The 280,181-nt window shown below is 54.8% G+C and overlaps 7 protein-coding genes and 1 pseudogene across 9 annotated transcripts in view; 3 read left to right on the top strand and 5 right to left on the bottom strand.

Moving 5' to 3' along the window:
* Positions 1 to 1,320: 1,320 nt before the first annotated feature.
* Positions 1,321 to 148,520, top strand: CELSR1 (cadherin EGF LAG seven-pass G-type receptor 1). Its single transcript, XM_065887276.1, has 36 exons — positions 1,321 to 4,918; positions 54,294 to 54,932; positions 74,303 to 74,525; positions 80,350 to 80,465; positions 81,214 to 81,302; positions 102,277 to 102,434; positions 103,504 to 103,667; positions 104,125 to 104,250; positions 106,662 to 106,828; positions 111,231 to 111,416; positions 112,783 to 112,896; positions 113,766 to 113,940; positions 114,525 to 114,666; positions 116,896 to 117,016; positions 118,702 to 118,885; positions 119,469 to 119,570; positions 120,230 to 120,324; positions 120,765 to 120,974; positions 122,203 to 122,386; positions 123,909 to 124,052; positions 128,567 to 128,771; positions 129,593 to 129,760; positions 131,405 to 131,531; positions 133,247 to 133,447; positions 138,248 to 138,422; positions 141,478 to 141,590; positions 141,979 to 142,058; positions 143,461 to 143,587; positions 144,300 to 144,425; positions 144,810 to 144,904; positions 145,175 to 145,278; positions 145,541 to 145,690; positions 146,063 to 146,293; positions 146,556 to 146,817; positions 148,254 to 148,318; positions 148,372 to 148,520. The coding sequence occupies exons 1-36, from the start codon at positions 1,321 to 1,323 to the stop codon at positions 148,518 to 148,520; spliced, it is 9,315 nt and encodes a 3,104-aa protein (XP_065743348.1).
* A 6,472-nt stretch (positions 148,521 to 154,992) lies between these two features.
* TRMU (tRNA mitochondrial 2-thiouridylase) lies at positions 154,993 to 178,889 on the bottom strand. Its single transcript, XM_065887277.1, has 11 exons — positions 178,808 to 178,889; positions 175,024 to 175,189; positions 174,213 to 174,319; positions 164,096 to 164,218; positions 160,771 to 160,943; positions 159,175 to 159,228; positions 159,024 to 159,090; positions 157,621 to 157,721; positions 156,112 to 156,256; positions 155,611 to 155,693; positions 154,993 to 155,157 (listed from the first exon to the last, which is right to left on the bottom strand). The coding sequence occupies exons 1-11, from the start codon at positions 178,887 to 178,889 to the stop codon at positions 154,993 to 154,995; spliced, it is 1,266 nt and encodes a 421-aa protein (XP_065743349.1).
* On the bottom strand, positions 173,433 to 174,159 carry LOC136130362 (ornithine decarboxylase pseudogene; annotated as a pseudogene).
* A 5,077-nt stretch (positions 178,890 to 183,966) lies between the features above and the next one.
* Positions 183,967 to 208,121, bottom strand: GTSE1 (G2 and S-phase expressed 1). Its single transcript, XM_065887876.1, has 9 exons — positions 208,100 to 208,121; positions 201,674 to 201,731; positions 201,089 to 201,572; positions 195,101 to 195,215; positions 189,317 to 189,389; positions 186,818 to 187,048; positions 185,193 to 185,397; positions 184,519 to 184,731; positions 183,967 to 184,050 (listed from the first exon to the last, which is right to left on the bottom strand). Exons 1-9 carry the CDS (start codon positions 208,119 to 208,121, stop codon positions 183,967 to 183,969), a joined length of 1,485 nt encoding a protein of 494 aa, XP_065743948.1.
* Positions 208,122 to 211,752: 3,631 nt separating this feature from the next.
* On the bottom strand, positions 211,753 to 233,812 carry TTC38 (tetratricopeptide repeat domain 38). The gene is made up of 14 exons (XM_065887425.1): positions 233,757 to 233,812; positions 232,664 to 232,741; positions 230,397 to 230,478; positions 228,894 to 229,065; positions 227,868 to 228,041; positions 226,281 to 226,356; positions 222,728 to 222,847; positions 219,910 to 219,969; positions 219,046 to 219,084; positions 217,556 to 217,637; positions 215,635 to 215,800; positions 214,330 to 214,489; positions 214,035 to 214,108; positions 211,753 to 211,846 (listed from the first exon to the last, which is right to left on the bottom strand). Exons 1-14 carry the CDS (start codon positions 233,787 to 233,789, stop codon positions 211,753 to 211,755), a joined length of 1,410 nt encoding a protein of 469 aa, XP_065743497.1. The 5' UTR covers positions 233,790 to 233,812.
* A 3,889-nt stretch (positions 233,813 to 237,701) lies between these two features.
* On the top strand, positions 237,702 to 244,649 carry PKDREJ (polycystin family receptor for egg jelly). Its single transcript, XM_065887278.1, has one exon. It carries the CDS (start codon positions 237,702 to 237,704, stop codon positions 244,647 to 244,649), a length of 6,948 nt encoding a protein of 2,315 aa, XP_065743350.1.
* Positions 244,650 to 254,368: 9,719 nt separating this feature from the next.
* Positions 254,369 to 256,131, top strand: CDPF1 (cysteine rich DPF motif domain containing 1). Its single transcript, XM_065888274.1, has 3 exons — positions 254,369 to 254,481; positions 255,530 to 255,641; positions 255,985 to 256,131. The coding sequence occupies exons 1-3, from the start codon at positions 254,369 to 254,371 to the stop codon at positions 256,129 to 256,131; spliced, it is 372 nt and encodes a 123-aa protein (XP_065744346.1).
* Positions 256,132 to 263,930: 7,799 nt separating this feature from the next.
* PPARA (peroxisome proliferator activated receptor alpha) overlaps positions 263,931 to 280,181 on the bottom strand; it is an 18,396-nt gene continuing 2,145 nt past the window's right edge. Inside the window, exons 2-6 of one of the 3 annotated variants that reach the window (XM_065887319.1) lie at positions 275,441 to 275,601; positions 273,695 to 273,833; positions 272,572 to 272,774; positions 267,137 to 267,584; positions 263,931 to 264,255 (exon numbers count right to left, since the gene is read on the bottom strand). In XM_065887319.1, the coding sequence (XP_065743391.1) occupies positions 264,008 to 264,255; positions 267,137 to 267,584; positions 272,572 to 272,774; positions 273,695 to 273,833; positions 275,441 to 275,601 (1,199 nt within the window). In that variant the 3' untranslated portion in view covers positions 263,931 to 264,007. The remainder of the gene's footprint in view (positions 264,256 to 267,136; positions 267,585 to 272,571; positions 272,775 to 273,694; positions 273,834 to 275,440; positions 275,602 to 280,181) is intronic. The other 2 variants (XM_065887320.1, XM_065887321.1) reach the window with 2 other exon arrangements.

Here is a 280,181-nt window from a genome sequence, read left to right on the forward strand (position 1 = left end):
CTCCCTTCCCGGGCTGTTCCCCACAGGAGACGGCGTGCTGTCTCGGAGTTCTAAGTTCCCCCTCCCCTCGGTTCTCCGCCCCACGCCGCCTCCCGGGCCCGCGCTCGCGGCCGCCGCGCTGCGGCAGTAGCCGAGGGGCCCCGGGGCTGGGCCGCGCGACCCCGAACGGAGCGCTCAGGCTGGTCGCACGCGCGGGAGACGAGCTCGCCTCCGCCGTCCCCAACCCCGCCATCCCCAGCTCCAATCCCAAGTGTCAACCCGGACTGTTTTTCTTTTCGATTAAAAGTTTCGTTTTAAACCCAGTGGGGCCCGAATCCGGTTAGCTGCCTATAGAATTTCAAAGTCCAGGGAAGTTTTGTCGGGTAAAGCACTTTAGCCTCCGGCATTTTGCTGTAACTCTGTAAGCGCCCCCCAGCAGCCGCCGCGGGGAGACCCGACCTTCTCCACGGAACCTCCGCACCCTTCCCTCTCCCCTCCCGGGTCCAACCCGCGCGTAGGCCGGGGCGGCGGACTCCGCGGATCAGTGTTGCCGGGTTGGGGTGGGGGGCTTTGGCCGCGCCCAGCACCCGACGAGTGGAGCCACCGCCCCACTGGCAGTAGCCGCACCGGGCCCCCCAGCCCGCCTTTCCCGGCCCTGCTCCCTCGGCCCCGCCCACCAGGGAGGCAGGGAGGGGGAGGCCGCCCGGGAGTGAACCCGGCCCCCCGCCCCCGTCACCGCTGCGCCCCCGCGTCTCCATAGCGATTCTCCCGGCGCGCACCTCCGGGCCGGCCCCCCGGCCCCCCGGGTTGAACAATACGCGGCGGGGCCGGGGGCGGGGCCGGGCCTGGCCAGGGGCGGGGAGAGCGCGGGCGCTGGGGGCGCGGGCCGAGCGCACCGCCCAGGCAGCAGCCGGCCGCCGGGGTCTGAGCAGCGCGGTGCGGCCCAGCCCGCTCCGGGAGCGCAGCCCTCGCCCCGCTCCGGGCCCGCCCTGCTTCCCACGCCGCCCTGCCGAGCCAGCGCGGGAGCCACCTGGAGCCACCTAGAGCCGCCGCCACCGCAGGTTGATGCGCGGCGCCCTCCCGGGACGCGCGGAGGAGCCATCTTGAAACCAACTTCGCAAACTTTCGCAAAGTGCTCTCGAAGTGGAAGCTGCGGGGGAGACCGGGAGCCCGGCCCCCAGTGTCCCCGCCAGGGCCCCCGGGGAGGCGGGGCGCGAGCCGCCCCGAGGGCCCGGCACAGGCCGCGCGGGAGCCGCCCCCCGGCCGCGCCGGGTGGATGCGGAGCCGCGCCGGGTGCATGGATTGTGCTCGGGCGCCCGGCTCGGGCTCGGGCTCCGGGCCATGGCGCCGCCGCCGCCGCCGCCGCCGCCCGTGCTGCCCGCGCTGCTGCTCCTGGCTGCGGTCGCCGCCCTACCGGTGCTGGGGCTTCGAGCGGCCGCCTGGGAGCTGCGAGTGCCCGGCGGGGCCCGCGCCTTCGCCCTCGGGCCCGGCTGGACCTACGTGCTGGACGCGGCGCTCACGCCCCGAGCGCTGCGGGAGCTGCTGGACGTGAGCCGCGACGGGCGGCTGGCGGGGCGGCGGCGCGGGCCGGGCGCGGGGCTCCGGGGCTGCGCGCGCCTGGGGGGACGCCCGCTGCCGCTGCATGTCCGCCTGGCTGCCCGTAGCGCCCAGACGGCGCTGAGCCTCCGCTTGCGGGCACGCGCGCACGGTCCCGGTTGCAGCGCCCGGCCCCGGCGCGGACGAGCTCCCGGCGCGGAGCTGCGCGCGCGGGCTGTGCTCACGGTGCCTGGCCCCGGCGCGGTGTTCTGCTTCCCGGGACCCGGCGGCGGCGGGGCCACGCTGCACTCGGCGCTCGAGGCCCTGACCACTTTCCCCGCCTGCGGCTGCCCGCCGCGCGCCGGGTCCCGTTGCCCACGCCGCCCTGTCTGCCTGCCGCCTGGTGGCTCGGCCCGCCTGCGCCTGCTCTGTGCCCTGCGGCGCGCGGCCGGCACCATCCGGGTGGAGCTGGCGCTGGAGGCGGCCTCGGGGACACCCTCCCCATCGCTGTCGCCGCCAAGCCTGCCTCAGGTCGGGGCGGGGGCGGCGCGGCGGGCCCGGCGGGGCGCTGGCGGCAGCACTACCCCGCAGTTCCAGCTGCCCAGCTACCAGGTGTCGGTGCCTGAGAACGAGCCGGCGGGCACCGCGGTCATCGAGCTGCGCGCGCACGACCCGGACGAGGGCGAGGCGGGGCGCCTGAGCTACCAGATGGAGGCGCTGTTCGATGAGCGCTCCAATGGCTACTTCCTCATCGACTCCGACACGGGCTTGGTGAGCACCGCCCGCGCGCTGGACCGCGAGACCAAGGACACGCACGTACTCAAAGTGAGCGCTGTGGACCACGGCTCGCCTCGGCGCTCGGCCGCCACCTACCTCACCGTCACAGTCAGCGACACCAACGACCACAGTCCGGTCTTCGAGCAGTCTGAGTACCGCGAGCGAGTGCGCGAGAACCTGGAGGTGGGCTACGAGGTTCTGACCATCCGCGCTACCGACGGCGACGCGCCCTCCAACGCCAATATGCGCTACCGGCTGCTGGAGGGCGCGGGTGGTGTCTTCGAGATCGACGAGCGCTCGGGCGTAGTGCGCACCCGGGCGGTGGTGGACCGGGAGGAAGAGGCCTCCTACCAGCTGCTGGTGGAGGCCAACGACCAGGGCCGCAACCCGGGCCCGCTCAGTGCCACTGCCACCGTGCACATCGTGGTGGAGGACGAGAACGACAACTACCCCCAGTTCAGCGAGAAGCGCTACGTGGTCCAGGTGCCCGAGGACGTGGCGGTCAACACGCCCGTGCTGCGAGTGCAGGCCACAGATCGGGACCAGGGCCAGAACGCGGCCATACACTACAGCATCATCAGCGGGAACCTGAAGGGGCAGTTCTACCTGCATTCGCTGAGCGGCAGCCTGGATGTGATCAACCCCCTGGACTTCGAGGCCATCCGGGAGTACACGCTGCGCATCAAGGCCCAGGACGGGGGCCGGCCTCCACTCATCAACTCCTCGGGGCTGGTCTCGGTGCAGGTGCTGGACGTGAACGACAACGCCCCCATATTTGTGAGCAGCCCCTTTCAGGCAGCCGTGCTGGAGAACGTGCCTCTGGGCCACTCAGTTCTGCACATTCAGGCGGTGGACGCAGACGCGGGTGAGAACGCGCGTTTGCGCTACCGCCTGGTGGACACCGCCTCGGCCTCCGTGGGCAGTGGCGGTGCTGGGCCCCAAGACCCCGCTTCGGCCGCGGACTTCCCTTTCCACATCCACAACAGCTCGGGCTGGATCACCGTGTGTGCGGAGCTGGACCGTGAGGAATTGGAGCATTACAGCTTCGCGGTGGAGGCGGTGGACCACGGCTCGCCGCCCATGAGCTCCTCCGCCAGCGTGGCCATCACGGTGCTAGACGTAAATGACAACGACCCCATGTTCACGCAGCCCGTGTACGAGCTGCGCTTGAACGAGGACGCAGCCGTGGGGAGCAGCGTGCTGACCCTGCGGGCCCTCGACCGGGATGCTAACAGTGTGATCACCTACCAGCTCACCGGCGGCAACACGCGGAACCGCTTCGCGCTCAGCAGCCAGAGTGGCGGTGGCCTCATCACGCTGGCGCTGCCACTGGACTACAAGCAGGAACGGCAGTACGTGCTGGCGGTAACCGCATCAGACGGCATGCGCGCTCACACTGCGCAGGTCTTCATCAACGTCACCGACGCCAACACCCACCGGCCGGTCTTCCAGAGCTCGCACTACACCGTGAGCGTCAGCGAGGACCGGCCCGTGGGCACCTCCATCGCCACCATCAGCGCCACCGACGAGGACACCGGCGAGAACGCCCGCATCACCTACGTGCTGGAGGATCCCGTGCCGCAGTTCCGAATCGACCCCAACACCGGCACCATCTACACCGAGACGGAGCTGGACTACGAGAGCCAGGCCGCCTACACGCTGGGCATCACAGCTCGGGACAACGGTGTCCCTCAGAAGTCCGACACCACCTCCCTGGAGATCCTCGTCCTGGACGCCAATGACAATGCACCGCGGTTCCTGCGGGATTTTTACCAGGGCTCCGTCTTCGAGGATGCTCCCCCATCAACCAGCGTCCTCCAGGTCTCGGCCACGGATCGGGACTCAGGCCCCAATGGCCGCCTGCTGTACACCTTCCAGGGCGGCGACGATGGCGATGGGGACTTCTACATTGAGCCCACATCTGGCGTGATCCGCACCCAGCGCCGGCTGGACCGGGAGAACGTGGCCGTGTATAATCTTCGTGCCCTGGCCGTGGACCGGGGTAACCCGGTGCCCCTTAGCGCCTCCGTGGAAATCCAGGTGACCGTCTTGGACATTAATGACAACCCTCCGGTGTTTGAGAGGGACGAGCTGGAGCTGTTTGTGGAGGAGAACAGCCCGGTGGGGTCCGTGGTGGCGAGGATTCGAGCTGGTGACCCCGACGAAGGCCCCAACGCCCAGATCATGTACCAGATCGTGGAAGGCAATGTGCCTGAGGTCTTCCAGCTTGACCTGCTGAGTGGGGACCTACGTGCCCTGGTCGAGCTGGACTTTGAGGCCCGGCGGGAGTATGTGCTCGTGGTGCAGGCTACGTCGGCCCCCCTGGTGAGCCGGGCCACGGTGCGCATCCGTCTCGTGGACCAGAACGACAACCCCCCGGTCCTGCCGGACTTCCAGATCCTCTTCAACAACTATGTCACCAATAAGTCCAATAGCTTCCCCACTGGTGTGATTGGCCGCATCCCGGCCCATGACCCTGACCTCTTGGACAGCCTCAACTACACCTTCCTGCACGGCAACGAGCTCCAGCTGCTGCTGCTGGACCCCGCCTCGGGCGAGCTGCAGCTCAGCCCCGACCTGAACAACAACCGGCCTCTGGAGGCGCTCATGGAGGTGTCTGTTTCCGGTGAGTGGCCCTGGGGGCTCCGCGGGGCCACCTGGAGAGCTGCGGGGACCTGCCCCGAGCCCGCCCGGCTTGCCGGGGCGCAGTCAGGCAGGGCCCGGGTAGCTCTGGGGATTTGTGGCCTCCGGTTGGATGGTTGGATAACGCTAGCCCGGGACGCGCTCCTCAACCAGGCCAGGAGAGTGAGAGGGGCACCGCACTGCTGCCCTCAGCGTTTTTGCTGGGAGCAGTCCTGGGCTTCTTCAAGTTCAAGACCAGGGCTTCCTGGGCTTTTCTCAGAGGGTCTGGCTCCCGAGTTGTGCTGTAAAAACCTGGTCTCGGGTTATCTGAGTGTCCGGTTGGCTTGGTGATGCTTTGTAGTCAGCCTCATGCCTGTCTGGAGAGGTCAAAGGTCACTGTGCGCCCGTGTGCCAATTAGTTCTTGGGTGGGACTGTTGGAAATTGCTGGATGGGTCCTTGAGTCACCCTGCAAGACAGCGGAGTTAGTTCCTTTCGTGCCTCTTTTCTGTCTCCTCCAGGTTATAACAGTCGGGCTTATGTGTGCTCGCCTGTGTGGGAGCTCTTTGAAAGCAGCCTCGTTTGATCTTGGCTTCAGCTCCTGGACGTGGACTTGTAATTTGGTTGTTACTTAGAGGCCTGCCTGGGTTGGTGGTGGAGCCAGTGTGGGAACCCTGCTTGCCCGCTCTGGGCTGGAGGGAGGATGTCTCAGCTCAGCCAGCCAGACCCAGGCAGTCAGGGGTGGGTCCTCCATGCTGCTGACCTCCCCGTGTCAGGTGGAGCTGCGGGGCCAGAGAGTGGGACAAACAGGAGGACACGGAAGAGAGAGAGAAGGATTTGGCCGGGCCAGGGGGTGGATTGGGGAACAGTAAAGAGACCCTCAGTGACTCCTGCAGGCAGGTGACCTTAATTAGGAGACCAAACTATCACCAAGAAAGGTTAGGATCTGTGGGTGGAGTCAGTGTTTCAGACGAATTGTTTAAACAATAAATTATTACAATACAGCATACCCGTGGGAGCCCTGGAAGAATTAAAAAGTTAATTTTCTGATTTATTTTGTTTCCGCATTTGGCTGTAATTCTTTATTTACTAAGGATTGGGTAGCAAACAGTTTCCAGTTGTTTGCTTATAAAATCTGGAACGTATAGGTCCGGTTTTGAGGCCATGCGATACTGCAGCATTGATGTTGTCAGCCTAGTCTGCCTGTAGGTGAACATTGTGGCTTTTGTGAAGTTGTGAACGTGTGTAGAGAATGCGGAATAGGCCTTTAAGGAGAATTGTCAACCAGGGTTATGGATTTTCCGAGCAGCAACAATTTTAAAAGAAAGTCTCTTTCACAAATTTCCATTTGCATTTTCTCTTTCTTTGTCCCCCTGTACTGCTTTACCTGCTAGATAAAGCAGAGTGGATGGAAAATTTAGCCTATATAAAAATGACTTGGGGGGGACTTCCCTGGTGATGCAGTGGTTAAGAATCCACCTGCCAGTGCAGGGGACACGGGTCTGATCCCTGGTCCGGGAAGATCCCACATGCCACGGAGCAACTAAGCCTGTGTACCTCAACTACTGAGCCTGCGCTCTAGAGCCCGAGAGCCACAACTACTGAGCCCGAGCGCCTAGAGCCCATGCTTTGCAACAAGAGAAGCCCCTGCTTGCCTCAACTAGAGAAAGCCTGCGTGCAGCAACGAAGACCTAACACCGCCAAAAAAAAAAAAAAAAAAGACTTGGCAACATCATAGGGTTTTGAATTTACAGGGGATATGGTGCTTTAGTGGGAATGGGTGCATGCCGGGAGCAGGGATGTTTTGTGTGTCTGAAACATCAGGAATGTGGCCTCCCCTATGATGGCTGGATAAAGGGTTTAAGATGGATTTTGTTCAAAAGAGGTTAGTTACTGAGGGCCGTCTTGCGTACTGGGTGGAACCGCAGCCAGGACCACAGTTGAAGGTGGGTTGGGTGCTCCATGCTGTGATGTAATTGTCCCAGTGATCCAGTTTGGGCTTCCAGTCGTTGTGACGTACCCTCGTGTCAGTCAGGCACTGGGGCCTCATGTCCACCCTCCCAGATGGTGATGATCACCTTGTACTGGGTTCTGCCTGGATATCAAGCAGTCTTGTAAACTCTTTTACCTGCACCATCACTTATTTCTCTGGTACCTGGGAAGTGAGTGGCATTGGGTGGCTGCCCATTATACAGATGAAGAGACTGAGGCTCAGAGGTGTTACATCACTTCCTCAGGGTCACATAGCCAGCAAGCAGAAGCACTAGGCATCCACCCAGATCTAAGCAAAACAAGCTGGCTCTTCACACTCCCATCTTACCTGAGAGAAGAGTCTTGTTTTTTTAATTGTATTTCATTTTAGTTACTTCTTTAAAATATAAACTTATTTATTTTTGGCTGCATTGGGTCTTCGTTACTGCACGCGGGCTTTCTCTAGCTGTGGTGAGCGGTGGCTTCTCTTGTTGTGGAGCGCGGGCTCTAGGTGCGCGGGCTTCACTAGTTCTGGCATGCGGGCTCATTAGTTGTGGTGCACGGGCTTAGTTGCTCTGCAGCATGTGGGATCTTCCCGGGCCAGGGATTGAACCCGTGTCCCCTGCATTGGCAGGCGGATTCTTAACGACTGCACCACCAGAAGAGAAAAGTTTTGAGGAATTAGTTGTTAAGCTGAATTGTTTCAGGGCCGAATCCTTGCCCTGGTTTAAGTAGGCACCTTGGGATCCTATACAACCCTCTGACCATTTGACGACTATTTAATGCTTCAAAGAAAAAAATATTATAAACTATAAAATATGTAATTCCCAACAGCAAAGCTGTGTGTAGAAACAGAACAAAACAAAAAGGTCAGCCTTTGAATTAACCAGACTTGGATCCTTAGGTTTTTCTTAAAGAAACAATGGGGAAAGCTGGGGTTTCGAACTCACAAGCTATTTTCAATGAAGTGTGATTGGCTTCCCTGAGTTTACAGCCATGCCTGTGGCCTCTAGCGCATTATTACCGCCCTCGAGGTGCTGTAAAGCAGAGCCCATGGGTCTTCCCTGGTGGCGCAGTGGTTGAGAGTCCGCCTGCCGATGCAGGGGACGCGGGTTCGTGCCCTGGTCCGCGAAGATCCCACATGCTGCGGAGCGGCTGGGCCCGTGAGCCATGGCCGCTGAGCCTGCGCGTCCGGAGCCTGTGCTCCGCAACGGGAGAGGCCACAGCAGTGAGAGGCCCGCGTACCGCCAAAAAAAAAAAAGAATCCTCCTGCCAATGTAGGGGGCATGGATTCGAGCCCTAGTCCAGGAAGATCCCACATGCCGCAGAGCAACTAAGCCCGTGCACCACAACTACTAAGCCCGCGCTCTACAGCCCGCGAGCCACAACTACAGAGCCGGTGTGCCACAACTACTGAAGCCCGCATGCCTAGAGCCCGTGCTCTGCATCAAGAGAAGCCCACGCGCCGCAACTAGAGAAAGCCCGTGCTCGGCAAGAAAGACACGAAGACCTGATGCAACCAAAAATAAATAAATAAAATACAATTAAAAAAAGAAAAAGAGCCCCGCTGTCCACGAGGTTTTGTGGAAGCCATGCCAGGAAGGGCTGGGTGCCTCCAGAAGTGGAGCCGCCGGGAAGGTGCACAGGATTGCGGGGACTGGGGCGGGGGTGGTGGGGTCGGGGAGGGGGATGGGGTATGTGGTACCTAAGATGGACACGCTTGGGAGGAGGGCGGCTCCTTTTGCCTGGATGGGGGCGTTAGTACAATCATTGGACTGGGAGCAGATAGTGTTGATGGTTTTATGTAGCCCACCAAGGACAAAACACTGAAAATTTTCTGGATTCTGAGCATAGTCACATTCAAATTGCTCCCGTTTTTAGATAACATCCAGTGATACATGGTGTTTGTTTTATATGGGACAGTTTTTTTTTTTTTTAATTTTAAAATTTATTTTTGGTTGTATTGGGTCTTTGTTGCTGCGCACGGGCTTTCTCTAGTTGTGTCGAGCGGGGACTCCTCTTCGTTGTGGTGTGTGGGCTTCTCCTTGCGGTGGCTTCTCTTGTTGCCAAGCACAGACTCTAGGTGCACGGGCTTCAGTAGTTGTGGCACGTAGGCTCGGTAGTTGTGGCTCACGGGCTCTAGAGCGCAGGCTTACTAGTTGTGGCTCACGGGTTTAGTTGCTCCGGGGCATGTGGGATCTTCCCGGACTAGGGCTCGAACCTGTGTCCCCTGCATCGGCGGGCGGATTCCTAACCACTGCACCACCAGGGAAGTCCCTACATGTGACAGTTTTTGAATGAGATTTAAAATTCTACGATAGGGGCTTTTGTACTCTGAATGTTTATAAGAGCCGTGTTTGCATTTTAGAAAGCAACCCAACGGGACTGTCACGTGTGGAGTCCCTTAGGTAGTTTTTCTAGATGTTGGTCATTTAGTAACACGGGCCTTTTAAATTCAGCTTGAACGTGGGTGTCCCTGTGGGTGTCCAGCCACAAGCTGCACATCATGGAACACCGCATTTGGTGGAAAATGACCTCGTGCTTGTGGGCGTGTGGGCCAGTGGGAGTGGGAAAAGTAGCATTTTGCGGGGTAAAAATGATTGGGCCATGAGTCACTCAGACGCGTCAGAAAATACTGAAAGTCGTGAAATAACAAGATTGAATAACCTTTATCCGTTTACTCTGGTGGGACTCAATGGGATAAAGCCGTCCAGGCTTGATAAAGTTTTAAAAAGTGTTTGCCGAGTTAAATACAGGATATCGTAGTGACCGTGATGGCCAACAAGGAAGTAGGGACGTGGGCATTGTACCAGGCAGCGTCTGGAGGCAAGCATTATGCTTCTTTGCTGAATCTTACCCTGTGGAAAAGGGTCAGACCAGCTTAAACCACGTCAGTCGTCGAGCTGGATTCTCCAGTAACATAACTTACCCCGGAAGAGTTAGGTACTTTGGGAAGCTAGTGAACTGTCTCGGCGCTTTAGTATCTGGAGGTCGTCACTTGGCAATATACTTTCAGAAACACTGGCTCAGAAACAAGGGAGTGTTTATTTGTTTATCGAGCGCCTGCTATGTGCCAGGCCTACTGTGTGCCAGGCCCTGGAGAGGGAGGTTGGGTGGGGACAGTCGATAAACAGGGAAGTGAGTTCAAGGGGAGCGTGGGCTGGGGACTCCCCTGTGCCCAGGTGAGTGTGATATGTCTTCCCGCCAGCTGAATCCCCTCCCCCGCAGCTGAGCTGCTGATGGGGGTGGGTGGATGGAGGGGATTTGGGAGGTTAGATGGTGAGATGTGGAGGTGAGGGTGGGGTTGATCGGCCCACGTGCTCCTCGTGCTAGGACCCTCCCCCACTACCCCGCACCCCGACCCTGTGCTACCTGTCTGCTCCTGCCGCAGCTTCGTCGGTGGAAGGTATCGTCTCATCGAGGAGCAGACCAGGGCCCCCAGAGGCTCGACCCCGCATCCAGGGCGCCCGGCTTGTGGTGGCAGCTTTGGGATTTGAACCCGGGACGGCGGCTCCCAAGCTGTGTTCTCTCAGGTTGTGCTTTTGGGAACATGCAGGTGAACATGGGGTGAGGAGGTACGTGCACCGGGGGAGGACCCTGAGGCCACTTTGGACCCCGTGCAGCTGGGCACCTTTGACCTTGTCGTGAAGATGGTTGGATGTACAGGTCTGGGCAGGCGAGACCAGCTGGGGCCATAGCCAGAGGTGGTGAGCGTGGCCTCCGGGGTGACAGAGAGGACCACCGTGGCCGCAGGGGCGGAGGGTACTCGGGCAGAGGACCCCTATGATGGGGACATGGGACAGGTGCAGCCTGGGGGGGCCCAGGCAGGCTGGACCTGCATGAGAGCTGGAGCTGGAATAAACACCCGCAGGAGGACAAAACCAAGGGTCCGAGGCCCTGGAGGCTGAGGGAGTGTGAGGGCCTGAAGGGGGTCACCAGTGGCTGATGGCTTTTGGTGTTCAGGGGGCCTCAGGACAGAGGTGTGACTTGGGTTAGCCAAGGGGAGGTCCTTGATGGTCTCCATGAGAGCCGGGGTGTTGTGGGGCTTGAGGAGCAGAGGACTGAGTGGCCGGGTGTGGGGGAAGCTCAGAGGGAAGGTGGGATGGCCATGGGGACGCAGGCAGAGTTGACAGTCGAGAGGGGTTGACCAGTTAACGTGCAGAGCCGTCCTAGCCCGTCCTGCAATGCGCTGCTTGCACAGGTGTTCATCTGTCACAGGCGCTGGCACCCTTGGGGGGCACTGGACTGGGGGGTGGGCCTCAGTGGCAGTCAAGGGCCTGCTGTGGCCGAGCTGAGTGTCGATGGGGCTGCAGGAGTCGGGGCGGGGACGGCAGCGTCCGCTTCTCTTTGAGTCACGGGACCCCTGATGCGGGAACAGGAGTGCAGGGGGGGATGGGCAGGGGCTGAAGGCCACAGGTGACCTGACTCACGAGGACCCAGCTTTCCCCATCTCAGCCCTGCCTACCTGGTGACATGAGGTCTCCGTCTGTCCCCACGTACCGATGAGGGTGACAGAGAGACTGTTTTCTTTAAATCCGGGAAACGTTGCAGCCACGTGAGCCCTTCGGAAGGAGGGGTGGCGCTGATATCATACCTGGAAAGGTGGTGTTGGTGACGCCACAAGTCTGTCCAGAACCTGGTGTCACCGTTGAAAGTCCACTTTGGTGTGGGCTGCGGCATGCACCTGAGAGCAGAAACCCCTTAAGGAACCAGGTGGGTGGGAGGGTGGGTGCCGGGGCCCTGGTAGCAGAGTCTGTGCCCCCCCGGGGCGTGTAGTGTGGCTGGGCCGCTGGCACTTGGACGCAGACAGAAGTAGATTTTATCAAGTGGGGCAGAGAGTGCGGAAAATATTCTGAAGATTGGCTTGGTTCTTTTCAACTCACAGCCTAGGGGGAAAATAGTTTTCGGTTTTTTCTTCTTCTCTAACCTGAACACGTAGGTTCTTATAAAAGCCCTTCTTGGATATTGGGTGGAGGAGGGATAGTAAATAACCCTCTTCCTTTCTGCATGTTTGTTTTGGAAGGGTAACCGGGGTAACTCGGGTTAGGGACCCAGGTTGTGGTGGACAGAGGGACGGGCCCCCCCTGCTTTGCCCTGTAGGCCTGAGGCTCGGCGCACAGTAGGTGCTCAGCACATCTGTGGATTATTTATGGAATGATCCAGAGGGGTCCGGGGGGAGGGGCCACGTGCCAAGGCCAAGGGCCTCCTCTTCTGCCTTCACTTAGAGGACAGATGCGGGGGGGAGGGGGCCTGTGCAGAGGACAGGCCACTCTCAGTTCCTTCCATGCTTGGCTGGGGGCTTGGCCCCGGGTGGAAGGAATGGGCTGTTCTCAGGAAACCTCCAATGGCTGAATTCTGCTTTTGCTTCAGGTAAGAACTTGCGGCTACCTGGCTAATCACCTTTTTGGGCGTGAACATTCTGAAGCTGGGAAAAGCCCAACAGGAGGCTTTATCATTTTCATCACTCGGTTGAGTGTCTCTTGATGTCCTGGATAAAGGCCATGGTTTTTTCTTAAACACACAGACACGCACATGTACACATATACACAGGCACACATGTACGCATGTCTACACACGAACAGACCCACACGTGATTTAAACAACTACTTTAAAGGCAAACTACGTTAGAATAACCTTTCCTTCCACCCACTGCACTACTGGGTTTTTGTTGTTGTTGTTGTTGGGTTTTTTTGCGGTACGTGGGCCTCTCACTGCTGTGGCCTCTCCCGTTGCGGAGCACAGGCTCCGGACGCGCAGGCTCAGCGGCCATGGCTCACGGGCCCAGCCGCTCCGCGGCATGTGGGATCTTCCCGGATCGGGGCACGAACCCGTGTCCCCTGCATCGGCAGGCGGACTCTCAACCACTGCGCCACCAGGGAAGCCCCTGCGCTACTGGGTTTTAACCTTTGCCGTCGTGGTGGAGGGCACGTGGGCCAACACAGGGGTCCCTCGGAGCTGGGGGCCTTGTGCAGGGGTTTGGGAACGCACAGAGGATGGGGGACCCCGTGGAAGGGGCATTGTGCTAGCCCTTGGCCGGCGGACACCGCCATGTCAGATCCTCAGCGCCTGGCAGGTCGGCGGCTGAGGCTGCAGGGATTGGCCTTGTGGGCACCTTTCCACGTGCTTTTCCGTTGGAGCTGCCGGTGCAGGTGAACTTCAGGTGAGCAGGTGAGCTGGTGTCCTTTCTCCATGGATCTTGTGGGCGAGGTGACAGTCCCTCCATTTTATAGGCAGGAACCTGAGATGGGCTGCCCCGCCCCTCACCTGTCGTCACGTTTCCTGAAAGGGTGGACACTTCCGGGTCCCCGAATGCCTTGTGCTGGCTCTGGGGAGCTGGGGGGTTATGGCCCCCCTCCCTAACCGCTCCCCTCCCTGGCCGGGCCCCCCTCCTCGTCTTTGCTGTGGCTCATGGTCCGGGGTCAGGGCCTGGCCTTCGAGGGCCAAGCGGCCCACGGTGCAGGAGGCTGGCCTCAGAGCCGGACGGGACGGGGCATCTGGGCTGGTCACGTGAGAGCACGGCCACCACGCTGTTCCGGCTTGTGTGCTTGGGCTCTGCCTGCGTCATCTCACTGGGGTCTCAGAACCCTCATTTCGCAGCGGAGACTGAGGCCGGCGAGCTGGTGGTGGGGAGGGCTGGGCCCAGACCCTGGTGTCTGAGTACTCTAACTACTGTGGTGACCACCCCCTTCAGTCCCCACCTTCGGCCAGTGGCTGAGCCCTGGAAGGGGGAGCCTAGGTTTGGGGATTCTGAGGATGGAAGCTCGGTGCGAGTGACCACATTGCCCAGAACAGGAGGGCTGAGGGCCGTGTGTGCGTCAGGCCTGATTCCACGGGAGCAATCGGCCCTTCCCCCCTCCCTCGGATGAGCAGGGTGGGGAAGCAGGGGGTCCTGGGGAGCTGTGCCCGAGTCTCTATGGGGTCTTCTGTGGTGGAGCTGTGTCACAGGAAAGTGTGGAGTGCAGGACCGGTGTGCACCAGCTGCAGGGAGGAGTCTCTATGGGGTCTTCTGTGGTGGAGCTGTGTCACAGGAAAGTGGAGTGCAGGATCGGTGTGCACCAGCTGCAGGGAGGAGCCAGAGCCAGTGCAGGGGTCAGAGCCACAGGCAGGGGAGGTGGGCACGGATGAGCCCACACAGAGCAGCTGTGTGATGTGCCCTCGGGGCGACTTCCGGCTCCAAGAGCATAGATTCTGCTGGCCAGGGAGCCCCCTGCCAGCCTTCCCTCTTTCCCTCCCGCTCTCCCTCCATCAGTCAATCAAGAGTTTTCTCTCATTTCTTATAATCGGTTTTTACTGCTGGGTCTGTAGCTTTCTTGTCTTTTTAGGATTTTTTTTTTTCTTTTTTTTTTTTGCGGTACGCGGGCCTCTCACTGTTGTGGCCTCTCCCGTTGCAGAGCACAGGCTCCGGACGCGCAGGCTCAGCGGCCACGGCTCACGGGCCCAGCCGCTCCGCGGCATGTGGGATCTTCCCGGACCGGGGCACGAACCCGCGTCCCCTGCATCGGCAGGCGGACTCTCAACCACTGCGCCACCAGGGAAGCCCTTTTTAGGATTTTTTAAATACCCACTCTAAATTATTACTTCATTAAGGTAAACTAACAGCAAGTAGTGTAAATAAAGTCATATGCTCCGTAAGCATTTGGAGATAAGAGCTTTTTTGCCAAGCAGTATACTTTTATCAGTGAGTTGGTTTTTTTTTTTTTTTGGCCTCCCTTGCCCCTTGTGGTGGAAGCGCAGAGTCCTAACCGCTCGACCACCAGGGAGGTCCCTGTGAGTTGATTGTTGCAGGACCGTTTCCATAGCGTGAAGTAGTTCAGCTTCTGTGCAGCCCTGCGTTGGAAAAGGCCAAGTGCGGCCACCCTCCCAGCAGCTGTCCTTCTGTGTTGTGACCCATCTCCAGTATTGGGGGGAGCATGAGGGAGGTTCCACTGGCGAGGAAGCCCGGGTGGCATGCCCTCGTGCTGATTGCTGACACTGGTCCGGGTGGCCCTCTCTGGGCCTTGGTGCCCCCATTGAAATGGGGGTGGGGGTGGGGTCATTGCCCAGGACCCTCCTCTCGACTCCTACCCTGTGTCATTCTGTAAGTGAAGGGTCCAGCCTGGGCTGTGAGTTGGGAAACCTTTTTCTTGCCATGTACCGTGCAGGTGCTGAGAAATGATCGCGTTTAAAAGCTGTTACGAAATACTTTCATATCCAGTATCTGATAAGGGAATATTATCCAGAACTTGTAAAGAACTCCTGCAGCTCAACAGCAGAGAAACAACCAACCAGATTACACAGCGGGCAAAGGACACGATAGACATTTCTCCCAAGAAGAGAGCCGGATGGTCCACAGGCAAAAGATGCTCAACACCACTGATCACTAGGAAAACGCAAATCAGAGCCACAGTGGGACACCACCTCAGACCTTTAGGATGGCCATTATGAAAACAAAGCAAAGCAGAAAGTAGCAAGTGTTGGCAAGGGTGTGGAGCAATGGGAACCCTTGTGCCCTGTTGGGAATGTGAAATGATGCAGCTGCTGTGGAAAAGTGTGGTGGTTCCTCAAAAAGTTAAACACAGAATTGCCATAGGATCCAGGAATTCCGCTTCTGGACATACAGCCAAAAGAAGTAAAAGTAGGGACTTAAACAGATATTTGCACACCCATGTTCATAGCGGCACGATTCACGGTAGCCAAAGGTGGAAGCAACCCAAGTGTCCATTGAGGGATGAACGGATGAGCAAAAGTGGTCTCTACATACCACGGAATATTACTCAGCCTTAAGAAGGAAGGAATTTCTGACACAGGCTACCACGTGGATGGACCTTGAGAACATTGTGCTCATTGAAATAAGCCAGACACAGAAGGACGAATATCGTAGGATTATTTGAGGTTGCTAGGGTAGTCAAATTCGTGGAGATAGAAAGTAGAATGGACGTTACCAGGGCTGGGGAAGAGGGAATGGGGGGGGTGTTTGTTTGTTTGCTGGGTATAAAGTTTCAGTTTTGCTGGATGAAAAGAGCCCTGGAGATGGATGGTGGTGCTGGTCGCACGGTAACGTGTTTAGTGCCACTGAGCTGTACACTTAAAAATGACTACAGTGTTAAACTTTACGTACATTTTACCGCAGTTAAGAAAATGCCAACAAAGCAAAACTGTTCCGGCCACTCAGGTGCTGGACAAGTGGAAGCAGGTACCTTTGCCTTGTGGTTCCCCCCACCCCCACCCCCAGACCTGCGCCCTGATCCCTTTTCTCTTGTTCTGGGTTGTGATGGCCCCTACTGCAGAGCCCGGGTGTCTCATTCTTTGTGTTTCTGAGTTCAGCCTGTGGCTTGACATCGTTCACAGCAAAAGGGGCAGATACGTTAATATAAATTTGGGGTCTGGTACGTGAGTAAAATCTGTTTGGTGTTTAACTGTATGTTAGAAACCGCAAAGATGAGTATGTACCTTATCTTTAAGGCCCAGGATGAGAAGAAGGGTCCCTGGGTGCCCGGGTGTCCCCAGGGCCTTGCAGCCCATCCTGGGGAAGGAGGTTGGCTCGGGGTTGGGGATCCAGACCAGAGGCCAGTGCCTCCACCTGGTCCCACGGCTGCATGGGAGGAGGCCAGCAGCGGGGCGGGGACACTGCTGCCCCTCCTGCGTGCGGGGCAGGTTCTGCCGTTCCCAGCCTCACCCTGTCATTTGGCACCTCCCCCCATCAGGACCGAGTCCCGGGTTCAGTACAACTTGGCATGTGTGCCGGTCCAGGCGTACTTTTGTTGGCATTTTGACACACGTAAGCAATTAGGTATCATCTTCCCTTTGTATTTTTATTGTGGTGACATTCACATAACGTAAGCCGTTTCAAAGTGGACAATTCAGTGGCATTTGGTACGTTCACAGTGGTGTTTAGCCACCACCTGTCTCTTTCTAAACGGTTTTTGTCACCTCCAGAGGACACCTCATACCCATTAGGGTCGCTCCCCCTCCCCTCCCCTCCCAGCCCCTGGGAAGCCCAGTCGTGTGGTCAAGGGTCAGCCGAAGCCCTTGCCCCTCCAAGGTCTGGGCCGGGGCAGAGATTCTGGCGGCGTCTTGGGGTTGCTTTGGGCCATTCTGTGTGATTCTCCACTGGGGATCCTCCCGGACTGGTGCACGAACCCGCGTCCCCTGCATCGGCAGGCGGACTGTCAACCACTGCGCCACCAGGGAAGCCCTCGGCCAACTCTGTTAGGACCAGTCCTTCAAGGTTACAGACCTGCTGCGTCAGCTTCGGGGGGCTGCTGTAACTGGTGCCTTCAAACAACGGACATTTATTCTCTCACGGTCCGGAGGCCACAGATCCGAGAAATCAAGGTATCAGCAGGCGCTCCCTCTGAAGCTGGAGGGCTTCCTGCCTCTTCCGGGGGTTGCCAGGATCCTCGGGCTGCAGCTGTATCACCCTGGTCTGCTTGCCTCGGTTATCACCTGGCCCCCTCCCTGTGTGTCTCGACATCTCCTCCTGGGTCATAAGAACTCCAGTCTTACTGAGTTTTTTGTTTTGGCCATGCTGTATGGCATGCAGGATCTTAGTTCCCCGACCAGGGCTCAAACCCGAGCCCCCCCCATAGTGGAAGCGCAGAGTCCTAACCACTGGACTGCCAGGGAAGTCCCTCCAGTCCTATTGAGTTGAGGGCCCATTCCACTCCTCTACGACTTCATCTTAATTTATATCTTTATCACATCCACAGAGACCCTACTTCCAAATCAGGTCACGTTCACAGGTACCGGGGTTTGGGACTTGGATGTATCTTTTTGGAGGGCACGATTCAACCCGCTATAGCACCTGCCTGCGTGCTCGGGCACGTAACTGATTTCTTTCTGTTAAATCGAGTGATGGAGTTCTGCTTTCCCAGTGGAACCCACGGTTTGCCCACCTGAACACCTGGAACACAGCAGGGTCTCCCTTATTGCGTTGACCCATCAGGATCCTCCCCTTTTCCTTCTTCCCCTCAGGCTCCTCTAATTAGACTGAATATCACACCAGATGAGGTTTCCTGTCGGTTGTGATCACACAGGCTCCTAACTCTCTACTCAGGAAATCATAGCGGCCTTTGGGCTTAGTGGACGTGGGCATGCCTCCAGATGTGTAGTGAACAAAAGGTCGGTGTGAGGGCAGGTAAGCATGTTTTTAAGATGAGAGCTCACCCTGCTTTGCCTTTTGTGATTTGTTGCCCCAGGACCCGACTGTAGGAGTCGCCTTTTCGATTCATCCTCTCTTCTAAGCGTGGAAAATTCTCTAACGTGTAATTGAAAGTTCCCCCGAATCTTCAAAGAAGAGAGAATGGAAAATATTAAGGTTTATTCTGAGAGATTTCCTGTGCATCCAGCACGTGGCCATCGGAGGTCAGGGGTGTGTGCATGCACGCCTCTGTGTGTGTGTGTGTGTGTGTGTGTGTGTGTAGGCGGGTGTGGAGAGTTAACGGCGCGTGTGCAAGGGCATCTCACTGTGGAACAGATATGCCCAAGGAAGCGGGATTACGGGGGGGGGCAGCGGTTCTGGACCCAGACAGAGCCACTTGCTGCTAAGTAGAAAATGACAAGTGCTACATGATGTCAGTTTTTGGGCAAAACCAGGCGGAGGTGACCCCGAAGGCAGGAAGCTGAGGGCTTCAGGGTCGGGACAGCTGTCCAAGTTCCTGGTCTGGCCTGGGAAAGCCATTGTGTTTGCTGCAGGACCCTGCTTTCCCTCCCTTTGTTTCTGTCACTCATCAGTCTGGCATTTTTTGAACCAAAAGTGAATTTGGGACAGTGTGGGAGCTGACCAAGCTCCTTCAGGGGCCAAACTGGTGTGTGGCAACTCTTTCTCTGTAGCTGGGGAACCCGGCAGGGGGGTTCTTCTTCCCTCTCTGTAGTGACCCCTCCGTCAGGACGCCCTCCATCCTGCTTCCCCGGAACCAGTGAGTCTCTGCGTCTGTGTTCTCTGGAGCTGATGACCCCAGCCTCGGGGTCTTTCCCTTCTACCTCCCGCTTAAAAACCAAAAAGGGCGTCTCCTGGCTCACCCAGCCAGGACACGGGTTTGAGTAGGATTCGGTGGGTCGGCGGCAGGTGCTTTGGGGCAGTAGGGAGGCACTGTGACGTGTAGCTAGGGCCACAGCTTCCTGTCGCAGCCCTGGGGTGTGGCCCCTGTCCTGAGAGTTGTTTTTTTTTTTTGCGGTACGCGGGCCTCTCACTGCTGTGGCCTCTCCCGTTGCGGAGCACAGGCTCCGGACGCGCAGGCTCAGCGGCCATGGCTCACGGGCCCAGCCGCTCCGCGGCGTGTGGGATCCTCCCGGACCGGGGCACGAACCCGCGTCCCCTGCATCGGCAGGCGGACTCTCAACCACTGCGCCACCAGGGAAGCCCCTGAGAGTTGTTTTTAAACACTGTGCAAACTGGCGAGGGGTGGAGAGAACAGAGCTGAAGAGCACGGGGAGTGACGTGGCCATGGAAAGTGCCGGGAGGAACCGCGGCGGCGAGAGGAGCTTCTCGGTGTGTCCTTTCCCGTTGTTTTGTTTTACAAGGTCACACGTGCATGATCCCTGTCGGTGGGTACCGCCTGATAATATTCTTGGGGTTGGCGTAACAGATCCTTTTCGGGAGGAAGCCTTTAGTGCTGCCAGCTAATAACACGAGTTAAACCCGAGCTTGTGATTTCTGAGCACGGTCTTGTTTACCGTGTATGCGTGCCCACAGGACAACGTACTGAACATAAAATCCAGCAACCTAGCCGTCACGAAGTGGACAGTCCAGTGGCATTTGGGACATTCTCAGTGCCGTGCAGCCATCACTCCTGTCTGGCTTGGGACTATTTTCAACTTGTATACTTTTTGGTTTACTTTATTGATGTTTGAAAAGATGCTGTTAAATCACTAGCCTGTCAGTGCCCATGATCGGGGTTGGTTGCTTTTAGCTGGGTGGTGGTTGACCGTCTGGTGGGAAGGGAGGTAGGTGGGGGCCTGTCTGCAGGGGCTGAGCCTGGAGCTTCTGCCCTGAGAGCCAGAGACACAGCTTTGGGTCTCAGCCGTGATCTTTTGCCCCCATGGCCCTGCCGACACTGGAGTCACTGTGGGACCCGGGGAGGTTCACCATATAGGACTTCAGGGCTAAAACTGAGCAGGTCCTGGGCAGAGCAGGCCAGACTGTCACGTTGCTGTCCCCTAGCCTGACAGTCCCTCTTGCGTGACGCCCTGGACTCCATCTGAGTCCTCGGGCCGCATCAGACACATTCAGGCCTGTGGTCCATCCAGGGTGGCCCCAGCTGGTGCCGACCAGGCCCCATCCCGAACCCCAGACCTAGTCCACTGTGCCCACAGCCTGCCCTCTGTCAGATGTGTCTTCTAGAGTTTGCTAGTCTCCGCCCCTCCCACGTGTTGGCCTGAGGCCTTCCCACCCGATAACCTACCTGCCTCGGTCTTAGCCAACGCATGGCTCCGCCCCCTTCCCCACCTCCTGCCCCTTCACCTGGACTGAGCAGGTGTGTCTGGGCCTGAGGCTTTCTCACCCCTCATACCTTGTCCCTAAGTGGAATTCTGCCTCCCATACCCCACCCCAAGTGTCCCACCTGCCAGGGCCTCAGCCTCCGCTCCTGGACACCTGGCCTGGCCCCGTGACGGCTACCCAAGCGAGTCCTCAGACCCGGGGTCCCCCGGGACCCCTCCCTTGGGGCACTTGCTCATGGGACGATGCCAGGTGGCAGAACTGAGCTCATTGTGTGGCCCCGGCTGCCCCCACGGTCTCCCGACCATCTCGTGTGTGCCCTGCTCCTCCCGCCATCCCAGTCACCCCTTGGGGTCAAGGCCTTGTCCTTCCCAGCAGCCTGGCTCTCGGGGAGGTGTCCTTCCTGTGAGCCTGTGCCCCCGCCCCGCCGCCATCGGCTCGGCAGGTGCGCCCGCCGGCCTGCTCATAGAAGCCGTGCGCTCTGGGTGCTGGTGAGGCTAGGCTGGGTAACGTGCTTCTGCAGACATGACGGTTAGTACTTTACACAGAAGATCTGACTCTCCCAGGTATTCTCTACACTTTCCTGCTTTTTAAACAGCTAATTTTATTCACTGCATGAGCGGGTCAGCGTCCATTCGGGGAAACAGAAGCCACCCTAGGTATTTCAAGCGGAAAGGAATTTGACGCAGGGAATTGGGGCTGGAGGCAAAACCGGGTTGTCTGTTCCCCCACCCCTCCGTCTCTGCCTTTGCTCCGTGGAGGCCGGTGGTCACCTCCTCTGGGCTGTCCATGCCACCCAGGGGTTGGACCAGGTCAGTGACTTATGACATTCCTTCAGCAGCAAAGCTCTTCACAGGAAATCATGGGCTACAGATGAGCCCATTCCAACTGGGTGCCCCCCCGGGCATCACGGGAGCGAGTTGGCCACTGAGGAGTTGCCCGGGTGAAACTACAGTGTGGAGGGTCCCCACCTATTGGGTGGGTGTGTGACAGTGTCCCTGAGTTCTTCTTTTTATTTTTTAATTTAATTAATTAATTTATTTTTGGCTGTGTTGGGTCTTCGTTGCTGCGCGTGGGCTTTCTCTGGTTGTGGAGAGCGGGGGCTACTCTTCGTTGCGGTGAGCGGGCTTCTCATTGCGGTGGCTTCTCTTGTTGCACAGCACAGGCTCTAGGCGGTGGGCTTCAGTAGTTGTGGCACACGGGCTCAGTAGTTGTGGCTCGTGGGCTCTAGAGCACAGGCTCAGTAGTTGTGGCGCACGGGCTTAGTTGCTCCGCGGCATGTGGTATCTTCCTGGACCAGGGCTCGAACCCGTGTCCCCTGCAGGCGGATTCTTAACCACTGCGCCACCAGGGAAGCCCTGGCCCTGAGTTCTGAAGGCAACACAGGCTTGGGGTGCGGAGTTTGGAGTGGACATTGGTGGCCCAGAGCGGCTTGGGGCACTCACCCGCCGGGCTGAAGGGCTGGAGGGCCGGCCGGTGCAGGCAGGCATCCCCGGGTATGCAGTGGGGCTCCAGGGCTTTTCCCGCAGTGACTTGCTCTCGTGGAGCAGGTGAGGATGACACAGAGAGCGGGTGCCCGGGCCCAAGGCTCATGTTTCTGCACTGCTGAGATGTGAGCTGAAACTCCTCACTACAGCTCTGGCTTCCTTGGCGGACGGACTTTCCCTTTTGGGTTTGCGGCTCTTGACACCAAGAGGGGGACCATGAAGTGAGAGGTTGCGGCAGGGAGAGTGACCGTGGTCCCTGCCTCCCAGCTGGAGTGGGGTCCTCGGGGCATGTCCCCCCAGGTCTGGTCTGACTCACTGGCAGCCGGGGCCTCTGCGGATCAGAACATGCACAGTCCTTGGTGGATGGGATATCTGGGGTCTGTTTAGATGTCGGGGCTTCTGCATCACACAGGTCAACCATGCAGGAGTGACTCAGATGGTACAGTTTGGGAACCCTGACCCCATCGTCAGCGGCCTCACCTTGGCTTTGACGGTGGGGAAGACTCACAGTCAAGGTTAGAGGCAGTTCCATTCTCAAGGGCCTGGGGAGCTGGGAGGTGAGGGGAAGGTGGATGTGCCCAATACAGAGCTGGCACAGACTGTGGACAGGACATGGCCACGGGGTTTGTTGCTCTGAGGATGCGTGAACATTGCCCCTGCCTTTTAGCTTCTGGGCTCACATCCCAACGAGCATGTGCGGTCGAGAGCTGGGCCTGGGGATGGACCCCGCAGGCAGCACCTCCTGTGGGGACTGTAAATCCCCCAGCTTGATGTCTGCTCCTCAGCTTTCACGGTAGAGGACGTGGCTGGAGTGTGTTGGATCACCTCCGTTTTTGTGTGGATGTCTTGTGTAATGCATCGGACTTCCTGGCGTGGACAGGGGCGCAGGCTGACCCCGGCATCCTGAAAACCTTACTCAGGACCCTCCATGGGGACTGTTTTTTTCATTTATTAATTTTTAAAGTTTTTTTGGCTGTGCCATGCGGCATGTGGGATCTTAGTTCCCCAACCAGGGATCGAACCTGTACCCGCTTCAGTGGAAGCGTGGAGCCCTAACCACTGGACCGCCAGGGAAGTCCCCGTGGGGACTGTTTTTGAATGTGGATTTTTATCTTCTTGCAGACTTATAGATTGTTTCACCCAAAGTCACCATGGGCGCTGCCTTCCCTGTGTTGTCTGATGTACAGAGAATAAAGTCAGTAGTGAGACACGGCCGGCCGTTCGTTCGCCGAGGGCCTCTCTCCTGGCAGCCTGGGGGCCGTCGGGCTCCGGGCTGGGATGGGGCCAGGCTTGTGCCTCAGGACGGAAATGACTGTGCTTCCCTGGAGGCAGCGGGAGCCCAAGTGTGTCCTGGTGGAATTGAAATCGCTGACGCCGGGGAAAACAGAGGAGCCCGTCACTCCACAGTTATGTGGCCGGGTGAGGGGACGCCCTACTCCACGCGTGGGCTGAGCAGTGAGAAGAGAGGAGGGGGATTGTGTCTTATTATCAGGAGGTGCTCGCAGGCTGGCAGTGCCTGGGGGCTGCAGGATGTCACCGAGGGTGCCTGCAGCTCAGCAGGAAGGGCAGCTCGTCCTGGTGCCGCCCCATGCCTGGGAGGTGCCCTCGCCGGCCCTCGACCCTTGGTGTGCCCCGCTGCTCCCTCTGCGGCCTCAGCTTCTGCCCTCAGTGTCACCCTGGGGTGCCCCATTATGCCTTGGGGGCCCCCAGGGGAACGTGACACTGCGGAGTGTCAACCTCACTGCCCCGAGATCTCATGGCTCTCTGTGCCCTGGGTGCCCAGCTCAAGGTGAAGGCATGGCCAATGTTTGTTGAGTGAATAAGTGGTCGCGTGCCAAAGAAACTTAGCATGGTTACTACTGTGTTGTGAAATAGTACAAAAGGGAAGCTTTACTCCATGTCATGCTGTGCCTGGGAGAGCTGTGACATTGTGGCAAACGGTGCCCCAGTTGGGATTTAAGAGCCTTGACCAGGGGCATTGTCAGGATCCTGGGTGGGAGCTGGTTGGTGCTGACCGGCCGTGTGGCACTGCCAAGCTGGCCCCATGGTCTGCAGGGAGCACAGGCTGTGCTTGTTGCCTGTGCTTTTTCCCATGTTAATCATGCTTTAAATCCCATCTTCGGGCCTGGGTAAAAACAAAACCAGAAAAACTGCTGGGCAGACAGACCGCGGGGAAGGCAACACTGCGTTCTCAATTTTTAATTTTTTAAACCTTTATTGTGGGCTATTAATAGAAATTGCTTTTCAGAATCAAAAATGGTTTTGGTCTGTTCGAAAAGCACTCAGAAAATCCTCCCAATATCGAAAAGCAATAAAGGAGGAAGCAGGAAATCGCCCCAGACCCCAACCCAGACACAGACCCTGTTGCCCTTGTGGGTTAAGTCAGTTTTTCTTTCGCTTCTCTTTCCGACTTTTCTCTGGGCTGTGTGTCTGCGGCGGGGAAGGCGGCTTCCCCGTGTGGCTCATCCTGGTGTCAGCAGCCCCTCTTCCCCCCCGCCCCCCCCCCCCCCCCCCCCCGCCCTGGTGGGGCAGGGTTGTCATGGCGATGGAGCCCGGGAGCCTTCGGGAGGCACCTCTGGGGCCCTTGCACTGAAGAGCTGTCCCTTTGTCCAGGGACAATGGGACCCTGAAGGGCTGTTTGTGTGTCCGGCTCACTTTAATTACCCTCAAGGGGAGCCCCTGGGAAGAGGGAGTCCCCATCTACTTGGAACGAGCTGCTCCTTTCCTGAAATGCATACGCTTGGACCCCTCGCTTAAAAAAATAATGTAGGTATTTCACACCAGAGGCCTTAGCTTTTATGACTTCACCGTAATGGGCCAGAGATGGGCTCCAAGGGTAGCCACCTGGAGGCCTGTCCTTGTCTGCTGCGTGCAGAACTAGTGTGCCACATTTAGAGCCAGTGTTCTGTCCATCTGTCACCAACTGCCCTGGGAAGCGCACAGTCCCTCTCGGCCTGCAGCCCATGTGCTGGACATGAGGGGTGGCCTCACCAGAGGAGCTGTAAAGCTCCAGCATTGCCACCTGTGCCCCATGAGGCACGTCAGGCTGAACAGAGGAGGGGAGGGCCCGCCGGGTGTTCATTGGACGGGTATCGTACTCAGCAAACAGCCTGCTGGCTGCCGGGTCACAGGGGCATGTCCCTGCCTCCAGGGGGTCACTGGGCCCCCTTGCTGGGCCTCCGCCAGCTGGCCCCTTGTTAGTTCCTCCCCAGGTGTTCCTTCCTCAGAGGGCTTTCGCCGAGGCCAGTCCCTCCTGAGGACCCCCAAAGGCTCTCACCTTTGTCGCGCTCCTACACTTGCCATCTGTCGGCCCCCAGAGCAGGTTTCTCCCCCTCGGCACTGTTGACATTTGAGGCCTGGTCATTCTCTGTGCACTGTGGGATGTTGGACAGCATCCCTGGCCCCCACCTGCTATGTGCCAGGAGTTCCCTCTCCCCCTCAAGTCGTGACAAGCAAAGATGTCTCCGGACATCAGCATGTGTGCCCTGGGCCCCCCATCGACGTGACCGCCCTAGCACTGGGCATCCTCTCCGGGGGGACCAGCCTCTGATCTGTCGGGTTTGCCTTTGACTCCCCAGTGCCCGGCACAGCCCCGGCACCCAGGAAGCCCTTGGGGAAGCTCCAGGGTCACGGCACGTTGGTCTGGTAGGGTCGGCTCGGGGCTGGTTACATGAAGACAGCGCGGAGTGATGTATTCAACCAGAGAGGTGTGCAGCTGGGTCCCGGGTGGAGACGAGGCTGGCCCAGGCCAACCCCGCCCAGCCGTGTGATTTGGGGTGCCCTTCATCCTCTCTGAGCCCCAGTCTCACGTAAGGGCGATGAGGCAGATGTCATGGAGATTGGAACCCCCAGTGTGGGTCCCCCCAGACCCCTGGCCCTCCGATCCTGTCCCAGGACTCTGCCCGAGGGCCGTGCTGCCCAGCAAGCTGCCTGCATCCTCTGACCTCCAGCCCCTCACCCACAGCAGGCCCTGGGGACGCTGGTGGCTGACCTGGCCTGGGGGGGCCGCCAGGCACAGGGACAGGACACATAGAGCCACTTGGCTTTACACCAGTGCCATTAAGATGGAGCAGAGAACACAGCTAGTCACCGTGTGGTCCTTCCTGGTCGTGAGCCCTGGTGGCAGGAGTGACGGGAGAGGACCCCGGGCAGCTGCAGTGTGTTCCGGAGCGTCCCCAACACGCAGGTGGCGCGTCTCGTCCTAGCGGCCGGCGCAGGGGCTGAGGCCCGGCCGGGTCCCTGTGGCCATCTCTGTGTCTCAGGCTCCCCGACACAGACGCCCCCCAGCCTTCCCGGCACTTTTCGCAAACTGCAGTGTGTTCCCATGGGAATGTGCTATTTATAACTGTTTAAAATATTCATTCCTAGAGATCTGGCATTTCTAAATTTCAGCCAAACCTGGAATCGCACGATCCTTGGAGGGGAGACGAGCTCTCAGAACTGGGCGGGGTGGGGAGGCTGCGGGTGGCAGCTGGTGGGGTCCCAGCATCACTGCCTGGAGTGGGGGGAGGGGCACCGCCAGGGGCATCAGGGACCCTCGGAATTTGGCAAGGAAGCGAGGTCCTTCAGGGAGGGGAGGGGCTGAGAGTGCGCGAAATGCCACACAACAAAGGGCTCTTGTGGGAGGACGTGGAGGGGCCGCGGGGCCCAGCGGGGGTGGTGACCGAGCAGATGTCCAGATGGTAGAGAGCAAGCAGAGCCACTGGCTGGTCTGACCCCTGCATTCCCGTCAGGTGCCTCCCTCCTGGTGCAGGTACCGTGAGCACCTGCTCGGTGCCCAGGACGTCGGGGCAGCGCAGGCGGGAGCTGACCCGTGTGGCCTATCCCGGGAGAGGTGGAGAGTGGCACGCAAGCAGGGCTTCCCGATGGAGGGGCGGCCACGGGCGGGACCTCGAGGTGCTGCAGCTCGGCCCAGGCTCCCCGGCCCTCGTGCTGGTGCACCCTCCCGCCCCCGGGCAGGGTCCTGGTTATATGTACCGCGCGTCCCCAGCGCCCTGCTGGCATCTCGCAGGGCCGTCGAGGTGGCTAGGACAGTGCTGGCTGTCGGCACTGGCCAGTGGGCAGGCAGGATCAGGCATGATTTGGGCGACGTGCAGAAGGCTCCAGGGCCCCACGGGCGGCATCCACCCTCAACGGGCTGGGTCTCAGAGGGTCCCCAGGCCGGTGGGCGCTTGTGGAGGGCCAGGCTGGCCAGGCACTGGCTGGGCACTGAGCCGCCCCCAGTATGGTCATCCCATCAAGGAGCCCAGTACCCGGGACAGCAGACAGATGGACAGGGAACTGGACAGTGGTCGGGGGCGGGGGAGGGTGCCCCATCGAGTCAGCCAGCGCGTCCCCGTCGGGCTTCTGCTGAATGCTGGGCTGTGATCGGTTCTGGGTACATGGTAGAGAAGGAAGCAGGGGGCACACGCCCTCACAGCGCTCACCCGGTAGCGGGGACCCCCGCCCAGCTGGACCGGGGCTTCCTGCACTCCAGATCAGGGTGGGGTGCCAGGCGGCACAGCCAGCCAGTCTGGGGGCAGGGAGGGCCCCCGAGAGCAGCCTCGGAGGCCGGGGTGGAGGGAGAGGGTCAGGGACAGGTCAGCTGGGCTGAGAGGCTGAGCGTGCGGCCTGGCGAGGGGGGCCGGGCGTGGAGCGACCGGGTGGGGTCTGCGTGCCCACTGCAGCTGTTGGCGGGGTAGTGCGGGAGGCTGGTGAACGAGGGGTGCCAGTGCCCGCCAGAGCCAGTGTTGGGTGGGGATCTCAGCATAGGGACCCCCCGGCCACCCCAGAGAATTGTGCATTTGCCCACTGAAGGGGAGCCAGTGACTGTGGCCTGTGAACGTGGTGGGCCAGTGGTTTCCCAGACTCCCCTCAGACTGTGGCAGGCGTTGGGGGGCTGGACGGAGACCCCCAATTGTGGGCGCCTGGCTGCTGCCGTGACGGACTCCGTCGGTGTCTGTGTTAGCATCTTTGGGATGCCCTCAGGCCTCTGTCCCCCGTTACCGCGCGTCTCTCCAGGGAGATCTTGGCATCTGTTCGCACGTGGATGGTGGGCTAGACGTCTGAAAATCAGAACGTGACTCCTGACTTGAGCTCACTTGTCTGTACACTGTCAGCTTGTCTCAGCTGCTTTGTTTCACTGGGGACCAGAACTTAGATGTTGGATGTTCTGGAAGCATCCCCTGAAGGAAGTGGTCTTGGAGATGGGTGAGAATTCCGAGAGGTGAGACGCCTTTCTGGACTTCTGGGACTTAGGTGGGAGCCAGGGGGCCCCTGGTTAGCTGGACCCTTTGTGGTTTCTGATCTGCAAAAGGCGCCTGGTCTGAGGACAGAGTGAAGACAGTCTGAGGAGGAAGGAGGGGCCTCCTCCCCCCGCCCCCACCCCCACCCCCACCCCCACCCCGCCAGCCAGCAGTGCGGCTTACCACTGTCAGGCAGGTGTGCCTCACTCAGAGCGCTGCCCTGGGTGCTGTCCACCGTGCTCTACAAACCCTTCCAGAGCCAGCCTTTTCAAGGAAAGGGGAAGGATAGGTGGAATAGATTTATTTTATTTTTTAAAAAATTCTGAAGTATCTTGTTAATCAAAAGAGTAAAACAACCTTGTAGAAATTCCGAAGAGCACGGAGTAGAAAATCGGCCCTTTCTGCGAGTCCGTCCACGCATTTTTCTGTGGCTATAAACACGCACGGGATTTCTTTCTTCATTTCCCCACATGCCCCCAAGTGCTCCTTCAGGTGGATCACCGTGGACCTTCCATTCCAGCACATGAAGGTCGACCTTGCCCTTCTAACCCTTGTTCTTTCGCCACTGTCTGGGTGTAATGTGACGTATTCAGCCAGTTCCCTCTTATTGTATGTTCGTTTCCAGATGTTTTTTCATACTGTTGGCCACGAACATTAATGCGGGGTGTGTGTGTGTTTAACTTTCAAGTTATTCTGAGTAGAAAGTTATTCTGAGTAATAAATTCCTAGAAGTGAAATTATTGGTGCCAAAGTTCTGCCCACTTTATATTCTGATAAGCTTGGTCAGATTGCCTTTGGAAGATTTGGACTAATTTATCCTAGAGTGAGCAGTGTACGAAAATCCTCCGTATTTACATCATCATTGGAAAGATCAGTTTTTTTCATCCTTTCTGATCCTATAGATAAAAATAAATGTCTTCCTTTTCTGACATGCACATCTATCTTTAGGGAAGGGGAACAGTTTTCATCTGTTTTATCAACCGTTCCTATTTCTTCTGTGAATTGCCAGTCTAGTTTTTCCGTTAGATCGCTCATCTTTTATTGATTTACGTTAGCTCTTTGTATATTTATGATACCCTTATAGATAACAATCTTTTTATGTCTTGCAAACTTTTTTTGTCATTTTGAATTTTCTCGTAACTCGACGGTATCTTTGTAACTCGATGGTGTAAGTCATAAATGTTTCTGAAATGGAAGCGCGGCTGTTTTCATTCCTGGCTTCTCTGTGCCCTGGGACAACGTGCTCAGTCTCTGAGTTCCAGTTTCTGCCCTTTATTTGATTTGATTTTTATTTTTTTCAGTTTCTACTCTTAAAAATGGGGACAGTACTGCCAACCTCATAGGGTTGTTTGACAGTTAAATGAAGGAGTGAGAGGTAGCAGTCAGCACACCGCCCAGCCTCTGGCCCCATGGCTACCCCTTGCTAGGAACTGACCATGCAGGTTGAGGTCAGTGTCGCTCATTTCTCTCCGGCAATGCCCACCGGCAGCGCCACCACCGTGGGGTGATGGAGGGAAAGGGAGCCCCAGGCCGGGCCCCGGCCCAGGCCGACAGCCCACAGGAAGCAGACACCGGCACATCCACAGCCCGTGGCCTGTAGGCGCAGTGTCCGCTCAGGGCCCCTGGGCACAGATGCTAGATCTTCTAGCACAGGCTCCAGCTGACCTCCTGCCTAGAATTAGGCAGCAGAAGGCATCTGGTGGTTGATTGAACAGCACCGGATCACCAGCAGGTTGGATTCCTGGGTGTAGGACACCATTCCCAGGGGTGCAGGCTCTGAGCCTGCTGGGTTCTTAGGTCCTGTCCCTAAGAGCGCCAGGGACCCTGTGGTAGAGCTAGCTGAACCTTGTACATCCCAAAACACTTACATCACCAGGAAAGAGCCTCACCAGGAAGAGCCTCTCCGGCAGCAAAGCCTCTGGAGGGGATGAGGACAGAGAAGGGGGGCTGGGAGTTGCCTTTGGAGTGGGCGTGTCCAGCTAGATCCTGCAGATGCTAACCAAAGGGGGAGGTCCAGCTGCTCCCAGGGGTACACCTTTGCAGCTCACTCTCCACGGGAAGTATTTCAGTCGGTCATCCCTGTACTGCCTCACGTGGACTCTTGGGCATCCTTTAAAATCATCTTGTTCCTTTCTCTTCAGGTCAGGGAGTCCATGACTATGCCAGAGCGGATTACACAATATCCAGAAATTCTTTTCTCAGGGAGTTACTCCAAGTTAATGGAAAGATGCATTCAGTCCTCTCTGATGGGAGATGTTCCAATGTCAAAGGGTGATACTTGATTTACAAAAAATAGCGTTCTGCCTTTGTGGGCGGGTCTTACAACCATGATGTCAAGGGTGTGTCATTTGAACGGACTGGTTTTCAGCTCTGACAGGCCACCGCCAGCCCCGGCGTGCGCACGGCCGGCTCTGCCACGTAACAGGAGGTCGTGAGCCGTCCATGCCTCTCGGTGACTCTCCCGTCGCGTTCCAACACCAGGCAGGGGTCACGACGGTGAGTTCCATTCTGAGACTGCAGTTGAAGCCCGCTAGTTGCTGAGAACTTAGGCTGGATAGTGGTGATAAAGTCCCCTTCAGAAATAATGACCTCTGACCAAGGACCCGCAGAGTCATTGCTGTGAATTCCCCCAAAGATCAAAAAGCGCAGGTGTGGCCCGGCCTCTGTTCTTTTGTGGCAGTTATGGGGCCATTCACGCCCCCTGTGGAAGCCTGTCTCGCGTCATTTTGCTAGTGGCCTTTGTGCTGGGCTCCCATTCAGCCCGCCCCGTCATCTGAATAAGCACAGAGCCGCCGCTGTCATTGTCCCGAGGTTACACATCAACCGCCCGCCCGCCTGCCTGTGCGGGGCTGCCCGTTTCCATGGTTACCGCCGCCGCCGTGAATGTGATCCCAGAGCCCTGGGGGAGGGGCTGGAGCAGCTCCATAGAAAGAGCGTCTCCAGCAGGCAGCTGAAACCCTGCACCAGGCCTTGCTGCCATGTTACTGCGAGCTTTCCTTCTGTCCCTCGGGGGTTGTGAGCTCAGCTCTCCTGTTAGACCAGTGCTGTAGGCGAGGGGCTGGGATGGAGTTACAGCAGGAGAGACCGGACCAACAGAAGCCATCCTTGGGGTGACCGTCACTCCTGGGGGCCTGGTGTGTTCAGAGGAGCGGAGGGGGCAGGGTTTTGGCTTTTGGGAAGAAATGTGCAGACAGTGGAGGGGTTTCAAGCCTACAGGTTGGAAAGATCCAGAAGGGAGCTGGAGGAGCCGTGGGCATCTGGCGGCTTGGGGTTCTGAGAGGCGAAAGCAGAGGATGCTGGGAGATGAGGGTCAAGAATGGAGGGGCCAGGGTCACAGGGAAAGACGACGGGGCACAGCCTCAAAAGTCCCTGCAGAATCCCCCGTGGTCGTGGTCGGAAGATTGATGGAGGTTGGGTCATGTCCCGTTTCTTGCTGTTACAACAAAACAGTGACTGTCCTTGGGACAAAAGTCTTTGGGTGTGTATTCCAAGGCTCCTTGAAAATAGATGTATAGAAGTGGATTTGCTTCTTCATAGATATAGGGTGTTTACTTTTTTTTTTTTGCCGTACGCGGGCCTCTCACTGCCGTGCCCTCTCCCGTCGCGGAGCACAGGCTCCAGACGCGCAGGCTCAGCGGCCATGGCGCACGGGCCCAGCCGCTCCGCGGCATGTGGGATCTTCCCGGACCGGGGCACGAACCCGCGTCCCCTGCATCGGCAGGCGGACCCTCAACCACTGCGCCACCAGTGGAAGCCCCTAGGGTGTTTACATTTTGATCGAATTACCACATTGTCTTCTAAAAACGCATCACTAGTTGACATGCTTGCTCCTGGCTCAGAAGCTTGTTAATCTGTGTCTCTCCCAAGCTGGATGTTATCATTGTCTAAAACGTTTGCCAATCTGATGGGTAAAAAATAGCCCTCTGTTGAATTTTCGCCTTTCTCTGGTTCCTTTGAGGTGGAGGCTTCCTCTCAAATGTTTTATCAGCCATTTGCATCTCTTCTGGGGCCTGCCAGTCCCCTGGCTGTCTTTCCGCAGTGGTTTCTGGTTTGGGGTTTATATTAGCATTCCCGGCCCCAGGATTATGAAAATATCCCATGTTTTATTTTAATTTTTTAAAAAGTCTCCCTATCATGTCTGGCTCTTTAATTTGTTGAGTTAATTTTGGGGTAACGGGATGAAGTCAAGGTTTAGTTTTACCAGTTGTCTCAGTGCCTTTTATATGCAGAGTCCATCCCCTGCTCCTTGAAATGCCACTTTTATCACAGACTGAGTGCCCACAGCCAAGTAAGGGGGACTGTTCCTCACTTTCCCCTGTGCCTGTTTGTCCTCACCCTGCCCACTACACTGTTTGTTTGTTTGTTTTGCGGTATGCGGGCCTCTCACTGTTGTGGCCTCTCCCGTTGCGGAACACAGGCTCCGGACGCGCAGGCCCAGCGGCCATGGCTCACGGGCCCAGCCACTCGGCGGCGTGTGAGATCCTCCCGGACCGGGGCACAAACCCACGTCCCCTGCATCGGCAGGCGGACCCCAACCACTGCACCACCTGGGAAGCCCATTTTTTCATTTCTTAATGTCATCGTTTAAGTGTTGTAGTAAAATCAGCTATGTTCATATAGGTCATTTCTAGGAATTTTATGGGTTTTGTTGCTGTCGTGATAAGGACTCTTGTTTTCTATTACATTTTCTAACTGGCTCCTGCTTGGTGTGGTAAAGTAATGAATTTTTGTTTGGTGATTTTGCACCCAGCCACCTTCTCAAGCTCCCTTATTAATTAAAATAATTCCTCAACCGATTCTCTAGGAGAGCTGTCATATTGACTCAGAACAACAAAGATTTTGTTCCTTTCTTTCAGTTATTTCCTCTGTCCCTTTCTTACTGTCTTATTTTGTGGTCAGGTGGTTTCTACCCTCTCAGACCCTGTGCGGTCTCTGCTCATTTGCTAACAAACTGGATTAGGATCTCCTGGCATGGAGTTCAGGGGCCACATCTTGACTTGAGACTTGTGGTGACACTAGTTATTGCTAATGAGTTAGCGCATGTCACCCAATCAATATTCATTTGGTTTCTACTATAGGCCAGACCTTTGTTTTAGATGCTGGGCATGCAACATTGTACTGGAAGTCAACCAGTACAATAAGATAAGAAAAAAAAAACCCTGTAAACATAACACTGTTACTATCGTGAATAATAAAATCTATAAATAATAACATTGCTGTTATTCACAGATGATGTGATTACATACAAAGAAAATCCAAAAGAATCTGCAAGTAAATGATTAATAGTAAGGGACTTCAGCAGGATTGCTGGATACTTGGGTAATATGCGAAATAAAATGTGTTCCTGTGTACCGGCAGTAAATGGTAAATGAAATGAGATGTTTTATTTTCCATAGCGTGAAAGATCAGATAACCAGAAATAAATCTAATAAAAGATGGGCAAAAAACTATAAAACGTTATTGTGAGAAATTCAGGGAGGATTTACCATGTTCATGGATTAGAAGACTCAACATTGTAAAGATGTCATTTCTCCCCCGACTGTTGTATAGATTCAGAGCAGTACTAACCGAAACCCACAGGATTTTTAGGGGAAATTGAAAAAACGGACAAGTTGACATATAAAACCTACATGTAAATACACACAAATTTACATGTATACATTACACATTAATTTACATATAAACTTATATGTAAATTTCATATGTAAATAAAATTGGCCAAGAAGAGCCAAGGCAATCTTGAAGGACAAGGAGGGAGGACTTGGTGTGTTACCTGTCAGGCTTATTAAAAAGCCATTGGTTCGGGCTTCCCTGGTGGCGCAGTGGTTGAGAGTCTGCCTGCCGATGCAGGGGAAGCGGGTTCGTGATCTGGGAAGATCCCACATGCCGCGGAGCGGCTGGGCCCGTGAGCCATGGCCGCTTAGCCTTCGCGTCCGGAGCCTGTGCTCCGCAACGGGAGAGGCCACAACAGTGAGAGGCCCGCGTACCTCAAACAAAACAAAACAAAACAAACAAAAAAGCCATTGGCTCATTAATTATAACAAATGTACCACACTAATGTGATATGTTAGTAACAGGGGAAATGGGTACGAGGTATATGAGAACTGTCTGTACCATCCTCTCAATTTTTCTGTAAATTTTAAAATGTTCTAAAAAATAAAGTTGACAAAAAAAAAAAAGCCATTGTAATTAAGAGGGTCCGCCAGTAGCCAGGTAGACTAGTGGAATTGACTAGAGAGGCCAGAAAGCAGACTCTGCACGTTTAAAAGTATAATTGATCAAGTAACAAAGAATAAGTCGAGAAATCAGAAGAGCCGAGTTATTCTCCATGAGGATGGATTCTGTGCCTTTTTGTTGTTGTTGTTTTTTCCTGAATGTGCTTCATTCTGAGTGTCCTCTTTTGATCTGTCTTAAGATTTACTAACTTTCTTATCAGCTGGGTCTAATCTATTCCATCTAAATTGGCAGGTCCCTTGCTCACAGGCAGGGGTCCTGCACAGTGGTCATGCATGGTTCCCCCAGACCCCTGGGCACTCAGATGTCACATCACCTCCTCACCCAGTTTATTGCTTTGTCCCTGGAGGCACTGGGGCCCAATAAACTTTCTAGATAGAGGAGCCACTCCTTCGGCGAGTGAAAGTACACAGACCAGGGTCATCATGGTGGTTGCTGGGATCTGGTGGGCAGAGGCCAGGGATGCTGCTCAGCGTGCCCCAGTGCAGGGGACAGTCCCACGTGGCAAAGGAGGAGCCAACCCAAAGGTCCACGGTACTGGGGTGGAGAAGCTGGTCTTTAGATGTACAGGCTGTGGACTTCAGCAGAGCCGCTTCCTGTGCTGGGGGGTGGGGTGTCCTGACTCTCTCCTATGTTCAAGAGGCAGTGGGGCGTGGGGGGCAGCCTGGAGCCCCCGGCCAGACGTGGGCTTGAATTTTGGCACGTCATTAACCAGCCGGGTGACCCTGGGCAAGTCACTTAACCTCCTGCCCCTCTGAGGCCTGGTCTGTAAAACAAGGAAAACGAAAGCTGCCTGGCAGGATTGTGGGGAGAATTTGGATGAAGTTCCCAGAGCCAGGCCAGGCTGGGCACTGGGCAATGGGTCGATTGATGATGAGACCCCGTTTGTGCCCAAGGACTGGCAAATGCATCGGCTGCAGGGGTTGGATTATTTTTCTCTTGTTCTAAAAGTGAGCCCCGGCCCCCCACATCTGCAGGCTGCAGCACATGCCGTGTGAAGTGGTGGCGGAGGGCTGCCTGGGGTTACCTGTGCTCCGTGCATTTCACCCCAGGTCGTATTTCAAAGGTATTTTTTGAGTAAAATGACTGTGGCCCTAGAGTGCACAGGTGAGTGTCTTTTTTATTTGTCTCTTATTGTGACATAAAATGTTTGGACCGAGAACAGGAACATTTAAATGGAGGCCATAGGCCTCTGCGTGTTTCAGGAGCCCAGCTCGGCTGGAACCTCTCCAGATGACCCTGCATAGGATCCCTTCTCCCCCTTAAAGGCCTCATCAGATGCACATCAGGGGGCAGGACCCCCTGCATCTTGGGGTCTCTTCTGGCTGGAGGAGACCAGGACCCTACTCCGGGTGCTCCAAGTGGACGTGCCCAGGTGACTCTGGAACTCTTTGCACTTCTGAAAGCCGGTCCTCGGAAGGTGTCCCATTTGGCCATGTCACCACTGCAGGGGTGAGGAAGCTGAGACCGGCCAGGGGAAGGGCCGGCTCTCATGCCCACCAGGTGGGGAGCCAGCCGAGATCTGGGTCTGCACTCCGGACCTGAGAACTCGTCCTGGGAACCCCCAGGCCACAGAGTGTAGGAAACACGGGCATTTTCCTGGACAGGCTGAACGCTGCTCTTGGGGACCTGGGCCTGGGCCCATCTCTGAGTCAGGGGAGGCTGGGCTGCCAGGGTCCCTCGGAATCTAAGCAGCGGCTGTCCCTCTGATTAAGGAGGGGGATGGCCACCCGGCACCTGCAGAGGCCTGGGCACCCAAGCTCGGTCCTCCTTCTTCCCATGGTCATTAAAGCCTTCACAGTGGTCATAAATTACAGTCTTGCTGCCCCTGGAGCCAGAGCAGTGGGAAAGCCTGGCCTCGGGTTAATAGATAAAAGTGCCCTCGACAGAAAGGCATCCAGCCGGCCCCTGCTGCTGGCCCAGGCACTGCTGCCTCAGAGTCATCACTGGCTGGCCCTTTGGGTTGTGACAACCGGAGGAACTGGAGACAGTGGCGATTTGTTGGTTAACAGTTTCAAAGGAAGAAAAACCGCGGAGGCATCCCTGACTGGCTACAAACTGAAAGTAATGGTTCACTTCGGGAGAACTAAATTTCTGGCCGTTGTTCTTTAGGCCAGTGTATAACCGGCAGGAAAGAGGCCGGCCCTGGCTGCGGGGTGTGGGCCCTTCTGGGCGTCTGAGCTGATTTATCCCTTCCTGCCACTGAGACCCCAAATGCCACATGCTAAAAAGAGTACCATCGGTGCAAAGGAGCAGTTCCCATTGTCACCAGGTGCGGTGACATAACATGGACGGATACCAGCTGTGAGCACCTGCTGACCACAGACCTTCACCCAGCTGCACCTGCCAGCAGTGCCCTTCCTCCTGCGGAGTCCTCCCCCACACCCCCGTCCTCACCCTGGGTGCCCCTCCCCCACACCCCCGTTCTCACCCCGGGTGCCCCTCCCCCACACCCCCTCGCATCCTGGGTGCCCCTCCCCCACACCCCCGTTCTCACCCTGGGTGCCCTCTCCCACCCCACACACCCCCATCTGCACCCTGGACGCCCCCACGGCACTTTCCAGGCTGCAGTTGTCTGTGGCCCCGTCTGTCACCCCCACCAGGCTGAGGATGCCTTGAGGGCAACCCTGTGGGTTTTCCTCTTGGCAGCCTGAGATCTGGGCCTGGAACATGGAGGGCTGCGAATATTGGTTGAATGAATGAGAGATGACAATTTTAATTAGTTTCTTTGAGTTTAGGTTGTAGATTAGGGTCGTTAAAAAGGTTTATTATACCAAATAATTTTAAATGATAAATGAATTGTAACTGGAGTCAGTTGTAGTGATTCCTAAGCGAACTTTATATGTCCTCTCCAGGACCCTTGGGGCACATAAGAGGGAAATCCAATCTATTACTTTCAAGCCATCTCAATCAATTACAGGATATCTGGTAGTAGATTAATCACTTCCATCTGTTTAGACCCATGGGGAAGGAGCCACTGGAAGAACTTGGGACTGGCATTCTCCTTCGGAACCTTGGAATTGTGTGTGTGTGTGTGGGGGGCCTTATGTGGAGGAGGGGCAGGGGCAGGAGGCCCTGGCCAGGCGCACAGTAGGTGCTCCCTCGAGAACTGCTCCTGGGAGGGAGGTGGCCTGCAGGACCGGGGAACAGCGGTGAGACCCCTGCCTTCAGGGAACAGGGGCTGACAGGTGGGTGGGGGGGGACGTGGGTTCAGGACACCTCTTGGGGAACATTCCTGATGTATGACTTTAGAAAGTACCTGCAACATGAGAGCATCCTACGAGCAAAACACAGCATCATCACTACGGTCAAACCCACCAGGGTTCCCAAGAGCAGAACACCTTCCACATCCCCCATCTGTCCGTGAGTGGCCCCCAAACCCTCGGGCTCCAGCCCATTCCCCGGACTGTGGGCCAGAGTGTCCCTGACCAGATTCCACACAGACAGCACACACCTGGGTGGAAGAGGCCAGGAGCTCCAGCTTCCCTCCCCGGCAGCTGGGAGACGCTCAGGACACTGGGTGTGTGGTGAACGGGGAGGTGTCAGCCGCCAGATGTCACTTTCAGCCTCACTGGACACATCCCTCCTCCCAGGCTCCCTGATAAGCGCCCAGACAGAAGCTGCATCCCTGTGTCTGTGCGGAGCCCGCACACGGGCCGTCCCATCCAAGTGGAGTTTTGAATCTGGAATCTTCTTGCCTCTGATTTCAGAATAGGCCCTCAGCTCATTAATTTCCGGGAAAGGCAGTAAGGCGGCCGCAAACAAAGGCTGCAGAAGGAGAACCACGCAGCAAGTATGAGGAAGCAGGCAGAGAGATTTGGTTCAACCCTTTGAATACTGGAAACTGATGTCACCCTCTGGATGGAGAGGAAAGAGGCCTGAAAGTAAAGTAAGTTACAAGACTCAGCACCAGAAAGACATTTAAGATGTAATAAAGACAAGAGAAGAAAAGATGCTGAAGTATACATTTTCTCTGTTTGCTAAAAGATATGTTTTCACTGGGAGGACTGAGTTTTCTCTCCTGCTTCTTCCACAAGAGTTTCTGGTTAATAATCTAAAACGACTGTGTCTTACCCTTCTAATGTCATGCTAAATCAGTCTCCTGAAATTTAGGATTGGAATTTTCTTAGCAAATATTTAACCAGGAAAAAAAAAATCCCTGCTTTTGTGTTTTCAGCAGTTGCTTGCCACGTAAGTTGTAAATTAATGGATGTTTGGGCCAATATTTGATCTCTTCCCCAAAAGAAGATGATTCGTGGGGTCCTCAGTCAGTTGGAGGGAAGGGCCCCAGGGAGTAGCAAAGATGATCTGTCGCTGTCGGTGGATGGTTGTCCCCACTGATGGGGGGCCAGGCCGGGTGTTTGCCGCCCCCGGTAGCACGTGGGTGAGGTCACAGTGAGTGTCACTCCAGTATCTCCGTCGGCCACAGAGTGTGAGGGCAGCTGCCTCCTGCCCTGGGGAGTCCGGGCTGCCCCGGGGCCCTCTGGCGTGAGAAGCTAAGCCACCAAGGGGCCAGAGCCTTAATATAACCTCCCGGTGGTGTTTGTGTTTCAAAAGCGGTTTCACTGAAATTGTTCTGCGAGGGACTTCAGGCTCCCTGAGTGGGGTGACAGTAGGGGCCAGGAGGGTGACCCCTCTAGTCCCCAGCCATGCTCTGCCCTCCGTGCCTTGAGGAAGGCTAAGCCGGCGGCAGCTGCTACCGTGGGCTGGGCTGGAGGGACGGCCCCGCCCCCTGCAGGGGCCCAGCAGCGGGGGGCCGTGTGGATGCCCCGCACCCCGCCCAGGTCCCCATCACTGCCGCTCCCTCTCTCTTGCTTTATTCCCCTGGGTTCCTGGGCTGAGGGCCCTCTCTACAGGGGTGTCAGAGCCGGGCTGCGTCTGGGGGCCACAGGTATGTCCGCTCGGCCAGGCAGGGTCTGGGGCCCACAGGTGTGTCGGGAAGCCAGACCGGGTCTGGGGGCCACAGGTGTGGGAGAACTCCTGCTTTTTGTCTGTTCACGCACCCTGCGCTCAGCGGCGCTTCCTTACCTAGCGGCAGAGGACACAGTCCGAGGCTGTTGCTTGCAGCCGCCTTTGTTGTAGCACATTTGCTCTTAAATAGGTACAAATGATTGGTATCAGAGACCCTCGCACTCCCTCTCCTCGTTAAGCCTCTGCAGTTAATGATTATTTGCTCTCTGGAAAGCACTCGTGCAGAACAGCAGAGACGACCCGGAGGCTCCCTGGCTTCTTCCCCGAAGGCTGGGTGTCCTGGGCCTCCCCGGCTCCCACGTCCCTTGTCACTGGCGTAGCAGAATCTGAGCCATGGGAGAAGCAAAGGACATCATCGGTCACGAGAACGAAGGCTCGTGTGGCTCCACGGTCCTCGTGGGCCTCTTGGGGCAGGAGAGCCCGCCATCTTGGCTTTACTGGTGAGGAAACCAAGGAGCTTTCGCAGGGTCACAGCGGCGGTGGGTGGCAGAGGGGGATTGTCTCGGCAGCGTGGAACGTGGGGCTTTTTGTGACCCAGGGGTCACTCAGTGGCATTCCTCACTCTTCTATTGGTTGAAGCCGTCCCAGGCCCCCCCCAGATTCCAGAGGAAAGGGACACTGGTCTCACCTGTGGGTGGGAGGGTGTCAGCGCATTTGTCGCCATTTTTTTCCTAATTATTTATTTATTTATTTTTGGCTGGGTTGGGTCTTCGTTGCTGCTCGCGGGCTTTCTCTAGTTGTGATGAGTGGGGGCTACTCTTCCTTGCAGTGTGTGGGCTTCAGTAGTTGTGGCTCACGGGCTCTAGAGCACAGGCTCAGTAGTTGTGGTGCGTGGGCTCAGTAGTTGCGGCGCACGGGCTTAGTTGCTCCACGGCGTGTGGGATCTTCCCGGACCAGGGCTCGAATCCGCGTCCCCGGCATTGACAGGCGGATTCCTAACCACTGCGCCACCAGGGAAACCCTCGCCATTTTTTAAACCACACGTTCTTCAATCCCATCACACCCCAGACAGAGAGAAAACCTCACCTTCCTCCCGAGTTTCCTGTCTGGGAACATGATCCCCATTCAAGCCAGAAACCTCGGGCCTGCCTCTTTCCCCCTTTCAATCACCCCCTCTCCCACTCCCATTTCACTTACAGAATTTTTATTACTTTTTTGAAACAGTTCAAACGTGTGAAATTATAAAGGACACTAACAAACACACGTGTGTGGTAGACCCTTCCGTGTCCCCGAAGCCTTCTGTGTGTCACCTCGCTTTTCGTTTTGACTCCATGGCATGTGGTCCTAGATGTCAGTACGTCGGTCTGTAGCCCTCAGCTGCTTTTCCAAAATCCCAAAGCTCTGAAAACCAAAGTCAACTTTGTGAAAATTCACTTGGCAGCAAAACGTAACCCACACCAGCATGAGATTGTTGACATTTTCTGTTTTTGGCTGCACTACACAGCCTGTGGGGTCGTAGTTCCCCGACCAGGGGTCAGACCCGCGCCCCTTGCAGTGGAAGCGCAGAGTTTTAACCACTGGACCACCAGGGAAGTCCCAGATTGTTTTTGTTTTCTGCAGTACGCGGGCCTCTCACTGTTGTGGCCTCTCCCGTTGCGGAGCACAGGCTCCGGACGCGCAGGCTCAGCGGCCATGGCTCGCGGACCCCTCACTGCTGTGGCCTCTCCCGTTGCAGAGCACAGGCTCCGGACGCGCAGGCTCAGCGGCCATGGCTCACGGGCCCAGCCGCTCCGCGGCATGTGGGATCTTCCCGGACCGGGGCACGAACCCGCGTCCCCTGCATCTGCAGGCGGACTCTCAACCACTGCGCCACCAGGGAAGCCCGTCCCGGATTATTGACAGTTTTTATCCTGGTTCGTGTGAATATTCACACGCGGTACTGCAGGAGCGTTATGTATTTGATGGTGGAGTCTGCTGTTACATAAGATGGAATAGGCACTGTTTGTAACTTTCCACATTCAAAAAATTCTGAATTCCAGAACCGCCTGGTCCTAAGGGTTTTGGATAAAGGATCTGGACCTGTCTCGTTAGGCTGTGTCTGTGTCTGTATATAGGCACCAGGCTGTGTGTCTTCCTTGACGGCGTGCCCCTTCCACTCAGCGCCCACATTGGCGTGCTACGCTGTAGTTGGTTCATTCTCACATCGCGTGGCATTTCATCCAGTGAACGTTCCGCTCTTGATCTGTTCTGCTACCTGGACATCCTGTGTGCACCTCCTGGCCCACAAGGGCATGGCTTCCCCTGGGGTGATTCCCCTGGGAGTTGCTGCCCGTCAGGCACGGGAGGGTTAGGGGACTCCAGGGTTCTGCCGAGCGACTGGACCAATTCACCTTTTCCGCCAGCAACGAACAACCATTCCTCCCTCGTGCTTGCCGTCACTTGCTGGTGTCTGGTTTCTTAACTTTGGCCCATCTGGTGGGTGTAAATCGGTATCTCGCTGTGGTTTCGATTTGCGTTTCTCAGGTTGCTAATGATGTTGAACACCTTTTTATTTGTTTCAGGACCAAATATGTTCCAGGTTGTGTCCTGTGCTTAGTGTGTAAAATCGGGTTCTTTGTAAAGTTCTTCTAGTTAATGTCAAAATTATACCTTTTTTCCCTTTAAGATCATGCCTTATGTCTTAAGGAATCCTTACCTGCCTCATATCCTAAACAGTAGTTCTGTACAGTCTCTTCTAAAATAGGTTTTGCCTTTCACATTTAAGTCCTTAATTCCCTGGAATTGCTTTCTGTGTTCAGTGTGAGGTAGGGATCCAATGCCATTTTGTCCTCCGTACAGATGGTCTCGGGCCCATTTATGGAATATTCCTCTCTCCCAGCAGCCAGCTCTGTGACATGTCACATTTTCATGTACACGTGGGTCTGTTTCTGGGCTCTCTCCTGCCCATGGGTCTGTAGGTTGCTCTGTGTCAATCCCCTCTTGTTTCTGTAGACTCGGACGAGCAGTTGCATCTCCTACAAGCCGTCCCGCTCCCCTGTTTCTCGGGCGTGCCTGCCTTTTCCTGGCCTGGCCTGTCTTCCATGCGGATTAGAGACTCTCTTGCCAGTTCTATGAAGGACCCTGTAGGGATCTTGATAAGAATGGCAGTGAATCTTGAAGTCAGTTTGAGGAGAACTGCTACCCTTTCCATACTGGCTCTTCCTATCAATGAATATGGATGGATTGTCTTCATTTCTGCCAATAACAGTTTTTTAAATTTAATCTTTTTATTTATAAAGGGCTTCTCTGTCTTTGTGCTTAAGGGCAGCATATTTTTGCTCTCCCGTGAATGAGATTTTTAAAATTACATTTTATGAGACTGGTATAGGAAGTGTGTTTGATTTTTCTGTCTTGTTTTTTAGCCACCTCGTTAAACACTGTGGTGCATTCTGACAAGCTGCCTGTAGAGCCTGTGGAGTTTTCTATGTTGCTGGTCATATCATCTATGAATGATGATATGATATCTTTTCCCATTCATTCGTGCCCATTGCACTGATTCGGCCTTCAGTACAACTTGGAAAAGGACATAGCGGGCACCACTGTTCAGTGTGATGTTTGCTGTTGGACTTTGAGAGATGCCTTCACCATTTTAAGGAAGGACCTGTCTCTACATTGTTTGCCAAGCATCTTTATTATGAGTGATTGAGGAATTGTATTGAATCTCTTCCTCTACTTACTGAGGTTCAAATATGCGTTCTTTTTTTTAAGGGTGGTGTTATGTTGATACATTTTCAAATATTAAATTTGTGAAATAAATCCAATTTGGTCTTGATACATTGTCTTTTTTTATACATTATTAGATGTATTTTTCGTTTTCCTTTTTTAAGAATTGTTGCCTTTATGTTCACGAGTGATGTGGCCTGTACTTTTTCTTCCTTGTGCTCTCCTGGTGTGATTTTCTTATCAAGGTTATGGTAACCTCACAGAATGAGGTCTTCCGTTGCCGCTGTAACAGATTACCACAAGCACACTGGCTTGAGACAACCCAGATTTACTCTCTCACCATTCACTAGGTTGGAAGCTCAACACGGTCTCACCGGGATGCAAGCACGCTGTGGCAGGGCTGTGCTCCTTTCTGGAGGCTCGAGGGGACCCTGCTTCCGGGCTTCTCCGGCAGCTAGAGGCACCTCCACCCCCTGCTCGGGGCTCCTTCCGCCGCCTTCACAGCTGGCAGCGTGGCACCTCTGTGACCTGGTGTCCGTCATCACTCCTCTTTCTCTCACTCTCTTCTCTGCCATCAGAGGAAGCGTTTCCCCAAAGGCGGGTCCTCCTCTGGTTGAGGAGCCTCGATGGCGTCTGCCCCGCCGGGTGATGGACGACACTTCCAGGCCCAGACTGCGGGTTTTCTCCAGCAGCCACTGTTCTAGAGGAGCTGTGCAGGGGGCGGGGGGGGGGGGGGGCATCTGTCACCAGTGGTTCCTGGAGATAGTCAGGATGTCAGAGGCGCTGTCGGCGAGCACGACGTCAAGGCCAAACAAGAGTCCATGTGCAGTGTTGGAGAATTGGAAACTTCCAGAACTAAATGAAGCCCAGGGAGCGTTCTTGAACCAGTGCCTGTAGGTGCGCACCTCCAGCCGAGGAGCGAAGGAGGAGAAATGGCACATGGTGTACTTACCACCTTACCCAGGGTCACGTGCCAGGGCTGCCCGGGTCACCTGCCGCTCCGACCATCCAAGCAGCTGCAGGAGCTTGGTGGCCTCTGCCCAGCTGGGTGGCAGATGGCACTTTTGGAGCCGGAGCCTGGAATGTTCCAGACTGGTGCTTGGCCCTCCTGTGTCCCTGGGCTGGCTGTGGGCTGCTTGCAGTGACTGAAGAGGCCTGGAGGACCCAGCAGGGCCCCTGGGCTCAGCGGCCCGCAGGCTGGGTTGAGTTGGTGCATTTGTGAAAAATCTCTCTTTGGGCTTCCCTGGTGGCGCAGTGGTTGAGAGTCCGCCCGCCGATGCAGGGGACACGGGTTCGTGCCCTGGTCCGGGAGGATCCCACATGCCGCGGAGCGGCTGGGCCCGTGAGCCATGGCCGCTGAGCCTGTGCGTCCGGAGCCTGTGCTCCGCAACAGGAGAGGCCACAGCAGTGAGAGGCCCGCGTACCGCAAAAAAAAAAAAAAAACCGCTCTTTACCGCCCACAGCTCTCTTGAGCTGACAGCTGCTCCTGGACCTGCCCGGGGCCAGAGGACATGTGAGTGTCCCTCGGCAGGTGCCTGGGGCCATGTGATCGTGCAGGGCAGGCCAATCATCGCTAATTCTTTTAAATCCACTTTGGGCTTAAGTCTTTGCCTCAGGGAACTTTGCCCCTTTTCCTAGGACAGAGCAGAAGGGTGGCCTTTCTGGCTCTGGCAGGGAAAGGTGAGGCTGGACGGGCTCCCTGTTGGTCCCGACGGTGGAGGGAAGCCCCAGCCGCACTGCAGGAGGTGTGGAGCCCCTGGGCCGTCTGGCAGCCATGGGGTGCGGAACCCCGAGCCCAGCTGCTGCCTGGGCTCCTGGTTCTTCCCAAGATTCTCAAGCCGGAGGATGAGTCCAGAAACCTTTGTGTGGTTTCCTAGAGCAGGGCTGTCACCCGGATGCGATTGTGTCCCCAGCGGACGTCTGACAGTGTCTGGAGACGTTTGTGGTTGTGACAGCTGGAGATGGGGAGGGGTGACTAACTGGCATTGGGGCGCTGCTTGGCATCCTCTAGCGCCTGGGCTGGCCCCAGGCCTCAAGTTAGCCCCCGCCAGCCCCTGAGCGTCCACACTGCCGCCCGCAGCGGAGGGGGCCCGCCCTGACACCAGAGCCCCTGCATCACTGCTTTTGTCCTCCGAGTCCTAACACAGCCCCTGGGTCAGGCCTGGTGATCACCACGAGTCCCCAGCAAGGAGTGTGGTGAGATCAGACTTCTGGGTTCCTGTTCGGCCAACGATACCTACGTATTGTTCAGCCAGTACTTGAAATAAAACAAAAACCAGGAACGACAAAGGTCCCTGACGAAACTCTTGGTGTGATCCCATCGGAGCCGGCGGTGGCCGGTGTGTTTTCACTGCGGGCATGTGCTGGTTTCTCTCGCAGTGTTTAGTTGACCGTGTAGACAGCTGGTGGTGGCTCTAGCTCCCCCTAAGCAGTAACTCAGCATCTTCACCATCATTGCGGGTCAGAAGGTGGCGCCCGGCTCTGAAGGCAAAGGCCGTTCTGCTCCCAGCACTCGGCTGGGAGTGGGGCCTGGTACCACTTCAGTCTTCCAGAAGGTTCCATCCAGCATGGACACGACGAGCCGCTTCTCATGGAACAACTTAATGGTGTGGAATGCTGCGTTAGATACTAGTTTCGGCCTTGGATAGGAGCTTTATTTCATACGTGACATTAGGAGAGTGCATTGCTTGAATCAATGTTATACTCTATCAGGCAGTTTTAGAGTAAATAATAAAAGTGGGAGTGACAAGAGAAGAAAGCTTGTTTTCTCATTTCTTCATTCTCCCTTCATGTTTATTTATGTACTCACGTTTTTATTTATTTATCATTGTAGTAAAATTTACATAACGTCAGAGTTGCCATTTAACCGTTTTTAGGTGCACAGGCCCGTGGCGTCAGGTCCGTTCACACCGTTGTGTGACCATCACCACCGTCCGTCTGCTGGACCTGTTGGGCATCTTGCAGAACTGAGACTGTCCCCATTAAACACTAACCTCCGCCATCCCTCCCCCAGCCCCTGGCACCCACTGTCTGCCCTCTGTCTCTGTGAAGCTGGCCACTCTGGACACCCCACCTCCGTGGGATCACACGGTGTCTGTCTTTCTGTGACTGGCTTCTCGTGCTCGGCACACTACCCTGAGGTTCATCCGCGTCGTAGCCGGTGCCAGGATCCCCCTCCTTTGTAAGGTCTCCCCAGGCCTCATGCCTCCTGAGGTCAGGCATTTCCTAATGTGTCTCGCTTGATCCTGGTGGTCTGGAGATGCAGCTTCTTCTCCTCTCTCCGTATCTTGGGAGAGAATAATTTCTTGTCATTGCTAGGATTTTATAATTTTGGAGGGGAGGAAGGATGCTGGGTCCATAAGCGTGCTCGGAAACAGAATAGCGTGGCAAGATCGAATCACATGTTTAATTTCAATGACTGTGGATTTGAAGCTGGAGATATTTTAAAGCCGAACATCAAACTGCGCATCCTTTACCCATGCGTGGGCTTCCTGGTGCCCGTATGTGCATTGCCATTTTTTTTTTTTTTTGCGGTACGCGGGCCTCTCACTGTTGCGGCCTCTCCCGTTGCGGAGCGCAGGCTCAGCGGCCATGGCTCACGGGCCCAGCCGCTCCGTGGCATGTGGGATCCTCCCAGACCGGGGCACGAACCCGCGTCCCCTGCATCGGCAGGCGGACTCTCAACCACTGCGCCACCGGGGAAGCCCGCATTGCCATTTGATTGGAGCAGTGATGTCCCAGCTTTGGGATGACTTGAGGGGACCCTGCAGCCTGGCCTGGGCCCGCGTTCAGATGGGGTTTGTTCTTTCCCTCCTGGCTCCTTACGGCCATGGCAAGTTTCTTGCACCTGGTTATATTTTATTTGGGGTGGTAACTAAGAAGGGTAGCCACGTGGAGAGTTGATTGAGTGCTTTCCGAGTGCTTGAGGGTGCTTGCCGGCTGTTCCTGCCCGGTGTCTCGGGGGTTTTCCTGGCATCCTCGTCGGGGGTGCCGTTGCCGCTGCCCCCCTTACAGACGGGCCAAGCAGGGCTTGCTCCTAGGAGTCCCTGACCAAGTTAAGGGGGAGACCGGGCACGAGGTCAGGACTGGGGAGGGGTCGTGACATGGCCCCGTCACAAAAATATACCTAACGCGTCATTTTCTTCCTTCCCGAAGATGTTTCTGGCACCGGGATCCCCTGACGTGGTATGTCGGATCGTCTGTCGAGTACAGCTTGGAGGCTGGGTGTTCTGCACACAGCTTACCTGAAGCTGCTGTGCGTGGGTGCGTCTGTGGCTGTGGGGATGTGGGCCCAGCCTCCCGTTTCATCCTCTTGATGTCACAGTGGAAGTAGGAGGACCCGCGCGCGTGGATGCTGGGGACGCAGGGAGGAAGGGCACTGTTGCCGCCGCTGGGATTCTCAGGAGGGGCAGCGGAGGTGAGGGTCCTGGACGGGACACCCCTGGTGAGGGGCATCGCCCTTCCAGCAGGGAGCCAGCGTTTGGTGTTTAAAAGAGCCATGTGTGTGCCTCAGGGCTCCTGGGATAGTCTGGGGCATCCGTTTTCACATGTAAACTAGACGCGTGGTGTGCAGTGAGTGACCGGTGGCGAGGCCCGGGACCCCGGACAGGTGGGTTGTACGTGCTGCCTGATACTGAGCCCCCTGAGCTGTCTTTCTCTCTCTTTTTTTTTTTTTTTGGCCACGCTGCATGGCATGTGGGATCTTAGTTCCCTGACCAGGGATCCAACCCGCACCCCCTGCTTTGGAAACGCGGAGTCTTAACCACGGGACTGCCAGGGAAGTGCCCCCCGCGAGCTGTCATGGTTGACCAGCGGGTGCCAGGTTGAGGGGACTGGCCCGGGTGCCCCCCCGCAAGGCAGGTTGGGGTCCCCACTGACGCCTGGACCCCAGGCCTGGCTCCTCCTCTGAGTGGGGTGTGGATGCAAAGATAGGTCACAGCTGGAGGAGGGAGCCGGGGGAGGAGTCAGGGTGGGGGGCTCGAGGTCACTTCAGGTGAAGGAAGAGTGGCCAAGGGACTCAGATACTAAGGTGGAGGGCATGGTGCAGTGGGCCGAGGCTCGGGGCCCTGTAGGAGGCAACGTCCCCTGAAACAGGAGTTAGGGGATGAGCTCTGTGTCAGGGAGCATTCCCCAGGCCCAGGCTCCTGGGTGGGGGTGGGCTTTGGGGGGCTGCCTGGGGCCTGCAGGGGAGGGGCAGTGAGGACCCCGCCTCCAGCAACTTGAGGGGAGACGATGGTAGAAATGACAGGGCGAGGACATGGGTTCCAAAGGAGGAGAAACCCAAGGCGCGGGCTGCCACTGTCGGCGAGGTCCCGGCTTGCGCAGGGACAGGGAAGGAGGGACCGTAGATGCGTCGAGAGCAAGTGCATCGTCTGATTTGCCTGAGATGCTGGTGCTTGAATGGGGCCCTCCCCTTCAGACCTGAGGCCCCTCCTCCCTGGAGGGGGCAGGATAAGCAGCGTCTTCTGAGGCCAGCGTGCCCGCCAGGCCTGACACCAGCACTTGCCCTACTGAGGCCCGAACCCCCATCACCCTGTTCCCGGGAAGGAAACCACTTCAAAGTACCCCCCCTGGCCGGCAGGCACTCCCTGCCCCTGGTGAGGCCCGGGAGGGGGCAGGAGGGCAGCCTTTGTGTCAAACCGGCTGGACGGCAAACAGTGCCCAGTGGATGTGGCCGCAGCCGGCCTACTGCACCGTCACGGGCTGTGCCAGCCAGGCCTGGCAGGGCGTTGGCGGTAGGAGGCGGAGAAGCCCCCCAAGTTAGACCACGGTGCGTGTGGAGTGGGGTGACCAAGACGCCGGCGAGGGGTGTTGGTCCCTCCTGGCACCGCTTCTTCTCCAACTGCTGGTGGCCCTGCCTCACCGCGTTGTCCCCAAGGCTGCAGGTGTATAACGGGTCAGAAGCCGGCCTCTTTCCATGTGGACCCTCCGAGCCAGGACCGTAGTCCTCTGGACCCTCTGCCCAACATTGGAGGGGCTCAGACTCAGTCGGTCTGGGCCTGCCACTTGCTGCCCGAGTGACCTCGGCCGGGCCTGCTGGTCAGCTCCCTTGTGCCTTGGTGTCCTCATCTGTGCAGGACCAGCCGAGGTGTCCCTCGCGGGCTGTGACAAGGACTGGAGGGGCGGCACCGTGGAAGGTGTCGGTGCAGAGCCGCTGCGGGCAGTGGTGGGGCACCGTCCGGGTCAGCGAGGTCTGCACCATGGACATTTCCCCTGCGTCCACCCCCCCACTGCCCTACGCCAAGGGTCCAAGAGGCGGCAACGTCACAGGACCTTCCCCTGCCCCTGTGGCCTTGTCTCCACCAACCCACATTCCCATCTGTGCGGGGTGGAGTAGCGTCCGCCCAAGTTCACGGCCCCCTGGAACCTCAGCATAGGTGTTATTTGGAGGTTGGATCTGAGCAGATGCGAGATCGAGCTAAGCTTTGACACCTCCTGGATTTGGGCGGATCCTGATCCGACGACTGGTGACCTTTTCAGAAGGGAATCTGGGCCCAGACTCACGTGGGGAGAGGCCACGTGACGATGAGGCAGGGACGGGAGTGAGGCGTCTTCCAGCTGGGGATACCAAGGACCGCCAGCAGCCACTGGACGCTGGGACAGAGCCACGGGACGGATTCTCCCTCCGAACCCCACGTGGAGCCTACCCTGCTGACACTTGATCTTGGACTTCTGGCCTCCAGGCTGTGAGAGGATCAGTTATGTGAGCCTCGGGCTGTGGTGCAGCCCCAGGACTGACACAGCCTCCCGCCACTGACTGGCCAGGCCTTGCTGCTTTTTCGCATTTTGTGCTGGGAAGATGGTTGCGCTCCACTGTGTGACAATGTCCATTCCTCCGTGGACCCTGCCCTCCTTGCTGCCTCCTGGGGTCCTCCTGTCTTGCCTCTTGCAAACTCGGCTGTGTCCCCTGCCCCCTTGTGGGCCACCGGCTCCTTGGGCACCGAGACCCCTAGGGCTGAGCGGGCCACAAGGATGAGATTGTAGACGACGGCTGTCCTCTGACCAGAGCTGGATGCGTGGACTGGCCCCACCCTCCGTGAAGACCTGCGAAGCCCCCCTCACCTGCACCGTCGGGGGTTTTGCGGGAAGCACCTGCCGGTGGGCACCCCACAGCCCTGCTCTGCCATCTGTTCTGTCTCTTTCCCGCTGTGACTTAGGGACAATGAAGTGACTCACCGTTCCTAGGGAGAGCCGTGGAAACTGTGCTGGCCCGGTTTGGAGACGTTGGTTCCCGCGCTGTTGTTTCCAGATACGGACGAAGTGCCTACAGCACAGGTTGGGGGGAGCTCTGGGTGAGCTCTGTGTTTTCCAAAATGAAAACAGCCTTCTAAGTGATAAACCTAATGTATGCTCGGGCAGGAGAATCAAACGATACAAGGAAGTTTAGGGGAAGAAGCGAAAATGACCTAAATGTCAGCAACATTCCTGACCAGTACTTCTCCAAGCCGTCAGGGTCCATCAGAAACAAGGAAAGTCTGAGAAAGTCCGTCACAGCCGGAGGAGCAAGGAGACAGGACGACTTGTGTCATGTGGGGTCCTGGGACAGAGAAAGGACAGTAGGTAAAACCAAGGAAGTATGAGTGGCGTATGGACTTCAGTTAATAATGTGTCCGTATCGCTTCATTCATTCTAACAAATACCCCACGCTGACGTCATAATAGTATTAATGGCAGGGGAACCTGGATGCTGGGTAGACGGGACCGCTCTGCACTGTCTTGGCAATTTTTCTGTTAATCTAGAACTGCTCCAAAATAAAAAGTTTATTGAAAAGCAAAGTCAGCGACCCAGATAGAATCGCTGTCAGCACTGAAGTTTTTGCTGTCCCTGCCGACGGCTCTCTGGATTTGTGTGCAAACGTATTTTTTTTGTCTCGTGTGAAAAGTGACTTACTTTTCCCTTTTAACATCACGTTGTCTGGATCTGCCCTGACACCAGTGGAGGCGAGTGTCACCTAGCGGGTTTCTCTGAGCCGAGCTACAGGGTGAGAACAGCCGTCCTTTATTTCAGCGGCTCCCTGTTGATGGGCAGTCGCATTTGTGCTCGTGGCGACTCAGAAATCCAACCCAGATGAGTTAAGCACAGAGCGTATTCATTGTCTCCAGGACCTGGTAGTCCAGGACGGCCCATGGTCTTGAAAGAAATTAACAGTAAAATTAACAGTAAGGTGCGTGTTTTATTTTGCAGCATGGTGGATGTGAGTTAATATTTAATGCTATTTTCTGGTCATTACGTGGCTCCTTGTTCCTGGGCATTCCTCCATGCCGTGCCTTCCTGGGCTCCCTGCCCATCCCCGGGGAGGGAGTGGGCAGAAGAGCCTGGAGCATGCCCAGACGGCCTGAACCTGGAGCTTAAAATCAGCATGACCCTCGAATCTTGGACCAGAACAAATTTGTGTGTGGTTTAAGATTAAAAGGTTGTTTCTTATCAACTGCCACCAGGAAACAAACAATATCCTATATTATTGTAATGGGCCTTCGCAAAAAAAAAAGAGAAAAGAAACACCCACAGAAAAATAGCTTAGATGGAAAAATGGAGGCTCTGATGCTGTGTGTGTCAGTGTCAGTCTTGGGGTTAAAGAGATGCCACTGGAAGAGGGACTCTCCCCTCCCTCCCTCCCTTCCCTGAATGTTTATCCAGGAGCTTCTGAGTGCCAGGGACTGTTCTAGAAGTGACGGGCACAGCAGGAAAAAGACCTACAAGTTCTTGGTCCTCATGGGTTCACTGCGGGGAGAGACAGATATGAACAAATAAAAAGCAGCTTGCGGCCGCTCCTGTGAGGGAGTTAAAGTGAGGATGTGGCAGAGCATGGGGTCTGCGGAGGGCCCCTCTGATGAGGGACATGCCGCTGAGACCCGGGTGGCCCCGGGAGCAGCCACCGGCGACAAGGAGGGCGGTGTTCCAGGAGTAAGATGAAGTGTGCAAAGGCCCTGAGGCAGCGAGGCGTCTCTAAGACAAGGGAGGGTGATGGGGACAGACCACATAGGACCATAAGATAGGGTAGGCAGTATGGGTTTTATCCTGGATGCCTTTGGGGGCCCCAAGGGAGTGGTGTGATGTTTTAGGATGAGTGCTGTGGCCACAGTGTTTTAGGATGTTTTAGGACATTCCAATGTTTTAGGACAACTGCTGTGGCCACAGTGTGAATAAATGTGCCCTGTTGCCTGGGTGTAGGTGGCGTGTGGGGGAGGGAAGGAGGGTGGTGCCATCTCTGAGGCTTCGTGCCGTATGGGCTGTGCCATCTTTTGCCGTAATTTCTCTTCCTCATTACTTATTGCAGCCACTGGCCCTTTGTTTTGTTTTGTTTTGAATTTTATTTATTTATTTATACAGCAGGTTCTTATTAGTTATTATATACATACCAGTGTATGTATGTCAATCCCAATCTCCCAGTTCATCCCACCCCCCCCCCCCAACCCCGCTTTCCCCGCTTGGTGTCCATACGTTTGTTTTCTGTGTCTGTGTCTCTATTTCTGCCCTGCAAACCGGTTCATCTGTACCATTTTTCTAGATTCCACATATATGCGTTAATATACGATATTTGTTTTTCTCTTTCTGACTTACTTCACTCTGTATGACAGTCTCTAGGTCCATCCACGTCTCTCCAATTCCCAGTTTCATTCCCTTTTACGGCTGAGTAACGGTCCTTTGTATACGAGCAGCAGATACGGTCTCAGCATCCACCTTCTGCTCTGCGGAAGCTGCACAGAGAGCTGAGCCCTTACCTCGCCGGCCTTTGGGTTTTACACCAGCCTTTGGGGTGCCCTCCCCACAACAAGGTCATACAAATATTATTTCCTCTTTCAGATTTGGTCCTTCCAGGGAATTCCCTGGTGGTCCAGGGGTTAGGACTCCGTACTTTCACTGCCGGGGGCCTGGGTTCAATCCCTGGTCGGGGAACTGAGATCCTGCATGCCATGCAGCCAAAAAAAGAAAAAAAAAAAAATACGGCTTTGCCAGGTTATCGTGAGGACCAGATGGAACAGTAATGCTCGGTGCCTGACCTACTAGGCGATGGTCGTAATTACTGGGGGGAAGCCAGGGCCCCCCTCCACCAAGCATGTGTTCGTGAAACTTGACTTCCCAGGGTCTCAGTTTTTGTCACCTCTCAAATGGGGTGATGATGGTTCTCTCAGAATCCCTCGGAATCTCAGGTTTGCCCCTGAATGTGTTGTGACTTGTGGAGCAGTTATGCTTCTCCGTTGTCTGGACAAGTTTTGTGGCGTGCGGTGCCCCCCGCCAAAAGTGGCTTGTGGCTCCTGCATCTGAGGCAAACAGTCCCAGGCGCAGAAGCTTCTGTGCTCTGCTCCCCGTTGTTCTAAGGGCTCCCTGCAAGCTTGTGCCTTGGTGGGGACTGTGCTGGGTCCAGAGTGACAAGATGGCCTCCAAGTTGTGTCACCTGAATGCATCCTCTCAGTGGTCCTAAGACTTTCCTCCAGCTTCCCGGAAGTAAGCTGGAAATAAGCCTGCCTTTTGGGCTACAGCTTCGAGAGGGGTGGGACCCGCCGGGGGCTCACGGGCTTGCCCAGACGCCTCATGGAAACTGGGGTGGGTGTGCTCATGGGGGGATCCATCAGGGCTGCAGGGACATGGATCTGAGCTGAGCCAGAAGGATGTGAACTTTGCCAGGTTTTTCTCGGGTCCCAGAGCACATGTGGGGGGCCGGGCACTGGGAGGCAGGTGAAGGCCCTTTGGGCAGCATGGCTGCATCTATCAGGGCTGCCCTGGAGGTGATGACGCTGCCCTGTGGCCATGGTGAGCAGAGCTCCTGTGGCGGCCCCTGGACAGCTCCTCTGGTTCTGGGCTCGGAACCTATGCTGTGCTCAACCTGGTAACCCAAATACTCCACCCTTTCCAGTCCCCAAGTCCTAAGTGGCTCGTTTCGTGAGCGGTTCACCTGTGTTGGCTGAGATGCAGCCTCCTCTTGTGTGTCTTTCTGAAGCAGCACGTGCTGTCCTGTCCTGTGTGCTGGGCGCCTGGAGATAAGTCGGTCACAGCTAAGAGCGGAGAAGCTGCCAGCCTTGCACAAGACAAGGCCGTACCTGGGCTGGACCGTGCTGGACACTGTGGGGTCTGAACTGGGCTGGGGGATGGGCAGGGTCACCTAGTGGCTGGAACAGGTGCAGAGGAGGTAAAGCAGGGGCTCTGCGTCCCCACGTGTCTGGAGCAAAGCGTGTGAGGCTGGGGGGCTGGATCGTGGTGGTTGTTGAGACGCCCTGATGAGCAGTTGGGGGGTTTCCATTGGGGGCTTCTGAGCTTGACGGGCATGATGGGAGCCGAGTGTGGAAGGAGGGGAAGGGGGTCTGGGACGTGGGGTGAAGGTGGTGGTCATGGGTGGGTCGGGGCAGGGCACGGGGCTCGGGGGTGTCGTTCCCGGTCGGGCCGGGGTGGGGACTGGGCAGGCAGGCCCCCGAGTGACGCCCCCTTGTGTCTCACAGACGGCATCCACAGTGTGGCGGCGCTCTGCACCCTGCGGGTCACCGTCATCACGGACGACATGCTGACCAACAGCATCACCGTGCGCCTGGAGAACATGTCGCAGGAGAAGTTCCTGTCCCCACTGCTGGCCCGCTTCGTGGAAGGGGTGGCCACGGTGCTGTCCACCACCAAGGACGCCGTCTTCGTCTTCAACATTCAGAACGACACGGACGTCAGCTCCAACATCCTGAACGTGACCTTCTCGGCCTTGCTCCCCGGAGGCGTCCGGGACAAGTTTTTCCCATCGGAGGACCTGCAGGAGCAGATCTACCTGAACCGGACGCTGCTGACGGCCGTGTCCACCCAGCGCGTCCTGCCCTTCGACGACAACATCTGTCTGCGAGAGCCGTGCGAGAACTACATGAAGTGCGTGTCGGTGCTCAAGTTCGACAGCTCGGCCCCCTTCATCAGCTCCCCGACTGTGCTCTTCCGGCCCATCCATCCCGTCAACGGGCTGCGCTGCCGCTGCCCGCCCGGCTTCACCGGCGACTATTGCGAGACCGAGATTGACCTGTGCTACTCCAGCCCCTGCGGTGCCCACGGCCGGTGTCGCAGCCGGGAGGGCGGCTACACCTGCGAGTGTCAGGAGGACTTCACAGGTACGCGTCAGCCTTCGTGGGTCCCGGGGTGGCACAGGCGGTGGGGCGGCCCCGGGTCACCTCTGCTTCACACGAGGCCCCCAGTCCACAGGTCGGAGGGTGTCAGGTGGTTTCCTCTGTCCACTTCCCTCCTCGGGGGCAGGGTCAAAGGATGGACCATGGGCCTGGGCGTTGGCTCCACTTGTGGAGCACAGCCCCGAGGTGTCTATTGATCCCGTGCCACTTAAGCCACCCTCTTTATAAGGACAGCAAGAGGAGGGTGATAGTGCCAGAGCCACCTAAAAAGTCTGCATGTATGTAATGACATGTGCTTTTTATAAGTGGCTTCAAATTTAAAGCAGTTCATTACGGACTTCGAGTTTAATTGGTTACTGGAAAACAGTGTGGTAACTGGGATAGAAATTGTGAGCCTCTGATCACTTGGGTCTGGAAAAACTGTTGGTTTTCTCATGCCTCATTGTCACTGTAGAAATTACTCACCTTCTCTGCCTTGAAGGTACACTTACCTCGAGACGTCCTGATTTGTCACAAAGATGAATTGCTCTAAAGGCAGCCAACGGTTGTTTTTAAAAATAAAAAACCCGCCGAGAGCAGTACAGAAACATATGCTCTTGCTTTGGTCTTCGATGGTCTGTTACATAGAAGGACGGCCCACTTGACAAACAAGTGTACTGTTGCAGATGGTGACCATCTGTCTTTTTGGAAAGTTCTCTGAGGTTGGGTGGGACCTGATTCGTCCCGGAGGTGGTTTTGAGAGTCTTCCGCGGACTGTGTCCTCGGTTGACGTGTTTGGTGTAAACACTGGAGAAATGGTTTCCGTGCGTGTGGGCCGCAGCGCAACTGATGGAGCCTAGGACGGGGCTTACAGTATTAACAGGTATTCATCGGGCAGGAAGGGAGTAAGCCTGGGGTGGGAGCACAGAGAGAGGAAGGCGGCCGTGTGGTGCTTTGCATCTGAAGGGAGGAGCCCCAGCCAGAAGAGGGGGCGTTGGGCAGCCTGGGGAGATAGGTGTGCGCCCCGGCTTGCCGCGTCTGAGCACCAGCCTGGTTGTAATCCTCTGGCACCGCTGCGGCGAGAAAGGCTCGATCGCCTGCCTGTGTCTCTCCTCCCCTCGCCCGTCTGTGTCTGTCTGCCTGTCCATCCGTCCTGTCCAGCTCTGGAGATCTCTTCCCCGCGGTCTCTCAAGTGTTATCCCTAAATTCCTGGTTACGCTGGAGCTTGGTGGTGAGCCGGGAAGGCAGGCAAAGGCGACTCCAGCCCCCAAGCCCACGCCTGAGTCATCAGGGGGCTCTGGTTGTGCCGAGGAGCCGTGCCACGCAGGTGGGGGTCCTCTCCCTCCTCCCCTTCCCTCTCCACGGCGTTGAGGTGGCATCTCGGCCTCTTCTGAAGTGCCTGACCAGGTGTGCCAGCCGCAGCACAGTCGGCCTCCCTCACGGTGGAGCAGCGTCCCCCCCGGGGCTGGTGTCCCTGTCCCCCTCCCTGCCACGTGGCCTGGATGGGGGAGAGCTTCTGCGGATGACTCCTGCTTCAAGTGGGGAAGCCGTAGCCCCGGGCCCCGGGACAGAGCCTGGTGCCCTCCAGGGAGTCAGCCAGTGATCAGTTGTCCACTCGCTCCAGGAGTATTAGTTGAGTGCCTGCTATATGCCCGGCCAGTGCACGCAGCGGACCTACCCCTGCCCAATCAGGTGGGCCCCCCAAGGTGACCGGCCCTCTCCCTGGTGGGGACCTGGTGGGGGACACCCCTAAGCACCCCCAGAATCTGGTGATTTCATCTTGAAGATGGGTCTGAAGGGTGGGGTCTACCTCGGTCGAGGACACCAGCTTGTCTCGTGGCTGCAGCAGCAGTCCTGGCTTCCAGGAGTCGCGGATGTGAGCTTGGGGCCGTGTCTGGGCAGGATAAGTAGAGGCCGCTAGGGACCCGTGGACCCTGGATCCCCTCCAAAGAGGCCTCAACCCATTGGGTGGAAAGGACTTCCAGAGTTCTCAAATTTTGTTTTCATCGCCAGAGTCATTTCTAGAGAAATTATGCCTGGGAATGACCCACTGTGTCATCACCACTGAAATGTCTTGATTGGCAGGGGGCTAATTTGAATGTCTTTGGTACTAAATTATCATATGTATTTCCCTCCGAGATAAGACTGATTCAGACTGATTATTTTTACTCGGTCCCCCTTCCTCTCTTTCTTCCTTTCTTCCTTTGAAGCCCTGCTCTCTTGGTTCAGGTAATTGAACCCATTTATTCGCGGTGAAAGCCGTGCTGTCGTCGCCAGGGTTTTATTACTTGCTCCCTGGTAAGCCGAGCTCGGGCCTGGCGGGCGGGAAGCTGGAAGGGGCCCAAGGCCTCCGGAGGACCCTGGCTTCCTGTGTTGCCAGACGGGAGACAAGCTGGGTGAAGGAAGATATCAGTTAATTTCAGGAAAAGCTCATGAATTTGATGCTGGAAAAATACCCCGACAGCTCCCCTGTGTTTCTTCAGTCCACTTTGGCCTCGGGGAAGCTCCGAGGCCCCAGGGAACATGACCCCCCCCCCCCCCCCCCCCCCCCCGTCCTTGCAGGGAGAAGGCATCTCCCCTTCTCACGGCTCTGCATGGGGGCCTGGCGGGGGTCTGCAGGGGACCCCACTCTGAAGGGAACGGGGACAGAAGGACTGGAGGCATCGAGGCGCGGCTCAGCGACTGTCATGTGTGACAAGCATGTGTGCCGGGTTCCTTGGTCCCGGCTCCTCTGTCTTCCGGCCTGTGAACAGCATAGCTTTGGTTTTGGCTTTGCTTTTGGTTAAGCTCCCCAAGGACGTAGCCCGTTCCTCCCATCTCCCCACCCCCGCACCTGCCGTCCCTCTGTCCTTACCTACCTCAGGACGCAGCTCAGCGCTGTCCCTGCTGTCGGAAGGTTCTGGAAGTTTCCCCAACTTCCTTGGACAGTGACCGTCGATCTTGGAAACCTCCTTGGCGCCTTGTTCGCGCGTTGGTTGCTCTGCTCTCATTTTGGGTGCGATCCACTTATTTCCAGGACCCTCAGGACAGCAGCGTCCTGCAAATAGTACTTATTGGGAACTTAACGTGCTGTACTGTTCCAGATGATGCTACACTGTTACCCCAATCCTCCTGGCAGCTGTACGTCCCCATTTTATAAATGGAGAGACTGTGGTACGGGACCTTAAAGTTTCTAGCCCAGAGGTTCTCAGCGGGGGTGATTCTGCCCCCCCGGGGGACACATGACAGTATCCAAAGGTGTTTTTGGTTGTCTCAGCTGGGGGTGGGGTGCTCGTGGCTGGAGGCCAGGGGTGCTGCCTTGCATCCCCCAAGGGTACAGGCCGCCCCTCACAGAGAATGGTCCTCGTGTCTGTGGTGGAGGGAGGAGCCCTGCTCTAGACCCGGGCGGGGGTGAGTCGGGATTCGAACCCGGTGCTCTGGCCTCTGAGCTCAGGCTTGTTCGCCCTGTGGATTCCTCGAGGGCGGAATGGCCTGGCTTGCCTGTTTACTGGGTCCTTTCTCTTGCTTCCTTGACTCCACAGCATCTATTAAAAAGCACCTTCTGCATGCAGGGTTCTGAATGAAGTGTGATGGGTGAGAAGGAGAACCGTCGCTGAGCAGTGGCCCCAGGGAGAGGGTTTCACTCGCCGTCACCCTGTTACCCGAGGGGGTGGCAGGAAGCTCTTCCCGCCCAGGAGGACACTGGACTAAACCCGTCCAGGGCAAGCCTCTGGATGTGACTCTGCGTCCGGGTCCTGTGGCCTCTTGATGCGTCGTCTCCCTAATTAAAGAGTCTAATCACTCCTCGCTGACGTGGCGGAGAGCACGTGTCCACCCAGGCTCTGCTCCAGGCCCTTTCCCCGTGCCTGTCACAGCCCCATGAGGTAGGGACAGTTGTCACCCATTTCAGGGACACCAAGATGCAGAGCCGGGTGGGGGGCCCCGGGGATTTCCTTCCAGAGCCTCAGGGGCCGGCCCCACCCCACCCCACTGCCCCTTGCTCGCCTTCCATGCCCGGCTCCTCTCCCCGGGGCCCTGCCCCTCGAGTGCGCTTTCCCTCGTCCCCCCGAACGTCACCTCCGTGTCCCCGTTCCTCCGCCCGCCCCTCGCCCACGGCAGAGGTCGGCAGCTCGAGTCCACATCTGCTTGGTGCTGTCTGCTCCCTCCCCGCTGTGTCCAGCATCTTTGTCTGTCAGCCCCGTGCCGGGCATACAGTAGGCACGTGATAAACACCCACGCGGGACGACGGGGTCAGGGGTTAACTGGGCCATTCCTCCTCGCAGGCCTCAGAAGACGTCCTGGAGTTCTGGGACTCTGTGCTGTGCTCAGAGCGGAGCCTCTGCTGCTTCCGTGGCTGAGCTGGAGGGGATGGGGCTCCCCCTTCCGTCCGCTGTGTCCCTTCCTGTCCTGCTGGTGGGTGTGCCCACCAAGCTCCACTCGGGTCACTGCCCAGCCGTGTGCCCACGCGGCCCCGGCCCACGGCTGCCTTGGAATCCCTTCCCCTTCCTCACACACATCCTCCCAGGATGAGAGCAGCGGGCAGTGGTTTATGTCACAGCCACGTGGGCCCAGGGGTGCATTCCTGAGAAGGCGGCAGCTTTGATGTCACCGGGGAAGGAGGGCTTTCAGGGACCTCTCGGTCATCTGCGTGTCGGGGGGGACAGAGGGGAGGGTCCCGTTCATTCCTGAGCCTCTGTGTTTAGACCCCAGGCCGCTTGTCTGGGTTCAGAGGGTGTTTCGGCAAATACCAGCCAACAGTCCTGCCTCTGTGCGTGAAGCACACGGCTGTCCCTGGGCTTCGGACATCCAGGCTGCTGGACCCTGTGTCGTCAGGGGTGTGCCCCAGCTGGATTTAGCCTGGTTTGGGGATCAGAGGGTCAGGGGCCGCTTAGGAGAGTCTCAGTGACGCTGGGTTTGAGCTTGGTGCTAACAGCCCCAGGATGGGGTGTCCCAGGTATCCTGTGAGGGGGGCTTCTGGGACCCTGACTGTCCCCCGGGGTGACCTCAGCAGGGCTGGGGGCCCCGACTGTCCCCAGGGCCAGGATATTTTGTGTAGGTTCAAGGCCAAGAGAAACTTCTGATGTAAAAATCGAATCATCTTTTCTGCTCATGGGGAAAAATGTAAATCAATTCTGGCACTTCTCTGCTTCTTACTCCAGCTCTGAGTTTTATCTTGAATTCTCTCATCAGAGTAATAGTATCTCCATCGTCCCGGGGTACACTGACCCTGCACCCCCACATTAGACTACAAATGCTTCGTGCGTCTGAGCCGCGCTGTCCTCCTGCGGGGTGACATTCACATAACACGAGAGAAATGAGTTTGCTCCACTTGACTGCAATTTACTGGATTAAAGCTCCGCGTGGAAGAGTTCGTCGTCAAGTTGAATTTAGTCCTTAAACCGGAGAGTTAAATTATCATTCGAAATGAAAATCGTTACCTGGCCTATAATTAAAATCTCAAATAAAGCAGAGACAGAATCCTTTCTTAGGAAAATGTACTTTTCAGATACTCAGGATTACTCCAGGTTTCTCTCTCTTTAGCACCTCTGCCGTCTTTGACGTCGGACTCTTTCTACTGGTTCCAGGTTGGGGGTATCCAGCATTTCTCTAGTACATTATTGTAAAGCTAGGGCATTATTGCACTTCAGGAAGACTTCGTTTTCCATTAAAATCATATACAGAGAGATTGCGGTGGGGGTAAATTTAGCCAGGGATCTCCTTTCCTCCTCCGTGGAATTCTTTCCCCCAGGGCTGGGGTTTTGACAAACAGAATAATCCCCCTCCTTGCATCTGGCCTGGGTGTCCGTGCACAGCCAAACGGCCACTGGGGACAGGGGCGGGGCTAATGGCTTCTGTTAGCTTCCTGGGGCTACTGTCACAAAGGACCACACACTGGGTGGATTAAACTAACAGAAATTGGACTCCCCTGGTGGCGCAGTGGTTAAGAATCCACCTGCCAATGCAGGGGACACGGGTTCGAGCCCTGGTCCGGGAAGATCCCACATGCCACAGAGCAACTAAGCCCGTGTGCCACAACTACTGAGCCTGCACTCTAGAGCCCACAAGCCACAACTACTGAGCCTGTGTGCCACAACTATTGAAGCCCGCGCACCTAGAGCCCGTGCTCCGCAACAAGAGAAGCCACCGCAATGAGAAGCCCGTGCGCTGCAATGAAGAATAGACCCCGCTCACCGCAACTAGAGAAAGCCCACGCACAGCAACGAAGACCCAACGCGGCCAAAAATAAAATAAATTTATTAAGATAAAAAATAACATAAATTTATTCTCTCACAGCTCTGGAGGCCTGAAGTCCAAAATCAAGGTGTCGGTGGGGACTTGCTCCCTGCAGAGGCCCTAGGGGAGAGTCCTTCCTGCCTCTTCTTAGCTTCTGGTTGTCCTGGGTGGTCCTTGGCTTGTAGCTGCATCTCTTCAGTCTCTGCCTCTGTCCTCATATGGCACCCCCCGCCCCCGGTGTGTTCTGTCTCTGTGTCCAAATTTCCCTCATTTTAAAAGGACACCAGTCATTGGACTAGGTCCCCCGCTAGTCCAGTACAATCTCATTTTAACCTGATCACATCTGCGAGAGCCTATTTCCAAGTGAGATTACTTCACAAGCACCGGGGGTTAGGGATTGACACAGTTCCACTGGCCTCAGGGCTTCTGGGGGTTGGTGGTGATGGCCACTTCTTGTCGACCCGCTTGTCGAGCATCTGCTGGGACAGAGGACACTCTGACAGGCTTCTGTGGTTCGTTTTCTTTTCAGAGATCTGAAAACAAGCGTTCCTCGCATCCACCCAGCCAGCTTCTAGGTGGGTCAGATGAGCTGGGCGCAGGGCCTGGGTCGGTGAGGAACACAGGTATACGCTGAAATGTCTGACCACGGTGAGCAGAGTGGCCCGAGGACATGCCACGTGCGGTTAGAACCTTCCTGGGTCGTCGTACCCGCTGTCCGAGGGGAGACGAGGCTCCTCGGCCAGTTCCTGCCAGGAGTCTCCCCCGTGCAGGCTGTGAGTATCCGGTGTGTGCGCGTGTGGAGAGCAGCTGCTTCTGCAGAAAGAGCCGGAAGGCAGCTCCATGAGAGCAAGGACTGGCCTTGCCTCCTCCCCCCTCAGCTCGTGTCCTGCAGCTGCTGTGACAGAGTCCCACAGGCGAGATTTATTCTCGCGGAGCTCCTTCTGGAGGCGCCGGGGGAGAATCTCTCCTTTTCCAGCTTCTAGAGGCTGCCTGCATCCCTTGGCTGGCGGCCCTTCCTCACCTCACGCCAGCCTCTGCCTCTGTCATCACAGCTTCACTGCTGACCCTCGTCCCCCACGAGGACCCTGGCCGTTACCCCGGGCCCCCAGGAGTCCAGGGTAACTTCGGTGTCTCAAGTCTCAAGATCCCTACCTGACCCACGCCTGCCAAGTCCCTTCTGTGGTGTGAGGTGACATGGCCTCAGGCTCCAGGGAGTAGGATGTGGGTGTCTTCGGGGCTCCGTGTTCTCCCACCGGCGCCCAGCACCCCCTTGACGCTCAGTCAGTATTTGTGGAGGGAGGAGTAAGCAAGGCCTTTGCCATCGACCCTGGGGTCCGTCCCCGCTGTTTCTCTGGAGGCACCACGTGGACCAAGGGCCACCGGGAGTTACTGGGAGTCCAGTTTGAGCCCTTGACCCGTGAGTGGCCACCCCCGACTTCCCCAGGGAGAGTGGTCTCCGCTCACGCTGTTGCCCATTGCTCCCTCCTGAGCCCTTTCCCTGATGTGGACAGACAGATGTCTCTTGTCGTGCTCCCAGTGCCTGCAGGGCTGGGGTAACGGGGTGAGACTTCTCTGCTGGGGTCGCCGGGCGCAGCTGGAGGAGGGAGTGTGTGTCCGCCAGGGCAACGCGGCTGTCGTGAGTCCAAGCGGCAAATAAAGAATGCGTGTTCTTCTCTGGGTGTTCATCTGTCCCGGGAACGTCCCTCCTCCCAGCACCACGCAGGAAGGGGAATTTGAACCATCGGGGGCTGAGCCGCTGTTGTGCATGGATGATTAAGGTTTTAGTTAGCATTCCGGCTGAGTTTGGACACGTCGCCATTTCAGAGTTGGCACGGTTTCCCTACTAGCTGATAAAGTGCCGGGGACGCCCCTTTCCAGCCTCGCTGCCCACAGCTGTGAGTTTACTTTCCACCGACAGGTTCTTCCCATGGTCAGCAGGGACCCTCAGCCCGGCCTCCAGGCTTCCATCTTCTCTGGGGTGCAGGGCGTCTCCCACCCCACCCACGCAAGCCCACCGTCTCCAGGAGACCTCCCCAGGCCCTCCCGTGCCCCGACCCTCAGAGGGCCGCATGTCATTAGAACTAAATCATAGTCCTGTGTCTGAGATGCTGTCCTGGAGCTGGTTCTTGGGACGTTGCAGGACAGATGCCCTGGCCCCGGGGTTTCCGGGTGACCTCTCCCAAAGCCGGGGCCTCCCTGGATGAGGCAGTTTCCAGGCCCTGCACCGCCCCCCATCCCATGGTCTCTGGAGAGACGCCTGCAGAGGCCCACAAGGGCACAAGGAGGGCCCTGGACAGCCTCCCCGTCGGGCCCCAGGACAGAATGAGCCTCCCTCCCACCAGGTCCCTGGGGGATGTTGGCTGGGGCCCAGGCTGACCCGGGGTGGGACCCTCCACCATTCTGGGACCCCAGATGTCTCCTGAGCTGCCACCAGCTGTATCCTTTTGAGCCCACATCCTTGGCTGGGAGGGACCCTGCCTTTGCTTTCAGGGGGTTCAGGAGCCAAGATGGGGTTCTGGGCGCTCAGGCCCTGGGGGCCAGCTCGGTGAACTCTCCCCTGGTCACCAGGTGCACCTTTGCCCCAGGCACCCCACGTGCCAGTGTCCGGCCCCCTGGGGGGCCTCCCCCGCCGGCTTTGGCAGCCAAGATTTTGGGGTCCACCTGTGTGTGTTCATTTGGTGCCTCCTGGGTTCTTAGCTGCTGCCCACTGGGCACCACAAAGACCTGGGGGACAGAAGGGGCTTTCTCTTCCACGGCTCCAGCTCTGCTGAAGCTTACGGAGTCGCTGAAAGGTGTTAGGGGTGCTGCTTTCTTAGGGGACTGTGCCCAGGAAGAGATTTCTGCTGAGTCTGTCCGGTTTCTGTGGTGTGTTTAGGATTTGTAGTGGTTTCCTGTGGCTGCCGGAATAGAAGACTGTAGGCTGGGTGGCTTAACACAGCAGAAATTCATCCTCTCACGGTTCCAGAGGTCAGAATTCTGAAATCAAGGTGTGGGCGGGGCCACGCTCCCTCCGAAGGCTCTGGGGACACCAGGGGCGGGTCCCTTTGTCTCTTCCAGCCGTGGTGCCCTCGGGCTCCCTGGGCTTGTGCCTCCTTCCTCACGTGGTCTGTAAACTGCAGCTGCTCCTCTTCCGTAAGGATTCGCGTGATTGCAGAGGGCCCACCCGGGTTATAAGGAGGGTCTCAGTTCAAGATCCTTAATTTAATCACGTCTTTTGCCACGTGACGTGATTGTCACTCTTTTGCCACATGGGGTGATAGTCACAGGTTCCGGGAATTAGGATGTGGACGTATCTCTTTTTTTTTTTTTTTTTGCGGTACGCGGGCCTCTCACTGTTGTGGCCTCTCCCGTTGCGGCGCACAGGCTCCGGACGCGCAGGCTCAGTGGCCATGGCTCACGGGCCCAGCCGCTCCGTGGCATGTGGGATCTTCCCAGACCGGGGCACGAACCCGTGTCCCCTGCATCGGCAGGCGGACTCTCAACCACTGCGCCACCACGGAAGCCCTGGACGTATCTTTTAGGAGCCACCGTTTAGCTGACTTCAGGGTTGGTTATTTTCTGTTCCCCCCACCCCGCAATGGACATGAGGAGAGAGGGGTAGGGAGAGCACCCCCTTTCTGAAAGGAGGGGGTCCCCAAGTGTGGCTGCGGGCTGGGCTGGGCTGAGTCGGGCCGGGCCGGGCCGTGTACCTGCACCAGGAGTTTGGAAAGCACTGCGATTTTTCAGGTTCGCCGGGTTTCAACCTCTCAGGTGTGTAGGTAACTCTTGATTTACAGCCAGGAGCCGTGGAGAAGCTGGAATCATTTTCTTTGGCGCTGGAATGCATTTTTAATTTATATTTTAAAAAGATGGGTGTGTCGGGGTTCTGGGAATTTGCTTCAAAGACAGTAGTGAAGTCACCCCGAAGCCCCAGCCTGGGGCAGGCCTGCCATGGTCTGGGCTTCCGGCCTCCCCTCCCCGTGCTGTGGGCAGGTGTCTGGCCTCTGAGGGGCCCTTCCTGGCAGCCTTGCCTGGTAGGGGAGGGGGCTCCAGGGCCGGGACAGGAGGTGAGGCAGTCCGACAACCTTGAAACCTTGAAGGGAGCTGGGGGCGGGGAGAGGGCCAGTGCGGGGCTTGGGGTGGACAGATGGGGCCTCCAGGCTCAAGAAGCCAGTTCAGAGCAGGGGGTCATGTGACAGCCCCACGTGCCAGGTGTTCAGCTCAAGATCCTCACAGAATTAGCTGATCTCACCTTGACCCCGGCCTCCTAGGGGCTAGGCTAGCCCCGGGGCCAGAAACAGAAATCCTGCCTTCAGGGAGGGTTTCCAGCCTGGGAAACGGAGTCAGTGGTCGGAAGCCTGCTCTGGACACCTCTGCGGGGGGGCGGGGGGGGGGCGGTTAGGTGGGAGGGTGTGCCTAGGCCGTGGGTGGGTGGATGGAAGGGTGGATGGACCGATTTTTTTCAGTGTTTAAACTTTTCAGAGGCCCTGTCCTTGTCTCCGTGCTCCTGAAGCTTCCAACACAAGCTATGCGGGTGCATCACTGCCTCCGGAGAGTCTAGTTTTTCTAGTTCAAAGCCCTGAGCTATCGCTTAGGACCAGAAGGCAATTGTCTCTTTATTTATCGAAAAGCTGAAGCCATAAAAACCTCTACGCTCCCTTCCCTTCCTGGGGCCCAGCCCTGGCCCCCCTCCAGGGCCGAGGGCTTCGGCCTGGCTGCGCTCCCCTCCGCTGGCCCCCACCCCGGCATCTTCTGAAGCGCCTCTTGGCAGGAACCACGTTCACACCGTCATCTCCTGCTTCCCGCCCTGCCCCTCCTCCCCCAGACCTGCCGTGACTGTCCCACACACGTGCGCACACACCCCACGCCACATATACACGCCACACACAGACACATCACACACCACATCACATGTACATGCCATACATACATAACACACATGCACACATATCACATACACGCCACACATCACATACATTCACACACATCACACATACGCCACACAGACATACATCACATAACACACACACACACACACGCACACACTCCTGTACCTTTTACCTTCCCCCTGCCAGGCCCTGCTCCCCACAGGTCTCTCTACAGCGAGGGGTGTTTGGCTGTCCCCCCTTCCTTCGCAGACCTGACCAGGTGCGCACCCGTCACCCAGCATCCGGCCCAGCCCCCGATATCCCCGTGCTTCTGCTGGGGCCCTTTCTGGGGCCGAGCCGTCTCCACCGCCATGGACGCTCCTGCATAGCCCAGCTCAGAGGCTCCCCCACTCAGGCACTATGTTTTTCCTCCGTTTCCCTTACATTTAAGGAATATCTTTTTTGGTTGCAAACAACAAATGGTATTCTTACACCCCGTGCCGGGTGTCAGTTTCCGGTCTGTAAGATGGGGGCGTTTGAGAGTTCCCACACCAGGGGCTGCGAGGCCTCCGCCGCCCCTGTAACCCTGCAGACGAGCCCTTGTTTAAGCTCTGTGAAGCTGGCGCTTCTCTAGGGCACTCAACGCTCCCCACCCGAGGGTCTGTGGCTTTGGCACTACGGGCTGGGGTTCCCGGGTGGCCAGTGTTGCCCTCCCACCCCCAGCCCCAAGCCTGGGTGGGACAGGCATCCAGTGACCGGGACGTGCGTGAGGTCGTGGCGGCTAGAGGGGCCTCGGCTCCTGGGAGCTCCTGTTCTGCAGCTACGCATGCCTTCTTATGCGGCGGGGGTCCTTTCCCAGTTTTCCGTGCGGGGTTCTGCATTTGCAGCCGTGACCAGGAGGCCAGGCCTCAGGTCTTCCTCGGCAGGGGGTTGCGGTGCTACATGAATTATTGAGCAAGGCTATTAGCTTGCTCGGGTGAACCTCATCCTCGGTGGGCGGGCGAGGCTGGCAGTCATAATGGGTTGGGGGTGCACAAGAGGAGGATGGGGGAACTTTCCCCAGGTTTTGAATGGCTCAGAGCAAGCCTCTGACTCTAAGCAGGATACTGGGATGCTTGGAAGAAATTTTGGAAGCCCAGATTTACTTTGAGGATTCCTAGAAGAGGAAAGGTGAAGTTAAATCTTGTTAAGTAAGCACATCTGAGAACATTTATTGCATTAAAATGGTGTTTCAAGTAAGAGCTGTATATTAAAAAAAAAGATATAGGGCTCACTAAATTTGGTCCTAATTATTTGCCTAAAGTAAGATGATTTTAAGAATTAAAAACCATCCTATCACATCTCTTCACAACTCTGAGTTCTGATGCCAGGTTGGCTGTGATGTCCCATGGAAACGGGACAGTTCTGCAAATCAGGGCTTTCCCCCGAGGGCTGGCCGTCGGGATCTGCCAGCACAGCCCCGAGGAGGAGATACAGTTAAAGAAACACGTAAGTGGATTACTGTCCAGTTCAGCTGGAGTGGCTGCCATGGAAAGGCGCGCACGGGGGCCTGGGATTGGCCTGAACGAAGGTCCTGGAACCCAGAGACGAGACCCTTTCCGGGGGACCCAGTTCATCTGAGACCTGCATACTCAAGAGTCCTCACTGCCTTTTATTTTTAAAAAAGCGTGTTTATCTGTAGAATTAATTCTTCATTCATTAGATCAACAAATTCCCAACGCTGTTTGAATCAAACCTGTGAATTATGCAGGTTTTATAATTCTGTACAGGATTCATCATTGGCTTGGAAGGGGGGAAATCCTGGCACTTTAAGACTTCATCTCACAAGCATTCGTCGAGTACCTGCTACGTGCCGGGCGTTTGTCAGGCACCCTCTGTGTGCTGGATATTCTTAGACTTGACCCCCAGACAGACCCTGCCCCTGCCCCTACCCCAGAGCCTGGGGAGACAGAGGCTGGGGAACAGCTGCACAGCAGGTGTCACCCTGGAGCTGGGGTGGGCGCTCTCTGGAGAGGGGAGATTCTGGACCATCAGGGTCTGTCCTGGGCGCCCTGGCCCTGGTCAGGTGGGCGGGCGAAGCCTCCTGAGGGGATGCAGGGTGCCTGAGATAAAGCTGCATCCGGGCACAGGGAAGCCACCTGCAGAGCCCAGCAGAGAGGATGCCAGGCACAGAGAAAGGGGGTCACCAGGGGGTGATCATTGACAGTGGTGAATATGCATGAGTGTTTACCTAGGGGGTCGTCTCCATTAGCCTATTGAATCCCCCAATCTCCCTTCAAAGAGGGAGACCGTGTGGCCGGCACGAGAGGTGGTGAGCGTGGCGCAGACGGGGCTGGCGTGTGGCCGAGGGCCGGGCTCCAGGGTGGGAGGGTCTTTATGGAGCAGCGGGATTGTTTGCAAGCCTCTGTGGAGAACAGGCGGATGTGTAAGGTGATGAGCAGCTGGCGTGGGTCCAGGGGCCCGAGAGATTGTCACTGTCCGTGGTTGTGCAGATTGGGGTTGGTGTAGACTGGGGTGCAGGTGGCAGTGGAGGCGAGTGACACGGACCCTGGGGGATGGCACTGGTGGGGACAAGGGAGGAGGGGAGGGAATGGCTCCGGGGCTCCTGGCCCCCTCTCTGGGCAGCTGCAGGACCCTCTCCAGGTGTGGGACCCGGAGAACAAGCTTGGCGAGGGAAGACAGGTTTGAAGCCTGGGTTTGCGGAGGAGAGAACAAGGGCAGAAAGGGTTGGATGGCTGTGTGTGGGCCCCAGAGGAGGGGCCTGAGGCACGGCTGTGGAGGTGGGGAGCTGGCCCTGGCCCACCTCCCCTTACTGGCCTGGTGGGAGAGGCCGGGAGGAGCGTTCCCAGAGGGCAGAGAAACCAGAGCCCGGTGAGTGTCGTGGAAGCTGGGGAATGCAGCCCCACAGGGTTAGGTGCTGCTTCACCTCGGGACTCCGTGTTTGCAGAGGCCAACGTTTACTATGATGGTAACTCTAGGACAGGCGCGGAGGGCCGCTGGAGTGGTTGAGTAGTATCACCCCCAGATTCGTGTCCAGAACCTCAGAATGTGACCTCCTTTGGACATAGGGTCTTTCCAGATGTAATTAGTAAGGCTCTCGATGAATAGTAAAATCATCCTGGATTTAGGGTCCACCCTGAATCCAGTGACGGGCGTCCTTATAAGAGAAAGGAGGGGGAGATTTGAGACCCAGGGAAGACGGCCATGTGATGACAGAGGCAGAGATGGATGATGAAGCCACAGCCCAGGGAACACGGGGAGCCCCCATCAGCTGGGGAGGCAGGAAGGGTCCTGCCTGGAGCCTGCAGAGGGAGTACGGTCCTGCCCATACCTTCATTCTGGACTTAGGGCCGCCAGAGCTATGAGAGAACACATTTCTGTTCTTGTAAAGCCACCAGATTTGTTGTACTTGTTACGGCAGTCCCAGGAAACGAATACTACAACGACCTATTGGAAATGAAAAGATATCTTTTGTGCTTAAAACAAACAACTTCACGGAGACTTAGCTTTATTTGCAGCTGATTTGAAATTGCACAATTGGTTAAGTAGAGGAACAGAATAATCCCACACATCATCACGCCCTTTCCACGGGACAGCGGATGCTTTAAGGCAGCCGCCCGAGCTGCAGCGTGGCTGTGGGTAGCACGGGTCCTGCTCTGTCGTCCTCCTGTTCACAGGGGCGGCCTGAGGAACGAGGCTTCCCTGCAGCCGCTGAAAACCACACGTGAGCAGAAATACTGTCAGCAAAGTCAAATTCAGGTCTTCGGGAATTGAGTGAAGGGTGCTCTGTGTGTGTGTGTGTGTGTGTTTGTGTGTACACGCGCTCAGGGCCTGCCTTCTCTCGGCCTCGGTAGCAGGTGGCCCTTGAGAGGGCATCGTAGGAGTCCTCAGATGCTTCGATAGAGGTGGAGGAGTTGAGACTTCCAGTCCACACGAGGGCAGAGCTCGGGAGCTGCTGTGGCCACACTGGGGGCGTGGGCTGTGCTTTCATCCTGGTGGTGACACTGACCACCTGGGCCGAGCCCGGATGGGCAGGATTCTGGAACACCACAGGCAGAGCACCGTGGGAAGGGGCCGTGCCAGGCCCCCATTTGTTTGCCGTCACGGTTTGCGGAGCACGGCCCGCCCCGTCCTCTCACGGCGGCTTTATTATTTCAGAATGCCCTTGACCTGCCAAGTTGGGACTTGGAAGGCGAACCCTCCCAGACGTCACATGTATTTTAAAAGTAGAGATTAAAGAATTTGCAGTGTATGAAGAACAATACACCTTCAGCTAAGCGTTTAAAATTAATGACTAGAATTTAAGGAGGCTGCAGGCTGCCCACCCGGAGAAGATGCCAGGAGCGGGGATTAGCGTGAGAGTGTGTGTGAGAGGGTGTGTGTGTGCAGGTATGTACGTGTGTGGCTGAGGGTGTGTGTGAGGGTGTGAATGCGTGTGAAGACGAGAGTGTGTGTGAGGGTGTATGTGCGAAGATGTGTCAGCAGCGTGTGACTGGGTGTGAGGGCACAGGTGTGTGTGCACGAATGTGTGTGGGGTTATGTGTGCACACAGCCTGCCTGGCGGGGTGGCCGAGCCCAGTGTTGTGGGCGAGCCCAGTGTTGTGGGGCCGGCAGGGCACCCTGCTAACCCGGGAGCGGGCGGGGGGCAGTGGGGGGGAGACCAGACGGTTTCTGTTGCTGGTGGAGCTGAGAGGAGGGTCTGCAGCCGGGTGGGCCGCCGTCCTTTCCCTTCTGAGCAGCATGTGAATTGTCTGCTCACAAGGTTCCTTGGGGGCAGCCCCTGCTAGGGGAGAGCAGGTGGGTGACCTGGCTGGGCTTTCTGGCCTCTCCCTCCCTGCCCTGCCTGGTGGGGAGGAGGGGGACGAAGAAGAACCCACCCGACACTGTCTGGCCCTGGGGTGGGCTTTGCCCTGGGTCCCCGGCCTGGTGGCCCCTGCACGGTTCTGTAGTTCAGTAGAGGTCAGTGGTTGCGACACTCCTCCCTGTTTCTGAGGGACTCAGGCTGGGTTACCTTTGATTAGCAAGTTGTGCATTCTTGGGTGTTGCAACCTGGAAAGGAAGACACTTGGGAGAAGTAGAGGAAGTTCAGATTTGTTTCTGAGGCTTGTTATGCTAATTACAGATCCGTTTCACCTGTTCCTCAAAAGGAAGCTCATTCTGAAGCCTCCCTTGGAAGGTTGAAAGGATTTTCTTACACCAGTCAATTATTGAGCTCTCTAAAATCTGCACACTGGGAAACAGACCCTGAGGCTCAAGATCTGCCTTCTCGCCACGCCGTGGGCAGGGGCAGGGGCGGGGGCGGGGGGCACCCAGGGCTGCGCAGAGGAGAGGTTGGGCTGTAATGCCGTGGCAGCAAAAGCCTCTGTGGACCCCACGTCTCAGCTCTGGAGATACACTGCCGAGGTGGCTGCACTAGCCCAAGGGGCTGTGGGCCCCTCCATCTCCACGCTCACCCGTCGCTGGGTGTGAGCTGCCCCAGCAAGGGCTATGCAACTTTGGGTGAGGGATTTCAGGAGGAGGATCTGAGTGCAGAGTCTCAGCTGTGAGCCACCGTCGCCCAGCACTCCAGAACCTCGGTCCTGGAGGGACACGTGGGGTACACCACAGTACCAACTCTTCCACAGCATCTAAGTCTTCCTCTTTAAAATGATGATAAATTTTAGTATCACTATCCAGTTTGTTCAAATTCCCAATTGTCTCATACATGCCTGCTCTGGTCTGAATTGTGTCCCCTCCAAATTCCTAGGTTGCAGCCCTAACTCCACAATGGGACTGTATCTGGAGGTGGGCCCTAGAGGAAGTAATTTAGGTAAATGATCAGGGTGGGCCCTGATCTGATGGGATCAGTGTCCACATAAGCAGAGGCAACAGAAATCTCTGCCTCTTGCTGTACACACACAGAGGAAGGGCCATGTGAGGACAGAAGGAGCAGGCAGCTGGGAAGAGAGGCCTCACCAGCCGTGCTGGTACCCTGATCTAGCCTCCAGAACTGTGAGAAATACACTTTTGTTGTTTAAGCCCCCAGCCCATGGTATTTTGTTACGGCAGCCCGAGCAGACTGAGACAGTAGGTAATGTATTCACATGGTTCAATATTGAAAAGGCACAGAGGGCATCCAGGGAAGCCCATGTCTGGGGATCCCAGTGACTTTGGGTTCCAGGATGATACTGCCGTTCGAATGCACGCTTCTCCGTGCACCGAGGATCCTGGTGCCGGATGTCTCTGGAGCTCCAAGTTTCGTATCTCTTCATACCAAACCCGAGAGCACTGGCGTTACAAAGGAAACATTGATGAATATGACCATATGCAGATATAACATTTTTACGTGACTACAAATAACATAAGTTGAAAGTTAAACTTAAGCCAAGAGGGAGTTGCCACAGAAATAGCAGAGAACAGTTAATTTCTGAAATTTATGAGGACCTCGTGTAACACGATAAAAACAAAACCAACCATCATTGCAATACGAACACAGGAATAATCAGGCAGTTCAGAGAAAGGAAATGGACGTTGCCAGTCAAATTCCGGCAGATGTTGAACCTCATCAAAAATAATTGCAAATAAAACACCTGGAAGATTCATTTGTCAGAAATGCAAAATAGTTTACAGATTGAACATACCTTGTGTTGGCGAGGATGTGTGAATCCGTGCATCCTTTTGGGGAGCACGGTTTGGAAATATTGGGTGAGTCAGAAAAAAGTGCGGCTGTCAAAATGTCAACTGCGTGTACCTTTGATTCATCACATTTAGGAATTTTCTCGAGAGAGGGATTCTTAAAACATGCCAAGGATGTATATCAAAAAGTTACCTGCAATAAAAGCGAGCTGTAAACAGCCCCGTGTCCATCACTAGTAGAGCAAGAAACGTTAGTGGTTTAAATTCTGATGGGGCCCTCTATCGCAGGGGTCCCCAACTCCCAGGAACCGGGCCACACAGCGGGAGGTGAGCGGCGGGGGAGCGAGCGGAGCTTCATCTGCCGCCCCCCATCGCTCGCATTACCGCCTGAGCCATCCCCCACTCCCCCCCCCCACCCCTGCCCCTCCACCGCTCACCGTCCGTGGAAAAATTACCTTCCATGAAACCAGTCCCTGGTGCCAAAAAGGTTGGGGACCGCTGCCCTAACTGAATACTGTGCAACCATTAGGAAGAAAGAGGAGGAGCTCCCAAGTGCCAACAGGGAGGGTCTCCAAGGTACCGCGCTGAGCAAACATGCCGGACGGCCGGGGCATCCAGCTCTCCTGATGTTTTCCTGTGGGGACCCGCAGGAAACTGCTGAAGGCTTCCTAGGCCGCGCTATTTGCACAGTGAATTCTTTTTTTTTTTTTTTTTTTTTTTTTAGTATGCAACGTAGTACTTTTATTTTAGAACGCGTTCATTTAAAAGTCAAAACTGGTGACACATACTGGTGGGAGTTGGGGAATTCCTGGTTGTCGGGCTGCCGGCCTGTGGGTGGCTGGCAACGTCTACCCTGTGACAGAGGCAGGTCCGGGCTGTGTCCCAGGGAGCGAGGATCACCCAGTCAGACCCCTGCTGGCTGCCGCGGTGGGCACTCTGGGTCTGACGGGCCTCGGGGGTCAGCTTGGGCTGCCTGATCAGTTTCTATGTGGAAGCTTCCAGAACCTTCCTGTCGTGAGGGATTAGGCCACAGAGAGGACGTTGGAGGCCAGTGGGAGGAACAGACACGATTAAAGACGAACTGGAATCCAGCGTTGCCCGGCCGGGCAGTGGGGGAGGGAGGAGGCCACACAGGAGGCCCTGGGCCAGAGTGACCCTGACCTGCTCCCGAGTCTCCCACGAGGCCCGGAGGTGGCCAGCCGTCGTGCGGGCAAGCGTGCGGGGAGGGCACGAGGCCTTCTCGTCATCCTCTTTCTAGGTGATTCTCTCATAAGGGAGCCAGGCTCAGCCAGCGGGGCGTTCAGAAAGGGGTTGGATGCCCAGAAGTGTTCACAGCTGCACGTTGCCCTGGTCCCCCCACTCCCCCGAGGGCGGGGACCCCGGCAGGCCCGGGACAGGGACAGGGCTGGAGTGGCTTGGCCACCTGGTGCCTTCGGCCGAGGAACCCCCTGGGGTGCTTACTGGGAGCCCGCTGCCCCGCCACCCTTAGACGGCCCAGCAGGTGCTGGGTGCCCTCGGGCCAGCGGGAACGGCACACGTCTGATCGCAGCCCGACTCCAGGGTGGTTCCCAGAGGCCTCACGTGCCCCCGGGTTTGGGTTTAGCAGCTGGTTCTGCAGCGGCGTTTGCAGCCTGGGTGGGAGCAGTGCCCCCCTCCCCCCAGCAGGCCACAGTGTGACCTCCTCCCGCCCTCGTCCCCCAGGTGAGCACTGCGAGGTGAACGCACGCTCCGGCCGCTGCACCAACGACGTGTGCAAGAACGGCGGCACCTGTGTGAACCTGCTCATCGGCGGCTTCCACTGCGTGTGCCCCCCCGGCGCGTTCGAGAGGCCCTACTGCGAAGTGGCCACCAGGAGCTTCCCGCCGCAGTCCTTCGTCACCTTCCGCGGCCTGAGGCAGCGCTTCCACTTCACCGTGGCCCTCGCGTGAGTCCCCGCGCGTGCCCGCGACGCCTCCTGTGGTTGGAGGTCGCGAGGTGGCCTCGTGTCTCCGCGCATCCCTCCGTCCCGTAACAACAACCCCCGTCCACCGGGGCCTCTGAGAGTCGAGTCACCTTGGCCAGCGCTGGCTGTAGGACCGGCCACTTAATTTGTAGGACCCCATGCAAATTGAGGATGGGGTTCAAAAATTAAGAATCTCCAGCTGGTGACAACAGAGCATTTAGCAGGTGTGGTGCCCTGTTTGCCCGCCCAGCTCACATGCCCACGAAGCCGACCCCCGGCTGCCCCGGTCCCACTCACCTGCCACCACGTGGGCACCCCTGCCACCCAGGTGGCCAGAAGGTGGAGGGAAAGGGCCCAGCAGGCTTGGGAATGAGACTCAGTGTAGGCTCCTGCTGTGCCGCCAGCTTGCTGGGAAACCGCGGGCGGGCGGCCGGGCGGCCTCACCCCTTTCCGCGCTGGTTCTTTAACCGTAACAGGAGGAAGCAGGCTGACTGTGTGCTGTGGCCATTCTTTAACTTTTGCATCTTTTTCTCCAAGAGAATTTAGATTTAATTTAACTTTTAAAAATCTATCGCTTCCGTTGTAAAGACGTCTATCAAGTTCACCTTAGTAGTACAGGGTGTACTTTGTATTTGGTCAGCGTTTAGGGGCCCATTAGGGGAATGCGGCCTTCTGTGTCCCCCAGAACAAGATGCTCCCTCTGAGCTGCCCTTTGGAGAACAGGGCATCTCAGGGAGAGATGGGGCAGACTCCTCTCCCGGGGCTGCCCACCCTGAGCAGGTGAGGGGTGCGGTGTAGCCAACAGGCGCCGCGTGGTGCTGATGTGAAACCCCCCCGGCAGTCCTCCTCCGTCTCGCCTCCCCTCCCATCTCGGTCAGGTCCTGTGAGTCCCTTGACCTCATGTCTCCCCCGCCCGCCACTGTCCTCCCAGTTCCCAGCACTCTGGCCTAGGCCACCGCCCTCTCCCCCGTGGAACAGCAGTGGTGGCATCTGCTCTCAGCCTGGGTCAGGTGGATCTCTGTCCGACAGGCCTGCCGGGCCTGCCTGCCACCTGGGGCAAAACCCAAACTTCTTAATAGGGCACAGGGTGGCCCCTTGTGTGCTGACCCCTGGTGACCCTCGATTCTGGCACCTCGCATCCTGTGACATGGCCACCCTCACCTCGTGATTCTCTGGACCTGCCCAGCCTTGCAGAGGCATTTCCTCGGCACCCCCCCTGCCGGCCCGTCTGCCGGCTGCCGCTTCCTTCGGGAAGCCCCCCTGACCCAGGCGGGGCCATACCTGCATTCCAGCTCCGGCTGGACGATGTCTGGTCACTGCCTGCTTGTCTGCTACCTTCAGCCTTTGATGTTCCTGCTTGCAGGATCAGGCCGCTGTCCACCCTGACTGCCCCTAGAGAAAGGTCCAGATGAGGGCCCTTGGGTAACATGGGGGCTTGAGTCGTTGGTGGGTTTTCTACATTGCGGCTCAGATCTTTTTGCTCTAAACCCATCCTTCATACTAGATCATTGGTTGGGGCTGTGAACTCATGCCAGATTTCCTGATCCTGACTTTTTTTCCTGGTTGTCAGGTGATTTGATTGGGCTAAAGTCTCCAAAGCAGATGCACGTCCTTTTGAAACCTTTAAACGGCCACACGGGCTCCCTGGCCGGTGCTTTCGGGCTTCTGCTCCAGGATTGCCATGTCCGTGTTCATCACTGTGCAGAGGTCCAGCTCTCTCTCTGTGCCTGTCCACCCACTGGCCTGAAGCTCCTCAGGGGCTTTTTTTTTTTTTTTTTTTTTTGCGGTATGCGGGCCTCTCACTGCTGTGGCCTCTCCCGCTGCGGAGCACAGGCTCCAGACGCGCAGGCTCAGCGGCGTGGCTCACGGGCCCAGCCACTCCGCGGCATGTGGGATCTTCCCGGACCGGGGCACGAACCCACGTCCCCTGCACCGGCAGGCGGACTCTCAACCACAGCGCCACCAGGGAAGCCCTCCTTGGGCTTTTTGTCCTGTGTCGTGACACGCAGGCGCCCAGGCGAGCAGCTGGCTGGTAGTTCCATTCTCACAAAGCATGAGCGCCCACTGCTCCCCTCTGTGGCCCCAAGACGTTGGCCGGGGGGCTCCCGATCTCCCAGAGGAGGGGCTCTTTGGCCCGGTGGGGGGTGGGAGGGGGTTGAGTTGCAGAGGGAGAACATTCCGGGCATTCTGAGTGGCCTGGAGTGTCTGCCGGGAGCTCTGCAGAGGCAGGCAGACCCCTGCACCCACTTTGCCCTGCTTCAGCCCCTTGGTACATTCTTGGGCCCGGACATCTGTGTGGGGTGCAGACGGCGTCCTCTTGGAGGACGTCTGTTTCGAGAGACTGGTCCCTGCTGAAATACCACCTGGTCTCTGCCCGACTCATCACAGACTTCAGCGTGGATCGCTCAGCGGCCACATTTGGGCTTTGTGCTGGCACTGCTCTCGCACCTCACCTGTCAGGCCCACTTCCTTCTCACGAGAACCCTGAGAGCTGGTATCACTGTTCTCCCCATCTCGCAGGTGAGGAAACTGAGGTAGAAAGGTTGAAAAAGTTGCCCAAGGTCATAGGCTGTCCGGTGGGACCCCCAGGCCCTGCCTGTAACCTGTGCTCTTAACCTCCCTCCCTCTGGCCCCTGCCCCCCGTAAAGGATACGGGCCCAGGGCCCGCTTGTCCTGATTTGCAGGTGTTTCCCACGTTCTGCCCTCTTCCCGAATTTCCCTTGGCGACCAGCTTTAATAAAATGGCGAGAGCAGCTGTCATCCGTGGAGCCCGTGTGCACGCCGGGTGCCCTGCTTGTGGCTCTGTTTCTGATCCTTAGAGCACCACCCCCTTTCCCGGGAGCTTGGAAGAGGGAGGCGTGGGAGATACAGCTCCGGTTGGCCCCCTGGGCCCGGCTGCAAGGCTGCAGTGCTGTTTGATTCTAAGGGCAGTTTGAAGGTTTGGGCCGCTGTTTTAGGGTGGCTGCCCACGTTCTGGTGCACGGTGCAGGGCTCCACCCCGCCCTGCAAAGCGGCTGACGAGGCTCCCTCTCCAGGGGTGTTGTGAGGACTCACGTGAGCTGGTACGTGCTGTTGCCCTCCCGTTTCTCTAGCTGGGCCTCTGCACCAGGCCCCGGTCCTGGCCCTGCCTGCTTGCAACACCACGTCCCCGCCCTCTGCCCCTAAGCCCTGTGCTCAGGAGGCCACCACGTGGGCACAGCCTCCAAAAGGAGGGCCCCTCGTTGGGACCCCTGGCCACTCTGTGCCCCACGTGGCTGGATGCTGAGAACAGCAGGCTTCTGTGGGTGCCCGTCCCCCCAAATCAGAGGTGCCCTGTGTCTTCTGGCAAACAGGTCGATGGCATGTGGTTTTGGTGTCTACGTGGCCATAGCCACCCACCACCTGGGCGTGGCCGGCAGCCCTCTGTCATAGGCAGTGCAGCGAGTAAGCTGCAGGAGGCTGACCTGAAAGGTGACCAGAGTCCTGGGGGTGGGGCCCATGGACACAGCGGCCAGCAGATGTGCTGGAAACCAACAAAGGAAGTCTGGCAGCTCCAGACTCAGAGAAACCAAAGAACAGTCGTGTTTAATTAAGTGCCCACGTGATGTAGCGCGTGTCCCCTTGCTTGTCAAATCTAGTATTGTAGATGCTTACACGTGACAACAATTTATGGACGATTTCTGACACACCTGATGATGGCTAAAAGGTCGGGGCCGAGGCCACATCAGGGAGTTTAGCTTCAAAAGCAAAATCATAGAAAGCACCCCTAGAACCTGAGCCGGGGAACGGTTCCGTGTCGGGGCTGCGGTTGCTCTGGGCAGGGCCTGGAAGGAGTTGGGCCTCCTGCCTCCTGACGGGCATACTGTGAGAGAGGTGGGCTGGGGCACCAGCCCAGGGCTTTTTTTTTTTTTTTTTTCCGCGGTACGCGGCCCTCCCACCGCCGCGGCCTCTCCCACCGCGGAGCACAGGCTCCGGACGCGCAGGCGCAGCGGCCATGGCTCACGGGCCCAGCCGCTCCGCAGCATGTGGGATCCTCCCGGACCAGGGCCACGAACCTGCGCCCCCCACATCGGCAGGCGGACTCTCAACCACTGCGCCACCAGGGAAGCCCGTGGCCCCGGGCGTTTATTTCAGGTGGTTTCTTTCGAAGCTGCCTCTTTCTGGTTTCTGTTTGCCAAGGGCCTGGGCTCCCGGGGGCCTCAGCTCCCTGGTCCCAGCCTCCTTGTTGCCACCCTTTGTTCTTTCTCTTCCCCTGGCCCCTCACCAGGCCTCGGCTTCTGTTTCTGGCCTTTCCCCTTTTTACTTGTGCTGTTCAGACCCTCCTTGTGGCCCTGGGTCCCATCGTTAGATCGTCCATTCCCAGCAGTGCGTGGTGCCTGCCCGGAGGACCATTTCAGCACTGACCACCCCCCTCGGTCCAAAGAGAAACCCACAACAGTGAGACCCCCCAAGGGGAAGCGAGCCTGGGGTCGAGTGGATCCCAGTCTTAATTCAGCTCTTCTTCTACCTGCTCACTCCACACCCGGAGCTTCCACTCTGCCATGCAGGTATTTTTTCTTTAGAGTTTGTCATCAGTGCTTGCTGACTTCTAAACCGAGGGGATGCAAGGTCTGGGTGGGAAATGTCAATTTTATGTAACTCAAGGGAGAGGCTAGGGTCACATGCCTGAGGCTGGTTCTGACAGACTCCTGCCGCATGAAAACGGATAAACCAACCTGGAATCAAAGGAAAGAATTTCCCCCCACTTAATCTCCGATGAGAGAGACATCCAGCTAGCTCAGGAAACAGTCCCGAGTTCACTCCGAAGGTTTGTGGTTTCTCTGTAACCAGGGTGTCGAGGAAGCCTTGTGGTGACTTGGTGTGTCGGGGACCCTCGGGTCTGATGGAAGAGGCTTCCTCGGGGTGGGAGAAGGATTTCTGAGGCTGTCTCTTGTAGAGTGTGGTTTTTTACTCCGAGTGCTTCAAGTCTCACAAGTCTTGCGTTTCCACGCGTCTGTTGGTTCACGTGGGCCGCCATCCGTCCGTGGATTCAGCACATCGGTATCAAGCGCTTGTGTGGACCAAGTCCTGTTTTGGTGTCGGGGTTGCAGCAGTGAACGGGAGTCATCATCTGTCCCCTTAAAGGATCATGTGTTCTCATAAACAAACAAATAATTAGGATAATTTCAGAAGTAAGATGAGTGGCGTGATAGCCTGTAGGGTGAGGGGCACAACTTAGATAAAGTGAGTTGGGGAAAGCACAATCGGAGTGACATCTGGGAGATCTGCAGAGTCAGGGAAGATCATACCCCACACGGGGGAACAGCAGGTGCAAAGGCCCGGGGGCAGGGAAGAATGTAGGGTTTGGGAGCAAAAGGGCGCAGTGTGGCTGGAGTGTGGTGGTGGAGACGAGGGGCATAGGCCCTGAGGTGGTGGTCAACACCCACATCTCTGTGCCCTGGGGCGTGTACGCGGGATGTATGCACTGCATGTGTTTACTGTCCAAATATTTCCAGTTAGTATAGTGGCTGTGTCACATCCTTCTAGAGCACCGTGCGAGTGGAATCTTTTCACCTGTACAGGTTGTGGTAACCAAAGTGCCCCCTGGAACCTGCTTTGCTCCTTCCAGAAGAGAACATTGCTAATCAGGTTTTACGGGCTGTCCACTCCTGCTGTGAAAAAAAGAGTACTGGGGACCAGAGTCTTTGCCAGGTGTACTCATCCTCTTGCCCACTCTGGCCAGGCTTGTTGCCCTGGGCAGCCTCTTGTTCCCCCACCTCCAGGCCACCTGCAGACCTTCCACCCCGGGCTCATTCATTGTGTGACGTGCTTCCCCTTGGTCCCCCAGGTTTGCCACCCAGGAGAGGAACGCCCTGCTGCTGTATAATGGCCGCTTCAACGAGAAGCACGACTTCATCGCCCTGGAGATCGTGGACGAGCAGGTGCAGCTCACCTTCTCGGCAGGTAAAGCCTCCTGAACAGGAGGGAGCCGCCCTCGGAGCACGTCCTGGGCACTTGGTTGTTTAAAACCACCCCATTGGGGCTTCCCTGGCGGTCCAGTGGTTAGGACTCCACGCTTCCATTGCAGGGGGCGTGGGTTCGATCCGTGGTTGGGGGAACTAAGGTCCCGCATGCCTCACGGCACAGTCAAAAAAGCAAAAAGGGCTTCCCTGGTGGCGCAGTGGTTGAGAGTCCGCCTGCCGATGCAGGGGACGCGGGTTCGTGCCCCGGTCCGGGAGGATCCCACGTGCCGCGGAGTGGCTGGCCCGTGACCCATGGCTGCTGAGCCTGCGCGTCCGGAGCCTGTGCTCCGCAGCGGGAGAGGCCACGGCGGTGAGAGGCCCGCATAGCGCAAAAAAAAAAAAAAAAAAAAAAAAAAAAAAGCAAAAAAACACCCCATCCTGTGCAGCGCCATCAAGCGTGCTGACTCGCCGATTCCCTGGTTCTCCATCTGGGAATCCGTCCCGTGGGAGAAATCCAGAACGCACAAAGATGTTCATTGCAGCGTTGTTTATAAGACACAGCTCAAATTTCCACAAACTAGGGGATCATTGAAGTGTGCTTCTGCCTCTGTAGGTTGAAAATATTGACAAAGCCGTTAAAAATGTTTTCCCGGTGGTTGGAAAGAACATTCGTCCAGACTGCTGGAAGGACTTTTAGCCTTAGTGGTTTGTTCACCTCTGTTCTCTCTGGACCTCCCCCCGCCCCGCAGGTGAGACCACGACGATGGTGGCGCCACAGGTTCCTGGGGGCGTGAGTGACGGCCGGTGGCATTCTGTGCAGGTGCAATATTACAACAAGGTAGGACCGGCCCCGCCCCGCCCGACCCCCAGCCCGGGCGGCCGGTGGCGGGTGGGGGATGGGCCCTGGCAGCTTTTTGGTCTTTAGACATTTATACTCTGAAATTTCAATAAATATGCTGGTTGACAAAGTTATTTAGGAAATGAGCATTTGTTGAGGGTCTGTGTAAAGATACCCAGGCCCTGCGCTGGGGCGGATACTCCCCCAGGGAGCGCTGGGCGGGGAGGCTCAGGGACCCCAGAGTCCTACACGGGGGAAAGGACGCAGAAAGAGCTTATTCATTGCAGCTGCCTCGGCCGAGTCATTACTGGTGGCTAAAATTCCAGGCCATTCAAACACTGTTCCAAAGCCCAAGTAGTCTACTTACCTGGATGAAACCTGAGAGTCAGAAGGCTCCCATAGGAAAGGCTGTGAAGGTCTGGGCGTTTTGGGGGGTTTCCTTTCATTTTGCTGTTTATTGGCTTGTAAGGAAACTCCTCGGCGGTTTTTGCATCCATCACTGTGGTGCTTCCCCGTCGCTGTGGTTTTTGCAAACCGCTGTTCTCCTTCCTGGGAAACTCCAGGGTCCCTCCTGCTCTGAGCCCCGACCCAGGCCTCCACAGGGCTTGCGCCTGGGCTTGGCTGGCAGACAAGGGGTCCTCCCTCTGTAAGAGATACACCCATGGAGGAAGGGTGCTTTCTGTCTTTCATGTCTACTGCATTTCAGCTTTTGGACACAGTAGTGATGGGCGACCTCTCCCACCACTTGGGCCTGAGGTCTGTGTCATACAGACCCCTCCCTGTCGCTGTCCTTCCCCTAGTCTGTCCTCAGCCGTCGGAGCCCTCTGCGTCTTTCTTACATATGGCTCACCGTACACGTTTCACTTCTCCATCACCCGAAATACTTAGGCCCCCAGCAGTGATCACCCGCACGGTGACCGTGGTTTTTGTCCCCGGTCTGCGGGCAGGAGATGCCTCTGTCGCCCGGCCCAGGACAGAGGCCGGGTAGGTTTTGACTCGGGTGTGGAACTCTGCACGGTATTTGTGATGAGGGCAGGGAGAGGTTCTGATGGGGTCAGGGTGCAGATCTGAAGCGACACAGGGGCTGGTGCCGCTCTCAGGATTCTGAGGACCAAGCAGAGAGCGTTCACAGGTGCCTGGGACGGGGTCCGGACAGCCTGCTGCCCTCATTCCTGTTAGCCCCCCGGGGCCGTGGTCTCGACCGTGCCCGGGTTGCTTGATGCAGGGCTGCGTGAGCCAGTTAAGGAGGTGGGGTGGGGGGCGGGGGACGGGCCAGAGGAAGACAACGCGCCTCTAAAGACACACTTGGAATTTCCTAGCTGCCCCGTCTCAAGCGCTGGAGCCTCCTGCTGCAGCTGTGCCCCTACGGCTGTCTGGAACAATTAGGGGCCAGTGTGAGGTGCACCCACCTGCTGCCTGCCTGGAGCAGCCTTGCATGGCCGCTGTGCGAGACAGTGGGCGCCGTGGGACCCTCAGAGCCTCCCCTCCTGCTGACCTCCAGGGGGCTCGAGGACGGGATGGATGCACAGCTTGGGTTTTTCTTACACGATGTCTTAACCCACACGACGTCCTTTCCCCAGTTGCTACCCATGGGCCTCTCTCACCCTGGAGGACAGAGGGGCCCCCCCGTACTCCCCCAAGTGAATTCTTCTGCCCTTACAACCTGCTCGAGGTCAGATGGTTTCGGCCCCTTCTCTCTGCCCTGGAGACAGTCTCCCCCGCAGCCATTCTCCACGATGAGGCAGCTCTCAACTGCGCAAAGGTACAAAGACTGTGCCCCAGCATCCTGGAGGGTCACGAGCCCCGAGGCCAGGACCACGCCCCGTGAGCCTCTGTGTCCCCATAGCACGGGGCACAGTCCCGCTGAGTGCAGGAACTGTTGTATCTGATGTCGGGGCCTGGATCTGCTCCAGCCAGCAGGACAGCGGTCGGACCCCTGATTCCTCTGTTCACATGGTCGGGATGGCTGTCCCGTGTCCGGGCAGGACCAACAAGCAGATGTGTCGGCAGCAGAGCTCCTGCGAGGCTGGCCCCTCCTGGGCCAAGGCTGGGGACAAGGGGTCAGTGGTTTTCTGGCTCAAACACATTCGGGCTTTTGTCGGGACGTTGCACACCCCCTCGAGTAGAAAGAAGGAAAAGTAAGAGTTGTAATGGATGCTCTGGCCTGCCCGCTGCTCCAGGGCAGGTGGCTGCCACGTGGCAAGGATGTCATGCCCCACAGTCTGGGCTTCGCACACCTCTGAGCTCTCAGCCTCTGGCCTCCTCCCCTTGCCAGCAGGGCCAGGACATCAGGGATGGGCAGTCGGCAGGGTGCAGGCCAGTCGGGATGGGCCGAGGGGACCCTCTGGGGCCCATGCTCCATGTCAGGGAAGCAAAGGACGCACTCGTGGTGCATTTCCCTTTCCGCTTGTATGGGAAACGCATCTCCCAGGGCCGGCTGAAGACTTTGGGCTTCGGGGCTGTGTCAGCCTTGGTTGCCCACCAGAGCACCTGCACGTGGCGTGCGTGTTCCAGAGTCACCTGCCGATGGCCGAAGCAGCAGCCTGTCACAGCTGAGCAGAGACGGAACCTCTGGCTCGGCCAGCCCTGCCCAGGTCCGGAGGCATCCATCATTCTTGACCATCCAGGCACGCAGGAGGCATCACGAGGGTCTGCTCGCAGAGACCCTCCAGGGAGCACCGAGGAGGCATCTCACTCCTAAAGGGCCCCCGGGATGCCCCCGGGAGAAGGAAGGAGGAGCCCACGTGAGAGAACACGCCCTGGCAGTGGATCACTGCCACCCGCCGCTTCCGTTCCCAGGGCCAGCCTTTCAGCAGACCCTCAGCGCGAGCTCGCGGGATTAGGCTTTCCCGGATTAGGCCTTTCCCCCGCTGCCAGCTCAGCTATTTCCTCTCCTGCCCAAGGCTGTTTGATGGAGGAAACCAAGCAGTTTGCAGGTAGACCTTGAGGCCCCCCTGCTGTGGTCATCACACAAAGGGAAGTGCTCAAAGTGCTCTGGATCAGGGACATTTGTCTCCCGGGAGCTTTGTGTCTCAGGGCCCGAGGCACTCACGTGTCCAGGGGCCCGGGGGCGGGACTCGGCAGGGAGCGAGCAGGTTTGGAGGGGGGCGTGGGGGCAGTGTGAAGGGGTCACGTCAGGCGGGGGCGTGGCCAGACGGATGGCAAGGAGGGCAGCAGTGGGAGTGGTCTGGGAGGGGCGAGTCGCTCTGTTCTGTGGGCATCTGTTGTGTCATCCACGTCGTGTCCGGTCCTTAGAGTGGGTCCTGTGTGGGAAGCCTCTGGGGTCCCTTGCACCCTCCCCAAGTCTGCTGGGGCCCAGGAGCCTGTCTGGGCTATTTTACCAGTCACCCCCAACACACACCCAGGAAATAGGTGGAAACCTCACCAGGATGGTCCCAGGAGGGCGTATCACCAAAGGGCCGCAGGGTGTGGGGCACCCATGATGGGCAGTGCAGGACCCAGGGCTGTGACAGCCCTGAGGCCGAGAGGAACCAGGGGAGAGGGCAGAATGGAACCCAGGTAGGAGGGGTCATGGAGAGAAGCCACCTGTGCAGAGAAGCGACCTCCTGACGGCGCTCCCTCCCATTTCCTTAGGCTCCCCGTTGGCCAAAGGCAGCCAGAAATCAGAGAACAGGGCCTCTTGATGTGGTTCCTATGGGTTGGTGCCCCCAGGCAGGGAGCCAGGCAAAGCCAGTTTACTGTTTTTTCCTGCTTGGTGGCATTTGAAGCGGGAAGGTCTGGTGGGATAAATCACCTTCTGTGGAGCCTGGGTGCCCGCTGGGGCTGGGCGTTTTCCTGGGAAGGTATTTTAAAGGCGGACAACGCTTTGCAGAAACATGTCGAACTCCGTCAAGCGCAGATGGGACCCAGAGCCCCGCCACCCACACCCGCCCCTGGAGGTTTGGGGAGGATCTGTAGTCATCACTTCGTCGCCGATGTGCTTCTTCTCCCGAGACTATTGTGCACGATAGGTAAACACTTCCCCTGCCAACTCGCAAAAGAGTGAATGTGCCTGATGGGAGAGTTTGTGCCGGTTGTTCTGAGATGATAGTTTTGTGTAGATAGTTCTAAAATGATTTCTTTGCAGTTGGAACTCGGGTTTGGCGGTAGTCAGGGCTCTTCGGGGGTGTCTGCCCTTTCCCCTTGCCCTTCGGTGTCAAAATGTTTGTGTAGAGACCCTGGGGGCCGTGGGGAGGGGGAGAAGCACCCTTCTGTGGAAGCATCTGTAATGTGGCATCTCCGCTCTTCCTGGGGAGAACGTCTGAGAGGACAGTCGCTCACTCACTGAGTGCCTGTTGTGTGCCCGGCGGGGCCCTTGCACTGGGCGTCTGGAGGGATTACCTGGAGGCCCTCACCTTGTCCGGCAGCCCAGCCGGGCCTCGGGGATGTTGACACATCATCCAGGAGGAGTTTGATAGGATCCTGGGTGGGGCCTCGGCAGGCAGCCCGTTCTGGTTCGAGTGATTCTGAGATGACAAGGGTTGTCTTTGGTCCGGCGCTGAAAGCATCTTCGTGAAGGGAGAGCCCCAGCTGAGCTGCTTCTCTCAAGTGTCAGCATCCTCTGAGATCACTAAGAAGAGCATCCTAGTGCTTGAGATTCCCATGACCTTGGGGAAGGGGCCACTGGTACAGGGGTCATTAGGGACCACTCCGCCCCGGCTGCACTTCAGACCTGGCTTGTTCAAGTCATTCATTCTTGGGTCTGTGTCACACACTATATTCCAGGGGTTCCAGGGGAGTGGGCTATGCATGGGGTGGTGCAGAGGGGTGTGATCCACCACACCCTGGGGTCAGGGGCGTCTCCCTCTGCTTCCACAAATGTTCCAGAAAACTCAAGGGCTTCCACTCAGAATCTTGTTTCAGGCTGGTCTTGATGAAAGTTCTCCTGGGGTCCTGCAGAACTGCTGTGGTTTATGTGGTCCTCTGGGTGTGGCTGCCTGGCCTCCCTCGTCACTCCCTGCAGCCCTTCCTTCATGCCTTTGTTCATTCATTAATACATGGAGCAGTTATTGACTGCCTCCCGTGTGCCAGGAACTGTTTAGGGTACGGGGATATACAGAAGACAAAAGAGATAAAACTCTATTGCTGTCCAGGAATTGATGCTCCAGAGGATATGGAGGGGGTGGCGTAGGGAAGAGGAGAAGGGGAGAGGGAGATAGAGAAAGAGAGGGAGGGAGAGGGAGAGAGAGGGATGGAGGGAGAAGGGTCATTTTACCTACAGAACTCTGGATTCTTTTAATAAAGAAAGGTATTTAGTTGCACAATTTGTATGGAAACACAAAATACCCCGAATAGCCAAAGCAATCCTGAGAAAGAAAAACGGAGCTGGAGGAATCAGGCTCCCGGACTTCAGACTATACTACAAAGCTACAGTAGTCAAGACAGTATGGTACTGGCACAAAAACAGAAATATAGATCAATGGAACAGGATAGAAAACCCAGAGATAAACCCAAGCACCTATGGTCACCTTATCTTTGATAAAGGAGGCAAGAGTATACAATGGAGAAAAGACAGCCTCTTCAATAAGTGGTGCTGGGAAAACTAGACAGCTACATGTAAAAGAGTGAAATTAGAACACTTCCTAACACCATACACAAAAATAAACTCAAAATGGATTAAAGACCTAAATGTAAGGCCAGACACTATAAAAGTCTTAGAGGAAAACATAGGCAGAATGCTCTATGACATAAATCACAGCAAGATCCTTTTTGACCCACCTCCTAGAGTAATGGAAATAAAACCAAAAATAAACAGATGGGACCTAATGAAACTTAAAAGCTTTTGCACAGCAAAGGAAGCCATAAAAAAGATGAAAAGACAGCCCTCAGAATGAGAGAAAATATTTGCAAACAAAGCAACTGACAGAGGATTAATCTCCAAAATATACAAGCAGCTCATGCAGCTCAATATCAAAAAAACAAACAACCCAATCCAAAAATGGGCAGAAGACCTAAACAGACATTTCTCCAAAGAAGATATACAGATTGCCAACAAACACATGAAAAGATGCTCAACATCACTAATCATTAGAGAAAGGCAAATCAAAACTACAGTGAAGTATCACCTCACACTGGTCAGAATGGCCATCATCAGAAAATCTACAAGTAACAAATGCTGGAGAGGGTGTGGAGAAAAGGGAACCCTCTTGCACTGTTGGTGGGAATGTAAATTGATACAGCCACTATGGAGAACAGTATGGAGGTTCCTTAAAAAACTAAAAATAGAGCTACCACATGACCCAGCAATCCCACTACTGGGCATATACCCTGAGAAAACCATAACTCAAAAAGCGTGATGTACCACAATGTTCATTGCAGCTCTATTTACAATAGCCAGGACATGGAAGCAACCTAAGTGTCCATCGACAGATGAATGGATAAAGAAGATGTAGCACATATGTACAATGGAATATTACTCAGCCATAAAAAGAAACGAAACTGAGTTATTTGTAGTGAGGTGGATGGACCTAGAGTCTGTCATACAGAGTGAAGTAAGTCAGAAAGAGAAAAACAAATACCGTATGCTAACACATATATATGGAATCTAAAAAAAAAAGAAAATGGTTCTGATGAACCTAGGGGCAGGACAGGAATAAAGACACAGACGTAGAGAATGCACCTGGGGACATGGGGAGGGGGAAGGGTAAGCTGGGACAAAGTGAGAGAGTAGCATGGACATATATACACTACCAAATGTAAAATAGATAGCTAGTGGGAAGCAGCTGCGTCGCACAGGGAGATCAGCTCGGTGCTTTGCAACCACCTAGAGGGGTGGGATAAGGAGGATGGGAGGGAGACGCAAGAGGGAGGGGATATGAGGGATTATATGTATATGTATAGCTGATTCACTTTGTTATAAAGCAGAAACTAATACAACATTGTAAAGCAATTATACTCCAATAAAGATGTTAAAAAGAAAAAAAGAAAGGTATTTAGAAACCAAGATTCAGGTGCTAGATATGCCCATTGCTCCTAGGGTGTCTCACTCCCAATCTCTCTCCCTGGGCAGAGCTAGGACATGGATGTGTGTATATATGTATGTGTAGGTATGTGTGCATGCTTATATATACACATACTGAACTTCATATTTATTTCTATCTCTACTTATTGAAAACCTTGAATTCCATTCCAGCACTACAGAGTCATTCTAGTTTTTTCCCTTTCCATATCTGTAAGTCTTTTCTTGCTCAGTGAGAAACCTTGTTCCCATTATCCTCAATGTAGTTATTTATTATCTCAGTCCACCATTATTTAAACAGTCTGCCAACCCCACCATTCCACCACCTCACTTAGCTGCTATCCTCAATCACCCTCAGCCCTCACCAGGCTGCCTCCCTGCTGCCCTTCTCATTCAGCCTCAGCCTTGTGAGCTGCTACCTCTCTCAGCCCTGAATCTATTGACTGACTCCAGCAGGTGCTGGGAACAAGGGGCCTTCGTAGAGACTTGACTGAATTATTCAATTATCCAGAAAAGGGAGGAAGGAAGTTTGTTTAAAATTTTTTTAATTTAAAAGGAATGAAATACAAAATACCAAAATATGTGGGATGAAGGTAGAGCAGTGCTGAGAGGGAAATTCATAGCATTACATACTTATATTAGAAAAGAGAATAAGTCTCAAGTCAATAATATGAGTTCCCACCTCAAGAACCTCCAAAAATAAGAACAAAATAAACCCAAAGCAAGTAGATGGAAAGAAAGAATAAAGATAAGAGCAGAAACCAGTGGTTTTTAAAACAGGAAAAAAACAGAAAGGATCAATGAAACAGAGCTTTGGGAAAATCAATAATGTTGTCAAACTTGTAGCAAGACTGACCCCCCCCCCAAAAAAAAAAAAAGAGAGAAGACAGATGACTAGTGTTAGGAATAAATTCTCAGTTCCTCAAAAAACACAAGCTCCCACAACTCAACCCATGTGAAATAAATAATTCAAATAACTACATTACTATTAAGGAAATTGGATTTGTATATTTTAAAAACTCCCCCAAATGAAATCTCCAGGCTCAGGTGGTTTCACTGGAGAACGCTACCAAATGTTTAAAGAATTACACCAATTCTGTAAAGTCTCTTTAAGAAAATAGAAGAGGAGGGAACACTTCCCAGTTCATTTTGTGAAGTTAGTATTACCCTAATACCAACATGAGATGAAGACAGTACCAAAGAAACTACAGGCCAATATCCCTCATGACTATAGATACAACTCGTGTATACAAATGTTCACGACAACTCTTTCCCTGGCATTCCCAAACTGGAAACCTCCCGGAAGGCCCCTGTGGGTGAACGGCTAATCAGACTGTGTACATCCACACCATGGAACTCGGAAGACTATTCAGTAATAAGAAGGAACGAGCTACTGATACACGTAAGAGAAAAATATGGAGAGCAGGGAAAGCCAATCTCACGAGCTTGTGTACTGTATGATTCCATCTGTATAACATTCTTTTTTTTCCTAATAAATTTTATTTATTTATTTATTTATTTATTTATGGCTGCGTTGAGTCTTCGTTGCGGTGCGCGGGCTTCTCATTGCGGTGGCTTCTGTTGCTGCAGAGCAGGGGCTCTAGGCGCGCGGGCTTCAGTAGTTGTGGCACACAGGCTCAGTAGTTGTGGACCGCGGGCTCTAGAGCACAGGTTCAGTAGTTGTGGTGCATGGGCTTCACTGCTCTGCGGCATGTGGGATCTTCCCGGCCCAAGGCTCGAACCCATGTCCCCTGCATTGGCAGGCGGATTCTTAACCATTGTGCCACCAGGGAAGTCCCTGTGTAACATTCTGGAATGACAGAATGACAGAATTGGAGAACAGATGAGTGGTTGCCTGGGGTGGGGGTGGGAGGGAAGTGGGTGTGGCTGTGAAAGGGCAAGAGGTGGGGTCCTGTTGGTGATGGAATGTTCTACATCCTGACGGTATCGGCGTCCACATCTGGGCTGTGATGTTATACTCTCACTTGCAGGATGTTTACCATTGATGGAAACTGGGTAAAGGGCACATCGGATCTCTGTTATTTTTTAGAATTGCACGTGCATCTAAACTTAACTCAGGAACTTAATTAAAAGAACTTTGAAAGGTACACAGATGTGTGCTGCCATATGCAAATTTTTTTCTGAAGGGCATCGTCCTCCCCGCCAAACAAATCCATCGACAGCACACATCAGATAGCTGTGCTGGGTCATAAACCGTCGCAAGCGCGGTAGCTTAAAACATCAGATATTTGTTATTCCTGTGATTCGGTGCCAGGAGGCATTGTTGCAGCTCTCTTTGCAAACAGTCTGCTACACGTGGATACCTTTGGGATTAAGGTTGATGAGAAAGGAGGCGGCTTTCGTGTTCATTTTGTACCTTTCTGCGATACTTTACGTGTTTCGTGTTTTCTTTTATTAAAGAATACAGCAAGAGTCATCTGGGTGATGGGGTCATGAACCGTTTTTGTTTTCTTCATTTAAATCCTTTGCTTAGAAAATCATTTGGTTTAAAGAATGTAGGGCGGTACATCTGTCAAACGGTAACGCAGGTGTCCTAAGGCGAGCTCAGGGAGGACAGAAACCTCCCGTGGAGCAGAAGGGCAGAAGCTCGCTTGATCTTGATCTTCAGTATGAATACAGACCGTGAAAGCGGGGCCTCACGATCCTTTTAAGCAGAAGGTGTCAGAAACGTTACCACAGGGATAACGGGCTTGTGGCGGCCAAGCGTCCATAGCGACGTCGCTTTTTGATCCTTCCACGTCGGCTCTTCCTATCATTGTGAAGCAGAATTCACCAAGCGCTGGATAAATAAATAAATAAAAATAAAGAATGTACAAGATAAGGAGGCTAAACTGTTCTAAAGCGTAGGTGAGCGTTTGCCAAGTCCGTCAAGCCTTTGTGATGGAGGAGGTACCCAGGCAGGCTAATTACTGTCCCCGCGTCTGCAGCAGGGTCTGCTCAGCCTTGCTCCTCCCCCGACGGGGGGCGCCAGCATGGACGTGTTGCAGAGGAGTCTGTGGGATGCCCCGCACGTGCTCATTTCCTACTGGGCAGGTTCTCCCATTCAAGTTCAAGTCCCCAGTCGGGGGTGTGAATCGTTTTGTTTCTCCCTGGCTGCGTTTCCTGCTTCCTTGGCCAGTTTCTTGGGATGGGAAATGGCTTCTGTTGTGTCTGGGCCCATGGGTCGTCCAACATCAATGCTCCCATAACCGTAGTGGGAGCCCAGCCCACGGTCCCCAAGGGGGTGGGGTGCCCGCCTGCTGGCGGCCCAGGGAGCTGGGACGGTCGCCTGCTTCCTTTCCAAACACGGCCCCATCAGATGGCAGAGTCACCTGCTATGGAAACAGAATTACTCCCCGGGACGCACACAGCCCCACCCTGGGCCCCTGCTCCACGCCTGTTACGGAAAGTCTCCTGCAGCCTGGGCACCACCGACTTCACAGCGGCTCCCTGTCTGGTGGCCATGCTCCCCCACCTGCCATCCATGTCACACCCAGGGTGCCCAGCTCACCCCCTCTCACTGGCCTCCAACACTCTGCAATGAGGTGCTGCCCCCCGTGCCTCCCGCCTTCCCCGGGACCAGCACGTTGCCGCGAGGTCCTCACGTCCGCCCTGGGAGGGGGACACGGAGGGACAGGGACAGGGCTGGATGGAGCTGCGGGCGGGCAGCTGTCCCCCGCTGGTGCCCTCCTGCTGTGACCGTCCCTCTCGCCTACCTTCCCAGCCTTTCCAGCCTCGTCCGTGCTTCCTCCCCACCAACTCGACAAACCCCCTCCATTTCCACCCATCACAGATGGATTCTCAGCAGGGCAGCCTCGAGGCCTGCAGATGGGGCTGGGGCTGGGGAGGCTGGTCAGAAAGGGGATGGAGGTGAGTGGGAGGTCCTGTGGGTCTGTAGGGAGAAGCTGAGGGTCTGGGGGTCTTTGCCGCTGTCCAGAGTCTGGGGACAGAGAAGAGCCTCTTAGGGTCCCAGCAGGAGCAGGCGGGGTGTGCACGCACACATAGGAGTGAGTACTGGTGAGTGTGCACGTTTCTTTTTTCTTCTTCTTTTTTTATATTTATTTATTTATTTGGTTGTGCCGGGTCTTAGTTGTGGCAGGTGGGCTCCTTAGTTGTGGCACACTGGCTCCTTAGTTGCGGCATATGGGCTCCTTAGTTGTGGCATGTGAACTCTTAGTTGCGACACATGGGCTCCTTAGTTGTGGCGTGTGAACTCTTAGTTGCCACATACATATGGAATCTAGTTCCCTGCCTGGGGCTCGAACCCGGGCCCCCTGCATTGAGAGTGTGGAGTCTTAACCACTTCACCACCAGGGAAGTCCCTGTGCACGTTTCCTGAAAGCCTTTCTCCCTTTGTCCGAGGAGGTTTTCTGAAAAGATGGCCTGTGACCCGTGAACCCTCGTAGCCCAGAATGACTTTGTCATTGCTGAAGTCCCTGTCCTTCCTCTCCCAGGACTGTGTGGGCTGAGCCCAGAGGGTCCATCTCTGCGACCCCAGGAGCCACTCGCAGGCGCCAGTCCCCGAGGCAAGCGGAGTACCCCAGGGGCAGCTGCTCGGGTGCCCCTTCCCCATCTCTGGTCCAGCTGGGAGTAGCCGACGGTCAGATTCATAGGCCCTACGAGTGCAGGGACGTGAGCTTCTCATGGGATGCCTAAGGGTCTCCCACTTTGTGCCAAGGAACTTCTTGTCCACAGAGCCCCCAAAAGAATGAACGTGTTACCCCAGCTTTCCAAGAAGGTGCTGTTAAAACTAAAAGAACCCCATCTTGAGCCCTTCATCTGGCATTGGAGAAGACTCCCTCCATGCAAATCTGCATAAACTCCTGGGTTCCAGAAAACCTGGGGAGCCTGCCTGGCCAGGTGGCCACAGACAGGGGACCTGACAACGACGGCCAGCCCAGCAGGGACAGCAGCTGAGGGGCTCCTGGCTCCCTTTCACCGACTCCAGAGCTTTGTCTGGTGAGGGGCCGGGCCCAGTGAGGGGCTTGCACCTTGCCTCATGGATCTTTTCCAGAGCAAAATTCATCCCCCCGGAGATCACTGGGGCCGTTAGGAGATGCTTATTTATATGCTGTGCGGAGCACAGAGACAACGCTCGGTGGATCTCCGCCTCCCAGCCCTCGGTTCTTCCATGTCTGAGCCTATCATGCGACCATCAGAAAAGCACCTCCTTCGACCTGTGGCCAGTTGTCAGGAATTGGGTAACCTCCTTGCCTGAGGAACAGCAGGCTCTGCTGTGATTTGTTTTAAGGTGACCAGTTGGTTCTGACCCTTGTTAAAAATATTTTCTTTTTAACGCTCCCCAAATAAAAAGAGTCCGTCCCCACAGGCCAGTATTTTCTTGGATAACTGAACACATGGAGGACTTAGAGCTGCAGGTGGCTCTGTGTTTGAGCCCTGGAGAAGGAGCTGAGGCTGCCACGAAGATGCAGTGTCGCACTGGCTGCTAATTGCTCCTTTGTTCTTTAGAGATGTAAAAAGGAACTGTGTATTTTTAATATAGGAAAATAAGACAGCAAAAATACAGGGAGAATAGCCATTTGCGTGTATTTTGGCTTTCTTCCTGTCTTTCTTAGCAGTAACACGGCAGCAGCAAACTTCATGGAATGTTCCCCTCACACACGTCTGTATGCATTTAACCCCACAAGGGAGGTGCCGTTTTTGCTCCACATTACAGCTGAATCTGGCGGGGGGCGGGGGGAGTCATGTGACTTTCCTAAGTGGGGTCGGGATGTGACCTCTTGGCCTTTGGGAGGTGATGCTCCTTGGAGGCTATGGACACTGCTGTCCCCCGTCCCCTGCCAGCCTTAGGCCCTCACCCGCATTGGTGTGACAGCCAGCCCAGCAGCAGGGACTCTGCAAAGGGGCTCAGGTCCACTCTTCCAAATGACCCTGGAGGTGGGAGCTGTGAACTGAGCCGCTCTCTAGGAGAGGCTGCCCGGCTCAGCAGTGCGTCCCCTGCCCCAGGGCACTGGCGGGGGGGAGTGAGGAGCACCTGCCCCCTCAGCCAGGGATGTCTGCCCTACCCGGGGGCCCGTAAGTGGCCCACCTGGTGGCCCGGTCAGGCTTACATGCAGTGGTTTGCTGCCCACACCCTAAGCAGTTGCTGTGTCCCTCCTAGGATGTAGGTGTCCCATGTCTTAAAGGAAAAAGGTCAAGAAGGCCTGGGCTTAAGTCTTAATGTTAAACTCAAGAAATAAATCTGTTTACAGCTTAATCTGGGGGAACTCTGGGCTTCTGTCAATTTCATTGACTGAAGATGGCGGAATGACTTCTTTTTTAAAAAAACTTTACTGAAGTATAGTTGATTTACAGTGTTGTGTTTAATTTCTGCCATACAGCAAAGTGATTCAGTTATACATATATATTCTTTTTCATATTTTTTCCGTTATCTTTTATCCCAGGACATTGAATATCGTTTTCCCTGTGCTAAACAGGAGGACCTTGCTGTCCATCCGTTCTATATATAATAGTTTGCACCTGCTAACCCCAAACTCCCAGTTCATCCCTCCCCCAACCCCCTCCCCCTTGGCAACCACAAGTCTATTCTTATGTCTGTGAGTCTGTTTCTGTTTCATAGATAGGTTCATCTGTGTCATATTTTAGATCCCACATATAATTGATATCATATGGTGTTTTTTTTTGTCTGACTCACTTCTCTTAGTATGGTAATCTCTAGTTGCATCCACGTTGCTGCAAATGGCATTATTTCATTCTTTTTCATGACTGAGTAGTATTCCATCGTATATACGTATCACATCTTCTTTATCCATTTTTCTGTTGATGGACACTTAGGTTGCTTCCATTTCTTGGCTATTGTGAATAGTGCTGCTATGAACATAGGGGCGCGTGTATCTTTTTGAACGATAATTTTGTCCGGATATATGCCCAGGAGTGGGATTGCTGGATCATATGGACCCTCTCCAGCATTTGCTATTTGTAGACTCTTTAATGATGGCCATTCTGACCAGTGTGAGGTGGTACCTCACTGTAGTTTTGATTTGCATTTCTCTGATAATCAGCGATGTTGAGCATCTTTTCATGTGCCTCTTGGCCATCTGTGTGTCTTCTTAGGAGAAATGCCTATTTAGGTCTTCTGCCCATTTTTCGATTGGGTGGTTTGTTTTTTTGCTATTGAGTTGTATGAGCTGTCTGTGTACTTTGGAAATTAAGCCCTTGTCAGTCTCATCGTTTGCAAGTATTTTTTCCCATGGAATGACTTTTTTCCCCCCATTTATTTTATTTATTTATTTATTTTTGGCTGTGTTGGGTCTTTGTTGCTGCGTGCGGGCTTTCTCTAGTTGCGGCGAGCGGGGGCTACTGTTCGTTGCGGTGCGCGGGCTTCTCACTGCGGTGCCTTCTCTTGCTGCGGAGCACAGGCTCTAGGTGCGTGGGCTTCAATAGTTGTGGCACGCGGGCTCAGTAGTTGTGGCTCACGGGCTCTAGAGCGCAGGCTCAGTAGTTGTGGTGCACAGGCTTAGTTGCTCCGTGGCATGTGGGATCTTCCCGGACCAGGGCTCGAACCCATGTCCCCTGCATTGGCAGGCAGATTCTTAACCACTGAGCCACCAGGGAAGCCGTGGAATGACTTCTTGATGCTGCTGAAGAGGCCCCAACCCCCCACGGAAAATGCAGGCAAGGGGATGAACCACTTCCCAGCCCTGGGCGGCTTGCCGCAGCTCCACACCGAGGGGCAGTCCGGTTCCCGTTGGACAAGCCATTTTGTCCATATGGAGACTTCAAGTCCTGTGCCGAGTTCCAAAGCTGTCTGGCAGTTCCACTGCCCTGGAGGGGCCGGACTGGTCAGTGTAGCCTTTGCAGCGTGGCAGATCGGGGTGCAGGTAAACCCGATGTGGGTGGGTGGCGCCCATTCCTCGCGCCGTGACGTGCTGTCCTGGGGCCTGGGATTCCGTGCGAGTAGGCAGGCGAGATCCTCGCTGCAGACACTTCATTCGGGGGGAGCAGGGCAAGTTGAGATGTAGGTGCCCCCGGAACAATCAGAAGGGGCGAGGGGTTGGCAGTTGGTTGGAGTGTCAGGAAAAATCTGCCACGTCCCTTAATCTGTCTTTCCTACACTCCTTCTCTGCTCCTTGCCTGGGTGGCGTTGGGGGTGAATCCCTTCCCATAAGAAATGTGGACTTGGGCTTCCCTGGTGGCACAGTGGTTGAGAGTCCACCTGCCGATGCAGGGGATGCGGGTTCGTGCCCCGGTCCGGGAAGATCCCACGTGCCGCGGAGCGGCTGGACCCGTGAGCCATGGCCACTGGGCCTGCGCGTCTGGATCCTGTGCTCCCCAACGGGAGAGGCCACAGCAGTGAGAGGCCCGCGTGCCGCAAAAAAAAAAAAAAAAAAATAGAGATGTGGACTTAAATCTGTTGCATCGTGGCGTCCAAAGCACCTGGTGGAGGCCTGATCAGTGGGCGGGGGTTCTGGAAGCAGGGGTCTGAGAGAGGCCGCGGCCTGCCTGGGGAGCCGGAGGGGATTCACCCCTGAGTGTTACAGGCGGCGAAGCTGAGGGTCAGAGTGTCCACTAGAACATCCTGTGACCTGCCCACAAGTGGGAGCGCCATGGGCCCCCGGGGACGCAGTACCTTGATCTGCTGTTTGAGTTCCAGCAAAGTCCTTGTGGAAGGGGCTCCTTGGGAGTTTGGTTTGGACCCTGGAAGCCTGTGTGTCTGGATGTCTTTTCCTCTTATCTCTTAGCTTCAGAGAGACACCACGCCTGCTTCGGAGGAGGGTCTCATCACCTCTGTGCCAGGACCAGCGGGGTGTCTCACCCACATTTCTTGGTGCGGCTGTCAGCCCGTGGGCTGCATTCAGCTAGCCCACCCGGCGGGTCCGAACCTCATGGTACACGTTCAAGGCTGCCTTTGGACTCTGTGACATTCCTGAAGCCCAGCCATCTGTGAATTCTTTGATACGAATGTTGGTTAATCATTTCTGATAGAGTGTGAATCCATTTTGTTCCCAAGACTTGCCCCTCCTGGTGTCTGGTTTCGAGGCCCCCCTACGCCTCCTTCCAGCATTTGAAACTGAACCCCAATCCGCCTCCCCGATGAGGAGTTGTCTGCAGAAGGTTAAAAGGCTGTAGAAATGTGAGCGCTTCGTAAGGACCAAGCGCTTTTGTGCTCACAAACAATCCCCACGGGCTGCCCTGGAGCCTCTAAATGGAAACGCCGGGAGAGGGGCTGCACAGGGAGTAGAAATAAGCTGGAGGGAAATAAAAAGGGCCGGCCCGCAAGTGATGACTTTGGGTGGATTCGCCGAGAGCCAGGAACCCAGATCTGCACAGATTTGCAAAGAAAGCTTGTTGTTTTGGTTCCCCCGAAGCACACACAGGGTCCTTCAGGGTTTTTCTCAGGTGGCGGCAGGGATGGGCATGGCGGGTGTGTCCTCGGTGGCCCCGATTCCGCCTGCCCCGTGGCAGGTTCTGTTCAGGGCAGCCTGTGCACGTGGAGCGGTGTCGACGGCACCACCTGCGGGCCCTGCCGGCTGGCCTGTGCCTCCATTTCTTGGATCTTGTGCCGGCTTTGCTCGGCCCCTGGGTGTCCACGCCGGGCTGCTGCAGGGCGGGGCTGGGGGTGAGTGGGGGCAGGGGTCCCCCGGCCGGGATGGGGAGGTACAGGGACTCGGGCCTTCGCTCGTCCTGTGCCCAGTGCCCCTCTAACTCGAGAATTGAGACGATCCTCGTATAACTGCCATGTGGCCCCTTTATTCCTGGGCTGTCTTCTTTTGTGCAAACTTAAAAATTCATCTTAGAAATATGAAGGGGCAGTTCATTTCGTCTTGCTTTTTATTCTTCCTTCCTCCCCACCCATGCCCACAGAGCCTCACGGGCCTCCTCGTCACCAGCCCCAGATCTCCCCCTCAGCGCGCTCACATCCCTTCCCTCTTGCAGACACGCGGGATGGGCGTGCGGACCTGAGCCGCGCACCGTGCACATCTCCCGATTCTCCTGATTCCTTTCCCGCCCGGCCTTCGTCCCACCTGCCGGCCATGCAGCTATGCTTTGTCTTCCCTCATCAAAAACAGATGAGCTGGGCTTCCCTGGTGGTGCAGTGGTTGAGAGTCTGCCTGCCGATGCAGGGGACATGGGTTCATGCCCCGGTCCGGGAGGATCCCACGTGCCGCGGAGCGGCTGGGCCCGTGAGCCGTGGCCGCTGAGCCTGCGCGTCCGGAGCCTGTGCTCCGCAACGGGAGAGGCCACAGCAGTGAGAGGCCCGCGTACCACAAAAAAAACACAAACAAACAGAAAAAAAAACCAGATGAGCTGAACCCAGATCAAACACACCTGCTGGGGTCTTCGTCCCGCCCCCATCGAGTCAGGCTGGCCGTGTCCTCACACGCACACCTCCCGACCCTGACGGAGTACGTTCACTGCTCTTTTTGCCTGTTCGTACTTGTGAGCCTTGACAGGAAGGCAGTGGGATGTAGTTTATCCCCATTTTACAGATAAAACTGGGGAAGGAGTTTCTCAAATGTCCAGGTAGAAAGTGGCCGGGGGAATTGTGAATGGTGGATGCCCATCCAATTTTTTTTTTTATTATTATTGAGGTGAAATTCACATAAAATGGACCACATAAAATGAATAATTTAGTGCAACCAACCACCTCTGTCTGTTGATCTGAGACACTTTCATCGCCCTAATGGAACCTCTGTGCCCATGAGCGGTCCCTCCCAATTCCCCCACCACCCGGGCCCCTGGGAATCCCTCGTCTACTTTCTGTCTGTGTATTTGCCTATTCTGGGCACGTTATATGAATTGGATGTTACAACATGTGACCTTTTGTGACAGGCTTCTTTCACTTGGCGTGATGTTTTGGAGGTTCATCCACATTGTAGAAATAACCAGTATTTCATTCCTTTTTATGGCTGAATACTGGTCTGTTCCGCTGAGTGGATTTACCACATTCTGTTTACCCCTTCATTTGTTGATGGACTTTTGGGTGGTTTTACCTTTTAGCTACGGGTTTTTGAGCCCCTGTGTTCAGTTCTCGGGGTCTGTTTCTGGGAGTGGGGTCCTGGGTCATGTGGTGGGCCTGGTTATCTCTCTGAGGACCCCCATCCGTGTATCCTGGGTCACCTGCAGCATTGTTTCCTGTTACCTACGGCCTTTGCCCGTGCTCCCTTCTTGTTCTCTTGGTGATCCTGACCACACGCGGACAGTTGGCATGTGGTTAAGCTCGTTCAGGGGCAGCGTGAGCAGGGGTGGGGCGGCAGGGTGCTCTGCGGAGCCAGAAACCAGCCCTCGGGCGTCGTTCCTTCTCCCCAGTACCTCCCTGTGCGTCTCTCCTGCCGGTACTTCTGGTTCTCACTCTAAGAATGCTTGGTTCTGTGGTCCAAAGGGCCGTCTCTTTTGACCCAATGGCTGGTGGATCTGAGAGCACGAATCAAGAAGCAGGCGTTGGGTGATGTTTGTTTTCCCGAAAGTCACACTTGCTGCTTTAATGCAGTAACGCCAGATTCTGAAATCTGTCTTACCAGTGGGCTGTCTCAAGTCAGTAAGTGCTGCTCTAAATACAAATGCTGATTTTTTTTTTTTGTCTTTCACCTCCAATTTTCCTCGCTGCTTCTGCTTGAATCCCGTGGCTCTGAATGGCTCTGAGCTGTTGACTGTGAGGAACCGTTTACAACAACTGCAGTTATGTAAACAGCAGCTTCGTTTCAGTAAAGCCTCCCAAGTATAAATGCCGTTTATGTCCTTCCTCTGGAAGGCTCACACCCATCCCCAAAAATGTAAATGATAAGTTGTAAAGATAATACGGGGCTCGCACAGCTCAGGGACGGTTCTTTCGCCCGGATCGCACCTAATACTTAGGCATCCCATACGAGCACTTGGACGTGTTCTCTAATGTGGGCTGCTATTACAGAGGGAGAAAACAGATTATTTCTTATACGTACCTAACTGTTGCTTAACCAGAGGTGAAATCTTTAAGGATATAGCTTGGCCGACCTTGTGATCTCGTCAACTGACGTAAAAGAAAATGGAAAGGATTATCCATGAGCTGGAATGTCAGGAGGCAGGGTAAAAGCCTCCCTCGGATTTACCTGAGAAGGGTTTGAGGGAGACTCCTGTGTCTGATGTTGATGTCACCCTCCAAGTCCCTGTAACACAGAGAGGATGGGTATTCTAACATTAAATCCTTATCCTGTACACAGAGAGACTGAGGTATAGTGATAGCCTTGTCCAGGTCAGATGGTTGGCCAAGGGGGAGCAGAAGGCCCAGCTGGGGTTGCCAGGTACGGTGGTGCGGGCTGTGCACTGCACAACTCCAGGGCATGCCGCCAGGGTGAGTGGGGCCTCCTGAAGTCACACAACTTGGCTTCCTGGCTGAGCTCTCGTTACCAAAAGCTCCACGTCCTGCCTTTCAGCCCGGGATCCTCAATCAAATGGATACTTCCTTGTTCCTATTGAAAAACTGATGGTTTGGAATGAATTGTGCAGTTGTTATTTCCCTGTTTAAAGACCTTGAGGATGATTTAATTAAATTCCCTATGTTTTTACACCTCCCCGTTTCTAATATTATTATAAAGAAGCATCAAATTGCATCAAGCTATAAACTCGACCTGACCCCAGAGCCGTCACGTGGAGGCACTAGGCCCTTGTTTGTATGGGTGATGGGACGGCCCTGCTGGGACCGGGAGAAAGTGTTCTTTCCGTGGGGAGGAAGGGGGCCACTGCATGTTGGGTGCGGATGGTGAGGCTTGGTGGCCCTTCACGTGCACCATCTGGGTTCACCAACAGGCCACCTCACAGAATGCAGGTCTTGTTATCCAGGTCGTACAGATGGGGAAGGAAGTTCAGGGGCCTGGCTGAGCGTCTGGAACGTTGAGTCTACCCCGCATTACGTGGCTGCACCTCCACTGCTAGAAGGGGTCTGAGGGCCGTCGGGGCGGATGTGCTCGGTGTTCTCCAAGGGCAGCCAGGAGACTAGAGAAGGATGCCCGCGACAGGCGGGTTGCCTGGGGAGAGGGGGTCGATCCCTGGATGCGAACCACAGCCTCCTTAAGAGGGGAGCCTGCTTCTTCCAGAAGTGGGCATGCTGCACCCTGTGTCACTGATCCCAGAGGGATTCTCGTAACCAGCCCTGGGCAGGGAGACTGAGTGCCTGAGAACGCAGGGACATCTGGCGGGCGTAGGGGGGAAGCTGAGGGGTGAAGGGGGGCTTGGTCTGGGGGCAGAAAGGGTGGTCGACCTCGGGTCAGCAAAAGGGACTGGAGGGTCATCTCAGGGTGAGGAAGGGCGTGAGCCCAGGAGTGAGTGACTGTGAGTACCGGGGGTCGCCAGCTTCCGGGCCCAGTTGGGGGGCACCACGCTGGGTGGGGGAAGGCAGGGGGCCGTCTGCAGGCCGGGCAGTCTGCACCCCAGGAGCACGGAGCAGGCGGGAACCTGGTGAGGAGGTGCGTGGACATGGTCCGGCCAGTGCTTGGACTCACAGGCAGGATCAGGTATTCAGAAGGAGGGGTCCTGGGGCTTTGGTGTCGGCTGCTGTAACAATACACAAACTGGGAGGCTTGAAACAGCAGAAATGTATTCTCTCCCAGTTCTGAAATGAAGGTGTCTGCAGGGCTGTGCTCCCCGAGGGCTCTAGGGAAGGATCCTTCTCGTCTCGTGCAGATTCTGGGGGCGCTGGCATCCTTGGCTGTGGCAGCATCACTCCAGTCTCTGCCTCAGTTGTCCCACGATGTCTCCCTGTGTCTGTCTCTGTGTCTTTCTTATAAGGACACCTGTCACGTTGGATTAGGGTCCATCCTACTGCGATATGGCTTCATCCTAAACAGTTACATCTGCAAGACGCCTATTTCCAAATAAGGTCACATTCTGAGGTTCTGGGAAGGACATAAATTTGGGGGGCTCACTGTTAATCCAGTACAGCTGGTTTGGGGACTCATTCAACGCGAGGCCAGGGGGCCTCTCACCCTCCACAGGTCGGGGGGCGTGTGCAGGGGCTGGGGAATCAGTCGGGGACGCTGGTGGGAGAACATGCTGACGGCTCCGTGCTTTCTCTTCCCACAGCCCAACATCGGCCGCCTGGGCCTGCCCCACGGGCCGTCTGGAGAGAAGGTGGCCGTGGTGACCGTGGACGACTGTGACACGGCCGTGGCCGTGCGCTTTGGCAACTTCGTTGGGAACTACAGCTGTGCCGCTCAGGGCACTCAGAGTGGCTCTAAAAAGTGAGTGTCCCAGGAGATGGGCCCTGGTGTCCACACCCCATGGCCACTACTCCAAAAGGGGTCGCCCAGGTCAGGACCCCGACACAGGGCACTCTGGACCCAGTGCTCTGGCAGCCCCAGTCTGGGCTGGGGTCACATTCCCTCTCCTTCCCTCCAACACATTAGAACCTTCTAGAATAAGTCCCCTTAGAATCATCTGTCAAAGTAGTGGCCAGGCCATCCCCAGGGTTGTGACGGCTGGCTTGCTGACCCCAGAAGCCATCCCCAGCCCTGTCTCCACAGGATCCCTGACTGTTCCAGTGAGGGCTGGTCCCTGTGATTCAGTGTTCAGTCAGTAATCGCCTCCATTAGATCAGAGTGGCCATGTCACCATGTGGATCTGGAGGTCCCCAGGGCCCATCCTAACTCAGGTCAGAGAAATGCTGACGTGGAAGTTTATAATGCCCGCTTCAAATCTCAGAGCAAAGGTTCATGCCGGACTCATCCCTAATTGTGTTTTGGTGGGATGTTTAATAAGCTTAGAAGAACCTGGTCTGCAGTTCAGAGAACCTGGTCTATCCTGAGCATCTGGTGTGAAATACACCTTTGTCATCGGATTCCCCGCAGCCGTGATGCAGGTGGGATGCGTCCGTCTTACTGATGGGACAGCTGTGCCCTGGAGCGGTTCAGCTCCTTGCCCAAGGCCATGCCAATGCTCCTGCAGAACCAGGGTTCTAGTTTGCTGTGACCGCCCCTCAAGGCCATTAGAGGCCAGAGGAAGGTGGCGTCCTGTTTTGGTGTGGACTGGCCCGACCAGCAGTCAGGACTCGGGCGGTCACCCAAAACCTCCAGTTGGTCAGGATCTGACACAAGGGACAGAGAGGCTGCGAGCCGGTGGTGGCACCGGAAGTAGGATCTGACACGTGCGTCTGGGCCTGCGGGCTGCCTGCTTCCCTGGCCCCTGCACCCGTTGGATTATTCACGGTCGGGATGACGAGCGTGCCCTGCGGCAGAGGCCCCTGGGACGTTACGGCAGCGTCGGGGCTGCGCTTGCCGCCCGGCCATCCAGAGGTTGGTGTCGCCTCCACAGGTCCCTGGATCTGACAGGCCCCCTGCTCCTGGGGGGCGTCCCCAACCTGCCCGAAGACTTCCCGGTGCAGAACCGGCAGTTTGTGGGCTGCATGCGGAACCTGTCCATCGACGGCAGGAACGTGGACATGGCCAGCTTCATCGCCAACAATGGCACCAGGGCGGGTACGGCAGGATGGTCGGGGAATCGTGGGGCTGCGGCGGCCACGCGGGAGGGGCCCCCTCCACATCCTGGGGGACTGAGCCATATGCTCCCAGCTGCTCTCGGGTCTGGGGTCCTGCGGCGTTGGAGCGGTGGTGAAGCTGTGGGCGGGCCTGCCGCTGACCCGGACACGCAACCCCAGGGTCTTGAGCCGATCACCAGACGATCCCACGAGCCAGAGGGTGGGATGGCCTAGGGGCCCATGGTCTCCGGACATGGGCACTGCATTCCATGCCATGTCAGGTCTTAGGTTCTGACAGCCCCCGAGAGTCCCAGGCCTGCCCGCCTTGCCTCCGGCTGTGTCCACAGGGGGTGTTTCCCCAGCATGTGGGTCAGTGCTAGGAAACAGGGGCAGTCCCCCTGCCTCACGCTCTGCTCCTGTTTCCCACTCTGAGACCACGCCATGCCCTCTGTTTCCAGGCTGCGCTGCTCAGAGGAACTTCTGCGATGGGACCTGGTGTCAGAACGGGGGCACCTGTGTCAGCGGCTGGAACACGTACCTGTGTGAGTGCCCGCTCCGCTTCGGCGGGAAGAACTGCGAGCAAGGTGAGGGCCCAGGGCAGTGGGTGCTGGGTGCCCAGGGCCGCCAGCCTCTGGTGGCACGTGTTTCCCCAGGCCTGGGTCCTGGTGGGGAGCGGGCTGGTGGGGGCACCATGGTGGGTGATGTTAGAGCAGAGGCTGGGGGTCCTGGACGGGTCTGCAGGGCACAGCCCCTCGTCTGAGCAGGGCCAGTGTGAGGTTGGGAGTCCATGAGGGTCAGAGAAGCGAGGTGGGGCCTGGCGGGGCCTCCCGGTGGCTGTGTGCCTCCTCACGGGCACCCTGAGGCCCGAAGGGCCAGTTCCCCGGGGCCAGCGCCCCCATGCCCCTTCTCGGCATCCCAGGGGCTCCTCCAGCTGCCTGCTTCCCCGCTGGACTGCGTTGTGAGCGTCAAGGCCTGGGCCTCTCCCCTGACCCCACCCCTGTAGCTGTAGATACTGGCAGGTTTTAAACGATTCATTCATTCATTTTGAAGCAGTGTAGTGTTAAATAACTGTCATCATTTAGAAATCACTGATGCACTTTAAGGTAAACCAAAAGGGGGAGATTGAGGCCAGATGAGCTTGGGTGAGCTCCCCGGATCCACCTTGGAGATGCCCGGAGCTCATTAGCGAGTCAACGGCCAGGAGAAGTCCTGCCTGGAGCCGCTCACTGGCCTGCAACCCACGGCCTCTCCTTGGAAGTCAGACGCTCCTCCCCTCGGCCCGTGTGCCCCACAGGATGGACTGGGGGGTCCGAGTGTGACTTTTTCGGGGGGTGGGGGGTCACAGCTTTTCCGAGATTCTCTAAGGAGTCATTGAAGCAGAAATAGGTGGAACCTGTGACAGAGCGTTCTGGAGGAGAGCAAAGTTCGTTCCATCAGTGCAGGTGAAAGGGGTGGAGCCAGCGGGCAGCTTACCTGTGCTGGGCGGTCCACCTGCCCAGGGCTGTTAGTGATGGAGCTGAGACACGTGACGTGGAATAGTATTACATCCCCAGTCCTTGCTCGGGACACAGTTACCGGCCAGGGCCCACTTTTTCGTTTTTGTTTTTTTTAATATGTATTTATTTATTTGGCTGTGTCAGGTCTTGTTGAGAGCACACAAGATCTTCGTTGCCGTGTGCTGGGTCTTTCAGTTGCGGCATGCGGAATCTTTAGTTGCAGCATGTGGGATCCCGACCAGGGATCGAACCTGGGCCCCCTGCATTGGGAGTGCAGAGTCTTAGCCACTGGACCACCAGGGAAGTCCCAGGGCCCGACTCTTTGTGACACAAAGCACTGGGCACCTTTCAAGGCCCCGAAGGTCTATTTTCCGGGCAGCAGGTGGGCTGGGCTTGTGCCGGCCCTGTGGACAGGTTAGGCCCAGCCCCGGCTGATGACCGTGTGCGGGAAGCTCAGGTCACAGGGAGGGGCAGAGGCCCGGGTGGACACAGCGCCGGCGGGGCCGTCCACGCCCATGGAGTTCCTGTTGTGGAGGCCGAGAGTCCGGCTACGGCTGTGCCAGAGAAAACAGCTGCTGGGGTTTGGGTTCGTAAGAGCAGGAAACAGATGCTGGCGCTCACGGGGCTGAGTCGCCCCCAAAGGTGGTCCCCACCTGGCAGGCCCTGTGCTGTTTAACACCCGTGGTGATAACCGTGCTGTCCCTCGTGGGGGAACTGGGGTGAGATTCTGGGCTGGGCCAGATGTCTGTCCATCCCCGATGCCTGTGATACACGGGACTCTGGAGGCAAAGTGATGAAGCTGGTTTGACCCAGCGTCATCCTGCCTACTGGTCTGTCTGGCATCCACAGTTTTTCCAAGTGTGACAGATTGGATGAGGCTGCTGGTCCCCCCAAACCATCTGGGAGCCCTCGTCTGGCCCGCAGCCTTCCCCTCTCTGTGCCCGTCACCAGGAGCGGAGGCACAGTGGCCTGTGTGCCTTAGGCTTGGAAATCCACCCCAGACACCGGCTGAGGGGCGGGTCAGCCTGCAGGGCTGAGGTCTGTGCGCAGGGTTCACTGCAGGCTCACGCGGTCCCACCAGGGGACCACCCTCCGTACGACCCCTGGGCTCCCAACCTGGCAGGTGTGGGGTGGGACAGATAGGCCAGGCACACAGGGCCCCTCCACTGGGCCCGGGGGTCCTGGGCTGTCCCACTCTGCCTGAGAGCCCCTTACTGTACACTGGCCGAGGTTGAGAACCCCCAGGCCTCAGCCTGACTGCTCAGGAAGGTGGTCGGCGTCCCTAGTGGGGGGGTGGGCTTTTGCAGAGCCCACGGCTCCCGGACTCAGAGGGCTAGTGCTGTACAAACGGAAGCCTGAGACCGGCCTTTGAGTTAGAATGAGAAAGGCCCAGGGTTTCTTCCCTCCCCCTCCTTGGGGGCCTGTCCCGTCCCCTACAGCTAAAAAAGATTCTCAGAGGCCCATCTGATTTGGGGAGGTCCCCATGTCTGTGTCCACAGTCATGCCCCACCCCCAGCGCTTCAGCGGGGAAAGCGTCGTGTCCTGGAGCGACCTGGACATCACCATCTCCGTGCCCTGGTACCTGGGGCTCATGTTCCGAACCAGGAAGGAGGATGGCGTGCTGATGGAGGCCACGGCGGGCGTGTCTTCCAGGCTCCATCTCCAGGTGAGTGAGGTCCATGTCCCACTCCCGGCACTCGCAGGGCAGGTGTGCACCGGAGTGATGCAGCCAGAGGCTCACGTAGCTCCGCCCCGAAGCCTAGCCTTCCCGACGCATGCGCGGGGAGCCTGGTGTCTTCTGTCTCCCCACACCCGCTGCTGGTCCACCGTGTGAAGGACGGGGAGGTGACCACCTCAATGCCTGGCAACAGAGATGTGGGGACGGGGCTCCAGGGAGGCCTGACTAACCCTGCCTAGGGGGGGCTGGGGGCTCAGAGCCCAGGCGGGGACCCCCATCTCTTCTCAAACCTGTCTCTCACCCCTCACCTGCCCCCTCACCCCTCACCTGCCCCTCACCTCTCACCTGTCCCCTCACCCCTCACCTTCCCCTCACCCCTCACCTGCCCCCCACCCCTCACCTGTCCCCTCACCCCTCACCTGCCCCCCACCCCTCACCTGTCCCCTCACCCCTCACCTGCCCCCTCACCCCTCACCTGTCCCCTCACCCCTCACCTGTCCCTCACCTGCCCCTCACCTGCCCCTCACCCCTCACCTGCCTCCTCACCCCTCACCTGTCCCCTCACCCCTCACCTGTCCCCTCACCCCTCACCTTCCCCTCACCCCTCACCTGCCCCTCACCCTCACCTGTCCCCTCACCCCTCACCTGCCCCCTCACCCCTCACCTGCCCCTCACCTGTCCCTCACCTGCCCCTCACCCCTCACCTGCCCCCTCACCCCTCACCTGTCCCCTCACCCCTCACCTGCCCCCTCACCCCTCACCTGTCCCGTTCACCCCTCACCTGTCCCTCACCTGTCCCTCACCTGCCCCTCACCCCTCACCTGCCCCCTCACCCCTCACCTGCCCCCTCACCCCTCACCTGTCCCTCACCTGTCCCTCACCTGCCCCTCACCCCTCACCTGCCCCCTCACCCCTCACCTGTCCCCTCACCCCTCACCTGTCCCTCACCTGCCCCTCACCCCTCACCTGTCCCCTCACCCCTCACCTGCCCCCTCACCCCTCACCTGTCCCCTCACCCCTCACCTGCCCCTCACCTGTCCCTCACCTGCCCCTCACCCCTCACCTGCCCCTCACCCCTCACCTGCCCCCTCACCCCTCACCTGTCCCCTCACCCCTCACCTGCCCCCTCACCCCTCACCTGCCCCTCACCCCTCACCTGCCCCCTCACCCCTCACCTGCCCCCTCACCCCTCACCTGTCCCTCACCTCTCACCTGCCCCCTCACCTGTCCCCTCCCCCGCATCACTGCTCAGGTGTGTCTCCAGCGCAGCCCGTTTGGGTTGCAGTGAAGGTGCAGTGTGTGCCTCTGGGATAATTACAGCCGTCATCGTTTATTCCTTATTAACCAGTAATTTTATCAGTTTATCAGGCGGTCCCAGAAGCCAGCTCTGGGCCAGAACTTGGCAGGCACCGTTCCGCCCGGGGATGGTACTTTCCTCTGTGCTGGTTTCCCTGCTGGAACAGATTAAATTGGCCGGTTCAGGTGATGAATGGGAGCTCGCAGGTGGTCATTGGCAGTGGGGTCCGTGTCGGAAAAAAGTACGCTTTCAGTGGAACAGCACCCAAAGCCACAAACTCCCATAGTGTTTGAGGAATTACGTTATGGGCAGCTAATCCAAAAATGAAGGGCTTTTGCCAGGAACTGTGGCCAGCTCCTCCCTGTGGAAGGCTGGGTGGCAAGAGTGGTGGCCTCGGGGGGATCCACCAGACCCCAGTGGCCACCCAGCAGGCCGCCTCAGGGCAGTTTCCAAAGGCTGGTCAGCTGGGGATTACAGGCGTATTCCGGGTTATTTTCACATGGCGTTTTTGGAATGCAGGCCTCTTGCAGGCCCCATGAGCTCTGGGTGCAGCAGTCTGGGTGTTCCGGCCTCCACAGCAGGCCAGACAAGGTACATAGTCATCCTACAGCCCAAACAGTTTGGGTAATTGCTCTTAGGCGCCCTAAATCCACCTTCATTGTCAAGTGGGCTAACCTGGCTGCTGTTAAACACCTCTCCTAAATCCGGTGACAGAGCTAAGGCGGTAAGTAGTTAACGGCCACTGTCCTGGGATCGTTCTGCAGACATTGCTTTGGTTTGTAGACGTCCGTCATTTCATTGTTGATCTGCTGGCTTCGGGGTTTTGTTAGCAAGGACGGCGAAAGAGAATGGCCAGGGAAATTAATGAGTTGACTCAGACTTCTGTGGAATGAAAGGAAACAAAATGTAAAAAGGTGAAAATTTATCCTCTTCAGTTGACTCTCAGTTGAGGCGAAAAATCAAAGTACATTATTAGTTGCATTGTCTTTATCATCAGCTAAATACATTTTCTATTTTCCATCACGATTTCTTCTTTGACCCATCGGGTATTCACAAGTACACCTCTCAGCAAACAGGTGGCATTTTCTAGTAAATCATTTGATGCTTCTAGCATAATTGCAGGTCAGAGAACATACGTGGTATGATTTCAGACCTTTGAGATGTGTTGAGACTTGCTTTAGAGCCCAGATTTAGTCATTTTTGTGAATATTCTACCTGTACTTGAAAAGAATGTGTGCACTGCAGTTGTCTCCTGTGGCGTTCTCTATATGTCAAGTAGGTGACGTTTGTTCATGTAGCATTCCAATTTTCTATATCTTTATTGATTTTTTGGGTCTGTTTGCTCAGTTACTGAGAGAGGTGAGTTAAAAATCTCCAACCATGGGCTTCCCTGGTGGCGCAGTGGTTGAGTCCGCCCGCCGATGCAGGGGACGCGGGTTCGTGCCCCGGTCCGGGAAGATCCCACATGCCGCGGAGCGGCTGGGCCCGTGAGCCATGGCCGCTGAGCCTGCGCGTCCGGAGCCTGTGCTCCGCAACGGGAGAGGCCACAACGGTGAGAGGAAACAAAAACAAAAACAAAAAATCTCCAACGTTGATTGTGGCTTATCTCTTACTCCTTTTAGAGTCAGTTTTTGCTTTGTGGAGATTTGGAGGCTACGTTATTAGGTACATACAAATTTAGAATTGTTTTATCTTTCTGGAATATTGGCTGTTATCATGATGAAAATCCTCTTTATCTCTCATAATTATTTTTGCCTTAAAGTCTACTTTGTCTCATATTAATGTAGCTAAACCAGCTTTCTTTTCGTTGGTGTCTACGTGATGCACCTTTTTCTGTCTTTCTCCTTTCAGCATTTCTGTTTCCTTATATTTCAGGCGTGTCTCTTTTAACCAGTGCACTAATAGTTGTTTTTTTTTAATCTGCTCTTTAAATTGAAGTTATCTTTAAACATGAGTATCTTAGATTAGTTACAACGCTGTTTTTTTATATTTCTCACATGTATTTTTTAATTGAAGTATAGTTGATTTACAATCTTACATGTATTTAAACTTGGTAGTTTGAGTCTAATTTCATGAAATGGAAAAATCAGAGCCAGAAATAAGAGTCTGCTGGTACCTGAATCTGTTTCCTTGAGAGCTCTGTGGTTCCCATTACTATTTTCAAGTCTGTCTGGTGATTCTCTCGTCTGGATTCCCATGGGTCTATTTCAAGCACACTGTCCTGTCTCCTCACGTACTTGGTTATTTTTGATTGAGTGCTGGGCGTCATGTTGAAAAACTAGAGAGAATTTGAAACTAAGATGGTGGCGTCACATCCCGCGTGTTTGCTTCTGGTCGTCAGCCCTCACCCTGGGCAGGCTCTGGATTCCAGTTTCTCTCCTCCCAGCCTCTTGGACCAAGAAAGCTTTGCACAGCTGTCAGCCTCAGGTGTGCCTCCCAGAACCCGCTGACAGCCACGTGGCAATGCACTAACCTTATTTCTGCAGATTCCCATTTTCTCCCTGGTCGTGCTTCTGTAACTTGCGGGGACTTGGGTCACTCTGATGCCTCAGACAGGTGTGCCTTATCATTTCGTCTCATTTTCCTAGGTGTTCTCAGGAGGAGGGTTGGTCCAAACTACCCAGTCCTTCACTGGGGAAAGGGAAACATGATCTCAGCATTGCCCCAGCTACATTTTCCTAAAACGTGAACATCTTAGGCCAGTTATAATGCTGATTTCTGTTTCTTCATTCATATATTTGAACATGGCGGCCTGAATCTTGTCTCATAAGATGAAACATTTACATCCAAAAATAAGAGCCCAGTAGTCACCTGAATCTGTGGTTGTTCCCCTTACTTAAGTCCAACGGGCTTTATCTTACTTGACCTCTGTCAGCGTTCGACACTTCTTACCATAGAAGAAGGCATGTAATTCTGAAGCGTGTTACATACAGGCAACGGCAGATTAAACTTTGCCTAATTTTTAAGTCCATCTTTGATCCAGTGGCCCGTGGTAAGTCTGTTTGCGTGGCTTTGTTACTTAAGTGATTGCAGCGTATTTTGTATTTTGTCCTCACCTCCTCAGTGACTAGTGTGGCTCCCCCCATCCTACAGATCCTGAACAACTACGTCCAGTTTGAGGTGTCCCACGGCCCCTCGGATGTGGCGTCCATGAGACTGTCCAGGTCACGCGTGACTGACGGGGCCTGGCACCACCTGTTGATAGAACTGAAGAGTGCCAAGGAGGGCAAAGACATCAAGTACCTGGCAGTCATGACCTTGGACTATGGTGTGGACCAGGTGAGTGGGCACCTGTACCCCCTTTGGAACAGACCCCTTCACTGGGAAACCACTAGCACATCCCAGTGTAGCTGTACCCCAGTACGTAATGTATCACATTATGTACATCACAGTGCTATAGTTTTTGTTGTTGTTGTCGTTTTTTATTTTTATTTATTTATTTATTTTTGGCTGTGCTGGGTCTTCATTGCTGCGTGCGGGCTTTCTCTAGTTGTGGCTCGCGGGCTCTAGGCAGGCGGGCTTCAGTAGTTGTGGCTTGCGGGCTTAGTTGCTCTGCAGCGTGTGGGATCTTCCTGGACCAGGGATCGAACCCGTGTCCCCTGCATTGGCAGGCGGATTCTTATACGCTGCGCCACCAGGGAAGCCCAGACCCCTTCAGTGGGCCTGTGGGTAAACAGAGCGACCCCTCCAGGTGTCAGGCCCTGCCAGAGCCCTTGTGGGTTTGAGGAAGTGCTTTCTGGGCTTGCCTGAATTCGGGTCTCATGTTCCTCCTACGCTGAGGACACTGGAAGCTGCACCTCATCCCCTTTCCAGATGGTCACCTCCCGGCGTCAGGCCCTGGGCGTGGTCCCTCTGTGCGTCCCATCACGATGCCATTGGCACCGTCAGCAGAGGTTTCTCTTAGCAAAGCTGGCTTGCGCCACAGCTGCAGGCTCTTGCTGTGCCTCGGGGTACAGAGATGGATATGGGTGGGGGGGCAGTGAGATCCAGGTTCCAGAGGGGGCCGTGGGACACCAGAGAGGTTTGCGCATCCCAGATGGGCAGGTGGCATTCCAGGCAGGGCGACTCAGAGGACACTTGCTGAGCCCCGCTGGATTCCCAAGGTTTGCAGCCAGGTAACAGGAGGCATCTTTACGGGACCCTCACGCGCTTCAGGGGCTACTCGTGATTCCTCAGTGCTTTTGGAGTCCAGGCTCACCTTACACCTGGCTCTGGGAGTAAACTGCCGTGTTCTACGTGTGCACCTTCCTGAGCCTAAGGATCCAGCTGAGACTCTTCTAGGTTCCCGCCCCTGTGGACGTGTTTTCCACTCACTGCCACTTTCTAGTTTGTCAAGCTTTTTCACGCAGTGGCTTGTTGGTGGTGCCCACGACACAGATGGAAGGGTTGCCCTCATCCCCCCAGATGCCCGTCTTGGCTGGGCTGGGACATGGACACATGTCCTCTGACGGCTTCCTGCACCCTGCCCGTCACACACAAACAGCCGTGTTCTCCACGGAGGAGGCTGAGCCGGGCCCTCTGTTTGGAGGCACAGACGTCCTCAGGCTGTGAGGGGCTTGCCGGTGCGACTGCATTTTAGCCTTTGAGCAAATTCTTTCCAGCCAGACGTTTCCAGATGGTGCATGCAGCCCCTCTCTTTGCACAGGACACGGTGCAGATCGGGAACCAGCTTCCTGGGTTGAGGATGAGAAGCCTTATCGTGGGTGGCGTGTCTGAAGACAAGGTCTCCGTGCGCCGCGGTTTCCGGGGCTGCATGCAGGTACCCTCCCCGAGCCCGGCCCTGGCCCGCCACGTCCTGCTCAGGGGTGGCCAGCGCCGCAGTTGGTGTCCTTGGTCATCCTGTTAGTTTTCAGTAAACGAATGACTTCTCTAATCGCCAGCCCAGCTTCAGCAAACCCAGTTTCCCGCTTAGAGCCCCCTCCTCTCCCAGGCTTCCCCTCGAGTTCCCCTCACAGCCACGCCACGGTCGGACCCCTGCAGGTCTGTCTTCATGTCACTTCCAGAACCTGCCCCTCGCTGCCTGCACCAGCCCCACCCCCCGTGCTCACCTGGATGGGTCCCACGCTCGTCCCCTAGACCAGGTGTTCTAGCAGCAGCCGGAGTGAGCTGTTTATAAAGTAGTTGAGCTCATGTCTCCCTGCTTCTGCCTGCGCCCCCAAACCCCAGCCCCGCTGCAGGGAAATCAATCCTTAGTTCCTTCCCCTGCGCCCCCGCCCCGCCCCCGGGCGATCTGGCCCCGAGGTGCCTCGCACGGGTGGCCCCCCACCTCAGCACGTGCCCCCTCCTCCCGGGAGCTCCCTGCTCACTTTCATCAGGGGCCGTGCTCGCCCATCATCCTCATTATTTTTTCTCCGTGACCCTCACCATGGAATTATCGGAATATGGAATCATTCCGTCTTCACTCCGGGTGGCCTGTCCCCCTGCCTGGGATCCACACCTCGGGGGAGCAGAAGTGCCCCTCATCCCTGCCATCCCCCCACCAGTCCCAGCCCTTTCGATAAATGAGGCATAGCTTTTAAAACAAGGGACCCAAGAGAATTTGGGGTTCTCTTAACCCCTGGTTACCTTCTGGGGTTCCTCCAGCCCCAAGGCCCCAGCACCAACTCTGGCTGCCCTTCTTTAACGCAGGGTGTGAGAATGGGGGAGACGGCCACCAATATCGCCACGCTGAACATGAAGGACGCCCTCAAGGTCAGGGTGAAGGATGGCTGTGACGTGGAGGACCCCTGCTCCTCTAGCCCCTGCCCGCAGCATAGCCACTGCCACGACACCTGGGACGGCTACTCCTGCATCTGCGACAGAGGTGGGCGCCCACAGCCCCCCTTTCCTGGTGCCCGTCGGTGGAGGGCGACGCCTTTGGTGTTTAAAACACATTGTGGAAAGCCGAGTTGGGCGGCGGCTCCCCCATCACCTCTCTGGGGGTCTGGGGCGCCCTGAGCTTTGTTTCGTAACTAAGGAGTGGCCCTGTGTCCTGTGTCTTCTTCACGTGGGGGACAGGGGACACTCTTGGTTGGATCCTCGGGGCATATACTGAGACGAGGGAGAGTCTGTGAAAGGCGCACATTTAAAAACTAATATGTTCAGGGGTTGTCTCTGAATCTTGAGGTGATGTGGCTGAGGACAGCTGGTACCCACCCGCTGTGAGCCCTCCCGGGGGGCCTGGGAGGCAGGCCGTCATCTCTGCGTTTCCAGGTCTGACCCCCCAAGTGTTCGTGCTTCCTGTGACTCTGAGAGGCTTTGCCACTTTCCTCTGCAGAGTGGCATGGCAAGTCGGGGCCTGGGGAAGCCGCAGATTGCTAGCACATCCTAACACAGAGGGTGTCGCTCCGGAAAGCGGACTCGCAAAGCCAGATCCTGGGGTGGGCTAACGCTGGCCTGTCCCCGCAGGGTACTTTGGAAGGAAGTGTGTGGACGCGTGTCACGTGAACCCCTGCAAGCACGTGGCAGCCTGCGTGCACAGCCCCGACTCCCCGCGGGGCTACGTGTGTGAGTGTGGGTCCGGCCACTACGGGCAGTACTGCGAGAACAGGTGAGAGTACGCCCTCGCTTTCAGGGTCCACGTGGCTACTTCTCCTGACCTGTTGTCTCCTCTTTGCTATTTAGCCCCCAAATGCGTGTGGTTCAGGGTAACAAGGACGCGTCCTTTCAGTTCGGCACGAAATGAACGAAAATCCAGTTGGGCATCTCACACTAACCCCACTGAGCATGTTTCCAGCCCAGAAACGCACGGCACAACTCATTTATCAAGAGCCCAGCTGTGCACAGAGCAGGCAGTCGCCGAGATACGGGAAGATGAGTGTAATTACAGAAAACACTTTATCTTTCAAGTCGGGAGAGGCAGTCATCTCTGCTGTGCGCGTAGAGTCCTGGTGTAATTCACCGGGGGCATCTTGGTCTCCAGGCCCCCGCAGTCCAGGTGTGTAGTCATCACAGGACGAGCACTTTCTCCCAGATGGGAGTCTTCACACACCGAGACTCCAGCCCCTTTGGGACGTGCTGCGGTGAAGGCTGCCGGTCCTCGGCCAGTGCCGGGCCGTCCTGGCGCAGAAGCCGCGCGGTGCCAGCCTGCTCCACCTGGCCGGAACACCTCGCCCTGCTTTTTGTCCACTGGGGACCGGAGTGTGTGCTGTAACCCCACCCGTGATCCGGATGCAGCACCGCCCTCGGCACCGCACAGCCCGTTGGATGATGGCGGGTTGGGAGTCAGCGGGGCTGAAGGAGGGGGCGTTCCAGCGGGGACACCAAGGGGGCAGGGCCGGAGAGCAGTGATGGGATGAGACCGGTCTAAGGAGCTCAGCAGGTGGGTCCCGGGCAGAGCCGGCGCGTGCTGTCCCAGCATGTTCTGTGCCAGGGAGACGCACAGGCCTGGGTAGAGGGCCTGCCTGCAAACCGGGAACAGAGCTGGGCTTTGTAGAGGCCGCAGGGGCTCTGCAGAAAAGGGGCAGGATCAGGTCTGGGTGTCAGAGCGCCCCCAGCTCACAGGTGGAGTGTGGTGGAAGCAGACGGAAGGCAGAGGCAAAGGGACCAGCTGGGAGGCCGTGCGGCGTCCCCAAGGGCTGGCGATGCCCGCAAGGCAGGGCTGAGGAGACAGCAGGAAGGGGTGCGACACCAAGCCTCTGGGATCCCCACACTGTTGATGTAGATCCATCAACACCAGCCTGGAGCCCCAGCCCATCCTGGTCGTTGTTATGCCCCTAGTGTGTACACAGTCAGTACTTAATAATTGCTGGTTCCCAGCCCATCCTGGTCGTTGTTATGCCCCTAGTGTGTACACAGTCAGTACTTAATAATTGCTGGTTAGGTGAACAAGTGCGTAGGAGAGGTTGATGGCTGGCGGGTGGGCGGATGGAATGCCGTTAGCCAGGATAGTAAACACAGGACAGCGTTTCATTTTGCGGAGCCTGAAGGACACTTGGGGGGCATCCCCAGGCAGACGGGTCAGCAGCGGACACTCAAGTGAGCGCTCAGGTGGGGAGTGGGCGTAGGGTGACAGCGACAGGCAGCAGCCACCACCGGGCGGGGCAGGGAGGAGCCTGGCCTCGGCACCGTGGAGGTCGCCTGTCTCAGGGTCTGCCCGGGCAGCTCAAGAGGGCGGGACTGGGCAGGTCTCACGGTTCTGAGCCCACCGTGTCCAGCCCAGGGCTGCTCTGGGCTGACTGAAGCAGGCTCCACATCCCAGGAAAGGCTGCTCCCAGCATCCATGGGGATGTGGTCAGCATTTGACCCAGGGGACCCGGGAAGCATCGATGCTGCCAATCCCACCGGTCTTGGGCTGCCAGATGCCTGGGACCTGGGAGAAGGTTGCCCAGGGCAGCTGGGCTCGGTCTGCGCTGGGTGGGGCTGGGTGAAGAGCCAGCCTGACGGTGGGTTAGTTGTCCCTGAGCGCCCTCCCTCGTGGGCCAGCGTCACGGTGTAGGGGTACTGAGCAGAGAGAACTTACTGACACGGTGCTCATAGGAAGCTGGGTTGGGGCACTCACCTGCATCTTGCAGGTGGAAGAAAAAAGTGAGCAAACAAATTATTTTAAAATAACAGTATTGTAGGTAGAACCCTTCCAGATGCGGGGCCCCGGAAGGCTGGGCATAGGTCATAAAATGCTAAGTCCTGCAGGTGGGGGCCAGCAAGGGGGCAACGGACCACTCAGGGGGGCGGGAGGTGCCCAGAACTAGTCCAGCCAAGAACCAGGCCTCCATCATCCCTCTCGTTCCAAAAAGGGCAGTTCTGTACACCTTCCGTCTGCCATCTGATTTCCCAACAGGATCGACCTTCCGTGCCCCAGAGGCTGGTGGGGGAACCCTGTGTGCGGGCCTTGCCACTGTGCTGTCAGCAAAGGCTTCGACCCCGACTGCAACAAGACCAACGGGCAGTGCCAGTGCAAGGTGAGGCCCGGCCGCGGGTGGACAGCAGGGACCCAGGGAGACGGCGGGGCGTGCACACCCACACACCCGCCCACACGTCTACCTGGACACGAACACACACACCCTTGGGTACTCACAGGGTTCACCGTGGGTGAGCACAGCTTACAGGTTCTCACCTGTAAGCTGCCTCAGCCCCACACACGGTCACGGGAAACCAAGCAATTTCTGTGAGTTTGACTCATCTTCGTCACCAAACATGGTTCTCCTGATCGGTCATTTTCCTGGTCTTTTATCAAACCACTCAGTGATCACCAACATTTTAAAAAATATTTAATTAATTAATTTGCCTGCTCCGGGTCTTAGTTGCGGCACGTGGGATCGTTGCCGCGTGTGGGATCTTTAGTTGCGGCATACGAGCTCTTACTTGCAGCATGTGGGACCTAGTTCCCTGCAGGGATCAAACCCGGGCCCCCTGCTTTGGGAGTGTGGAGTCTTAGGCCCTGGACCACCAGGGAAGTCCCCAGTGACGACCAACATTTAAAATATGAGAAGCTTTGCCCACTCCCTCGCCTCGGGTGCCTGTCATCCTCGTGCACAGCTGCAGTGTTCTCAGCCCAAAGCACAGGGAACCCCGACCCTCTGGGCCTCCCAGAAAACTCCACGTACCTTCAGAATGTTGTGTCGACAACTGCCGTGAGCTGCCGGTAACTTGAATCCCAAAGGAGAATTCTGTGCGTAACAGTAGCCGCTCGGAGGGACGCGCTGTCCCGCGGCCAGGCTTGCTGACCCAAGAGGGGAACCTGCCGTCACGGTGCCCTCTGATGCTCCCTGGCGCCCTGTCTGACATGCGTCGTGTCCCGCGTGTCCACCGTGCCTCCGATGTCGCCTGAAAAATCATAAGGGCCCTGGCAGATCAGGACCACACAAACCACATGGTGTGAGATGGCGGTCATGGCACTGGTGGGGGGCAGGGCAGGAGGAGAGTGAGGAGGGTACCTGGGGGAAACATGCCTAGGGTTTTTTTTTTCATCAAAAATTGTAGAAAATGGAGACAGGACTGTATAAACAGTGACAGTGATACCATGTGCCCTCCCAGAGTGACTGCTCACATGCATTGCCTCCTCAGGCACTGGAAGACACACAGTTGGAGCCCCCTGTGGGACAGTTCCGTGTATCTGCCTGACACAGAAGCCTCTGTCACTGGCCACAAGTCTGCTCAGTTTTCAGCCGGGGACCCTTGGACCTTGGGAAGCCAAGTGTCCTGGCAGGGGCAGTGTGGCCAGTGAATGGCCAAGCTGGGCGTAAATCCAGGACTTCCCAGAACTGAAGCCCACACTCTTGACCATCAGCTTGACGGGCCCGGTGACAGATGTTCGGGTGGCTTCTAATTTCTCACAATTAAAAAAAAAAAAAACACCTCCATCAGCCATCCTGGTACCCTTGTGCGTAGATCTCCATTTGAATCTCTGATCCTTTTAAGGACAGACGGTGGCTCACGGTGTTTGCTGAGATGTGAGAGAGGGTGTGTTTTTCTGGAGGACACACCTGCCCCGTCCGCCCTGGGGGCCTCAGACGCCGCTGGCCTGGAGGCCGTGGGTGGAGGACAGCCGGGAGGCCAGGGAACCCTGACGTTGCTCAGGAAACGCCCTCCAGGTGTAGGTTGTCTGTGGTGTCTGACGTCCAGCCTCTGCTTCTGGCTCTTGCAGGAGAATTACTACAGGCCCCCGGCACAGGACACCTGCCTGCCGTGTGACTGCTTCCCGCATGGCTCCCACAGCCGCGCGTGCGACATGGACACTGGCCAGTGCAGCTGCAAGCCCGGCGTCATTGGCCGCCAGTGCAACCGCTGCGACAACCCTTTCGCCGAGGTCACGGTCCTCGGCTGCGAAGGTCCGCGTTGCCCTTGACCCTCTCAGGCTGTACGGCAGGGACAGGCCACTGTGTGTGTGCGTGTGTGTGCACGTGTGTGCCTGCATGTGTCTCTGTGTATGCATGTGTCCGTGTGGGGTGTGTGTGTGTGTGCCTGCGTGTGTACGTGCATGCGTGTGTCTACGTGTGCATATCTGCATGCATGTGTGCGTGCGTGTGTATGCGTGTGTGCACATGTGTGGTGCGTGCGTGTGTGAGCATGTATGTGCGTGTCTGTGTGCATGCATATGTGTGGGGGGGTGTGTGCATGTGTCTGCGTGCGTGTGTGCATGTGTGTGCACCCCACACTCCTGGGGCGTGGTGGGGGCGCCCGACAGCCTCCTGGTCCAGCTGTGTCTGCTTGGCCTTCTGTCCACTGGCCCGTTAGGAGGCGTGGGTCGGAGCCTGCGTCCCCCCTCCCCCTGTTCTAACACCGATGGGGGGTGCGAGGGGTCCGGTTCTTGGCGGGGGCGGGGCCTCCGTCCAGGAGGAGCCTGTGGAGCACGCTGCACGTCTGTGTGCACGGATGTGCCAGGCTGAGCGCCTTCTCTCCTCTGTACCCCAGTGATCTACAACGGCTGTCCCAGAGCATTTGAGGCTGGCATCTGGTGGCCGCAGACCAAGTTCGGGCAGCCGGCCGCAGTGCCGTGCCCTAAAGGGTCTGTGGGTAAGTACCGCGGGGTGTGGCCTGTGGCTTCCGTTCCAGGCGGGACATTAGACGGAGGCCTGCGGCTTGCGGGAGAGCCGGCTGAGGCATCGGAACTCACCGGATGTTCCGTGTTGAAATAGTTCCTTTAGCCAAAGTGATCGGGGGGGATAAGATAACTTTTTCCTCGGTCGTAAAGGATAAAACCTGTAAAGAGCACAATGAAAATACAAAGAGTCTAGTGGCTGGGATGGGGACGGTGGTGGGGAGGCTCGGACAAGCTGCCTCACCGTTCACAGCATTGGCATCTCATCGTAAAACGGGGATGGTAGCTGTGTCTGGCTACAGGGGGCCGGGGGAGGTCTGGTGAGTCAGTGCAGAGAAAGCAGCAGCCCGGAGTGGGATCCGGGTGGGCTTGCAGCGCATGTGGACACGATGGGTGCTCGATGGACCACTCAGCCGATTTCTCTTTTCACGGACTCGCTCAGGTGTCCACCCATAGCAGCTCAGGCCAACGGTAAGGCCTGGTTGTGAATGTCAGGCAGCTGTCAACGTGTTCCCAGGTCTGAGGGAAGAGCAGTGTTGGCTTCGTGGCTATGGCACCTGCTGGCCACGGGCCAGCCGAGGGGTTCATTCACAGTTCAGCTTTCAGGCTTGGCGGGTCCTTCTCTGTTCCCTAGGAAACGCGGTCCGGCACTGCAGTGGGGAGAAGGGCTGGCTGCCCCCGGAGCTCTTTAACTGTACCACCGTCTCCTTCGTGGACCTCAAAGCCATGGTAGGGCTGCACCCTGGGGACGTGCAGGAAGAGGGTGGGTTTCCAGGCCGCCGGGTCATGCTGGTCCCAGGCTGGGCGGGGCCCGGGGACAGCACATCTGTTTGGGGCACCGCGGCAGCCATCTCCTCTTCCCTTTCCAGATCCCACCCTGCGTCTGGTTCTGCAGACTCAGAGTCCCCACGTCCGAGTCCCCCGCCTTGCCATCCGCCCATGACTCACGGTGTCATACTCTCTCCCTTCTTCCACCTGGTGTCTTTTTCCAAGTGGTTTTTAGCCTGACAGACCCTCCTTTTTTGTGCCACGGCCATCAGCCCAAGTTCATTTTGGGGCTTGGGGATTTTTAAAGTTCCTTTCTGACAAGGGTATTTCCACTGGAAAGTAGTGGATTCTGAGTCAGGGGAAGGGCCCAGGGCCGACCTGGTGCTTGCTCCCCGACCCAGAACGAGAAGCTGAGCCGGAACGAGACGCGGATGGACGGCGACCGGTCCCTGTGGCTGGCCCGGGCGCTACGGAACGCCACGCGGCACACGGACGCGCTCCTTGGCAACGACGTGCGGACGGCCTACCAGCTGCTGGCCCGCATCCTGCTGCATGAGAGCAGCCAGCAGGGCTTCGAGCTGGCGGCCACGCAGGACGCCGACTTCCACGAGGTAGGAAGGCGGCGGGCAGAGAGCCCCGCACGTCCAGGGGTGAGCTGGACTGGGGGCCCTGGCTCGGTCGTGGAAGGTCATTTGGCCCGGTGTCCTCAGGGCAAGACTGCCCTTTTCAGACGTGAGCCCAGGCCAGTTCAGTGACCAGCAAAAGGGTTTCCAAGTGTCAGGAGCGTCTTGGCAAAGGGACAGGCCTGATGGTGACGACAGCGGTGCCGCTGTCAGCTGACTACTGCATGCGCGTCGGTGTCCTGGGGGCTACAGGGATCGGCCCACTTATTCCCACACACATCCTGTATGAAGCTCAGCTGTCGCCCTGCTTTACAATTAAGGAAGCTGAGGCACAGGGAACCAAGGGCACACAACCCATAAGAGTGGCGGTGCCAGAACACCCCCTCTCCAAACCCTGAGGTCCTGCTCTCACACGGCTTCACGCCTCCTGCTGTAGAGATAGTCCTGTTTTGTCTTTAAGTGATCAGCCCCTGAGGCGTGTCTTTAGCATAACTGGCGAGAGGCTCATTCATCCAGTTTATAAGGTGCTCTTGCCGGGGGTGCGGGTGAGGCGTGGCATTGCCTTGTGCTTCCCCTTCACCCCTCTCTAAGGCCTCCCCGTCCACACAGAGCCCCCGGGGACCTCCCCTGTCCGTGCGGAGCCCTCAGGGCCTTGGCAGTGTTCCCGCACCTGTATTTCAGTCCAGGTCTGAGAGTCTAGGCCCAGGGATTTGTTCCCACTTCCGGTTCTTTGCAAACAGAAGCTTTCTGTCCTGGTTTCCACCTGGGTTGTGGCCCCTGAATCCCCGTGACAGCCCGAGTGTCCTCCCCACGCTGCCCCCTGTTCATCTGAGGTGTTCAGGGCGGGAGCGTCACCGAACTGGAACCCCCAGCGCGTCCTCGGCTGCCTTGCTGTGGGCTCAGCGACGGGGCGGCCGTTCCCAGGCCAGGCTCTCCTGGTGGGACTGGGGGTTCCGATGTAACAGGGGGCGTCTCCGCACGCCTGCTCCCCTTTGTGTCTCGGGGTGCACACGGTGAAACCCCCTGCAAGGTTTCCCCCGACACGTGTCTCCTGCCTTGGAGCTGAGACCACAGCCTCTCGCGGTTTCTGATCCTGGCCCGGCCTGGTCCTGTGACCTAAAGGCTCTCTGGAGCCTGGGCCCCAGCGTGTCAGCCAGGCCTCCGCCGGCCAGCCGCTCACATGAGCAGAGCGCCGTCTGTCTGTCTGTCTGACCAGGACATCGTCCAGGCGGGCAGCGCCCTCCTGGCCCCGGGCACCAGGGCCGCGTGGGAGCAGATCCAGCGGAGCGAGGGGGGCACCGCACAGCTGCTGAGGTGCTTCGAGGCCTATTTCAGCAACGTGGCCCGAAACCTGCGGAGGACCTATCTGCGGCCCTTCGTCATCGTCACCCCCAACATGAGTGAGGCTGTGGGCCCGGCGGGGGGGACGGTGGAACCCCGGGGCCCATCTCAGGTGCAGCCCCCCTCGGCCATCTCTGGGAGAAGGGTCGACGCTGGCAGGATCTTGGTGGTCCTCTTACCTTCAGAACTAGGTGTGGGGCTGCCCGGGGAAGTGGGCTGGAGGGTCTGGCGGCAGGTCCAGCCTCCAGGCTCACGCAGAGGCACAGACCCTGGGAGAGGGCCGGGGACAGGCAGCTGGCACCTGGCGGAGGGGGAACCCCCTCTCTGGGCTGGGAGCCGAGCCACCAGCAGAGCCAACGCTTGTGGACCGAGTCACCCTGAGGGCCCAGGACGTGCTGCTCGGGGGTCAGGGGTTGAACGTCGGCTTCCTTCCTGGGGAGGAAGCCCTGGTGGTGCAGGCCTACCCACCGAGACATAGCAGCAAAGTCCCTGGAGCGGGGGCCCGTCCTACAGGCAGGGGCTGCTGGTTTTCTCCTCCCGTGACTGTTTACTTAGCAACCCCATGGGGGCTCGGGCAGGACCCAGGGATTGCCCCTTCCCAGGGAATCGCCCCTTGAGTTAGCCGATTATCTGTCGCCAGGAGGGCCTGAGCCTTTAACCCAGGTGCGGCAGCATCCCTGGCGTGAACTCTCAGGCTCCCAGGGCGGGGCCCTCACTTCCTGACAGGAGATGTTCGGGCTGGTCTGCACCTCCCAGGCCCACCTGAGCCCGGGATGCCACCTGCCTTGCATTGGGGTGGAGGTGGGCTTGGGAGCCCGTCATCACTGGGGCAGGGCAGAAGGGTGAGCGCCCTGCATTCCGGCCTCTGTCCCGAGAGAGGGTCTGGCAGAGCTGGCCTGCAGACTCTCGGGGATGGACAGGACACGGGTGCCTGACAGGCACCTGGTGTAGCTGTTGCCCCCCAGCCCCTTCCAGAGACTTCAGGCAGGTCCCGGCCAAACCTCTGGGCTACCTCTGCCCGCACGCCCCTCCAGTGTCCTTCTCTGATGCCCCGTGGTTGGGACCATCGCCCCTGCACTGGGCCGAGAGCTTCCTTCTTGGTTCTCCCTGGGCTCGGGCCACAGGCCAGCCCTGTCCATCCTCCCAGTCCTTGGGGCCAGTGGCCCCTGCCTCCCGTGTTCCAGGGCTCCCACCCACCCTGGTCCTGAGCGCCTCAGGTGGGAGCACAGCCCTTGCCTGTGCAGTGAATTGAGGGCACCCTTTGGATCGGGAGTGTTGGAAAAACGGCTCAGCGGGAAGACCTGGGGGGTCGCCCTGGAGCCTGCAGGGCTGACTGCCAGCAGGGACACAGCTACAGGGAAAAGACACGCCCGTGGGGGGGGGCGGGGGGGCGCCTCCTGAGCTCCCCGAGACCCCCAGTAAGGCACCGGGCTGTGTGACTCATCAGGAAGTGGAGGTAGGTTCTGTTTAAAGGTGATCGGGGACAGCCGTCCTGGTCGGTTTGAAGACGGCACGGGTCCGGGCAGGCTCTCCGCGGGAGGGCTTGGGAGCCGCGTGTGATGGAGGCGCCTGTCCCCGCAGTTCTCGCCGTCGACGTCTTCGACAAACTGAACTTCACGGGAGCCTGGGTGCCACAGTTCAAGCACCTGCGGGGTGAGGTCCCCAGAGACCTGGAGTCCTCGGTCTTCTTCTCGGAGGACTTCTTCAAACCACCCGAGAGGAAAGGTAAAGCTGCTAAGACACGACGGCTGCCCTTGGGGGCGGCAGGTGGAGGAGGGCGGGCCTACGTGGTGCCGCAGGGGGAGTGGGTCCGCTGTCGTCGCAGCGCCACCTGCATGTGCACATCTGCCCTGCAGCCAGCAGCCTGTTTGCTGGCGCCAGACGGAAAGGCGATGGTGGGGTGTTTCTTACAAAAGTTTGGCTAATTTATAAGGTGATGAATGAGGGAACACCTAAATCGTGCGTGAGGTTGTCTTCCTTGTGCAGTGAAAAGCTGCCTCTCCGTGGATGTAAAATTTTTAGACTCCTCCCCGCCCCCCCCACCCCCCCGCAAAACCAAACCAGAGCCGTCTGTGTGCAGTTCCCCAGTCCTGGGTTAGAACTCTAATACCACACGGCTTAAACATGTTGAATTTTCTTAAAGTATTTTTCACAGATCCACTCAAGCTACTGAAAATGTCTGCCCCAAGGTAGGAGCTTGAAGACATAAAATTCTGTTACGGACAGTTAAAAATTTGAAGGGTTTTAGTAAATTCGTTTCGTCAGTTACATGGGTGTTATTCAGGCATCTTAAAAACTTTTAAAGAGGGTTTTACACTGATGTAGGATGAAGCCTGACAACTGACCCATCTTACAAATTGTATTTATTTGGGATTGATTTGGGTTTTCAACGTTCAGCGGTGTGATTTGTTCATAATTGTCCTCAGAATAGCGATACACAGTCATCACCCCTTTATCTGTGGTTTCCGAGTTTTCGGTTACCCAAGGTCAACCGTGGTCTGGAAAATTCCAGAAATAAACAGTTCATGTTTTAAATTGCATGCAGCTCTGAGTAGCTCCTTGCAAACTTACTCCATCCCACCTGGGGTGTGAGTCGTCCCTTTGTTCAGCGTACTGGTCACTTAGGTGATCAGATCGACTGTCAAAGTATCACAGGGCTCGTGTTCAGGTGACCCTTACCTACCTGATATTACGACCTCAGAGCAAAAATACTGATGTTGGCAAGTCAGCTGTGCCTAAGGGAAGCCACGAAGCGCTTCCTTTGAGTGAAAGGGCGAAAATTCTCGACTTAGTAAGGAAGGAAAGATCATCCGCTGGGGTTGCTGAGATCCACAGTAAGAACGAATCTTCTATCTGTGAAATTGTGAGGAAGGAAAAAGAAATATATGCTAGTTTGCCATTGTACCTAAAACTAAAAGTTACAGCCACAGTGCGTGATACGTGCTTAGTTAAGATGGGAAAGGCATTAAGTCTGTACAATAAGGTATTTTGAAAGAAAGAGAAAGAGACCACATTCACATAACTTTTAATACAGTGTGTAGTTGTAATTGTTCTATTATTGGTTATTGTTGTTTTCTTAATGTGCCTAATTTACAAATTTAGCCTTATCCTAGGTGTATGTGTAGGAAAAAATATAATATATAATAGTGTCTGTAATACCTGCAGTTTCAGGCATCTAGTGGGGGTCAGCCCTGGGGCTTGGCTCCGAGCCTCTGCCCACCTCTCACCCGCCCCCTCGGGCTTCGCCAGGCTTACGTCCTCCTTCCTCAGACACTGACCTCCTCCCCTTGGCCCAGATCTCTTCTTTGCCCTGACTCCCTCCTAGGCAGGCTCTCCAGCCCTTGGCCCAGGCAGCATGTGTGCGTGTTGCCTGTTCTACTGGGGTGAGGTACCCCCGGATGCTTTGCCCAAGGGGGGCCTCTGGTACCCACTTGCTGGCTGACTGGTTAGCTGGAGACACGATGGGCCAGTCGAGTCGTGGAAGAAACTGGAGCTTTAGACCCATCGATGTGTCTGGGGCCAGGAGCAGACACGGGGAAGGGGTGTGTGTGCTCTGGGGTCACGGTCATGACACGCTCCCGAGAGGCCACCCCGCTGCGGGGTGCTGTCTGGTGTCCCCGCCGCAGCCTCTCACTTGATGCCCCCGGGAGGTGACAGCCTGCTAGAGGAGGGGGCCTGGAGCCCGGCCCAGGGCGACTGAACGGAGGCAGTGGAGCCAGGCGGTGGGAGGCTGAGGGAGCACCGAGTCAGCGTCCTTATGGGGCCCCGCTTTGTGGGACTTCACGGGAGGCGGGGCGGGTAGACGCGCTTGCTGCTGAAGGTGATAACATCGGCGCGTCAAGTCCGAGCCCTCGACAGGGAGGCGTCTGTCTCAAGTCGGGGTGGGGGCCTGGGAGGGTCACCCAGCCTGGGGGAGCATCGGGCTCTCCACTCAGGAAGCCCACAGCCTGCACTGCCCTCGCCCAGAGGAAGAGCCGGAACAGCCCAGTTAGGTGACTGGCCAGACAGAGCAGGAGAGGGGGTGGTGACTCCACGCACCTTCCCAAAAGCTCTCAGCCAGACCCTGGAAAAGAGCAACCCTAGCAGCAGTTGGAGCCTCCTGCCTCCCTGCTGACCCCAAAGCCAGAGTGTCGACCAGCCTGGTCACTAACCAGCCTGAGTGAGGCTAGGCGGTGTTGCTAACCAGCCTGAATGTAGCTAATCAGGGTTGTTAACCAGTCTGAGTGTGGCTAGCTGGTATTGCTAACCAGGCTGAGTGTGGCTAACCAGTATTGTTAACCAGGTTGAGTGTGGCTAACCAGTATTGTTAACCAGTCTGAGTGTGGCTAGCTGGTATTGCTAACCAGGCTGAGTGTGGCTAACCAGTATTGTTAACCAGGTTGAGTGTGGCTAACCAGTATTGTTAACCAGTCTGAGTGTGGCTAGCTGGTGCTGTTAACCAGAGTGTGGCTAGCCGATATTGCTAACCAGGCTGAGTGTGGCTAACCAGTATTGTTAACCAGGCTGAGTGTGGCTAACCAGTATTGTTAACCAGTCTGAGTGTGGCTAGCTGGTGCTGTTAACCAGGCGGGGTGTGGCTAGCCGATATTGCTAACCAGGTTGAGTGTGGCTAACCAGTATTGTTAACCAGGTTTGAGTGTGGCTAACCAGTATTGTTAACCAGCCTGAATGTAGCTAGCCAGTGCTGTTAACCAGGCTGAGTGTGGCTAACCAGTATTGTTAACCAGTCTGAGTGTGGCTAGCCGGTGCTGTTAACCAGGCGGAGTGTGGCTAACCAGTATTGTTAACCAGTCTGAGTGTGGCTAGCCGGTGCTGTTAACCAGGCGGAGTGTGGCTAACCAGTATTGTTAACCAGTCTGAGTGTGGCTAGCCGGTGCTGTTAACCAGGCGGAGTGTGGCTAACCAGTATTGTTAACCAGTCTGAGTGTGGCTAGCCGGTGCTGTTAACCAGGCGGAGTGTGGCTAACCAGTATTGTTAACCAGTCTGAGTGTGGCTAGCCGGTGCTGTTAACCAGGCGGAGTGTGGCTAACCAGTATTGTTAACCAGTCTGAGTGTGGCTAGCTGGTGCTGTTAACCAGGCGGAGTGTGGCTAGCCGATATTGCTAACCAGGTTGAGTGTGGCTAACCAGCATTGTTAATCAGCCTGCGTGTGATTAGCTGGTGCTGCTAACCAGGCTGAATGTGGCTAACCAAGGTTGCTAACCAACCAGTATTGTTAACCAGCCTGAATGTAGCTAGCCAGTGCTAGCTACAACCAGGCTGAATGTGGCTAGCCAGTATTGTTCACGATCCTGAGTGTGGCTAGCTGGTGCTGTTAACCAGGCGGAGTGTGGCTAACCAGTATTGTTAACCAGCCTGAATGTAGCTAGCCGGTGCTGTTAACCAGGCTGAGTGTGACTGACCAGTATTGTTAACCAGGCTGAGTGTGGCTAACTGGTGCTGTTAACCAGCCACTGACCAGCACGGCCCTGAGCAGGGTCGGAAGGGCCTGAAAGGTGTGTGGCGTCCCTATCACGGGGGCAGAGGGGAGACCCTCCCCCACTGCACCTCTAGCCCCCACCCCCTGCTCTGCTCCTGTCCTCCCCTCCCCCAGACGTGTCGCCCCTCCCAGAACCCGACCCTCAGACCTCCACCGCCCGCCCCTCTGGAGCCTGTGCTCTGTGCAGTGCGTACTGGGCGGTGGATGTTTCCGGAGACAACTCCTGGACCAGGCACAGCTGGGGCACTTTGTGGACGTGGAAAACGTGAGTGACTGTGGCTGCTTTCTACAAAGTCAGTCTCCAGGTTCCCCACATAATTGGAATCTACATTATTTGACCAGCTTCTCTCACCGAGCATCGTGTCCTCAAAGTTCATCCACGTTGTAGCCTGTGCCAGAACCTCCTTCCTTTCGAAGCCTAAGGGACGTCTCCTTATACGGATGGGACCGCGTGTTGCTTATCCAACATCCGTTGATGGGCACTTGCGCGCTTACACCTGCTGGCTGTTGTGAATCGCGCTTGCTGTGAGCGTGGGTGTGCAAGCATCTGTCGAGTCCCTGCTTTCAGCTTGTTGGGGTGCACACCCAGAAGTGGAGTTGCAGGGTCCTGTGGTGGTTCTGTGTTTGATCTTCTGAGAAACCTCCTACTGTTTCCCATGGAACATCTATTGATTTCAGGAGGCACTGGCTCAAGTAGAAGGCGATTTGGTGGGAACACAGGCGTCCAGCCCCCTTCCTCACGCTGTGCTTACGTTGCAGAGGGCCCCACGGTGAGGCCGGCCGGTCGCAGGGCCGCCCCCCGGACGGCACGCCCGCAGCCCAGCGCCGAGATGGAGGCCCCATTCAAGAGGCGGAAGAGACACCCCGAGGAGCCTGGCCAGTTCGCCATCGCCCTGGTCATCATCTACCGGACCCTGGGGCAGCTCCTGCCCGAGCGCTATGACCCGGACCGCCGCAGCCTCAGGTGAGCCTGGCTCCAGGAGCTCGGGGAGCGGGGGCAGTTTCCAGAGGGTTCCGAGGCTTCCATAAGTCAGAATCTCAACCACCGGAACATCTGTACAAGCACACTACACGGTGACCCCGGCCCACGGCCAGAGGCCGCTGCCCTGTGATCTCCCCGGGCCAGAGGTTTGGGGTCTGCCTAGTGTTGCCGGCAGGAACGCCCCTCCCCAGCACACAGCCCAGGTTCAGCAGTGTAACTCCTGCTCGGGGCATCCGTCCCCGCACACCTGCCTGCCACCGGCTGTTGGCGGCGCCAGCACCTAGGGCAGCTCAGTAAATCCCGGCTGAAGCAGCCGATGCCACCGAAGGGCTTCGAGGCCTGAGCAGAGGCGGAGCACAGAGGCTTCGCTTTGCAACCTTAGAATCACTTCCAGCTCCTGCCTGGCTCTGTGGTCTCCATATGCATCCTTCCCAGTGGCTGGATGAGAGGCCTCTCTGAGCCGTCACCGCTGCACCAGCTTCCTTTCACTGGGCATTCCCAGCGTTCCAGGGATTTGCTGTTCTCCACGGTGGGGCCTTGACGTCTTCTCGCACATACCTTATCTTCATTTTCAATGTCCAAAGTCTGCCTTTGTCCCAGAGGTGACCCTGTGCTTGCCCGCTGGTGATTAAACCTTTACCCAGGCCTCACCACCCCTCCCTTAGCCGCGCCTTCCCAAGGGCTGAGGCCGCGGCTCTGAGCTCGGTGCGCCTGATTCGGTCCCTCCTGGAGAGACCTCCGCGCTGTGTCCCCATCAGGGCTGCACACAGGTTTGTGCCTGTGCCCCGGCTTCTCCCCTGCAGGCTGCCTAACCGGCCCGTCATCAACACACCCGTGGTGAGCGCGGTGGTGTACAGCGAGGGGGCCCCGCTGCCCAGCCCCCTGGAGAGGCCCGTCCTGGTGGAGTACACCCTCCTGGAGACCGAGGAGCGCACCAAGCCGGTCTGCGTGTTCTGGAATCACTCCATCACGTACGGGTGATGCCCCTCCCTGCCCTGGAACGCTGCATTTCCTTGGGGGGCTTTGCTGAGGCCAGGTGTGCCTGCGCACAGGCGCCTGGGGAGTTTTTCTGTGGCCCATTGCTTCCCTTCCAGCCCCTCCTGGGGGTGTCCGAGTCCCCCATAAGCCCACAGTTAAACACATGTGCACAGGCACGTACACCTATGCACACCTGGAAACACACGTGTGCACGCAGCCAGCTATGACCATGCACACGTGTGTACACGAATGCACACAGACACGTCTGGAAGCACAGGCGTGCACGGTGTTCACACATAGGGTCACACACACGCACAGGCACACATGGAGATCCCTCGAGAAGGCCAGCGTGGAGACGGGGCCCCTCGCCTGCGGGACTCCGGCCATCCCGTCCACCACCAAAAAAGGCCGGGGTTTGTTCTGGACACACAGGGGGGCGGGACTGAGACTGGGCCCAGGGTCCTCCCACCGACAGCGGGAAATCCCTGATGTGTACAGGGGAGTCCCTGTACCAGGGGAAGGTCCCTGACCTCAGCCATCCTGCCCTGGAGACCCACACGGCAGCTGCTGGGTCTGGTTTGACCCTCAGAGGCCCCGCCCGGATCAGCAGCATCCATCCGCCTCCCACCCCCGCCCCGATGCCTGCAGCCAGGACGGAGTTTTGTGCTCACTCCATGCAGCCCAAACGTTCCCCAAAACTGCGGTTCCACTAGGTGGGTCGGGTCTCTGCCGCGGGGGCCTCTGCTGGGCGCCCACGCTGGGAAGCAGGTTTGGGTCAGCGGGCACCACGCGCCGCTCTCTCCCTCCTTCTGTAGTTTCCAAATTCCAGTGAATGAGCCACCAGCTTAGCGCCTGGAGGGCAATAGACGCTTGGCTTCCGAAAGAGAATGCAGGGTCCACTTTCACGACGAGGCCCCTGTTGAGGTCTGTCTGGCACGCGTTAGGCTCGGCTGTCTCTCATGGTCGGTTGATTGAAGCCCAGCAATTAGCCAGCCGGGGCTCTAATTATCCTCTCTGCTTTGCACTGCATCTGCCATCCCGGACCTTAAAGTTCTCGGCAGACGTGTGTTAGCCTTCACGTCCCATCTTACAGATGGGTTACACTAGGGATCAGAGAAGCTACTTGACTCTCCCAGAGTCAGGGAGGGCAGGGCTCTGTCTGAGGCCGAGACACACCTGTAGCAGCCTGTCACTTGGGGCTTCCCATCAGTAAAACGGGGTAGCGATGGGGCCCTGCTTCCAGGCAGTTGCCATAAAACGTTGTGCAATATGAAGATGAAAGTATAAAACGGATGTGAGATGTTTCTTCTTAAATCGTCGAGCCTCAAAAGGAGACCGAAGCACACAGTGGCTATTTTAACAGCTGACTGATGTCTCCGGCAAAGGGGCCTGCGACATCCCGTTGAAGTTTTACTGCTGAATGATGCATGAACGTGAATGGTAGAGGGTGCTCATCAGAGGCCCCCGCCGGCCTGGAAAGGGGAGGGAGAGGGTTCACGCGGCCCCGGGGGCCGCCGGGGCTGTGGTCCTCACAGCGATGACAGTGGCACTTGGCTGGGGCACAGCGAAGATGCTGCTTGGGCTGCAGTGGGGGCGGGAGGGCCCCAGAGACCCATTCACCCTGCTTTTCTCTGCAGCATCGGTGGGACTGGAGGGTGGTCGGCCAAGGGCTGTGAGCTGCTGTCCCGAAACCGGACCCACGTCACCTGCCAGTGCAGCCACACGACTAGCTCGGCCGTGCTCATGGACGTCTCCCGGCGTGAGGTGGGCACCGCCCCCAGGGTAACCCCCGCCCAGCTGGCAAGTGTGTCCTGGCCCCCAAGCCCGCTCTTCTGTGAGCTGCGTCTTTCCTGCTAAGGGCTTTGAACAAACTGAAGCCACAATTAAGAACTGTGCTCCAGGAGGACTGGCCAGAATCTGTTAGGATTTCCGTGACAGAACCCCCCTAGAAGAGTTTTCAAAGCGCCCAGGTTGTAAATTAGAAATGGTTCCGGCAGTCCAGAACCTCAGAGGGGAAAACCCTGGAATGTACACCTCACTTCAAAACAGGGTTCTCAGCAGTCTGTTAGGTGATGCTGTTTCTGCTGTGCTTTGAATTTTAAGGAAGAAAAGAGATGGCTGGCGGGAACAAAGGGAGTGTCTCTCTTAAGTGCCGCACACACTGGCCCCAAAGGACAAAGGAGGCTCGGTCAGGAGCCCCGAGCGGCAGCGGGACGGCTCGTGTTTAACCTCCAGTGTTTTCGGTGGCCTCTGTGGGCCTCCAGGGAGGCAGGGGGGCCCAAGCAGGGCAGGGTCAGCCTGGCAGGGTTGTGTCCTGATGTCAAGGAGCCACACCGAGGCCTGGGAGACCTCACCCTGTTTTCAGGCTGGGATGTGTCCCCGGCGGCCACACCATCATTCCTCCCAGGACTTCCCGGTATGCAGTGGCCCAAGTTTCTGTCACATTCTTGGGAGGGTGAGTCAGCCACAAGTTGTTGCTGATGGGTGTCAGGGTGACAAGAGCAGAGAGTGTGCTGGGAGCCCAAGACAGAAAGCTCCCTTGGGCAGGGGCTCCAGGTCCCAGCCTGAACGGGTTAATTATTAGTGGTCTTTGTCAGTGGAGGGGCGGATTTGGGGGTCCTCTCATGGCCAGGAAGCTGGGCAGCGCCAGGAGGGGACTCGCAGGCAAAGGAAGCAGAAGTTCAGGTAGAAGAAATTAAACCAGAGCAGGAATCAGGGCTCCCACGCCCCAGGGGCCTCAAAACCAGAGGCCTCTAAATAGCGCCCCAGCCTGGGGGAGTAAGTGCGGCTGCAGCTCCCAGCCTCTCTGAGATCCCTGAGCACTCAGTCCCCCGACCCATCCCACTCAGGCCTGGCTCCCCGAGTTCCCCGGGCAGCCCCGGCTCACAGCTCTGTGCAAGTCCAGAACGGTGCTTTCTGGAAGTTACCAGAGAACTGGAGCTGCGTGCTCCCCAAATGCCGAACCTCCGTCGGGTGCCAGGTCCTGGACGAGTGTCCTATTTTGCAAAAAAAAGCACAGGAGACAGCTGTGGTTTCCTGCAGCTGTGGCATCTCTGCCTTTTGTGTGAACTGAGGCTCTGTTTGAAGGCCTCTCGGCTCAGAATTTGGGTGGACAGGCCCCACACCTGCCGGACAGCAGGAGTTAGGCGTGAGGTTTTTTGTTTTTCAGGTTTTTTTTCTTGTGGCAAAATACACGTAACAGAAAAGTCACCATCTCAGCCGTGTTTCAGTGTCCAGGTCAGGGGCATTGTGTACGTCCACGGTGTTTGCAGCCGTCACCACCGACCTCCCCAGAACTTTATCACCCGGAACCGTTCATTTGGTTTTTGCTCTCGGTTTTTGCACCCCCTGAGAGCCACGTCGCAGTCACGCAGGTTTCTGCCCGCAGTGATAACATGTTAATGTGTCTTGGTTGTGCAAAACTCCATCCGAGCCGTGGCCCTTACGTGTTCTCCCGCCTCTAACTAACCCGCCCGCAGCACGGAGAGGTCCTTCCCCTGAAGATCGTCACCTACGCCGCTGTGTCCTTGTCGCTGGCCGCCCTGCTGGCGGCCTTCGTGCTCCTGGCGCTGGTGCAGACGCTCCGCTCCAACCTGCACGGCATCCACAAGAACCTCATCGCGGCGCTCTTCTTCTCCCAGCTGGTCTTCGTCATCGGGATCGCCCAGACAGAAAACCCGGTGAGGCCCGGCCCCTCCCCTCCCTCCACAGCCGCCCGTGTGGCCCCGTGGGCGCGCACGCTGTCCGACCTTCCGCCGAGGCCGGAGGAGTCGTCCGGGCGGAGTGTCTGTTGCTGGTTCCGTCCGTCAGGTGCAGCTGGGAGTCGGGTGGGAAGTTGGGAACCCAGGCCAAGCCTGTGGGCTCACTGCTTTGTGCCTGCTGGGAATCTCCCTCCAAGGGCACCCTCGGGAGCCGGGGGCTCCATACGCCTCAACTCTTACTTTCCTGACCCAGGCGCTAGTGATTTCATCAGAAATTACATTTGTGAAACCCAAGAGTCCTGGGAGCTGTCACTTGAGCCTGAAGCTGCCCCTGTCGCGCAGCGTCTCCCAGGCCTGCACTTGCTGGGGAGTCATGGCCACGTTTTCTGTGAAAGCCCAGGTGTTTCCCCAGAGGGGGAGAGAGAAGTCTAGGACAGGCCCAGAACTCAGGGACGTGTTGGTGGCCGCGGGTCGGCAGGGTTGACGAGAGAAGGGAGCTTGAGACTCGTGGAGGAGAGGACGGGGTTACATACGGAGTGTCTTTTGCTCAAGCCGTCCCAGGGCACGTGGGCTCCTGGGGTATCACGTGGGCTCGTGGGGTGTTATATAGGCTTCTGGAAGTTATCGTTAGGTGATTAGATTATGTAGCTGATACGATGACCTCACAGAAAAAATCCTAACCAATCTACAGACGCGTTACAAGAAATAATTAAGAGTTTAGCAAGGTGCGTGGCTATCAGAGGAGATCGATGTATATCATCAGTTGCGTTCCTGCCCACCAGCCACCGTGTGTTTAAAATGTAACTTACGAAGGAGTGGCTGGAAACGACTGCGGCGGAGACCCCGGCAGAGGCTGAAGTAGTTTGGCTTTGAAGGAGGAGAGGATGAGGCGCTGGTTGAAGCCTGAGCGGGGGTGGGGTGGGGTTAGGGTTAAGCGGGGGCATCTGTAGGATGGGAGAGATCTGGGCCCTAGTGATTCCAGGGGGAGGAGGGAGAAGGGGTGGCTGGGGCGAGGTCCCCGGGGAGGGTGGGACAGGGATCGGCCCTGGAGGGCGAGACGGCGGCACGGCCAAGATCACTGGGGAGAGAAAAGCAGGAGGAAGGAGGGAGGTTTGCGGCTTGGTCCCCAGCTGGTTGCAAGTGGTTTTTCATTTTTACAAAAGGGGTTTTCGGAATACAAGGGTCACAGCGCGTTGATGGGGGCGAGGGCAGTATAGGTTCTGTGCACAAGGCTTTACAGGCACCCTCTGGCTCGTTGAAACATCCCTGGGGCCCCGGGAGGTGGCAGCACCCCTGCTCACGGGTGAGGAACCCGGGGCCAGCAAGACTGAGTGACCTGGCCCAGGGCAGACAGTTCACTGTGTGTGTGTGAGTTCGTTGCTTATCGCTAGATGGTGACCCTGACGGCCCTGGGGAGACGTGAGGCCAGCTGACCACACCACATGTGCATACGTAGTGACCAGGAAGTTCCCAGGTTACTGCTCTCACCTAATGCTGACCTCTCCACGGTGAGGGGTGTGCCCTTACTTTCTCAGTGGACTGTTCCAGCTGCCGCGTGCTGTTAGCAGAGCTGACATATCATTCCTCACGCGGTGAGGACTGTTGATCGCCACTGTATTAAATCTCCCGAAGACCCAGACCCTAGAAGCGCTCTCATCTCTGCCCAGACGCAGGCTCGGATGGTGGTACAGGGGTGTCAGGTACCAGAGTGGCCCCCTGGTGGCTGGTGGGGGAGCTGTGCCTGGCCAGAGAAGGGCTGAGCAGGACCGGCCATTCACCGTCCAGCGGGAGGGGCCGGGATCGGAAGGGGACAGGTCGGGGGTCTGGTCATCCAGAGCTTGACGGGCTGGCCAAGTAGCGCCATCTGTGTTTTGCAGGCAGCGTTGTTCCATGGAGAGCCGTGACCGGGTCTGCATTTTAGGAAGAGGACCCTGGCGACAGGGAAGATGGGTCGGAAGGGCAGAGATTGGAGGTCAGAGAGGCAGCCAGGATGGCGTCTTCCTAGGTCTGGTGGGTGGAGCGAGGCCAGGACAGCGGCAGGAGGAGAAGGACAGGAGTCGGACCAGGTGGGCGCCGAGGGAGGGGAAGGAGGGGGGCATGAAGCCACGAGTCTCCAGGAGGGGGGCTGCCAGGAGAGGTAGAAGCAGACAAGAATGGCAGGTCTGGGTGAGGCTGGACGCACCCATCCCCTGCGGGCTGAGGTGAATGCAGAGCTGAGCTGGGGAGGCTGCCCGCACGTGAAGAGGACGCGTGTCTGTGAGAATGGACAGCCGGAGAGGGACGCGTGGAGTAGAGACACGGATGGCATTTCTGGCTCGCCGGCCAGGGCCCCTTGCAGCCTGGAGCTCTCCCTCCTCGGTTAGTGCAGGCAGGGGGCCCCTCCGGAGGCTGGCGCTAGGGGGAGAGCCGGGGCATCCAGGCAGACAGCCTTGAGAGGTTTGCGTGATGACCTTGGAGGCTCAGCAGTGTGGACACGGGGAGCCCCGGGCCCGGCCCGGGGGACGGACCGTGAGCGATTGTCGGGCTCCGAGGGCAGGCGGGGCGCTGGAGAGGCTGGGCCGCCCCTCTGCACCCGCCGGGCTCAGCGCCCCTCCCCTGCCTGCATGTCCTGGGGGGCAGGGGCTGTATGACTCAGTGCAGACCCTTCAAGGTGCCTCTGAGTGGTCTGAACAGAGGGACGGAGAGCCGGTGACAGGCCACTCCTTGCAACTAGATGCCACGTGACAAACGGGCAGAGGCAGTCACTCACTGGTTTCAAGCACCGACTCATCGGCCGCCTGCAAGGAGAGCTTTGCAGCCTCCACGCGCTGGTGAGCAGGAAAAGAGAGGGAGGAGGAATGCCTTGCACATAATTCTGGGGCTTTGGCACCGCGCCTGGTTTTGATGGGTGTTCTGTAAACTCACAATCCCGTCTCTGGGTGAGGTTTTTCATCTCCCAGATCACTGGCAGGTTGAAATGATTTATTGTGCATTCGTGTTTGTTCTGTTTCTGGAAAAGGTGGTACCTTCGGTGCCGAAGTCTCTGCGTGTACGGCCCCATTACATTTTAGAATGTCAATTTCTGACACTTTTTTTTTTTTTTTTCCAAAGGTGGTTTTGTGGGTTTACTTTTCACATTATTTAAGGCAACACGCCAGCCTCCTCGCTCTTCTTCCTTGTGCTGAGCCAACGGTGCTTTGCACAGGGGCGGCTGGGGCTTGGCGTGGGGTACCCCAGCCCCAGGCTCCCCCTCTGCGGCCAGGCTGACCGCTTTGCCCGTTGCTAAGTGCGGACCCCCGTTTCCTGTCCAGCATCTGAGGCAGAGGGCATGTCTGCTTGAGTTCCTGCTTTGTGCTGTATTGGGCAAATATTAATGCTAACATGGTTCCCTCCCGCATCTCCGGGGCTTTGTTTCTGGAGAGAACTCGGCCCGTCAGGGTGGTCTTAGCCGCAGGTGGCACTTGTGTTCCCAGCAAGCCTGGACTCTGGGGCGCTCCCGCGGGTGCGCTGCCCTGGGACTGAGCGGAGGCCTCTGCACGAGTCAGGTGGTGGCCCTCTGTCTCCTACTCTCCTGTCTGTTGGGGTGTGGGTGTCGGCTCAGGCACTGAGAGCCCGGGAGGTCGGGCCGCCACGATAGCAGCCAGGATTGGACAGGATGTTTCAGGGTGTGGCCCCGCCGTGGGCGTGGCCAGGGGCTTTCTCCTCCCCCCTCCCCACGTCCTCTCTCTCCTCCCCTGCCAGTCCAGCTTCCTGGGACCTGGAGGGGATCCTGCCCGCATCTCCTAGCAGGTGGACCTTGGGAATCCTGGACGGGCAGCCAGCCCCTCTCAGGAGGACCCGGTGAGGCTGCTCTGGGCCAAGGTGGAGGTCTTGAAGTTCCATCCCGGAGCACTTGGGACTGGATTTGATTTGTCCTGACGGCCTCAGGCTGGAAGCCCAGGGTCCCACAGTGTCCCCAGCCCTCCACCACCGCCTCCCTCATGTTCTCGCACCACCTTCGGTGTCCAGGGACTCAGGGCTGGGTCACCAAGGCCCCCAGAGGCCGGGAAGCTGACCCTCACCTGCCCTGTGGAGGTTGACTTTCACTCCCTGGCACTCAGCCACTGGCCAGACACACAGACCCACGGGGACAGAAACAGAACAAACGCTCTCATCCCTGTTTTCTTCCGCGGAAGGTAGAGGCGCCGTTAAATCAGCGCAGGTGCGATGACCTTGTTTTCATATGAGGGCGAGGTCACGAGGCCCGAGGCTCCTCCCTCCCGCTGGCCGCATCCGCCGGACCTCGGAGACCCGCACGAGGGCTGGGGTGGAGGGTGAAGGCCACGGTCACGGTCTGGGGCCACAGCCTGAGCAGCCTGCCTCCATGATATTCTTTTTCCAACTTTAAATGAAATGCCAACATTTAAAAATCTGGAGCCATGACCTGAAAATACAAATTTCTAGCTTCTAATGAAAACACTAGAGGCTCGGCCAACCTGTCGGCCCTGGGTTATGCTCACGCCTGGCGCCAATCCAGGTTGGGGGGTCCCCAGGGCCCCCAGGTGCCTCACTCCGTGTCCTCTGTTCCGCATCAGGAGCCTGAGACGCTTGGGACTGTCGACACTCAGCCGCTCCTGGTTGAACCAAAGAGGGAAAAACAACTGACTCGATTTCCTTTTTCAGACCTGCGTGCCCTCACGTTTGCCAAGTGGCCCGACTGGGTGTCTCCCCCGCCCCTATCTCCATGCCATCTGGCCCTCAGTCCGCGGTGCAGGGCCCGTGGGCCGGCGGGCTGTGCTGAGCGGCCGCCTCTCCCCGCAGTTCCTGTGCACGGTGATTGCCATTCTCCTGCACTACATGTACATGAGCACCTTCGCCTGGACCTTCGTGGAGAGCCTGCACATCTACCGCGTGCTGACCGAGGCGCGCAACATCGACGCCGGGCCCATGAGGTTCTACTACGTCGTGGGCTGGGGCATCCCAGCCATTGTCACAGGTGAGGATGTGCAGGGCAGCCCCGCCGGGGGCCCGGGCTGGGGACCGACCACCACTCGGAGGACCCGCATGGCACTGCTGATGCAGGAAGCCACATCAGATAAACCAGCGCCCCCGGGTGCAGGTGGGGGAGCTCTCTGGCCTCCTCTTGGGCACTCGGCAGAGGAGGGGCACCTGCACCCACATCTGCTCGCACGAGTGTTATCATCAGTGAGGGATGCGTCTCCTGTCAGGTGTGAGCTCCTTGAGACCTGGGCCCAGGCCCGTTCAGGGTTTGCCTGTGGCATCTCACAGACAAACACTCCCTTGTCTGCCCGCTTTGTGGATAGATGGGTGAATGATGGATGGATGGGTGGATGGATGGGTGGAGAGATGGGTGGATGGGTGGGTGGACAGGTGGGTAGGTAGGTAGATGGTTGGATGGAGGGATAGATAGATGGATGGTAGATGGATGAATGGACGGATGGTGGATGGGTGGGTAGCTGGGTGGGTGGATGGATAGGTGAGTGGATGGATGGGTGGAGAGATGGGTGGATGGGTGGGTGGACAGGTGGGTAGGTAGGTAGATGGTTGGATGGAGGGATAGATAGATGGATGGTAGATGGATGAATGGACGGATGGTGGATGGGTGGGTAGCTGGGTGGGTGGATGGATCGATGGATGAAAGAATGAGTTAATGAATGAACAGACAGCAGCACTTCTCAGCACACTTTTCACTGAATATGAGGTCAGATTTGCTTCCTATGGGGAAGGATCCCCTCTTGCATTCACAAAGGGAGAGCGGCACCCTCTCTCCTCAGCAGTCCCTGGGTTCCAGGGATCCAGACATGAAGTCCGAGGCAGAGGCAGTGGGAGAAGGGGCAGATGCTGCCCCAGGGCTCTGCCCAGCAGCCACCCTGGTTTCCATGGTAGCATCACCAACTGGTCTCCTGAGGCCACTCTGCTCCCACCCAGACAGTCTGGGCACCGGGCTGTCCCGTTGTGACTCCTCTCCCTGGGCTCCAAGGGACCCTGAATGACCGTTGTCACCTCCATCCAGGGCTGCTGAGGGGGGGCAGTGGGAGCCTCCCTCACCGGCAGACACACTACATCGCGTGTGTCCATTGCTGTTTCCGGTCAGCTTGTGAGAAAGGTGCTAATTCAGGTGGTTTCTGAGCCCCAAAGACCAGGAAGAATGAGGGCTGGGAGCAGCTGGTTTCGGGGGTCCCCCCAGTGCCCATCTACTAACCCCCTGAAGCAAGGACCTGGTCGTGCTTGGACCCTCAGGACACTCATCTTTAATTTCATCTTCAGTCTGCCCAGAGCCTCTATTGTTATTTTTTTTTTTTTTTTAATTAGCAAGTTAATCTCAGAAACCAGAACATCGGGTTTTATTTACATCAAATTCTATGAAGAGAAACGAGGAAGTCAGATCAGGATCATTTGCCAATTTGCTTATTTTACAAAAGGAAGAGTTAAAGTTTGCTGTCTGCTTTTCTGTGCCCCAGTAACCTCAGAGTGTGGTTCCTGGTCTATACTGTACCCCGTTCCATCTCCACCTGTGTGGTCACCTCGGGCAGCCCCTCCCGACGGGGCTGGATGGAGCAGAGCGTCTCCATGGGACCCTGCATGGGGACAGCCTTTGTCTCAGATGTGGGGCCTGACCCAGCCGGGCCTTTGGGATCCGGGGGGCACGGGGGATGGGGGCCTGAGGCCACCTCCCCATGTGCTTTCCTTAACCCCCACCAAGTCTCAGTTGCCCAAGAGCGTGGGAGCATTCACACGCTCCTTCATTCGTTCATTCAGGGCGGGCCTCTTCTGTGCCGGGCTCCGTTCTAGGCCCAGGATCAGAGCGTGAGTGAGAACGGCAAAGCCTGTGTCTTCCGGGAGTCGTCCCTCCAGGGAAGACGGGCATTAAGTGATGGTGAACGTAACTCTAGGCTCATCCACAGACCCTGCACTGAGGGGTGGGCTCAGAGCCAGTGGGGCGGGGGAGACCTGCTCTCATCTGGGGGTGTGGGGGGCAGGCCAGGAAGGCTTCCTGGAGGAAGCACTCTTTACACTGGAGGGCTCGCAGGAACCAGGCTGCTGTGCTGTGGGGTGTGCCTTGAGAGCCCCACATGTGCGAGACCTGAGTGGAGGAAGGCTGGTTGGGGACTGACCTGAGGCTGGGCTGGGGCGGAGTGGGGGGTTCCACGTGGTCTGGAGTGTGGCCGAGGCCACGCCACGAAGGGCCTAGAAGGCTGCGGAAATACCCGTGTCCATCTCCTGAGGGCAGTGGGAAGCCATTGCAGGGTTTTGAGCAGTCGGTGGGGAGACTTGATCTCTTAGGGCTTAAGCAAGGGAGTGTGGCCTGTGGAACAGTCCGGGCCAGGTCCGGAGAGGCCACGGCGCGGAGTGGGCTGCTCCTTTGTCCTAAGCAAGGTCTGTGTTGGAGAAGCCACTCCAGACTTCACCTTGACGGTTCTGTAAGGGCACGTCCTGCTCTAGCTTGTGACATGGTTAGAAACCATGGCTGTGGCTTAGATAACATAGGAAACTCCTCATTTGCCTAGCACCTTGGAGTGGTGAGCTGTTCCTGGGGTGTGTGCATGTGTGTATATGTGTGTGTGTGGCGTGTGTGCCCTGTGCACGCACACGCGTGTGGCGTGTGTGGCATGTGCCTGCCCTCAGGTCCTTGCACCTGTGGGCCATGGCTGTGTCCTGGCTTCTGTGTGGCCCAGCCAGCAGGGCATCCCCATCGTGTTTTGTGGCTGGTCCTGGCGGGTCCCATCACCTCCATCTTCTGTCTCTCTCCCACCTCCGTCAGCAGCCCCGGCCCAGATGGGCTCCCCACCTCTGGGGTGAATCCGCAAGCAGGTCGTGGCCATGGTGGGCCTGTGACCGGCACTGAGAGGGCCTTTGCTGGGAGGGGACCTGGGCCTTTGTCATTTCCCGGCTGTTTATCTCAGGTTCCCCGCCCTTCCCTCTGAGCGCGATGCCGGGGGCCCCGGGTCCTGCCTGGGGTCTGGGAACACCCCGCTGTAGCCAACCCCCCCATCAGGGTGGCCCTCACTCTTCTCCTCCCTGTTGTCCAGGACTTGCGGTGGGCCTGGACCCCCAGGGCTACGGAAACCCGGACTTCTGCTGGCTGTCCCTTCGTGACACCCTGATCTGGAGCTTTGTGGGGCCCATCGGAACCGTGATAGTCGTGAGTGCCGGGGGTTTCTCAGAACCCCTGATTATCAGGGACGTGGGAGGCCGGGTGCCCCTTGGGTATGCTGGCTTGAAGGGTGTTTGGGGCCTATGGGTTACCAGCTCTGCTGAACATCTGGGCCGACAGGAAGGGCTGACCTCACGGTGGTATAGCCTTGTCCTCAGACCCATGGATGCTGGGATTTGGTCCAGGTCCGTGTCCACTGTGACGCTGGTCAGCATCCACCTCCAGCGGGCTCCTGGGCTCTGAGGCCTCATCCCAGGGGCACCTCCCGAGATGTGGGCTGAAGACCCTCAGAAGCCTTTGGCTTTTGAAGGTCTCTAGTGACAGTACAATGGAGCGGCCACTGGACTTCAGGTTTCTCTGTTTGGTTTGTTTTCAGGTCAACACAGTCATTTTTGTCCTGTCTGCAAAGGTTTCCTGCCAAAGGAAGCGCCATTATTATGAGAGAAAACGGGTCGTGTAAGTTGTTGCTAAACCCGGCCAGTGGGTGGGACCTGACGTGGAGCCAGCCTCACCCGAGACCCCTGCCTGTCTGGTTTACACACCAGGCAGAGCCCCATGAAAGTGCCCCTCACCGAGCCGGTCAGCTGCTGGCTTTCCGGGCCGGTCCAGGGCGTCATGGCAGCGACGTCGGTGGGGAATCAACAGGCCGCAGTGGGGAGAGGCCAGCCGTGTCTGGACGTGTCTGGGCTGTGCCGAGCGGAGTCTGGATCTCTCAGGGGAGAGCTGGACATCGTGGAGGAAAGCGAGAGAGGCTGACCACAGGGGGACTGGGGCAGGGGGCCGGCCGGGGTGGCAGCCTGGACCAGGGAGGGAGAGATGTTAAGGATGTAGGACCCACGGGGTTTGTGGTGGAGTCACTGAGGGGAGAGGGGGTAGCAGTGACGCCTGGTGACGCCTGGGTGTCCTCGCCTGGACCGGCAGGAGGAGGGGGATGGTGACAGCCGGGTGGGGGGAGGTGCCAGGGTGCCTGGACACTCCCTGGAGTCAGACAGGGTGGGGGTGGGGGGATGGAACTTTCTGGGTTGGTGGTTGACAGTGATGCTGGCACCAGAGGAGTGGAGGGGCTCGCCCAGCGAGAGGGTGTAGCACAGGAAAACGGGGCCCAACAGAGAGGGAGCCTCCCACGTTTTCAGGTTGGGAGAGAGCAGGGGACCCACAGAAAAGCCTTGCGGGAGGCAGGCAGGGCAGCTTCGGGAGAGCTCAGCATGAGTCCAGGAGCCACGAGAGGGTCAGGGGAGGGGAGGACAAGGGTGTCCACCGGGCTGGGTGGCCCGCGCTGGGGGGCCAGGGAAGGGAGGATGTGTGAGGAGGGGCTGAGGGGTCGCAGAAGGTGCCGGTCCACCCGGCCCACGGGAGAGCAGAGACCGCGGGCAGGGGACGCGGGGTCGGGGTCCAGCCTGCTCCACCGTCCTCCGCTTCCTCCCCGCCCCAGACCTACCTTTCCCAGCCCTTGCCTCACGTTAGCACACGCAGTTCCCTCCAGCACCCCACGACCCCACCAGGGATGCACGTCACCGTCCGTTCCCCTTCGGCTAGGGAGACCGAGGCAGAGAGCAGGAAGCCCTTGCTAGGAGCCTGCACGGCGGGCCTGACACCTTCTCGCCACGCACCTCCTCCGGGTCCACGTACCTTCCGGGCCGTGCACCAGGCTTCCCGGAGTCGCCGTGGGTGCGGCCCGTGTACCAGCCTTGGCTCCTAGTTTCCTATTTACCTGTTTGCTTTTTAACTGCTCCCCACTGAGTTGTCTTTTCTCCTGTGTGAGCCAGGGGCTGCCTCATGGCAGATGCTTCGGAAGGGCGTGGGCAGGAAAGAGGGTGGGGGTGGACGCTGCAGCCACGCCCCTGCGCCGCCCCCGCAGCTCCCTTGTGAGGACGGCCTTCTTCCTGCTGCTGCTCATTAGCGCCACCTGGCTTCTGGGGCTGCTGGCCGTGAACAGCGACGCGCTCACCTTCCGCTACCTCTTTGCCGTCTTCGGATGCTTACAGGTGGGCGGTTGTCAGAGCGACCTGGCGGGGCCCAGGGGTCACCTGTCTGAAATGCCCCAACCCCGAGTGGCCCCGAGAGGGCCCCCGGGGAGATCCTTGACCTGGCGTCCGGGCTGTGTTCTCGCTCTCTGGACACACGGGGCTGCACCGTGGCTGTCCTTCCGGTGTCGGCGCAGTTTGTTAGGGGTTATGGTGAAGCCTCGTGGTCCTGCCACCGAAAAAAAGGCACCTGTTGCTCCAAAGGCAGCTCTGCCCCGAGCCCTCCCAGGGACCCCCGTTCCGTGGCCTCCTGTGTGTGTCAGGACGCATCCTCTGCTCACCCCCTCCCCGGCCAGCATAAATCCCACTGTGTCCCCAGGAGGGTGCTGGCCACTTACTGTCCACACCGTGGACCCTGATTAATGATGCAACTTTGGGTACCCAGATGGCCCGGGGGCTGGGGCCTGGGAGGGGGTCCTCCAGGCACCGGGCGTGCGGGCTGCCCTGACCAGGCCCCCGACCTGGAGAAATTGGAAGCCCCCGGGGCAGGGAGGCCGGGTGTGGGCCATGGTGGGCGTCTGCGGCCGCGGCAGCCCTGGGCACCGTCAGCTCCACGTGGCTGAGCTATGCTCCGTGCATCCTCCGGGCAGGCAGGTGGTTGGTGAGGCAGCGGCAGGGCCCTGGCTTCTCTACGGGGGCCAAGCCCGGCGCTGACCTGCCCCCTCCTCTGCAGGGCCTCGCCGTCCTCTTGCTCCACTGCGTGTTCAACAGGGAGGTCCGGAAACACCTGAAGGGTGTGCTCGCCGGGAAGAAGCCGTACCCAGACGACTCAGCCACCACGAGGGCCACCCTGCTGACGGTAGGAGGCTCCCGGGGACGCCAGGGCCTGGACCAGCATCAGACACAGCCCCTTGGTCTCGCGTCCCCCACAAAAGGGGGCATCACAGATCTGTCCCCGGAGCGTGGCATCCAGCCTTCCCTGCAGCCCCGGGAGCGAGCTGAGCTGACGGGGTGGGGTCTGTCCCGCTCACAGCCTCTCTTCCCCACCCCCCCCCACCCCCCCCCCCGCGGCCAGCGGGGATTCTGTCTAGAAGCAGCGCCAGTGGGAGCTGCCACCGGGCCGCTGTGCCGTTCCCGGCAGGGGCACGGTCAGGGTGCTGCACGGGGGCTTGTGGTGGGGACCGAGCCACCCTCTGCGCCCTGGTGGCCTCTGCTCGGCCGATAACCAGCCCCCTTCCCCCAGCGCTCCCTCAACTGCAACAACACGTACGGCGAGGAGCCCGACGTGTTCCGCACGGCCCTGGGCGAGTCCACCGCCTCACTGGAGAGCACCATCAGGTCAGGCCGGGCTGGTGCCCCTGCTGTGGCCGTTGGGGGGAAGCTCTCTGAGCAAACGTGGGCTTTGCCGCCTCCGCCCCGAGCTATGTGCCCTGCTGTTTGAGTCCACGTGTGTTTACCCGTGTGCTCTGGGAGTCTCGTGGCAGAGAACCTTCCAGAGCCCGGTGTGGCTGCCCTGGCACACGCAGAAGGCGCTGGGTGATGGCGGGGGGCTGGTCATGTGTCCCCCAGAGCGACAATGCTGAGCCCACCCACCTCTACTCTCTCCAGGGACAAAGGGGGCCAGAAGCTCAGCGTGTCCTCTGGGCCGGCGCGGGGTGGCCATGGGGAGCCAGACGCGTCCTTTGTACCCAGGAGCACCAAGAAGCCCCACGGTACGTGTCCCCTGGGGCGTGGTCTCCCGTCAGCCTGCGCGTCTCCCTCCCGGGGGTCGTGGCGAGAGCTTCCTGCTGGCTCTCGGCTGCCCCGTGGGCCCCTCGGTCACCGCAGAACGTACAGCCTTGAAGAGGTGGCCACCGCACACTGGGAGGGTCAGCGGGCACCCAGTGCCCTCCCGTGCCCGGGCCCAGGTGGCTCCAGTCTGCAGGAAGCCCCCCGCCCCCCGCCTAAGCCCTGTCCCTCCCGCCCGCCCTGCAGGCCACGACTCGGACTCGGACAGCGAGCTGTCCCTGGACGAGCAGAGCAGCTCTTACGCTTCCTCACGCTCCTCCGACAGCGAGGACGACGGGGTCGCGGCTGAGGACAGGTGGGAGCCGGCCCAGGGCCCCGTGCACAGCACCCCCAAAGGTGAGTGAGCCCGCTGGCTGCAGAGCGGCCCTCAGCCGTGGCCGCCTGCCCCTGGGACGGGGCCGTCCGCAGAGCACAGGTGAGGTCTCGGGGGTCTCTGTGGGACCCTCAGGGCCAGGACTCCGCAAGCTGACCCCACTGCTGCAGGGAGCACGACGCTCCCGGGTGTGGGGATGCGGGGTGGGGGGGGGGGGCTTGAGGCTAGGATCCCGTCCCAGGACCTTCCCTCTCAGCCTCGGTGTCCCCACCTGGACGGCACGGCCCTGCCAGGCCTGCGGGTCGGGGACCGTGGGTCAGCGCTGCTCGGGACACGCTCCCGCTGAGCCGCGCTGGCAGCCGCCCTGCATGTTGAGGGTCCGTCCTGTGCCTCAGTGGACTCTGTGGCCAACCATGTCCCAGCCGGCTGGCCTGATGAGAGCCTGGCCGGGAGCGACAGTGAGGGGCCGGGCGAGCAGCCCCGCCTGAAGGTGGAGACCAAGGTCAGCGTGGAGCTGCACCTGGACGAGCAGGGCAACCACTGCAGCGAGCGCATCCCGGCCCGGGAGAGTGGGGGCCCCAGGCCTGCGGCCGCACCGCCCAGCCAGCCCCCCGAGCAGAGGAAAGGTGCCGAGGGCCCACTGTCCCTGGAGCTGGGGGCTGGGAAGTCCCTGGTCCTGGGGGAGGCAGGCCCAGGCACGGGGTTCGGGGGTGGGGTCCGTGGGGCACGGGGGTGGCGCCCGGCGGGGCAGGGGTGAGACCCGAGGGGGAGAGGAGTGGCCGAGAGCTCAGCTCTGCATGACGGTCTCTCCCCGAGTCCACTGCATCCAGCAGAGGCAGCCTGATCGTGACCTTCTCCATCCCCCCGACCCCCCAACCCCCACCCCAGGCATCTTGAAAAACAAAGTCACCTACCCGCCGCCACTGACGGAGAAGATGCTGAAGTCGCGGCTGCGAGAGAAGTTGGCTGAGCGTGAGCAGAGCCCCGCGTCCTCACGGCCGTCCTCCCTGGCCTCCAGCGACGGCGTCCGCGCCCCCGATGGCGCCATCCCCGCCAAGACGCTGCACCGGGAGCCAGGACGCGAGCACCTCAACGGGGTGGCCATGAACGTGCGGGCCGGGAGCGCCCAGGCCCACGGCTCCGGCTCCGAGTGAGTAGCCTGGGCTGTGGCGGGAGGGACGGCGGGGGTGGCCCCCGGCCAACCTCCCTGTGGAGGACAGGCCCCAAGCACAGAGGCGTGCCCAGGCAGAGGCCCGGGGGCTGCGGTGGGCTTCCACCCGGGAGAGGGCCCCTGCTCGGGATCAGGAGGCCAGAGGTGCAGCAGATGCCTGTCAAGGCCCGGGTCCCGTCGAGCCCTGAAGCTCTAGGACTTGAGACCATGTGGGACCAAACGTCTTATGAGCAGTTTCTTTGGCCCAGGGCCATTACTGCCCCATTTTGTGGTTGAGGAGACTGAGGCTGGGGCGGGGTGAGGGGGGGCGCCTGGCCGCAGAGTCGCGGAGCTGGGATCTGGCTCCAGACCTCCCAGGGAGGTGGAGAGAATGGGAGCCGGGTCTTCTAGAACGACCTTCCTAAAACTTAGAGAATGGCTCGGCTTGCTAGCCTTGGTGCTCCGGGTGCCGTCCGAGGCCAGCCTTGGGGAGGACGCTCAGATGGGCCTGGGTCTCCGGGTGGCCCTGGCCGTCGGGGGTGCAGGTTGATTGTCCCCTCCCCTGCCTGCCAGTGTCGCTGTGTCCATACATGAGCTTGCCCTCCGTGGAGCCTCCGGGCACCCCGTCCCCTGAGTGGGGGGTTCTGCCCCATGCCCCCCGAGTGGGGGTCTGCCCCTGCACAACCTCGGACCCAGCCCAGCTGCTGGCTTCATGGGTGGCAGGGGCCGTCCTCGCCTACCCTCCGCCTGCCTGACGGCTTCTTCCTACGTGCAGAGGCAGTAACGAAACTTCACTTTGAACCATCAGGAAACCGTGAAGACAAGCCCGTCACCTCTGCCCAGGCCTCTGTGCTGTGTCGTTGTGCTCCTGGACCTTGGAGCCCGGGCGGGGGGGGGGTCCCCTGCCCTGTCAGTGAAGCAGGCCCTGGTGGCGGGGGCCCCACGGGCTGCAGTGGTAGCCCCGTGACTGGCATGACTGAAGGTCCAGACACAAAGCGCTGAGCTGCCCCGGAGGCTCAGGGCCCCTTAGACCCGTGACAAGTGCCAAAGGCCACAGGCACGGGAGGCGTGGACTCCCGGGCCGGCACAGCTCAACCCTCGGACTGCGGACAGAGCCAAAACCGTGCGCTGGCCTGGCCGGGACAGGGCCCAGCAGGAGAGCTGGCCTTGAGAGGAGCCGCCGGGCCGGCTGGCCAGGACTCAGGGCCACAGGCAGCTCCCTGCAGTGCAGGCCCGGGCCAGCAGCTCCACAGCCCTCTGCAAAGGCAGCCCTTGTCTTAAAGCAGATCGCTTTCCTTTGTTGCAAAGGTGTAGATACTTCTGTATATTTGTATGGAACTTTGAAAAGGCAAAAACCTCTGTATATTTCGCATTTGTACTGACTCTGTCCATACTGGGAGATCCGTGGGATGATCTCTCCCTCTTTCTGACGTCAGGAAGATTGCACAGCCAGCCTGGAGTCTGGCACGCATCCAGCATATGGTGTCCCAGCAAAGCAGAGGTGGGTAGTGTGTAGGGAGTGCTGCTGGACAGAGGTTCCGGTTCTGCTTCCAGCCCAGAGGCAGGAGTCCGTGGGCATCACACGGGGCCGCCTGGACGTGCAGCACGTTCGCATTTGCGACGCTTGCCCTCAGCTCCCATCTGCCTGGACGGGTGTGGCTCCGAGACAGGGCCATCTGGGGCTGGACCAGGAGCTCTGCTGAGAGTGGGATGCAGGTGCACACGGCCGCGACCGACACACTGGTCATCCCTCGCCCCCTTCGCTGGGGTGGGCCCCACGCTGAGCCCCGCGGGGCCTCCCTGGCCCCCTTCCCGGTCAGCGGTACTGCAGGTGGGGAATTCCTTTGTTCCTCTGCTCCTGTTCTCGGCGGGACTGTAAAATGTTCACACGTTCCTGATTCAGACGGAGGTATGAGGTCTTCCAGGATGTCACATTCCTTCCTGCCAATTTTCTAGCTCTTTTAGAGTCCGAGGAGCTCCAGGCAGGCGGGGGTCTCACCCCCAGAGTCTGACCAATTACTTCATTTTGCTTCAAATGGCCAATTGTGAGAAGGGACAAAGCCTCAGCCACACTGTTCAATAGTTACCAAGCTGTTTTTTGGAAACTCACACCAAGGACCGGCTGTGACTGTCCCTCTGCGGGCAGTCGGCAGAGCGTGGCCTGAGGGGCTGTGGAACGGGGCCCAGAATTACTCAGACACGTCTTATTTCAGTGTTTCTTTCGTTCCTCAGTCGGATGCCCAAATAAACGGTCAGCACAGCTGCCTCCAAATACGAGAAACCATAAAATATGATGAAAATCAAGTAAAATGCAAAGATGTCCGTACTGTATTACTTTGATGAAAATGCGAGTACTGTTAATGGCTGAGAGGAAAACATACCTGATACTCAGGTCTAAGACCACAGGCTTCATACAGAAATGAAATGAGATCCCAAAGCCCTCACACTTGAATGAATTATAAATGTGCCTTAGGGGAGTGGCCTTTTCAAGATACAAAAGAATAGTACCTTCAAATGTTTACCATTGAGGAGACATTTTCTAAGTAAAAACAAAAGTGGAAATATTTTTGAGTCTGAACACTTCACTTTCGTATTATCCCATATTCTTCTGCAACTGGACTTTGTCCCTTGAGATGTATTTAGTTTTTTCATTTGATCAGAACTGTTACCAAAAAAAAACAACTGTCAGTTTTATTAAGACAGGAAAAATGTAAACCTATTTTTGTGACTTAAGACTTTATGAGAGATACTAGACACTGGAGGTTTTTTGTTTTTGCTTTTTTAAACAAATGTGTATTTATTAATGTTCAGAACACTGGAATTGCAACACAAATGAGGAAAGAGTCTACAATAAATTAAGATTTTTTTCAATTTGTACTTTTGCTGTCCGGTTTTCCCCCCACTCCTGCATCCCTGTTGCCGCCCCTTCCTAAGGCAGCCCTGGAAAAGGGACCATGTACAGGATGCTGACAAGCCCGGGGGAGCAGGAGCCATTCTGGAACCTTCTATCCATTTCCTGCTCATCCAGACTCTTGCACCTCGCACTTCAAAATTTTTTCCTGCACCAATCTCTTTCCCGTCCTTCTGGGACGCCAGTGAACACAACTGGTTCCTGAGGCTTTGTTCATCTGTTTTCACTCTTTTTTCTCTCTGTTCCTCAGGTTAGATCATTTCTAGTGATCAGCTTTCAAGTTGACCGATGCTTTCCTCTATCATCTCCATTCTGCTACTGAGCCTGTCCAGTGATTTTTTTTTTAATACTGTAATTTTAAGTTCTAAAATTTCCATTTGGTTCCTTTTTATTAATTTTATTTCTCTACTGAAGACTTGGAGTTTTCCGTGAATTTCGTGTTTACCTCACAGAGCCTGATGACAACAGGAGCTTTAAATTCTCTGGTAATTTGGCATCTGGGTCATCTTGGGGCCACAGTCTGTTTTCTCTTGGTGTTTCCTTGTTCCTTGTGTGCTGGCTAATTTCAAACTGAATCCTTGATTGACATTTTTGAATGTTACATCAGGAGCCTCAGGGTCCTGTTAAAATCCACTGGCAGATGTCAGTTGTTTGTTTTAGAAGGCGGTCAACCCCATTAGGTTCAGACCACAAGTTCTGTCTCCTTCTGTGGCTGTGACTTTGCTGTGCTGCCTTGGGTCCACTCTGTACACCTGCCACTCAGTTAGTCTAGGACTTGGGCGGGTTTATGTCCGTTCTGCTCTCAAGAGCCTTTCAGATGCTGCTTTGGGTCTGTTCCTGCTCAGGGTGAGCCAGCGCCTGTCAGTATATATGGAAAGCGAGGGGTCCACTCCGCCAGCGCTGTCTCCTCTCTGGGATTTGCCTCACACGCTGTTACTCCTGGCACCCCTTTTCTTGGTTCCTCTATGCAAAAAGATGGGTTTCTTCCAGGGTTCTAGCTGCCTGCACTACCTCACTTCCACCCACCTGGGGCTACCTTTGGGGAGAATCAGCGGGAGCAAAGAAGAAACACTGGGGGGGGGCTCCCACACACTCCTCAGCCCGCAGGGCCCCCCCTTCCCAGGCCTCTCTTGGGAGTCCTTGCCCCAGCGCTGGCCACACAGCTCCAGAGGTTGGGGCCACCCTTGGGTCAAGCCTGGGAGAAAAAAAGAGGAAAACCACCCATGAACGCCCCACCCCCAAAGGCCACTCTCAGGTTCTGCTCCCTCCCCTGTTCCCCTGCTAACATTCACCTGTCAAGAGTGCCTGGTCACAAACGTGATAGAATACCACCATCTCAAGCCAGAAGTGCTGCTTAAGGGGGACACGTGAGGAGAGTAGCCGCCCGCTGAAGGGAGCAGGTGCGTCCGCTGGGCCTGGGTGGCCTCCCGTGGACATAAATAATTGCACTCCATACCAACCTAGCCAAGGCTACTCCAGGACCCGCGGGATCGAGACAGAAACAGAAGTGAACACTGAACATCTGAACGCCATCCAGGCCACAAAAACGTCCAAGCCTCCCCCGTCCCAGCTGTAAGAGTAAGCGCTCCCTCACATCGTGGCTGTAGCCTCACTCCAGGCTCCCTCCCTGTAGACACTGGGGGTGCAGGGAGGTCCGGGGCTTGCGAAGGCTTCGGGGACGTGGGCAACCAAGGCAGCTGGAGCCCGGGAATGTGGGCAGAAGACAGGCCCCGGGGGTTGACCCCGACCCCAGCCCCTCTGCACTCCCCACCTGGGAGTGCAGCCCTGGAGTCTGGGAGAGGCCCAGTGGTACGCCCTGGCCAACAGCTCCACCTGAGTCTCTGAGGCATTGCCCAGAGGCCTCCCAGAGTCGGTCAGCTGTGCCCTCAGAGAGAAGGTGGTACTGCGGCCCGGAGGCTGCCATGGGCGCAGCCAAGGTGAGGCCTGGTGACCCGGGGGCAGCGGCAGGCCTGTGCTCCCTCCTCCCGCCTCCACTGGCCGACCTGGCTGGAGGCCTGGCGTCGGGCTGGCAGGACGGGAAGAGCCGTCCAGAGGCCAGAAGGGCGGCCTCCGCTCTGCTGGCCTGTGTCCATGCCGACTGCCTCCACCCGCCCCTCCTCCCACTGTGGCGGCTCCCCAGACCGGGCCACAGCTCAGCCCTCGGTTCCGCGCAAGAGCCCCAGACCCAGGGCAGTGGGTCCCGGGAAACCTGAATCCAGGGAGGCTCCACACTGCCCTGGGAGCTAGCAGAACAAAGGCGGTGTCTCAGCCCCGGCTTCCATGCTGGGCTGGGTGTCCCCAGGGGCACTGCTGTCCCGTCCGGTCCCCTCTGCCCAGCACGACGTGTAAAGCACCTGCAGGGCTGTGGTCAGCCTCCCGGCTGGGTCAGGTCAACACCTCCCTCGGCCAGCCCTGCTGGAGCAGCCGCCCAGACCTCCACCTCCAGCCCACAGGGCCTATTTCTTTATCTGGATCTCGGAGATGTCTTGGAAGCCACATGGCGGGTGGGAAGTGCCTGCATGTCTGCTCCAGCCCATGCCCCACCCTGGGGACGCGCCCTGCTGGGTGGGGCCTTGGCTAGGAGGGAGCCAGGGCGGGGCCCGGAAACAGGAGGAGGGGGAATGGGAGGGGCTCCAGCTTGGTCAGAACTGCCTGGAGGGAGGACGCTGAGTGCCCCGGGGCAGGGCGGGGCGGGGCCGGGACCCTCAGTCCCTACAGAGCTGCGTCCTCCTCCCCACAGGGCTTGCCCACTTCCCGGGTCACAGCCCAGATCCAGCCCCCCGCCCCTCACCGGCCCCCACCGCAGAGTGGGCATCTGTGCCGCCCCAGGACTGGGCACCGCTGAGCCGGGGTTGGGGGGAGCGGTGGGCGCAGCTCTCGGTCACCCTGACGCAGGGTCACACTCAGCCAGCTGTAGGGCCCAGCCCACCGCGTGCCCCTGCCCCAGGCCGGCAGGGCCGCGGAGCCAGGCTTGAGGCTGGTTCCCCCGGCAGGCGGCAGCCCCTGTGCAGACCCGGGGCAAGTCCCAAGCGTGGTGTCCGTTCCCGGACTCCCGTCCTCCTCCCTCGGCCCCGGGTGGCAGAGCCTGGCTGTGCAGGAGGGCGACCACTCAGTGCTCGAGAATGGTCCATCTCGACCTGCTAGAGAACCAAGGGCATCTGGACCCCCTTCTCGTTCAAACCTCCACAGCCCACCTGGTCCTCTCCTGTCCCCTGCCATCTGTACCTCACACAGGCCAGAGAGATCCTTTGCTCAAAACCCTCTCCAGGCCTCCCCTCCTGTCCAGAAGGAAGCCCTGTCCTCACTGTGGCCGCAGGCCCTGCACATTCTGGAGCCCAGGTGCCCGTCACCCACTTCAAGCCCCTCCCTTGTGTGACCTTTCTGGGGGCAGGAGCTCCATCCCGGGTGACTTGACCCAGGGCTGGCCCTGCAGCTCTGCCCCTCAGCACAAGGGGCTTCTGAGCCTTGGGGGGCCACGTGACCCCCCCCCCCGAGTTGCTCCCCATCATGATAGCACCTGGAAGAACATGCCACACTGCCTCTGCTCTAGAACCTTCTAACCCACAGGAGACGGGAGCCACACTTCTAGCCTCCACAGGAGCCCAGCTTGGAGCGCAAGCAAGGGCTGAGTCTGAGGTCACTGAGAGGGAGAGCCTGAGGCTCGTCCATCCTGGCACCGGAGCAGGTGGCTGGGCCCCTGAGCAGAGCACCAGGGACCCTGGGACCCACCGGGAGCCGGGACAGGGCACTAACCCGTGCCAAGGCAGGGAAGCTGGAGGCACCGGGGCACGCAGAAGTGTGCCCTTCCAGGAAGGGCCAACCCCGACCTGGCCCAGCTGACCGCGCCCCCGGGAAGGTCTGGTGGAGCGTCTCCAAGCCTCCCGCCTCCAAGTCCTGCGGTGGCTCCCCAGCGGGCCTTTCAACTGCCCATGGCAGGACGACGGCCACCCCACGATGCCCCCGGCCAAAGCCAGCTCCACAGGTGCTCTCATCTGCCACTCAGCGCTGCACAAAACACGCACGAGCTCTATGGTGTGTGTTTGTGTCCCGAAGGGCACAGGTTGAAACCCTAGCCCTGATGTGGTGGCAGCCATTGGGTCTTTTTTTTTTTGCGGTACGCGGGCCTCTCACTGTTGTGGCCTCTCCCGTTGTGGAGCACAGGCTCTGGACGCGCAGGCTCAGCGGCCATGGCTCACGGGCCCAGCCGCTCCGCGGCATGTGGGATCTTCCTGGACCGGGGCACGAACCCGCGTCCCCTGCATCGGCAGGCGGACTCCCAACCGCTGCGCCAGCAGGGAAGCCCGCCATTGGGTCTTGAGGGTGGGGCCCTCATGAAGCGGACAGGTGCTCTTCAGAGGCCGCAGGGAGCGCCCTGGCAGTCCAGTGGTTAGGATTCAGCACTTGCATGGCCGAGGGCCCGGGTTCGCTCCCTGGTGGGGGAATGGAGATCCCACAAGCTGCGTGGCGCGGCTGGGGGTGGGGCGGTCCCAGAAAAACCCCTGCCCCTTCCACCACGCGAAGACACAGTGAGAAGACGGTCACCGGCCCCCCGTAAGAGGACCCTCCCCCGTCGGAGCCGGCACCCTGACCTCAGACTTCCAGGCTCCACAACCGTGAGAAATAAACTTCCCTCGTTTACAAGCTACCCTTCAGCTCTCGATGTGACTGGCCAGGGGGCCTGGCCAGGGTGCCGGGCACTCTGCAGGGGGAGGGGAGGCTCCCGTGCAGCTGCCTGGACTGGGGGCAGGGCCGCCGCCCCTCAGAGTGGCCTCAAGGTCACACTGTCCCCCTCAGATACCCTTGCAGGCTGGGAGTCAGCTCAAGGGCCGTCACACATCCCCTGCCACAGGTGAGGGTGGGCACAGCCGTGAATGGAGGCGGAGGAAGGGGGGATCCCATCGCCCTCCCATGCAGCACACACCCCCGCCTCCCCACACGTGGCTAGTGCCGTGGAGCCCCCGAGACGGCCCACTCAGGCCCCACCCCACTGGAAGCCATCAGAATCCACACCCCGGACAGAGTTTTTATTGGGTACTGCCCCTGCAGCCCATCCATCCCTCCCCACAGGTCCCCTCGGCATGCCCCCGGAGGGGAAGCCCTCTAGGGGGTGCGCAAGAGGAACTCCACCCATGGGGCACTTGGGACAGACCCGTCGGCCAGCAAGCAGAGAGGATGGGCTCTCCCTGGCTCTGGAGCGGCCCTGCCCCCGGCCCCGCTCATCCATGCCTCCTCCCATGAGCTCCACATCAGCCGCTCGGCCTCTGTCAGAGCGTGGGCCCCTGGCCCGGGCTGTCATCCCGGCCGACGCTGGAGCCCTCCACGGCCACGTCGGGTCTGCTCCTGCCCTTCTGGAGTGTGTAGGCGGATGGCCCCAGGCGCAAGATCTTCCCACTGCCCAGGCACTCGCCCCCTTTGTAGAACACAGCGAACTGCAGAGGAGAGGGGCCGTGTCACCTGCAGTGCGACCCGGCACCCGGGTGCCCACAGTGCAGCCAGGAGCCCAGACCTGGGGCTGGGGAGGGGCAATGCTCTGCCTCTCCCTCTTTTGTCCTTGTCCCCGGGGCCCCGACCAGAGGCGGGCCAGGGCAGGGCAGCCGGCGCTCCCACTAGCCGCGCAAGAGCCAGGCCTCACGGTTGCAGGGCTGCCTGTGCACCCACCCTCGCGGGCTGTGTGAGCTAAGCACCGCAGCCCCTCTGCCCCTCAGCTCCCCCTGGAGACCAGCTGCTCTGGTCGGGAGGAAGTGCCGTCCTTCCAGAGCACGAAGCCTGCTCCTCCGCGCGGCCGAGCAGCTGCTGAGGAGGGCCGGGTTCCGGGGCAAAGGCAGGCGCAGACTTGGGGCTGAGACCCCAACCCGCCTGCCAGCCGGCGTACCCCAACTCACCTGTCCCAGGGCGAGAGCCCGCACAGCCTTCACGGCCGTCACCCACACAGTGCCGTCTTGATTGAGGGTCAGCACGCAGGGCACTGGGGGAAGAGAAGGACCCTTGGAGGGGGCGCTGGCCTTGCCACATGTGCTCAGACCCAGGCCTTGGGCCCCCGGGGAGGAAGGAGCAGGCAGTGAGGACAAAGGAAGCTCGGGGCGACGGCCAGAGGGGCTCAGTGCCGTCTACCCGGGCCCCGGGGCGGCACACACACTACCTGCCGGCAGCCTGCCAGTGGGACCCTCAGTCCCACCCGCCCCGGCAACCTGCCCTCTTCCAGAGACCGACCCTGTGTCACGGACAAAGGAGGCTAAGCTGGCCTCGGCGCCCGCCAGGCTGTCTCTGCGTAGGCAGAGGGCAAGGAGGCCTACACGTTATACAGTCTTAACAGTGGGGGCCCAGGCCCAGGTCAAATCGCCGGTCCTAACTCTGGCCTCACCCGGGGATCCCCGCTCAGTCACCTAGCGCCATCTGGTGGCGGAACCGGAAGTGGCACTCCATCATCTTGTCGCGGACCAGGGCTGCGGGCGGCTCCTCAGCCACCCAGTGCACGCGGCCGGTCCGCAGCAGGTCCCTGTACAGGGCCGGGTGGTCTGTCCGGGGGGCCTGCGGAGCGGAGCGCGAGGACGTGACACCCTGGAGCCCTCAGTGGAGGGTCCTGCCTCAAAGCCCCCTCTCTGCACTTCATTAATAATGATCATAACAGTAAACACTCACTGAAATCCACACTGACACGTGGAAATTCATGCGCTTATCCCTCGAGCCTTTCTACCCCACTTTGAAGATGAGGAAACTGAGGCACGAGAGGGAAAGTCACTCGTCATGGTCACACTCAGCAAATAGCAGAGGAGCGTGTGATCCAACCCCATGACCTCTCCTCCTGGAAGTTCACCCTGCCCCCACCACAACCCTGCGTCCCAGTGCCAGAGGCACACGGGGCAGCCACGTCGCCACAGGGATCCCAACAAGCCCCACATGGCTGGGGACAGGCCTCCTAGGCCTCCATGCACCTGGCCTCCCAGGACTTAGCAGGCCTCCCCTGAGGCAGGCCCAAGGGCATCAAGCCCGGGGCCCTTGGGCTCTAAGTAGATAAGGAGACCCACACAGGGGACAAGTGTCGGTGGATGTCCTTTCTCAAAGCAAAAGAGACAGCTAAACTTTACACTAAAGTCCCTTTAACTCATGCTGGACCAGAATCACCGTCCAGGCCCTTGCGCCCAGGGCTCTTCTGGGCGGTGGTGTCCCAGAGGCCTGCTGGCCCCTCTGCCCGCATCTAAGGGAGGGTCCCCCAGCTCTGGGACAGAGCGCGCTCAGAGCCGGGATGCTCAGCCTCGGCACTGCTGAGATGTGGGGCCGGATCACTGTGGAGGGGACAGGGCTCCCTGGCTTCACCGGCTGGACGCCAGCAGCACCTGCCCCCCTCCTCCCTCCCCCATGCCGTGATGCTGAAAATGTCCCCAGGCCCTGCCAAATGTTCCAGGGAGGGGAGCAGGGCAAACATGCCCGCTTTGTGAAGTCCTGCTCTAGAGCCTGGGGACACAGTCCAGGGTCCCAGTGGCCCAGAGCCCCGCTGCGGCAGAAGGCCTAGGTCGGTCCCAGCTCTGCACCCTATCTGTTCAACAGTGAATCGCTGGAGGCCTCTGTGTGCAGGCCCTGCCCCAGACACTGAGCCACCCCCGCTCCAAGGGACCTTCCCACGTTACTTAATCTTTGAGTCTTGTAAAATCGGAGGAATACATCTATTTACAGGGACTGATGGGATGGTTAATAATGTGGCCAGCATACAGTAAAAGCCTAGCAAGTACCTTAAACAAAACCCTTCTGGTACCTAGGGCCAATCCCGGGAGGATGCAGAGGAAAGGCAAGGATGCTCCCAACCGCAGCTGCCCTGCAGAGCCCCCACCCTGCCTGGTTCAGCACCGTGGGCTCTGCCATAACCAGGCCTCCGTCACCGCACCCTCCCAACTCACCACGAGCACGTCGCCCCTGGTGCCATCCTTCTCCACCACGTACCAGGGCTCCCGTAAGCCACCTATGTTGGCTCTCTGGCCCAAAGTATACAGGAACCAACCTGTGGAAACGGTTTCTCGGTGAGGTGGGAGGGGCCCCGTCTCAAACGTCCCACCCTCGCAACGGGGCGGAGGCTGGGAGGCAGCAGGCAGGAGGCTCCCTCTGCAGACCACCCGGGCGGCCTGGCTTAGGCTGTACCTCCCACCCCGCGAGGAGCCGTTCCAGCTGTGCGGCCCCCTGACCCACCAGGAGCTGGGACCGCTCCTTTAGAACGTGGGCCAAGTGCCCCGCCTGAAGCCACGAGGCCCCCTTGCCGAGCCCCTGTGTACTAACCGCCTCGGGGCCAGGACACCAGGCTGCCCCGTTTTCTCTGTGCACCCTCATCCCCACCACAAACACCACAAGGCCAGCCGGCTAGGCCACGCCTCCCCCAGCCCCCAGCCCCCAGCCCCACGGGGGAACCGGCGCCAAGCTCAGCGCTCCACTTCTGCAAGCCAGGCAACGGAGCTGGGCTCCCCTGCGTGCCCTGGCAGCCTCCTGCCGGGACAGGCTGCGAGCGCCCTGCAAGCTGTCCCCAGCAGGGCCGGCACGTCCTCCCTCAGGAACGCTCAGCTCTCTGGGAGCCCGTGACGTCTAAGGCCCGCTCCCTCCAACAGCACCAGGAAGGGGAAGCCGTCCGGCCCAAACCGAGGTGAGGGTCTCCAAGGAACAAGCCCCTTGGGAGTGTCCATGTCTGAGCCCCAGCCCTCGTCCTTCCGGCAGGCCAGACCCACGCTGGACCAAGTCTCGCCTGTCACCAGGCCCCCAAGGGCACAGCCCCACCGTTGACCAAGCCCGCCTCTGTCCTCCCACCTGGGCTGTGAACTCTCGCGCTGACCCGTCCTCCCCATGCCGGCTCAGGGCAGGCTCATGGTGCCCCGACCCGCAGCGGCGTCTGCGAATGAGGGAGCAGCATTGGGGTGCAGCACTCCGGCCAGGAGGGCCACCTTCCGGTCCCAACTCTTCACGAAACTCGGGACTCAGAGTTTCTGAAGTCAACCTAACTCCTTCCCTCCAGTGGAGTTTTTCTGGAGTCTGGTATTCTCTATATGTAATGGAAAAATAAGTCTATTCATGGAGACTTAATACATAACTCAGAGAGTGAGGCTTCTGAACCAGACGGCATCCTCTGTTATCGGCTGCGATGCTTAAAAGGAGTCCACGTCTCAAATCGCAAACACCCGGTCAGAGCCACTCCCACCTTCCCTGGCGCCACCCACCGCCGTGCCTGCGGGACTGGAATCATCTCTAAATCCCCAGAGCTCAAACTTGCCCCACGCCTCAAGCTGCTCAGGATGAAAAGCAGCCCAGGGGTGCATCTCACCTTTATGCGTTCCCAGAACCTTATTGTCTTCTATAGAAATAAATTTACCAGGTCGAGGCTGTAAATACTGGAAAACAAACGTTTCATTACTAACAGATCCAGGTCCAGAGCAGAAAAGTGGCTCCATCCTTTTGCATCAAAAACCACTCACCTGAAGGATGAAATTTTCAAAATTTCTTTTACCAACGAAACAGATGCCCATGCTCTGAAATGAAAGGAAGGCCGACCGTGAGACGAACGGCCAGGTGGGGTCCTGCACTCCACCTGGAGAGCCTGGGCAGGGGCGAGTGGGGGGGCACACGGGGCCTCTCGGGGCCTCACCTGCCCCAAGCTGCCCCACCCCCGGGCCAGGGTCCTGGCTTCCCTTCTCCAGCACCACACACACCAGTCCCAGCCACAAACAGATCTCAGGGGCTTACTTCAGGCGCCAGACATGGACCTTGGCAGCTAAGTAGGCGGTGCCACCTCCACACCCAGCAGGGTCTGGCCCCACGCTGCAGACCCTCAGACCAGCCGCCCAGGAAAGAAAACTAAAGCTGCTTAAGCCCTCAGGCCACTGTCGGTGAGTCTCAGGGGAGAGACAGGGACCAGAGCAGAAGCAGGAAGTACAAGCCAGGCCACGAGGTGAAGCACCGCGGGAGGGTCCGAGGAAGGAGAGTCTTTTCTCGAGGTGACGTTTCTAGCACGCGGGAAGGCCTAGCGGGAACAGGCTCGCCGTCCCGTGCTCATGGTTCGGCTTCCTCGCTCACGCGCTGGCCTGTGTCTCCCTAGAACACGGGTCCTATGAGGGCGGCTCCCTCAGCTCTTACCGGTCACACCCAGAAACCGAACAGGTAGAGACATGAGTAGAGATGCTACGGGTGGAGGGATGGGCACAGGGCTGGCTTCCCGGGGGACAGCAACTTGCTGACAAAAGCACAGCTGTGCCCGTCCCCAGGACAGACGTGCAGCAGCAGCTGCAGCTAAGGCCGCCTCAACCCGCAACAGCCTCGTTAGACTGACCACCCCAGGGTCTGCCGAGCCCACTGGGACCCCTCCCACATTGCACCCCACCCTCTAGCACCAAGCGCCCACCACACTGGCTTCACCTCAACTCCACCACTGCGCCAGGCTCGGGGCCTTTGCACCGGCTCTTCCCCGGCCGTCTACGTGACACTAAATCCTATTCACCCTGAGGCCTGAGGACAAACAGACTCTCCTTGGAGGCCTTTCCTGGCGTCTGTCTCTGCCCCCGAATCTAGATCAGAGCCCATGGCATTTTCTCTCCCCAGACCCTACACCTTCTCTCAGGGACACCTTCCGAGTTTACAATGGTAGGTTTGTCTGTCTCCCCCCTTGACGTAAGCTCCCTGAAGGCAGGGATGGAACTGCGCTCCTCACCGCGTCCTCAGAGGCCAGTGGTGCAGTGCCTGGCGCAAAGAAGACACCTGACGAGGCCGTGCTGCCGCGTGGACGGAAACAGAGATGTGTGTGCCGATGGGGGTCTCGGAGCCCGGTCCTCACCATCCTGCTCTCCCCTGGCAGCTGAGCCAAGAGCACCCCAGCCAGCCACCTAGCTGCCAGGACAGCTGCCACCCCCGGGGGGCCGAGGCACGGCCGGGAGGGAGAGGTCCCTCCTCTGCTGCTTTCTGAAGGACGCAGCCCCTCCCACTGTGCGCACGACGGGCTCCCCGCTCGATGCCAGATCCCGGGCCGGGGAGGTGGTGCAGGGCCCCAGGCGGGGAGCGCGCACACCCCTCAATCCTACCTCTTTTTTCTGAAGCACATGATGAAGTCTATTTTCAGCAGCTATTTTCTTTACAAAATCTTTTGTTAATCCCCCCAGGGGGAAGAGGGTTCTCCTCAGGGCATCCTGGGAAACCTGGCTGAGAAAGAAGGTCTGGTCTTTAAAGCTGTCAGCTGCTTGCAGAAGTTTTACCACTGCCAAGAGTAAAGAACAAAAGATGTTGCAGGAATAAAAATCATCATACTTTGCTTTTAGTCATGTCCTTCTGTTTACTTTGATAGATTACCCCTGGTCTGGCAGAAACAAAGATCGATACTCAATAGAAGACTTCCAGAAAAGAGAACTGCCGTGGTTAAGGTAAGAAAAATTCTCATCCCTAATTGATCTACTATTGAAAAAAATACGCAGAGGGTAGAGTTTACGTGATAAGGACATTTATTCCAGTTCATATGTTAGACTATATCTGCAAAGACTAAACATCACATGACAAAAATGTTATGAAGTATTAAGAAAAAAACAAACTCAGCCACATCTGGGAAAACTGGACGAGACAGCGTACAGAAAATCCTGCTGAAATGGTGTCAGCTGTGCTGTTTCCTAATAACCACAGGATGTGTCTGCACCGTGGCTGCTCTCAGGGACCCTGCTCACCTCCCAGGTCCCACGGTGGACGCCAACCACGTCCCCCAGCAGCACCCAGCTTCTAAACGTACTCCCCACTTGGTCACAGTGGGCGTTTCTTATGGTTCGAGCTGACATCCGTCAGCTGCCCCTCTGCAGTTTCTCCAATGTTCTATTCATTGTAAACACCCGTTCCCGGCTGGACAGCGACAGTGCAGAGCTGTGACTGACCCTGGCCACGGGATGCGGTTCAGGAAACAAGGCCCGCCTCCATCTCCGGGTCCCTCGGTCCTGCCTGGTGTGTTACAGACCTTCCATGACTGCAAACGCTGGGTCCCCCACTCTGCAGCTCAATGACCAACGGAGGAAACCGAACGTGACACCAGTGTTCCAGATTCTTTCCACGTGACTCACAACCAGGGCTAAGCAAAGCCTCGGCAAGTCACACCCACAGCTCACACCCGTGCCAAGGGTACAAACGGCCCAAGTGCAGCATGCAGCTCGGCCCAGTCACATGTGTAACATGCTCTCTGTGTAGCTAATGTTTTCCACCCGTGACCTCAAATGTGATTCTCACTTTAGCCCTATGATAGAATTATCCCCATTTTCAGATGGGGAAACTGAGGCTCAGATAATTAAAGTGACTGCCCACAATGGTGCAGGGAGAGAAGCGCAGAGCTGGAAACTGAGCTCAATCACCTGGTTTCTATTCCATCACTTTTTACGTACAAAACAACAAAATCAAGTGAAAAGTGAAAAACCGAGTTCAGTCAACCAGTCATCAGGTAGGCAGACTCATTTGCCAAAGGTTCTTTTTTGTTTCAAAACTAAACTTAAACAGTCTAAGTGCATATAAAAGCCTCAGAATACTGGGAGCAATTTGCAATTTCTCAAAGTTCTGGGTTATTTTAAAACAAACTCAAAATCTATGATTTTTAAGAAAGAAAGCAGGAACCCTAAACCACGGAGAGGGATGCCTGCTAGGCAATGGTCTGCCTGTGCCTGGAGCCTCATTCACACCTTCGCTCCTCCGGGTCGGCCGTGGTGCCACCTGCCACGGGGACGGGTGAGGACATCTACCCTGGCCCAGGGCCAGGGGTCAGGAGCGCAGGCTGGACTCTGCTGCCCCTATGCGCTCTCCCCAGGGACCCAGGCCAGGAGGCCCCAGACCAGGTCTCCAGGGCAACTGAGTCAGAGCAAAATAAAAATCTCTAGGTGCCTAAAACGCACACAGAGAACAAAGACACTGTGGTATTATTAAAACAGCTACACAGAACAAAGCACACGCCAATGCAGTCAGAGGTCTGAGTGCCTCCGGCCTGTCAAAAAGGCCCAGAAAGCTCTGTAAGGCGCCACATGTTCTAGGAGGTAAGCGGGGGTGGCTATGTGACATGGAAACAAATCCTTCATCTACTCAGGCCCCTTAGACCGACGTTCACTGGGCAAATTCCACCATGGAGTCCCCAGGTGGCAGGGCTGGGCAGTCAAAGCCGTGTCCTCCTGATGTGGAGGGCTTCCTGGTGAGGGTTGCCCAGGAGTGCGAAGGCAGCACCAGGGAGGGAAGCGGTCACCTCTCCCCACACATCAGCCCCTGACCACAAACACAGACACACACACACGCAGACACACACACACACACACACACACACACACACACACACACACACACATGCCCCCACAGGGAACACAAACGGCCCAGCGCCCTGCAGGCAGCAGCGAGAGGCCTTCCCAACATCACGTAGGCGGTGTCCTTGTCTGGGCCCTGCCAGTAAGGTTATCTCTGGCCTCGGCTGCTGTGAGAGGGGGGAAGGAGGGAGAGAGAAGGAAAACAGGGTGGATCAGGCTGGATGACACGGAGGACGGCACAACGACCAGGGACGGCGGAGCTGAGCAGACCCAGCTGGGATCCAGCCCCCCAGCCCGAGGCACCCCGGTTGGCGAGTGCAGCCAAGCTTCAGTTTCCTCATCTGAGAAAGAGAACCAGAGAACCCGCATGCTGGCACTGCCAAGAGGGGCGCGGGGAGGGAGGCGGTGGGCGTGAGGCGGCCAGGGCAGGCCAGACGCGGGGAAATGCCAACTCCCCCACGGGGCTGCAGCAGTGGAAACTGTCCGCAGAAACACGGCTCCGAGCCCCATCTTGCCTTTCACTTAATAATGATGCAAACCCCTCTGTTCTACAGGCAGATGTCCACCAGGACAAGCCAGCAGCTTCCCAGGTGACTGCCTGGCATTTTCTAGGCAGGTGGAACTTTGCTCCCTTTGACACTGATGAGCTAATTTATATATGTAATCTTCGTAAGCACAGTTACAAGCCTGGCTGCCAGGCCTGTGCCGTGTCAGGTCCCAGCACTCATGTCACTCTGAAGTACACCTCAATCTCAAGTCCTCACAGACTCGAGGGTAAGAATCAGGGCCTGTTACACTCCAATTATTACTGCTGTGCGTCTCCTCCCAGAACTGGGTTATGAATTACGGCTTCAGTTTCCCAGCAGCCCTGGCCCGGGCACCCCACCTGAACCTCCTCCTGGTACCAATCACAGGCCCTTGGGGAAAACGACCCTGTCGGTAACTGTCCTTTTTCGAAGAGGAAACCAAAACCAACGAGCTAGTTTGGAACACACGGAGAGGAGTCGTGCAGGTGTGCTCAAACAACTCACTGTCATTCTTCAAAATATTTTACTCCATTCACAAATAATTAAGCTCTGGCCCAGGCACTTCTACTCACCATTTCTGATTTCAAATCGATTTCTGAAAAGCCCTTCTGGCCTCCTGACGTGCTTCTGCTGAAAGACCTCTTCATCTTCCAGGGACGTTCTTGCATAGTGACCCGTAGCAATTGCATCTGCTCCTGAGAGGTTTTTAAAAATACGAAGATCAGATTTTATTTATTTTTATTTAAAATTTTTTTTAATTTTAATTTTATGGTACAGATGTCTATCCTGTCAAATACTTTAATACAATTGACATTCTGCTTTTTAATTTTTTGGCTGCGTTGGGTCTTCGTTGCTGTGCACGGGCTTTCTCTAGTAGTGGCGATCGGGGACTACTCTTCGCTGAGGAGTATGGGCTTCTCATTGTCGTGGCTTCTCTTGTTGCAGAGCACGGGCTCTAGGCACGCAGGCTTCAGTAGCTGTGGCACGCAGGCTCAGCAGCTGTGGCTCACAGGCTCTAGAGTGCAGGCTCAACGGGCTTAGTTGCTCCGCGGCATGTGGGATCTTCCCGGACCAAGGATCGAACCTGTGTCCCCTGCCATTGGCAGGCAGATTCTTAACCACTGCGCCACCAGGGAAATCTCCGGAGATTTTTTTTTTAATTTATTTATTTTTTTATATAGCAGGTTATTAGTTATCTGTTTTATACATATTAGTGTATATGTCAAGCCCAATGTCCCAATTCATCCCACCACCACTACCCTCGGCCTCTTTCTCCCCTTGGTGTCCACACCTTTGTTCTCTACATCTGTGTCTCTATTTCTGTCTTGCAAACCAGTTCATCTGTACCATTTTTCTAGATTCCACATATACACGTTAACATACGATATTTGTTTTTCTCTTTCTGACTTACTTCACTCTGTATGACAGCCTCTGGGTCCATCCATGTCTCTACAAACGACCCAATTTCATTCCTTTTTATGGCTGAGTAATATTCCATTGTATATATGTACCACATCTTCTTTATCCATTCGTCTGTTGATGGGCATTTAGGTTGCTTCCATGACCTGGCTACTGTAAACAGTGCTGCAGTGAACATTGGGGTGCATGTGTCTTTTTGAATTATGGTTTTCTCTGGTTATATGCCCAGTAGTGGGATTGCTGGATCATATGGTAATTATATTTTTAGTTTTTTAAAGAACCTCCATACTGTTCTCCATAGTGGCTGTATCAATTTACATTCCCACCGAGATGCACGAGGGTTCCCTTATCTGCACATCCTCTCTAGCATTTGTTGTTTCTAGATTTTCTGATGATGCCCATTCTAACTGGTATGAGGTGATACCTCATTGTAGTTTTGATTTGCATTTCTCTTATAATTAGTGATGTTGAGCAGATTTTCATGTGCTTCTTGGCCATCTGTATGTCTTCTTTGGACAAATGTCTATTTAGGTCTTCTGCCCATTTTTTGACTGGGTTGTTTGTATTTTTAATATTGAGCTGCATGAGCTGTTTATACATTTTGGAGATTAATCCTTTCTCTGTCGATTCGTTTTCAAATATTTTCTCCCATTCTGAGGGTTCTCTTTTTGTCTTGTTTATAGTTTCCTTTGCAGTGCAAAAGCTTTTAAGTTTCATTAGGTCCCACTTGTTTACTTTTGTTTTTATTTCCATTACTCTAGGAGGTGGATCAAAAAAGATCTTGCTGTAATTTACGTCATATTGTGTTCTTCCTATGTTTTCCTCTAAGAGTTTTATAGTGTCCAGTCTTACATTTAGATCTTTAATCCATTTTATTTTTGTGTATGGTGTTAGGGAGTTTTCTAATTTCATTCTTTTACATGTAGCTGTCCAGTTTTCCCAGCACACTTATTGAAGAGACTGTCTTTTCTCCATTGTATATCCTTGCCTTCTTTGTCATAGATTAGTTGACCACAGGTGTGTGGCTTTATCTCTGGGATTTCTATCCTGTTCCATTGATCTATATTTCTGTTTTTGTGCCAGTACCATATTGCCTTGATTACTGTAGCTTTGTAGTATAGTCTGAAGTCAGGGAGCCTGATTCCTCCAGCTCTGGTTTTTTCCCTCGAGATTGCTTTGGCTATTAGGGGTCTTTTGTGTCTCCACAAAAATTTTAAGATTTTTTTGTTCTAGTTCTGTAAAAAATGCCATTGGTAATTTGATAGGCACTGCACTGAATCTGTAGATTGCTTTGGGTGGTATAGTCATTTTCACAATATTGATTCTTCCAATCCAAGAGCGTGGTATATCTCTCCATCTGTTTGTGTCATCTTTGATTTCTTTCATCAGTGTTTTTTTTTTTTTTTTTGCTGTACACGGGCCTCTCACTGCTGTGGCCTCTCCCGTTGCGGAGCACAGGCTCCGGATGCGCAGGCTCAGCGGCCATGGCTCACAGGCCCAGCCGCTCCGCGGCATGTGGGATCTTCCCGGACCGGGGCACGAACCTGTGTCCCCTGCATCAGCAGGCAGACTCTCAACCACTGCACCACCAGGGAAGCCCTCATCAGTGTTTTATTTTTTCTGAGTACAGGTCTTTATAGTTTTCTGAGTACAGGTCTTTCGCCTTCTTAGGTAGGTTTATTCCTAGGTATTTTATTCTTTTTGTTGCAACAGTGAATAGGACTGTTTTCTTAATTTCTCTTTCAGATTTTTCATCATTAGTGTATAGGAATGCAAGTGACTTCTGTGTATTAATTTTGTTTCCTGCAACCTTGCCAAATTCATTGATTAGCTCCAGTAGTTTTCTGGTGACATCTTTAGGATTATCTATGTATAGTATCATGTCATCTGCAAAGTGATAGTTTTATTTCTTCTTTTCTAATTTGAATTCCTTTTCTTTTTCTTCTCTGATTGCCATTGCTGAGTTCCAAAACTATGTTGAACAATAGTGGCGAGAGTGGACATCCTTGTCTTGTTCCTGATCTTAGAGGAAATGCTTTCAGTTTTTCACCATTGAGAATGATGTTGGCTGTGGGTTTGTCATATATGGCCTTTATTATGTTGAGGTAAGTTCGCTCTATGCCCACTTTCTGGAGAGTTTTTATCATAAATGGGTGTTGAATTTTGTCAAAAGCTTTCTCTGCATCTATTGAGATGATCATATGGTCTTTATTCTTCAATTTGTTACTATGATGTATCATATTGATTTGTGTATACTGAAGAATCCTTGCATCCCTGGGATAAATCTCACTTGATCATGGTATATGATCCTTTTAATGTGTTGTTGGATTCTGTCTGCTGGTATTTTGTTGAGGATTTTTGCATCTATATTCACCAGTGATATTGGTCTGTAATTTTCTTTTTCTGTAGTATCTTTGTCTTGTTTTGGTATCAGGCTGATGGTGGCCTCGTAGAATGAGTTTGGGAGTGTTCCCTCCTCTGCCATTTTTTGGAAGAGCTTGAGAAGGATGGGTGTTAGTTCGTCTCTAAATGTTTGATAGAATTCACCTGTGAAGCCATCTGGTCCTGGACTTTTGTTTGTTGAAAGATTTTTAATCACAGTTTCAATTTCATTACTTGTGATTGGTCTGTTCATATTTTCTATTTCTTCCCGGTTCAGTCTTGGAAGGTTATACCTTTCTAAGAATTTGTCCATTTCTTCCAGGTTGTCCATTTTATTGGCATAGAGTTGCTTGTAGTAGTCTCTTAGGATGCTTTGTATTTCTGTGGTGTCTGTTGTAACTTCTCCTTTTTCATTTCTAATTTAATTGATTTGAGTTCTCTCCCTCTTTTTCTTGATGAGTCTGGCTAAAAGTTTATCAATTTTGTTTATCTTCTCAAAGAACCAGCTTTTCGTTTTATTGATCTTTGCTATTGTTTTCTTTGTTTCTATTTATTTCTGCTCTGATCTTTATGATTTCCTTCCTTCTACTGACTTGGGGTTTTGTCTGTTCTTCTTTCTCTAGTTGCTTTAGGTGTAAGGTTAGATTGTTTATTTGAGCTTTTTCTTGTTTCTTGAGGTAGAACTATATTGCTATAAACTTCCCTCTTAGAACTGCTTTTGCAGCATCCCATAGGTTTTGGATCATTGTGTTTTCCATGTCATTTGTTTCTAGGTATTTTTTGATTTCCTCTGATTTCTTCAGTGATCTCTTGGTTATTTAGTAACATACCGTTTAGCCTCCATGTGTTTGTGTTTACTTTTCTTCCCCTGCAATTTATTTCTAATCTCATAGCATTGTGGTTGGAAAAGATGCTTGATATGATTTCAATTATTTTTAATTTACTGAGGCTTGATTTGTGACCCAAGATGTGATCTGTCCTAGAGAATGTTTCATGTGCTCTTGAGAAGAAAGTGCAATCTGCTGTTTTTGGATGGAATGTCCTATAAATATCAATTAAATCTATCTGGTCTATTGTGTCATTTAAAGCTTGTGTTTCCTTAGTAATTTCCTGTCTGGATGATATGTCCATTGGTGTAAGTGAGGTGTTAAAGTCCCCCACTATTATTGTGTTCCTGTCAATTTCCTCTTTTATAGCTGTCAGCCATCTGCCTTATGTATTGAGGTGCTCCTATGTTGGGTGCATATATATTTGTAATTGCTATATCTTCTTCTTGGATTTATCCCTTGATCATTATGAGGTGTCCTTCCTTGTCTCTTGCAACATTCTTTATTTTAAAGTCTATTATATCAGATATGAGTATTGGTACTCCAGGTATCTTTTGATTCCCATTTGCATGGAATCTCTTTTTCCATCCCCTCACTTTCAGTCTATATGTGTCCCTAGGTCTGAAGTTGGTCTCTTGTAGACAGCATATATATGGGTCTTGTTTCTGTACCCATTGCATGAGCCTGTGTCTTTTGGTTGGAGCATTTAATCCATTCACATTTAAGGTAATTATCGATATATATGTTCCTATGACCATTTTTTCAAATTGTTATGGGTTTGTGTTTTTGTAGGTCCTTTTCTTCTCTGGTGTTTCCCACTTAAAGAAGTTCCTTTAGCATTTGTTGTAAAGCCGGTTTGGTGGTGCTGAATTCTCTTAGCTTTCACTTGTCTGTAAAGCTTTTGATTTCTCTGTCAAATCTGAATGAGATCCTTGGTGGGTAGAGTACTTGGTCATAGGTTCTTCTCTTTCACCACTTTAAATATATCATGCCATTCCCTTCTGGCTCATAGAGTTTCTGCTGAGAATTCAGCTGTTGACCTTATGGGAGTTCCCTTGTATGTTGTCATTTTTCCCTTGTTGCTTTTAATAATTTTTGTCTTCAATTTTTGTCAGTTTGATCACTATGTATCTCGGCGTGTTTCTCCTGAGGTTTATCCTGCCTGGGACTCTCTGTAATTCCTGGACTTGGATGGCTATTTCCTTTCCCATGTTAGGGAAGTTTTCGACTATAATCTCTTCAAATATTTTCTCAGGTCCTTTCTCTCTCTCTTCTCCTTCTGGGACCCCTATAAAGTGAATGTTGGTGTGTTTAATGTTGTCCCAGAGGTCTCTTAGGCTTCATTTCTTTTCATTCTTTTTTTCTTTACTCTGTTCCATGGCAGTGAATTCCACCATTCTGTCTTCCAGGTCACTTATCCATTCTTCTGCCTCAGTTATTCTGCTATTGATTCCTTTTGGTGTAGTTTTCACTTCAGTTATTGTATTATTCATCTGTTTGTTTGTTCTTTAATTCTTCTAGGCCTTTGTTAAACACTTCTTGCACCTTCTCGATCTTTGCCTCCATTTTTTTTTCCGAGGTCGTGGATCACCTTCACTATCATTGTTCTGAATTCTTTTTCTGGAAGGTTGCCTATCTCTACTTCATTTATTTGTTTTTCTGGGGTTTTATCTCATTCCTTCATCTTGTACATAGTCCTCTCATTTTGTCTATCTTTCTGTGAATGTGGTTTTTGTTCCACAGGCTGAAGGACTGTAGTTCTTCTTGCTTCTGCTGTCTGCCCTCTGGTGGATGAGGCTATCTAAGAGGCTTGTGCAAGCTTCCTGATGGGAGGGACTGGTGGTGGGTAGGGCTGGGTGCTGCTCTGGTGGGCAGAGCTCAGTCTGCTAGTGTTGGAGGGTCTCCTTCAGAGGCGGGGGGCAGCTGTGGCTCACCACAAGGACAAGGACTTTGGCAGCAGAAGTTCTGGGAAGTACTCCTTGGATTAGCCCTCCCGGAGTCTGCCATTAGCCCCACCCTTATTTTTGAAATTTTTATTTAAAAAATATTTTTGGTTGTGCCACACAGAATGTGGGATCTTAGTTCCCTGACCCGGGATTGACCCCGCACCCCCGGCAGTGGAAGCACAAGTCTTAACCACTGGACCACCAGGGAAGTCCCGAGGATCAAATTTTAGACTTGCACTTGCTGGCCTTGGCCAGTTGGAGCCCAGGGTGCACCAAGCAGCAGACAGACGCCAGGTCTCACACCAGGCAGTCTGTGCAGATTACCTGCCCCACTCCCAAACACCCAGATCCCAGGGAATAAAGGCACACCTGAAATTCCATTAAATAAGCAGCCTTTAGGTCTCTAAATTGATATAATCTTGCTACAAGATTTCACTGCATCTCTAAGAGTCTTTCTAAAGTTAATATCTATCCATTCATTCTAGCTTAAGGAAAAATTCAGATATGCACACAAAGATTTAAGTACAGAAAGCTAATTTCAGTGTTTCTTATACTAAGGAAAAACTGAAAACAACTGAAACGTTCAACACCGGGAGAATATTAAGTAAATTAAAGTGCCATTGCCATAATAACGGTGCCACTCACACAGAATTTTTAATGGAAAATGCTTATGATATTGTTCAGTAGGGAAAGAAAGTTTATGACTCTACTTTTTTTAATGTCCAGAAAAAAATGAAGACAGATATCAGAAAGTCTCCTCCTTTGATTCTGGGAGGTGAAATTATAGGTGGCACTTTCCCTTATCTTTTTTACTCTTCTGAGTTTTAAATTTTCTTTAATAAATACATATTATTTTTATAACAGTGAAGGACCATGCAGCATGGTCAATATCTTCTTTCCACATAATGCACAACAGTGAAAGAACCTACCAAGGCACATATTAATCCACAAGCTTTGCACTGTGTGAAACTTTCAGACATTTCGTATATTTCGTATATTGCAAGAGACTTTTTCCAGGAAGGAGCAGCAAAACTGACTCAGTATGTAAGCAACCAAAGTAGCTCAGTGTAAAGCAAAAGACACAGTAAGAATTAACGGCTGCATATCAACTACTTGAAAAAGCACACTTAGGAACACATTATTAAATCTTGATTGGTTTTCCAATAGAGAAAAAAAAACACTTTATTTCCTTAAAGAACCACCAGTTACACTGCAAAAACGTAGGATTCTTTGTGAGAAGCCCTAAGATTTCAGAGGTCTAGGTTTCGAATATTTTTACTCTGTGTTGTACTGTTCACACAGTAAATTCAGACTCAGAAACATTTACCGCAGAAATTCTTCCAAAGCATCCCTAACAGATGGCCACCTAGGGGCTCCCTGAATAGCTAAGGTGACAAGGAGCTTCAAGCTCTACAAAGGCAAGCATCATTCCCCGTGAAGAGCTGTTTGTGCCTCCCCCGAGTGAAATCTTTCTCCTGCACACCCCAGCTCTGGCCTCTGGGGTCCCAAGCTAGAATGTGATCCTGAGTCACATGCTTGCGTGCTGCTATGATGGCCCCAAAGTATCGTCAGATGGAGTATTTCCCACACTCTCAAAATAAAAACCAACTCACGCTCCATGAGCCTGTCACTCTTTTTCTCGAGTAAACTGGAACTAGATGCAGCCACTAGACGTAGGCTGCCCAGTGTGGACCCCAGCGGACCCCTCCCCCTTCCTTGGATGTCCTGACCACAAGGCAAACTTGGGCTGCACTGGCTCTGATGCCAGACTGCAGGCTCACAGTCAGCTCGAGGCCCCTCAAGGCCCTAGATCGACTCCCAATCCTGTACCAGGAGATTTAATTACTGAACCTAGCTAGCAAACTTTGCATTTATCTCTACTCAGTTTCACGTTATTGGTGTTAGCCCAGCATTCAAATTTGTTAGGACTTCAATTCATAGTTCTCATAGGCGTTTTTAGTAAAAAATAACCTAACTCCATGAACCGACTTTTCATCATTGTCGTCTCAGTGGCAGGTCACTTGCATATCGGGTTGGCAAGCTGACTCTGTCCCCTTTTAAGTCATTGCAAAGTGCTGACAGGACAGAGTGGCCAGTGGTCCTGTGACCCCACTGGGCCACTGGCACACAGCATGTCTTGGCACATGGCCAGATGTGGCAGGGTGGGCTGCAATGGGCCAGAACAATGTGAAAGACCAGCATCCAGTGCTCCAGAAGCTCATTATGGTGGCCCTGACAGCAGGGGACAAGAAAAAGAACCTGAATTCACAAAAGCACAGCAACAGATACCACGAGGAGCCTAAGTAAGCAGGTCAGCAGCAGGGGGTTCAACAAACAGGAATGGGGATGTCCCACCAGGCCGATGGGAATGAGAAGGCAGGAAGCTGGGAACAGACACGATCTGTAGGCAAGCTGTCGGTGGCGGCAGGACCCCGAGCAGAAACGGGCTTTCCGAACAGGCCACTAAGACATGGCTCCAAACCAGAGAAACGAAACAGACCCAGGACCCAGAATCAGCAACAGACCCAGACCCGTTTCTGAGACAAAGCAGACACCTGCTTTTAAAGCAAGAGAAAAGGTCTCAGTAGGACCAGCAAAAAGGATGACTAATAAGAAACTAAATGCCGAGTTTCTTAGGGCTCCTGAAACTTCCACTAAATATAACCACATCTGGAACTAGAGCTGCTTTGAGCAAAGCCGAACCTGCCGGCAGGGTCTGGGGGCCTCACCTTTCAGCTCTCGCCAGTGATCCAACACTTCTTTCCTCAGGGTTTTCTGAGGTTGGTTCTCCAGAAATCCACTGTGCTAGTCCTTATGGCTGTGCGGCCCGTGACAAAGACGCACTGTGTCCCCCCGGGGATCCTATCATTTGTGCATCGCCAGACAGTTCTTTCTTATCCAGTGAAATACAAAATACTATCGTTTTCACTGCTTCCTTTCCTTCTGCAAGATGAAACTGCTTACAAGGCTTTGACTCCTGGCTTTCTCTGAAAATCTTATGATATTCTCCTTTTTTAATTTCAAGATACTTTATTATTTTTTTAAACAGGTCACGACACTAAGCTTCTGGTCCATTCTGCCTGCCATTGCACAAGCTACAAACATTTGCTCAGTAGTCGAGGGCACTCTTTACTAGCATGTTTGAGAAGTGAATAAAAACCCACATAGAACAAATATCGCAATAGTTTCCACAGGAACACACGTAAGTGTGACCCCATCTCCCGGGCTTCCATGTTGCCGCATCTGTGCCAAGCCTACTCACACAGAAATCTCAAACCTTGCAGAAACTAAGTTAAATGGTCCCCCCAAACCCTTAATTCAAGCTACACTCACAGTTAACAGCTACGAGAATGGTGTCTACACGTCAACACAAGTTGCAGCACAGGCTGGGTGACCATTCTACTCTCCCAAGCACAGGACACAGGCACAGTGCCACCATCCTGCTCCTCTCATTTGGGTAGGAAGCTGTGGTTCTGGATTTGCTGTATCAGTTGCCACGTGGGCCCTGACATCACATGGTAGATGGTCAGCCTCTGGAATCCACTGAAGTGGATTCAGCAGCGACAGTGTGAGCACCCATGTTTTCAAAGAGCATCCAATCTCCCATATGCATCTCGGGGAAGTTACAGCGCTCAACAATGCGATCGGGGTCATCATAGGTCAGTCTCCAGATGCTGGATGGATAATACTCCCCATCTGGTTTGGGGCTCTTCTGCAGAAGGGGCTTCCTGTGTGCATGGTCATAAAGGATGCAGCTGAAAGATCCACAGACTCCATCATTCACGTAATACATAAAGGTCTGTTCACTGGACTCACCTTTACCATCAGAGCCTGTCTGCTCCTCTAATGTGAGGTTTTTTTGCAATGACATTAACTGTGAGCTTGAAAGCTGATGCAACATGGTCATCTGCCTGGCTCAGCTATGATTCTCACTCTGGAGTCTAATGGAAAATACTTGTCCAAGGCTGGGTTGATCTCTTCAAATTTGAGCTTTACATCCTCAGATCCAGAAAAGCCACCACCAATATCAAACAGATACATGTTGAAACCGACCTCAGCTCCCGGAAACCTTATAATTCTTAAAAAGACAAATGCAGATAATCCCAATTACTTACCAAGATTATCCACAGCATAATTAAAAAAACAACTGAATTTGATATGTTTGTTGCAGACTATGTCAGGATTGGGAGTTCTTCCTTTTTCATATTCATTTAAAAAATCACTGGAATAAAAGAAAAAGACTTTTCACTTCTAAGTGTGAGACACTCTATGGAAAAATAAATCAGCTAAATTACTTGCTTAATTTAGAGTTTCTCCCTGTCTTACCAAAACTATACTTTTCTACAAAACAGAAGAGCTTCAGTATAGAGCCATTTTCAATATTTTCATCAAATATCTGTTTAAAGACAGCTGCAGTTTCCATCTGAACCTACACTCACCAGGCACCAGGCCCCACTGTACCGTTTCCCAAAATAAGACCCAAAGGACCCCCTCCATCAGAATCACCTGAAGCGCCTGCTCAAGTGCAGGTTCCAGGGCCCCATCCCAGACCCAGGTCCAGGTATCTGTTTAACCAGCACCCCAGCTGATTCTTCAGCCTGACATCTAATGCCCAGTGGATTTGTCCTCAGGGACCAGTCACAGCCAGCCTTCCGTGGGAGACCTCAGCCTTACTCCCTTATACTAATTTAGCAGAGACATTGAAGAGACTTATGGCAGGTGGTAGAGTAACAGGAATAAGGGCTAGGGGTGCTCTGGGATGCAGGCCTGGCCTCTAACACAGACTCCCTGAGGGCGGCTGAGGCCTCCCACACACAGTCTTCAGCACCCCTGCCAAAACAAAAAGTGCTGGCTGCACGCCACTGGCCCGGCTGACTACGGCAGTCCTGCCCTTAGGAAGCCTTCTGCGTCGGGAACTGCACCCACCTGAACACATCATTCCAATATTCCTTCACGTAGGACACTTGATGGAAGGGGATGTCTAGGATTTGGCAAACTCTGTAAGCATCTTCGCAGTCTCTGTCAGCCGTGCAAACTCCATGCTCATCCAGCGAGTCCCAGTTCTTCATAAACACCCCTGTCACCTGGTAACCTGGGGGAGGGGTGAAGGACAAATTAAAGAGAGTTTATGAAATCAACCTTGGGTGGAAAAAGCAGTGACTCCTGAGCTCTCCTGTGCCTCTGTGCACTGGTGCCTGGCAGTCCCCTCCTTTGCCACGTGGCCTTCTGTGCTCTGACTACATCTTAGTGCAAACTGTTCCTGACTCTCCGGCTGATGCTCGCACCCTGACCCTCCCCCTGCACTTTGTAAAGGCCTCCATCCTCGCAATACGCTGTGGGGCTGTACTGACTGCCCGCGTCCCCAAGGTATGAACAAGGCGGCATTTTTTTCACCTTCGTGCTCCCACGCACAATGCCAAGCACACAGAGACGTAGCCAACGTGTGACTGAATGAAAGAAGAGCAGAAATTCAACACAACTTTTCGAAACAAATAAAAACCACCATTCAGTTATCAGAAAAGTAAACTCATTTCAAAAGTTATTTCCAATTACCATCTAAGAATTAGATTCTAAGTCATCAGACATAAAGACATTTAAAATTTTGGCTACTTTATTGTAAGGGCTGTACTATCTGTATATTTTGAGACCGTTTTCTCCCTTTTCTGTCGCTTACAAAGTACCCAACCAAATATTGGAAAGACCAACTTGAGGACTACATAGGTGTCTACCACATATGAGAAATCTGTTTCTTGGGTAGGCTCAATGTAATGAAAGACAGGGCATTTGACCGTAAAAGGTTTAATACAGTACTCCAAAGAACAGACATTCAGTGAGTCAGCTTTGCCAAAAACTAAAAGGTCACATGAGCAAGACCACCCCCCCATCCCGGCAGGTAACAGGCCCTCCCTCCTCTGCTTCCCAAACCACGTGACTCTGCTTCTCTTGTCGTGCACACCACACTAGGTGCCAGTAGTTCCCGTCCATGCTCCCTGTAGCTCACTAAAACATGGAGCTGTGTCTCATACACCCACGTGTCCCCAGCGCCCAGCAGCGCCCAGCAGAGGACAAGAGCTTAAGCAGAGCAAACACACAACTCCACATCCAGAGCTTTAAAAATCCCCTCTTCTGGGCTTCCCGGGTGGCGCAGTGGTTGAGAGTCCGCCTGCCGATGCAGGGGACGCGGGTTCGTGCCCCGGTCCGGGAAGATCCCACATGCCGCGGAGCGGCTGGGCCCCTGAGCCATGGCCGCTGAGCCTGCGCGTCCGGAGCCTGCGCTCCGCAACGGGAGAGGCCACAGCAGTGAGAGGCCCGCGTACTGCAAAAAAAAAAAAAAGTCTCCTCTTTTATAGCCTGATCTACCTGCTCATCTTTCTTCTGGAGATGTGCCCCATTTACATGGGCACAGGCTCTGGCACTCCAGGATGGGACCATAGCACCTTGCTAGTCCTTAACTTTCCAGGAGGCATGTGACAGAACACGCATGTCCAACAAGACTGGGAAAAACCCTGATGCCGAGTGGAGAGGACCAGGCTTTTTCTTTGCTACATCCATCAGCTTCTCCCACGGAGGAGCAAAACCCAAGGAAGCTGGAATACGAAGCTGTACAGTCTGGATTCTGGGAAGGAGAGCTTACCTTCCGGAAGTAGTAAAATAACATATCTAGACTCTCCAGGGCCACCTGCCACATCTCCCCAAACACGTCAGCCTTGTCAGAACCCTTCAAGGGCTGTACACTGCTACCCAACACAGTTGAAAGCCCCTCATAGAACATATTGCATAACCAGGGCTCAACCTGCCTCTCCACCCCCCTCTCCTTCTGATAGGGACAGAGTAAAGGGACAAAGTAGGTAATTAAATAGTCCCACTAGGGGATTGTAAGTAAAGAAGAAAGTATGGGAGACCCCTGTAAGTTAATGATCTCTCAAGAAAGCAGGTTTGCTTAACCATAAAACCAAGCAGGCTTGCTTAGTAACAAAACCATGCAACAGAAGCATGAGACACGCCCCGAAACAATAAAACAATGCTGGCCATGAGACCCACACTGCCCGGTGAGCTCAGTAAGTTAATGATTCCTAGGACACGCTCCTCTGTGTGTACTAAAAACAAAAATATAAGGAAAGGGTGACATTATACTGAAACCTGAGATGATTTACCATTTTTAGCATACGTTACCGCCTTTTTGCTAATTCTCATTGCGCCATGACAGTCCTGGCTTGACCATGTAGGGACAAGAAAACTCCCCCAGCCAATGTGGAGGAGCTGATGATGGAAGACTGACGTCTACTCAAGAATGAGGAAGAAGGTGGTCTTTTCCCCCTCCCCACTTTTCCTCTGATTTTAAAACTGTAACCCACTAAGTTCTCAGGGCACAGCACCCTCTCGCCCGCCTGCTTGTAAGCCTCACAAACGTCCTATTCTAATACATCCCTTCTTATCTATCACTTTGCCTTTCGCTGAATTCTTTCCGCGCTGAGACATGAAGAACTGGAGCTCCTCGGAACCGCCCCCGCCCCCAAACGCCACCTCACGGTCTCACTTCCGCCTCCCTCTGGCCAGAGCCAGCTCCTGCTGCCGACTCCGCCAGAAGTGCTTTCCTCCTCCCCGACCTTTGCTTAGTGAAATCCTACTCCTCCTGCAAGTCTTGCAACCACGGATTTGAGGAGTCTAGGTGTCCCATCTTCCAGGTTGGCACCTCCTCAACTAATAAACCTTCCTCTGCTCCAAACTCGAACTTTCGGTTTGTTTAGCCTCACTCTGCGATGGGCACATGAACCTGGGTTCGACAAGTCTCAGCTCAAACACTACCGCCTCTGTGATTCTTTGCTTCCCCCTTCCTCGCAATTGTATGTGCCTACAGTTTGCCTATACTGCTATTTAACTTTTTCTATTGCACCTTTCATAACAGCTACAGTTACTAATAATATGAACTAATAACCACTACTGTTTTCTGAGTGCCTGATATGTGCTGGGCACTGGGGTTAAGTCTCTGTATGAATTATGTTATCTAATACGTCCAGTAACCCTGTGAGGTAGGTGTTCCCTCCACTTCACAGACAGGGAGCGCTTAAATCACTCGTCCCAGGTCAGGAACCTTGCACTCACTCTGCATTGCATTGCAAGTACCTAAGCACGAAAGGCGGCTCACAGCAGAGGGTCCACAAGTGTCACTAGGGGTACGAGGCCTCACAATGAGAGGGGGCCACACAGACGGAGAAGTCAGACGGGCAGTTCACCTCAGCTCCCGACCCGGGGCACCCGTTAGTCGCCTGAAGAAACGCAAGCGCTTTTGCGCAAAAGTTTGTCATCCACCGAACCAAGACCACAGACGCGATTTAATAAGCAGACCACCCGTCGGTACTTGTCGCACACGTTGCCTGACGGCCATGTCGTGTGTCGTTAAGAGCAAGGACCTCCACGGAGGCTGCTGTGTCCGCAGAGGTCAGCGCTCCCCAGGCTAAGTGCGGACGCCGCCGCCATCGCCCCGGACGCAGGGCCTCGGAGCCAGGGAGAAACGCGGCCCCCCGAAGTCGGAGATCCCCCCTTCACTGCGTCGGTAACGGGTGGCCCGACTGCTCCCCAGCAGTCGGGGCTGCGGTCGCGCGCTCTCCGACCCCCAGGCACAAGGTGAGGGGCCGGGGCGCCGCACGACCGGGCGGGACTGTACGAGAAGGGGCCGCTCAGGGGCGGTCTGGGCCCTCGGTCGCCTCACCTCTCCGCCTTAGCAGCAGCGCGGCCACGGCGCTGTCCACCCCGCCCGACACGGCGCACACGACGTGCCGCGCCCCCTGCATCTCCCGCGGCCACCTTTCCTTGTAGTCGCCGCCGACGACACGTCGCGCCGGAAGTCCCGCCCCCTAGGCGGCGCTCTCGCAGAAGAGGCCCGGCCGGAAGCATGTTCTCGGCGTCCTGAGTTCCGCCTGGCCCGCCGCTCCCTGGCTTCAGTTCGCGAGTCCGGCTCTCCGCCCACGCCCCCTGCCAGCCAGGCCGTCAGCTTCCCTCTTGGCGAGCGCAGTTCCCCCGAGACGCTCGGAGTTTGTTGCGTTAGTGTGTATGTGTGTCGTGTGTGGCTTAGGCGGGCGCCCTGTGAACAGGCTGGTAAACGAAAGTAGGATGTGAGGTCGCCCCGAGGGCGTGATGTCCAGCGGGGTTCTTCTGGCAGCGGGCGCAGGCCTTACCTTAACTAAGCAGGAAGGGAAGACTAGCAGGTGGAAGGGGACCTGTACGAAGGCCCTGGGCCTGGGGACGGGGTGTGGGGCCGGACCAGGCGGGAGCAGGGGCGACACGATCACAGTTACGTTCCTAGGAAGATGTTCGTGGCTGCCCTACGGATCTGAGCAGAGAGCCTGGTTGGGAGGCCGTGACAGCAGCTGTCTTGTTATGGAATAGGGGGACCTGCTGCTCTCCGCTTACAAAATCGGTACTCACAAATGGTAGACAGGAAAGCTGCTTTTAATCAGAATGCCGGCAGTCTGGGGAGATGGGGGACTCGGCGTCCCCAAGAAACCACCTCCAAAGATTCTGCTCGGCCATGAGAGTTTTCAAAGGGAAACAGAGAAGTAATCTCAATCATTGAGAAGGGGGGTGTGGGGGGAGGTGGGGAGCGGTCAGAGTCGTCACCATACTGTGATCTTCCTCTGGATGTAATCTTGTTCACAGTTTGGTCACACGGTTTATTCAGGAGATTACTGAAAGGGAAGCTGGGGAAGAGATCTGGTCATGTTAATTACTTATTCTTCATTTCTACTTCTTTGATTTACGGAAAGAACTGATAAGCTAGGCAAGGTATTGTGTGATTAAAAAAAGATTTGAGGGCCTTCCCTGATAGCTCAGTGGTTAAGAGTCCAAATTGCCTGTCAGTGCAAGGGACACGGGTTCAAGTCCTGGTCCGGGAAGATCCCACATGCCGCAGAGCAACTAACCCCGTGCGCCATAACTACTAAGCCTGCGCTCTAGAGCCCGTGAGCCACAACTACTGAGCCCGCGTGCCTAGAGCCCGTGCTCCGCAGCAAAAGAAGCCACCGCAATGAGAAGTACGTGCACTGCAACGAAAGAGTGGCCCCCGCTCGCCGCAACTAGAGAAAGCCCGCGCGCAGCAACGAAGATCAACACAGCCAAAAATTAAAAAAAAAAAAAAATTTGAAAGGTGCGCTTGAGCCAGAGATGAGTAGAGCATGGGGGGGCCTGGTTTAAAAGTTAGTTACAATATAGCTTTGCTAAAGGGACAGGAAAAGGGGCTTCCTGCTGAGGGCAGTTTCCTGTAAAGAGCCACTTACAGTATGGGAAGGAAATGGTGGCGACAGAGAGGTGCGTTATTTAGAGGTAAATCTACAGTCCTTGCTGGTGGAATGGACATGGGGGATGAGAAAGAGTGTGGAGGACTTGATGATTGTGTCTCGTGGCATGTTTCCTGAGGATGAAGTGCCTGCCAGGTCAGCCTCAGTGTGTGAGGTGCATTGGGGCCATCGGACTGGAGATGCAGCTGTTCCTGAAGGAACGAGCGAGCCTGAGGGTGAGGGTGGGGATGGGGGCCTGGCACAGGGTGGCAGGGGGGCTGATTTGGGGTGATAGAACCCGGAAATATTTTCTGGGCCAAATAGAAGAGTGTGGGAAGGGAAGAGCATGTAAATGAAAGCAAAGGAAGAGGCCCAGATGGGACACCTAGACAGAGCAGAGCTGGCTGGAGGTCCAGTGACTGACGGGGCGAGCAGCCGGGAGAGCAGGAAGCTGGAGGTCAGTGCGCAGTGCCAAGGCCAGGAGTGCCACAGGGCTCAGGGGACTGAGATTTGGTTTGATGCCAGCGGCTACGGCCCACATGTGCCAAACACAGGCACTCTGTAAATCAGTGACTCTTAGCTTTTTCTACTTCCACAGTTCCATTTTACAGGGTGGCCCAGTGTACACACCAACCTCTACACATGAGTGTAAGAAAGAACGGTTCTCAAAACAGCTCTTATCCTTGAAACGTGCCATGTACCGATTATTTTTCTTGTTTTAAAACTGCTGCTGGTGTTGACTAAATTGATTTCAGGTAGGATTTGAACCACGGTTTGAAAAAAGCAGGAGAGGACAGGCACTACAAATGCAGATGGTTTTTCAGTCTGGCCAGTAACACACACACCAAAGATTGGCATTAAAATCACATTAATTTAACAGTTTCTTGGAAAGTTAACAGTGGACATAAATGTCTGAACGTGGATAATTATTAGGCAAGTCATTTTCTTGAGGACAGGAATAGTTTTAAGAGTCTCGAGTGAAATGAGGAAGGCCCCAAGTCTCCATTTGTGAGACGAGAAGCAGGAACTGCCAACTGGAGCAGGCGGGACGAGCTCCCTGGTTGGAGGGAAGGACACAGGGCCCCTGTGGGGACACAGAAGAAGGGACCAGGGAAACATCCAGCAGGGGGCGCATTTCCCGGAAGAGATGAGTAAACCCAGTATCTGGATGCCTGGCCTTCAGCGGATTTAAGGGTGAGCACTTAGTCGAGGTTGTGGAGTGGCCCAGCTGATGTCACTGGACTTTGGGCTCAGTCTGGGGGGCCCCACCTTGCCCGGGGGCAGTTTGGTGCAGGGTTGGGGCCGAGTCCAGTTTCCTGAACCGCAAAGGGCTCTGGGGTTAGGAGTGCTGCCACCCACCTCCAAAGTGGCTGAAACCTGACACATCGGCAACTTCTCTTCTGCTGCTTTTCAGTTAAATGTGCGGTGTTTTAGCTACCTGGTAGCTCCAGGTCTTTAATCACTGTGCATAATCCAGGTCCATGATGGACCAGCCATGTAAATGACTATGACATCCCAAGTGCTGTCTGCCAATAGCAAGGTAAGATGTGTGGATGGCAGAGCTGTGAAACGTGAAGGCATTTGCACCGGGAAATTAATGAAATGTGGTGAAAATCTCCTGAAGTTGGAACTCTAAACCCAGGAGGGTGGCCCTCTGGTGGCCATTGACACTGCTATACAGAAGAAGTGGCCGGCCCCTCCCTGGGCTCTGGAAGCACCTTGGTCTCCCTTCCAGTGGTGGACTTAGGGGCCGGGAGCCAGAGAGGAAAAGAGCTTTGTCGACCCGAGCAGCCAGACAGAAACCCAGACAGGAAGGGAAGGGGGTGACACACGGGGTGGCAGGTACCGCTTTATCCAGCGCGTGCTCTGGGGGGCCTCCTCCCATCTGTTTGAAGAGACTTCAGGTCAGGTTACGTCTGTCCTGCCTGGGGACACTTGTAGATTGGACAAGGCACCACGGCCCCCAGGAGAGCTTGGCTGTTCCCAAGGAGCCTTGGGGAGGGCGGGCACGGAATGAGAAGAGCCAGGGAGCAGGCGGGGCCAAAGGCCCAGCTCGACCCCAGGCTGTGGGTGGGAAGGCTGGAGCCCATTTGGTCCCTCTCTCCCACCCACCGTCACGCCCCCAGAAGACAGCGATGCGTGAGCTTTGCACCCACCGTGACCCCCGGCAGAAATGCAGCCTGTGCACAGGAGATCCTCCATAAATGTGTGTTGAATGAATTCCAGATTTTGGGTTTTCCCCTGTGAAATGGGGGGCCGGGTCAGACAGCTGAGGACCCCTGCGGTGGATTCTAGAATTCCACACTGCCCACCGGCGTGGAGACAAGAGGGAAGGAGTGGACGGCCGTGACTCCTCTGGGCTCTCCAGCTGGGCGAGGGCCCTGTTCCAAGAGTCTAACCGCTAGACAGGGACAACTCCAATTATGAACTCTGACTTCCAAGCATTCCCGCCTTTACCTGTGATGCCCTCTACAGGTGCGGCGGTGCCACCCACGGTACGCTCTTTTCTACTCTTGATACCACCGGAGTCGCCGTTCCAAATGATGATTTGCCTTCACGACATTCACCAGAGAAAGCGCAAGCACGGCCCTCTGGGGACAGAGTTCCCTGGTTTCGTGCTGGGAACACTGGATGGGAGCCCCCAAAGCAGGTCCAATCAGCAGCTTTTCTACTGTGTGCTGTGAAGCCACTGAATTAAGACTGTGAGAAATGGTCTATAAGGATTAGTGGCTTTCAGGCCAGCTAGTTTTTAACAAATTAAGTTAGAACAGCTCCAGGCAGGGAGTAAGCCTTCCAGTGACCCTGCCGCCCTCCTGCTGCTCGCACCCGAGGGGACTGTCCCTTGTACACCTCCTGTCACCTTGGTATCAGATAAGCCCCTCCTCTCCCACGCTTCCCTCTCCATCCCGCACCCCACCTCCCTAGAGCAGCCTCCCCTTAAGGTGTGGTCTCTGGCCCATCTCATCGGAATCACCTGGGTGCCCAGTGAAAGTGCAGATTACCGGGCCTGCCCCGCCCGGAACTGAGGGTTGGGGCCTGGGGTCTGCATTTAACCAATTTTTCTCCACAGTAAATTTTGAAAATCACTCTTGTAGAAAGCAAGTTTGGATAATATAAATGGTGCACACTGACGAGTAATAACAATCGCTATGCATGTTTGCACATCAGGATAACCCTAAACATCAAGACAGGCTTTAATACATTTCATTTATTTTACAATTTAACTTAATCTAGACTGTTTAACTTTTCATACAAACTTAATTTTAAAAATAGTCACTTGCTATTTTACATACAAAAGGTTCAAAACAAATTCTTCACCTGGAGCGACTGTGGCTCTGCTCCCAGCGTGTGAGCGGGGCCGTGAGGACGGGCGCCGTTGAGGACGGAGGCCGTCGGCCAGTAGTGACCTCAGGTGGCCAAACACCCCCCAACCCCACGGCCCCGCTCCAGGCACGGCAGCTTTACTTAGGGTTCTGTTTTGTGTTTCAAGTTTTCCAATACAATTCCTCGTAAAATTTATTTCTGAGGGTGGAAAACCACTTTCGGACTGACTGTTCTTGTAACTTTGAGTGAAACGCAAAGGATTTCATTCCGCTCAGAACTTGACAAGTGGTGACTCCACGTTTTCCTTGTCAGCCTCGGGGCTCAGCAGGATCAGAGGGGAAGCCAAGTCTATGAGCTGCAGGAGAGAAGCCACAGAGGTGAACGGAGTGTCCACGCCGCCCCTTCCCGGCCCGCAGACCCCGAAGGACTGGTCCCCTGAAGACCAGGCTGCCTGCGGCCAGCTCCCTGCGGCTCGGCACCCAGCTGCTCAGTGAACCTGGCTCAGGCCCAGTGGAAAGGCACCTTGGCCATCGTGTGTAAGCAGCTGGAGGGAGAAGACGCCAAGTTCCTCAGCCGTTTCTGCTCGCACGGCGCACGTGAAGCACCCGGGGGCCCTGGCCCCGGGAGGGCTCCCGGGTGGCTTCCTGCTCGCGACTTGGCGAACTGTGCGCTCACACCGCTAACGGTGAGGCGAGCCGAGCCACGTCACCCTCAGGAGCCCCAGTGGCCACTCTCCAGGGTCACCGGGACGTGCCTGGGGGAAGAGGAGACCCAACTGAGACCACCCAAGGCCGAAGCCAGTGAGGCCCCTGCCACACCTCACCTGTCCCACCTCGTGGCAGGGCTTGGCCACAGCCCTCCTGTCGGCATCTGGGGTGTTTGTCAGGAGGTCGACCAGGGGCCCGCTTCCAGACCCCAAAGCCACACTCGCCTCCGGCGTCTTGCAGAAGTCGATGAGCGGGAGGTCGCCCAGGGGTGTGGCTGCAGCCCGCAGGGTGACGCTAAGCTGATCCAGTTTGACATCCACGAGAAGATCCTAGGCAAGAAACAAGACTGAAAGGCGATCCTAGCATCTTCTGTCAACCATCCTGGGAAAACAAGTGGGCTCTGCTTAGGTCCCACATGACTGGCAGTTTGGAAACCCAAGGAAGGAGGGCTGGGCTGGGCCCTGGTGTGGGGAGGGGCTGCGGTGGGCGCCGACAGCCCTCCTCGCCGCGGCCCTCCGGCCCGTCCGCTCCCTCCTGCCAGGGGCCAACGCTGGAGCTCCCGCTCACCCACTCCCTGCTGCCCCGCTTCCCATCTCCCACCCTTTGAAACCTGGCCATCTCCATGGTCGGAAACGGGAGACGCAGCTTCTGTCTCCTCCAGAGGTGGGAGGTCCTGACCCCTTCCCTTCGGTGCAGCTGGCACCAGAGGAGCCGGGGTCACAGATGACATTCCGCGGTCACCCGGGGGTAGCCCAGGACAACACAAGTCAACGCTGTCTGCTTCTCGCACCTCACTGGGTGTTGTAGCTTCAGGTGGCTGTGCTTCGTCCAGCGCTACTTCTGTGGTGATACTTTTTAAAAAACTGAAGTCACTCTTTTCTGGAGAAAAGTTAAGTGCCTGTGGCACAGCAGACGCAGGAGGAAAGCTCCCATCCGGGGACCAGCCTGAGGGCCCGGCGGCGGCCCTGCTGTCACCCTCTCTCACTGGCGCAGTTCTGCGGGAGGGAAAGAGGGCATCTCATCAGGACACTTCCGGGCGACACTCGTTTGTTTGGCTGTGGCTCGGGGAGACTGTTTTTGGAGAAGTGTCGTCCCGTGAGGAGCGGCCAGCTCTGGTTCCTGCTCCTGCAGGACGACTGCACAGTCTCCGAGGTCCCTCTCAGCGCCAGCTACCAGTCTGTATCCCACGTGCCTATGTGATGCCTTTTTCCATAGGTATTAAAGAGGAGGAACAAGCGAGGACCACGTGCGGGCATCCCGCCTCTGTCCACGTGCTGCGGCCATGTCCACCCTCCCGCCCGGGATGCCACCTCCTTGGAAGGCCTGGGCCCGCGGACAGGTCTGAATGCCCTGGTTACACGCTCTGCGGCGGGGCCGTCCCCATCCACCTGTCACCCTGCAGATATGCTGCCCTGGTGTCTGTGTTGCCTGTTAGACGGTGCAGGGAGACCCGGCCGGGCCGCCACTTCCCGCTGCGTCTCCAGGCCCAGGACAGAGTCTGCCGCCTGGCGGGCCTCAGACACCCGATGACTCGGAACCGAATTACAGGAGGAAAGCAGCAGTTTCCGTAAATTAATACAGCGTCTTTTCTTTTTAATATTTTAAAGGCTTCATAATAATTTGAAAGAATTTTTCCCTCTGCTGACGCCTGCAAACCAACGACGCGTGTGAACAGAGCACTGTGACTGGCCACACGATGGGCCTGTGTCTTACTGTCTGGCGTCCCTTCTCCCCCACGTGACACACAGCCCAGCACTTTCTTTCTCTAGTCTTCTGTGTCCTCACAGAACTAAACAGACGTGTACATGCCTGACACCCACTGCTGGCAGATCTGCACACTAGCGCCCCCAGCCTTTCCCAACGCTCGGCCACAAGGAGAGAATCGAGGCCTGATGCGACACTGCGCCCGTTCAGTCTCCTGCACAGACAAAGCAGGACCAGGGCCAGCGAGTGGGAGACAGGGCAGAGGCGGGTGGGCAGCATCTTTTCCCAGGAAGCCTGAGTGTGGCCACCCTGACTGAAACCCTCGAGGGCAAGGCTGCGGGCTCTCCCTGGAACCCGGCCACAGGGACGGCTCCTGAGTGCGCAGCTCTGCCCCAGGGCTCCTCCCTGTGAGAGACTCTGGTCTCCCCCAAGGGTGTAACGAGGTCCAGGCATCCTCCCCGCCTGCTCAGGCCTCCGGCCTGGACCCGGGATGTGACGTCAGGAGAGAAACACAACCAAGGAGCAGGTGGCCTGCCTTCCCCGCAGAGACCCACCAATGGGAGGGCGTGCAGTGCGGCCAGGCTCCCCCACGGCTGCCGAGAAGCGGTGATGAACCGCAGTCTGGCTGCTTCCTGACCGTGATTTCCCAGCACATGATCACTTGAGGTTTTATGAATCTGAAACAAACTTAGTGCAGCCTTTAACTCTTACCTCACTGCAGATTTTTTCTGGGGCTCAGAAGAAAGTCGCCGAGCAGACACACGCAGGGAAGAAGCCAGAATCCTGGGCATAGTTTTAGGGGTCGCCAGGGGCAGGCTGGAGAGTCGACGGCTGGCAGGCGTGGGCAGGGCTGACCTGCGCCCCGTGCTCACAGGGGTCCTCACGCTGCTTATGAGGCTCTGCGATGCTGAGGACCATCTAGCAGGAGTGCTGTGAGCAACCCTAGAAACACGAAAGTCTTAAGCGGAACAAAAAAATCTAACAATTCAGCCATGCGCTAACGCAGTAGAAAGTCCGTGGCTTCAATGTAGAAGATTCAAGCCAGCGAAGCCCATTAGAGCCCTGTCCTCTGAGCAGGGGGTGCGGCCACCGACCCCCCGGGAGCCCTGGCGTGGGCTTCGGTTCCTCAGTGGGCCCATCTGAGGTTCTGATCCAGTGTGGCTGCACGTCATGGGTGGTACCATGAAGTGCTCTCCACGGGAGCTCACAGGGATCTCAAAGTCACCTCTTGCTGGCGTTAAGTATTTCCACAAGGAAGTCCAGGCCCAGGGCGGGCCCGGCCGGGCACGCGAGCCGACAAGCACTCTCCGTGTGCACCTGCTCCTGGGTCTAAGGCCCCTGAATCAGGTGTGAACGCAGGTGAGTGACTCGGGACACCGGATGCCTGTTTCCCACGCATCTCTCCTTCCCACCCTGGCGATACCTGCGGCTTCACCTGCCAGCGCATCCTGCCTCACTGTCAGTTCGTTTGGTTGTTGATAAAGGAGAGAGGCCGAATAAAGTAAACTGTTATCTGATTAAACAAAATAAAGTCAAGGGCCTCCCGCCAACGTGGAGCCCATGGGAGGCCAGATGGCACATCTATCATCCACCAGGGACGGTCCGCATGCTCAGGAAGAGTCTAAACGCAGACTCTAACATCCACTGAAAGACAGTCACCGCAGGAGCGTGGGCAGGAGAGGTGCTGTACGCAAGCTGCCGCGCCCTGCAGACTTCCGGGATCTGCCCCACGTCCGTCACTGCTGAGTACTGGCAGCTCCACCACGAACTCCAGTGAAAATAAAGACAGACTTAAACAAATGTAAGCTTCAAAGTAGCCCTGGCCGGTAGGAACCATTTCCCTGTTGTACAGGCGAGAAGCCCGAGGCACAGAGAGGTGAATCGAGGCCGCCAGTGGCCGTCAGGTCTGGGTCTTGCTCTGAGCCGCTGTGCGTGGCGGGAAGGCGGCTCAGCATGGCTGATACTGTAAGGGAAGCGTCTGGCCCAAGCCCAGGAAGTGCCCCCCAAGTTCACACACAAGGAAATGAAGGCCCGGAGCCGCGCAGAGTGGCGGACGGCCCAGGCTGGGCTGGGGCGGACCCAGGGTTAGGGCCCTGCTCCGGCACTTGTCCTGCCCGCCGCACCCCAGCAAGGTCCGAAGCAGCGCTCCCACCCTGGCCACATGCTGGTGCCGGGACCCCAGCCTTGGGAACAGTGCTCCTGTGGGTCAGTGACCTCACTTTTGCCCCGCCCCCAGCTGACGGGCCCAGGACTGAGTTGCACTGGGCCAGGGTCCCTCCACTGTGACGGCACTCAGAGCTGGGCCGGGGCCCGGTCACCAGAGGGCCAGACGTGTGGGGGAGCAGCCCACCCACCTCAGCAGGTGGCAGTAAAGGTGGCAGCAGGAAGGCAGTCAGGGGAGGGGCTGCCCTTCGTGTGAATGACTCCCAGGCAGGCACACATGCGCGCGCATGTGTTTTCTTACTGTTTGCGGCACTGCTGTGCTGTGCTTGGTTCCATCCCCGCTGGACAGATGGGGAAACGAGGTCAGAACGGTAACCTGCACTAGATCTAGACCACACAGTGGCAGCACTGGGACTCAAACCGGAGTCTGAGTGGCTGAGCCAGGCCAGTGGTCTTCAAATGGGGTGCACACGAGTCACCTGTGAGACCCTGCAGGCCCAGGGCTCCACACCAGACCCACTGATCGGAACCTCCGTCGGGGGCTGGGCGGTCTGGCTGGAGAACTACAGGTTCAGGGCTGAGGACTGGTACTCCCAGCTCCGGAGGCGAGTCTGGGGCCGCCGTCACCACGAGGGACACGAGGGCGGCTCCAAGAGACCAGGCTCAGGCCAGGCATGTGGAGCCAGGCTGCGGGTTCAGAAGTTAGCAGGGGCCTCAGTTTGTTCTCATAAGAAAAGAGTGGCACGGACACATATACACTACCAGATGTAAAATAGATAGCCAGTGGGAAGCAGCTGCATAGCACAGGGAGATCAGCTCGGTGCTTTGGGAGAGGTGGGATAGGGAGGGAGGGAGGGAGGGAGGGAGGGAGGGAGGGAGGGAGGGAGGGAGGGAGATGCAAGAGGGAGGGGATATGGGGACATATGTATACATACAGCCGATTCACTTTGTTATACAGCAGAAACTAACACACCGTTGTAAAGCAATTAGACTCCAATAAAGAAGTTAAAAAAACAAAAAAAAAGAGGAAGCAGACCGACTCAGTACCTCCCCACCGACGTGCAGGACTGCGGCCTCTGCGCCCGACAGGACTTTGGTGTCGCACCGTCCAGGGGTTCACCTGAGACGAGAAGGGAAGTGACAGTCAGTCAGATGCGGGGCAGGTGACGCATCTGCCTTCACCAAACAGGCGGTCCTCCTCTAAGTGTCCCACGTTCCCAAGATGCAGCGAAGACGGCACGTAAAGTAGACGAAGGCCAGACAAGCCAGAGGGAAAACCTTCCGGCCCTGGCGTGTGGGAAGGGACATGTCCTCCCTCCCCGGCGACCCACCAGGCAGGGCTGTGGTGCCAACCAGCGGGTGCAGAGGAGGAAGAGTCCTGGTCTCTCCACTGCCCTCAGCCTGGCTAATCCCCAGACGGGGACGGAGTGGCCAGAGGGGCGAGGCGGCACACAGCACACGACCCCGTCGGGTCTCCCCGTGAGCCCCGCCTGCAGAAGCGGCGCCAGCACGGGGGGGTCCAGGCGGGCCCCACAGAGCCCGCCACCGCCTCGGCTCTCGGGAACCGGGAGGGCACGAGGTCATCTTAAGACGTGACGTTATTTATGTGCCGTCTGGTGGTTGATGAGCATTTCTGCATGTGTGGTCTCATCTGGTCACAAGGCAACGACCAGCGGGCTCAGAGGACTGAGCCCCGGGCCGCCATCCACGGGGACCAAGTCCCAGACTCACCCGGGGGCCCCCAAAGCCACAGGTGCCAGGCCCCCTGGCAGCACCCTTCTGTGTTTTGGAAGCCAAGGGCAGAGGCCGACCCCAGCCCCAAAGGGGAAGGTGGCCCGGGTCTCCGAGGAGGCAGGAGAGGCCCAGGCCCTGCTCCTACGGGTACCTCCCCCCCGGCCCCCCATCTCAAACCAACCTGCACCTGCCCCCTCGCCCCGTCCTCCCTCTCTGCCCCCGATCCACGTCTCTGTGCCTCTTCACAGCAAATCTTCTCAAAAGAGCTGCCCGTATGTGCTTATCCTCATCTTCCACCTCCTGTTCTTTTCAAACGTTGATCAGATCAAAGTGACCCACACACCAAAAAAAAAAAAAAATGAAGAGATTCAAAATGGCAGGCTCCAGCCACACCTACCCTATTTCCACCTTGCTTGTTTCCTGAGGTGTTTACCTTCTATCTCTAAATTACATATCCTGCTACTTCCTCGTTTTTCAAAACCTTGAGATGTCATGATATGATCCCAGCTCCCTCACAGTCTCACGGCCCCGATCCATGCGGCCGCCTGCCCTCCAGGGTTTCCGTTTTGACAACTGAGTCTAACGGAGTACGCAGCCCATCTTCCCGCAGTGCCCATCCATCCCGTACCTCGAGTTCGTAAGAACTGCCTCCAGGGATTTCCCCGGTGGCCCAGAGGGTAAGACTCCGCACTCCCAACGTAGGGGACCCGGGTTCGATCCCTGGTTGGGGACTAGATCCTGCACGCATGGCACAACTAAGAAGTCCACACGGCACACCAAAGATCCCGCGTGCCACAACTAAGACCCGGTGCAGCCAAAACAAATAACTATTTTTTAGAAAAGGAAAAAAAACCCAAAAAGAACTGCCTCCATCTTTTGCTGGTTTCTTATTTGGCGGCCTGTGACGAAATGTCCTGCAACCTCTGTCTTTGGGAGCGTTTCCACGTGGCTGCCTCTTGGGCTCCAAGCCCACACGTTTCCTGGAGGTCTCTCTCCCAGACCGGGCTGTGCCCCTCACTCTCACCGCCTCCTGTGTTGGGTTCCCCCTTTTCAGGCCCCATAACTTCTTCTTTCCTGTTTCCTCCCTCATCTTAGTGGAAGACTCTTCAGGAGCTTCCAGAGAGTGCACAGGAGGGCAACTATTTTTGTGGAATTTCAGATTATTAAAGTGCCCTTATTATACCCCAGTCAACCAAGGCTTAGTCCAGGGCCCGAGTCCGAAGGGCCTGGAAATTACTTCCTCCCGGAGCTGCAGGTGCTCTTCCCTCCAAGGAGCTTCTGATCCACAGAGACGCCTGCCGGTCCCCCGGTCTCCGTCCCTCGTGTGGTTCCTGGAAGCAGTCACGGTAAATGACACTGAGAACCAAGAGTGTTTTCAGAGACTTGTATCCTAAAGGCTCTGCCGCAGCTCTGTTCACACCGTCCCCATGGCTCCTCTGTGATGACAGCCAGGGTCACGCGGCAGCCAGAGTGAGCGGCCACCGCACGGGCAGAGCTGCAGGGTCGCGCCCACAGCCTTGCGGGCAGACGTCGTGGAACCACTCGGCCCGGGACGAACGACGAAAGGTGTGCCCGCTATGGACCTGCTGTTGCGAAGCAACAGGAACAGCCTCGCGCAGCGAGCGTGCAGATGTCAGAAGGGCCGAGGGCTGAGGGCCCCGCCTGGGCAGCGGAGGGCAGGAGTCCTGTGGCTCCACACGGCTGACAGCCGGGCAGTGGGGGACCAGTCGGCAGCCAGGCAGCGGCAGCACCTCGGCCAGAGGCGTGTCGGGCTGCGGGCGTTTGGGAAGAGGAAGCAAACGCTGCTGAACGCGGTCCACGGGCCCTGCGCCAGGGGCTGCCCCGAAGGCCCCGTCTGTCAGGGCGTCCGTGTCTGCAAACACACCGGGCTCTCCGCGGCGGAAAGCTAAACTTCCCCTGCGGCTCAGGCTGCTCCTCTGAGGTCCAAGCTCACACCCGGCCCACGGAGCCCGCGGGCACTGCAGACTCCACAGGTCCACACTGGACAGCTAGTCTCCACCCCGAGCTGCTCTCCCTCCGGCCCTCCATCACCACGGTGCTCCTGCCAAAGCCTCGGGGTCACTCTGAGTCCCCAAGGCCACACTGCCTCCTGGTCTCCCAGAGCGTCCCCAGGTCGGAGCCCTTCTCACCTTTGCTGCCACCACCTCCGCGATCTCTCGTCTGGACCCCAGCCAGGCATGGGCATGGTCCTCCCTGCTCCCACTCTGGCCACAGGGCCTGTCTCTCCCTCTGCTGAGGGATCTGTCGAAGGTCATGTTCCTCCCTGCTCAGACCCTCGCAGGCACCCCCTCTTGCACGGGTATGCCGACGGCCACCTCCACGCACGGCCCAGGCGAGCTGGCCTCTGACTGCCTCTCCGTCTCCGTCTCTTCTTACCCTTATCCTCGCTCACTAACGGGGCTGAGGTTGCTGGTTTTGATCAGTATCTGCTCCCCTCTTCTTAGAAAGACGTTTTAGCTGAGTGTAGGAAAGACCCCATACCTTAGCATCGCCTGCAGGTAAGTGTCGTCACGTGACTAAGTCCTGGGCAATGACTTCCACAGAAGGAAGTGGCATGTGCAACTTCCAGTAAGTATCCTTGGAAGGTAGGGCTTTGTTCTTCTTCACCTATTTCACCTTTCCTGCTGGTAGGTGTGAGGGCTGGAGCTGGTGCAGCCATACTAGATGATGAGGAAGAGAAGCTAACCGTGGCAAAACAAGATGGAAGAGGCCCGGACCCCTAACACAACGAGAGACATAGCAGCTCTGGAAAATCTACGTAGACTTTCAAGTGAGAGGGAACTAAACATCTATCTTGATGAAAACCGATGCTATTCTGGGCTTGTAGCAGAACCTAACCCTAACTTAACTACACATCCCTACCACTCCAGCCTTCGTTCTGTTTTCAGAACTCGTCCAGCACCTTTCTGCCTCAGGACCTTTGCACTTGCCGTTTCCTGCCTGGACCATTCTCCCTCTGGCTCTTCTAATGGCTGCCTTCTCCTCATGGCTCAGATCTCAGCTCAGTGTTACCTCTTGAGGGAGCCTGCACTGGCCATCTAAGCTTAAAGAACCCCTCTATCTAAATTCTTCCCCATCCTCTTTTATTCACTTATGACCTGAAAGTATACTTATTTGACACTTCTTATCTTTTATTCTTAATATGTACGTTCCACGAGTAGGATATCTGTCTTACCATTACACCCCTTATACCTAAAAGAGTGTCCAGCACTGGACAACACTCCAAAGAACGGCTCATTCTTACATAAGCAGTAACTCAAGTGAGGTTGTCACGTGTTAAAGGCCACCTGTACTGGCCAGTGAAGCTGACAACTTCAAAACGTTCAAGCCACTAGAAGGCGTGTGTTTGAGCGAGGAGAGCTGTGCTCCCCCTTCATCAGCTCCACGCAACTCCTTGCATTATACACATTTATCAGATTAATTCACCTTGACCAAACGCCCCACCTACTACTTGCCAGACACCATGCAGGGCTTTCTGCCTGGTAGCGCTGCCAGGATGCCGGGGCAGGTGGGGAGAGCCCAAGGAGGCTGGAACTGGAGGGGCAGAGTACTAGAGAGGAGGGAGCTACAGAGAGAGAAGGAGCTCTAGAAACCTGAGAGGGACCCCGAGTCCTCACTGCATAGACAGCAGCAGCATGCACATGGGGCAGGACTCCCAAAGAGACAAGAACCACCACTAGGAACACTGCCAGCGTCACGCAGGGCTGCGGAACACACCAACTGGCCAGAGTGGACACCTCGTGGACACAGCACACTCAGGAGAGGCTCAGGAAGGCCACACGTTAGTTGCAGGGCTAAACTATCCCAGGAGTAAAGGCCAAGACCTGCCCCATCAAAGCTCTAAAAGAAGCCCCGAAAGGATCAAGTTCTCCTGAAATTTAACTGCCTGCCAAAGTAAAATTCAACCTCTTAAAGAAAGACAATGAAGTCCAGACATACAAAAATATAAAATTTATGATGTCTAGCAGACAATAAAAAATTATTGGGATGAACTGGGAGACTGGGATTGACATATATATACTATTGATAGAGGAAGATAGACAATTAATGAGAACCTACTGTATAGCACAGGGAACTCTACTCAGGGCTCTGAGGTGACCTAAATGAGAAGGAAATCCAAAAAAGAGGGGATATGTGTATACGTATAGCTGATTCACTTTGCTGTACAGTACAAACTAATACAATGTTGTAAAGCAACTATACTCCAATTAAAAGAATTTTTTAAAGGTAAATCTATAAACATTAAAAAAAAATTATTAAGCATGTGAAGAAGCAGGAAAATGTGACCATAACCAGGAAAAAATCAGTCGATAAAAACAGACCCAAAATGATGGGGAAGATGGAATTAGAAGAAACAGACTTTAGAACGACCATTATAAACATGTTCAAGAATTCAAAGGAAAACATAAAGACCATGAGGACAATGGGGAAACTATAATGCCAGAAATGAAAATTTAACTGGACGGGCTCAAGAGCAGATTAGACACACTGCAGAAAAAGCTGTGTACACGTGGGGACGAGATGGTAGAAACTATCAGAACTGAACCACAAGACAAGAGGCTGGGGTGGTGCGCGGAAAACAAAGCTTCGGTGACCTAAACGACAACATACAGAGGCCTACAACACAGGCAACGAGAGGAAATGAGGGGAAGCAAGAAAAAATACTTGAAGGAATAACGGACACAGTTTTTCCAGATTTGATTAAAAATATCAACCCACAGATCAAAGTAGCTCAAGAACCCCCAAGCAGGATAAACACAAAGAAAGCCATATGAAAATACCTAATAATCGACATGCTGAAAATAACAAGAGAAAATCTTAAGAGCAGCCATGCGACAATGACATGTTACATAGAGGGGAGGAATATAATATAAGGTAAGAAATTCACTGAATTATCCAACACAAAGAAAATTAGAAGACATATATAAAGTGCTTTAAGTAAAACGAAAGCAAAGAAACCACCATCACCAAAACCAACAATTTTTAAAATTTTAAATATAATTCGTTCAATGTTTTAAAAACACATTAAAGAAATAAATACAAATAAAAACACATTAAAGTGCATCTATTACTTACCAGTAGAACACTCGGGAATTTTAAATTGACCTGTAGCGGTGGGCATAACCTTCGCCTTGGAATTCAGACAGGAATCGCGCCTTCTTGTACTCCCAGTCTTATTCATCTGAGAAGACTGTGACGAACTGAGATGAGAGTTCAGCCCGGGGCCTCCCTGTCCTGGACTCTGGGGTTGGGTGAGAGCTGCCCTGGTGGGCGCCCTGGACTGCTCCGCTGTCCACTCAGCAACTCCGGGCCTCTGGCTCTGCCTGCAGGACACGCCTGCAGGGCCCGGCTGCAGACACAGCCGTGGCAGGACAAGTCCCGTTCTGCCCGACTGGCTGGTGTTTGCCTGGGAACTGTCCGCAGGAACGCTTGGACGTGCCCTTGGCTTAGCTGGAAGAGGAGACACAAAATCTGGTTATCACTCAAACCGATGTTAGTTTTAAATTATGAAGTTCTTTCTCTCTCTGACACACACACACACACAAGATATGCTAATCTACCTTAAAATATTGTCAAATGAGGAAAATTACTTATTTCTATCATGGTGATTTCCATATTAAAAAAAATATGAACAATATTCTGTATGTCCATCAGGCAACATCCTCAAACACGGGACAACCCAGATTGCTCGCGGCTTAGCTGAATGTAGTCTCAGGCGCCAATTCTGGACACAATTACCAAGATGCACATAAGGATACGTAAGTTCAAGCTCTCCTATCTTCATTGATTATGTCGACGGCAGAAAACTACCCTAGCTGAACAGGTGAAAATGGATGGTCTAGACACATGCCCCACCTGGCCAGTCAGGGAGGTGGGGAGGGAAACATGAAGAGAAGACAGTCCTTACCGGTTGGTTCCTTTAAATTACAAGGAAGTTAGGTCATATCAATTATGAGCGTTACTTAAATCAGCATAGTAGATAAACTAGGGTGAAAATACTCAGCTGCCAGTACACGCAACACAGAGCTCAATCTGGTAAAAGGTTCTTAAGAGAAATTTAAGAGAATGACTGAAGCCACAGCTCATGTTACACCGTGTTAACGGTTTCACAATGCTCTCCCCATCACACTATGGAATCTGACCCTGGTGACTCTGCTACGCACAACAGAGAAATATACACTCACCAGAAGCCTCCCCTCAATCTGTCTCAACCTTTTCCAGAGGCAGGACCAGAAATCGTAAACAAAAATGGTGCTGATGCCCTGAACCATTACAGCAAAACAGACCTCCCAGCACCTAATGTAATGGAACTTTTTTCCACTGGACACATGCCACGTGCGAGACACAGGAATGAGACTTTACGTGGTTCTTCTAAGGCCCACAAGGACACCGCCAGGGAGATGTCATCCCCTCAGTTTGTAAAGATACAGGAACAACTTAAGTTCTCTTAACCACCAACTAACAGGATTCCAAATCAGATCAGTCCCATCCAGGAGTTTAGACTTTTCACATTTTGTATACAAAGTGCACACCATGCTGCTCAGCCTATGGTCAGAGTCTACACAGCAAATATAATTTGAAGAGTTTCATCCTAAAGAGCAGGAAGTCCAATGCCTTTCCCCGTAGCCTACTAGGGTTTCTCCCCTTTACCGCTAGATGGCACCCTTGGCTCGCAAAGATTAAAAAGTAGCTTGAATTTAAACAGCTTTGGGAGTACAGATATCAATAAACACACAGGAGTTACAGGGGTTCTATGCCCTAGACTATCTGGAACAGCCCTACTTTAAAAAAAATCTGTGTCTAATCACATGACTGAGGCCGGCCTCGGCGTCCTCCCAGGTCCGCTGGCACCAGGAGAGCGTGCCCACTTTGTGCCTGCTTACCCTACCCTGAACCAGGACTGCCCATCAGAGGCATGCCCCTCGGAGGAGGACAGGGACCCCAACAGTCTCCCCTGCCCCAGACCACAGCAAGCCTTCCAGAATCTTCGGCTAAGTGGTTCTGTGACAAGTCTGGCAGGAATGGACCGCGCTCAGGGCCGGCCTTACCTTTGCCAGCCGCTGGAGACGCACACACACTGGCACTCACTCCCGAGATGGACCCTGAGGAGGACTTTCTTGCAAGACTGCCAGCACATCCAGGTGGCTTTAACATGGTTTTCTTCAGCCCAAACTAAAACAAAGACTTCATTACTACCCATGGCTTATTACTGCAAAAGGGGTTTTTAAATGGCTTTTAATAGTTTACAAATTGTCTTGAATTTAAGGAAGAAAAAGGTCAAGCAGTACTTCCCACGGAGTGGCCGACAAAGCCCTGCAGGAGGAACACCTGGCAGCCTGCTTACGGCTGATCTGGGGCCTGGACCCTGGCCTATGGAGTCAACAGCTGCGAGGCCCAGCACTGGGCAGCCTTAACGAGTACCACCAGTGACATGGCACTTTTCACAAGCACACACAGCTCAACGCTGGAAAATAAACAGCAAAGATGTGGATGGTAGTCCCCATGCCTGTGAGGGGCTGCAGTTTTCAGAGCACTGACGTTCCATCTCCTCGGTGCACGGATGCAGTGAGGGAGACCCTGTGCTCAGAGAGGCTGACGTTCCTCAATCCATTCGGCTCCCCGGGGGCAGAGGCCGGCCCCTCACGCATGCCAGGCCTGTGTGCCCTGCATTTCGCCAAGCTGCCTCTCCTGTTTTCAACCAGGTCCTATTTTCAACCTCCCTAACCTATTTTCAACCTCCCTAACCTTGATTTTAATCAAGACGCATCCCACGTGGGGGACTTCCCTGGCAGTCCAGAGGTTAAGACTCTGCGCTACCACCACAGGGGGCCTGGGTTCAATCCCTGGTGGGGGAACTAAGATCCCACATGCCGCATGGCGCGGCCTGAAAAAAAGAAAAGACACGTCCCCTGTATACAAAGCGTCCCCTTATTCCCTTCGACCACAGGCCAAAGCCCCCCTCAGCACTGGCCAACCCACCTTGTTTGGAACAGGGAGCGACCGCTTGCCTTGGACCATGTGGTTTCCACCGGCTGGCAAGCTAGCGACGTCCCGGGCGGCACGGGGCTTGTCAGGGGGCACGCTGCTGTGGGAATCCTTTTCATTTAGGATTTTCATCCTGGAAGGACTAGCTGGTTTCTCTTTCATGGGCTGAAAAATTGTAAATTGAAATGTGAGAACTATCTAGTCGTTCACAATGTACAGACACACGAAGGCTTCAGTTAGAGCAACTGCAGCCACCATCCATCTCCCAACACACGGTCCTCAATTCATCACCTGGATGCGGCTTCCCTGGTGGCGTGGTGGTTAAGAATCTGCCTGCCAATGCAGGGGACACGGATTCAAGCCCTGGTCCGGGAAGATCCCACATGCCGTGGAGCAACTGAGTCCATGCGCCACAACTACTGAAGCCCGCACGCCTAGAGCCCGTGCTCCGCAACAAGAGAAGCCACCACAGTGAGAAGCCCACGCACTGCAACCAAGAGTAGCCCCTGCTCGCTGCAACTAGAGAAGGCCCGCGCGCAACGATGACCCAACGCAGCCAAAAATTAAATAATAAATAAAATTCATCACCTGGATGGAAAGGAATATGGCGGTTCACTTCCTCCGCCAAATTACCAGACAGAAGGGTGATGGAGCTGGCTTCCTCACTGAACACAGGGCAAAATAATACCAAGACAGACCATTAATAGGAGGAGCTCCTCTAAAGCGCCTCCTCAGTCAGGATTCATATTTAAGGGTGATAATGAGGCAACTGCTTCCAGTTACATAAAGTTTAAAATGCTGTACAGAACGGAATCGTTCATTAAATGGTCATGCCCTCTACCAGAGGGGCTGCTTAACTGCAATAAATCTTCATCTAGGACTGAAAGCCATTTTTCTTTGGCGAGCAGAGTCCAACAGACAATAAATCCCTGCCATTCAGGTACAAGGGCATTCATGGAACAAATCCACGCTTACATAAGTAACCCCTCATACGAAGACTTCATAAGAAGCAAAAGCAGCTCATAAAGCAGTAACTTTCTCTTTCCTTTACATCATTTTTAAAATTGAGATATACTTCACGTAACATAAAATTCACCATTTTAAAGTGTACATTTCAGTGGTTTTTATACTCTGTGCTGTGCAACCACTTACAATGTAACTGTAGATCATTTTTGTTGCTCCTAAAAGAAACTCATGACCATTAGCGGTCACTGCGCATTCCTCCAACCTCCCAGCCCAGACAACCACAGATGTACTGTCTCTAGAACATGACTTGCCTATTACGGTCACTTCCTGTACATGAGATCATACGACATGGGACCTTCTGCGTCTGGCTTCTTTCACTGACCTAGTTCCCCGGGGTCATCTGTATGTAGCATGTGTAAGTCCTCCATTTCTTCATGGCTAAAAATATTCCGTGTATGGAGAGACCACATTTCCCTTATCCATTCATCAGCTGATGGGCATCTGGGTTGGTACTGATTTTGGGTTATTGTGAATGCTGCTGCTATGAACATTGCTACACAGGTTTTTGCGTGGACATACGTTTTCAATTTTCTTGAGACTATGCCAAAGTGTGGAAATTGCTGGGTCATGTGATAACTCTATGTTTAACTTTTCCAGGAATTGCCAAGCCAAACTGTTTCCACAGTGGCCGCACCACTGCACAGTCCCATGAGCGATGTACATCCTCACCAACACTTGTTGTTTTTTCTCCTAACTACGGCCATCCTAGCAGCTGCCTTGCAAAGACACTTCTAAATAGTACAATCAAGTGGTCCAGCTGTGTCTAGAGGCGATCCTCACAGGGGTGACCTGTGTCAGTGAGTCACTCTGGATGTGACTGACTCTCCTCACAGAAACAATGTGGGGAGTGATGGGGGTGCCCAAGTGAGCTCAAACGCTGCCTAAGGGTCCAGCTAACACCTCACTGACCAAAAACTCAGCTCTCCGGCAATAGAGCACTACTTAGGACCAGGAAAATAAAAGGACCCAGAAGAAGCAAAATTATACCCCAACTCCCTGTCCTGAGTCCACGTGTTACACACAGAACCACGTTGCTTTCATTCTAGAAACATCGCTTCAGAAATTTACATCCAAATTATTTCCAGGAAGAGGAGTTTGCATGATTAAAGGAACAGTCTCAGCCCTGGGGAAGCAATGGTCGCTCACCCCGTTGGTGCAGGGCTCTGCACGCCAAACCCACTTTCAGCTTGGTTCAATGCTGGGTTCTGATAGTAGGGAGTCGTGTGGTTCCGGAGATGTGCTCGTAAAGGGAAGCGATTTTCTAGGCCCTTGCTGGGTGTTCTGCATCGACCTAAACCTGCTAACAACCCCACAAAGCATCATTCCTCTCTCACTGGCTCGGAAAGGGCGCAGGGCGGGCTCCAAGCTGCTCCTCCCTGAGGCAAACCCAGGAGACGGCTGTAATCTGACACCCACCCTCTGCTGCCCCGGAGCCCTCCCACAAGAGCCGCTCGGACCCCCGCTTCCCAGAGATGGCTGGCCGCACCCCAAAGGCACACAGGTCCACTGCCCCCTCCCAAGGCAGTGCATCCACTCGTGCCTGGGAGGGAACAATCTAAACTCAGTCATGGTTAGGGAGGGAGACCAATGGCCATTCCCGGAGGGGGGAAGAAGGTGCTTGTTAACGCACATAAAATCCCTAACGGGTGGAATACCCAGTGCTGTAACAAAACAGAAGGAAAGATCTCAAACTGAATTGAGGAGGAGGTGTTTTTAAGTCACAGCAGCGAGGCAGCCCCGCCCACGGGCCCCAAGCCCCGCTCCCCGCGCCACTGGCACTGCCGCTCCTGGACTTCCCACGCCTGCGCTCCGGAGCCTCAGAGCAGCTGCGTTCCCAGGTTCCTCCCCACAACGGTTTCTGTTCTAGGGCACAAACCAAGCGGGCTCAGAAGCACGGCAGCGGCTGGCTCCCCAGATAAATGTGCTGCTGGGGGTCGTGGCTACCTTCTCCAGGGCCGAGGGAATGCTTTTTCCTCTAAGAGACGAGGCTCGCGGCAGCAGTGTGCTGGTGACCTTTTTCTGAGTGCCAGCCTGGTCCGGAGGGTGAGCAGCGCCTGGCTCCACTGGCAAAGAGGAGCACGAGGCGTGCGGTGGCCCCGGCATCTGGGGGCAAGCAGCCGGCAGGGCTGCACCCGAGGGGGGCTGGGTTCCCCAGAGCGGCGGTCCCCTCGAGGGGCTGTCCGGCAGGTGGTACGTCTCCCTCTTCAGTGACTTGAGGCTTTTCTTCGCTTCATTTTCTCTCTCAAAGAGGTGTATTTTTAGTTTTGATTCCTGTATGAATCCTTCCACTCCCTGGCTCCCAGGGTCTTTGGGCGTGGCAGCTGGGGTCGCCTTGGCTTTGCTGTTGCTTTGTATCTGTAAGGCCAGTAAGTGAGCTTCTTTATACACTTCCACAAATTTTTCCCCAGTCAGAGGACTCCAGGATGCTGGCAAAGGAGGCTCTTCAGGAATCTGACGATTTAATTCTAAGCTGGCAGCAATACATCTTTCTTTATGGCCAACAGGTCCAAGAAAGACTTCATCATCTTCATTGGCACTATTTTATCAGAAAAGGATTATTAATAACACGGGCATTTAAATGAAAGATTCACTGAACGTGGTTATACAAAGGCCAGGGAAGAAAACTCATTTGTTTACCTTGAAGAAGACAATGAGAGATCAAAGTCAAACTTTTCATCAGCCAAAAGAAGAGTATCTGGGGAGGAGAAAGTCAGTCGTTACTTTAGGGATGGGCTGCTAACGAGGAGACATCACCATAGTCTCTACAGCTGTCAAAACTAGTTTGAAATCTCACTTCCAAAAGTGTGACATTATTTTAATAGCCACATTTTCTTAAGGGGCGTTAGATTATCTTATTTTTTCCATTTCCTTTTAAAAATAGCATCAGCCATTCTGTGTTTGCTAAGCTGCCACCAAAGCCTAAGTCCTTATTTTTCAGCCCTTATTTTAAAGATATAATCGAAAATGCATTCGCCGAGTCACTGGAATAGCTTTGCAAGACTAGGTAAGTCGTTTTCTGGTATAGAACAGTTTCGAAAGACCAGCTGCCTCAGCTCCCCTAGAATTAAATTCCCCATTTACGAAGTGCATCTAGTCCTCTTTCAGAAGCAAATTCAGCGTTACTCAAGCGCACGGCAGGGCTCCATGCGTACCTGTCGACTGTCGCCTCTCCTTGGAGCTCATCCTGAACGCCCAGATAAAACTGCTCCCCGTGCCCTGTCCACCACAGTTGCCTTCCCCAGCCCTGCGTGTCCACGAGCCACCACTGACAGACCACGGGCTCTGGGGCAGCGGGTCTCTCGGCTAGGACGGCCTCTCGCTCCTCCAGCTTCACACCCCACTCCACTCCTGCCCTCCCCTAGGGCTCCTGCAGCCCCCGGCCGGACCTCTGCCTTAGCACCCCTATCCTGTAAATGTCTCTCACCAACCAGGCTGTAAGCTCCTCCAGGACAGCAAATGCCTGCTACTCTCCCAAACTCCCCAATGTCCAGCTAAGGGCCCGGACTCAGCAAATATTTATCAAAATGCAATAAACTGGTATCTCAATGCTATAAACTTCAGATACCACTTTCACAAATCTTACTTTATTTGATCCTAATAAACAATGCACCGTGCTTGTCAAAACCATAAACTTTTAAAATATACTGATAGCCTAATTAGGTCCTACTTAGTCAATGCAATTAGTCCTAACTACCTAATCAAGGAAAAGCTAGAAAGCACAATTGCACAAAAGAAATAAAGAGAAACAGAGAAAGATGAAAAGATTCATAAGCTAGTTTGCTCAACTCTGCACATAAACCTAAGAACTTGGCTGACAGAGATAATGTTCTAGGAAATAGAATATTTTTTGTATTTAAATGATTAAAATCGATTTATTTACAAACCTGACTCCAAAAGAAAGAAAAAAAAATCTTAATAGTTCAATTATCACAAAATAACTGGAGAAATTTATTGAAGAGCCATTCTCCCCAAAAAAGCACAAGTCCTAGATAGTTTCACAGGATGAGTCTATCAAATCTTTCAAGAATATGTCATTCCAAAACCATTTATACTGCTCCAAAGGACAGGAAAAGGGAAACCTTCCAGATTGCATCTATGAAGCAAGCACAGCCATACCAAAAACCTACAAAGTTTGCTCTAGAAAGAAAACTAAGGACTTGGCTTGTGTCAACATAAAACTCCTAAATAGGCATATTTGCGAACAGAACCCAGCAACACATTAAGAGTCGATGATGATGACTCTATCATGACCAAGTGAGGTTCAGCCAGGACCTCAGGACTGCAGGACAGTTTGGTTTCACACAATCTAGTAGCATGATCACATTACTAGACCTACGCGGGAAGCCAGGGTCACCTCCACATACACTGACAAGGCACATGACAAAATGCAACACACACTGTTGACTTTAAAAGAACTACAAAGAAAGTAATAGACATATTTTATCATATAAGGAAGTACCCATCTCAACCCAAAAGCCAAAATTAGATTTAATGGGATACCATCAGAAGCATTCCTCCTAAAGCCAGGAGCAAATACATATTATCAGTTAGGATAGATTAACTTATGCTGAAGTAACAAACAATCCCCAAATCTCAAGTGGCTTATAACAACAAAGCTGTATTTCTCACTCAAACTGCCTGCCAGGGCCCCATTCCATGTACCCCTCACTCCAGAACCCATGCTGACGGAGCCTCCACCATCGGAAGCACTGCTGGTCTTCATGGCAGAAGAAAGGGGAAATAGCAAATTCCACGTTGGGTCTAAAAGACCTACAGGTGACACGTAACATTCCCCTTTCACTGGACATCTGAGGCAAATCCAACTTTAAGTGGGCAGGGAAGTACAATTCTACCATGTATCCAAGAGGAAAAAAACAAAAAGCAGAAATACCGACGAACAGTGCTACTGACGACCATCTACACATAAATTAACCAGCAAGCCCACATCAGGCTTAATGGAGAACTACAGAAGAAGTTTCCTTAAAGCTGGCACGTGGCAAGGCCATCTACGGTCACAATTCTTAACATTATTCTGGATGCATTAACCAACACAATTAGACAAAGGAAAGAATTTGGAGGCTAAAATTACCACAATGCACAGATGCTATGATTACAGACACAAGAAAAATCAAGAAAATCAACTAAAAACGATTATAAATTGTAAACAGATAAAAGCACATGGCTGACTAAATTATTACACAGCAATCAACAGCTTTCAGGACATCCCTGGTGGTCCAGTGTTTAAGACTCCGCACTCCCGATGCAGGCGGCACGGGTTTGATCCCTGGTCGGGGAGCTAAGATCCCACACGCTGCACGGCACAGCCACAAAAAACAAACAAACAAACAACACCTTTCACATCTAAAAAGAACGGAAGATACAGTGGAAGAAAAGACCTCATTTACTGTAGCACCAAGGAGATGCAAAACACCTAAGAACAAACCTAACAAGAAATACGCAACATGGATATAAAAAAAACCTTAGTATATCATAAAGGTAACATATCAAATAAAAGGGGAAAGCGGATTATTCAATTAATGGTATTGAGATAAACTTGATAACCTTTTTTGGGGGGGAATATATATGTATCTAAAGTTTGATCCATACCTCATACCATACCAGAACAAATTCCAAATAAGTCAAAGACTTAACTGAAAAAATGAAACCCCAAGGGAACAAGAAACCATGGGGAAATCACTTTATAACCTGGTGTGCAGAGGTCCAACTATGATACCAAACTGGAAGCCATAGAACAAAAAGTTGACAGTCTAATATATTAATAATTTAACATCTCTGCATGGCAAAAATCACCATGAGCAAAGTTAAACAAGCAGGGAAAAGAACACATGCAGCTCACGTCACAGAGGGCCGACTGGGGAACAGTGCTGCAAGCTGTAAGAAAACAACTAAGGCAGAACGGAAGAACAGACAAAGGATATGAACGGAGGAAATTTACGGGAGATAAAATGACATGTTCTTAAATATAGGATCAGGAGTCCAGCCGCACTCAAAAATAAGAGTAATGAAAAATCCTGAGATTCCGGAGATTGCACTTTTCATTTATAAGATTGTTAAAAATCAAAAAGTTTGATTTGTAAGTTACTACAGCTCTACAGAGGGTAACCTGGCAGTATCTACTAAGTAAGAAATGCACATACACTTTGACTTTGACCCAGAAGTCTACCGCTGTCAAGTATCCCCTATTATTATTATTATTATTTTTGGCTGCGTGCGCGGCTTGTGAGATCTTAGTTCCCCGACCAGGGATTGAACCCGGGCCCTCAGCAGTGAAAGCGCCAGAGTCCTAACTACTGGACGGCCAGGGAATTCCCCCCATGTTATTTATTGCAGCAGCATTCGTTACGGCAAGACACCAGACACAAACTAAATGTTCCCGGAGAGCAGATAGGAGTACAGCACAGCCCCACAGCGGAATGGAACACTACTTAGGCTCAAAAAAAAAAAAAAGTAACACTTCATATACTGATATACAAAGATCAAGATAAATTAGGTGCAAAAACCAAGATGCAGAACAGAGTTCTATGTGCTACAGAAAAGGGGGACTCGAATGACACATACTGCCTTGCCCTTGCACAAGTTAGGTCTGGACCACCCAGGACACCGATGACATCAGTGGCCTTTGGAGGTGGTAACTGGGCAGCTGAGGGACAAAAAGGAGATGGAGACGTACATTTCACGTTTCACGTGTCTGAACCTAGGAAGTCATTTTTACAGGTCACTGCTACAGACTTCCATCTGTCTGCTGTGGAGAAAGGAATCCCGGACCGGGAGTCAGGGGAAAAGCCTTCTATACCAGGCTCCGCGACTGGCTCCGAGTGACCTGGGCTGGCTGCCTTGTCCATTCTGCAAACTCGGGCCGTGTGCTCCCCTGGGAGTGCACTGTCCAGTGGGCACACTGAGTGAAAGGCAGTGTGGTGAGGGGCCAACGTGGAGGTGGGGACACCTCTGAGGAAGTGGCCAGTGGCGGGAGGAGGTGGAAACATAGGTAGGATCAGATCCCGGACAGAGTCCAAGCCATGACAGGCTTCTACTTTATCCAAAGTGGGACAGGGGCTATTGAAGGGTTTTAAGCAGAAGAGAGATATGCTCTAACTTCTGTGTTTAAAAGGTTACCCTGGGGGCTGTGTACAGCGTATCAGAAAAGCAGCAGGTCGTATCTACTGAAATTACAGAGTGCACACTGCAAAGTATACAAGTAGGCAGGGACTTCCCTGGGGGCACAGTGGTTGAGACTCCACGCTCCCAGTGCAGGGGGCCCTGGTTGGATCCCTGGTCAGGGAACTAGATCCCACATGCCGCAACGAAGAGTTCACATGCTGCAACTAAGGAGCTCACGTGCCACAACCAAGGAGCTGGTGAGCTGCAACTAAGGAGCCTGTCTGCCGCAACTAAGACCCAGCACAACCAAATAAATAAATAAATATTAAAGAATAAAATAAAATACTTATGAATAAATATTAAAAAAAACAAAAAAGTAGGTGGAGGTGAGTTAACATGGCTGAGACCAAGGTGGTGGCATTTGGGTGGAACTGGAAAGAGGTAGATGGATCCAAGCTATATGGTGGAAATGACAATAACTGATGATTGAACGAACGTGGCAGCTTCACAACTTTCACAGCTGGGTGAATGGAGAGGCAATTTCCTTCCATTAGAAAGACAAAGAGCCTGCTAAGAATGGGGTGGGAGCCAGGTACCTGCTGAGTTAAGAGGTGGGAGACATTTACGTGAAGATGCCAAGTACAAGGGCAGGTGAACACACAGGCCAGAGCTCAGAGGAGAGGCTGCGCTCAAGACAAAATGTGGGCACCACCAGAAAGGAGAATGGATTTAAAGCCATGGGACTGTCTGAGAACCTGTGCGGGGAAGTACAAAGAGACCCCAGACCAGGTCCCGGAGAGAGGAAGAGAAGTCTGCAAAGAGATGGAAGTACACCAGCCAGCGAGGCAGGAGGAAAACCAAGATGCCTCAGAAGCCAAGCAAGGAAAGTTTCCGGAAGGAGAAAAGGTCCAAGGTTACTGAGAGGACAGAAAAATGAGAGCAGATTTGGCAACACGGATGTCCTCAGTGACGGATAAAGGCAGCTTGAGTGGAGTGTCGGGGCACAGGGGGTTGGCAGAGGTTGAAGGATGTGAAAAAATAGTGAAGATTCTTGAAGTCTGGCTCTGAATGAGGCACACGGCAGTGGAGAGGGAGCGGAGGATATGGGACAAGTCAGATAATGGGACCTGTCTGCACGTCGATGATGAACGTGAGTTAATGGACAGGCAAAAAAGTAAGGATGCGAAGGGAGGGTGACAGAGGGCTGAAGGCCTCAGGAAGCAGCAACGGGGGATTCAGCGGGCACGTGGAAGGGCCTCGGAAGGGGGGATAGAAGAGGAAGGGGGAGAAGACTGCAGCGGCAAATACTGTTCTAGATCCGATGAAGCAGCACCGATGACTGGCATCCTCTAGGATGGTTTCTGCAGAATGGAGTACTTAAGGATACAGGGAGACCCAGTCTACTCGCATGGGTGTTGTGAAGAACAAAGGATAAAGGATGTCAACACGCTTTAGCAGAAAAAGAGGGCGTGGCCCTTAACTCATTCTGTGAGTCTGCTGTCACCTCCACACTCAAACCTGACAGGAACAGAACAAGACAGCAAAGTTACAGACCAGGCTCACTCACTTACGTGGTGGCCAAGATCGTGAACAAGTTTCAGCCAACAGAAACCAGCAACAAGCAAAAAAAAAAAAAAAAGGCAACCTCTAATCCAATTCCACAAATATCCGAGTGCCTATCAAGTGTCAGGCACTGAGGACACTGCAGTAAAAAAAACCGACAAGAATCTCTGCTGTGACAGAAGTTAAAACTGGGGGGTAAAGGGAATGTAGAAAAGCGGAAAATAAAGAAGTTAGAGGGATGCAAACTCCTTGAAGACAGGGGCCAGGAGTTCAACGGGTTCAGAGCACGGGATGAGCAGTGAATAAATAAACGAGTTCTCGCAGGACCTGCATCTTCCCTGAGCTCCCCGAACCAACAGCGCTGTAGTCACAGGGACGTACCATTCTTCTTGGGAACCTCCATCTCCGCTTCTCGGGCCAGGCTGGCTGAAGGCACGTCGCTGCCGTCCCCTCCTTGCGCGGCGAGGGCTGGCAGAAGTCACTGCTGGGACCAGAGGCAAGAAGGTGAGCGGGTGTCAGAGCCCAGGCCCCGGGTTCCTCCAGCCCCAGGGAAGCCTCGCAGCGTGGGCCGCTGCAGCTCGGACTAGGCAGAGGGGGCTGGCGGCCGCGGCGGGTCAGGGAGGGACGGGGATGCCGGTAGAGGCCACCTGAGCCGCAGCCCGAGGCCCTCCGCGACGCACACCCCGGGCTCGCACGCCTCCGGGCCGGGAGCTCTGGGGCGGCGCCGTCCGAGAGAGGCCTGAACGCCCCGGACCCAGACCCGGACAACCGAACTCCTGGGCTGGACTGCTGGGGTCTTTGGTTTGCCCCCAGGGCGACCCCGTCCTCGCCGCACCGCGCGAGGGGACCCCGCGGCCCCCCGGCCGAGCCCCTGCCGCGCCTGAGTCCCCCGGGATCCCCGGCCCGAGCCGCCCGCCACGCCTGAGCACCCCGATGGTGCACCCTCACCCAGAGGTGCCGCGACGCTCCGGCCAACGCGCCTCCGTCCCGGGTTTAAACGCGCCGCGGCGGACGCGCTGCGGGCTGCTCATTGGCCGGTTTGAAAGGCCGCGGCGCCCGGTGCATCCTGGGGTTTGTAGTCGGAGTCACGGAAGAGGAGCGCGGCGCGCGTGCGCACTGCTTCCAAGCTCTTAGCTTGCCCGAGGTCCGCCCCGGACCTGGGGTGAACCCTTAGCGTGGGGCAGGGTTCCCTAGAGCTCGCGTGGTGTCTCCGCAGTCTCGGCATCAGGACAGCTACACGTTGCAAGGGACATGGTTCTGATCCCAGCTCTTCATCCCTAAGTAAAAATCAAATTCCTATCGTAGGGTGTTGACGTGGCGACCAGACAGAATAGGTGCATCTACCTGCTTTGTAAAGCGTTACGGGTCAGTTCTTAATAGCTTAAGAAGACCCGTCCCTGCCCCGAGGAGCGCCCGGGGGGCTCTGGGTGACCGGACATCCTAGTTTATAACCCCTGGACCAGGAGAACCTGTCTAGGGCCTGAGCACGGCCTGCCCTCTGCAACCCCTTTAGGCTTAGTCCTGGCATCCCTGACACCTCGTTTCTATCTGGGGGCTCCCTCTGCAGCCTTCAGCCTCGCTCTTTGCCTCCGCCTCCACTGCATTCTGATGTGCTAGTCTCCCCCCTCTCCTCCCTGAGCCTCTGTCCATGGCTCCTTTCTGAGCTCCATCATCTGCTCAGGATCCTGCTTAAGTGGAGAAGAAAGATGGGGCCAGACAGACCCAGGTGCAAATCCCAGCTGCGGGTATTGGTCGAGAGCCTTTGTGTTGCAAGTTACAGAAAACCAGCTTCAAGTTGGCTTCAGAAAAAGAATTTATTAGCTTGAGGAACGGGGAAGTCCAGGAATGGCCCTGGCTGCTGGCCTGGAAGGAGAGAGGGGCTTGAAGGAGGGTCCTGGGTCGGATTGTCCCCCCAGCGGCCTCTCTGGGTCCCACTCAGCTTCCAGCAGGCTGCCTTTGTTGGGCCCACTGGCCCGGGAGCTCCACGCTTCCCTCGGCCTGCCAGGGCCTCCTGAAGACAGCGGCCAGGTTGGTGTGGCCTGTGCTCAATCCATGGTCCCAAGGCCCAGGTTTGCCTGACTCACGACTACAGGGCCGCCGCGGCAGAAGCCCAGAGGGTCCTAGACACGAGGGCTGTTGGCCCAGGTGTCAGGTCCCCACAGCCCCTGTGGGTGTCTGCTGGGGGCGAGGGTCCCCAAACACCCACTCCCGATGCTCTTCCCCCTGTACCACGTCAGCACATACTACGTGCTTAGTAAACACACCAATTGTTAAGAAGTTGTTGCTGCTATATCTTCATCCATCTCTTCTCTTGGCCTCCTCCTCTCTTCTATCAATGGCCTACCCACTGTAGATTCGTTTCTTCCTTTCCCCAGTAGATTCTTCTTCATTTTTTAATGCACTCATTCAAGGGATCGTTCACCAGTCATGGGTTCACTGACAGGTAGTCAGTGCAGGCTCTGTGCTGGGTGATGCGGGGACACAGATGCTGTCCCTGATCTGAGGAGGTCACAGCTGGGGAGAAAGGTGCAATAGCAAGGGCTGTGGGGCACCAGCCTGCAGTGGGAGAGCAGAGGCCTTCCTGGAGGAGGGACCAGGGTTCCTGCTTCCCTGGCCAAGTTGTGTCTTGCTTGGAACCAGGAGCGGGGAGGGCAGACGGGGCGTGGGCAGGCTCTGTCAGGGGAACTGGCAGGAGGGGACAGCTCAGCATGGGAAGGCAGGCTCTCCCTTGGGTTGTGTCCCTGGCTCCTGGGGATTAACAGCCCCTCTCTTGAAATCCCATTGTAATTACTCTGTTCTTGACTCACTGCCCAGCCCCACACCCAAGTTCAAGGAGAAGCCTGTCTCCCCAGGACCCAGTCCAGGCCTGACAAATAGAAGATGCCTACCCAGCAACAGTCAGTCAAAGGAACCGATTAACTAATTTATTTTAATCCCAGGAATTTGTCTAGTCAATTCGCAGGTGTCTGCTGTCTCCCAGGAGACCTGCCCCCCGTGAGTCTCTAGCTAATTTCAGTTTGCACTGAAGGAACCTGAGAAACATCTATGGGCTGGGATCGCCCCTCACGGCACAGCCGTGTCAGCACGTTCTCCCGAGACCTGCGTGCGGGGTGTCGGGGGGGTGGGCGTCAGGGCCAGGTTACTGATGGGGAAGGAGACCGAGGCAGCATTTATAAAACTGGCTCAGATCTTGTTCAAGCCACATCACAATGCTTTGGTTTTTGCCACAGCAAGGCAACCTCTGAGCTCGATCCTCACACCCCAGATAGCACACCACCAGCTCAGTGAGTGTGCATTCCTATGATTAAAGCATGGCTGACGAAACCAGGTACCCAAGGCCCCTTTACGAAGGGCAGCTTAGAATAAAGAGAAAACAAGCCCAAACCAGCACCACCAAAGCCCAGGGAGAAGCTTGAGGACATCTCTGCAGAGACAGCAGAAGGGCCGAGGCCCCAGGCAGCAAGATGGGGGTCCCTCTCCCAGGAAGCACAGGGGCCTGGGGTGAATGTCAGCAGGGCCTCCGCTAGCTGTGACCCTGGGCAAGTCACTCCCCCGCATTGGTACTCTCACCCAAAAGGTCGGACAACAGAACCTGCCTGGAATACAGGGAGGAAGACAGAATGAAGGGGTTTATCCCAGGGGCAGCCTAGGCTGGGGGGGAGGGGTGCCCCCAGGGGCTGCGTAGGAGACTCCCCTCCCCCAGCTGAGCCCAGCACCAACCCTTCTGACCCCTGACTGACCAGAAGGTATAAGGGTCCCCTGGGAAAATACAATTTGCAAGGCAAGTGGAACAGCGATCCCCACCTCAGCTCTGACTGCTTAGAACTGCACCCTGGCCCTTAAAGAGGATTAGAAGATTCAGAATCACGTTGAAAGTTGATTTCTGTCCCCTCTTCCCGTAACGCTGCTGGTTACAGGGCTTTGCGCTTTGCAGGCCTCATCAACAGGCTCCAGCTACTTGCAACCCTGCGAAGCCAGTGTGGCAGCTGGTCTGATGGCCCGGGAGGCTCCGCGGGGCAGGCGGCCAGGCCGCCTCACTGCAGGAGGTGGACGGTGGCCGCCCTGCGGATGAGCCTCGCAGTCAGTGGGGAGTTGGGCTTCAAGGCATCTCGCTCCATCAGAAGGCTCCTGGGGAAACAGAGACAGGCTCTGTGTTGGAACCTCCTAGAATGTGGGGGGCGGCTGGTCCCTCCACCGCAAAGGCAGGACGCAGGCAGCACGGGCTGGGGCCGAAGTGGCAGAGAGCAAGATGCTTCCCTTCCCAAGCGGTGGAGGGAGGGGACGGCATCACGGCAGAGGGGACTAGAGGGACAAAGGCCCAGAGGCAGGACGCCAGGGGCGGGGACGGAGGGAAGGTGGGCGGAGATGTGACGATGAGAAAGCGTGGACTCCAGAGCCCCGCGTGCTCGCACTGGCCCAGGACATCCGGTGTTCAAAGGCATCCTGACAATGCTCCCAGCGACGCCCGAGTGCCGCAAATTTCGGGGTGAGCACACCCCCGTGGCCTCGTCTGCCCCGGGAACTGGGGGCCCATCCTCCCGCCACACGGAATGCTGGGACCAGAGGGTAGAGCACGACTGTGGGGATGGCGGGGAGAGCCACGCCTGAGGACGTTCCAGGAAAGCGAGTGGCAGAAGAGATGGTGTGGGAAAAACCGAACTTTCAACAAAGAGAGAATCATTTAAGGCAAAGACCCCAAACAATTGACAACAGCGATTCTGTGCGCCGAGGGTGCGGTTAAGGGGCCGGGGCCTGGCACTTGGGGCAGGGACACCATGGCAGGGGGCCGAGGGTTTCCACCTTGGACGGGAGGGGAGCTGAGCCGTGTGAGGATGGCAGGAGGGCACCAGGAGGGGGCGTGCCTGTCACCCCGAAGCAGCAGGCTCCCCTTGCACTCCCGGGGGCAGACCCCCTACTGCACCCTCCGCCCCCCAGCGTGGACCTCGTCACCCCGCCCGTGTGCTGGCCCCAGCTCCCCCGCTCAAGCCCGCACCCTCCTCTCCGTCCAAGGGGCCCCACCCTCCCTGCCCAGCTGCCAGAGGCACCACACCAGACCTGGAGCTCCCCAAGCGGCTCCACCACTAGAGAAACGCGTGCGGTTTTGCACGTGGCCACGGAGGGGGACAGAGAGGGGCATGTGTCCAGGGCGCTCCAGGGTTTGACCATTTCCAGCGTGTCCATCCAGACTCAGGTGTGACACAGCGTCCACACCTGTTTCACCAGCACCTGCACTGCTCGCTTTGGAACGGTCGTCGGGGCAGCCGGGCCCTGCCCACCGTGGGCCGCCCATGCCTGTGCTTGGACACTGGTGCTTTCCACCTGACCTCTAACCTCGAGCGCCCAGCAAGGGCCTCCTGGGCCCCACGGTGCAGCCTGGACTTGCAGTGGCAGCTTCGCTGGGCCTCACGACACCCCTCCTGCCCACCCGGCACCCCTTGGCTCCCCTCTTTCCCCTCGGCGTTCCAGGAGGGCCTAAGGGATGGGGGGCGTCACATCTCCCCCCAGGAGCATAGGGGCTGGTGCAGGTCGAGGTGAATGGGGTGTGGGACAGTGAAGGCTGCCGGCGATGGCTGGCTTCACGGGTAGAGCTTTCTTCTTGGGGTGCCCCTACCCCAACACCCCCAATCCTCCAGCCACACCCCTCCTCCTAACCAGATCACCCCTGGCATGGTTAAACTCGCTCGGTTTCAGGCCTCCCTGAGAGTGTCACCTCCACCAGGCACCCTCCCTCCCAACCCCCCGCCCACTCATCACAGCGTCTTGGGCACAACGCCCGCCCTCGTGGCAGTTTTACACATATTTGTGGCATTGGTTGCCTCGTGTCAGTTCCCACAGGAGAGGTAAGCTCCATGCAGCCTGGGCCTGGGTCTCCTGCCCACCACTCCCCCCCCCGCCCCCAGCACCCAGCACAGGTAGGAGAATGTGAGCTGAGACCCAAAGGATCGGTAGGCGTTGGCAGGTGCAAGAGAAGATAGGATGTCCCAGGCAGAGGGTGTGGCATGTGCAAAGGCCCGGGGGCCTGAAAGAGTAACTGCAGCTCACTGTGGCCAGAAATGAGGAGTGGGCTGGGAGGGCAGGAGGGGGGGCCTGGGGATGGAGGTGGCCAGATCCTTTGGTCAAGTTGAAGACGCTCACAGGGGGAGAACCAGGCACCCGCGTAGCCTTGCGTCTCTGCCTCAGAGGTGGGCACCACCTCGGGCCAAGGGAGGTGGGAGCCTCTGGGCACCTGGAAACCTGTGGGGAGACCCCCGAGTGAGAGGGGGCTGTGCTCGGGGTCCTTCCCAGCTGGGCTTTGGGACCAGAACGAGGAACTCACCGGGCCACGTTCTTGTGGATGCCGGACGAGCAGTTTAAGGCCGCGTGAATCAGTAACTGGTTGAAGACGTCTCTCTGAAAGGTCAAGTGGGCACGTGAGGCTCTGTGACGTGGGACGAGGTATAGGGATGCCTGCCCCCTCCCCGCTGCAGGCTGGCCTGTTCTCAGCGACAAGCTTACTGGGGGATGAGAACGACAAGGACTCTCCCACACTGTGGGCGCCAACGCCGCGGAGACAGAGGCCGCGGGGCACAGGGGCTCCCGGACTGGCCCTCGTGCCGCAGCTGCTGGCTCACCTGGGCGTTGCTGCCTCCGATCTGGACAATCCGGTGGTGGATGGGCAGGAGCAGTTCCACCACGCCGTCGGGGTTCCCGCTCTGGGCCTCCACCAGGGCCTGGCACAAGGGCAGCCCCACATCGCGGGCCAGGAGGTGCTGGTGGTTCTCCCCCGGGGACCTGCCAGCCCAAGAGGGTGCCCCCAGTGTCCTGCAGGGCCTCGTGCTGCCCCCCCCTACTCAGGCACCTGAGGAGGGGGCTGTCTCCTCCTCGGCCCAGCATCCCTGGCTCCGTGCCTGACACAGTAGGTGCTTTGATCAGGTGACCTGACAGAGGACAAGCCGCCAGGGAGGGGAGAGAACTGGGCTCTAAACTCAGTTCAACTGCGACGAGGCCTTGGGCGGATGCCCCACGCCTGGCCTCGGTTTGCTTATCTGTAAGGTGGGAGTAGCAGTGCCGCCCTCGCAGGGCAATGCAGGTGAAGGCTGGCACTGGAGTTGGCGCCGGCCCCTGGAGTGAACAGCTGTGGCAGGCTTTGTCTTCCCGTTGCCCTCAGGTGGCGGTCGATCTGGGTCGTGAGGGCTGGGGCCCTGAAGCTACGTCCCCAGCCAAAGCCCCCAGTTCATGCAGTTCAGCCCTGGGAGGAGGGGCAGGGCAAGCGGCCGTGGGTGGCCACCCTCCCCCAGGCACCCGGGACAAACCACCAGGGTTCATGGGTCCCACAGCTCTAGCCCTACAGGCAGGAGACGAGGGCTGGCTGCCTCCTTGGTGGCCTGTGCTGTGCAGAGCCCGCTTCCCTGGACTCTCTCTGGCCCCTGCTGTGACTGGAACCAGCTCAGGAACTGTGCTGGGTGTGTGTCACCACGTCACTGCCCCTCGCTCTCCTACCAGCCTGTCCCAGCAGATGAGGAAACAGGTTCACATCAGAGAGCTGAGGCCCTGTAAGCGGCGGGTCTCTCTGGTTCCAGGGCCTCACTGCATCCCCTGTGCATGACACTGCCATTGAGGCCTAGGGGATGGAGAGGCTGCTCTGTGTCCTGGGGGAGCCAACTATACCCTCGCAGGGCACACCCTGCGGGGACGCACGCCCGGGCTGGGGGTGGGGAGTGGACACCTGGGGGCACACACTTGCGGGGGATGCATACCTATGGGGACAAACACCCAGGAGGCGCACACCTGCGAGCAGCCCTCCACGGGCGTCTGTGCGGCTGTACCCACCAGTGGGGCCTCCAGCCCCCCAGGCGGGCAGGGGCGGCATGGGCAGCCCCCCAGGGCCCTCTCAGCAGGGCAGGGGTCCCCCCGGTGGCCCCGGGCCCTCCACGTACTCGCTGGCATCCCGCAGGGTGGTCAGCAGCTCCTGCGTGGTCCGGGAGTCCCCAGCACCCAGGGACGCCATCAGCAAGTGCGCATCGTTGAAGAGAAGGATGTGGTCTCGGCTGTGCTTCTGGGTCACGGACAGGACATCTTGCCACCGCTCACCCACAGACACCCCTGGGGACACGGGAGGACATCCGCAGGCCTGGCATGAGCGCTGTGCGCACGGGCCTCTGGCACCCACGGGTGGCTCCGGGTGAGGAGGCCGGGTGACGCTGGCAGGCGGTGTCTGGCCTCGGGCTTAGGCTTTGGGGGCCGGTTTATATTAACTTTGTTTAATCATAAAGGCAGCAGACGGGTAAGGTAGAAAGCAAATTAAAAAAAAAAAAAAGCTATGGAAGGGTATTAAATGAGGTCTCTGGACCCTTTGACAAACCCCAAACCACTTTAAAAATTCTTCCCGTGGTTCTCACTGGGCAGGCACCTGACACAGCACAGCACAGCGGAATTCATAAAAAGCAGCCTTCGGCCTTTGGGTCCGGATCTCCAGCTCTGGACAGTCCCTCTGCTCCGCTCTCCACCACCGCCTCCCGTCTCCTGTCCCTCCCGCTCCTGCAAGTTTTACCCGAGTTTTCCTACTGCTCCTAGCGGGCTCCTCCCGTGACCTTGTTGTTGCCCTTGACTTCCATTTCTCCGCCTGTCGGTTGGACGCGGCTCTGAAGTTTCCACTCTGCGTGCTGACGGAGCAAGTGGCCTTCCTCTTCCCTCCACCGGCCCCGAGGCACCCACACCATGCCTCCCAGCCTCCAGGCTGGGCCCCTCCTCCGGCGAATTCAGGGGGGCCCAGGCTGCGCCTCCACAGGCGAAGGGTCAACAGGACTCAACTGCCCCCAGGCCCCCCCCACCCCCACCGAGTTCCGATGGTTTTGGCTGGACAGAGACACAGGCCTCCACCAGCCTGGGTTCCGGTGTCCAGGCCTTATCACCCGGACGGCCGTGAGAGCCCCTCACTGTTCTCCCAGCTCCTCACGGATGCCCCGGCCTCCCCTGGCTCAGCCCCCCTGCTGGACAGAGCCTGGCCAGCCCTACCCCGCGGGCTCCCCGCAGACCCAGATGAAAGCCACACTCTTCACCCTCCCTCCCCAGCTCTCAGCCTCCTCTGCTCCTCTGAGCGCACGGACCCCACACTCCGTCACTCATCCCCATAACAGGCCACTGGCTTCTGTGTCCTGAGGGCTTCAGATAGGCTGCTTCCCACCTGTAACATCCTGTCCCGTCGCCACCCAGCAAAACCCTACGTTCCCTTCCATGGCTCACATTTTACCTCCTCGAGGAAGCCTTCCCAGAGACCCCGGAAACAGCCAGTCCTGCCCGGGCCTCATTCCCACTGACCCAGGACCTACAGTGGGTACAGGTTTGGCTCTGCTGAGCCTGGGGGAGAGGGGAGAGCTATCTGGTACCTCAGTGGCTGGCCATAAGCCTTCCGTAGCCCTCAGGGCTATGGGCAACCCCATCCAGGCTCCCTGAAGAGCACTGCATGACACTGTTGGGAAAACCCTCCCTCTGAAATCCCAGGGAGTTGAGAAACTGAGGTGGCACCTAAAGACAGGTGGCCAGGCGCCACCCGCGCCATGCAGGCCTGGCAGGTAGGCTGTGGGAACGGCAGGTGCCAGCAGGATTCGGAGCCTGAGGCCCGCACACCCAGGAGCGGAGGGAACTGGGAGAAAGGGCAGCAGTGGCCTGGCCCACTGGCCTCAGGCCAGCTGGAAGGCAGCCTCAGGGCTGGTACCCGAAGCCACGCCGTCCCGGGACCGGGAGCAGGCCCTAGAGAAACTCGCTAATGAGCTCCTGCCGGCCTGAGCCCAGGCCGTGGCACCGTCCCCTCGTCGGGTGGGAGGAGAAGAGCCAGAGGAGAAGGCCCAGACTGGGTACCTTCCATCTGCAGCCGGTAGAGCATGGAGCAGCTGTCCACCACGTCCAGCATTGCGCCGCTGCCCCGCAGGCTGGGGAGGATCTGGAAGACAAGAGCAGGCAGGGGATGAGGGGCTGCAGGGATGGCCAGAGCCCACCCCTCTGGGCTGTGCGTAGGGCCTGGGCAGAGCCAGCCTTCAGCCAACAGGAGCCACCACCAGTGTCCCCTCCACCCCAACTCTCAGGGCCATTCCCCTCTCCGAGGGCCTGGACCGCTCCAGCTGCCCAAGGGACACTGGACAGACTTGAGAAAGAGCCTACCGCACTGGCACCTGGGGGAGCACCTGCCGGGCCCTGGCACCTGTCACCTCCTGCCCCCAGCCCTGGTCTATGACGGCAGAGAATCATCTCTCCCGACCACGATTCCACATTCGTCTGGTCTACGTCTCACGGCACACAGCTCTTGTCACCGTTCACTCTTTACTACGAAATCCCGACAACTCGAGAGGATGATTTATAGGAAACTTTACTGAGTGTTTTTCTCTGGGGTTTAGATCCTCAAATTACAAGCATTTTTGTGACCCCAGGCTTTGCTATTAAGCCCACGGTGGGGTCCCCAGCAGTTGCAAGTTAGGCTTTTTTTTTTCCCCTCTTAAACATACCTAGGGGGTGGAGGGAGGGGGAATAGGGAGTTAGTGTTTAGTAGGCCAGGAGTTTCCGTTTGGAAGGATGAAAGAGTTCCAGAAATGGATGGTGGTGATGGCTGCACAGCCACGTGAATATACTTAACGCTACAGAACCATACACTCAAAACTGGTTAAAACGGGAAAATATGGTATGTATATTTTACTACAGAAAAAAAAATTCCTGGGGGGCTTCCCTCGTGGCTCAGTGGTTAAGAATCCACCTGCCAAAGCAGGGGACATGGGTTCGATCCCTGGTCCAGGAAGATCCCGCATGCCGCGGAGCAACTAAGCCCGTGCGCCACAACTACTGAGCCCGCGAGCCACAACTACTGAGCCCACGTGGTGCAACTACTGAAGCCCACGTGCCTAGAGCCTGTGCTCCGCAACAAGAGCAGCCACCGCAATGAGAAGCCCGCGCACCGCAATGAAGAGTAGCCCCCCGCTCGCTGCAACTAGAGAAAGCCTGCACACAACAACGAAGACCTTTCTTTTAAAAAGAAAGGTCTTCTTTTAAAAAAGAACATACAAATACATTTTAAAATAAAATAAAATAAAATGACTGGAGGGAAGCCTGAGATTTCAGAGATGACCAAATGAGATGTGCAATCGACCAACGCCCACGGGCAAAGAGTCAAATCCCGTTCTGGGTTTCGACACCGCTCTGGGCTCTGCGAGAGAATCGATGCCGGGAGGTCTTACACGAGAGCTGTGCTCTCTCTCCAGCTGTGGGTCTGGCTGGGGTAACACTGATTGGCTCAAAGATCTGTTAGAGACGGAAGGGTACATCGCCGCAGTAAACCGAATCGGGTGCAAGCGTGGACTTACGTGGTCATCGTAAATGGTCAATGCGGCCTCGTATTCGCCCTGGAAAAATGAAGTTCCGGCATTAACACGTGGAGGAGGTGAAATGTGATGCTGAGGCATGAATTGCAAAGGACCTCGACAAAGCCCCCGCCCCACAGCCGTGGTGGGTCTCAGGATGGGAGGAGAGGAAGCCACCTCTGCCCCAGCCCTTCGCTCCCCCGTGTAGAAGACACAGCAGCAGCTCCTGCTGCTAAGGGAGCCCTTTCTGCGAAAGCATTATTCTTCCTATGAGGCGCTTGTCAAGCGGCTGCCGGCTTTTTCATGCGTTTCTTCTAGGATTGTTTTTCCCTTTATTTTCCTTACTGCCCAGTTGGGTTCACTGCTTTCTTGGAGACACTGTATCACTGCCTTCTGCCTGTCATTACAGGGTCCTCACCTTCCAAGCATTTCTCTTTGGACATTTAGGGAGCTTCTAGATTTTCTCTACGATAAACTGTAAGACAAACCCTTATAAATGGGAGGGGTCAAGGGTGTCCCCACACCCTCACTGCCACTGGGGCAAAGCATTCGGAGGGTCCCGTGGTTCATTCAGCTACGTCCGTGAGGTGGGAGCCTAGCAGTCCACTACAGCGGCAGGCGCTCGGGCTACCCTGTCTCCACAAATGGCACACGATCCACGTGATTTCCAAGTCCAGACAGTGCAGAACACCTAAAGTAGTTTAAGCCTGAAAAGCTATTTGAAAACAAGAGTGCTCTGCTGTGTCAGGACACCTTTGGAATGTGCAATCACACCGTACTGCTCCACAGATACAAAGTATAGCAAAAGGCAGAAAAATATTTCTTTCCTTGGACATCTTTATAGGATAAGACAGCCGGTCATCTTACCTTTTCAATCAGATATAAAGCCCAGTGCCAATAATTGTGACAAGCAAGCATATCAGAGTCCTGGGGAAAGAACGAGAGAATGAGGGGAAAATCTGACAGCCTGTTGGGGGGGAGGCGGGAAGCAGCTGCTGTTCTGTGCCAATGCAGAGCACCACAGCTCTGAACGCAGGAAACGCCTCCCGGGCACCCGCCCTGGCCGGCCTGTGCCGGCGAGTCCACGCCCCATCTTCTCCTTTGGCTCTGAGCCCCGGCGAGTGGCGTGCCTGAACTTTCCGAGGATGCTGAGGCTGCGGCAGGCTGGCATCTTAGCCCCAGAGCGAGAAGGCAGGAGAACCAAAGCCTCACCTTCCTTGGGTGTGGAGTGGAGAAAATGAATAAGTCTATCCGAACGGCTGCAGAGGCCCACTGCGTCCAGACAGTGCAATGCATCCAGTAAAACCCTACGGATCAGTGAGCCCAGGACCAAACTCCCTGCAGGTCCTGTCAGAGCCCACAGAATAAGAGGAATGGGGTGACATCTAGACGGCTGCAGCTGGTACGCTTTTGGCCCTACCATGAACACTAGCCTACGGGGCTGCGGCTGACACTTCCTTCTCTGCCTGGATACCACCTCCCATCTCCTGGAAAGGAACTGACGATGCCTCCTCCACGGCCCACGTCTACCTGGCATCTGTATTTGAGGGTGACAACCCACCCAACTCCCCTCTCCCTTACAGGGAGAGGCCTGTAGGCCTTGGCGCCTTTGCTTAAGCTGATCCTACATCTCCCGGTCCTCTGCCTAGCAAACGCCTACTCACCCTGCAATACTCAGCTCATACATTGCCTCCTCCAGGAAGCCTTCCCTGACTGTTTCTCCCTCAAGCCCAGTTGGGTGGGATGCCTCCTCTGGGTTCCCACATCCCCAAGAATGCCCCTGGCATGGTACGGTCATGCGCTGCTAGGGAACAGCTCGCTCCACTTGACGGGCCTTTTGAGGACAGAGAGGTCTGGGTGGGACTCTCAGTGGGGTCCCCAGGGAGGGGCACAGCCAAATGCCTGGGGCAGGTGCTGGAGGAGGAGGAAAGGGAGCCCCAGGCCACATCGTCCACCCCAGGGCTGTGCAGCCAGGCCAGAGGCTGGCAGGAGCCACTGCAGGGACGTGTGCAGGCATCAGGGGACGAGCGCCTGCTGGAGATGGCCCCAGCCACCTCGGGCTGCCTGTTACAGCCGGACTAACACCGATGGGGACTCCTTCGGGGCAAGGGCTTCACAGTTGTTGCAGCAGCAGGTTTTCAGGTAAGGAAACCGAGGCTCAGAGGGACCACGGTCTCGTCCTGGGGCGGAGCCAGGCCTCAAGCACCCAGGCCCAGGAAAATCGCAGTCTGGGGGCAGGAAGTAAGTGGAATACAAATGACCTGGCCCTGGCCACGCCTCCGCGGCCTCCCCCACAGAGGACACGGCAACTCTGCGCTCCCTCCACCCAGACTCAGCACCTGCAGGGGGGGCCCGAGGACAAGGGCCCGACCCACACTGTACCCCCACCCCCACCCAGGGCCTAGCTCGCGCCCAGCGTTCGGGGATCCTTAAAAAGATCTGGGGGCTTCCCTGGTGGCGCACTGGTTGAGAATCCGCCTGCTGATGCAGGGGAACGCGGTTTCCATCCCTGGACCGGGAAGATCCCACATGCCGCGGAGAACTAAGCCCGTGCGCCACAACTACTGAGCCTGTGAGCCACAACTACTGAAGCCCACGCGCCTGGAGCCTGTGCTCTGCAACAAGCCACCGCAATGAGAAGCCTGGGCACCGCAACGAAGAGTGGCCCCTGCTTGCTGCAACTAAGGAAAGCCCACACACAGCAACAAAGACCCAACGCAGCCGAAGGAAAAAAAAAAGACCTGAGTGTGAATCTAATGAGATTATAGTTCTCAAAGGTTCTCTTACACCAGTTCGCCTGCTCTACTTAATACCCCTCTTGGAGAAGCCAGGAATCTGCCTTCTTGTAAATTACTTCTCGCTGGCCTGTCCTAGGCCAGGGAGCTGCTGGGAGGAACGGAGGTGGCCATGCCAGTCCCCTGTTCCCTGCCTGGTTCCTGGTCTCTCCGTGGTTTGCTCAGTCACTGAGCGCCTGCTGCCCGGTGCCAGGCCCTGGCAGAGACTCACTGTCTTGGCCGGTGGTGCCCTGGGAAGCCCACCATAGCACAGAGAAGGGCAGAGCAGCAGACCGCACCTGGACAGGTAGCCAGGCTGTAGGCCAGAGACACACTCAAGGACCACAGGCGCACGCAGAGGGAGGGCCACAGCAGCTGGGCGCAGGCGGGCGCCGGGGGTGGGAGCAGGGAGGCCCCTGGGTGTTAAGGCCCCAGGAAAGGGTCTGGAAGGGCTTGAGGGGTCTGGATGGCATCCACGCTGCTGCCTCACCAGGGCCCTGAGCCCTGCGCACCAGCCCCACCGACAGTGGCCGGGCCGTCCTCCCTCCCAGCAAGCCCTGGCTGCACCATGTGCTCCCTGAGGACGCTCTGTGTTCTGGGGTCTGTGTCCAGTCTGCTGGCCGGTGAGCTCACAGTTTTCACCCCTGCTGGGCTCTCGTTTCCCCTTTCTCATCCATTCCTTCTACAGCCTCAGGCCACAACCAGTTCCAGAAACACCTTCAAAACATCAGCGGATGTCGGGAAGCCGTGGGGTTCCCAGGGGATTCGGTGGCTTGACAGAAACGCCTCCAAGTGGAAGATGAGTTCTCCCCAGAACTAAGCCACGCCTTGTACCTCCATCCGTTAATCCCTGGCTTAACTTGGGGGAACAAACAGAATTTTCCAGGCAGGTGGGCAGACACGAATCGTACCTTCCAGTGGGTTTCTGAGAGCTGCATGAACTCCAATCCATCCTGGACCTCTGCTTTCATCTCATGAATATGGGCGATGGTGTGCACCGACCACGCGTCCGTCGGGTTAATAGACAAAGCCTACGTGGCGGGGGTGTGGGGGTTGGGTGGGGGACAAGTCGAGATAACATGGGTGAGTCAGGCTGCCCGGTGACAAGGCGTCCCCAAGCCGTGCTGGGGCACGAGGGGCCTGGGCAAGCAAGGGGCCTGGGCTCTGCCTCAAAACAATGACCCCGAGGACCAGCCCATTGACCAAACACCAGATGCTGCCAGAGAGGGCATCACGGCCCATTTCACAGATGAGGAAACTAAGGTTCAGAGGGGCTAAGTGACTTGCCCGGGCCCACACAGTTGGGTAGCACTGGGGTCTCTCCAAAGCAGAGGCTCATCCAACCCCCTGGCCCCCAGCCTCCTGCATACAGCTGAGTCGCTGCCCAGTTCCCCCTGCGGTGAGAAGTAAGGCCGCCTTCCTCTCGCAACTGCCGTGGAGGCCAGCGGACACCGAGTGTGTGCGCTCCAGGGGCTCTCGGCTGCCCCTCCCGGCTAGCACACATGCAAGGACCACACACGTGCAAGGACCACATGTGTGGCTTTCCGGGCTCGTTCTGGTATCACTGCTAGGAACAACAAGAGCCGCTCCAATGACCCTCGGACTTGACGGTGACGACACGGCAGGTGGGACACGAGGTCCGACTCCCATCTCACGGCGGGTAGTTTAGCTCATTGGCTACTGAGCGCCTACTGATCCCGGCACAGAGCAATAAGCCGAGGCTCACCACGGGCCTGTGGACCATCCACACGAGCCCAGGTCCTCCACACCTGATCACGGGGTCCCCCCAGCCCTGCCACCTCAGGCGCCCACGCCTTTCACGGAAGCAGAATTGGGAAAGCCCAGCACCTTCACCCCTGGCCTGGCACCTGCTGTGGGGTCTGTGCTGGCAGGTGGTCCCCAGCAAGCCCCACCTCCCTGCTGCAGCCCTGACTTGCAAGGGCCCAACCAGTCCACGTGGGGACACAGAGAAAGGCCACGTCTGTAGGGAACGACGGGCAGCCCGGGGCAGAACCCTGCAGGAGCAGGACCCTCAGGAGACCCCAGGGGCGCAGTTGAGCAGGCTGAAGGGACCTGCTAAGCGTGCTGCGGAAGGCAGAGCCTCAGGGCAGCAGGGCCGCTCTCATCCCCCTGCTGGGATTAAGCTCCCCCCTCGCCGAGGGGTTCCTGACCGGCTCCCTCCCAAGGTTCCCTGGGACAGAGTCTACAAGACCAGAGCGATCCGGCCCTGCCTGTCCCCAGACTTTGCTCCCAGCACCCGGCCCGCCCACCTCCGCCCTAAGTCTCAGTCTATCAAGTGCTCCGTGACCCTGAACTCGCTGCGGCTCTGCTTCCCCGACAGCTGCCCTTCGCTCTTCCTGCCCTGGGCGTTCAGCCTGCAGACAAGGCCCACGCGTCACCACCGTGAGGCGTCTCCAGACTCCAGTGGAGCCTGTGCGGCCCACCCTCGCTCTCCCAGAGGCCTGGCCTTGCCCAGTAACTGTCTGTGGTGGGCTGGTGCTGGGGTCAGAGTGTGGGCGCCTGAAGGAGAAGGGGCGTGAAGGGAGCAGAGGGGGCACCCCATGCCACCGCTTCCGGCTCCTGGCGGGTGTGAACCTGCACCTTTTGGTCACCCTCTGACTTCTTGAACCATCCTGCCAGCCCTCAGGTGCCCACATCGACGGCACCCAAAGGGAGGGCCCAGCTGCCAAGGTCTCCAGGGGAACCTTCCTACAGCTGACCCCCTGGATGGTGGCGCCTGGTCACCCAGATTGCCGTGAAGCTCCCTGTGCCCCTCGACGGCCTGACTCAGGGCTAAAGCACAGACCTCATCTTCCTACTGTCAAATCTGGGCTCTATTCTATAAGTAGAGTGGTTGTCAGAGACCCCACAGGCCCTGTGGGCCCCCGGAGGGTGCCGGCTGTCTCCCAGGGAGGGGTGCTGGGAGCCAACTAGGGCAAAGACTCGGGGGGAGAGCCCTGGCTGGGTGCTGGGGAGCAGGTCTGTCCAGGCAGCAAGAAGGACTGTGCTCAGGTGGCCTGGGCGACCGTGGCTCTACCTTCTGTGAGCTGTGTGGCCATGGCCTTGGCCTCTCCGGGCCTGGTCGCCCTCCTCTGGGCAATGAAGAGTTCAATGCCCCGCTGCAGAGGATCGAGCCGACAGGAGCGGCGTGTACACTGAGTGCCGGCCCTGAGCCAGGCACGGGAGTGGCTGTCACCCCCGTGTGCGTGGCGGCCCCTCCCTGGGACTCAGTTTCCACTCCCGCGAGAAAAGGAGCTGGAAAGGGACTCTGAGAGCCAGAGATGCTGAGGCTCCCGGGCCTGTGAGCAAGGGACGTCCACGGGGCCAGCCAGCCCATCTCCACCAGCCCGGAAGGAGGGGCCCGGGCCGGCAGGAAGCGCTTAGCATCCCACCCTGTTCTGCACCCTTGGCCGCTGCCCCCTCCGGATGGGGGCAGTGCTCAAGAGAAGGGCTGGCCAGCAGGACCCCAACGCCAGGTCAGGGCCCACTGGAAGCAGTCTGATGAAATAAAATTTATATCTTAAGGCAGGACAAGAAAAGTTAAACATGAAGTTCTCTCTCTGGGCTTGTTTGGGCCTCCTCCCGCCCTCCCTGATGTGCAGTACGCACGTGTGTTACACATCCATCAGTGCTCCTCAGAGACGGGAGTACCTGCCGGACTGTAAACATCAATGCTTCCCTTTTTTCTGATGCTAGCAATGTAAGTTCTTAAAAGAACGCGTTCTTCCCCAGCTCTGTAGGGGGTCGTGGTGACTCGCTGCTGGCTTCGTCCGTGCTTATCCGGACTATGTATCCTTGGTGACCGCTACATAAAACATCAGGATGTCATTTTGATGTACGATCCTTTGTCTCCAAAAGGTAGATGACTATGACTGTACCTTTGAGTTCTAACAGGCTGAACAGTTCTCAGAACTTTCTGAGAATCTGCTTCCTGGGTTACAATCCTCAGTTTGGCTCGAATAAAATTCCCCCTTTTTTTTTTCTTGACTTGATAGTTCATTGAATTTTTGGCGACAAGCCTCACTCATCACTCATCTGTCAGCTCCTGGAGGCTTAGTGAAGTCAGTGACACTTAGACACGTGAGGTCCCAGGTGGGAGAAGTGATGCTGATACTCGCTTCCCCACCTACAAAGTCTGGGTCCAGCAGCGCAAACTGTGGGCCCTGGAGACACGGAGCTGGGGGCATGCAGAGCTGCCACTCCGTGTGACCCTATGCAAGAGGGGTGGACGGAACATCCCTGGGCCTCATTCACCTTCATGGCCTAGGTGGGGAGTTTCCTGAGCAAGGCGGCTTTGCAAACCCAGGGTGGGGAAAAGGGGAGGGAGCTGCCCTCTCTGTTAACATGAGCCCTCCTGGTAGGAAACGAGGTCCTGAGTGGGTGGGGTGCAGCGTGCCTGGCGTGCTCTCCTCCACCTGACCCCACTCCACAAGGGCTCGGGCATCTCAGGAAGGGCCCACTTACCTCTTTGGCGAGCTTTTCCGCCCGATCGTAGAAGTTGGTTTCCATCAGTCCGAAAGAATAGATGCCTTTCACGTAGCTGAAAACAGAAGAAAATTAATTTTTTAAAAAGTGCACTTGGGCTTCCCTGGTGGCGCAGTGGTTGACGGTCTGCCTGCTAATGCAGGGGACGCGGGTTCGGGCCCTGGTCTGGGAGGATCCCACATGCCGCGGAGCGGCTGGGCCCGTGAGCCATGGCTGCTGAGCCTGCGCCTCCGGAGCCTGTGCTCCGCAACAGGAGAGGCCACAACAGTGAGAGGCCTGCGCACCGCGATGAGGAGTGGCCCCCGCTTGCCACGGCTGGAGAGGGCCCTCGCGCGGAGACGGGGACCCATCGCAGCCATAAATAAATAAATAAATAAATAAATAAAAAGCCAAGCATTTGAAGCCCTCAACATGGCCCGTGTCGGTCAAACTGTGTCTCCCCCAAAATGGTACGTCTGAACATATGCCCTAACTTGGAATTAGAGTCTCTGCATATCATCATCACGCTCACGTTAAGATGAGGTCATCCTGGATTAGGGTGGGCCCTACATCCAATGACTGACGTCCTCATGAGAGAAAGGAGAAGGAGGAAGGTTTGGACACAGACACACATGGACACACACACAAAGGACAGACAGTCACGTGGAGACGAAGGCAGAGACTACAGTGATTTCAGACTTGCCAGTCCCCAGTCACAGGAGCCAATTCCTTAAAACAAATACCTTCCCCCCCACCTCACCCCACCCCGCTCCATATATATATGTAAGTAGTATAGATATAGATACAGATATACACACCCTATTGGTTCTGTTCTCTGGAGAACCCTGACTAATACAGCTCTTCAATCTCTCAGTCCACTTGACCTTCACAACGATCCTATGACTAAAATGCAACGGAGGTGATCATGTGTGGTGGTCCCCAGGGCTGTTCATGGTTATTCCAGGCCTCCCTCTCCTCCCAGCCCAAAGTAGAATTGCACTTCCTGGACCCCTGTGAGTGTGTGACTGGATTTGACCAGTGACTCGGGAGCTGCAGGGCACACCCTTCACTCTGAGCACTAATGCCATTGTGAGTCCCCCAGGAGAGCTCTTTCCCTCTTAGCAGCTGGTGTATCCCGAGAGCAGTTACTTCATCAGCTGGGATCCTGGAGGGCGACAGTGGCAGGGGTGTGGAGCCTCAGTTCTCCTGTGACGGACAGTGAGAAACTAACCTTTGTTGTAATAAGCTTCGGAGAAAAAGATCTAGAGGATGTTTGTTACTGTGGCAAAAATTATCTTGTGCTGACTGATACATAATAGTACTACCTCATTCCCAGGACGGGATAAAGATCAAATGAAGACGTGAAGCCTTTTCAACCAGGGGTCGAACCCGCACCCCCTTCAATGGAAGTGTGAAGTTCCAACCACTGGGTCAGCAGGGAAGTCCCACCTTTTCACCGTAAAGAACTAGGAAATAACAACGGTAGTCTCACTAGCTTTAGGGCAGGGCCAGGAGAGTTGCCATGTTTTTAGGGCAGAGGAGAGAGACTAAGCAACAGAAACGATGTGATTTCCAGCTAGCACCTACCTGCTAAGGGGGATGTCAGGTGTCCAGAAGGGATAAACTCGAGCCACAGAATCTCTCATCTGTTCCTGGTAGCCCAGGTAAAAATAGGTATCGTGGGAGAATTTCAGGGCCAACATGTCTGTCGGGTAGTCCTGGAGAATCTGTTCCCACAGCTCACAGGCTTTCGGAAGGTTCCTGGAAGCCAAGAGAAGTTTCTCAGCAACACTGAACACAGTTCACACACGAGGAGTGGAAAAGGCTTAATTACCTGCAGTGTCACAGCCTGCACTGAACTGGTTAAAAGATACGTGTAAGTCTCTACGTTAGGTTGTGGCTCAGAAAATTGAAAAGCTTCAGTGGGCAGTTTTACCCTCTAATTCAAGAAAAAAAAAAAAAAAAAAAACTAGTTTAAGAAGTTACCAAAGACGATTTCACCTGAGACTGTGAACCAGCTGCAGGAAGCCTGAGAGGTGGAATTCCACCCCTCTGCTGACATCCGCACCCACTTGCCAGGAACACCAGGACAGAACTCTCTCTGTCACTGCTTCAGAACGCCTGTAGCATCAGCTCAGGTCACCCAGCTCTGCGGGCATCTCTCCTGCCCAAGCAGACACAGGGGCTGTCCTGGGGGCAGGCACCAGCGTCAGGACTCCCACACACAGGGGGACGGACAGCCACGGGAACGACAGATGCTCACAGGTGTGTGAGTGCCAGGAGCATACGGGCGAGGGTTTTCTTCTTTCTCCTATCCCTTATCTATTTCTGTACTGTGGTCCTACTATTTTTGTAATGAAAATAATAGCCAATTTATTTAACGAAACACGTAAGTTGCTTTGCATTCTAACCCGGGAGCCCTAACCAACCACATCCTCATTCAGCAGTCAGCTGAGGACAGAGCAGTAGGCAGGATGCAATGCTCCATCAGGCGGGCACGGGAGTCAGGGTGAGATTGCCCCCGAGGTCCCCTCCGCACGGCGCAGGGGCAGCCCATGGCATCGCCCAGTGTGGCCTCGGAGCGCCAGCCCCTGGGCCAGGGAGGCCCCTCACCCCTTGGCAAAGGTCTCTACTGCAGACACGTGCAGCCGTTCCCGCCGCGTCAGGGTCTGAGTTTTGGAAATCTCCACCATCGTCTTCACAGCCAGGTCCAGCTCCTTGTCCAGCCTCACGGAGCTTCCGGTGCCAATCAGAACGAGGCCATTAGCGATGGCGTGGCCCAGGGCTGGCGAAAGGCGGGGAAATAGCTGGTGATTCAGACGGTCCCACCCAGCCCAGCCCAGCCCCGCATGTGAAATAAACACCCAACGTCCCAAGAGGGGCAAGCCAGGTGGCCGGTAGGGCGTGTCCCCACCGACAGCCCGGAACACAGCTCCTCACCAGGCACGTGGAGGGCATTCTGGGGAGGGCCAACGTGTGGAGCCCCTGCGCGCCCCTCACCAGGTGAACTGGTTAGGGGCTGCCTACGGGCTCCTCTGGAGCCCCACCTGCTTCCCTCGCAGCTGCTACTGTCACCACCAGCAGCACAGGGCCTCCCAAGGGCCACCTGGTAGATGCTGTCAGGGGGCTGGTCCCCAGAGGAGAGAAACCATGATCCTGTCTTGGCTGTTCTCATTCGCTGAGAGCTCGGGGGCCGAGGAAGATGGGGGTGTGCATTGTGGCCCTTGTAGCAGCCTTGCTGGCAGGTGTGCTGATCCCCAGGTCTTACCTGGGCTTCCCAGCCCCCACCTTGACAGAGGAAGGGTATCTGCTGGCGTTTGGAACTCAGTCTTTGGCCCAGGCTTGGGATCTAGGACCCAACCACAGTGCCAGGACCACCCATGTGGCCCCTGCTTCTGACCTGGGGCCAGGGTCTGCTCGGAGAACCTGAGCCCACGCCTGGACACTGGCTCCCGTGACAGCTCCCTTCATCCCCTATTCTGCGCCCCTTGCCCTCACTGGGACCTGGCCACAGTGGGGGTCCCTGCTGCCCTCCCATCTTCAGCCCTTCTGCCCAGCCCAGAACCTCACCCACACTGGGTCACCCTCCTGGGGTTCCAGAATGCACTGGGCTGACCCCGCCCGCGTGCCTGCCACGCACATGGCTTGCCTGTGATGGCAGCCTCTGTCACTAGGTCGGCCCTCCCCGTCACAGCTGCTGTGGGGTTGGCCTCGCTAGTGCCCAGATAGGCTGCAGTGGCCAGTTCTTGTGTTCTGAGGGGTCCAGGCTTTAGACTGAGACAGCCTTGTCTGATCCCAGCGCCCCAACTACCAGCTGGGTGGCTTTGGGTATATTTCTTACTCTCTACTCTCTCTCAATCTCAGTTTCCTCATATGAGAAACGGGATCAGTGTCTTAAGGAGAACGTTTGAAAGACACCTTCTATAGAACCTGGCACCTTTATGGGAGCAGCTGTTATTCCAAGCACAGTGGTGGCTATCACCTTCCCTCCCTCCCAACCTGGTCACTGCCACCAGCCCTGCCCTCCCCAACCCAGCTGAGTCCTGCAGTCAGGGAAACAGTGAGGGGCTGGACTTGTGAAACGGGGCTCCTCAACCCAGGGAAAGCATCACTCACCGAAGGTCGGATCTGCTGCTTTGAGCTTTGACAGGCAGCCCTCAATGCCACCAAGACTCTGGTCATTGGTCCATTTTACGTACTGAAATTTAAAAGGTTAAACAAAGCTGTCCCCAGGGAGTTTTTAGTTCATGTAAATGAAGGCTTGTTTCTAAACCTTGATTTTTTTTTTTTCTTTCTAGAACACTGGTATTTTCTGGACCTTGGCTCAAAGAAAACATAACTGGGTTGATTTCATACGAAGAGGGTGAATACATGGAACTCAAGGCACATTTTCTGAGGCTGGTGAGGCCACCATTTCCAAAAAAGAAACATCTAAAGGAAGGCTCTTCCTGACAGGTGACCTGCCCACAGTGTTGGCCTCGTCAGCCCCAAGAGGGGCCTTGACACTGGGTATCAAAATAGGAACCTTGCTACTTCCTATTCATTCCTTTAAAAAAGAATCACAGTAAACATTCATTACAGAAAGGAAGAGGCATGAAAGCCAAAAGATCAAAAGTATCCTTAATCTCATCTCATTATCATTTTTGACAATTTGGTGTCTTTGTTTCTAGTCTTTTTTTTAATGCCTAATTTTTTTAAATAAATTTATTTATTTTATTTATTTTTGGCTGCGTTGGGACTTCATTGCTGCGTGTGGGATTCTCAACCACTGCGCCACCAGGGAAGCCCCTAATTTTTTTTTTTAATATTTATTTATTTGTTGTCTGTGTCGGGTCTTAGTTGTGGCACGCGGGATATTTCGTTGTGGCAGGCGGGCTTCTCTCTTGTTGTGGCGCGTGGGCTTTGTTGCCCCGTGGCATGTGGGATCTTAGTTCCCCAACCAGGGATTGAATCAGCGTCTCGTGCATTGAGAGACAGATTCTTAATCACCGGACCACCAGGGAAGTCCCAGCAAACACATTTTAAATGAAAAATACCTGACCCAGGTCTTAATTTTTAAAAATCCTAAAACCATAATAAAGCATTAGATCTTAGAATGTGCCCTGTCAGTTGTCCAACTTACATCTACACAGAATTAGCACATGTATTTTAACAAGACACAAGGGAGCTGGCACAGAGACGCAGACGCACAGCAGGGGTGGGGGGAGAGGTGGGGTGGCTGCCGCTGCACTGGGGAACATTCCCTGCAACAAACTGTGCTCTGCAGAGGCCAGAAGTTGCGGGAAGGGGACAAACAGACAAAGAGCTCGAATGCACACAGTGGAGGCCCTTGGCAAGCTGACGGCATTTCACCAGTAGTTTCTTGTATGGCCCTTATGTTTCTAGAGGCTTCCTTGGCCCTTATGCAGCATGGACAGAATCAGTAGGTAGCGATTTCACCGCCCTTGAAAGAGCCCAGCTCTAGTTTTCCATCAGTGTGTCTAGACCTAGGTGCATCCTGCCGCTCTAGCTCACTGCAAAAGTCAGCTCAGCTCTCTGGACCTCAGTTTCCCTACCTGTCAAGCAAAGTATTTGGGCCTTGCCTCTGAGACTCCCCTAGTTCTAAGACTATAGGCTCCTTCACTGGTGTTAGAAATGACTGGTAATACGGTGGAAGGTCTTAGAACAGCCATAGGTGGGAGCAGTATATTCACAGATTAGCCCCAGGAGTGGGGCCCCATGCCTTAAATGGAGGAGCCCCATACCAAACCCTCAGCACCCTCACACGCCAACGCCTGCCACTTGGGGGACCTCTCAGCCATGCCCTGGGCAGGCAGAACTGTTCCCACGCCCTGGGGGTACAGGTACATGGATTCTGTTGCAGTCGATTTCTCAAGTCTTCATGCAGTTTAAAAAGCATCCATCACTTTCTGAGACATTGGCTGGGGGGCTTTGGAGCGGCCTGAGCCATCGGTCCTGTGCAAGGATGCTTCAAAGCATTATGAAGAACGTTCAGGTCCCCGGGAAGCCCTAATATACTCAAGTTTACCAGGAGATTCGGGCAGGAATGGGGTTAACGGGCTGCATTGCTTATAAAATCAGGATAAAGATGTAAAGTTTTGAAAGCTTCGCATCCCGTGCCTGCTTACGTCATCCCTGACCAGCTTTACTTGGAGAGCACGTCAGCTGACAGGCAGGTTTGGCTGTAAACTCAAGCAAGCTGTGTTAGCTGGGAGCTATAGCATCACTGTGCACGCGTGGAAGTACCATTTACTTGTGGCACGAATAAATGCAGCTGTAAGATGCACCAAGAAAATGTTTTAAATGAAAATAAAAACCATTCACCAATTTAAGAAACCTCCCCCTGGACCGTTACAGAAGGGGCCACCACTCCACGGGCATACCTGGGTCAGGGTGGCATCAAACAGCCTGCAGGCCTCGTTGCTTGGGGTTGAGAGAGGGAGCCCGGCATCCTTCCAAGCCTACACACGGCAAGAAGGGGTCTTATTCCATGTAGCCCTCCAAGCAAACACACACGATCCCCAACCCCCAAGCACCAAAGATGCTAATGCCTGTCATCCTGCAGGTATGGGCTTCCCATAAGACCCGTCCTTGTGGGGCAGGCACAGACTCCCAGATTTCACAGATGGTGCAGTGTGGAGAGAGCTGAGCCCTGGGTGGGACAGATCCTGACGCAAATCCCCGGGGCCTCTAAGTAGCTGAGTGCCCTCAGGCAAGGTCCTCCCTCTGACCCCTGTCTGGCCCCGCTGTGAAATGGGGCACTGGAGGATACATGGGGTGACTGTAAAGTGTCTGCCAGGGAGCAGACGCTCAGTAAGGGGGAGTCCATGATCAGGCGGCAGGGAGGTCTGCCAGGACAGAAGAAGGGCTAACACTGGAGGGCAAAACCAGGAGGGTGGTCCTGCCACCTGGCTGGCAAGGTGCCAACCACCAAGACAATTCCTCTCATCTCCCCACTTTACCAGATAGTTCAGACCTTCAGGAAACATTCCCAACTAACTGAACTGTTCAGTGTAATCGCTGTCTCGGTTTCTTGCCAGGGGCGCACAGACAGGCGACTCCCCGGTATGGAGAAACGACCTTTACTCCGGCCAGCCCAGCGGGCGGCTCCTCGGAGTGGCTATGCGCAGGTCCCCTCGCTCCTCTGAACGCCCCTTCCTCAAGTGCAAAATGGGTCCAGGCTCCCTGCCCCCGCGAGTCCCGTGGGAGACCCTCACTAACGCCCGGCGTCCCCGCTGTGTCGCGCCGGGGTTAAGCTTTTTAGGAGGACCTGGGGTCTCCGCGGGGCCGGGCCCCGCGCCGCAGATTTTCCGGAGGCGGTGGTCACAGTAGGGTCCTCTGGTCCCTTCCGTGCGCCCAGAAGGCGTGCCCGTCTCTCGGGGTCCGTGTCCCCGCCGGACCCCTGGCAGGGCTGATCCCGCCACTCCCGGGGTCGTGGGGCCGCTGGGAACCCGGGCGGGGGCGGCCTCCGCGTACCTGGCAGTCGCGCAGGGACGCGGTCGCGGCCATGGTGCTGGGTCGGTGTCGGGGGCGCGGGCTGCGCGCGCCGCCGCGGCCTTCCGGGTTGGGGGCGGGGAGTCGAGTCCCGGGGGCGAGGCGGGGCGGCCCCCGCTCTCCGCTCGCTCACTGGTCCGCTTCGGACACACCCACCTCTCCGGGCCGGGTACCCGGGCGGACCCCTCCGGCTCTCTTCTCCGGGGCTGCGGGAACCCGAATCGGCTTGAGGCGAGCAGCTTTGGTGTGCGCCCCCGCCTCCCCCATCAGACAGGGAGCCTGGGGCGGAAGGGCCAGAGGGCGGGCCGGCAGATTCCTCCCTTTGGGGACCCTCTGGGAGGCGACTGCAGAGTCCCCTGGGAGGCAGAGGAGCCCTGGGACAGCGGTCGCTTTCAAGCTCTAAGTGTCCCACTCGGAAGCCGCGCGCGCGCGTGCAGACATTCACAGAGGTCATTTTGACCTGTGGTCGGGCCTTGCCCTGCACCCTCTCCAGGGCAGAGGTTGGAGTGGCGCGTAGGGAGAGGGTCTTTTTTTTTTCAAACATCTTTATTGGGGTATAATTGCTTTACAATGGTGTGTTAGTTTCTGCTTTATAACAAAGTGAATCAGTTATACATATACATATGTTCCCGTATCTCTTCCCTCTTGCGTCTCCCTCCCTCCCACCCTCCCTATCCCACCCCTCCAGGCGGTCACAAAGCACCGAGCTGATCTCCCTGTGCTATGCGGCTGCTTCCCACTAGCTATCTACCTTACGTTTGGTAGTGTATATATGTCCATGCCTCTCTCTCGCTTTGTCACAGCTCACCCTTCCCCCTCCCCATATCCTCAAGTCCGTTCTCCGGTAGGTCTGTGTCTTTATTCCTGCGTGCCCATCATCGGATGAATGGATAAAGAAGATGTGGCACATATATACAATGGAATATTACTCAGCTATAAAAAGAAACGAAATTGAGCTGTATGTAATGAGGTGGATAGACCTAGAGTCTGTCATACAGAGTGAAGTAAGTCAGAAAGAGAAAGACAAATACCGTATGCTAACACATATATATGGAATTTAAGAAAAAAAAATGTCATGCAGAACCTAGAGGTAAGACAGGGAGAGTGTCTTTGAGACCAAAAAAATGTGAGGTGACATTTTCCCTCCCCTTCCCCTCACACCTGCAAGTAGCAGGGCCTTCTGGAGGCCCCTAGACCTGTGCCCCTGCAGGGCCTGGGCCTGGAAGCTGGTGTTGGCTGGTGGCAGCAGCTTTGAGCCACCAGTGGGATCAGGGGCTGTGGTAGGCAAGCCCTGGGTGTGGCCATGGGTGTGCAACCTGGACAGTCGTACAGGGCCTCACACTTAGAAGGGCCCCGTGCTTGGTGGAAAGCTCAGCTGTTGCCATCTTGAATCTTTAACAGTTTTTGAACAACGTCCCCACATTTTCATTTTTCACAGGGCGCTGAAAATCATGTAGTCAGTCCTCTGACAGCCAGTCCATTAACAAGTGCATCTTTTCTGAATTCCCCACTGCTCACCACCTCCACCATCATTAACCCTAAACTGAGTCAGGACCAGCTCACTTGCAAACCGAATGTTCTTCCAGCCGTCAGGCCTGTCCCTTTGATTTCCCTGGACCCCGCTTAATTGGCCTGTCTCCTTGCATTCCTGCCCACCTACAGTCTATCTCCCTCACAACAGAAGGATGCTTCCCAACTGGAAATCAGATCAGGGCCCTTCCCTGCTCAAAACCCTCCAAAGACTTCCCAACCCACTTGAGATAAAATTCAAATGTATGATCGTGGGCTCTGAGGCTAAGCTTGCTCTGGTCATCAGCCACCTCTCCAACGGCATCTTCTACCACTTTCTCTCCTCTCTGCTCACTCCAGCCCCACTACTAACCTTCTCTCTCGTTCCTGCCTCCACACATTTGAACGTACAGTTCTCTGTGCTAGCTATCCTGCTCCCTAGCTCTTTGTGAGCCTTGCTCCCTCATTTCTTGCTGATCTGCTGGCTCAGATGGTGCCTCCTCCAAGAGGCCTTCCTTGACTCCCCTATCTCATCCTCATTTCTTATCTCTTAACCTGCCTTATTTTTCTTCTTATCACTTATCACACTCAAAATTATACATGTTATATCATGCCTGGGTTATTTTTGATTGTCTCTCACCCCCCATTATAATGGAAGCTCCTTGAGAACTGGGCCTAGGGCTGATGCCTAGAAAAATGTCTGGTATGTAGTAGGTGCTTGAGAAACATGTGTGAAATGACTAATGCTAAGTGAATTAACGGGGAATGAAAGGGAAAAAAAATCAGAGATAATAAGGGATAATCAGGGATAATAAGAAAACAAATAATTAGGTGATAGACCTAAATCCAACCATATCAATAATTACATGAAATGGTGACAGTAATTACATTAAATGTTGATGGTCTAAGTACTCAATTAAAAGGGAGAGACTGACTGAGTGGATAAAAGAGTAAAACTCTATTAAATGTTGCCTATAAAAGACCACTTTAAACATAAAGACATAAATAAGTTGAAAGTAAATGAATGAAAAAACATATGTCCATAGACAGTAAGCGTAAGAGGGCTAGTGTGGCTATTTTATTTTACTTCATCCCCCCCCCAGTTTTATTGAGATATAATTGACATATAATGTGGCTATTTTAATACCAGGTAAAGGAAACTTCAAAACAAAGATTATCACCAGAGATAAAGACATCTCATAATGATACTAGGGGCAATTCATCAGGAAGATATAACCACAAATGTGTGTCTACCTAATAAACAGAGTCCCAAAATACCGGAGGCAAAAACTGACAGAATTAAAGAATGAAATAGACAATTCCACAGTTATAGTAGGAGAGATTAACGTCTTCTCTCAGCAATTGATAGAACAACTAGACAAAAATGCAGAAAAGACATAGATCTAAGCAACACTACCACCCCTCTTGACCTACCTGCCATCTACAGAACACTCCACCCAACAACAGAATACACATTCTTTTTTTCTTTTTCTTTTCACATTCTTTTAAAGTTTCATGTAACATACATTCAGACCACACGATGGGCTTTCAAACAAGTCCCAATACATTCAAAGGATTAAAAGTCATAGATTGTATTCTCTGACCATAACAAAATTAAATTAGAAATCAGTAACTGTGAATATTTTCACAGAAACTCCAAATATCTGGACATTCACAGGTCAAACCAAAACAGGGGAAATTAAAAATATTTATAATTGAATGATAATAAAAATATGGTAAGTATGTTGGATGCAGTGTTTGGCGGGAAACTGACAGCAGTAAATGCTTCTATTAGAAAAGAAGATCTAAAATCAATGACACAGGGTTTCACCCTAAGAAAGTAGAAAGACATACACACACTGCTATATATAAAATAGATAACTAATAAAGACCTGCTGTACAGCACAGGGAACTCTAGTCAGTACTCTGTAATGACCTACATGGGAAAAGAATCTAAAAAAGAGTGGATATGTGTATAACTGCTTCAAGTGGATATGTGTATAACTGCTTCAATATGTGTATAACTGTACAGCAGAAAATAACAAAACACTGTAAAGCAACTATACTCCAATAATAATTTTTTTTTAAAAAGGAAAACTAAGTAAGAAACCCAGTGAGCAGTCCCCCCTCCCTCCACTCAGGGAGCCCACTGACGAAGGCTCTCGCTTTCCACCGCTTTGTAATGAGTTTTCCCGGATGGGGGCGGGGGGCGGGCTCCTGCTAGGGGTCTCCTTGGAGGGCCAGCAGACTGCGCCACAGGATCCCCACTAACAACCCTGACCCGAGGCCTACCCAGGTGTGGGCACGGGCCAGCCGCCCGCAGCCCCTACCCCCACGCCCGCGCCCCGTGACCCCGCGGCCCGCGCCCCCGTGGCCGTTGGTCCGCGGCCTCCGCAGCGCCTCCCACTTCCCGCTCCCATGCGGCCGGGACCCGTGCTCCTCCTCCTGGGCCTGGGCCTGGGCCTGAGCCTGAGCGGTGGCCCTGGCCGCCGCCCGCCGACCCCGGCTCCTCGCGGGGCCAGCGCCACCGTCCCCAGGGTGCCCGGCTCGCCGTCCGGCGACCTCCTCGGCCGGGAGCCCGCCTCGGCCCGCCGCGCCCCGCCCGAGGCCCGGGTCCGCGTCCCGGCGCGGACCCGGGCGGCCGTGCTGCGCTCGGTCAGGGGCGCCCGGGGCCTCGGGGTGCGCGGCGTCGGCGTTGGCGTCGGCCATGCCCGCCTCAGCCTACGGCCCCGCGCGGCCCCGGGCGGCGGCGTCATCCTGAGCGGCGGCCGCGACCTCTGTCTGCGGACCGGGCGGCTCACAGGCCCGGCGCCGCGCTGCCTCCGCGCGCACGTCCTGCTGCGCGCCCGCCGCGCCGCCGCCGCCGCCGCCGCCGCCGCCGCGCCCGCCCGCGTGGACCTGCAGCTGTCGGCGCCCGGCGGCCGGCTCTCCCTGCGCTGGCTCGCCCGCTTGCCGCGCTCCCTCGGGCGTCTGGAGTGGACCTTCCGCCTCGGGCTGCTCGGGCCCACGGTCCCCACGGCCGCCGCTGCAGCCGCCCGCGTGTCGCCCCGCTCGGCGGTGTCGCCCCTTTCGGCTCTGCCCCGCGGCCCACGCTCCTACGCGGGCTTAGTGGCCAGAACCAAGTGTCCCACGGACGGTCCCACGCCTGTCGTCTTAGAGGCTGTCAACCCGAACAGCTCCCAAGCCATGGAGTCCTCGGTGTCCTGTCAGATATCACGCTCGGGGGTCTGTGTGTTGGATCTGGTGAGGATCGAAAGGAATGACGATTCTCCCCTGCAGCTGACCCGGAAGATGGAAGTCACCATCAATGCCACGGTTAAGGTCCACTGCCCAATCCAGAGGTTCTTTGGTCAGTATTGGAAACTCTATTCCGTGGCCTCTGTATCTGACAAGCCGGACTGGACTAAACCTTTGCAAAATCCACCTTTCAAGTCAGAGAACACTCCATCAAGTATACGTATCTCCACGCATTCTTTATCGTGGGGGGTGTATCTGCTTAATTTCTCCGTGTACATCGTCACACATGATCCAAAGATACCTCTGAAGAAAGACTCAGATTCCATCTATATCATCATTGTTAAAAGTCCCCTGCAGGCGGTTATTCCTGGGGATACCAACATCACAGTTAATTTCACAGATGGGCTGACTCTGAATGGAAATATGTCCTCTGATCCAGATGCAGAAAACCCTTTAGAGGGACTTCAATTTTTTTGGTACTGTACCACAGACCCAAGAAACTACGATGGACATGAAATTACAGTGAGGAGCAAGGAAGTCTGTCTCCCAGAACAGGTAGATCTCAGGTGGACATGGGCCTCTGGTCCTATACTCACACTTTCGCCGGAAACACTTCACGGCGGCCGTGTGTATTTTTTCCGACTGGTGATCCAGAAGAACGACAGAACAGCGTTTTCTGATAGGGTGGTGCATGTGCTCCAAGGACCGGCACCTGTAGCAAGCATTTCATGTATTGAAAATTGTGATACAGTTTTGATTATATCTGAGAGATTTTCTTTGTCTCTAGAATGCCCACGTTGTAAAGCAGGCCGTGATGTCTATCGATGGTCCATTCTGTCGTCTTCAGGTGATAAGATGCCATTTGATTGGACGGGGCAAACAACAACAGGGCGGAATGGTGCATATTTGTCTGTAAAAGCTTTCGCCTTTCGGCGTTTCGTTGAAGATAAGTTTTGGATTTCTCTAAATCTAACAACCTGGGGTGGATCGAGCTTGGTCTTAAGGCATCCCTTCGTTATTCACCACGTCCCTGAAACCACAGAATGCAAAATTGATCCAGCTGAAGGAATTGCATTCATTACTAAATTTGTTGTCCATTGTTGTAGTTTCAAGGATAAGAACATCGTTCTTACATATAAAATAATAGTTCCTGATGTGCGTGGTTTTGGTGAAATCAGTTCTTTAAAAGAGAATAACTTTGGGTCCATCCTCTATTGGGGGAAGGATTGCACAGCGCCCCCTTCCTTTCTCCCTGTTGGTGTGTTAGCCAATCATTACGCCTTGAAAATACACGCTCAGGCATATAATACCTCTCTGGGAGCTTTTTCTCAGGTGACTTTGTACGCCACTGTACAGGCTCCCACTGACATAAACTCATCAAGGACTGTGCTGCAGGAGTTATTCAATTCCACTGTGGGACCAGATTCATCACTGTCTACTTTGCTTCAACAGCAGGATTTTTTACCTGCAGGTTATTTAATGTATATTGTAGCTTCTGTCTTGAATAGCATGAAAACCGACTCACATCTGCAAGCTGACCAAATTAGACTCCGAGAACACCTTTTCAATCAGTCTTTCATTCTTCCTGTAAACACTGTGGTGGAAATTAGCCAGGTGGTCATGACTGTTACTAAATTAACGCAGAAAACCTCTGAGTTCTCCTCGCTTGCTCAGAAACTGGCCACGGTGAGGACTTGGCAAGCAAGCCAAGCCCTCCAAGAGTGTCACCGGAGAGATAAGCACATTTCTTCTGAGCAAATAGAAACTGTGAGCACTGGGATATTAACAAGTTTGTCTAATATCCTGAAACTGATGGTTCGTCAGGAAGTGGTCGAAGAGCCTTTCCATGTCGTTGAATCTCTAGCAGAGACAGTACTGGCTGTAAAAGTGCCAGAGGATAAGACCACTGCAATGAGGACGTCCAACTTTAACATGTATGTCAAGAAAACGGAAAAGTGGAATGTTACCAAGTTTTTCAGCACTGAGAAACACTGTCGAAATTGTTTTTATCCAACCCTAAACGTGAGCAGCGTTCCTAGTCTGCCTGCCAACGCTCCAATCTCTACAATGTTTTGTGAGTTTGCAGATGACCCTTTCCCTTGGCTAAATTATGGGGAAAACATTTTGACCGAGGTGGTTGGATTCCGAATGACAGGAACCGAGGCCACCGGTGACGTGATTGAGATCACACCTGATGTAGTGGAAGTGTACCTCGTCAGAAAAAACTTGAGCTTTGGGACTTTTAATCTCACGGTGGGCCCCAGCAAGGAGTCTCCTAAAGCGAATGAGTCATTGAGAAAGACGACGGGGGCATTTAGCTTTAACGTGGACAGCAGAGCAGGGAAGGAGGTGTTGATCCACATTGTGACGGAAGTGGCCGTGTTGTTCACGGTGTTGGTGTATGCTGGCCATCAGATCACACCCACCGCTTTGATCGCCACCTACCTCGTGCCCCATCGCATCCCCCCAGTTGCCCAAGACAGTGACCTGTTTGACCCTGACTGTACAGTGACAGAGGCCCGTGTGGTTTGCCTTCCCCCATCCCTGTTGCGGGTCATAGCTCAGCGAACCAGCTCCTCTGAGCCTACCGTCGCTGTGGTTCTGCAGGCACCTCATTTTGTCCTAGAGCCCAATGACAAGTTAGTGAGAATTTCTGTTTTCAGCACTCAATGCTTGGACATGTATGGGATCCAGAGCGATTGGAGAGAAGACACCTGCATTGTCGGAGAGAAGACCACCTGGCGGAAAGTGCATTGTATCTGCAAGAACCCAGGGCGGGCCAGGCGGCAGCTGGACGCAATGAAACTAGCCAACCTTCACCTGCGTACCCACTATTTGGCGGCCAAGGTGATCGTGGTCCCTAACCCCGTGGATCTACGATTAGAGGTCATCAGGAACGTGACCCAAAACCCCGTGACCCTCTTCACTGTACTTTTCATTATGCTCTTGTACATAGTCCTAGGGTTCTGGGCCTTGCACAGAGATGAAATGGACAAGTGTCTTAGGGAGCGTGTGGTAGTTCTCCCTGATAACGATCCTTATGATAAGGTATGTTACCTAGTCACCATTTTTACAGGAAGCCGTTGTGGGTCTGGGACCAGGGCCAATGTCTTTGTCCAACTGCAGGGAACAGAGAGTAGCAGCGACGTGCACTGTTTAAGCCATCCACAGTTTACAACCCTCTACCGAGGAAGCATCAGCACTTTCCTCCTAACGACGAAAAATGACTTGGGGGACATCCATTCCATCCGCGTGTGGCACAACAACGAGGGCAGTTCCCCTAGTTGGTATTTAAGTAGAATCAAAGTGGAGAATCTGTTCACCAGACACATCTGGCTGTTCATGTGCCGGGAGTGGCTTTCTATTGACACCTCTTTGGACAGAACCTTTCAAGTAACCCCCCCAGATAAGTCTCTCAAGAGAATGGATTTTTTCCTTACGGATTTAAGTTATAGGCTGGGGAGAAGCCACATGTGGTTCTCTGTTTTTTCTGGTGTCATCGCCACCCCGTTCAGTAGGCTCCAGAGACTGTCCTGTTGCTTGGCCATGTTGCTGTCCTCCCTTCTGTGTAATATTATGTTCTTTAATCTGAATAAAGAAAAAGAAGCGGAGTCACAAGAGGAGAAGTACCTCAGGTCGATGGTGATCGGGATGGAAAGTGTCTTAATTACCATCCCCGTGCAACTAATGATCACGTCTTTGTTCATCTATTCCCAGAGGAGACCTCCGGTGACCCTAAGGGAGGTCGCTCCTCGGAAGCATCCGGGGACGCCAGCAGCAAGTGAACACTGGGAAAAACGATTAGCAAAGTGGCACGCTCAGGAAACTGGCAACGAACGCTCCGGGGAGCCTGAAAAGCTTCCACCTACTAGGAGAAGTCCTGGACTTCCCAAGGCTTCTGTCAAGACCACCTCTAAAAGACGGCCCCAGCCCAAGCGAGCAGAAAGCAAGGTCTCCCGCGCCCAAAGAAAAAATAAAAACGCCAATAACCCAAACGTTGAAGACAATCGAAGTGTTTCTCCTGGAGAGCACCCTCGCCAGCCCGATGCTACACCCCTCAAAGAGAAGACCAGGATTGTTCTGCCGCGGTGTTGCGTTTATGTCGCATGGCTCTTGGTTTTTGTCACTTGTACCATATCCTCATTCTTTATTGTATTTTACGGACTGACTTACGGCTACAAAAAGTCAATAGAATGGCTGTTTGCATCATTTTGTTGCTTCCTGCAGTCAGTTTTTCTGGTGCAACCATCTAAAATTATAGTCGTGTCAGGCTACAGAACAAGTAAGCCCAAGTATTGTAAAAACCTTCTGTGGGTCGGCAGCTGTCGCTACAGTGAGATCGAGCTGCAGAACATCACGCAGAACCCAGAGGAAATGCGCAGGCGCCGGCAGCACATCGTCCAGCTCCGAAGCTCGAGGATGTACCAGCCCCCCACTGAAGACGATATCACGATATTCAAGAGAAAGAAGAGGATCAAGAGAAGAGCTTTCCTGTTCCTGAGCTACATCCTCACTCACTTCGTGTTTCTGGCCCTCCTGTTGAGCCTGGTCACCCTCCTACACCACACCGACGGCTTTTACTATAATCGGTTTATTCGGGACCAGTTCTCTGTGGATCTGGCGTCGGTGACCAAGCCGGAAGACATCTATCGGTGGCTGAACAGCGTGCTGTTGCCTCTGCTCCACAACGACCTGCGTCCCACCTTTCTCCCTGAAAGCTCCTCTAAAATCCTCGGCCTGCCCCTGATGCGGCAGGTGAGGGCGCGACCTGGAGAGAAAACCTGTCTGCCTGCCAAACGCTTCACGCAGGACAGCCTCAAAAGAGAGATTCACTGTCACCCCGAATACGGCACTGACCCAGAGGACACAAAAAGCTACTCCGGGTTGTGGAATAGAGTTAGTAAGCGGGCTATAGACAAGACTACGAAAGGATTTACTTACAAGCCTCGAGAAAAGAGATGGGTGTACCATTCCTATGGGCTGTTGCATACCTACGGGTCAGGAGGGTACGCGTTCTATTTTTTTCCGGAAGAGCAGCAGTTTAATTCCACACTGAGGCTCAGCGAACTCCAGGGAAGCCGTTGGCTGGATGAGAAGACATGGGCTGTGATCTTGGAACTAACAACTTTTAATCCAGACACCGCCCTCTTCTGCAGCGTCTCAGTCATCTTTGAGGTCTCTCGGGTAGGAGTCGTGAACGCTAGCCTGTCTGCGCACTCCTTCTCGCTTGCCGATCTCAACAGAAAAACTTCCGCAGAAATCTACTTGTACGTGGCCATCCTCATTTTTTTTTTTGCCTACGTTGTCGAGGAGGTCTACATCATCACACAAGAAAGGTCCGCCTACGTGAAAAGCGTATATAATTTGCTCAACTTTGCTTTAAAATGCATCTTTACCGTGTTGATCGTGCTCTTTTTCAGGAAACACTTCTTGGCTGTCGGTATAATTCGGTTTTACCTGTCGAACTCTGAGGATTTCATTCCCTTTCATGCAGTGTCTCAAGTAGATCACGCCATGAGGGTGATTTTGGGTTTCCTGTTGTTTCTGACAAACCTGAAGACCCTCAGGTATTCCAGGTTCTTCTACCATGTGCGTCTCGCACAGAGGGCCATCCAGACTGCCCTTCCCGGCATCTGCCACATGGCACTAGTGGTGTCCGTGTACTTCTTCGTCTACATGACTTTCGGTTACCTGGTATTCGGGCAGCACGAATGGAACTACAGTGATATGATTCACGCCACGCAGACAGTATTCTCCTACTGCGTTTCAGCTCTTCAGAACACGGAATTTTCCAGTAACCGGGTTCTCGGGGTCCTGTTTCTCTCATCTTTTCTGCTGGTGATGATGTGCATATGGATCAACTTGCTTCGGGCGGTGATTTTGTCTGCCTACGGGGAAATGAAGCAGCCCGTGTATGAGGAGCCCTCAGAAGAAGCGGAAGCAATGACCTACCTGTGTCACAGACTAAGAACTGCATTTGGCTTTCTGTCCTTCAAATCCAAGGCAGAAGACCAACCCAAGTTCTTTGTCAACATGGTGTACGGGCAGCCAGAGAAGAACGACAGCCGGTACCTGGGGCTGAAGACCAGAAACATCAATGGGAAGAAAACGGTGTATCTCGTTGTGTGATCCATGACGGTTTCAAGGTCCACAGGCCGGCTTCTCTCAAACGCTCACTTTCTGGGATTAAGGAACGTTTAGTGGCTCACTTGTGCTTTCTACCCGTGTCCTTCACAATGCACACCCCCTACGTCTGGAAGTGTCCGCAGTCTTGGCCTCCCCGTCGGAACTGGAGGGCCAGAATGCAGTGCAGCCTCTACAGAGAGAGGAGGAGGACAGCCTGCGAGTCCTGGGTTGATTTCCCTGTGGCTGGGAAGCTGGTGTCTTTGGTACCTGCTGCAGTTTAGAAGGTTACAGACCCAGATTTGGGGTAGGGAGCTCAAAGGCCCCCTCAACCTCACCCCACCTTGCCGGAAGCAGCAGGAAAATCCTGCCCCTCCTCCCCGGGGCTGGGAGGCCAGCACTTGCGCTTCAGTGCCTCAGCCCTGCTGGCTCTTCCCTTTGCACACAGGGCTGCAGGGCCTCCCCCACCCTCCCAACTCCGCCGCTCACACTGCAGCTGGGCCAGGGCCTTGTGATGAGTCTCAGGAGTTGCCCTCGTGCCTGGGAATGCAGGGGTGTGGACCTGGGGGTCAGAGGTCTGAAGCTTCCCATCTACTTAAGGCCACTGCAAGTGAAAGATGTGAAGTGTAATAACGTTTTCTGGCCATGAGACGTGACTTTTATTAAACAGCAAGAAGGTGTGTGTGGGTGTGGGTTCACACTGAAAGATAGTAAATATTCTATATAATGTGTATAGCAATATATACATCCAGGATTTGGGCTTTGGGTTATTGATGGCCTGGTGGATTGTTTAGAAAACATTGTTTAAGAAAAATAGGCTAGCAGCTGTTGGATTTTCACTCCGAAACATGCTCATTTATGTAGATGCCACTTTAAGCTTGATCCGAATTAAATGTGAGATTTCTTCTGTGAGACCTGCAGTGATTCCTGTGAGGGGATGTGTACACCGATGGCTCCTGCCCTCAAAGTCGAGGGCCAGCAAAGGGGGACAACAGGCAGGTGGGCAGCTGCTCTGTCCCAGGTGTTCGTTACTCACTTGGCGCCCCCGTAGTCCTGTGCTACACGGGGAATGGTCACGGCACCCTGCACCTTGGCAGGTACGGGCACGCACACACGCACGTGTGCGTGCGTTCCATCGTTTCCTCCCCAGGGGAGGCCTGAGAACCTGGGTTGGGGGGTGGCCTTCTCTGCCAGCTGAGATAATGAAGAGGTTTTGTGACTCACCCGAGACCACCCACACGGTTAGGGTCAGAAGGTCAGTTCTGGGTTTTCTAACTGCCCTGGTGGGACGTCTCAGGTGTGGCTGGGATCTGGCCACCGGTTCCAAGTGAAGTGCACGTTCATGGTTAGCACCTCTCATTACCACCTGACTTTTGAACAGGTTGGGAAGGCGTAAGCATGGGGGCCAAATGTTTACTTTTTCCTGGGGTCTGGTCAGGTGCAGTCACCCATGGAATGCGGAACGGGGGAGTGTAAGCCCCAGGTGATGTGCAGGCGACATGGGGCAGGCCTCGCCCTAGAGGCTTCGAAGACCGAGGCAGACAAGGCAGACTCGGGTACTCTGTGGCTGGGTACACCCAGACATTCTTCCCAAATTTAGGATCAGCTGAAGTCTCTACCCCTCTGGTGCTGTGGGAGGCCGAGGGTTACACTAATTGGCCTCGCCTCCCTGGAAGAAAGCCCCCAGGCCCGCATAGCATCTCATGATTGGGAGCTGTGAGTGACAGGGTCATAAAGGCAGGGTCCAGGTGGACCGTCCAGGAACAAGGCGGGGGTGGGGGGTGGCGTGGGCTGAGTGATGACCAGGGACAGCAGCTGCAGGCCCCTCAAAGGAGACAAGACTGTCACCTTGTGGCTACAGCGAGAAGTCTAGCAGAGTCACAGGGCTGTTTCCACGCATACTGGGAGAGCGGGGTGTGCCAGGGGCCTTCTAATGATAGAGCAATGACAAGTATTTACATAGTTTAGAAATATTAGAGGTGCCAATTATAACATTGTAAGTGGGAAAATTAACAAAGGGACACCTCACTAAAATGGAGTCGGGAGGCCAGAAGTGGGGGCTGTCATGCACGTACCACTCAGGCCAACACAGATCCCAACGGGAAGAGAGGTACCATTCCTCTCCGGCAGGAAGCTATGCTACTTTACTAGGCAGCAGGAGGAAGGAAGGTTTTCTCCTCACCTGACAACAGCCCAGCCAATAAGAGACTGTCACAACTCACACTAGATTTCCTACTCCCAGTTTCCTCCAATGGACAGTTTGTTTATAAAAGCCCCGCCCAACTTCCCTTTCTTCATAAAAAAAGTTCCCTCTCCTTTGCTTTACCAGACTTACGCGTCCCAAACTGCAATTCTTTGCTGCTCCCAAATAAACCCATTTTGCTGGTAAAAATAACCGCTGGTGAAAACAAAACTGGCTGTTTTATTGTTAGAGGTTAACATCAGGAAAACAAAGTAACGAGACAATCAAAATTTAGAAGGTCATTTTCACAGGACATGGCAACAATTTCTAAAGGAGTCTTTTAAGACGCCTTTGTTCCCATCAGTTTCCAGGGATAGGGTAGGCATATTCCAGAACAAGTTGGAAACAGTTATGAATACCCTCCCAAGTCTGTAATGCACAGGAAAACCACATAAATGTTCTTGGATTTGTTCTCCATGTAGCCCCTTATTAACTCAGAGTAGTAGAACAAGTTTTAGATGCATAGAGATGGCTCCATCTGAAGCTCCATGTCCTTCATCTACCTCAAACCCTTTTACCAATTATGAAGACTTGCATTTGTAAGGCCTGCTTCTGTATGTATATTATACTCTTAAATATTTACTTCAAAGCTATACACCGTTAAAGGCATTTTGTCCATTGCAATAAATTCAGGTCTGTCCATGCATCCTCCCTCCACCACTCCACAGAGGGCCAACCTTTCCCTTGAACCAGAAGAAACCTCCAGTGTCTCTTGTCGTGGAAGACTTCATCCGGGTGCTGGTTACACTGCTGTACTTACTTTGTGAGAATTCGTCTTGCCGCACACTTAGGAAGTATCTACTTTTCTGAATGTATGTTACGCTTTTAAGAGTTTACTTAAAAAACTAAGGCCTGCTTCTGGAATTTCATTAGCACTAAAATAAAAGTGCCAGCCTTTGGACGTTAATTTTACTGGCAGAAATGGAGAAACGGATGAATAAGATTGGACTTAACAGTGAAATGAGGTATGTAAGGAATTAATCCTCCAGAGTTGCCCCCTCCTTTCATTGCTGTTAGCAACGCTTTGCTTTAGATTCTAATCTGCATTCAATTCCTTATTTTTCAATTTTCAAATTTCCTTTCTCAGGCTTCACTTGAATATAATACTTGTTTAGTGTCATGATTTTTAAAAAGCTTAATCGTTTAAGGCAACATTTATACAAGGTCTTATAAGTCCTGCCACAACATCTAGGTAGCTATATTCCCTGGCAAGGCCACCCCTAACGTCGTGGGGTCCAGGCAGGATGACAAGGTTTAAAACAAGTTTAAAGGTTATAAAACAAGTTTACAAACCATTACATAAAATATGTAATAGCCGCCTATCTTGACACCCACACTTTCATAAGGGCAAAATTAAAAATGATTCGTAATGCTATGGTTTTTACATAGATGAAAATGGGCAAAATACCAAAGATAACTGAATTACTATTGTGTACCTCTGGGTGTTCTGTTGGTGGGCCACTGATCTTTGGATGAGTAAAAAAACATACATAATCCATAAATTATTGTGTGTGTATTCCATAAAGTTTATTTTTCTTGAATTCATTTCAGGAAAATCATCGTGTTGCTAACAAAGATTTTCACGTAACTGTGTTGTATTCACAATAGTGCCAAGTTAGACAAACTTTCCTGAGTCTTAAGAGTTTGCAGATAGTTTTTTGTTTTTTTTTTTTTTTTTTTGCGGTACGCGGGCCTCTCACCGTTGTGGCCTCTCCCGTTGCGGAGCACAGGCTCCGGACGCGCAGGCTCAGCGGCCATGGCTTACGGGCCCAGCCGCTCCGCGGCATGTGGGATCTTCCCGGACCGGGGCACGAACCCGTGTCCCCTGCATCGGCAGGCGGACTCTCAACCACTGCGCCACCAGCGAAGCCCTGCAGATAGTTTTTAATGATTTCAGCTGGGAGAAACTTCACTCTGCTGAGGGAGTAGCAACTGGAACTGTCAACAAATTTCTGAAAGTTTTAGATTTAGAATTGAACCAGGAGTATTGATATCATGTTTAAACACTGTAAGGAGGGTGCATATAAAAAGATCATATTATATTACACATCATTATATTCTCCTTTCGTTTCATCATATAAATGTCATCATGAATTCATTGTTATCATCATTTGTTATAACACATGTAGATCCATCCAGTTTTTGTTTTTGGTTTTTTTGCGGTACGCGGGCCTCTCCCGTTGCGGAGCACAGGCTCCGGACGCGCAGACTCAGCGGCCATGGCTCACGGGCCCAGCCGCTCCGCGGCATGTGGGATCTTCGCGGACCGGGGCACGAACCCGTGTCCCCTGCATCGGCAGGCGGACTCTCAACAACTGCGCCACCAGGGAAGCCCCACCCAGTACTTTTTAAGTTTTTCACCTTTCACCTTTTTAAGCACTGGGATTTTATAAAGAAAACTGAAAACTGCAGTGGGTTGCTCACTTTGTCTAAATCTCTGTCGGATAGAGACTATGATGATCCACAATGGTCAGAAAACAGTCTCTATGGAAATTAGTATTGGGATTATTTGTGCACGACTCTTCTTCAGACTCCAGTAGATGTTACTGTTTCCTAGTTCTAACTTCCCTACGTTGTATTTGAATGTCATTTTAGTGGGTTTTTAAAAAAAATGCACTTTATTTTTTAGAGCAGTTTATGTTTACATCAAAATTGACAGGAAGTTGCAGAGATTTCCCATATACCTCTGCCCACACACAAGCATAGCCTCCCCATTGTCACCATCCCCTGCCAGAGTGGAAGATCTGTTATAACTGATGAACCCACACTGGCACACCATAATCACTCAAAGTCCATAGTTTACATTAGGGTTCACTCAGTGTTACACATTCTATGGGTTTGAATAAATGTATAATGACATATCCACCATTATACCATCATATAGAGTACTTTCACTGCCTTAAAAATCCTGTGTCCTCAACCTTTTCATCGTCCCTCCCCCCAACCCCTGATCATTTCAGTATCTCCAATATTCTGCCTTTTCCAGACTGTCATAGAGCTGGAATCATACACTATGTAGCCTTTTCACATTGGATTCTTTCACTTAAGTCACGTGCACTTACGTTCCCTCCATGTCTTTTCATGGCTTGATAGCTCATTTCTTTTTAGTGCTGAGTAATATTCCATTGTCTGGATGGACCACAGTTTATTTATCCATTGACCTACTGAAAGACATGTTGGTTGCTTCCAAGTTTTGGCAATTATGAGTATGAATAAAGGTGTAATAACCATGTGTGCAGGTTTTTATATGGACATAATCTTTCGACTCCTTTGGGTAAATATCAAGGAGCATGATTGCCGGATCACATGGTAAGAGTATGTTTGTTTTGGTAAGAAACTTCCAAACTGTCTTTCAAAGTGGCTGCACCATTTTGCATCCCCACCAGCCATGAATGAGAGTTCCTGCTGCTCTACATCCTCGCCAGCATTTGCTGGTGTCAGTGTTCTGGATTTCGGCCATTCTAATAGGTGTGCAGTGGTATCTCATTGCTGTTTTAACTTGCATTTCCCTGATGACATAGGATGTGGCACATCTTTTCATATGCTTGTTTGTCATCTGTGTATCTTGTTTGGTGAGGTGTCTGTTAAGGTCTTTGGCCCATTCTTTAATTGGGTTTGTATTATTACTGTTGAGTTTTAATAGTTCTTTGTACGTTTTGGATAACAGTCCTTTGTCGTATATACCTTTGGCAAATACTTTCTCTCATTCTGTGGCTTGTCTTTTCATTCCCTTGATTTAGTGCTTATGTCACATGCAGTTTCTTTTGGGAAACCATTTTTTTCTAAAGCTTTATTAGATAGTTTCCATCCTTTTGGATTTTTTGGTAAGTTTTTTCTTATATTAATAACTGTGGACAGCTCAAATCAAAATTAACTTTATTTTCTGACAAAGTCCATGATTTGCTCTTTGAATATTATTTCACGTTAACTCTTCCAGTGCAGCTCATAACTTGTCTAAACTCTCTAATGGCTTTGACAGCATTCGTGGGTTAACCAGTCATGTATCTCAGAGTGGATTTAGGTCAAATTTTAAATGCTTTATCAAGTGGCCCATCTTTGGGCAGATCCAAAAATAAAAACCAACAGTATGTAATCTTTGAATTGATGCAAAGAGTGCCATTGCTGTAAGCACAGTTGAGGTCACATGCTCTAGTAGCAAAATGTAAGGGCTCGCTAATTCTTGAGGCTCACGGCAAGAGCCGCTCTGGCTCAAGTCCAGAAATAATTCTTGTTGCCAGCATTACTAAGACACCTTATATAATCCTTATTTCTCGATTCCCCAAAGGAAGAAGTCCCAGACCTCAGGGCTGCTGGCTTCAGAATCACCCGCTAGCCCCGTAGAATGGTGCCCCGAACACACACGAGTAGAGGGGCCAGGAGTGGGGTGGGACGGCCACTGCAGGTCTAGGGAAGAAGCCCTTGTCTGAGCTTCGGGACGGGGAGCTTGGGGTCCAGTGCAACTTTTGGTAGCTGACGTGGTTGGTGCCGCAAGGTGAAGACCTGGAGGTTGAAGGATGGTGGTCCCCGATGACGACGGGCATTGCAGGCCACTTAGGCCACTTTAAGGCTTTGTTGGAGTACAGTGACAAGTCCCGGCAGCACACAGCTTTTAAAGGTCGCAGGAAGCCACAGGGCTCATTTTGAACCCATTCTGTCTGTTGCCTTAGGGCATATAGTAATCACTGCCTGCGGCCCTGGCCCCAGGCCCTGGAGGCTTCCGTCCTAGTTGGGGGACGGGTAGCATAAGAACTAAGACCAGGGCATTTCGGTCCAAAGCGCGCGGTGAGAGAAACCACGTGGGGATGGAAATGCGGCTGGGGCCGGGTTATCTGTGGGCCGCGCACCGGCGGCACCGACTCTGTGGAGCCCGGTGGGAAACCCAGAAAGAAGCTGAGAGTCTTGGAGCAGCCAGGACATCAGGCCACATCGCCGTGAGATAGCCAGGTGCTGCCCAGCCGCTGCCAATCCCGAGAGATCGGGTACGGGAAGCCGCAGCTAGACGGAGGACGAGGCGGAAGTCCGCCACGAGGCCCCGCCCCGCGACTCACCGCGCATGCGCCGTGGGCGCGGCGGCGGCGGCGGCGGCGGCGGCGGCGGCGGCGACGGGGACGAGTGGCGTGGTGAGTGGCGTGGTGAGTGGCGCGGCCTGGCGGCTTGACGGGGACGTGTGCGGCCGCGCCCGGGTCCCTCCCGGTGCGTCTCGTGCGTCCGGCTCGGCCTGGGCGCCTCCGCGGAGGCCTGCGGGGTTCCGAGCGGCTTCCCGCGGCGCTGGGGGCGGGCCGCGGAGCCTGCGCCCCGGCTCATCCCCGGTCCCGCCCGGACTGCGCGGCGGCGCGGAGCCTTCCGAGTGCACGTCGGCTGATTCGACATAACCAAGGGAAAATCAATGAACTTGATGACAGGGCAGTAGAAATGACCCAAACTGAAACACAGAGAGAAAAGAGTAGAAAAAAACAAACCCAGAGCAAAGGGTCCAAGAACCGCGGGACAACATCAAAGTTTAACGTATTTGCGGATGGAACCTCAGCGGGAGACAAGAAAGAATGGGGCAGAAGAAATATTTGAAGGGTAATGGTTAAGGATTTTCCAAAAGTAATGAAAGATACTAAACCACAGATCAAAATGCTTAAAGCAGCACCAGCAGGATAAATAGGTTTAAAAGGAAAAAAAAAAAGTAGTTGTATAGTCAAACTGTCGAAAGCCAAAGGTGAACAGAAAATCTTCAGGGCAGCCAGAGGGCAATTCCACAGGTAGAGACGTTGGGGGAAACCCTCCAGGTGGCAGGAACAGCAGGAGCGAAGGCCGGGGCACGGGGGGGGGGGGGGGGGGGGGGGGGGTGTGTGTGAGAAAGTGCAGGGAACACCTGAAGGACAGTGATGGAGCCACTTGAACTGCAGCCTGCTGTATGGAGGGGTGGGGGCTGGACGGCAGAGTCATTGGGAGGTAAGTCCCAAATGAAAGAGGCCTTAAATGCCAAGGAAGGGAATTTATTCTGTAGTCAGGTGGGGAGCCCCTTGGCTCTGAAGCACCACCCAGAGCCTTGAATTTTGTCATGCTTTTTTATGCATCTATTGAAATGATGGTGTGGTTTTTCTTCCTTTATTCAGTTACTCTCATGAGTTGGCATTCACTGGTTTTCGAATGTTGAGCCAACATTGCCTTCCTGGGTTGAATCCACTCTGTCGTGACGCCCTAGGCTTCTTACGTATTATTGAATTCAGTTTGCTAATATTTTGCTCAAGATATTTGCTTGTGAAGGGTATTACTCTGTAGTTTTCCTGTAGTAGCCTTGTCCGATGAATGGTATCAGGGTAATACTGGCAGTTTTGGTGTCCATGTAATATAGGCCTCAAAATCACTTGGGAAGTGTTCCTTTCTCTGTATTCTGCAACAGTTTCTGTAGGTTGGTATTACTTCTTCCTTAAATGCTTGACAATTTGCTGCTAAAGACATCTGGGCATGAAGTTTTGCTGGTGTTCTGTTTCTTTTTGTTGTTGTTCTTTTTGTTTGTTTTTGTACTATTTCATTTTAAAGGAAAATTTTAAATTATGAATTCAGTTTTCTTAATAGATAAAGGGCTATTCAGGTTTTCTGTTTTGAGTCAGTTCTGATAAATGGTGTTTTTTCAAGAGATATGTCCATTTCAGCTAAACTGTCAGATTTATTTGGTAAAAAAGGTCACTGCATTCCTTTATTATCCTTTTAATGTCTGTAGTCTTAGTGATGTCCCCTGTTTCATTCCTCATTGTGGTAATTTGTATCTTCTTCCTGTTTTTCTTGATCAGTCTAATTAGAGGTTGTCAACTTTATTGACATTTTGAGATGACCAGCTTTGGTTTTATTGATTTTTTTTCCTATTGTTTGCCCATTTTCTATTTCTTTGATTTGTGTTATTTATTATTTTCTTCTTTCTGTTTATGTTGAGTTTAATTTGCATTTTTCTAGCTTCTTAAGGTGGAGAGTTAGATGACTTACTTTAAACCCTCTTTTCCAATTTAAGCATTTAAAACAGTGAATGTCCCTGTAAACACTGCTTAAGCTGCATTCTATGTATTTTGATATTTTGTATTTTAGTTTTCATTTAGTTCAAAATATTTTCTAATTTCTCTTGTGATTTCTTCTTTGAATTATAGTTTATTTGGAAGTATATCATTTAATTTCCAAATATTTGGAGATTTTCCATGTATCTTTTTGTTACTGATTTTAATTATTATGGGGTTGGAGAATGTACTCTATGATTTCAGGCTTTTAAAGTTTGAGGCCCATTTTATGGCCCAGAATATAGTCTATCTTGGTGAATAGCTCAAGTGCGCTTGAAAAGAACGTGTGACCTTGAGCAGGTCTCATCACTTACTCTGGACTTGAGGTGCCTTGTCTGTACGCTGCCCTTCTCACCTGTGGGTAAGAAGCAGGCAGTGGGGAGCTTTGAGATGTGGGGAGCTCTTGTCCTGTAGGCGACACGCCCTGTCTTTTGACCTTGCAGATGGAGTGTGAGGCGGAGCGCCGCCCCTTGGGTGTGTTTGAGTGCCAGCTCTGTGCCTTAACTGCTCCGTATAGCTACGTGGGGCAGCAGCCCCCCGGCGCCCAGTCTGTCGTGTGAGTACCAGGGTCCCAGCACCCCAGGGAGCCCGCCCAGAGCTGGCTGGCCTAAGTCTGACACAGGGCTTGGGTGTTGTGTCTGGGGCCACCCGGCCCAGGCTCTGGGCACTTCAGGTGTGACCCAAGAAGGCACAGGGCAGGGTTCGACGCCATCCGGCTCTCCTAGAACCTCCCAGTCCCTGCGTCCCTGCTCAGCCCAGAGTCCAGCACCTGCTCCGGCTGCGGGGTGGAAGCACTGTGGCTCAGGCTGAAACAGCTCAGCAGCTGGGAACGCAGGGAGCCGCAGAGGCCATCGCGTCTGGGGCTGGGCCTTGTCACTGGTCCCGCTGGTTCCTACGACGACACCTTCTCAGCGGGAAGCTGCCCGCCTTGCGGCTCTTGTACTGGTGGGAGTGAGCCCTGAGGACCAGCTTCCTGAGCACCCGCCCACGGATGGCCCACGGTAGAGCCAGTGGGTCCCAGGGCTTGATTCTTGACCTTCAACGTGTCCTCCATCAGAGGCCACCTTGTGGGGGTCTGACCAGTACATTACGTGGGACCGGCGGGGGCCAGGCTGCTTTCCTCCGGCCCTGAGGAACCTGGGGTGTTGCCTCGGATCCTATCCTGTCTGTCTCCTTTCTGATGTGCGCTGTGAGGCCAGAACCTTAGCCAGCGTAAAGCGTCCTGTTCTCCCTGTGTGGAAGCAGGCAGTTTGGGAGCGGGTGTCATCCCGGGGGTGAGGGGAGGGCTTGGAGAGCTCACATGGAGGCCTTGTGCCCGCCTGCCACCCTGCTGAGTCAGGCTGGGGTCTGGGGGCTGAGTTGTAGCAGCCCTTCTTTGGGCCGAGGAGGAGTGGTTCTTTCCCTGCGGTCGACACGGAGCCCGGAGCAGGTCTCATTTCATCCCAGCCGGGCGCCACTGCTTGCCTCTCTGCTACTACTTGGTGGCACTGGGGGCCACCCCTCCCCGCGATGACCAGGCCCCGGGGAGGTCCATGCAGCTGGCTGCCTTTCGTCAGCAGGGGTTTGGGCCATTCTGCCCACTGGCACCACTTCCTGCCCCGCAGCCTCCTGGAGGAGAGCTACGTCATGAGGGACCCCTTCACCCCCGACAAGGACAGATTCCTGATCCTCGGCTCCAGATGCGGCTCATGTGGCAGGCTGGTGTGCGTGGGCCCGGTGGGTAAGCCACGTGCAGCTGGGGCCGCTTTCCCTCTCTCCCTGTGGCTGGGACCTCACGTGAGTGACTGTGAGAGAGGTGACACGTGAGCCTTTCCCAGGGACAGTGTGAGCAGCAGCCTTTCCTGGCCTTGGTGGTCCTGGGAGCCCTCACAGTCACGCAGCTGGTCTGCTGCATTATGGGTGGGTCCCTGCAGCCAACAGAGGGGTAGGGGACAGGCAAGCTGGGGTCAGTTAGAGGGTCTCATTGGGGTTTGAGGAAGAGAGATTCTTGGAGGCTCTGGGGGATGCTGCAGTGTGCATCCCATGGCACTGAGGCTCCTCCGTCCCCCTCTTCTTTCAGGAATGCAGTTTATTCTACTCCAAGAGATTTTGCCTCCCCTGTGTCCGGGAGAACATTGATGCTTTCCCTCAGGAAATTCAGCAAGACTTGGAGAAAAGGAAAGTCCCATCCAAGAGGCCTGCCAGCCAGCTTGGTTCTCGAACATGAGTCCAGTCGGGTACCAGGTCCGCAGCAGTGCACTGCATGGGGCTTCTGGCCAGCGGGCTTCTGTGGCCTGGCTCAGAGATGGGGCCAAGCTGGGAGCCGCTGTCACCGACCTTGTTTCTGGGCCATCGGGAGCCGTGTCTGCAGCCAGAGGGAGCTGGGGTCCGCCCGCAGCAGCAACAGGGCCAGGAGCCACGCAGAGAGGGCGCCCAAAAGGCAGACCCCAGACCCCGGTGCTCCGAAGACCGCAGCACCCCCGCCCTCACGGCGCCCACCTTAGCGATTGGTGAGACACTGATTGTGGGCTCTCCATGTGCCTGCCAGTTCCTAGAGGACAGGAACTGCTCTGTCCGATTCTGTAGTTTCCGCAGGACCAGCGCACACTGCCTGGAGGGTGTTAGAAACGTGTTTGATGAGAGTATGAATAAAGGTTTTACTGACCGACGTTTGTGCTGGGTTTTGTCTTCTGGGGCCACATTGTCCCAGGTCCGCTCTGTCACTGGACTCTACAGGTAGAGACCACGTCAGCTATGGGGCTGGGGGACTGTTCCGGGTTAAGGGCAGACCCTACAGCTGGGGATTGGTTTTCTTCAGACCAAACAAAACAGTTCATCTCATAGCATCACTGAAAACTCGCCAGGTAATTTTTAAAAATAGTTTATTTTTTAAAACCATTAAGGCAAAACTGTACCCTGAAATTAACTCTTTACATTCATCAGTCTTACAGTAGGACATTCCAAACATGTAAGTTCCCGTAAATTCAGGATAGAAATCGATATATACGATCAGTTCAATCTCCTAAAGGGAAAATGAGTAAGACCCAAAATTAAAAAACAATTAAAGTTATTTTATAGCCATTTTCTAATTGCCTGGAACCACTGCCAGTAAAGTGACTAAGAAGATTCCATCTGCTCTCCTCTGCACACCCCGGCTTCCTGCGGCCCTGGATTCCCCACCAATCACACCCAGAGGGTCTGAGCTGGAGAGAGGGCGTCAGAGCCTGCTCAGAAAAGATCTGCTTTGGAATTGCTCCTGTTTAGTATAAAATACAAAGGGTCTGTCAGCCCCTAAATACTTTGAGAGTATAAGGCACCCAAGAACAGTAACGATAAACACACACCAAGGAATCACGCTCAGTCCTGGCTTTGGGAACCTGCACCACTCTGCCGTGTGTCTGGCAAAGGCTCCCCCTGGGTTTGGATGTGACGGCCCTGTGGGTCCCGGGGGCGGTGCAGATCCGCATCAGGAAGAAATCTGCCAAGGTATGGAAAACATCGTGTGGGAGACTCACGGGCTCCGTGGCTTCTGCTTTATACTCCGGGTTGGGCTCTGGAGGCTGGCAGAGACCCAGCCGTTGCCAATCACTGCCGTCAGCATCTTTCAAATTGCAAAGCTCTTTGGTAACAACCCACAGGTAGTAATTCCCTGAAGAACAGACAGCTACTTACTACACAGGAATAGTTCGTGGTCTCCAGCGGGGTCCTCCTGTGTGAAATCGGTGACTTCTGACCTGGGTCAGAGGCAGCCTTGCTGGTAGAAATGATAGAACAGACTCATTCGTGCTTCCTGCACGTGAAGCGTGAGGAAGGGGACAGGTTTACAGGGAAATGAATTCCACATGGCTCAGGAGAGAAGGAGAGCTCCGATGTGTGTGTGTGCGTGCGTGCGATTGTATTTCAGTTGTGGTATTTCAGCTTCCTGTGTGTTTCCAACAAGTCCGAGAGCCAGGCTAGTGAGAGTAGACGTCAGTTAACACTGATTGCAGAAGAATCCCAATGTTTGCTCTTAGATGCATGATTGTGAGTAAAATATTTACATTAGGATTTTTTTAAAAAACCCTCAAATCACAGTATTTAAGATAGAGCTATTAACATAGTTCTTTTTTTACCATACAGTGTAGAAAAAAATAGTGATACTCGAACCCGAATACTGTAATTTTACCGAAAACTGCACTGAGTGGTATCCATCTCGTGTGAGGTACATTTTTTTTTTTAGGCCTGAAAAAAGGACCAGACCGCCTGTGCCTTTAAAAAGAGAAGACATTTGCCCAGAGTGAATGATTTGACCTTGAAAAGATGAGCCACTCACTTGTGTTCAGGGCCTGGAGACTCAGCGGCCCCCACCCCTTGTCGGGGGAGCCAGGGCTCACCTGGGGAGCTTGTCTGCGCTCCGGCTGGCATTCATCACTTAATGAATTTTAGATGCTGAGGGTGACAGCGGGGGGAGAAGGGCAAGAGAGGAGGAGGCTGGTGTATTACCTTCAGCGGGGAAAACCATGGAAGCTTTTCACATCCCACCCAAACTAGCAAACACATTTTAAATGAAAAATACCTGACCCAGGTCTTAATTTGCTATTTGTGATGTAAAAAATTGCTATTTCTTCGATTTTTTTCATGTAATGCATTTAACAGCCGCGGGGCCTGAGGTCCTTGATGTTTACCAGTTGCTGTAGTCAAGAGGTGACGTTGACGTGGATGCAGTGTGGTCTTCTGTGTGGCAAAGGATTCCAGAAGGATGTGACTGCATGTGTTCCCCCTGGACCACGGTGCATGGCTCCCCTTTCTCAGGGGGGTGGAAGTAAACGGTTACACTTCTCTTATCTCAGACTGAAATTCTGAGAAGCAGATGGTCTGTCGAGAGCCCCCCTCTAGATCTGAGGAGTCCGGGTGCCTCGAGCCGGGAAAGGGCGTCTGGAAATGAGCCCTGGGCGGCGCTTCTCGCTCTCTGCCCTAACAAGCAGCCATACCCGCAGCAGCCCACCCTGCTGAGATAAGTTTAAGGACCTGCCGCGTTCCACAAACACAGCATCGTGCAAAGCGTTACATAATTCTTTAAGTGAAAGTGTGGAGACGCGTTGTCTTATTCTTTTCCTTGCAGAACTTCCGCTATCACATTTCAGTTTGTCCCGTAGTTTCCACAGAAGTAGGACGGGCCTCCTGTGTTCTGAGTCCTTTGCTCTCACTCCCGTGTGTTTCACGGGCTGAGGGTCCACGACCATTTTCCTGAATGGTATTAAAATGGCACCTAAAAATAGATACAAATCTCAGCAAAAACTTTTAGACCTCAACCTTTGGAGCCTAACCTTAGATCTTTCTGGGCAGAAGGTCCCTAGAGGAGAACACGCCACCGGAAAAGTCCTTGCACTGAGAAGGAGGAAAGCGCCCAGTTAGCGGGGGTGGGGACGCTGTCAGCAGTCACTGTCATGGCCCTTCGGCCCTTCGTTCGCTCCTCCCGGCCGAGCTGTCTGCGGAGCCTTCCTGCTGTGCCGCCTGGAAGTCACTGCTGTCAGGAAGGCAAGAGTCCCCTTAGCTGACAGCTCCATGCAAAGACTTGGTTGGTAAGAATCCATAATCCCTGGGGAGCCCGGTAAATCAGCTTGGAGCAACACTTAAGAGAAGCTGGGCCGCTTACAAGACGAGAAGAATAAATACAGACAGTCTGTCTCTGGAACCGTCCAGCGCCCGCACCACAAACACTGTGGGAACAGTGAGTGTGGCGAAAATCCTCCCTGGACACTTTTTAATAATCGCTGAGCCCCCCCGCTGGTGGCATCGGTCTTAGTTTGCAACTTCTATGGACAGTACAATTTCCTCGCATCTCCTGAGTCAACACCACTGTTGTGAACCTAAGAACAAGTGACCCCTCCAGGAACACGTGCAGCCAGGCACCGGGCTAACCCACAGGGAGCGCCTTGCCGCAACCTTGCCCGTCTTAAATGCAGGCGCGGGAAGTGTGGGAAGCAGGCCACCCCTGGGGCTAAGCCTGCACCGCCAGGCGGCCCTTCGTCCAAGCTGGTGTTTTCCACTTGAAGACGGGGCTGAGGATTGGAGGCGACAGCAGGAACTTGCATCGACAGTGCAGGTGGGGAGCCGTGAGCACCTGGCACAGTCTTCCTCGTGGGATCTGCGCTTTGAAAGGCCACACGGGTGGAAGAGGCACTTGAAGGTGGCTGGTTTTCCGCCGGTCCCTGGAAGCCCCCATAAAAGGCCATGCCCGTGATCAAGTTGGTCTTAGCTGGGAGCGCCGGACTCCCTGGTTGAAACAATGGACTTATATTTAAACAGGACTTTTTAAGACATTCCAGAGACAGGTGTGGTCACTGGGTCAAGACAAAAACAAAAAACCAAAAACCCTCCATCGTGCCTCTGGCCACCAGGTGTCAAACGTGCCCAGTGTCACAGTGACTTGAAAAGGAGTCAGGCACAGAGGGGCACAGGTGGGGCTGGGGCGTGGCGAGGCCTCGTGAAGCCACCGTGTGACCAAGGCTTGCACGGAGGCATCTCTCCACCCTCATCTGCCAGGATTTCCCCCATGAACAGGCTCACGCATGGCCAGCAGGCGTCGCTCAAGAGGAGGCGGCCCTGGGTGAGCAGGTCACCCGGGCCCTCGGCAGTGAAAGGGTGGAGTCCTAACCAGTGGACCACCAGGGAATTCCCAAGGCTCCCTTTAAACACTAAAATTCCTTTAAAACTCCACAAAACCTTCCATTTCTCAGTGTGCACACAGCAAAGGTGAGCATCCAGCCTCTGAGCCCTAACAGTAGATGGTCTGACTAGAGCTGCACCAAAAGGCCCAGTGTTACGTGGACCTTAATTTTAACAGTATCTTTTGATGGCTCTATTGAGGTAGCTGTCATGCTGTAGGTTTGGGAAAACAGTAGTAGCTCAATTAATAGTACTTATCACCATATATCAAAGGATCTTACGTGGGCCTTGAGCTTCTGCTCAGATCTTAGGCTGCTGCCCTTTGCTGGAACGTTCACTGTCCTCAAGATCGTCTTTCCTTAGAGTTTCGTGTGGCCCAGTGTAGGAACGCATCGGTACCGCGGAAAGGTGCGTTCTGTGCTCTTGAAGTAGAAGGCAGGACTCCCTTTAACAGGGACAGCTCTCACGGACATTCTGGAATCCTGAAATTCTTTCCCCTCAATTCACATTCACTGTTTACCCCTGTGCATATATCCTCTTTGGGAAGATGCTTGAAACGCCTCTCAGTGGAGAGCTGTAGAAAGGTCACAGGGAAACCGGAGGCCGGGCGGGCAGCGGGAAGGGCTCTGGTGCTCTGGCAGTAGTCAAAATGCTTCTCTGACGGCTGGGGCGCCCTGTTTCTGACAATGCTGGACGTCAGGGCGGTGGCGTCCCGCATGCGCAGCCCTCAGGCTTCTCACAGGGTGGCAGGGGCAGAAGGCGGGGCGTGGGACCCCCAACTGGAAATGCCCAGGAGGCAGAGAGGAGGCGCGTTGGCAGGATGGCAGCAGGGTGTCCTGGAGGAGCCCCATGGTCCCCCCTTCCCAGACAAAGGCTGCCTGGTAATCTGTGGTCTCTGAGGAGTCTGGCACTTTCTGTGATGACAAGTCGAGGAAAGGAAGAACCAGGTTTAAACAGTGGCTTGAAGAGTGGGTCAAGGTGGTGAAAGGGGGTCCTGCCAGGTCCCGCATCCAGCATCCCGGGCTGCCAGCTCCACGCTTGTGGTCTGAAGCTTCCGGAACCTGCTTCCACTGGACCTCATGCTGGCGTCTACTGAAACCTAGCAAGCCAGAGTGTGCTCTTTAAATAGCTACTATTCGAAAAACGACCATATATTGAACTGGTGAATAATTCGTCTATATTTGATTATCAGTGCTTGGAGAAATCTTTGATTAGGTGACCACAAATACTCTGAGTAGCAATTAGTGACTCTGTTATTTCAAATGAATTTCTTCCTATTAACAAGTGAACAATGTCAAGTGGCTTTCAAGCTGAGGTCCTCTGTGGCTTCGCCAGGGGCATTGCTGGTGGTCTAGCTGGGCCCCAAGAGGACCAGACGCTCACTAACGCCGCTGATGCAGAACCTGGGCCCGCCGTCAGCTTGTTCCCGTGGCACGCGTGAGCTAGGAGCTCTTTCAGACAGGCTGTATGAGAAGCTAAACAGAACAGACAACCCTGCCAAAAGCCTGAGTCTCAAGGCTCACTTTCCGACGCTGTGTCCCTTTGAATAGATCTGTCCCAAGACACCAGAGCAAGAGGCCACATACACCTGGCACCGGGATCCTGCCCCGAGACCTTGGACAAGCCACAGGCCTCCAGGCTCATCAGCCCAGGGAGTTCGCATTTTAGGAAAGAATGGGGACACGGATGCACCCTGTGACTCAGAGCTTAACTCCTTTCTGACTTAGGGCAACCCCTGATTGGTGTCATTCTGAAGTGGAAATGCTTTGATTTGCTTCCAGCAGATCCTCTGATTGGATCTTTAAAGAAAATAAAGATAAAACACACCACTAAACGTGTAATGTGTAAAAGGATGTCCTAATTGTAAGTTTTGCTTTTCTCTAGTTGAAGTCTCACAGTTTTATTTACAATAACGCTGATCTTGGGAACTTTATCAAATTCAATTCTAGCCATTCTTTAACGGCAAATAATAATGACCTTATAGAACCAAATTTCCTAAAGATAGAGGGGGAGGGGCACCCAGGGTACAACCAGGTCGTAAATGCTGTCGCCCAAGAGGCATCCGGGGGGCTGAACTGGCAGGATCAGCCCAGTCTGGCTCGGGGGAGGCACTGCTGCAAGTTCTCTGATGGGACCATTAATCTACCATGGTGGACAGAAAAAGAGGATTTCCAGGTCCCTGTGCTCTAGACGAAAACCATAATCCACACCGCCTTCCTAACTGGACCAAGGTTGAAAAGTTGATCTTTAAGGCTGAAACAGTTATTGCAAATAATGGCAAAACGACCTTACATATGTAGCTGGAAAAGGGAAAAACTCTCAAAATCTTTGTAAAAACCACCACCCTGTTGTGCTTCCTGAGATGAGTAAAACCACCGTTTCACATCCACCCCACACCCGCCCCCCGCCCCGGCCTGGCCCGTCCATTCTCCAGATGAGACCCCTGCCCCCAGGCCACATGGTAAAGTCACCTGTGCCTCGTCTTCTCCACTCCAGGGAGCAGCTACCACCAGCAAGAGTTATAAACATTAAGCCGCATGTTTAAAAAAGCAACACAGAAAAAGACCAAGGAGCTGCCTTGACAGAGGGGGCCCAGCGCAAGATTTACAAATAACTTGTCACTTTGCCCCTGGAGACGTGACCATGGCCCCCAAACAGCCTGAGTCAGTTGGTTCAGATTTGATAGGAAATGGAGGTGAGAGGAATGGGAAGCTGACATGCTTCAGAGTCTTGTCTTGTTCCTGCTGACCACGGACACTAGCTTGAAGCAGGTGGAGGATCGAGTCCAGCGGGCCCGTGAGACGTGGCTTTCCGGGATCTTCTACACAAACCTGGGAACGGGCTTTTCCACATATTAGTTACACCGTGAAAACAGCGAACCGAAACAAAACAATTGCTGCGTTTTGATAGCTTATCGAATCATTCTTTGACATTCTAAATCCTACGATTCAAAACCGGCATGTTGTCTTTCTTCAAATTCAGGAAACTTTTAAAATACCTAACCTTTGGAGACATCTAGGTTTACAGGATTATAAAAATTAAAAAGTGCTGATTAGTTTTCAAAATTATAAAGGAGCACAACAGTCAAAACGTGGTGAAAAGGGAAGACAGACCACGTATTTTGAGGTTAATTCACCAGTAAATTCCTAAGGTGACAAAGAAATCTGCATTGATTCACATCGGGTGCGTTAAATCAGACCACTGAACACCATTCTGCGTAAGTTTCCAAGTCCTGACTAATAGCTGTTTATCACCAGCATTTCTTGAAGCAGTGGTTTAAAAAAAGAAAGAAACATGGAACAGGATTCCGGTTACCTAGAGCTTATACTTTCCTTTGTCCCAGGTTCAAATGGTGACATTTGTGCAAAGTTGCGTTGCTCCCATCTCTCACTTGTAGTGCTGTCGCCTTTAAAAACGCTTGAAAAGTTTCTTTTTTTGTGTGCATTTCCAAGAAATCAGTACATATCCCTGTAAATTTCCTGCAGCAGCGGGTGCAGGGCGGCGTCGGACTCTGTCTTCTTGATCACCTGCACCAGCTGCGCATGCTCCGTGACCAGCTGCCGCAGATCTGCCATCTTTTGCAGGAGTTTTGGGAAGAGAAAGACGTCGTCGGGATGGTTGCTCTGTAAGTGAAGTTTGAGCACGTGCACGATACCCTCCTGCATTTTTTCAATGTGTCCCACATTTAGAAGGCCAGGCCGATCTATCCTCAAAAGAAAGCAGAGATGTTTGCGATTACCAGCATGCTAATACCTAATGACTGTTTTTCAGTTTGAGAAACCTTTTTTTTTTTTTTTGCGGTACGCGGGCCTCTCACTGCCGTGGCCTCTCCCGTTGCGGAGCACAGGCTCCGCACGCGCAGGCTCAGCGGCCATGGCTCACGGGCCCAGCCGCTCCGCGGCATGTGGGATCCTCCCGGACCGGGGCACGAACCCGCGTCCCCTGCATCGGCAGGCGGACTCTCAACCACTGCGCCAGCAGGGAAGCCCTTTTATTTTTTCTTTTGTTGGCGACGCCACTCAGCATGCGGGATCTTGGTTCCCCGACCAGGGATCAAACCAACGTCCCCTGCAGTGGAAGTGCAGAGTCCTATCACTAGACTGCCAGGGAATTCCCGAGAAACCAAACATTCTGATTGGACATGGCCTTTTCTTTTCACCAAAAGCTCAGCTGCCTTTAGGATGCTGTCAACTTACCTAGAAGATGGAACTAGACTTTTCCCAAGTCGCTGGGCCTGATAGGGGCAGACAGGACAAATACTCATTCCTAAATATTTCTACGACCTTAAAATGACTAGCGGCCTTACGGGGTGGCCGCTTCATTTAGGATTTATCTGATTACCACCTGTCAGGGGAAAACCTGTATGTAGAGGAGTAACTATAACACACAAACTGCTTTTGCATAATATGGAAAATGAAATTTTTCTTCCTGTGTCTTCTTAGGTGCTCGGTTTCAACAATATTTAAGGAGTGTGATTATGTTTGACTTCGGTTTTGTGGTATAAAGCACCGTTACAGGTACCTTCCAATGGAAGTCAGCTGAAAAGAAGGTGGAGTCAGGAATGAATCGGAGGATGGATACGGGAGGATGCTGAGGTAACCCAGAGAGGGGAGGTCTGAGGCTTGGTGCGGGAAGGGCGATGTGGACACCAGGTGTCCTCCCGGGGTGCCTCAGACACAGACACCAGACTTCCCGGGACAGCTCAGATCCATGCATCCTGCCCTTGTTCCAGAAAATCAGGCCCCACCCTCCATATTCAATAGGCAGGGCTCTCTCTAGAGTCCCATATGCATTACTAGGATTTTCAAAAGTGTTGCTCATCATGTGGATTTTTCTTTTTCTTTTCTTTGGTTATAAAATAATTACTAAGTTTTTAAAGAGAGAGATTTTAAAAAAAATAGTAAGTGAACCCCCCCTCATAATTTTAACCCCATCATACAGATTTCATGTATACCTCACCAGACATTTTCCTGATCTATGATTAAAATTTCTTTTATAAAACTGTCATACTACTTATAAATAGCTATGCATTGCTCTCCCCACAACACGACATCTTGAGCGTGCAAAGGACGGTGGTAGATCACATTCTGTGCTTTTTGCCAGAGCACAGGACTTCCTCCACCTGTGCCCAGCTGGACGGTCAGAAGGACGGACCTCGTGGAGCTGGGCCACCCTCCCTCAGCTCGACGTCCAGAGTCCGGGCGACTGTGGCCACAGCCTCAGTTCCGCGAGTGAGGGACTCGTGGCGGACAGCACAGCTTCAGGCAGCTTGAGGAGGCGGTGGCCCCTTCAGTCTCCCCTAAGGCTGGGTAGGGTCAGCCGAGTTTACAGTAGAGGGTTGACCTTCTTAGACCCGGGACAGGGCTATTTAAAGGAACGTGACACCGAGCCAAAAACCTGGGGACCGCAGGGCCAGCTGCCCCGTACAGAGGCCTAGATTCTCCTTCACTGGGATCCATTTCCTTTGGCAAAGCACACTTTGCAGTCACTGACTGTGAGCTACAGATAGTTTTCATTATGAAATAGCATAAATATACCAATAGAGACAGCAACCCTACTAACATCTGTATGACTTTATAGAATACTGTCTGTAATATGGATATAATATGATAATAACATAATTATAACACTGTCATCCCTTGGTATCTGTGGGGGATTGGTTGCAGGACCCCCCCGAGATGCCAAAATCCACGGATGCTCAAGTCCCATATATAAAATGGCATATAACCTACGCGCATTCTCCCGTACACTTTAAGTGATCTCTAGATTACTCGTAATACCTAACACACCTAACACAATGTAAATGCCACGTAAACGGTTGCTGGTGTGTGGTAAATTCAAGTTTCGTTTTTGGAATTTTCTGGAAATGTTTTTAATCCGCAGTCGGTTGAACCTGCAAATGCAGAACCCACAGATATGGAGGGCCGACTGTATATGATGATGTTATACACCATACGTTATAATATTATTACGATTATATCTGATATATAATAGATATTAGCTATAATAGATATAAGCACATTATAATTATTAATGATGCCTAATCTTCCATTATATTCTAAATAAACATATATTCATGTAATTACAGATAGAACATTTATACTTTACAAATGTGTTTATATATAATAACATGAAGTTTGGGATTAACATATACACACTGCTATATATAAAACAGATAATCAACATGGACCTGCTGTATAGCACAGGGAACTCTACTCAGTATTCTGTAAAAACCTAAATGGGAAAAGAATCTGAAAAAGAGTAGCTCTATGTATATGTATAACTGAATCACTTTGCTGTACACCTGAAACTAACACAACGTTGTAAACCAACTATACTCCAATATAAAATAAAAATTTTTTAAAATAAAAGCTCTGAAACAGAAAACAATAACGTATGCTATAGTATGATATGATATTGATATCATTCTCACTGAATTCTGGTTAGTGGCAATGTGGGGCTCGGACACCCTCCTCCCCTACAGTGCTGGCTCCACCCTACTCACGTCGGATTTACCACCGCCAAATTCTCTAGGTGGGAGGCTGTGATTGCCACAGCAGCAGCAGGTGAAATCAATAACTTACCTCCACAACAAATTATAGCAGCCACAAAAAGGGAAATATCACTGTCGTCCAGCTCCAGTGCATTAAACTTCATTGCAAAATCGAACTTGGGCTCCATGATATCACAAAATGGTTTTCTTAGGCTTTTTAGGAATTCACGAGTTATAAAACCATTTCCATATGCTACCAGCATCCCGTCTTTATTCATCACAGAAGACAGCATTGCAAATATGGCCTCGTAAACTCCGTATTTCAGCAAAGTGACTTGGTCGTTCAAGTCCAAGTTTGCGAACCCCGGGATGGACTTGGCGAATTCCGTGAGCTCCGTGACCGTCTCCACAGACGTGCACTGGCAGCAGTGGAAGATGCGGACCTCTGCCTCCTTGTTCTGGATGCCATTGGCCACCAACTTGGCCACGAGAGTCTTCTCGGCCATACATAACGTCTCCATGTCGTGTATGACAAAAGGCTGAAAAGAAAAACACCGGAATAAGTCGGGTGATTGGCGACAAGCTGTCTGCTTAATTATCAAGAAACTGATGAGTAGCTGCAGTATTCCAGCCACCTGTCGAGAATCAAATTATGTACAAAACACAGTCCTCATCCTTAACCTCAAAATTAGTTGGGGACAAGGAGACATTTAATAGAGGACAATATAAATCAGTAAGATAATAATCATCGGCGCCTAAAACTGGGTGGGATTTCATTGCTAAGAAAGTGAAGTTCTGGGAATTCCCTGGCGGTCCAGTGGTTAGGACTCCATGCTTCCACTGTAGGGGGCACAGTTTCGATCCCTGGTCGGGGAACTAAGATCCCGTATGCCGTGTAGCATGGCCAAAAAAAGAAAAAGTGAAGTACTGATTTTGGCAATAAAGCTAACAAGAAAGAGAATATTAGCAAAGCACTTTAACTATTTTATAATGTCCTCTAAATTCCCAAATACTGCAATAGCCAGTAATTACAATAATTCTTAATTTTGCCATTTTATGAACTTCGCAGATAATCATCATTATCCAACACTGACTGTTCAATGAATAAATTTGGCATGTAAATAAATACAAGGCAGAAAGTTGGCATTTGTGTGGAAGTAAACAAACAAGCAGTGTTAAACCCTTGCTCTTGGGGGATAAACCGGAAAGCCTTGAAGGACCCTCGTTTCCCGGTACAGGAGACTGAAATCTTCCCACCATTGCTCCATGTTCTGAGACAAATACCAAATCCCCATGGCAGCTCCCTAAATGTGGCCTTACCATTTGCATCTAAACCCACCGTTCCTGCCATTTTATAAAGATCTAGCAGAGGAAAGAAGAGATGGTTGGCCATGTTATTTGAAGCCAACGTGCTCAGAAGCGATGATGTATCTGGTGGGGCTTAGAAGAAGGGGCACAGATACCGCTGCTGGTCAAAATTTACGCCAGCTCTGTGTGCGGAGCAGAATAAATGGCAGGCTCTGAGGGATCTCTCTGATCCTTAAATGTGTTCTACAGACCAATAATGAAGTGGGCTGAGGCATTCCTTTTCAATCCCCACTGGATAAACACTGAGTGTATAAGAAGCCCAGTGATTTTAAGAATCACTTTGCCAGTGGGCAAAACACGTCACTGACAGTGCCTCTGTGCCCACGGCACGACGTGTGCCCTATTTCTGGGCTCACAAGCGCATCAGGAGGAATCACAGCACAAAGCCATCTTCTGGGAAGCTGCTGGGTATACCTGGCACAGAGGTGGGTGTGTTGGGATAATGTGATGCATTGCCTACGAAATGTTTAAACAGAATTAGAATTTGCAAGATAGTGTTGGACAAAGAAAAAAAAAAGATCTGATTTCACATCTGAGGAAAGCGAATATTTTTAAAATTATCTGTGAATGACTGAAAACATTCTGAATACAGAACTCAAAGCCCAATTTCTAACAATCTCAAGTTTGATGAAGGAAGACTAAAACTCTCTCTCTCCAAAGACTTTAAAAACAGGCCAGAACTTCCCGGTGGCGCAGTGGTTAAGAATCCACCTGCCAATGCAGGAGACGTGGGTTCAAGCCCTGGTCTATCTAGGAAAATCCCACATGCCGCAGAACAACTAAGCCCGTGCGCCACAACTGCTGAGCCTGCGCTCTAGAGCCCACAAGCCACAACTACTGAGCCTACGTGCCACAACTACTGAAGCCCACGCACCTAGAGCCCATGCTCTGCAACAAGAGAAGCCACCGCAATGAGAAGCCCGCGCACCGCAACAAAGAGTAGCCCCCGCTCACTGCAACTAGAGAAAGCCCGCACACAGCAACGAAGACCCAACACAGCCAAAAATAAATAAATAAATAAATAAATTAAAAGCAGGCCAGATTTACCACTGTTTTGAGAAAGTTTGGGGGCAGTTCTGCTTCACAGGAAGTTGGAGCTCGGATTTAAAGTATTAACGTTTATAAGATGGACCAGAAAAATGTTTTTAAAGGACAGGTGGCAGTACTCCCTCAATTTCAGAAAATATTATAAGGCCACCTTGACTTTATTCAAATCACTGGCTTTTCAAAAGTACATTCAGCAGAAATAAAGGTGTTACAAAAAAAAAAAAGAATCCTGTTGTCCAGAAAAACCCTTGAGAAACACTGAGTTAAATAAAGTTAGAGTCTACCAGAGTCTTTCATGAGTGTACACCGTGGACCTTTAAGAATGGGATTAGCATAAACAGTGGTTCCCAGTGTTTGACTGCAGAACGCTTATTATTATTATTATACTGTTGTTGTTATTTGGTAGGACATCTCTTGGACTAGCACAGACTGGCTACACAATTTGCAGGGCCCAGTGCAAAATGACAGTGTGGGGTCCCTTATTCGAAAGTGCTTACGAATTTCAAGACAGCGACAGAGCATTAAACGTCAGCACAAGGCCCTCTAAGCAGGGGCGTTGTGAAACTGGACACACGCCCAGGACGCTGGCCCTGGACTATTTTTATGTGGAACATTCTCTCATAAACGGAGACTTCAATGGTAAGAAATATTTCATTTCATTTGTATAAAATTATCGCCTGGATTTTAAAAGGCAGGCCTCATGAACAGGCAAAATTAGAAACGATCTGAATTCAAAACAAGTGCTAACATTTAAAAAACCACGTTTATTACAGCCAAAGAGATGTTATAGAGTGACACCCTTGAAAGTTTGCCAGACTTTACTGAGAAACATTCTTGATTAGACTATTTTAAAAATCCAGAAGCTTATATTTAACTTTGGAATATTTTCTTTATCCTCAAGCTTGACTATGAATATATCTGACGTTACGGGTGGTCATTTCAAATCAGTGAAGCACACTTTAAAGCTTTTAAACGGCACGAGGCAGAAAGCTGCCCATTTTCCCCCAAAATCACTCCACGCCAGGACCAGAAGTCTCCCCTAACTGATATATATCTCCCTCGCTCACACCTGACACTGTTCTATGTGCGTTAATGATGTTATAAGAATTCATCTCCAAAACACATCGAAACAGCATTTTCTATGAAAAGTTCGGCAGCAGCATCTTTTCGGAGAAATTTAATTGTGACTTATTGGTAGAATTGCTTTGGATGAAGTGCTCTAATAAGCTTTTGGGTAGGTTTTACTACACACTTCTAGATATAGTACAAAATAGTATGTTTTTCAAGCTACTGACAAGTTATAGGTATAATATTTCAATATAACACAGCAGGCCAAACCCCACGGTGTGGTGTGAGGGGGCTGCCATTCCAGGATGCCGCCCCTCCCGGCAGCTCTGTCTCTGACCCAGCACAGATGGAGCAGAGACTGTGGCCCCAAGCTGGATGCTCCAAGCTCTGGGGCGCACTGGGCTGGGCGGGGAGGTAGGAGGAGGGCCATGCTTCGACATACAGAGGAAATGGGGTGGGAAGTGAACCCAGCTTGGAGCAAACAGTGCTGTCAAAGGCAGTGGCTGGCCCTGGACACTCCCTTTCAAACTGGTACCCGCGATGCTCTGCTTCGGAGGTGGGCAGAAGCAAGCAGTTGACAGCAATACCCCGAATTCTGTTTTTCCTATCCAGTGAAGCCCAGTGCTGGACTATGGGTCTGCCATTTATTTCCTTAAGACCAAAAGACAGATTCCTCTCCCAGAGTAACTGTGTGATGGCCCTCAACGGTCCAGATTTCAACTCTGGCCGCGGGTGATGGGTTCCTTCTTAGAGTGCGTGGATCTCAGTGGGGTGTGAGAAGGATACTCCATGGAAATCAAGTTAACATTAAACAAGAGTGTTTGGTTCTGAGTCAAGATGACTTTTAAGTTTGCTTTGCTTTGCATTCTGAAAACCCAAGGGAGATGTAGAAGAACTCAGCAAGATCTAAAAGGATTCCAGGAGATCAAAAATTTGGGTTGCTTTAATTTGGGGCTATACGAATCATTTCCAGGATAGAAATTCAAAGGTAAAAGATTACTTTGCTTTTACCCTTGTGATCTGGAAAGGGTTAGGGTGGAGTTTCTTCGAGCCTCCGGGGCCGCCCAGCATGGGTGTGGCTTTATGATTTCACAAGAGTTTGCTTGAACCCTCCTAAAGTACCTCAGCCTATTGAATTGGAAAATTCACTGAAGAATGAAAAGACTCGGTAACAAAGAGGTTTGGTTTGTTCATGAAAGTAAGTAGCTTGTGAGATGCTTTATTTTCCTGTGACTGAAAATTCCAGCTTGTAATTCCCAATAAAGATGGCTTCAAGCTACTCATTAGTACAAATCAAACCTGTTTCACCACTCTCATAGGAGAAAGGCAAAACGTCTTTATTCGCCAACCTTGGGCCATCCCCCTCTTTGAAGGTAGCTCTGAGATTGGGCCTGTAATGGAGACAAAGGCTTAGCTAACTGTGGGGTGGGTACAGGGTGGAATCAGGCAGGGGAGGCGAAGTGTAGGCGTCCACAAGGGGCAATCTTAGTTGCTACCGAGAAGGTCCAGAACCGTCCAAAAAGACAATAAAGTTTCTGTAAACAAAGGACACTTTCTAAGCCCCGAGATGTCATTTCCTTCTCATTGGAGAAAAAGAAGGTGGGCAGGGGGTAGGAAGGGGGAGGTCGGAGAGGAGAAGGTAGTTTTAGGGGAAAGGATGTGAGAGCACACTTTGAGTGGGAAGTGAATAGTTTCATTTTCTGGCATTAAAATAGGGATTAAAACAAAATCACTTAAGAAGCAACCCTAGAATCTGGTAAACTATTAACCAGACTTTCTGAGTGCATTAATTACAGAGTCATTATAAGAACTTGGTTGCTAGGAGCTTTGAGGTGGATCAAATGGGATGGGAGTTGCTGTTGGGCTACGTTTTATAGTCTCTGAAGGAAATGTTTCCATTGCATCGTCTCCCGTTTGCGTTGGGGATAAATATGATTTTCTCAGCATTTAGGACGTACTTCCTCAATTCTCCTCCTCGCCTCTAGCTGACGTGTCGCCAAAGAAGCACTTCAGACTCTGATAACGAGCAGCAGAGCCACCTACCGGATTGTTGCTGGCCTTTCCCGCGAGGATGACCCGGGCCTTAACCTTGTTCATGTTGAAGTTCTTCAAGTAGGCCTCGTAAATCCTCTTGGCGAGAGATTTGAGATCTGCGGTTTCAGAATTTTCTAGGTCATGTTCACATGTAAGGATTTCTGCTTTCAATTTTGCTTTTTCCGATCTTGGCATTCGTCCGAAACGAATCGCTGGGGGTCGGAGGGGAGAAACGGAAGAACGGAGAACACAGAGAAATGAACAACGAAACACGGCACGAGGACTAACGGCTGGACGAAAGGTTCACACCACGGGTTAGACTGTGAGCAAACATGCATGGGTAAGTTACCATCCACTTCTCAGCACTATTCAGCTTTCTCCCTTGGAGAGATGAAAATAAACCTCAAACCCCATATATCCTGGACTTTTAAAAAAGCTTGAAATTAAAGGTGGCACCATGACTCACTTTATCAGTAGGATGGGCTTAAGGTCACTTCAGGTACATAATTGAGCCTTTTGGTTAAGGAGATGAAAGTGAGCCTTAGAAGGAGTTAACATAGTACCTTTTCTTTTTACCAGAAGGTAGACATGCAACTCTTACGAACACATTATTTTAAATTCACTTTCCTGTAGTAATTGGCAAATTCTAAAATAAGAGTATGGGGACTGCCCTGGTGGTCCAGTGGTTAGGACTCTGAGCTTCCACTGCAGGGGACCCAGGTTCAATCCCTGGTCGGGGAACTAAGATCCCGAGAGCCGAGCAGCACGGCCAAAACAAAACAAAAAAATAATAAGAGTAGGATTGAATATAATTAAATTCATAATATGGTAAAATGTTTGAAATGGCACATGCTTCATGCATGTGATATGAACATTAAGACATCCCCGTGGTTTCCAATGGGTTTCAAAATCTTCTATCAAAGTTGTACCATCTGAAGTTTCTAACAGTATTTCCAAGGGTTCTACTGGATCTCTGTCATCTGAGGCGTATTTTTCTTAGGCTCTCATGTTACAAAATGACCCGAGCATTAAATGCTGCAGCACATTCATTCAAAATACAGTCTGTTCTGACCCGATAAGGGGGGTAAACTGAGGCACGGGTGGGGAAAATGCGATAGACAACCTTACCTACCATTATGGGACATCCCAACTGAAAGGCACTTGTGAAAACGACAATACTGGCACTTATTCCGGTTCTTTTTCTGAATCTTGCAGCTACGGTCACATGTGTCATATGCCAGCTTAAGCCGAATAGTTCTCCGAAAGAAACCCTGCGGAATGAGATACGGTTTATTAAAGAATACGGGCCACTGAGGAATCAGTGTCATTCCTTTATTCACGTTTCCTGTTGCTCATTTATTGTCTTTTTTTTTTTTTTTTTTTTTTGTGGTACGCGGGCCTCTCACCGCTGTGGCCTCTCCCGTTGCGGAGCGCAGGCTCCGGACGACGCGCAGGCTCAGCGGCCATGGCTCACGGGCCCAGCCGCTCCGCGGCATGTGGGATCTTCCCGGACCGGGGCACGAACCCGCGTCCCCTGCATCGGCAGGCAGACTCTCAACCACTGCGCCACCAGGGAAGCCCCTATTGTCTTTTTTTAAATGAACGAAATGTAGAGAAACAGTTCATCTAGAAAGTCTGATGTAATTGGGGCAAATTAGAAATTTGAAATTTCATTACATGTAAAATGAAAAACAATAAAATGAGGCAAAAGTCAAAGTAATTTCAACACGTCCTCACCTGGCCTGGGAAGACACAATCACAGTCTCCTAAAGAGTGACTCTGCCTTGCTAAGATTTATACAAATGTGACTTTCTCTTCTGAGGACATTCCATATTTGTGACTAAAAAGTTCTAAGAATTTTTGTAAGAGAATATTAACTCTCTAGAGGACAAAGATTATATAATAAAAGGAAGCCAGCTGGTTGTAAACGATTTTCTCTTTATAAAAGCATCTTAGGGACTTCTCTGGCGGTCCAGTGGTTAGGACTTAGCGCTTCCACTGCAGGGGGCATGGGTTTCATCCCTGGTGGGGGAACTAAGATCGCGTGTGCCGCGTGCTAAGGCGCGACCAAAACAAAACAAAAACAAAAAACAAACCAATAAAAATATCTTAAACTTTACTTTAGTAAAGAACCAACTTTACTATTTAGTTCATAAAAAAACAAAAGTAAAGAAAGGTGACTAACCATGGCCCTGCAGAAAAGGCCACTTTGCAAGTAGTTTTTTTCAAGGTATGTGGTTGGCAAATTGTGAAGGGTTTATATTTACACTGGGCTCTTTCCTCTTTGCTTTCCGGTCATCCTTCCGTAGTTCTGCTGGAGGACACGGCCTGACCCCCTGCACTGCGGGCCCTGGGTCACCTATGGTTAGAGGTCCAGCTGAGCTGGCACAAGAATAAGGATATACACAAGGGTGCTCGTGGTTCGGGTGGACAGGCCCCCGACGTGCAGGAAGGGGCTGCTGGGGGATCCTGAGCAGCTGGGAGGACACAGCCGTGGGCCTGGTCGTCGCCCAGCACGTGCTGCAGGGTCCTGACATCTCGGATGGTCGTGAGAACCCTCGCCCTCCGTGACCTTCTGATGAGGGTGGAGAGAGAAAGTGGACAAAACTCTCTGACCTCGCATCCAAATGAAGGGAGCATCTTTAATGTGGTTTATTTTCTGTTAAAGAACACACTCTCTACGTCACTTACAAAGAACAGCCCAGCAATATGCCATAGACTTTCCAAAGAGAGAAAGGAATGTGTTACGTGGGTCAGTTTCTGATCTACAACTTGAGCAGACCCTTCTTAGTAGTGACAAACATTTGTGTATAAAATAAAAGGAACCACACGTAGTCCCCGAAAGGCCACCTTTCTCCCCATCCAGGGTCCACCATACCTTGCAGCCTTCACATGCGTGAACTCCGTAATGGTAGCCCGAGGCTTTGTCCCCACAGATCCTACACTCGATGTTCAGTGCTACACTGGACGATTCCTCGGCGCTGCCAGGAACCACAGGGTAAGAGATGGACGAGGGACTCGAGGCTGGTGAGAGGGTGTCTAGGAACACAAGGGGAAGATTTACGAATATTCACGGCCTCGCCATCCGATGTCGAAACCAGCTTTCTGAGGACCTGAGTTCACGGGTGAGGCATTTAGTGGGGAGGCATCAGCTGGTGGGCAGGGCTCCCATGCTGCATCCACCCTGGCCTGGCCCTTGCACACCCTCTGTGCTCCCACAGTGACCACGTCGCCAGCATCCCCGCAGCTCCCACCCAAGGGGCTCCCCAACTGAGAAACAACTTTACTTTTTAATCCATAAAAAACAAAACAAAATGGACTAAACCGTGGCCCTGCAGAAAAGGCCACTTTGCAAGTCGCCTTATTCACACAAATGTTTACAGCAGCTTTATTCCTTTTTTTTGGGGGGGGGCGGGGGCGGCTATTTTATTAACATTTAAATGTCACCAACAATGAGCTCAAGTATATGCCAGCCACATGCTCAGATTTTTTTTTTTTTAATAAATTTATTTATTTATTTTTGGCCGCGTTGGGTCTTGTTGCTGCGTGCAGGCTTTCTCTAGTTGCGGCGAGCGGGGGCTGCTCTTCGTTGCGGTGCACGGGCTTCTCATTGCGGTGGCTTCTCTTGTTGGGGAGCACGGGCTCTAGGCCCATGGGCTTTGGTAGTTGCAGCACGCGGGCTCAGTAGTTGTGGCACACGGTCTTAGTCGCTCCTGCGACATGCTCAGATTTTTGACACAAAGATAAAATGGACAGACAGCTTTAAGGGTGCAGTGTACTTAACATTACACAATATAGTCAACAGTTAGACAATGTAGGGGGTGGTATAACTATACACTACAAGTATAGTGACAAGCCCTGGAACTGGAGGAAAAACCCGCCATTCAGGACTGAGCAGCGTTCCTTGCAGGAGCTTTATTATTCTTAGTTGCCAAAAATCGACATGTCCTACACAGAACTCATTGCTTTCTTTGCGTCCTCGCTTCCAGCCCTTTTGTAATTGTTAACTCAGTAAATGGCATCAGAATATAGAATAAAAATCCATGTGGGCAACACAAAAGTACAATCCATGAAAGAAAAAAAAAGAAGCTGGACTTTCTTTTTTTTTTGCAGTACGCGGGCCTCTCACCGTTGTGGCCTCTCCCGTTGCGGAGCACAGGCTCCGGACGCGCAGGCTCAGCGGCCATGGCTCACGGGCCCAGCCGCTCCATGGCATGTGGGATCTTCCCGGACCGGGGCACGAACCTGTGTCCCCTGTGTCGGCAGGCGGACTCTCAACCACTGTGCCACCAGGGAAGCCCTGTGTCGTATTTTAGATTCTACATATAAGTGGTATCATATGATACTTGTCTTTCTCTGACTTACATCACTTAGTGTGATAATCTCTAGGTCCATCTATGTTGCTGCAAATGGCATTATTTCATTCTTTTTAATGACTGAGTAATATTCCATTATATATATATATACCATGTCTTCTTTATCCATTCCTCGTCAATGGAAATTTAGGTTGGTTCCATGTCTTAGCTATTGTAAATAGTGCTTTAGCAGCTTTATTCTTTTTTTTGGCTGTGGCATGTGGCCTGTGAGATCTTAGTTCCCCGACCAGGGATTGAACCCAGGTTCTCGGCAGTGAAAGCACAGAGTCCTAACCACTGGACCGCTGGGGGAATTCCCCAGCAGCATTATTCTTAATTGCCAAAAATCAGAAGCAACCAAGATGCTTCAACAGGTGAGGCCAATCCCCAAAGGCTACAACCTGTATGAGTCTTAATATCCGACATTTGTGGAAAGGCAGAAATAGAGCAGTGGTTAAAAAAAAAAAAAAATCATCGGCTGGAGTAGGGGTGGGGGAGGCAGGGTTGAGTAGGTGAAGCCCAGTGGCTTTTTGGACGTGGTGAAACTATTCACATGAAAATGTCATGGTGAATACAGGACACAATGCACTTGTCAAAATCCACAGAAGTTTACAGTACAGAGTGAATTTAAACGTGTGCAAATGAACAAAAAAAAAAAAAACTGAGGAGGTCCAGAGATTCCAGGATGGCACACAGAATGTGATGAAACGATCTATATCACAAATGTAAGAAACATTTGTAGGAAACCTCGCTGAAGATATTCGTGTAAGTGACCTCGGAAACGAATGGAGTCTGTGAGACCAAAGGCAAAAGAACTGCCCCTGGACACTGTCCCCAGCCGATAAAGTTGTTTTCCACAGGGCTTTGGGTGAGCAGTTCTGATGCCACCGCACTGGAAATGAACAACTAATTGTTCATTTAATGATGGTGACTGAATGGATGGCTGGGCCAGGTCTCTCACTGCTGGAGTGTGAGCTCATTGATAAAGCGACAGGAGGAGGCTAAAGTGGTCCATGTGGTGGTGGATTAGAGGTGCAGACGTCTGTTTGAACTCACGTTTACCCTGACCTTGAGAGAGACAGCTATATACAGACGTGTACATACATGCGTTAGTATGTACACATGTATGTCTCTGCTCTATCAGCTGAGAGAGCCTAAAAGAAAAGATACTCCAGGGGATTCCCCTGCGGTCCAGCAGTTAGGACTCCGCACTTTCACCGCCGAGGGCACGGGTTCAATCCCTGGTCGGGGAACTAAGATCCCACACGCCGCTTGGTGCGACCAAAAAGAAAAAAAAAAAAAAGATATTCCAATAGCAACCTGAAATGCTTAGAGGGAACAGTGTACTGAGGGCTAAGAGGCAGTCCCGTGACCACCACTCACGGCGGAAAGATCTCAGAATCCTTGGGGCACTGGCTAAAATACTCAAAAGGGTTTTGCCTCTGAATTGGGGCAAAATTACTTCTAGAATCAACACTGCTCTGGTTCCGTCTAACAAAGCTTAACCACAGGACCTGAAAGGCTCAACATTTTCCACGTAACTTAACTGCATTTCAGAATAAAACTCAAGAATATTTGTGTAAATACAAAATTCTCCATCATCAACAAAGTTCACAATGGATGGTATCTGATAACAAACTGTAAAACATGCGACGAGGCAGAAAAGCATGACCCGTTCCACTCCTGTCTACCCGCGAGAAGTGAAAGCACTGTTTACACAGAGGTGTGTACACGAGCTTTCCCGGCAGCTTTATCTGTAACAGCCAGACCCGGAAACAATCGGATGCTCGTCAATAGCGTGGATAACCTGTGGCAAATCCATACAGTGGATTTTAGAAAATGAACTGTCAGTAGATGCTACCAACACAGATGAATCTCAAAATAATTTTGCTAAGTGAAAGGAGTCAGACTAAAAAGAGTACATACTATATGATTCCATTTATATACAATTCTAGGAAATACAAACGGATGGATGATAGAAAGCAGCAGAGCAGTGGTACCTGGGGAGGGAGAGAGGCATGAGGGTGGGGAAGAGGGATTACAAAAGGGCACACGTAAACTTTGGGGTGAGGGCTCTGGAATTTGTGCTGTTGGTTTCACAAGTCTGTGCGTGTGCGTGCGTGTGTGTGTGTACATCCAATTGCACACTTTAAATATGTGAAGTTTTTTTATGTCAGCAAAGCTGCTAAGAGAAATTGGGGGGTGGGGTGAGAAAGATAGATGGGCTGAGTAAGCAGCCTCACCCATCTGGTCTCCCAAGGAGTCAAGTTTAAACTGAATGCGTTTTATAGACGGTCCTCCCATATTTGCAATTTACATAACTTAAAAATATCACCCAAGGGGGCCATTACATACAAAGATGAAAAATCTAGTTTACAAATAAGCAATTGTTTTATCTCTCAAATCAATTGGAAACAATAACAATGAAAAGCCTGGAAAGGAGACAAAGCAAGATTTTGAGAATTCTGAGATGATTCCAAACGGCCAAAAGGATTAACGAACACAGTAAGGAGAACCGAAGCGAAATAAAAATGGACGATCACACACCCACCCCCTTAACGGCCAGGGGCCAAAGGTCAAGGATGTGTGTCTAGTACACTGCAGTGCAGTCACTTTTTGTAAGTTCCCTTTTTTTTTTCTTTTTGTCCTAGTGCAGACCCCATCACAAACAACGGCACAGTGCAGACCCACGTACATGTCCCCTTTTAAACAGCGCCCGTCCCCAGTGGGCTTGCTGGATTTAGAGCTCGTGCACTTTCAGCCACTCTCTCCACGCACACGGGTTTATCACTGAACTTGGCTGCCAGCGGAGTACAAATGCTCCCTTTCCCACCGTCACCAAGGTCAGTGCACAGTCGTGAAAATCATCTTCCTGGAGTGGGAAGACGTGAACAGATGGTCGGGGAAACATGCTCCAGACCGAGGTCGTGACACAAGAGGGCCCACGGAGGGGGAAGAACACAGAGACCTTATATCGACGCTGCAGGGAGGACCTTCTCGATTCCCCAAGAGAGCCTGCCCAGTCCGAGCTCGGAGCTCAAAACCACACACACACACCTCCTGGCCAGTCCAAACCCAACTCCTCCAGTCCCAGCCAAGACCCACTTCTTTTAAGGCCTGTGTTTCCTTATTAATTTTCTGTCTGGAAGGTCTGTCCATTGGTGTAAGTGGGGTGTTAAAGTCCCCCACTATTACTGTGTTACTGTCGATTTCCCCTTTTATGGCTGTTCGCATTTACTTCATATATTGAGGTGCTCCTACACT

This window comes from Phocoena phocoena, chromosome 11 (assembly GCF_963924675.1).
Source record: "Phocoena phocoena chromosome 11, mPhoPho1.1, whole genome shotgun sequence".
NCBI lineage: Eukaryota > Metazoa > Chordata > Mammalia > Artiodactyla > Phocoenidae > Phocoena > Phocoena phocoena.

Excerpts from the sequence above, each read along its gene's own strand:
- TRMU (XM_065887277.1), bottom strand. The coding sequence starts at position 178,889 with ATGCAGGGGGCGCGGCACGTCGTGTGCGCCGTGTCGGGCGGGGTGGAC. Across the intron at positions 159,091-159,174 it reads TTGAAAATTTCATCCTTCAG|TATTTACAGCCTCGACCTGG; the intron begins GTGAGTGGTTTT and ends TTTGTTTTCCAG. Across the intron at positions 155,694-156,111 it reads CCGCCACCAGATGGCGCTAG|TGCCCTGCGTGCTGACCCTC; the intron begins GTGACTGAGCGG and ends CTCTTCCCCCAG.
- GTSE1 (XM_065887876.1), bottom strand. The coding sequence starts at position 208,121 with ATGGAGGTTCCCAAGAAGAATG. Across the intron at positions 195,216-201,088 it reads CTTTGCCAGTGGAGCCAGGC|TCTTCTCAGATGAATAAGAC; the intron begins GCTGCTCACCCT and ends AGTTCGTCACAG. Across the intron at positions 189,390-195,100 it reads AATTCCCGAGTGTTCTACTG|GTGAACCCCTGGACGGTGCG; the intron begins GTAAGTAATAGA and ends TTCTCGTCTCAG.
- TTC38 (XM_065887425.1), bottom strand. The coding sequence starts at position 233,789 with ATGGCCGCGACCGCGTCCCTGCGCGACTGCCAG. Across the intron at positions 232,742-233,756 it reads CGTCCCTGCGCGACTGCCAG|GCTTGGAAGGATGCCGGGCT; the intron begins GTACGCGGAGGC and ends TGCCGTGTGTAG. Across the intron at positions 214,109-214,329 it reads TCGGAGGCAGCAACGCCCAG|AGAGACGTCTTCAACCAGTT; the intron begins GTGAGCCAGCAG and ends TTGACCTTTCAG.
- PKDREJ (XM_065887278.1), top strand. The coding sequence starts at position 237,702 with ATGCGGCCGGGACCCGTGCTCCTCCTCCTGGGCCTGGGCCTGGGCCTG.
- CELSR1 (XM_065887276.1), top strand. The coding sequence starts at position 1,321 with ATGGCGCCGCCGCCGCCGCCGCCGCCGCCCGTGCTGCCCGCGCTGCTG. Across the intron at positions 112,897-113,765 it reads GTTTCCGGGGCTGCATGCAG|GGTGTGAGAATGGGGGAGAC; the intron begins GTACCCTCCCCG and ends TCTTTAACGCAG. Across the intron at positions 148,319-148,371 it reads GGTGTCCCAGCAAAGCAGAG|CCCAGAGGCAGGAGTCCGTG; the intron begins GTGGGTAGTGTG and ends TTCTGCTTCCAG.
- CDPF1 (XM_065888274.1), top strand. The coding sequence starts at position 254,369 with ATGGAGTGTGAGGCGGAGCGCCGCCCCTTGGGTGTGTTTGAGTGCCAG. Across the intron at positions 254,482-255,529 it reads CCCGGCGCCCAGTCTGTCGT|CCTCCTGGAGGAGAGCTACG; the intron begins GTGAGTACCAGG and ends CCTGCCCCGCAG. Across the intron at positions 255,642-255,984 it reads GGCTGGTGTGCGTGGGCCCG|GAATGCAGTTTATTCTACTC; the intron begins GTGGGTAAGCCA and ends CTCTTCTTTCAG.